Raw genomic sequence first — 268,933 nt, 5'->3', positions numbered from 1 at the left:
CATTTCAGATCCCTCCATTTCTCCAACGTTTGCCATCCAATCGCCCATTAGTAATCTTACATCTTTTTTAGATGTGGCATTAAGCAGTTCTTGCAAGACCTCATGGTCTTCCCCCACCATATAGACTTCTAGAACTTTGAGGTTTATTGAATATCCACTCATTCTAACAGGTACGATCCTGTCACTCATAGAGCTATGCCCAGAATATACTTGATCCATTGATGCACATGCTTTTAATATCTTAAAAACCATCGGATTGAAAGTAGTTCATTCCAGTCTGCCCTTCCTAAAACATGCAGCTGTAATCTTAGCATTGACATTTGCAAGCTTCCTTATTCTAAGTGTCCTTGTAAAATAAAGAACTTTTTCACATCTGGCACCGTCAGGGCCTGGACTTCCTTACCATTTTGGTCTGGCCGCATCACACCTCCAGATCTGCCTGTAAAAGTTTGGTGCTTTTCTCCTGCAACTACAGGAGTGACCTCTGACTGATGATCTGGGGTGTGTGTGTGTGTGTGTGAGATCCCATAGACCCTAAACTGCTCTAACACACCACACCCTGGCAGCAATGGAGAAACGCTCTTCCGTGGTCTTCCAAGTTTGACTGTTGGCATCCGTTCTCCTGGATGGGTTGTCTTCCATCACCCCTTCTGAGGCCCCCCTGCCTTCCCACGCCAGATTACTAACGGAGTGCGCAAAAAGGAACACGTGCCTTGGATCGAATCCAGAACACGTGGCTTGTGTTTTGGAAGTCTGATGAAACCGTCCCAGGTGAGCCGTGGTTCACCAGAACTGAAACCGAGACGGTTCTGTTTCTGGAGGTTTCAGCTGAAATAAAATCTGAAGGGGGCTCAGGATGCACGTGTGCGTGCAGGGCGTGGTCCGAAAAGTCAAGATGGATGCCACGATGTTGCGATGGAGGCTCTGCCTGCACGTGAAAAAGACAGCTTTAATTGCAACATCATGGCAGCCACCTTGACTTTCTGGACCATGCCTTGTGGAACCCCCTGGGAGGGTCTTGGGGGGAGTCAGGCAGGGCTGCTGTGCTCTGCACTTCTTCCCCTCCTTCTTCCACGTGGCCGGTGTTGTGGCCCCCTGCACATCTTCCCAATGCTTGGTGTTCCTTGCACTCCCGTAGCTGCCGCCGACAATGCCCTTAGCTTCAAGGGCAGTGTATTCTCCCAGCCCACTCACCCGCCCAGCTCCCCACCACTTCCCTTTTCCTTCCACCCCATAGCCAACCCACTGCACACTGCTGCAGAGGCCCATGACGTTTCTCCCTTCCACCCCCACCCCCAAACACTTCTGCCTGAACATGCATGTTTTGGCTTGAACACAGCCGCCCCAAATCAGCTGTTCTGTGTATGGAATGGTTCGCACAGAGACCGTTTGGACTGTATCCAAATTTTACGGAGGAAGATCCAACCTGGAAATAAGGAGGAATTTCCTGACTGTGAGAGCTCTGAAGCTGTGGAATGGCCTCTCTCCTGCAGCCATGCGGGCTCCATCACCAGAGGGGTTCAAGCAAAGATTGGACAGCCATTTGTCCAGGATCATCTAAGGGCTTGTGCGCTGGGCAGAGGGTTGGACTAGAAGACCTCCAAAGTCCCTTCCAACCCTATGATTCCATGATTCTGATTCCATAATTCTGATTCTATGATTCTGATTCCATAATTCTGATTCCATGGTTCTGATTCCATGGTTCCATGATTCCATGGTTCCATGATTCTATGATTCCATGAGTCCATGATTTTGATTCCATGATTCTGGTTCCATGATTCCATGATTCTGATTCCATGGTTCCATGATTCCATGGTTCCATGATTCCATGGTTCTGATTTCATAATTCCATGATTCTGATTCCATGGTTCCATGATTCTCATTCCATGATTCCGATTCCATGATTCCATGGTTCTGATTCCATGGTTCTGATTCCATGGTTCCATGATTCCATGATTTCATGATTCTGATTTCATAATTCCATGATTCTGATTCCATGGTTCCATAGTTCCATGGATCTATGATTCCATGGTTCATTTTGCACATCCCTCTTTACCTCCATTGGTCCCTTTTGGCTTTCCCAGGAGACCTCTCATGCTCCTCCAGCTTGGCCCTCAGGTTCAGCGATTCCACTGAGCCCTCTTCTGATGGAATCAAATCCTAGTTCTTTGGAGGTGAAATCCACCAGGGGGTGGAAGATGGCAACTTTCAAGGCAAGAAAAACCCAATCAAGTGGCTCTTCCTTCCAGACTCGGGGAGGGGGGGAAGGAAGGAATGCCACCCGGCGCAAAGATGTGGCCTTTGTGGCTCATCCAGTCGTAACCGAGACCTTGCCACTGTGTTCGTGGACGCATGTAATTTGGCCATTCCACTCTTTAGATTTGCCCAGTTTAGAAACGATACATCTTCCCCAATGGGCTGGGTTCCCTCAACGTGCTAAGCCACGTCCAAAGCCAAGCTTAAGATCAGCCATGCTGAGCACGTGGTCCGAATGCAGCCGCTTCTTCACTGACCCGGTTAAACCGATTGGGTGAATGCGGCCTGTGAAGGGTTAGCTGCAATGATTCAGGCGCTGGAAGGCTTGGAAGAAAGACGCCGCTCCTTTCCCCAGCCCGTAGACCGGCGCTTGCACTCTTTCTAGCCCCCAAAACTTTGCCACGTGACTTAAGCAGTTTTGTCCTGGCACTGAGTTACTCCAGGAAGGAGGTTGAAAGGGGGAAGCTAAACAAACTGACTTCAGAAGTGTGTCCCGAGACTTGCAGGATGGGAGACCAAGTGGTAAAAAGTTCTCTTGGTTCGACAGGGTCCTCTGAAAACTGCACAGCGCTGTCCCATAGCGGTGCCTCTCAGCTGAATCGTGGGCATCCTTGGCACACGCACCCATCAGTGCCCACAAGGAGGGAGTGTGAATCGTGTGAAGTCCTAACTCCGCTCTGCCGGCCCATTCCAACAGTCATTTGGGGCTGGTTCGGATTTGCGACTCAGGCTGTCAAAGTGATTCCATTCCGAAATGGGGTCCAAGTTTGTAGAAACCTGCAAAAAAATCCCAGTGAGGTTTTGGATCCCTTTAAAAACACCTGATTCAATCAGGTACCCCCCACGCACCTTGTTCATCTGTACAAAAAGCCCCATCATTGTCACCTCTGGGGTGCGCGGTGTAGAAAGGAGATAAAACCTGCTTCTTGGCTTCCTACCCCACTCTGTGAAAAGTCCTGGCCTGTTGGTTGGGAGTGTGAATCGGTGACTCAGATCTACTCAAACCCAACTGCCTCCTTCAGCACCTTGATCATCAGGAGCCTCACCCACTTAATAAAGAAATAAAAAGAAATTTCTGTGCCCGCCCCATAGCACAAGGATTCCATTGGAAAGAGCAGGAAACAATTCCATTTACAAGCCAAGCAGGAAATTAGGTAAAACTCTGAAAGGATAGCCTTGCCATTTCGGGCCCCCCTTCTGTGTGTTTTGAAGGAAGAGAAGGGCAGAGGAGAATGACATGAATTAAGTAAAGTGTCCAGCTTCTCGGAGCCCTTTTTCCCAAGAAAACGTCTGAAATGACCGATACTCATGAGCTCTTCCTCCAGAAGATGGGGGAGAAAAATAATTAATTTTTTTTCTCTCCCCCATCTTGGCCATAAATAGGGTGAAGAATTTCTTGAATTTCAGAAGTCTGTTCTTTGTGGTGGGTCAACTTTGCTGCAATTCCCACTGCCACGAAATCCAGCAATGTTGGTTGTGGTTCAAGGGAACAAAACTCAGCTACATCTGGAGCACCACAGGTTCTCCACCCTTGCTTTGGACTTAGTGTCTTAGAAGCAGGACACTTCACTTAGACCACTTTATTTCCTATTAGCACTGCTCAGCGCAGTGACTCATGCAGGGACATGCCTACAGACCTCAGGACTCACCTGAACAGCTCTTTCTATACTCTAGAGCAGTGTTTCTCAACCATGGCAACTTGAAGACGTGTGGACTTCAACTCCCAGAATTCCCCAGCCAGCCATGCTGGCTGGGGAATTCTGGGAGTTGAAGTCCACACGTCTTCAAGTTGCCAAGGTTGAGAAACACTGCTCTAGAATTAACGTTATATTTTCTTTCGCAGGGATGTCCCCGGTGCAAGGTCAAAACCATCAAGATGTCAGCCCAGATGATGCCATTGAAGCCCCCCCCCCCCATTTCTATGCCTGCGTGCATAAAAAATGGTGGAGCTTGGGTTGCACTGTCCTGGCTACCATCTTGACTTTTTTGACAAGCCCTGTTTCTTTTGAAGGCGTCTTCCAACATCATTCAGAACATAGGTGAGATGTCTGGGAGGGCCAACACGGAAAGGGATATCAGAGTGGAACTGGAAAATGGCTCCTAGACTGGCACTAGAGGCTGGCATCTTTGGACTCACGCTGATGCCCCAAAAGGCCACCCCCGATCCTTCCCATGGCTGGAGCCATTGCTTCTCTGTTCACACCTGTTCCTTCTCTGCTGCTGGTCTTCCAACACGTTGAGAAGGGGCAGCCTTTAAAACATTACCTGGACAATCCCAAGCTGGCCATGCTTGCCTCCAACTCAGTCCTCTGTCTAGCCGAGTTTCAAACCCAGGATACCAACCCAGGAACAGCCCTTTTAGCCCGCCCAGCAAGTGGGCCTGGAAGCCCCGTAACAGTCATGCTGTTCGAAGCTTTGTGTGCAGTGAGAGAAGGAAGCCAGAATCTCTTTCCATCCAGACTTATCTGTTGTTTCCCCCGTTCCCCCGGGAAGAATTCACCCAAGCGTGATGGTTCGATCTTCTTCAATTAACTTTGCCTTCTCTGAGAAGGATTTTCACACCCCTGGTATGCTCAGCAAACAGACATTTGGAGCATTACGAAACCTGGCAGGGGAGAAGACGGCAGAGAACCCGGGGAGACAGGGGACATCCAGGTGTCCCTCCCAGATTCATCTCAAGCCGGCGTCCTAATTGGGGCAAAGCCCAGCGCAAGAAACAAAAGGACATTGTTGCATATTTTGGTCTTCCATGGTGCACCTCCCATAACAGCTGGGGTTGATTTGTGTGTTGTTGGGCCTTGAACTGTGTCCTCACGTTGATGGATATTACTCTTGATGGGCTTTTTTATGGCTCTTTCATGGTGCCAACGTGTGAAAGGGCAGTGAACTCTTGATGACTCCACAGAAGAACAACTTTGCATCGGTTCAAAAGTTCAGCTCTCATCAAGAGAGATCTTCTTCTTCCATCTCCAGGCTTAAAGGGCAGGAGAAGCCAGAGGCTGGCTCTCACCCCAGCAAATCATGAAATGTTCATCTTCTCCCAGCCATCAGAGGCAAGGTGATTGGTAGGACGATCTCATAGGAAGCTAATGCTGTTGGGCAACAGAAGGTTGACCCCTCCATGATGCCCCAAGACTATTCATTGGCCAAGGGTTGTGGACCTTCAAAACAGCTAATCTGGGTGTTAGGATGCAGAAGCAAAGTGGGAAAAGCTACTGCAACAGCCACAACACACACACACACACACACACACACACAAAACTGAGCAAAAATTTAGGGCAGAGACGCCATCTGACATACCGCCCTGCTGCCCATCACTGTAGTCTTCAATTAACAAACAAGGAGGTTTGTGGGCAGAGGCCAAGGCAAGAAATGTAGGTCTTTCTCATGCATGGTAGAGCATCTGCTCTCAACTCATGACGGGCTGGCCTGTGGCCATCATGGCTACATCCAAACGCATTTGCCACTGTGTGAAACAAAGCAATCTTCCAAGGCTAAGATGGTTGGGTTGATGGACCAGGGAGAACAGGATTGCTCCTCTGTGATGTTGCCTGACTCTAAAGAAAGGGGGTGGGCTTTGAAGACCCCTCTCTCCCTGTCACAGCTGGCTGGTTCTACTTCCTTGCTGGGTTTGTTCAAATAACTTGACCATTTCTTCTCATCAATTGCTCAGAGCCCCAACTTTTGAGATGAGATGTTTCCCCCCACCAATGTGCAACACCCGTCTCCACGGCAGTGCATTTCTGCAGCATTATTCCCATTAAAATTTACGGAGAATTTTTTTTTTTCCAAGAGATGGCTGGCTGGAGAATTCTGGGAATTGAAGTCCACCCATCTTCAAGTTGCCAAGGTTGAGAAACACTGAGCTAGATGGATGTTGGATTCAAACTGGGAAGAAGGAGGGAAAGACACGTTGGTCATAGAGATGCAGGTTACACGGGAGACTGATCACACGTGTCTTATCCATTAACAATTGCAATGCATTAAAAACCCATTGCATTTGTTGAACCCTTCGGAGATCACCCAACACCTTTTGATGTACATCAATGTGATGTTCAACAATCACTCGTCCGCTCGTGCTTTCAAAGCTGTGTTTTTCCAAAATGGTTACTCTGAGATCAGTAAGGGAGCAAAGTAGCTTTTAATAAAATGTTCCACCATACCCTATCACGGCTCTCTTCCTACGATGGCAGAGGATGAACATCTTTTCGCTGGGGGGGCCTCTCGCCCTTACATTGCAAGGGGAAAACTTGTGCAAAAACTCTTCCACGGCAGAAAACTCTTTCTGCAGAAAGAGACCTGCAGAACTGGAAAGAAATTCACAACTTGCTACTACCCCATTTCATTGCTCCCCCAACACATCCCAGAGAACACTAAGTTAGAAGAACAGATAATAAACACAGAGAAAAAATCCCTGTTATTTAAATATTGTTTTTTATTTATCCTTCATACCCTCCAACACTGCTCTGTATTTTACCAGCCCTTGACTATCTTTTTTCATTGATAAATACCACCATCGCTGGCATATCTACTCTCAAATAAATTCCACTGATTTTCTTGGAGGTAGACAGGCAGAGGCTCGCAGCAGAAATCATTGGAAAGGTTCGCACTCCCTTTCAGAGTCTTTCACTAATGATCTCCTTGGGCACCTTGCATATTTAACCAATAAAATAGAAATACAATAAAACCCAGCAATTTAAACCCCTGGAAATTAGCCAGGAAATAGCCGCGGTAGATCAGTGCACCCTAGAGAGGCCTGAGCAGAGCGCCAGTGAATTTCTCAACTGGCGCCTGGCTATTTCCCAGACCAGGGTGTGGTCAAAAAGTCAGGATGGAGCCTGCGAGATGACAATCCCAGTTATAAGTGCATTTCTTCTGCAAGAACCCCAGATGGTTTGTGCATACATCATCCACAGGCCAGTGTGTGTCAGCCTTTCTTTCCAGCACATGGCTATCCAGAGAGCGAAGGGAAGCCAGGTGCTGTGCAAGAAATGCCGAGCAGTGATTTCTCAGTTTTTGCAGAACATCAATGGCTTTCCCTGTCTTGCATGGCCCAGATCAACTCTTCCCCCACTCATCTCGCAGCAAGCATGCACTTCAGCCATTCACTGCTGAAAGCGCCTGGCTGCCCCCTTCGCCGCTCCAAGGTCCCCCCGGCCCCATTGGAAGAGCGCAGTTCCCAGGCTGGCTGGCTGACCTTGACGCTCCAAAGTCACCTGCTGCTTTTTCATCAATACCAAGCCAATTAATTTCCTCCCTCGTTTCGACTCCGGTGTCTTTTCCTACCCGGTTGTAGGGGGATTTAACAACCCAGCATGTGCTGATAGCTGTGGGCCTCCTTTTCAAGGGCGGGGGGGGGGGGACGTCGAACAATTGCAGCCTTCAAGCCCAGGAGGGAAGTGACGTTATGAAATGGCTTGGCAGTGTCACGTCGGAAGGAGGCAGCGATGGTGCTCCGAATGGCGAGGGTTGGTTTGGAAAAGATGGCTTTAGGAGTGTTGCAAATGAGCACATGGAAAGCTGATCAGGTCGATTCTTAGTGACTTAGTTAACCACAGTTTTGCAACCAGAGTGTGAACATCTTGCTCCTGTTTTCTATTGCACTGATTTCTACTGTGCCAATTTCTATTGATGGCTTTTCTCCTCTGCAGTTAGATGCAACCAATGGGCACCCCTGACAAAACAGGGCAAAAAAGAATTCTCCGGCCCATCGTGCACGGCAACTGTGCAAAGAGCCACGGGAGCAAAAATGACACTCTAGCACTCTCAGGGATCACAACGAGCTTGCCTTTTACCCCCAACCCACCTACAGACTCATCTTTCGACAGCGCTTGAGCAGTGCCAACGTTGTGGCCGGATTTGCACAGGTCTAGCACGGTGGGGTGGCCAAGGGATCCCGCAGCCGTGCCCATCATGTTGGTGGAATAAGTGGGAGAAGGCTGGACCCCCTTCACTCCGCCCCGCCACCCACAACCCCCTTCCTTCCCAGGCTGAGAAACAAAGTTCTGCCTAATAACAGAATGGCCAAATCCAGGGTAAAGTTGATGGGTAAAATAGCTGAGCCGAAGCAATAAAGGCGCAGAGGCGGGGAGTCATCACAAGGTGGCCAGGCACAAAAAATTAACCACAGAAACAAACCCCTTTTGGACTTTTTATGTGAAAGCAGAAAAAAAATGAAATCGTGTAGATTTGGCGCTTAGAAATAGCAGCAGACCATCGAAAAAATGAAAGTGATGTTGTCAACTTAGAGTAAATGCTTAAAGCAAGTTGGTACTTCTATATGATGGAGTTGTTTTTATGCATTTGTTGGTTTTAAAGGTTGGGCGCTGCCCAGAGTCACTTCATGTGAGATGGGCGGCTATGTAAATACAATAAATAAATAAATAAATGAAAATAAAATAAAATAAAAAGGAAGCCGGAAGTCATTTTTCTCCCGTCTTTCTTTTTCTTCCTTCCTTGCTCTGCACCTTCCACCTTGTCTTTGTCTGCATTCCTTACCTCTTCCTACGTTCTACCCCAAGGGTTCATTCTTCTTCATTTTTAATCTCTATTTTAAAAATCAAATGAAGTTGTTTGAAAAATTAGCCACAGAAACTCAACTGTCCCAGGCTGAAGCGCACTGAACGCCAAGCTCCGTTCCAGAGGTGCTTGTTTGGAGTGAGATTGATACGCCTGCATCCTCAGGTGGGGTTGGATCCAGTCAGGGGCGATGACATCTCCGCTTGGCATCGGAGCCGGCCCTGGTTTTCCAGCAACGGGGAGAGAAGCTGGCATGTCCCTGGACCGCGCTCCGTTTGCCCAAGGAAGATGGGCATGGAAGGGGTTAACCCACACTGCGGGCTTCCGTGCTCAGCTGTTCTGCCTGCAGCCTGCTGCTTAACGGCAGGGAAGCCATTGGGGGTTACAGCTCCTTGGAATAAAATGAAGGATAATTTCTCCCCGTCCTCTGTGGCCGCGCCATTCAGCCAGCGCATCAGGAGTGGCGGGGTCAGCCGTGCCTGGTTGCTCTGGGCAGCCGGGGGCGGGGGGAAGCTTTCGAGAGAGGCTTCGGGAAGGGGCCATCCATCTCGGGGACCCTGTTTGATTCCCCCTGCGATGACCAGAACCTCCGCATCCTTTGTGGTGGAGTTACGGCATCCTTTTTATTTTTGGCCTTCCAAAAAGAAAATCAAAACCCTCTTAGCTTAGTTGCCTGGATGAGTCCCTGGAGTTTTCTTAGCGGCGTTTTGGAAGTGGTTTGCCACTTGCTGACTTCCTCTTTCCTCCTCCTCCTCCTCCTCCTCTTCTTCCCCCTCCCCCTCCCCCTCCCCCTCCCCCTCCTCCTCCTTCCTGAAAGGGACTGGCCCAAAGTCACCCAGTTTTCATGGCTAAGGCAGGACTAGAACTCAGTCTCCCAACTTCTAGCCTGGTCCCTTTAACCACTGTACCACATTGCCCCTTTCTAATGTTTATAAGACCATTCCATTTCCTTGTTCCAGAGTGTGGTATGAGCAGGCTAAGCTCCCAGGGCTAAATATGGCCCTCTAGCCCCCTTTGTTGTATTATATTGTATATTGTATTATATTATATTGATTGGATTCGATTCATAAACCACCTCATTCAAGAGGCTCTAGGTAGTATGCAAAGACGTTTTGGCTAGAGAATCAGTGACGTGGCTTCAAGGTGGGAAATGGATGCAGGCTGGTGTCATCAGGGTGTCTGCAGGGCACGGTCAAAAAGGGATGCACGTTAAAACTGGGCACAACCCCCATTGCACTGTGACAGCCGCCATCATGACCCCTGTGAACACACTCTGCAGACATCCCTAAAAAAAAGCCTGCAATTGAAAAGGAAAACACATCTCTCCGTTGTGCAAAGTGAGTTGGGCCTACATACTTTGGCCCTTACAAACGCAGGAAGAAAAGTGCCCAAAAGGTTGCTGGGCTCCAACCAGCCCATGATCGGTGAAGCGAAAGGTCTCTTCAATGACTTTGAGGCAGGCTGTTAGGAAGAAAAATCAGAAAATCTCTGCCCTGACGTACCAGGGGTATGTCGCTTCTGAAATCGTTCAGTTGCTGGAATTCTTGTTGCTCCACCGTCTCCAGCCCAATCAATCTTGCTAAAGAAGAATCCGTGACATGTTTCGTTCAGGGAACTGCCAAAAGAAGGGTGGCAGGGTCACACAAAAAAATATTCAGCGGTCCCCAGCCACCAAAGACTGCCCATCTTCTTTTGGGGGGGGGGACCTCAGGCAGGGGGCAAATGTTCTGCACGGCCAGCCTGAGCTGATCTTGGGGGCTGGAAGTCAGAGAGGTGAATGTGGGTCCCAGGTACTGGCACAATCCCAAAGCCTTGGGGAGCTCCCGAGCCCCTCCCCAAACTACCACTGCTTTTTTTTTTTTTTAATGGGACAAAAGAGGGGAAACAGCCTGTCACATGAACTTTCCTGGAATTTTACATTTCATTTCCATTTTAATTGCGTTCAATTAATTTAACCTCCTTGCAAGATGCTTTTGAATTTTAACTTCGGTCCAAGTTGAAAGTTGAATTTGATCCAGCATATGAGCACCCTTTGACTCAGCATCGTACCTCCCAAACTTGTAACTAGCAGCCCAGCCTTAATTCTCTCCCCACCCCTGATTATGGTTGGGGAACTGGGACTATGATAACCAGGCTGCAAAAATCCAGATGCCCACGAGGTGGCACCAGAGAGGCACCAAAAAGTAATTCTTTGCTACCATCTAGTGGCCAGATATAGACGGAAAGAGGACAACCAGCAGCAAGGTGGGAAGACTCAGTTACAGAGGCCATGGGCGCACCATTGGAAGAAACCCAGTTAAGGACAGAACATCATAGAGAAAATCTATCTGTGTGGTCGCTAAGAGCTGGCACTGACTTGATGGCCCATAATCAATCAATTAATCAATGTGGCTAGATTTGGTAGACCTAATGTTTGAATGGAAGAGGGAAAGAATAAAGTGTTCAGCTAACCAGCAGAGGGCATCCCAGATTCATGAATTTCTCGGCCTGATGTGTCTTGGAACAGAAAGGAACTAATAAAAGTAGGATCAGACCTTAATTAGCACAACTGGATGGATCTGAAAATGCACATCCACAGACTGGAGAAATGTGCTTCGTTCTCCCTGGAACACCAACCTATTTTTCCATTTTGAGCAACCCATGATTTGAAACATCGTTCTCAGCAAATAGAGGAATCAAGAAATGCAAGAGTCTCATTTCTCTTTTGCGCTGCAGGTTTGCAGTAATCATTCTTTACAAATCCAACAGAGCTGGCAAAACGTGTGGCCCCTAAATGCCTCCAACCATCCTGTGCAAAGATGCCTTTTATTAGGGAAGACGGTTTGCAAATATCTTGAAAGTTAGGCAAAATAGCAAATGTGGATGTTCGGAGAAATGCAACCCGAAGCACTCACATCTGTTCCCTGCGGACTTCATCTTTCTAAACCAAATTTGATGGACGAATTTGCAAAACAAGTATTTTCAATGTAAGGTATTTTAAAAATATTTAACTTGCAAAAGTATAGCGAAAATGAGAAATCCAGAGAAACTGAAACAGAGGGAGTCGAGCATCCGTGTCTCAAGCTGTGTTTTAATCAAGAAGGCCTGCAATCGGCAGGAAGTGGGTTGGGTCAGATGCTCTTTTAAGCTCCTTCCTGATTCTGTGGTTCTGCCATGCACACCTTCGCTTACTCAGCATTGACTAAGCAGCTGCTTTGCTCCTGGTCTGCCGGAAGCAGCTTCAAGAACTCAGATTTTGAGTCTCGCCAGAACCATATTGCAATTTCAACCTCAGTCATTTATGACTGCTGAAAAGCTCTTACGCTTCTCTGGGGGTCTTCAGGAGACTCTTCCCAAAGCTGGTGCTTTCTCAAGTGCCAGATGGGTGATCCCCAGAATTCCCCGCCAGGCTGTTAATGCGGGGCGCATGTTACAAGGCTGGCGCAAAGGTCATGCAGCAAGAGGTGCGAAGGTTGTACAGTTCTTTGAGCTAACATCTCAGGAGGTCCAGAGTGGTGGTTTTTGGACATGATGGCCTTCAGATGCTTCTTGTTCTCATGTGTGTGTGGAAAAGATCAATGAAGTTCGGCCTAGATCAGTGTTTTTCAACCTCGGCAAGCTGAAGATGTGTGGACTTCAACTCCCAGAATTCCCCAGCCAGCAGGCTGGGGAATTCTGGGAGTTGAAGTCCACTCATCTTAAAGTGGCCAAGTTTGGACAACACTGGCCTAGAGACATGCGTGGAGGACATTTCAGAAAAAAACAGCCTGCGGTGAAAAACGTGAGGTTCTGTGTTTGGTCCAGCCACGGGTATCCACAGCTCTTGGAAACCTTGTTACGGAAATACAGGGTTGATCGGTGTGCATGTACCAACACACCATCTCACTCGAAAGTGCTCAGAGATGTCCATATGGTATGGTAAAAAAAAATATATCAAAGTGTAATCAAAGCTCTGCCTGTTTTTTACGTAGGTAGCCGCATATTTCATGCATCATGCGCATGCACTTTTCTCATGCACCCTCCTGCATTACGTGCGTGCATGACATCATTTGTTTACTCATGCATCCTCATGCATTATATGCACGCATTACCTGATGCGTCCTCATCTACAATGCAGATGCATTATCGCGTGCATTCTCATAAAAATGCGCATTCCGTATGATGCACGATGTGCGTGCATTATCTCACACGCCATCAGTGTGACCTTTTGCCTTCTCTCCCTGCGTTTATTCCAGGATGTGTAAAAATTAATTTCACCCCTCCCCTTCCAAACAGCACATTGATCCGAGGACTTTCCCATTTGCTTCAAAACAGTTACTAGAAGCTGGAGGCGATGGTGGGAGTTACTATGGGGTGGCATTACAAAAGACTTACTATCCGTTGCCCCAGACAAGGACCAGAACCAGTCAGTTAAAGCTGCGAAGAGGAGGATTTACACCAGACACCTTCTGTGGAGGTCCTCCAACAGAGGCTGGACGGTCATCTGTGAGATACTGGGGCTTGCGCTGAGCAGGGTGGACTAGATGTCCTTGAAGTTCATTTCCAACCTGCTGATTATATAAAGCCTGTCCCAGTCCCTAATTAAAGGGAGAGTCTGCCTAAGACCATTAACAATGAGTTTAATCAATATCCAGCTGGACCAGGGCATTTGGTTCGGAATCGGATGCTCGCCCCTGCGAAAACCGACCCGGTCTCTTTATTGACCCGTTCTGTGTTAAACTACCCTAATGGTGCATTTTGAACAATTTAAGAACTCTGTGGGTAAGAGAATCCTCGGGGAAGAAAGATAAGATGAAATAAAGCTCCTAAAAGTGAATTCAGCTCCCCAGGAGCCTTTTCATCCTTCGCTAGTTGGGGAAGGAGGGGGGACAACGGCTCATTAGTGGGGTCATCCTATCCCTGGACCCGCTGAGATTGAAGGGTTTCGAGAAATAGTTTGAGGTGCCCCCCTTGGCTCAGAAGCAGTAGGAAGAATTAATATGGAGCGTCTCCGAAGGACAAAGCTCTCCATCCCGCCGGCCCTGGGCTTAGAGGCTTGATCTCTGCTTCTTGGGGAGAAAAGCAGCATTTCTGAGAACTGGACAAAAGGCAGGGCCGAGGCGCCAGATGCCCGGCTGCCAGATCTCTCAGCCTGGCAGAGAGACGCTCCGTTGTCCGTTGCATCAAGTAGCAACACGTTTGGGGTTTGCCCTGAAGGATCCCAAATTAGTAATTGAGCAAACTAGGAGCCACCGTAACAGCATGGAGCATTGCCCCGACTTTTGCAATGAAGACACACGTTGGAAAAAGCCGGCGGATCATTTCAGGTCCACCCAGCAGGTGCCTCTCTGTCCTTGGAGGACGATGGGGGTCTTAGCACCGCAAAGGAGCTGCATCAAAACTGCTGCATGAATTTCCCACAATGCTCCGGAGCAGTGTTTCCCAACCTCAGCAACTTTAAGATGTGTGGACTTCAATTCCCAGAATTCCCCAGCCAGCCATGCTGGCTGGGGAATTCTGGGAGTTGAAGTCCACACATCTTAAAGTTGTTGAGGTTGGGAAACATTGCCCTGGGGGGGCGGTCACTTGGCTGGACACCTCTATGGGAAATTAAAAGAATAGCTTGAAGAAGAAACTGGCTGGGATTGTAGTATGCTAAACTGTGGACTGATTAACCATGGTTTATCAAATAAGGCTAAACTGCATGATGTACAAGCCACAATTGCAAATCATTTTTCACCACCCACTCAGCCCAAACTTGGCAAAGCACACGCTGGCTGCATTCACACATTCAGTGTGATTAGTGAATTAATCCATTCTATGGGTTGGCCCAATAAAGTGAAGCATAAACTAATGAAATGGCCTGGTTTCCACAACACGCTAAACCATAAAAGAACAAACCAAGGTTAAAGCTAAGCCAGCTGAGCACAATTTCTGTGTGAGTGCAGCCACCGCTCCATTAACTGAGGTGGTTAAGCGTGTTGAGTGAATGCAGAGATTTCATGGCGGCTAGTGAAAGAGGGCCTGCAGCTTTGATTCTGAGCCTCCTTGCAGGAGAGTCCTGATGGGCCTTATGGAAGCAGTCTCTGTCCCTCATAATCCAAATAATGGGTGCTTACTAGCAAATATTATGGCTCCCCAGACGTCTTGTCCATTAGATGCATTTCCAAGGCAGAATGAGGGAAAAGGGTGGGCTCTTTCAAGGAGAGAGTCCACAGGCTGACTCCCCCCCCCACCGCACCCCATTGAAGGTGCTGTAATAGGAAGAGCTCTTTCTGCCCCATCACATTACAACACACCAGCACTTTTAGGAAACACATCTTAAGTGTGTGAGTGGAGCGGCTGAGATTTAATTTTTTCTAAGCATATCAATTCTTCCTTGGGAGAAAGAAAGTGTCTGACACAAAGCCGTTGTTTGTTTAACCATGGTTTATTGAATAAACCATGGGCTGAATTTTCACGTAATGCTTAGCCCTAAACTGTGGTTGGCAAATCGCAGAGGCTGGCTTGGCAGAACATTTAAGGCCAAATCAAAGCTCCGGTTTGGCACAAGTTCTCATTCCAGCTCCTCGCCGTCTTTTGCTCCTCTCCAGCTGAATTCCAGCTGGGGTTTCTTCTGAGTTGGCCGACCGCCCGTCCAAATTGGAATTGATGCCATCCAAAGTCTTCCTCACCGTCCCTGTTTTATGTCTGGATTTTGGAACAAAGCTTTAGTTCCTTTGCTTTCTCCACCACAATCTCCATTCAAATATGACTGTGAATTGAGGAAATATTCCATTTTTATGTGAATGCCAAAAACTCATGCTCTTCTGCACCGTGTTTAACCCACATGCAGGAAAGTCTCAATTAAAACACGATTTTGAGAGATCTTGATCAATACAGTAATACCAACTCAGCCTTTCGGGGGGGGGGCTGTATTTTACCCCTCTCCGGAATTAGTTCTCACTAACTAAACTTCATCACAGTCACGGATCAGAACAGAACAAATTAGCAGCCGATGAAACAAAAGAAAATTAAAGAAAATTATTTATGGCCCCATCCATTGATGCGATCAGGGTGTGTCTGGTTTTACAGTATAGCAAAATTGGGCCCCTAAATCATATTCTTAGGCTTTATATTAAATGGGTGAATGGGGCTGGGAGGGAACAGAATAGCTTTTGATCCATTTGAATACATTTTGCTTCCTTGTGATAGAATAGCCCGTGCAACAGATTTTTTTCCTTTCTTTCTTTCCCAGTTTTTGGGGTGTCCTTTCCCCTTTTCTTGCCTGGATGGGAGAGTCGGATCCAAGCCCCCGTTCCTAGGTCTTTGCACTGCTGCAGTTGAGATCTGTCAAGGCCCACAGCAGCTTGTGGCCAGGAGCTTAGCCAAATAAATCTGGATTTTGCTCTGTTTCAGCAGCGGATTGCAGAGACTCAGATCTGGGCGAGGGACTCGGAATAGAAGCCGAGAGTCAGGGAGAGACAGGAGGAAAATTCTCAACCGCCGAGCCCGTGGCGCATCTCTCACTCCATCAGAAGCCTGCAGGAGGAAGACGCGGATCCCACAAGTTATGGTAGGTCCAGCTCCCATCGATGTTCGGACATGAGCATGAGGTCCCGGGGAGAGGAAGAAGAAGAGGAGAACTCAGGAATTTGGCAATGGGGTTGCTAAGAGCTGATTCCACACACATACCCCCTTCAACCTTTTGGGACCATCCTGCATCCCTCGGCTCACACGGGGCCTGGGTGAAATAGGAGCAAGGGGGTGGTTTGGCCAGAAGAGGCAGGAGGGAAATTCAGTTTGTTGGCACAAGTTGAATTGTAGCCTCTTAAGCTGTCTGCCCTCCCGGTGCAGAACTGGCTGATGGAGCAATGCAGAACCTTGGCATTTTTCCTCCTTAATGTTGAGCTCAGTTCATTGGGTTTCTGCCCGTCCTTTCTTCTACTCTGAGACAGTTCACACACCTCTCTCGCCAGAAGAAGCAAAGGAAGGGTTTCCACCACCCCTTCCCAGCCTCAGTTTCAGGCAGTTCCCGTTCTCACTGCTCTGGCTGGGTTCACACAACCCCCTGAGCCACAAACCGTCCCGTGACTAGTGGGTTGGATGAGCCCAGAGCTGGAGTTAGCTTCTGGTTCAGTGCACTGTGAATCCAACCTCTTCAAAAGGGTACGTATTCATGGGCAAGTCAGATGCTATAGTTTATCAGTGTGCTTGAAAGCCAAGAATCATGGTGTCACAGAATGGAAGGGATGGATAGGATTCTGGAGACCATCTAGTCCAACCCTCTGCCCAATGCAGGAATCCAAATTCTAGTGTATTGAACTGGGGGGGGGGGGGCGGTTGGAAGGGATTTTGGAGAATTATTGTCTAACATCCCTGGCCAGGACAGAAACCCACCACTACATCATTCCTATTGTGGTGGCCCTCCAGATTCTCCTTAAACATCTCCAGCAAAGGAGAGTCCACCACCTCCCCAACAACCTCGGCCATCATGGGCCAGTCTTCCCAGTAGGTCATGTTCCTGATGTTCAAATGAATTCTGTTTCCATGTCACTGAAACTCAGTTTCCTCTTCTGTCCTTTGGAAGAACTCCAAAAAAGTTCTACCTCATCTTCTACATGACCAACCCAAAGAATCTTGAAGGCCCCTATTTGGCTTGACTTCCTCCAGGGGTACAGGATGGCCCTTGTGGGACTACTTCCTTCACTTCATTGCCATGGTTACAACTCTGTGGGGTACGCTGGGCTGGCTCTAAGTCGTCCACAGCCAAAAGGGATTTTGAACCTGAGCGTAGGCTCCCTCATGCTTACTAACTTTACTCCAGCAAGGAACGGTGCCAGCTTGAACTGTGAGTCAGAAGCATATGATGTTTATAAAAGCAGTATTTTTTCTTTGGAAGGACTGACACATTTTACAGATGGGTTTGTAGGTGAAGTTTATTTGCCAAGTATTTACTACATCAGTGATTTATAGTATCTTTTAGCATCATTGAGTTATCAGTGTGGTGATATAAACCGTCTCTTCATTACTGTTGCAAGGGCTGGGTGATGCTATAACACACTTCATATTGCTAAGGCGGGTGAGGCCTTATCTGAAGTGAAATGCAGAGACACCTAGATAATCCAGATTAGCTAGGCTGGGCCGACTTTGTCAAATGGGGAGGGTCCAGATCACCCCATGTGACCCATAACTCAGTAGCAATAGAGGTGAATATGTGTAGCTCAGGGTTGAATTGTGGAGTCCTTGGGGTTCTCTGAGCTTGGTTCTTTTCTTGCAAACGTTTCATTCGTTTGTAAGAAAAGAACCAAGCTCAGAGAACCCCAAGGACTCCACATAACTCAGTAGGGAAGGATCATGAGAAGATCTTGTTGAGTTGGTTTCTGGTTCCAAGGTCCTGCTGTGTGTCTTCTGTCTCCATCAGGCCTCTATTAGGCTCAGCTTCTTCCAGCTGTCCACCATGGAAGGCAAAGTGGTCCATGTAGCACTCCTGGTCTTCTTCCTGCTCTCTGTGGCCATGACCAGCTGTTTCCTGTGGCAGTACAGCTTACCCAAAGTGGAACCCAGTGAGTCCATGCCAAAGAACTGTCCAGTTCATGGTTCCAATCAATGCGTGCACCACCACACTGAGATGGGACGGAGAGATTCTCCAGTCTGCTTCTCCATGTTTTTACTGCATCCTCCTTGGAGGATGGGACATAGTTCGGCACAGCAAGTTGGGAACTGGGAGGAAGGGTGAACTAAAACATCAACTGATCCAATGCTGAGTCCAAGAGACTTCAGGACTGGATAGCACACGAAGAAAGGAAATGAATAAATCCATTTTAGGAAGCTTAGCAGAGCCTCTACCTTTCACGCAGCGTTTGAGCAAAGATGAAGTTCCAACATTTCAGTGATGCCTTCAGGGTACAGTCAGGAAAGTCAGCTGCGATGGTCGCCATGAGCTTAACCGTCTTGGGCCCCATCTGACTTTTTTTTACCATACCTTGCACACATCCCTGAAACACTTCTACACAGGGCTAGGAGAAACTCCTGGAGCCTTCAAGGAAGTTTAGCCACAGTAAGAGGGGGGAAAACGTTCAATTACTTTGCATTTAAATGCAAATAGATCTTGTTTCACGTTTTTGAATGGGTGCCTTATCGTTTTGCAAATTTCCCAGTGCAGTTTGCCTATGTATGAATGAAAAAGGTGCCTGTAAATAATTCTGCGGAAAAATGGATTGCATTTGATGAAAAATGTTTGCAAAACATAGGGAAAACTCACCCAAATTACTTACCTTTGGAGAAAATCCAGCATAGCAACTTGAAATTTTATTGCAGTCCGAAACAAAAATGATTCTCAGGTATGGTGTACTGAATTACAGGGTTATAAAAATGAGAAAATTAGCTGGAATTGCCTCTTTTCTAGACCTTAATATTGGTTTAGATACATCCAGTAATCTGACTTAGTAGATGGTACTGCTCTGTCCTAACACAGCATGGCCTCAAAATTTCTTTATTATTTATTATATTGATTTATCTTACAATCTAATAATAAAGAGGTTCTCAAGATTTCACCCAAACATCTTACACTTTAATGACTGTCAACATCGAAACAAAACCCTGTGCAAAAGTGAGGACGAACTACTGTAGTGTTTATTGCCACGCAGAAAATAATTTAATATGATCAGGGCCCCTGCTGATTGATTAATTGTGTTTAATTTTGGTTGATTGGTTGTAAATGCTTAAATGTTTAATTTGCTTTCATTGCTATCCTATTTATAATATTGTGGTCATTTTGTACAGAATCCGTGTTAATTGGCATCTTTAAAATATTGTTTGAAAAAATCTCATTTAAATATACATATTTAACATTGGGGCTGTTGTTGCCCATCAGGCCGAATCGTATACTAACTTAACACATAAAATCCAACAACATCAAAATGAGGTCATCTGGATTTGGCAGCCTACATAAAAAGGTAGTCAAGATGAAAACTAAACCGACTGGAATACACATGTGCTGGAAATCCATATTTATCCATCTACATGCATTTGATTTCTCAGTCTCTCTCTCTCTCTTTAATGCATTTATAAATGGAGGCCCATCTAGCATTAATTTTAATCTTGGTTGGCTTTTTATCTGGGGTTACCAGATCCGGGCTGCAAAAATCTAGAACAATGACTAGAGAACAAAGATATTGACCTTCTGCATCTCTTTGTTTGCACGTAGCTGGCAAATGGATTTGTCCAGCCTGGGGCTGGTAGTCCTGTGGCTGTCCAACATATCTGAACAGCCCCTGGGAAGGCTTCATGAGGTCCAGAGGTGTAGGTCAAGTGAATCCGGATTGGAATCTGGATTTCCAAAAGGACTAACTCATATTCCTGCCCTTTACCACTTCTCTGTCCTTCTGGATCTTCTGCTAGGTTCAGTCATGATGGAGACCAAGCCAGAAGCAGTGGAGATGTGCCCCCGTTATCCAGATCCTGTCCATCTGGACCATCCCATTCCCATCTTGAAAGATGCTCTGGGCAAGGTGCGTTTCAATGAAATTTGTACATGGACAGCATAGTTTTCAGGAAGCAGGAAGATGTTCTTCAGATGCCAGCACAGACACCGGGTAGAAGTCATTTCTGGTCTCCACTTGTTGAACAAGAAAATAACCCTTTCCATCCTATGCTTTGGAGTTAACAAAGCCATCTTGGAATAAGCAAGGATGCAGAGATTGTCAACGTGGTGACTGTGAGAGCTTTAGCTTCCTCCCTCCCAGATCAGAACCTTTGCTGCCTTAAAAAAGAAATCATAAATTTTTAAAACAGTGTACAAATGGATAATGCAAGTACAACTGCAAGTTTAAAAGATTATAAAAAATAGGAAATATAGAGAAAGAAACAAATATAGGCAATGGAACAAGCAGATAGCTAAAATTTCCTGTAACTAACATATTCTAATGGATATAATACTATAAAATATTTCACATCAGTTTTCAAATCAAGATCTCTCCCGGTTAAACTTTACATGACTTGGTTCACACAATTCAGATCGTTAAAAAGAAAAAAAGGAAGAGATGCTGTAGGGGATAAGCAGAGCATTAAGACAATCCTCTAGAGAAGTGCTTCTCAACCTTGGCAACTTTAAGGCATGTGGACTTCAACTCCCAGAACACTGCTGTAGATTATGCATCAAGTTAAAATATAAACTCTAAATTGTGGATGAGGCCCATAAAATTGTAATCCAAAAATGGTTTCCTTGACTTCTGCTCTGGGGCAAACACACGGAGATTGTGTAACATTAAGGGACCTGGGATGGGCAGGAAGCATCTGGATTTAACTCTGCTCCTTGGAAGCCTTCAAGAGCTTGGCTTCAAGGAACTTCCAGGGCCTGCCAGAACCAACCGTCCAAAGTGGAAAAGTTGTGGGTTCCTTCCCCACATGAGTTCTGGTCCCCACAATAACAAAAAGGTGCAGAGGCCCTAGAAAGAGTGCAGAGAAGAGCAATAAAGATGAAAAGGGGTCTGGAGGCTAAATCCTATGAAGAAGGATGAAGGAAGGAACTAGGTATGTTTAGCTTAATGAAGAGAAGACAGAAGGGAGACGTGATAGCCGTCTTCCAATCCTTGAAGGGCTGCCCCAGGGAAGAGGGTGTTGACTGAGTCTCCATAGACCCTGAGGGCAGGACAAGAAACAATGGATGGAAGCTTGTCAGTGGGAGATCCAATGTGGAAATAAGGAGGAATTTCCTGACTGTGAGAACTATTAAGCATGGAATAACTTGCCTCTTGGAGTCATGGGGGCCCCATCACTGGAGGCTTTCAAGAAAAGATTGGACAACCATTTGTCCGAAAAGGTATGAGGTCTCCTGCCTTGGGCAAGGGGGTGGACTAGAAGACCCTCAAGGTCCCTTCCAACCCTACGATTCTATGAGCCTATGATTCTATGAACAAGGTGAGGGAGGTGAAAATACTGATTTTTGTTGGTGTCCCCCCACCCTATGGAGTAGCCTCCCCACCCAGCTCAATCAGCCTCATTTTAAAAAGCAACCAAGATGGAGTTATTCCAAAGGACCTTTGAAAGCTCCAGTTGACTGTCTCATGTTTTTATAATATTTCCACAGTGTTTTTATCTATCTTGTTTTATGTTTTTACTGCCGTAAACCACCAGGAGTCTTTAGATAAGCAGATAATCATGTATGTTTGTTTGCTGAGGGCGTTAGAAAGAGACAGTTGAAATCACAGTGATGAATATAGTTCCCATCTCTTTCCTAGGATATTTTGCTATTCCCATCCACATACCCAGCTCTCAGGCTGGAGAGCTTTGCCAGAAGACAGCTGGTGCGCTCCCAGACTTTAGCTAGGATCAGCCATCATCTCAATCTAGCTTGCTGAATAAGCCATTGTTGGTTGGGTTCCCACAGCACAGCTATCAACTGCTTTGTCTACCTTAACACCTCATGCTAAACTGTGGCTTGTTTGTTGAATAAGCCATGGACGATTGGGTTCACCCAACAAGCTATTTCAGAAATAGAGGTCGGCAAGCTACCTTGGCTGTTTATGCTTCACACTAAGCCAGAATGGCATTATGGTTTAGAGTGATATGCAAATATTAGCTCATTCCAGCCATGAGCAAAAAAGAAGTCTGAATGTTTTATTCCTTGCCTTCGTCTTCCCAAATCCTGTCTAGGTGGACACTCTCCTCCAGCACAAAGTCCACAGTCCGGGCCTCCCAGCCTTGTCAGCCATAGTCATCTACAACGACACAGTCTTGTGGACTGGCAACTTTGGGAAACGCAATGGCTCCAGGAACATCTCTGCTCCTCCCAATGAATATTCCATTTACAGGTGACTTGGAGTTTGCTCCAGCTAGATGATGTGGGCCAGGGATCAGCAACTGGATATCCAAGTGCCCCCCCTCTCCCCGACACCTATTGATATTTGGTCTCTTGTCAACAAGAGCAGGAAGTTGGCATGGTGCAAGACACAGCCAACCATCATCCTGACTCCCAAGCATGGCTCACAAAAAGCCAAAACCTTCATCCCATTTGTTGGCATGATTTAATTAAAAAAATGGGGGGTAACATCTTTGCTTCATACCCAAAAGGCTTCAGAAGGGCTCGAAAAATCTCGCTGCCAGAAACTCTGGGACGCTGTTGCTAATCTGCGAGGGGACCATCGGACCAATTTTTCCCCTGTGAAAGAAGTTTTTTTCTTTCTATTTTATTCTCTGGAGGACCGAGAATGTTCTGCTGGTGGGATCTGGGAGCTAAGATGACTCTTGGAATGGGTGGAAGAGACTCTTGTTGGATTCTTGCATCCTATTCCACATCTTTCCATCCCTCTACAGTCTGCAGTTCCCAGTTCTTGGGAGAAATCCGATTGGAATGCCTTTCCTTGGGATTGAATGGGAGGGAGGGAAGCCAGGGAAGCTGCAGATAGCTGGAGAGAGAATGGTTGTGTGTTTTTCCTTTGCAAATCTCCCCATCACTCACCAGCCTCCCTGGCTGCCCTTCCTTCCTGATCTGAAAATATCTTATAGGCAAATTCCCTTGGGATTGAATGGAAGGGTGGGGAGCCAAGGAGGCTGCAGATGGCTGGACAGAGGATGCTGATATTTTTCTCTTCCATATCTATCCACCACTCTCCAGCCTCCCTGGCTGCCCTTCCTTCCTGATCTGAAAAAGTCCCATAGAAGAAAGTCCTTTGGATTGAGTGGGAGAGAAGCCAGGGCGGCTGCAGATCAGTGGAGAAAAAAATACCCAATGAAAGACAGACTATACACATAATCTTGGCCACTTCTCACTAAATTAACACAAGACTATTTCACTCCACCCATGAGGACTACACAACATTTTCTTCTCTAGGAAGGAGATGTCTAGGATGTCTAAGATGTCTCTTCAAACTGAATGAGAATTAGTAGGATGAAAGAGGGGGGGATTTTTTTGCATGGCGCTAATTTCAATTGTTTTCTGGGAATTCATGTGCACCAGCACTAACTTTTGGTGGGGACGTTTCCTTGGAAATGTACATTCCATAGAGATCAAGATTTTTATCACCAGATGCTGGTGTTTTATACTGATTTTCCTCTATTTTATTTTAATTTAATGGCTGGAGATGCCTTTTTCAGCTGGCCCAGAGCCCCTTAATTTTATAACATGGACCTGATTTTGATGGAAGGAGACGCAATGATTACAAGCATTGTGACAAGAGTGTGCACGTGTGTCTGTGTGTGTTTTTTTAAATTGCTCTGAAAGGAGGAAAGTAATTGTCACGCCAACCTTGTCGATTATGCTCCTTTGTATGATGTGTGCGTATGTACATATATGTTAGAATTGGAAGCATCTCCAAGATATTCCCAACCATCATGCTGTACAAGCTATGGGAGGAAAGGAAGATGAATTCACTTGATGACCCCTTGGAACGTTATGCTGAGAACTTCACCATCAAAAACCCCTGGGGGCATCTCAGAGAATCCAAGCAGATGTTCTTGGGGGATGGACCAAACTATCCAGAAGGGAAGCCACTGCCCCCTAGACCATCTTCAGTCACCCTGCGCAGGATGGCCAGCCAGCTGTCAGGTAGGAAATGTTGGCAACAGGTTGATCAGTTCCAATCCATCTGCCAAGATCTCTATCCTCTGTGATTTGAGCATGCCAGCAACTCAGCAAATTAAACATTTCTCATCATGAATGCATGCAAGTTGATGCAGAGTTTCCTCTAATCGCGATGAACACTCAGGGCGGGCAAAGCTTCCATTTGGAGTCTGACTTTGAGGGGTTGGATTAAGTCAATGTGATGATTTTTTTTTTTTAGATTAAATCAGTTTTCAGAAACAAGTTGATCCAATTCACTGAGCTGAACCAACTTGATGATCCCCAACGGATGGACCATTCAAACTGCATTGAAGCCAAACACAGCGATCGCTGAGCAGCACATCTGGATCGCTGTGTATTTGAATAGGAGATGAAGTTCAAGCCATCCATGGGTTGACTTGAAAATGCAAAATTAGCTAAGGTCCCATTCAAATGCAATTTGAACAAATATCGCCCACCCAGCCCTCCTCAAAACCAGCCTGCTCCCCTTTCTGACATTCCTTGCAAGGTGGTCTGATGTTCATTTGGTTACCTGATTCTTCAGGGCTGCCCAGGCGTCTACGTTCCACCAGCCTGATGTGGAAAGGAACCACTCAAGAAGCATTAGGGCTCCTCCAAGATGATGTCCTGGTCGTTGATCCAGGAACTCGGTGAGCAAAAATCCTTGATTCACCTTATCTTTATTCTTTATTATCTTTATTATCATACACCTTATCTTCTCTGAAAGATGTGTGCCTCACTCAGTTGCTCCTTCCCACTTCAGGGGGAAAAAAAGAAGAAGAAATAGAGGGGGAAACACCACTGGGATGAGACCATTTTTAAGGAATTCTATCCTATTCAGCAACACTTAAAAAAAAAAAAAAGGAAGAGGTACTAAAAGTGAAGAAATCTGAACTTTTGTTTTTGAGTTCACTATTATGTTGTGTAAAATAACCTCTAATAAAAGCTATACTTACCATTCTTAAATCAGTGCCTTTACCTAAATTATATTCAAAAACATTTTTTTGACTTGATGGACAATTTTGGGATGGTTGATATATGGAGACAGAAAAATGGCAATTCTATTTTTCAGAAAGTAAAAGTACTTTCAAGAGTAGATATGATATTTTAGATAGTAGATAGACAGTATATAGTAGATATTTTTTCAAGAGTAGATATGATTTGGATTTCAAAGAACGTGGCTACTTTAGAAGTAGAGATATTACCAAAGACTTTTTCGGATCATAATCCTGTGAGTTTGGTTTATAAAAGAAAACCTAGTTCTTTTAGATGGAGATTAAGCCAAATGTTGTTACAGAAGAAAGCAATAGTGGAGGATTGTAAAAAGAAATTAATGGATTTTGGAGCTCTGAATTTCCAGTTCTTTTTTTAAAAAAAGGATAACAAGCTCATACTTACATTTAGTTGTTTATTAGATAAATTTATATCCCTGCAGGTGGAAAAAGGTCACTGTTCTGTTTACACTCTTGCTTTTCCCTCTGTTCAATTTTTGTAATGCTTCCGTCAACCCTACATGCACCCTTGTTGACAGCATCTCTGTGGTCCTGATCTCACCGCAATGATCGATGTGCCTGCTCTTGCACTGATCTACACGTGCGACCCTAAAACATGGCAAGAAAGCTATTCTGATGCCATTGTGTACACAGGTTTTACCGAAATCTGTGGAGTGTTTTACAAAGGTGCAAGGAAAATTTTGGCAGGGTGGAATTTCGAAAGCATTCATAGATGCATTTGCTCGGGCAACTATTTAAGCATCTAGTTAATGCATCTTTGGCCTGGAGTGAATGTGAAAAATATTCCTCTCAAAGATGCGGTGAGAGATTCGAGTTGTCTCCAGGTTTAGATGGATGGATCATCTGTTGTGGCTGTTAATTCTCTCTGCTTTTCTCTTCTGCTGTAGGTGTCATTATAGTAATCTGGCTTTCTCGTTATTGGCTCATGTATTAGCTGAGCAGGCTGCTGAAGGCAAGTACCAGCACTGGGTCTCTGAGAATATCCTTGAGCGTTTGGGAATGGAGGACACAGGTTTTGATATCACACCTACCATCCATTCCAGAATGGCTGCTGGCGTCTATGGCAGTGGACAAGTAGCTCCCCTCTATGATCTAGGCTGGTACAGGCCTTCTGGCCAGATGTTCTCAACAGCTGCTGACTTGGCCAAGTTAGCCATGGTCTTCTTGGGCACATATCACCGGCGTCTTCTGGAGCCAGAGACTCTGAAGACCATGCTGACCCCCCTCTTGAGGTGCTCCAGGGAGTACTTTGCCAATAAGACTGGGACCCCTTGGGAAATTAATGAGCAGTTGGGTTATGACATCATCCGGAAGGATGGTGATATAGATGGCTACTCAGCCACTTTCTCCCTGATCCCCAAACTCCGCTTGAGCTTCATTGTGTTGATGGCTGGTCCTCGCCCCCAAGGAGGAGACATCGTAGCCCAGACTTACGACTACCTGATTCCCTCCATGGAATCTGCCTTTCGGGAAGTCGAGAAGAAGCTCAACCCTCCACCAAGTCCCACTCCCTACGTGGGCTATTTCACCTTCTCCAACTTGACTTTCTATGAGATCAAGGTTGGTGTCAGAGGAGAGCTGATCATGCAGCAGTTTGGGACCCACGTTGAGAAGCTGATCCCCAAGAATTATCGAACCATCAAGCTGCATCATCTGAAGGAACGCACCTTCCAGGTGGTTTTTGATAAGGAATTTCCATGCACCCTGCACTTGGGTTCTGCCTCAATTTCCTTGGAGATCCAGAACGGGCAGGTGTTTAACTTCTACCCTTTTGACAACAAGGGGCTGTCCCCCGGCTTTGATGCCCCAGGACTGAACACATACAATATCCTGCGCATGCAAAGAAAGCCTGTATTCTATACTTAACAAGAATGTCACTTTCGCTGCTCAGAGACCAATGGGAGTTGCTTTCAGCATCTCACAATTAGGTGAATATTTTCTCCTTCCATTAAAATGATGGGTCCCAGCAGAAAACATTGCTTACTGCCATAGTTGTCCACTTCTAAATGCCACCATAAGATATGCCCTAGTTCTCCTGGACATGAGCTGTTTTGGGCATTGGTCTGCCCACTGTTATTTCTGTTTCCACCCAAAGCTGTCCAGATGTGTGGAATTCTGGGTATTGTAGTCTCAACATCTCCAGAAGAAGTCTGATTGGTTAGGCTGTTGGGGCTCAGGTTTTTAGCATGAGTAGGCTTTGATCTCAGGTCAGGTTTGAAACATGGAGAAAAAAACAGAAAATGAAAGAGAAACAAATGAAGAATAAATGTTTCTCCATCATGTTAAGACACTTATATTGTTGAGAAGACTTCAGTTAGATTCATGCTCCCATGAAGCTGGAGGAGCTGGACTTCAGAAGAAGTCCAGAAGAAGAAGGTTCTTAACTGAAAGAGCTGTTCCATAACTAAGCTTTGGGTGTGGTGGCCTCTCCTTTATTGGTGATGTTCAAACCAAGGTTGGATGAAGACCAGGATCCTATAGAAGTAGATTCCTGCACTGAGGAATTGGAATAGATGCCCTCCAAATTACCTTCCAATCCTCTCATTCTATGATTCTATGAATGTAGGTTTTGGTTGGACATCACGAAGAATTTCCTAACTGAAAAGTTCTACAATGAAACATGAGAGAAGGTGGACTCACCTTCCCTGGAGGTATTCAGACAAAGTTTGGCAGATGTGAGTCAGGGATGCTGCAGTGGTAGTCCTGCAATGGCCAGGAGATGGACTGGGTGATCTCCAAAGTCCCTCCCAATCCTTCCAGTCCATGATTCTATGAAGACAGAGGAATTGTTTCAAGCCATGGAGCTCTAAGTGAAAATGACAAAGATAGACTCTTGGTCTACAACGGTGTTTCTCAACCTTAGCAACTTTCAGAAGTGTGGACTTTAACTCCTACAATTCCCCAGCCAGCAAGGCTGACTGGGGGAATTGTGGGAGTTGAAGTCCACACTTCTGAAAGTTGCTAAGGTTGAGAAACACTGGTCTACAAGTTCTGTTCAAGATCTATGCCTTGTTTTTGATCAATGAACAGTTGTGTCTGTATGCCTCTATGTAGACACGTGTGTCTGGGCTGGGTCAAAAAAGTCAAGATGGTGATTGCAACTGTACAATCAACAGGACTTTGTACATGTGTGACTCAACATACATACAAAAGCGGTAGGGCTTCAGTCAAGCAGTTGTGACTGCTCTCTTGACTTTTTTGACCCCCTCTCCCCCGTTGGCACCACTGTTTCAAATCTTAAGACAGCTTGGGTTATTTTCATGTTAACCATGGTTTATGGTGTTCCTGACATGAGGAACAGGAAGGTATGTAATTTGCAGGTGTGCAAGGAGAGGTTCCAGTGGTGCAAATGCCACCAATATCTTTTGAGTTCATTAAAAAATCTTGGTGGTGGTGGATTTGACATGCTGTCATGTGCTCTACAGAGCTGATGCATCTAGGCTGTCAAATGAATCCCAGCTGCTTGTCAGACACAGAACAACGAAGTATCCTAAGATAGATTCCTGGATGTTTGGCATCTCCAGTTGAGACGCATAAATCTTGGTAATTTGTCGTCAGGAATAGATTTTAATCAGCACAATTTGTCCCTGGGAAAACATGATTCATCTGTTAAGAGTCATTAACAGCATTTTAATACATTTTCCAACACAGCACACAAGCTTTTATTGGCTGATGCCCGGGAAATCAAAAACCACAGTGGAGAATTCAGAAATGCCATTGCGTGCCTCGGACTTGCTCTGGTTGACCAAGGAGATGGTTAACGTCTTCCAGCTTGAACCTCCTTGAAGGAGAAGTGACGCACACAGGGCACATGTCCGGCTGGCAGTGACCTGAACGTTGATGCTTTATCTCTTGGGTGAACAAATAAAATCACAGTGAATGGCCAACTCTTACGGTTGTGAGCGTGCAAGGCTTGGTGGAGCATTTGAGAAGATTAAGAGTGGAGGGATAACGTGATGAGCGTTGAGTTTCAAATCACAGGATTACAACAAGGGAGGGTGAAAGGGGGCATTCGGATTAAGAATCTGCACCCCGCCAGATTTATGTATGATGGAATAAAATACATTAATATTCTTTAGATGGAAATTCCCATGCTGAAGAGAGGAATCGTTGAATCGTGTTTTTCCTCCTTGCAGGCTGGAGGCTGGCTCTTTCTCTGAGAACTGCCCCCCATTCTAGAGCGATCAGCTGCCAGATCATCATTTAATAAGGCTGCCTGGGACCTCAGTTTGTAAACCCCCTTCATCTGAAATTGCAAAACCAAACTGACTTTTTAATTTTTTTTTTAAGTGAATTGAACCCAGAAAAGAAGGTAAACCATGAAAAATGAAAGGCATGTCAAAGAGCTAAAGAGTAGAATAAAATTAATACGGGATCTAAAATGTGATGGTTGCCATTAATGGATCCTGCCCTGAGCAGGGGGTTGGGCTTGATGGTCTTCAAAATCCTTTTCAACTATTATTCAATGATGATAGGGATGATTGCAGCTTTTGAAAGACCTGCTGTTGCAAATTCAGCTTATTGTATTCTCCCATTCTGTTTCCTTTTCCTGTGCTGTTTATTATTTTTTTCCAGCGCTGAACATTGCCCTAAAATACTTATAATATATAAACAGAAAAATCAGTGATTGGCCAGAGAATTCTTATTTCATCACAATAAGAATGGACAATTCTATTTTATGCCTGCCCAGAGAGAGAAAAACATAAACTGCTTAAATCTGCCATTCTGTCTCTTTACAAAGAAGTTGGGTTGGATGATCCTTTTGAAGAATAAACTAAATAAAATATCTCCCACTGCACAACTCCAGAGGCATTTATTCTGTTCCTCCTAGGTTAGAGAGAATTTAACTGCATCTGTCTGCCATGACATTATTAAAGAAGAGGAGCCGGGCAAGAAAAAAGCTAAGGAAGCAATTTGGGAAAATAATAAATGCCTACAATGCAAGAAAGCCAGTGACTGAGAGGGAAAAAAGCATTTATAATTATTAAACGCTCAGCAAACCATTGTCAGCTTCAACGCCATCAGGATGACAATAGAAGGGCGATTGGTGGAACATCCCTGGGGTGGAAAGTTGGATCTGTTCTGGACTTGCCTTCCATAGGTCTTGTTGGAGATGGTGGTGAACATCACGATGGGTTGAGATCAAGCACCCAAGCACCTTTGCTCACCCCCATAGAGTTGTATCTCTAACCAGCCCAGATAAAATGGTGTTAGTTTTGTGTTTTAAAATATTAATCCAATATTCCAGGGCTGACTTACATGGAAGGAAAGCTGTAAGCCACCCAGAGGCTGCAAAATTCCACAGTTTTTACAGAGTCAAAGGAAATGGTAGGAGACACCTTTCCCACTAAATTTAAGGGTACCGTTCGTTGCCCTCGCTTCAAACTGGCTTTCTGCTATTCAGAGTGAGAGTTGGGACTATCCCCTTCCTCTCAATTGCTTGAGGATAGATTGTGTGGGCCAAGCCCATTCGGAGTGAGGTCAGGAAGCATTGTCCTCACTCGGACCTAACGTTGTGATACATTTAGGTAACCGAAACTAGTTATGGAATTTACAACGTTGTGACATCGTATGCCTTGTATATAGTGTCCAATAAGATAGGATCAGGAAAAAGGTGCTCTCTCTCACACACGCATACACACAATAGCCAGAGGATGAACATCTTTGGCATAAAGGTAATTGAATAAGCAACCATCTCACCCGATTGCCTATTGTTTGAATTTTAATCCACCTACCCAGTAACAAAGAACAGATATAGCCAGGAATGCCCGTTTTTCTGATCCAGAATCAAGAGCATATCGGACAGGTTCCTGTTACAGGAAGCCGAACAGCATCTTTAGCATTTTATCAGATGCGTTGAGGGACTTGGCACATTTTGATGCGGTTCCAAAACAGCTGTTGACTCCCTTGCGGCAAGGAGGTAACCAATGAATTTCTGATGATATAGGAAATCCTAATTTCATTGGGCTTGCTTCCAAGTAGACGTTAGATGATCTCAGCTTAAAAAAGAAAACCCTTTCTTTATGTTGGGCATTTAAAGTCGGGGCGATGAAGGGATTTCACCCCATTGATGGACCACCTGAAGATGGCATTTTTGGATCCAGGAACCCATCTGTTCCATTCCAGCAGAGCTGTGTGGAGAGATTTCTATGGCCTTTGGAAAAGTTGCTTGGAGAGATCTAGGTGAGTGAGAAGGACAGCCTGGGGCCTCCTGATCTTCCTTTCTGTTATCTGCCATCTGCTAGCCAAGAATGAGGGAGTTGCTTTCTGCTCTGATGGGTCTCTGGGGGTAATAATTTTTTCCACCACTTCTCAAACTGTATGGTAGGTTCAAGTTGGTCCTTTCGCAAACTTACTCTTTTTTCTACCTACTTCCCAAGGCCAACCATTTATCCCAGACGGTGTTTGCAAGGCACGGTTAAAAAACCAAGATGGTGGCCACCATGAATGCACATAAAGAGCAAGCAGAGTTTCAGTTGTACCACGATGTCCACCATCGTTTTATTATTATCATTACACCCTGCTTATCTCAAGATGTATCTAGACGAGTTCCCCAATGCCAACACTGGTGAGAGAGTTGCTTCTCATCACCTCATTCTCAAGAAACTGATGTACAGAATTAGGACATATAAACCCAGAAATTTTATGAGCAACCTCTTGTTCATGGTCTCATGTTCATCTCCCTCTCTCTCGTCCCCCCTGCTCTGGTGTCTTCCTATCTTTAGGCCTGTGAGAAACCTTGGATTGCATCTCCCAACAATGCATGGATGTGTAAAGCAGTAGGAACATGACACAGGTCTGCTGCCTTGTTTCCCTTGCAATCTGGGGAAAGATGCAGCTGCTTTAAACGGTTAGCGACAGTGCTAGTTTGTACTATTGCCCATTTCAAAGCCCCTTCTGGAAAGTGGGCTCTGAAGTGCTGCAGAGCCCTACCAATCATTCGGGGAGTGTGACTGGTTGCACCGTTGTCTGCAAATTTAGGCACGCAGGAAATAGAAGCACCACTAACCCAAGAGACTTTAAAAAGCACGCACAAACCCACGCACATAAACAAACGAAGGGAGCACGCAAATGCAGCAGAGGGCTTTGATTTTAGATCTAAAGTGAGTTTCAAAGTTGAGGTGAATTCTAAACGGTTGCAGGAATGTAAGACCCCTCTGAGTCACTTTGTGTGAGACGGGCGGCGATATAAATACGACAATTAATTAAATAAATAGTCTGGGTGCTTCTCTGTGCCGCTCCCCAGGAAAGTGGGGGGAGGACAATTGCCAAAAGTAATGCTTCTACTGATTTGCACAATGTTCAGTGCACAACAGCCATGTCGCTCCCCGCCGGATTTTCCTGAACCGCACAACTGACAACGAATGGCTGGTTTCCATGGGAACAAAACCTGGCAGTGGGATGGCAAAGCTTCTGCATTGTTTGCAGACAAGGCCTGGGTGGGCTTTCAAACACTCCCCCCTTGGGGAATCCAGGCCCAGCCAACGTGTTTTCTTCTCAGAGCCTGGGCCCATCCGTGTGCACATCCCAGAGGATCAAATCAGTCCCCCTCTCTGGCACAATCTGTCCTCTGTTTCATTCTGCCTTGACCTCGACTTAGATGGCATGTTAGAAATGGTCTTCAGACTGCCCATGAAAAATGATTGCATCGTCAAATCCGTCAGACAAAAGGTTTTGTTCCCATAACAATGGAGAACGTGATCTGGGGCATTGCTAACAAACAAAGCTGGAGTGTTCAAGCGTTCGGTGTTGATGCCTTCCTAAAGTTTTGCATCTAACCTGCTGATGGGGTTAAGCAAGGCCTGAAGGAACGTCAACAGAGTGGGCTAGGCAGCAATCTTTCCAGACTGTGTTTAACTTTGTAGATTTGACATTCGGACGCTGGAGGAATTCTTCCTGTGGGATTTTCGTGCAAGCTGATCTGCTCCTCAGTGTCCCTGTCATGGTGGACAACTGATTCTGGTTACCCACCAACAGGCCTCTGATCCCATTTAGAACTGTAGGGTTGGTGTCCGACACTCCAAAGCTGAGAAGAAGACATCGACCTGCTACCCAATTCTCATGAACGAGGGGCGATTCTCCCTCTTTTCATTTCAGCCAATATTTTCTCCAAACTTTCTCTGCTTCCTACAAGCAACGCTTCTCTGATGGTCACCTCTCTGTACCCTTCTGCAACAGGCTTTTTTCAAGCGTCTTTTCCTGAGAAAATACCACTTTCTCAACAGTGTATTGTATGTATTTCCCAAATTTTTGTGTCTCTTTTCTGTCTTCTAGAAAACTGTCCTCTCGTGTCTTCTAGACCATGTTTTTTGGAGTTCCGGTCTGTCTAAATTTTGGCCCAACCAAAACTGATATTTTTGTACTTAAATTCTGGTACAACACTCAACAATGATGCCGTTCTTGTTCTTCAGCAAAGAATTCAGGAGCACCACAGGTGAATCTTGTTCAACATGCTTGCTTTTCTTCTGGATCAAGCGGATCTCTCTCACGGTGCTCCCAAATCTGGGAACCACTATTTGAAGACATTCATTGTTGGAATGACAGTTAAAGCCACTGTGATTTTACAAGATGAATTTTTGTTCAGGCAGTGGCTGAGAGGCCATAAAAGAGAGATGCAAAGATGATTCAACCATCTATCTGCTTGTAGGACAAACTTTGACCCACTTCATTTCAGAAGGGCCAGCCTGAAATTGCTCTACACTCCAACAGCTGCTTGCTATTAAATTATTCCTGGATATGAGGTGCTCTGCATGAATCCCGGATATGGGTGCGGCTTTGAGTTGGCCAAGATTGCCGACTGATACCACGAACAGGAGAGTCTCTTCCATGGTGACACCAAAGTGCATTCATTCCATGGGATGATTTACTGGTTTGCCCCGGCACTCCTACAAACAAGTTAATGTTAATTTTGTGGGGTTTTGTCTTCTCTCAGCTTTTTAAATTTCATTTTTTAGGGGTCTTTTCCTTTTTTTTCCTCCAAAGTGAAGGAAAGATGGGTGAAAATCTCATAGGTTAAATGTGCAGTTCTGACATGTTAAGTTTGGAGGTGGTGTGAAGGTCCCCTTTCACTGCACAATCATCTGTTCTGTGGTTTGCAGGCTCCTTGTCACCCCATGTTTTGACTAAATCCTGATTGATTGATTGATTGATTGATTATGTGCCATCTAGTTCATGGCAACTCTTAGCAACCATATAGATAGATTTTCTCCATGACAATCTATCCCTAACCTGATCTTTCAGGTCTTCCAACGCTGCCCCCATCACTGCTACAACTGAGTACATCCACCTTGCTGCTGGGCATCCTCTTCTTCACTTTTCTTCCCATTGATTAATTTATTGATTATGAGCCAGCAAGTCTGTGTCAACTCATAGTGATCACATAGATAGACCTCGTGATCTGTTCCCAAACTAGTCCTACAGTCTTCCAATGGTGTCCTCATCACTGCTGTAACTGAGTCCGTCCACCCCACCACTGGCTGTCCTCTTCTCGTCCTTCCACCTTTCCCAGCATTATGGACTTCTCAAGGAAACTGCTCTTTGCGTTGATTGATTACGTGCCATCAAGCCAGTGTAACTCCTAGGGACCACATTGATTTTCTTCTTCTTTTTATACTCAGTTGATTAAAGATTATAATTACAACAATAAAAACTAATGCACTAAAAAAAATAGAAGAAAAAAGAGAAAGGGTAGAAGGTGCAGAAAAGAATGGAATAAAGGGAAAGAAAGAAAGAAAGAAAAGAAAGAAAGAAAGAAAGAAAGAAAGAAAGAAAGAAAGAAAAGAAAAGAAAGGAGGGAGGGGGAGGGAGGGAGGGAGGGAGGGAAGGAAGGAAGGAAGGAAGGAAGGAAGGAAGGAGGAAGAAAGATGCATTATTTATCTTTATTATTGCACAGGCTATCAGGAGGGGTGTTCTGAGGACCCTTTGACCCCTGGGGTGGTGGAACTGGCTTGACTTATGGCTCCTAACATCTGGCAGGCAGTCATATTTGGCTTGATGGTGCGGTCACAAAGACCACTCCGAGTGAGGGTTTTGCTTTCTTTTCTAGACTGTGAAAAGATTGGCCTTTTCCTCTTATTTCATAGGTTTCCCCTCAACATTTATTAAGGGGGGGGAGAGGGTAATTTTGATGGATAGACCAACTAGAGTTACAATGTGTGAAATGGTGAAGAGGAGGAAGAAGATGAAGAAGAGGAGGAGAAGGAGAAGGAGAAGGAGAAGGAGAAGGAGAAGGAGAAGGAGAAGGAGAAGGAGAAGGAGAAGGAGAAGGAGAAGGAGGAGATGGAGATGGAGATGGAGAAAAAGTGGTGGTAGAGAAGGTGGAGGAGGAGAAGGAGAAGGAGAAGGAGAAGGAGAAGGAGAAGGAGAAGGAGAAGGAGAAGGAGGAGATGGAGATGGAGATGGAGAAAAAGTGGTGGTGGAGGAGAAGGAGAAGGAGAAGGAGAAGGAGAAGGAGAAGGAGAAGGAGAAGGAGAAGGAGAAGGAGAAGGAGAAGGAGAAGGAGAAGGAGAAGGAGAAGGAGAAGGAGAAGGAGAAGTTATTGTGAGAAATGCCTCTCTCCTTTTTATTTTGTTTCTCTCTGGAACAAAATCTGCTTTGAGGTCATTTACGATAAAGGCTCTTTGAGAGAGCAGTCAGGGGTGAAACTGCGCAAGAGCTCTCTTTCCCAACCACACCGCGTTTATGGTCTCAGTTTATGGCTCATAAATCAAGCGCTGCGCCTTCCCTGCCACCGCTGCCCTGTAACCCAGACGAAATGGTCGCCACTGGGCAGCTTCGTACAGCTTCGCTCAGAAGGGCCTCCTTGGCCGTTCGACCGCGATTCCCAGCACCGTTGGCTACTGCATCTTTGTGTTCAGGTTGGCGACGATGATTTCAAGGTTTCACAATGCCCGTGGGAAGATTTCCAGCCAAGAGGATTTGGACAGGGGCAGATGGACATGGTGGCCCCAAGGCCCTCTCGGTCAGCTGTTCTAGAACAGGCCCTGTTCTAGACCCGATTGCTGAAACCGAACGGCCCCCTTTTGAAATGAGAAGCACATGGTAACAGTAGTCCTAGGCTAGAATAGGATCCAAATGGTTCGGAAAACAGAGGTCAACCTTCAAATATCCCCCCCTCCAGCCTTGCCCTTATGTGAGAAGGAAGCAAACAATTGTCCACTTTTGCAAAAGTCAAGTTGGTTTAATCAGACTGAACTTATGTGCAAATCCAACCTGGATAACAGCATAGGAGGAAGCCACGTTGCAGCCAGCATGGAAAAGGCAGAGAAGTGTCCCCCCAACAGTCTCGGTTAGAGCAAAGAACGTCAGGCTAGCCTGTTTGGGACTCCAGCTCCCATCATCCCCAACCAGCCCTGAGGGGTATCGACGATAATTAGAGGCCAAAACGGCCTTGCTGGGGAACGAGAAGGGCCCGCGTTCGAGAACAACCGGTAGAGATCGGCCATGCAACATTTTATCTTTAGAAAATACGATCTGGTTTTCGATTGCCAAAAGCCAGCGTTCGTGCCTCAGAGGGCCAATTTCTCTTTTGGGCTGCGTCACTGGAACTCGGGGCTTGTGGAAAATACGGAACAATAAAGATTTAGACACAATTTATGACCAGTCCAAAGTGACAGGCAGACCTTTAAATGGGCGTTAAATAAATCTCCCGCAATCCGGGTTTTTCTGGCTAGCAAAAAAACGTTACCAGGCTCTGAAAGTTGCGACTCCAGCTAGTAAATGCATGGCAGAATAACCCCCCACATCTTTGGGGCAGCTGTTATGGGTGGCGAGGTTCATTTGAGGCTGTATCCGTGGAAAAGGCGGTGTTCTTGCAGATTCTGAAGTTACCGTTTTTGCAAAAGGCATCTCCCTTCGAAGCAGAATTTCAGCCACATTTTTATCCCTTTTGCAGTTGTGCCCAACCCAGGTCCTTGCATCCTCCAACTATTGCTGCAAGTTTTGAAGCCAGATGACGGGTCCACACCCTGCCCTAAGCAAGAATCATGGTTTATTAAACCAAATCGCAAAATGCGAGGCCACGAACCGTGGTTTGCAGCTGCAGAGGACGGCGGACACAGCCCACTACGCCAGAAATGGAGCAAACCACATGATGGATTAGTATTGGTGCTACAGCAGTTGACAGCGCTGAGATAACCTTGGTGGATTGCAGAAACCAACAGAATCAGGGCACCTGGATGGAAATGCTGAGGATGCTGGGGAAAGTGGGAAGTCAAAGAACATTCCAGAACAGAAAAGCCGGCGGTTTCCATATTGCTTCCAACCTTTCACCAGGGTTAGGTTTGATTTTTCCTTATGAACCAGAGTGCAGAAAAGCAGTCAAGGGGAGAGGGGGAGAGCTATCGGAAATGCAATACCTACATAAATAAATGTATTTATTTATTTATATGTCAGATTTGTCACGCCCCTCTCCTGGAACGGCTCTGGGCGGTTTATGAAACCGTTAAAATCAATTAAAATTACAAAATTACGATCATAAATAGATCCAAGAATGATTGGCGGTCGCCCAGGGAGCGTCATCAAGGCGCCAGCCACCCCCAGGATCTGATGGGACGATGTTGAAAGCTTTTTAAAAAGTAACCATGACCTAAGCAAATATTTAGCTGGTGTTTCCCTGTCTGGGTCCCCTTTTATCCACTTTTTGATTGGTTTATTTTTATAAGCTTTCCTGAGTGAATTGCTTGATGTTTGCAAAACAAAAGAGCAGAGCTGGGCTGAAACTCAGCTCCACCAGAAAAGCAACAGCTTTTAGGGCTGTTCTCCCCAAGTAAAATAATCAAAAATTTAATTTTTTTTTAACAAATGAAAAGCAATGACTTTCTTCTGGGTGCTGAGTTCTAGCAGTTTACGAGGGGGGGGGGGGCAAGGGTTATGTCTGAATGTAAAGTCATTTTCTTTTCCAGGCTCTGCAACCCCCGGCTCTCCTTTCGGTTTGGTCCCGGGAAGACCTCAGGGGATTGCACCACTGGGCCACCATCTTGACTTTTTTGACCTTACCCTGCAGACACTCCTGCCCTTTGCCACGTCGGACCCACCGAGCGGTCTCAAAAACACAGCCAAAAGGAATTGTGAAAAATGAAAAAAAAGAAGTGAAAAACCTATGTTGTGCCCACGCTCTCCTACATTCCCCTGGAGAACAACCTAGATGTTCATCATCCTCCCGGAGATCTGGATGGCCTTGACCCGGTTAGCCTTTCACAAGACACTGAAAACCCGGGTCAGGAGGTTAGGTAAGCTCTGCTTTGTGGATGTGGGTTTTTTTGTGAGTGGGGTTATTGTTTTATCCTTGGGTGCTTTCCATTTTAATCCTTGTAATCCCAAAGTCGCTATGGGAGATGGGTGGCCACATATATCATATAAACCAGTGTTTCTCAACCTTGGCAACCTTAAGATGTGTAGACTTCAACTCCCAGAATTCCCCAGCCAGCCCTGCTGGCTGGGGAATTCTGGGAGTTGAAGTCCACACATCTTAAGGTTGCCAAGGTTGTGATGTAAACACACAAATAATAAACCAACAAACAAAAATGTGTTCCTAGTTGCCTCAGATGCTACATCTGAATTGTGGAGTGCACAATCGATTGCATATTGCATGAGGACAAATTTTATTTATTTATTGCATCTTTGCATATAATGCTTCATTCCTTAGGGTCCTAAAAAGAGATCTTCAACAGCAGGTCTTCCAGGAGGTTCGGGGTAATTTGTATTTGGAGGGCCAGGGGTTTCCAAGGGGGGGGCTGCCAAAAGAAGATGTCATCGACACCTCCCTCCAAGAACGCCCAGGGTGCGCAGACCCGGGACCCAAACCATGTTGGACTTCATTCATGACCAGCTCTTGGACTTGTGCCCAGAGATCATCAGCCACCAGGTTGTGGAAACCATATCACTCATGTCACGTGGCTGAATCCAGGGGCTCTGAGGGGCAGGAGGGCAAAAAAGTCAAGATGGCAGATGGAACTGTGCAAAGCCCACTTCTTTCATGCTTGGGGCTGTCAGCCCCCCAGTAGACCAGACCATGAAATCAGCCACTTTGATTGAAATTGGCTATAATACCCGAATTTTGCAAGTCTATGCTGAGCCTCCTCCCCTCCTAAGACTCCAGGCGTCCGTCTGCGTTTGCTTCTGAATTTTTTCTGGACGTTCTGGGCTTAAAAAGGCCTTTTGCATCAGCAACCAGTCCCACATATCTCCGTCAAGGTCATCTTCCTGACTGTGAAAAAAAGGGGCTTCAACTGTTTGTGACAATTTTGGCGCAAACCCCATGGATGTCCCTGGGTGAATCTGGTGCCACTAGGTACCAGACAAGTTTGGACAAGTTCCTGATTGTCTCCAAGGCGGCCCCATGAAGGGTGTGTTGCAGTAGTCTAGCCACAGGAGGATGAGGGCCTGGCAAAGCTGAGCAGCTAAGAAGAACATCCACACGGCTTTTATTTTTTCCCCAACGGGCAAAAAACATCTCGTTCTATCCAAAATGCAACATGACCAGCTTCTGGACCTAAATTTTGATGCGGAGAAGGTTCGTTTTTGTGGTCTCGTGGTGGCAGTCACTAGAGAGAGGTGACAACGGCCTTTCAAACTTCTCCACTGAATTTGTGGGCAAGAAATCGGATGAATGAGTTCTTTGAAGCATCTTTGAACAGATGTTCAAATGAAATCCCAAGAAATGTGTTCCAGAAAATTCCCATTTTTTGCTCTTGGTTATATTGAAGGTGTGATGTCACGAGTGTTCTCGGCTGCTATTTTATGTTATTTACGTTGTTTCTATTTTTGGTTGTTCTTTTTTACTCGTTTTTTTATTCTGTTTTAATTGTTAGCTGCCTAGAGTCATATATATGAGATGTGCGGCCATATCAACGTATTAAATACATAAATAAATAAAACCTCTTCCATAAGTTTTTTCATACTGATGTAGCCAGGGAGGCTGCAGAATGATGGAATAGTTCAGAAACAGAAAAAGAGGAAAAAATTATTATTGTACCTTGTAACCATAATACAGTAAGCTCTCCAAAAGTCTCAAATATTTGAAATAAATGCCAAAATCCACCCCTCCGATGAGATACAAAAATAGAATTCTTCCTCTTTCCAGGGGAAGAAATCTCAGGGGAAAATGGAAGACAGAGGTCAGCGCAAACAAAGGTTAGCAGAATTTTTATCCTGGGACAGTTGCCCGGCCTGGTATGAGCTCACGCTGGCACTTTTCTAACTTCGAGGTGTAATGGATCAGAACAGGATCTTCTCTGTCATGGCTCCTTAGAACATTCAGAGGAGGAGGAGCCAAGAGGGACCAAGGGGGCAGAGCCAGGGCCCTTTGGGACATGGAGGGATGACGGGGCTCTTGGGTGAAGACCCTGAAGAGGGTTCCCCGCTAAGGATTCCAAGTCTAAGAGGGAAAACAGCACCAGGTCAAGAGCTTAGGTTTATGGTGGACACCATGATGAAGCCAACTTCAAGATGTCATCAAGCAAATGCTGTTTCTGCAATTATGTCACTGTGCGTAATATCATGTTCCCCTCTCCCCACTTCCCCAGGCACTCATGATCAAAAGCCAGCAGACCGAAGAGCACCAAAATCCATTGGGAGTAACGGTCTACTCAAGAATCACGGTTGCTTCCAAGCAGGCCAGCAGCCAAACTGGAGGCAAGGCAACCCAGCTGGTTGACAGTGAAGATTTGGAGCCCAGCACGCCAAGTTGGAGAAGACTTTGCTGGCCATAAGGTCTCCATTTTGCATTTCTCTGATCAGCTGCTGACACCCGTATCTCATTCCCAAGATCAGTTCCTAGGACCCGGAACAGGGTTTGCCCCCTGACCTTGCTCTTCTTCTGAACTCTCCTGTATGCAACTCTTGCTTCCTGGACTGACCAGGTTTCAGACCTGGGCAGCTGGAGGTTTAGCTGGAAGTTTCCCCTAGTTTTGAAAATACCCTCCTTAACATTCCCATTAGGCCAAGCCATCAGATGCAATTAAGCAGGCGTGACTTAGCAGCAAGCAGGATCTGTCCTTGGATGATGTCCTTTCCCTGGGGGGAGGCTGCCTTCTACCTGCTGTGGGTCCCATCCTGGCCACCGCCCCACACATAAACCGCAGCTTGTTTCTGAAGGGCAGCCATAAAATTACAAGAACATTGCACGTCCCCCCCCCTTGATTGTTTGCAATCTGACTTCTCTCTTTTTTATAACCCGCCCAGGGGGCTGTAAATCGTCCCAACCTGTGCCATGATATCCTAGTTATTCAGTAACCAGAGGGTGTCCTTTAAAAGATCCTGTTTTCTGACTCTCGAGCCAAAGTTCTCGGCTGTCTTCACATTCTAAGGGAGACCCTGAATCGCGGCTCACCATGAACGCCTCTCTGATGCTAATTTTTGGCTTGTGCTTCTTAGCGGCTCCTTTGGAAGGCATCACTGTCCAGGTGACCCAGAATTTTATGATGTCTGATTTAGGGTTGGATCTCTTGTTTGGGATTGTAAGGGGGGGGACCCCTACCTGCTAATTGGAGTCCCCAGTGCTGAGTTAGATGAACCAAGAGACTGACCTGGTTGAGGCAGTCTCAAACGTTCTTGAGCAGCAAATCTCCTGACCTCCACCAGGATGGGCTTGAGATCTTCAACCTAAAATCTGGGGAAGAGGTTACCTTCTAGGATGGTCAATCCTGAAGGGCATAGAAAGAGGTGGGCTCTACCATGGATATCCATGAAGGTGGACATGCCCACCTACGTCTTCTTCCCAGCTAATGGAATTTGCCCTTCCTTTTGGCAAATTGGTGGTAGCTCTCAGAAGTATCATGGGTAGAACCAACACCACATGGAAATGTGATTTGAATTCTGGTTAAACATAATGAAAATCAATGGCTAGTTTATATGGTTGCTCTTTTTCTACTCTTTCCCTCTTTCGGTCATGTTCAATATTATAATTGATACCTCTTTGGGAGGCTACGGGGGAACAGCATGAAGGCTTCCCTGTTTGTTTATTTGCTAAATTCTGTCCCACCAAATGAACAGCCCTCTTTTCCACCTTTTTCTCTCCAATTTCCACCCAGTGAGAGAGGCTGAACTTGAGAAAAAGTGGCTGGTTCCAAGTCCTCCAGGAGCTTCACAGCTTTGGTGGCCCACCACACTGGCTATGTTGTAGATGTCACGCTGAATGCAAGCACGGTGGCTTCCACCCATAAATAAGAACCAGACAATCATCGTTCACTGTTGGGAGAAGGAATGGCAGATCCTTCACCAGCTGTGGAGATCTGACAAATCCAGATTCCAAATGAAGCAATAACCGTTTTTGTTTTATTTTTCCTCTCCTGGATAGGTACAAAACTTCTCATTCTCCTGGAACTCAGTGAAAACGCTGAAGAGCCTTCTGGATGCTGCACCCAAAAATCCGCGTATGCGCAGCCAAATGACTGTGCCCGTGTGCTTTCATCCCCAACTTCCCAGTGAATTTTTGCCTCTCTGCTCCACGCCTAAGGCCGCCAACGTGATCAGAGCACTTGGTACGTAATACAGCCCTGACTGAGTTTAGCTCAAGAAGGAGCTTAATTTGAATACGTGCCTGGGAGGACCCAGGTCCTAAAAGGGGGTAGTTGTCAAGTCCAAACCCCAATGTAGAAGAATTCTCGTGAAACCAGGCCTGGTTCAAATAAATGCTCCTTTATTGGTTGGTACATGCAGCTTGAAGCAAAGCATTGCTAAAACTAAAGCCTGTGTAAAGTTCCCTCTATTGATTCCCCCGCCCCCCTTGTTACATTGGTGCCAAAACCCTTTCTCCCAGACTGGTGGCCTTGTACATTCCTCCCATTGATAACACAGTTCTTCCCAGCCTTCAGACTACCACCGGTTTTGTCTGCCTTCAGGTCTTGCTGTCAATTCCCATATCAGTTTGAGCGCCTCTCCATCTCATAGCAATAACCCAAACACAACGATAAACTACCATCCCCCCCCCTCCAGGTACAAATGGCAGAATCAGATCAAGCAAACACCCATTGACTGCTATAGCTTTTTAAATTGACATTTGATTGATGCAGGTTCTGACAGTAGTTCCAGGACAAAAGAGAAGGTGAAACCAGAACCTTATTTGGAAATTAATTTCATCAATGAACCTAATTGCACCCTCTATATCTAAGGGTTGGCTTAAAAATCACAACTTCTGGAGTCATACTGTGGTCACTCCAAAACTTTTCAAGGCGTTCATACAGCTTGGGTGGAGTCTAGCACAGTGTCTCTGAATCCCAGCAACTTTAAGCTGTGTGGACTTCAACTCCCAGAGTTCCCCAGCCAACAAGACTAGCTGGGGAATTCTGGGAGCTGAAGTCCACACAGCTTAAAGTTGCTGAAGTTGAGAAACACTGGTCTAGCATATGCAACAGCTGAGAATGGCTCATTTTTGGCACATATGGGTATCTAGGGTTTACTGTGATGTGTGAGCCTAGCTATGGCAATTTGCAAACCTGGTTCATGGCTCTGAAAGTTGTCTAAACCCAGACAATTGTGAGTTCTTCATTTACACCCAGGGTAGAGAAATTCAGAAGGCCAATTTCTCCACGAGGAAGGAAAATTCTCCAACCACTTCTCAAGGACAGAACGTGCCCTTGGGAGCAGAGAGGACCACTGCTACTGAAATGCCCCAATGAAAGAATTCTCACCTACATCATTGAATGGAAGGATTGGAAGGGAACTTTGGGGTCATCTAATCCATCCCCTTGCCCAGGGCAGGAATCCACCACTACAGTATTCCCAACAGATAGTCATTCAGCCTCTGATGAAACTCTTGCAATGGAAGAGTCCCCAATGCCTGAGGCATTGCTGAACAGCCCTTCCTGTTGGAAAGTTTTTTCTGATGTCCAACAGACATCTACTTCCCTGTAATTTTCACCCTTCCTTTCTCATAGCCACCTTTAAGTATCTGAAGAACTTAATATAGACGATGGTCTTCCCTTTCTTCTATATGAAGCTCTTCAGGTACTTAAAGATGGCTACTATGCCTCTCTGCATATTTCTTTGGAAATTCATGGAAGGGAGGGAAGCCTGGGAGGCCGCAGATGACTGGAGAGAAGATTATTGTCCTGTTTTTCTGTTCCAATCTTCCCATCACTCTCCAGCCTTCATGGCTGCCCTCCCTTCCAGATCTAAAATGTCTCATGGGCAATTTCCCTTGCGATTGGATGGAAAGGAAGGAAGCCAGGGAGGCTGCAGGCTGATGGAGAGAAGATTATTGTCCTGTTTTTTTTCTGTTCCAATTACTCTCCAGCCTTCCTGGCTGCTCTTACTTCTAGATCTAAAAAAATCCCACAGGGTAAACTCCCTTAAGATTTATGGGGAGTGAGAGAAGCTGAAAATGCCTGGAAAGAGGGAAATGCCTTTCAAATTCTTCTTTTAAGGTATTTCTGCTAGAGGAAAAACAATTTGCTTTCTAATGAAAACAAGGCAGGACAGTTTCTCTGCTGGGAGCTTCATAAGTGCTGAATACTTCTCACCTGAGGCTGATGGGGTGGCTTTGAACGGTGAATCCCATAGCTTTGAGCTTTTCAACCTGAATTTCCCAATTTGGACAACTTCTGGCTGGGGAATTCTGTGGGTTGAAGTAGCACATCTGAAAGTTGTTCAGATTGGGAAGCCCTCTTCAACAGACCTTGTCTTCCTTGGCTTCAGATACCATTGCCAGCGAACCTGAGATCTGTGAAATCTGTGCCAACGTTGCCTGCTCTGGATGCTAATGGAGCACCGGCCTCTCTCTCCGCGGGCTGCTCTGGACCTCCTGATGGCCACCACATCCTGGTCCTGCTACTGTGACTTCCTGCAACCTCTGTTAGAAGTCACCTCTGTTTGCTTGCACTCACCGTCAACTCTGTAGAATCCAGGACTGGCTTCGGGAGAAGGGAAGGGTGGAAGACCAGAATGGGGATCGAGCGGAGCTCCTGGAAGTAGACCAATCCAGGAAGGGTCCTTCTCAGTAGCCGTGTTCACACGCTGCCCTAAGCCATTATTTCCTTAACCATGGTTTGCTGGACTTGGCTGGGTCCCATAGCACACTCAGCTTAGTTCATGTGGGGCATTTTATGGGAACAAAGTCAAATGCGAGCTGTAAACCATGCTTTTTGGCTCAACCGGCATGAGGATGTGTTTGGGTTTAACCTTTGTGGCAAAAGCTTGCAAGATGGCCTTCTTCCTTGCCACATTTCCGCCACGCCTCCCCATGCTAACTCTGTTCCCAGCTCACTTTCATTCCTCCTGGGCTGCTTCAGGCCTTCTCTCCCCCTTCGTCCCTCCCCGAATAGATTTATTTTTGTACTTCTGCAATCCTTAAATCTCCTGCTCTGCTGATACCCCCCTCTTCTGGAGGGAAGTCTTAGAGCACCATAAACACCGCCCCCCTGGAAATGAGGAAAAGGCTGTTATGATCTGATGGGAAGCAGATTTTTCAGTCAATAAAAAAATTTATGGGGCTGTCCTTATTTGGGCTGCTAGTCCTTCCGGATTCAACAGGACGTACTCTTGGGACAGGGTGGGTGGAAGCTTAGTGTGAAGTCACAAGCTTCGAAAGATTTACACACAGATCCACAACCGTCTAGAGCTGAAAGGATCAGCGAATTAAACTCTCTTGTTCACCTCTGGGAGTCATCAGACACGCATTAGGAGAAATGGGGATGATAAAATAAATCAAGCGGATCACTCAGGACCTGGGTTTGCTCTGCTGCTGAAACTAAATGGGATAGAGACATTTGGGATCAGTGTCCAAGTTCATACAACAGGTTCAGGCCAGTTAAAGACCCAGCAACAGCATCTTCCCTGGTTAGTGTACCTCCAGTTGCCGGCTAGCCTAGAATCCAGTGTGTTGTGTAACCTGAGAAGTGGGTTAATTCAAGAAGCAAATGGACCGCCTTATGCCAGAGTGTGGTGTGAACCCAGATCGCTGGCCAGAGCAATGCCAATGGGTTAGCGTCTTGTGCAAATGTAGCCTATAAAGCAGTGTTTCTCAACCTTGGCTATTTTAAGATGGGTGGACTTCAGCTCCCAGAATCCCCCAGCCAGCGTGCTTTAAGATGTGTGGACTTCAACTCCCAGAACCCACCAGCCAGCATGCTTTAAGATGGGTGGACTTGAACTGAAGATGAGTTGAAGTCCACCCATCTTAAGGCAGCCAAGGCTGAGAAACACTGCCATAAAGACTTGCAACCTCCACTGAGATGGCTAAAGGATGTGGAGCGTTGTGAAGTGAGTAGGTTTTCTTGTGAGTAAGGCCCTCTAAAGACCTTCACTTTACTAGCTGTTGTTACTGGGGGATTTGCAAGAAACTTCCTCTGCTCGTTCATATTTGGGCAGCAAAGATGTTTCTGCTGCTGGTTTCTCTGCTTTGATCCTTAGACTTTGGTCCCGGTGTCTCGTAAACACAGCCACCTAGACTGATCTGGCCCTGCCCTGTTTGCACTTCCCAAACAGCCAACAATCTGGGTTTCAGAGGGCAGCAAAGGCAGAGACACTTAGCCAGCATCTTAAGGCTGTCTAGGTTTTTCCAGCCCGGATTGGACAGCTCTCTAAAAATAGGATGCTGGCGGAGTGAAAGGATCATTGCTTCTGAAATTTCAGACTCTTTGCAGAGACTGGCCCTTCCAGACTCGAAACCTTCTGTGCTCCACGATTGCCCTCTGTCGGACTTCCATGGCAATGTTTGGTCAGATTTTAAATCCCAGGCAGCTTTCCCAGACAGTGGAGAAGGGGAGCCGTGTTGGTCCATGGTGGCCAAGAATCAGGAGGACTCTGGGAGCTGAGCTTATTTATGCCCTTTACATAAAATTTGTGAGTTGGAAAAGGTGCTTCCAGGCTCCGTCTGATAAGAAGCTTTCCTAGAGGCCTTCCCAGCAAGTAAAGTCAGGCCAGATTAGTACTCGAATGAGACTACCAGGAAATGTCAGGGTTTGGGTAAGACTAGAAAGTCCAAATATATCTTAGAAGAAAGCAATGTTGAACCCCTTCAGTAGAGTCCTGACTTTTGATTTCCACCCATGAGAAAACTGCCAAATGATAGGAATAAATTACTGATCTGATTGTTTAATGTTTAGTTTTACATGGACCTCCGCTGGACCAGCTTTGGTCTCTCTCTGGAGCTCCTCAAAGATCCAAGGAGAAGCTGAGCAGAGAACGCTTCATTCACACTTTGCCCTAAGTCATAATATTGTTTGGTTTTAGCACCATATTGCGTTAATCCAGTCCTTCTGGTCTGTCAAACATGGTCGATGGTCCAGCATGGAAACCTACCAATTGTGGTTCATGGTGAACCATGATACACAGGACATAAAGGCACTCAGTAATAGCACATAAATATAGGAAGGTCAGTCATGGGATCCAAGGATTTCATTACTTCTGTAGACAAAAGCAGAGTATAAGGAAAAAGCTGGAAGAACTCAAAGTCTCAATACAGAAAGCCGACATGATTTAGGAGGAACGCAACTTATTCAAAAAGGATAGATTAGGAACAGAGGAGTAGAATTAGATCAGAAGGAAGCACACACCGATCCTGAGATCCAAAAGTCCCTTCTGGATGCATTTGGGCAAGAAGAAAGAACAAGGAAAATATTACAATGGGATATCCTCCAAGCCCTGCAGAAGATCTGGATCACACCCTACAGGACAAGGTTACAGAACCTTCAGGGAAGAGAGGCATAGCATTAATGGGAAACTAACAACCTGAATATCTGTTGGAATATCAACTAGGCTTCATCTTCCAGAAAACTGAAGAAGAGACAAAAGGATTGAGGTCACTGATGCCTAAAAGCAGTGGGGGAAATTGACCACCATCATCTTGGGCTTTAAGATACTACAGAAAGGGATCTGGGTCATTGTCCAGTCAGACTAGATTTCATTAGAGCCCCTTTCAACAAGCTTAGAGAAGAACTGGACAGGGTCCCACAGATGGGAATCTTCTGGTCAAAGAGATCATAGGATCATTGGCAACTTCTTGAAAACAAGATATTGGGAGTGTAATCATGATCTTTCTAAAGAAAGAAAAGAGGAACAGTTAAGAAGCTGTGGTGGATGTAAATGGAATTTTTGACTGATGGGACAAGAAATGGAAGCTGGATGTGGTCATCAAAGCAAGCAGGTAAGATCTTCAGGAGAAAAAAAAATGTCAGGGCAAAGCTAGGAAGAAACCTGGGTTCCCAAGGGAAGCTAAAAGCAACAAAAATTTTTTTTTAAAAAACTGCATAATCAGAGCAACGAAAAGAAAACAGTGAATCTGCTGCTGGAGAAGACTGTATGGGGCTCCCTGGTGCCAAGGGGAAAGCTCATTTTTTATGTCATTTTGGTCTTCCCTGCAAAGGGGAACCTGTGCAGTGGGCTCTAAACAGAACCACCCATAAAAAGAGGGGGCAGGAACAAAGGGTTCGGGGACATCCATGTTTATGGGTTTAAGTCTCCAGGCCAAGAACTGGTGATGTCCCTGAGTCTTGAAGGAGCTTGTAGAGGCCTTTTCTGTCTGAAATCACAGCAGAGGCATCATGCCAGAGGACTGGACAGATGTTTCTATCTCCAAAAGGGGGCGGGGAAGCAGCCATGCTCCTACAAACCAGCCACCTTGACTTTTTTCCTGGGAAAAACTCTGGAACAGCTTCTTGAGTGGGGTGGGACTCCTAAGTAGAGTGAGAAACGGAAAAATGTCTGGGAAAACTCATCCCAAGAAAACCGCAGGGAGGTACCTAGGAGTCAAAATCAAAGGGGATATTTTTTATGAAAAGGTATCATTAAGTTAATGTCTGAAGGCTTTGTCGTTTTGGAGCAACCTTTAATACCCCTTTAGACAGCTCAAACCTTACCGAGGGTCATTCATTCATCAACCAACAGGTGGAACAATAGCATTAGGTGGACAACGAAACGGTGGAAAAGTGGGAATCTCGCCAGCTTTATTCTGAAACACCTCCGAACCTGCCTCTCCTCCTGGAATCTCAGGCTGAGGAGTTGTTGAAATGGGCTTGGCCTGGGCAAAATGTGCCATTTGGCCTGCTGAATCTTTCCCGGTGACTGCACAGAGTTGTCCCCTCCATCTTCCATCCCTTCCAAGTGATTCAACCCTCAGCAGAATAAATGTGTTGAAGGAAAAAGCAGACGTTTGGGTGAGTTTTGGGGGCAGAACCCTACAAACCAGGACCTAAAATGGTCATTGGGTATCATTCACCCGTTTGATTGTCATCCCATTCCTGAGATGTCCTACTCCGTCTACGTTGAAGCAGGTTTCCAAGACAAGGTGCCTCCTTGAACAGACAAGGACTTAGTTGCTTTCTGCAAAGGGGAGGGGAGGGGAGGCTCCTTCAAGTCACACTCAACTCCTTAATGGAAAGTCCCTCCAGTTTTATTGGCAACAATTACAATTATGACCGTAATAAAGATTGGGTTGATTTGATTTCTTGGCCACAATATGGAAGTAATTTGTCACTGTCGTCTTCTGGATTCCCTTTTACTAGTCTATTCTACTAGCCCTAGGATCTCCTAGTGGTCTTCCATCCCAGGGTGACTCAGGTTAGCCTTTCCAGCTGGTTACTTCATAAGCAGCGCCTGCCAACCCAACAGCCAGTCACTGACCTACTTTGCACACTGTGCTAAGATGTGAATTTTGTGCAGCTAATTTAATAATTTAATAATAACAATTTAATAATAATTAATAATAATTTAACAAGATGTGAATTTTGTGCACCTAATTTGTTATATAAGGAGCTCTGTAACCCAATATAGTTTCTCCCATACTAATTCTCATTTTGTTTAGTGTTTTAGATCATGCACTTCGTTTTTATATACACAAAATACATATAAAAACATATATTCGGATATATATATTAAATGTATATATAATATATTCTAATCTCTATATTAGAATTTTTCTATGTAGCAAAATATGCAAAACAAACAAAGGAAATAAGAACTAGAGAAACAAGAAAGAAATTTCGAAAAGAAAAGAAGAAACACACAATTGTGCCTTCCGCCCTTCTTTCTATCAAGTCATTATCATCTTAAACTTTTCCCCAACCTCTTGGTCTCATTTTTAATCCCCAAATTCATTCTTTTTCTTCTTGCAGTAAAAAGTCCACACACTTCCCCTGATACATATATTCAGCCTTTCGCTTTTTTTACAACTCCTTTTAGATCTGCACTTTTCTCTCTTTCATACCTTCTAGGTCTCTCAGAAATCTTTTTTAGTTTTTGGTTTTTACATGATGCGTTTGTTTATCTCTTTCTTCCTAATGACGTACCGCATTCACTTATGCCGGCCCGTGACTAAATAAGAAAGGTTGATTGAAGACGTGAATTGCCACACTAACGCCTTCCGAACAGTGCCCCGGAAGGGTTGTCGTCTGGAGCTGTGGCTTTCTTTTTGCGAAGGGCGTGGATCTTGGCCGCTCGATTGCCAAGGCAAGTCGGAAAGCAAAGCGACAGCTGTTGCTCTACTAACTGGAACCCCCCCCCCCCTTCCAAGATCCTAGTTCCCTCCAGCGATGCCGAAGACGTTCACGGAGCTACGTGAAGCTACGAGCTGCTGCCTGCCCTCCTTCAAGGCACTGGGGTCGGGGGACTTCCAGGCCACCACAATCCCATTTCTAATCCCCCCTCCTTTTAGGCATTTTTTCCCCACCCATGAGAAAAAGTTGATATGGAGGGGAGAACTGGCAAAGATGGAGATGTTGAGGAGGGGTTCACCCAATCGGCTAAACCATGCTTTGTTCTAACCATTGTTTGTTGGCGGTCTTCAGACAGCACACTCAACCAAAGCTTGCAGGGGACAGCCGACAGCCCCATAGCTACCGCCAGTCCAGCCGCCACAGTTTGGCAGCGCTTCCAGGCAGGAAATAGGCCAAATCTGTAGTTTCGGTCTAAACTAGGCTTAACCCAGGCTTTACGCCCCTTCCAAGAAGAGAACCATTTCCAACACCAGGAAAGCAGAAATGTTCAGCTCGTCCATGGAGGATGGCCCTGTTCCCATGGCCCGCTTACCAGCGCCGCCAGCCTTCCAAAAAGGGTGGTTTCTTCCAAAAACAGTGGTTAGCGTAACCATGGCTTAGTGCAAAACTGGGCCACCTTTTGGGAGAGAAGAGCTGAATGATTCAAGTGGGCAAAGCCGGGTCTTTCCCTGTTCCACTGAGGGGGCTAGAAGGAGTTCGCAGCATCCCACACGCAGCATTTGCACCCGAAACCCCCTTCTGCTTCAGATCTGCAGCCCATTTTAGAGCTTGCACTCAACTTGGACCTTGGAGTCCATACACAGCTCTGCATTTCAGGCAGAACGTGATGCCTGGACTCAACCTCCATATCGTTTAGTGTTATTGAAAGAAGAAGCAAATGAGTCAAGACCCCAAGCATTGGGGAAGACACGATCTTGGGGATGGTCTCCCCCACCTCCAGACGGCCAAGCCTTCAAGGAGATCTATGTCCGTTGAGGACTAACTGGGCCAGGGTTGACCGAAACCACTTCTGTGGCCATCAGCAAGAGGAAAGCATCAAAGGGTGAGGTGGCCGGGGGGGATCTGTCTGCCAAACCAGTCGGGCCAGCAAAACCAGGGCATGCATTTCTCTTTTGCCCATATTAGGGGACGTTCTTCTGGTAGATGCATTCAGACCAGCCATGGGTCAACCCACGCAGATGCTTCCAAAACTCTCCTCTAGATCTCTTCCCAGTCAGGAGTGCAGACCTTGGGGAGCGGGGTGCAAAGCAACACCTGGCCTTTAAACGGTATACCTGGGCCCTGCTCCCCAAGGGGCAAAACAGGACAAAGAAAATCAAGATGGGTTTAACTTAAACTGAACAAAAATTGCATGATTCCCCCGGGTGCATTGATAACACAGCCCAATTATGCCTTCCTTCCTGTGTGGGAGGTGCCCCCGAGGCAGTGAACGGGGTGTCTTCATGGAAGATCAGTGGCTGGGCAAGATTGCAACAGGAGGCTCCAGAAGCCTTGGGGTCTTGCTTCCTTGCCCTTGGCGTGAGGCTGAAGAGCCTGGGGGGCAGAGCCTGCCCCAGTGTGGTAAGCGACGGACTATGAATCAGAAGGCCATGGCGCTAAGGTCCCTCTACTCCAAAGTGGGGGAGACCCTCCTCCAACCTTTACTAGCAGGAAACTCAACGTCAGCAAAACACTGATAACTCAGCTGACTCATGTGAGGAGAACAGGCAGGTTTTTGAGCCCCAAGAGAGGGGGAGGAGGGAGGGAGGGAGGGAGGGAGGGAGGGAGGGAGAGAAAGAAAGAAAGAAAGAAAGAAAGAAAGAAAGAAAGAAAGAAAGAAAGAAAGAAAGAAAGAAAGAAAGAAAGAACAAAATAGAAAAGAATGGTTGGATGGATAGAAAGAGGAAGGAAGGAGAAAAAGGGAGAGGGAGGGAGGAAGGAAGGAAAGAAAGAAAGAAGGAAAGAAGGAGGGAAGGAAGGATAAATAGATGATAAAATAGATAGAAAAAGAATGGAGGAAGGAAGGAAGGAAGGAAGGAAGGAAGGAAGGAAGGAAGGAAGGAAGGAAGGAAGGAAGGAAGGAAGGAAGGATAGACAGATGCAGGTGAGGAAGGGAAAGAAGCCATGTGTTCCTTAATCATGGAAGCCATAATCCAAGCACAAATCATGGCTTTACAAGCTCTACTGGTTGGGCTCATGCAGGATCTAATAGTACTACTGTCTGCCCAACATTTTGATGGAAAAAAAGAGGATGCAGACATTCATGTTAGAACCCACTCATATTTTGGATTGCTCAAACCCTGACCGACTTGCATCACTGCTGAAATCCGTGGGGAGTGAGTGTCTTTGCCAGCCTTTCTCTTGGGGGCCATCCTGAGAGCTCTGAAGAGCCGCTCCCCAATTTGACTAGCCAGAGATGCAGAGATTTAAATGTGGCCCTCTGGGATGCATCTCACCCCTGAATTCTATGGTGACTTCAAACACAGTTCAGCACAGTTGCACCAAACTTGGAGATCTGAGGTCTGATGCTGTAAATCTTTCCGACAGGTCAATAATCTGGTGGTGCACGTCCTAGTTGCGTGTCCACCACCTCCTCCTCCTTCGCCAGCTTCTCAGCTCAACATCTGAGCTCAGGGATGCTGAGCACACGAAACCCACCTTGCTCCCAAATCCTTTGAGATTTGTCACGACGAAACTCAAGATGGACGATCACGCTTAGGAAAGGCTTCCTCATCACCAAATGTCAGCAGGGCAGAAATGCAGCCCAACAGGAAATGCAAAAGTTCATCTACGCACGGGAACAGCCGTCAAAAACCCTTAAAAAGCCTCTCCAGAGGAACTGGCACACGACTCTTTCCACAAGCTGCCAGACATGAAAGGACTCCAAACTGCGGTAAGGCTTTTTTTCCAAACCAAATCTAAATGCTAACCGGGTTTTCAGATGGAGGGATTCTTTTAACAGAGTTGATCATCTAAGAGTTTTAATGATCAGAGACAATCCCAACCAACAGAAGTGAATACATGTAAGTGAATATTCAAGCAAAAAAGTCTAGCTTTTGAGAGGGAGGTCCCATTGGGTGGACCAAACTGATCAAGAATAAAAATGTTCTAATTATCTAATTACGATTCTGTGGAGACCCTCAAGCAGTAGATGCTAAGAGCCTTGCTTGTGATGGAACAGGAGGGCAAGTTATTCCTCCATCTTTCCTCTTACGCCCACGTCTTTCCCCTCGTTTGGGAGGATAATCAGCAGCTGCAAGAAACGTGCATGGAAACACTTGGGAGAAAAGAGCAAGATGGGGAAAGCGGTTGCATAGAATCCATATGCTCTACCGCAAAATTTAAAAAATCTTACACTTTTCATACTCAGTTCTAGGTGCCACATTTGAAGAACAAAGTCAGGAAACTGGAGATTATCCTAGGGCAGGTTGCCAAGAGAGCGATAGGTCTGCAAATCAAATTCTGTGAGGAATTAAGATTGAAAAGAGAAGCTCCTGCACTGAAGAGTTCATTTTGTGATCCGTGGCCTTCCTCCTCTTTGCTTCTGCGATGCAGCCGGGATTCTCCCAGTGTGATGGATTGATTTGATTCTGACAGAGCGCCATTCATGTTTCTTTGTGCATTGCTGATGTTCACGCATGTGTTCGTCCCGCACCACCAGAAAGAAAAATACACAAGGACAAAACCCTTGATGGTTTGGGAAGGGCCCCAGGTTGGGTCGCGTGCTTTAGGGCCGTCTTTTAGCCATGCACTTGGACATTTGTTTGCACTGGTAAAACGCTACCCAGAAAGCACCTTAATCAAGCTGGGTTTTGCCGTACCTTTAATTCTTCAATCCTTCTGTGTTCTCTCTTCAGCTTCTAGTGATTCTCCTCACCCTCTCCTCCAGTGGTAAGTACTCAGAACGTCCTCTTATTCGCAGCTTTAACCACTACTCCCCCCAGCTGATTCCATTCTCAGAGACGTAAGCCAAACATCATTTAAACAGCTACTAAAAGTACAGGGGGTGCTAGAAGAAAAAGTCCCCCGGTTGAGGGGCCCGATCCACCATGCAGCTGCAGTGGGAATCACCCAACATCTGGGCCAGAAGGGACTTGGAAGATCATCCTGCCAGTGCAGGAAACAGCAAAAGATTAAAGCCAGGCTGCAAAAATAGTTCTCAGTCTGAGTTGTCCAAGTGACTCTCCAGTTCCCAATGCAAGCTATTCATTGACTTTTAACTGCAGTGAAATGAGGGCAAACTCACCAGATTAGCTCAAAGGAATCTAATTTGCAATAGCTCCTTTCTTTTACTGAAACATGATGCTTTGAAATCAACAGTCTTCCGGGGCCCCATCCCTGGAATTGGGGGGCAGGATGGGCACCCCGCTTTCCAGCCACTGTCTTGGCACCCACAAACTGGCTGCTGTTGCCGCAAAGGACAGCCACGCCTGGCGCCGCCTTTTAACAACACAACCTTAAGACCCGAAGCTGCGGGGTGTTTGTGAGTCCAGCCTCAACCGCCCTGTGACGGTATTTGTTTTTCCCCAGGTGCCGAGGAGACAAAAAATCCTGCAAAGGGTCAGTAATTTCCCTTCTTTTCTGTTGGTTGGGCCACTCTGCAGCTGTAAGCCCCTTGGCTATTCTAGAGGATATTCCTAGGCTGTGCATAATATTGGGGGAGGAATTGCACTTTCTCTCTTCCTATAGCAAAAGCTTCACCTCTGTAGTGAATATCTGGGGCTCTGCGCTGGAGGACTGCAAATGTTGATTTTCAGTCCACTCCTTCCTGCATTTTATAACCAATGGCTTATTACAACCAGCAGTGTGGCCCCTATATCTTTGTCAGTCCTTATAAATGAGAGAAGTTCTATTCTTTTTTTTTCTTTTTACATTCTAGTGCCTTTTTAAATCTATATTTCCTTCCCTGCCTCAATTCAGCATTTCATTCTTACTTTTTTTTAACTCCAAAACATTTTCATGGACTTCCTCTTAACTGTTTTCACTGATGGTTGTTTTATTCCTGTTCTTAAATTGCACGGTATGCTACTTCACGGTATTTCAAGAGAAACCCTAGGAATGATTAATCCATCAACCAGTTATAGCAGGCGAGGCTTGGCCAAAATCTAGCTTGCACTCTCCCTGAATGGTGTCTTTTGTGAAATGGGCTTCTCTTTTGCTGCAGAAGGTTGTGAACTGGCTTGACTGTCGGTGTCCGCAACGGCTGCTGTGTTATTTTCTCCTATGCTTCTTTCCATGCCTGCATTTACCCATCTGGAGGGAGGAAAAAACTTTGGGAGAATTTCAGTTCTGAAGTCCTCTGGGACTGAGTTGAAGGCTGCAGAGGAGAGGGTTGCAGAATTAAAGATAATTACTGAGCTTTGATCGTAACAATAGATTTGATTTGATTTGATTTGATTTGATTTGATTTGAGACAGGAAAGTTTTGTGTGTGCACGTGCACACACACACCTCTTGGCTATTTCATCACTAAATGCTTGCTAAAACATCATACTCTGCCAAAGAAAATCTCACCCCCAGAGTTCCCTTCTCCTTCCAAAGAAATTTCCAAAGCAAATGCTTTCATTGGGTTGGATGAGAAGTAATAGGAAAAAAGCAGGGGAAAATGTTCTGTGCAGCAGTCACACCCATACACCCCCAGATCCTCTTTTCAATGTTCTTGGGTAAAGGTTTGGTCATTTCACGAAGTCATTTTAATTCCTCCCTCTCTTCCCTTCTAGGATGCAAGACCCGTTGGTTCGACCGGGACAATCCCACTGGTACTGGAGACTATGAACTTCTCTCGCAACTCTGGGATGAAAACCCAGATAAAATCTGCCCAGAACCAATTGCCATTGAAGTTCAGACGCTAGACGGGATCCCGGCCTCCAAGACCAAGCAACAATTTTCAGTGTGAGATTCTGCACTTCTTTCTTGTGGGCTGAGACCAGTCATTCTAGGTGGAGGAAGAAAACCCAGGATAGATTAGCATTTCGGGCCAGAGCCTCAGAAACCAGAGTTCCCCTGCTCAGTTGGCAGTTGGATGGCCCCGGGGTGGTCACTGCCTTTCAGCTTAGCCTACCTCCAGGGCAGTTGTTCGGATAAAACAGAGAGAAAGTGAACTACATGGGCTAGACAATTTGTACATCTAACAAATCGACATTCATTTTGCATAATTCTGTCTCCAACCCAAGGACCCAGCCATTCTGGGACCGAAATAAGTAAGAACTCGAAGGAAAATAAACCAACGCTCAGCTCTTGCTGTGCCTGAGATCCCTCCAATTTTACAAGGATTCAGTTTAATCTGTGGGGCCAGGGAGGAAAAACCATCAAGCTTGTGAGATCATCTCTTGAGAAAGGAAGAACTAAATTCCCTTTGAGCAGAAGAGCTGGATGGAAAACATCAGCTGAAAGGAACGCTCACTCCTAGGGCCCCCTTATTGGCAACAGCATCACCAGGAGGATTTAATTTTATTCTTTTCTCCTGTGAAACTTTCTTGCCCCCATGTTGCAAATGGTCTCCCAGAAAGCCAGATCTACTTTGGTGTCCAGCAGGGCAGGAAGCTTGATGGGGACAAAGTGGAAGTCCCAGCCCTTTGGCATCTTCCACACCTTCACATGAGCAGGAGTGCAAATCCCAGAATTTCCAGCTAAGTCTGGTAAGATTCACAGGCTGGGAATTCAAGGAGCTTTCCCTTCCAACGAGAAAGGTTGAAGGACCAAAGGTTGAGGGACATTGTTCTAAACGCTTTTCCAAGGAGAAATGAAGGTGATTGATTTCTGAAACAAGTGTGATGTGCCAGGTCTGGAGTTGAAAGCCAACACTTTGAGGAGGCTATGGTGGAATAGCATCAGAGACAGGGAGGAAGAAGAAAGGATTTCTCTGACCTTAAGCATGAAATACCTTCAGTTCCAAACCCTTCTCCTTGTCCTTGTCCTTGTCCTTCTCCTCCATTCTCTACCACCACCACTCCTTCTCTACCACCACTCCTCCTTCTCCTTCTCCTTCTCCTTCTCCTTCTCCTTCTCCTTCTCCTTCTCCTTCTCCTTCTCCTTCTCCTTCTCTACCACCACTCCTTCTCCTTCTCTACTACCACTTTTTCTCCTCCTCCTCCTCCTTCTCCTTCTCCTCCTCCTTCTCCACCTTCTCCTCCTCCTTCTCTACCACCACTCCTTCTCCTTCTCCTTCTCCTTCTCCTTCTCCTTCTCCTTCTCCTTCTCCTTCTCCTTCTCCTTCTCCTTCTCCTTCTCCTTCTCCTTCTCCTTCTCCTTCTTTTCTGGAATTCTCCTCCCAGAAAGAGAAGATCCCGCATCAAGGGACACCCTTAGAGGATGTGCTTTGCTCCACGTGCTTCTGTGGCATTTTCATCTTGTGCCAGATGTTTGGAGGGGTGGAATGCTCCTTCCAGATGTCCTTCTCAGGGACTGATTGCAACCATCTCTTCTATCTCCAACAGGAACAACCCCACTGAGGGGTTTGCGTGTATCAATGCCCAGCAAGGGAAAGGAAAATCATGCTTCGATTACAAAGTGCGTTTCACTTGCCCAGAGTCCTACTGTTCGCCCCGTGAGTATCCACACATTACAATTCCTCATGTCCCCCTCCCTGGCGAGGATGGTCTAGTGCATGCTTCTGGTTTCGTATATTTGGCCGTGCAGGTCAGCTGCAACTCAGTTCAGATGGAATCTCAGATCCTGATTTCAACTGGATTTGGCAATTTAAATCCATTCAGAAAATCAGTGTGATTCATTGGTTCATCCCAAAGCGCTTTATCAGATCAGTACAATTTTCCAAAGCAATCTTTAATTGAATGGATTGAAGTGAAAAGCTAACCAAGCTGTGGGAATGTGCTTTAATATGCAGAATAACTCTCTTAAAAGTGAATCTGACAGAGATTCAATTGAAACCAGGAACCATTCCTAGCTAATATCTAAAACATAGACAGGTATTGCCCCCCAAAATTATTTAGGGATACAAAAAGAAAAATACAAAAAAAAAAAGAGGAAAAAATGTAAAAAAGAAATTTGTATTTTTCTTTTTGTATTTTTTGTATTTTGTATTATTCTTTCTATTTGTAATTCTTAATCAAATTATTTGAAAAAGAACAAAAAAATTAGGCATAAAATCTATATTTCAGTTTTATGAGATACCTAAATCTATAATTCAATTTTATGAGATACATAAATCAGATTTTTCAGTAATATGAATTGAATTTCCTGCAGTGTACAATTCCATTCAATTTATATTGTGTTATCCCTGGTCTTTGCTACTCATGTTTAATAATGATTTTTAGTCTCTTAAAGTTATATATATATAATATTCACTGATTCAAAAGTAATTAGTATTTTAGAAAGCTATAACCTCCATGACATTTTTAAATCCCTGGTTTATTTATCTGCGTTACACTCTTTTTCATGTTTCCTCGTGTGTGTGTGTGTGTGTGTGTGTGTGTGTGTGTGTATAGACAGACAGACAGACAGACATAGATAAATGATAGGTAGATGATAGACAGAAATAAAAAAGAAGGGAAACTATTTTTAAAAAGGGCTCTTAAATTATGGAATTACCTGAACACACTACCCAAACCGTTTCAGCCTCAAAGTAGTAAATCCAACAATTCTCTGAATTTAGGCAAACCACATTTTAGCCCAAACTGTGGTCTGGTGTGTCTGTGAGCCCATAAAATGGGATTAATTGAATAAACCCCCAAAATGAGGTTCATTGAGAAATGCATGGTTCACATAACTCGGTGTGAGCCCAGCCAGGTCTGTCTTGTGCCCCATTTCCATGCTACTAATTGATGCCAATAATGCCCCTTATTAAAAAGCCAGAGATATGGGGGTGCATGGATGTTCTGCAGCCAGACAGAAAGAGAGCATGGTGCGCCCGTGACATGGTGCTTTATTGACTGAATGATTCAGAGGTGTCTGCAGGGCGCGGTCAAAAGAATCAAGATGGTGCAATCAAAGCTTTGCTGTTTTTACGTACAATCATGTGGGCGCTTCTGGACTGATGGCAATCTTGATACCCTGCCCTCACCAGCAGACTCCAGGCAGCCCAAGGAACACCTACTTCCATCCCCAAAGTCAAGACTTTCTGCAAGGAGCTCCAATTTAGGAGTCGGGGCAGAATCCACTGTCTTGCCTCCTCTGCCCACTGCAGTGCAACAAACATCATCAAGTGGTCCCCTTTCCCAGCAACAGTGCCCACAATGCACAGCAGAAGTCCTTTGCTTTCGCTAGGATCCCTGGATTCAGGGCTCCAGAAATTTAAAATGGCTTGCTTGCTCACGGCACCACGGCAGAACTCTTACTTTCTCATTCCTGCTGGAGTTGCTTTTACGCCGAAAAGGATTAAAAAACAAAAAGGATAAAAAAAGAACGCCAAAAAGGATGAAAGAAAAAAAGAAAAGGATAAAAGATAAGCTGGAGGCCGGCTAGTGATGAAGTACAGATGAAAATAGGGGATATATTGGGGAGGGGAAATGGCTCAGGAGTGGAAGCCAACAAGCTGTGGTTTTCTCCCAGCAGCCTCCAGCAGCCAGACACCTTCCAGTGGGTTGGGCTGAGACTGGCCCACAGTCACCCAGCCGGCTTTCCTGCCTAAGGCAGGACTAGAGCTCCCATTCTCCTGGTGTCCACCGTTACACCAAATTGGCTCCCAGTTTGTCAAAGAAGTCATGCCATGCTGAAGATTTCACCAGCATTTTTTCCAATGGGTTCTCGCTCAAATCGATGAATGAGAACTTGTTTCCAAAACATCCAAGAAGTTCAGTGAAAATGTGGAGTCCTTGGGGTTCTCTGAGCTTGGTTGTTTTCTTGGAAATGTTTCATTACCTGGCTAGGTAACATCTTCAGATGTTACCTAGCCAGGTAATGAAACGTTTCCAAGAAAAGAACCAAGCTCAGAGAACCCCAAGGACTCCACAGTTCAACCCTGAGCTACACATATTCGCTTCTATCAGTGAAAATGTTACAGGTGGAGTGCGATGTTCCTGCACTTTTCTAATGACCAAGAATTGGACATATGAATGGCCAGTCTTCCACTGTACCATCCTCTCTCTGGCCATCTTCAGTCTCCCAGGCTTCCCTCCCTTCCATTCAATCTCAAGAGAATTTCTCCAATGGACCAGTTCAGATCAGGAAGGAAGGAAAATGATGGGAAGATGAATAATAGAACAGCAGGTCAACCAGCCATCTGTAGACTCCCTGGTTTATCTGCAGTCCCAAAGGCTCCTGAAAGGAACTCTTTAAGTGGGGGAGTTGGGGAGGCTGCAGAAAAAGGAAATCTTTCACAGAGGAACATCAACATATTAAGAAATGGCAGAGGAATAGACAGAGCACTGTGTTTCCTTTAGATAAGAGTTAAAGGGAGGTCTGGAGAATGTAAGTGTCTTCATAATGCTTGCTTAATTTTAAAATATGGAAGAAGTGATATCTGTCATAGGTCACCCTCAAGCCCTCATCTTTAAACTTGCCTCTTCTCTTCAGGCCCGACCCCCCAGGTGCCAGTCAGACCAAAGACAACTTTCTCTCCAACCAAGACATCACAGGCTAAACCGGAAGAAAAAACGGAGAGCGTCACGGGAGGTAATGATGAACAGAAAGATTTTGTGGTCCTCTTGGAAGTTGACTTGATGGCAAGCAGTGGCTGGAGGTGACACCTTCTTTTGGTGGTGTTGACATCCCAGGTGTCTTCTGTCACATTGGCAAACTCTAAACACGCAAAATAAGGGCTGGACATATGGAATTGTCCTCAGCAGGTTGAATTGCTACCTTTGATAGATTACCCAAAAATATCACTTTTTCATTTGCCCCTTCTCTTCAGGCCCTACCCCCCAAGTGCCAGTTAGACCAAAGACAACTTTCCCTGCACCCAAGACTCCACACCCTGAACCAGAAGAGACAACCGAGAGCTTCAAGGGAGGTAAAGATGGAAGCCAAAATGTTCAATCAAATTTCTGTGGTCCCCTTGGAAGCTGACCTGATGGGAATCAGTGGCTGGAGGTGACACCTTCTTTTGTGGTGTTGACATCCTTGGTCAATTTGGCATTCTCTAAACAAGCAAAATATGAGGCTAGACACATGGAACTATCCTCAGCCGGTTGAAGTGGGATATTTGTCACAGGTCACCCTCAGGCCCCTACCTTCTGATTTGCCTCTTCTCTTCAGGCCCTACCCCCCAAGTGCCAGTTAGACCAAAGACAACTTTCCCTGCACCCAAGACTCCACACCCTGAACCAAAAGAGACAACCGAGAGCTTCAAGGGAGGTAAAGATGGAAGCCACAATGTTCAATCAAAGATTTTGTGGTCCCCTTGGAAGCTGACCTGATGGGAAGAAGTGGCTGGAGATGACAGCTTCCTTTGCAGTGTTGACATCCTAGGTGTCTTCTGTCACATTGGCAAACTCTAAACACGCAAAATAAGGGCTGGACATATGGAATTGTCCTCAGCAGGTTGAATCGCTACCTTTGATAGATTACCCAAAAATATCACTTTTTCATTTGCCCCTTCTCTTCAGGCCCTACCCAAGTGCCAGTCGGACCAAAGACAACTTTCCCTGCACCCAGGACTACACACCACGAACCAGAAGAGACAACCGAGAGCTTCAAGGGAGGTAAAGATGGAAGCCAAAATGTTCAATCAAAGATTTGTGGTCCTCTTGGAAGCTGACTTGATGGGAATCAATGGCTGGAGGTGACACCTTCTTTTGTGGTGTTGACATCCTTGGTCAATTTGGCATTCTCTAAACAAGCAAAATATGAGGCTAGACACATGGAACTATCCTCAGCCGGTTGAAGTGGGATATTTGTCACAGGTCACCCTCAGGCCCCTACCTTCTGATTTGCCTCTTCTCTTCAGGCCCTACCCCCCAAGTGCCAGTTAGACCAAAGACAACTTTCCCTGCACCCAAGACTCCACACCCTGAACCAAAAGAGACAACCAAGAGCTTCAAGGGAGGTAAAGATGGAAGCCACAATGTTCAATCAAAGATTTTGTGGTCCCCTTGGAAGCTGACCTGATGGGAAGAAGTGGCCGGAGATGACAGCTTCCTTTGCAGTGTTGACATCCTAGGTGTCTTCTGTCACACTGGCAAACTCTAAACACGCAAAATAAGGGCTGGACATATGGAATTGTCCTCAGCAGGTTGAATCGCTACCTTTGATAGATTACCCAAAACTATCACTTTTTCATTTGCCCCTTCTCTTCAGGCCCTACCCAAGTGCCAGTCGGACCAAAGACAACTTTCCCTGCACCCAAGACTACACACCACGAACCAGAAGAGACAACCGAGAGCTTCAAGGGAGGTAAAGATGGAAGCCAAAATGTTCAATCAAAGATTTGTGGTCCTCTTGGAAGCTGACTTGATGGGAATCAATGGCTGGAGGTGACATCTTCTTTTGTGGTGTTGACATCCTTGGTCAATTTGGCATTCTCTAAACAAGCAAAATATGAGGCTAGACACATGGAACTATCCTCAGCCGGTTGAAGTGGGATATTTGTCACAGGTCACCCTCAGGCCCCTACCTTCTGATTTGCCTCTTCTCTTCAGGACCTACCCCCCAAGTGCCAGTTAGACCAAAGACAACTTTCCCTGCACCCAAGACTCCACACCCTGAACCAAAAGAGACAACCGAGAGCTTCAAGGGAGGTAAAGATGGAAGCCACAATGTTCAGTCAAAGATTTTGTGGTCCTCTTGGAAGCTGACCTGATGGGAAGAAGTGGACGGAGATGACAGCTTCCTTTGCAGTGTTGACATCCTAGGTGTCTTCTGTCACACTGGCAAACTCTAAACACGCAAAATAAGGGCTGGACATATGGAATTGTCCTCAGCAGGTTGAATCGCTACCTTTGATAGATTACCCAAAAATATCACTTTTTCATTTGCCCCTTCTCTTCAGGCCCTACCCCCCAAGTGCCAGTCAGACCAAAGACAACTTTCCCTGCACCCAAGACTACACACCACGAACCAGAAGAGACAACCGAGAGCTTCAAGGGAGGTAAAGATGGAAGCCAAAATGTTCAATCAAAGATTTGTGGTCCTCTTGGAAGCTGACTTGATGGGAATCAATGGCTGGAGGTGACACCTTCTTTTGTGGTGTTGACATCCTTGGTCAATTTGGCATTCTCTAAACAAGCAAAATATGAGGCTAGACACATGGAACTATCCTCAGCCGGTTGAAGTGGGATATTTGTCACAGGTCACCCTCAGGCCTCTACCTTCTGATTTGCCTCTTCTCTTCAGGCCCTACCCCCCAAGTGCCAGTTAGACCAAAGACAACTTTCCCTGCACCCAAGACTCCACACCCTGAACCAAAAGAGACAACCGAGAGCTTCAAGGGAGGTAAAGATGGAAGCCAAAATGTTCAATCAAAGATTTTGTGGTCCCCTTGGAAGCTGACCTGATGGGAAGAAGTGGCCGGAGATGACAGCTTCCTTTGCAGTGTTGACATCCTAGGTGTCTTCTGTCACACTGGCAAACTCTAAACACGCAAAATAAGGGCTGGACATATGGAATTGTCCTCAGCAGGTTGAATCGCTACCTTTGATAGATTACCCAAAAATATCACTTTTTCAATTGCCCCTTCTCTTCAGGCCCTACCCAAGTGCCAGTCGGACCAAAGACAACTTTCCCTGCACCCAAGACTACACACCACGAACCAGAAGAGACAACCGAGAGCTTCAAGGGAGGTAAAGATGGAAGCCAAAATGTTCAATCAAAGATTTGTGGTCCTCTTGGAAGCTGACTTGATGGGAATCAATGGCTGGAGGTGACACCTTCTTTTGTGGTGTTGACATCCTTGGTCAATTTGGCATTCTCTAAACAAGCAAAATATGAGGCTAGACACATGGAACTATCCTCAGCCGGTTGAAGTGGGATATTTGTCACAGGTCACCCTCAGGCCCCCACCTTCTGATTTGCCTCTTCTCTTCAGGCCCTACCCCCCAAGTGCCAGTTAGACCAAAGACAACTTTCCCTGCACCCAAGACTCCACATCCTGAACCAAAAGAGACAACCGAGAGCTTCAAGGGAGGTAAAGATGGAAGCCACAATGTTCAGTCAAAGATTTTGTGGTCCTCTTGGAAGCTGACTTGATGGGAATCAATGGCCGGAGATGACACCTTCTTTTGGTGGTGTTGACATCCTAGGTGTCTTCTTTCACATTGGCATTCTCTAAACAAGCAAAATATGGGACTGGACATAACAGAGTCTCCTCAGCCAGTTGAAGTGGGATATTTGTCACAGGTCACCCTCAGGCCCCCACCTTCTGATTTGCCTCTTCTCTTCAGGCCCTACCCCCCAAGTGCCAGTCAGACCAAAGACAACTTTCCCTGCACCCAAGACTCTACACCCTGAACCAAAAGAGACAACCGAGAGCTTCCAGGGAGGTAAAGATGAAGATAGAGATGTTCAATCAAAGGTTCAGCCTTCTACTTTCCAACAGAATGATGAGAAACACTCTCCAAGAATACCACATTCCTTTTCATGTTGAGTCATCTTTGGCCTTGTCCATCATTGAGTGCATTCTTGAGACATGCAAAATATGAGGATGAATATATGGCAGTTATATCAGAAGGTTGAAGCATAATCAGAGGGTTGAAGATGTGATTCTCACCCTCAGGTCTCTCACTTTCTAATTCTCTTTTTCTCTGCAGCCCCCCATCCCCAAGCACCTGTCAGAGAAGGCAACAAGCAAGATCGTTCATCTCTGCAGAGTAGTGAGCTATTCCTATTTCTCAGCTGGCACCATAAGGCACAGGATCAAATATAGATCTTTTCTCGGCAGAAACTGATGAAAGTGAAATTTCTCCAGACAGTTCTCAGAGCCCCCAGCAGATACAGAAACCCCCAGAAAGTGGTGAAAAAATGGCACAAGCAGATGCATAACACAATGTTGTGTAATATATATTACGCTATGATCTGTTGATACATTTCAACTGATTGCAGGAAACCAACTTTAAATTTTACCAGGAACCTGGAGTTACCTCCAAATCACAGTTAAAATGATTACCCAGCTTGCAAATCATCAGTCAACACTATTGATGCTAACTAGCATTACATTATAATTAATATCACCTTTTGCTAAATATCCCCTTTATTTTACAATGTCTAAGACATCTTATTCTTTAAGAGCTTGATTGTTATTTTCGTTCCAGGACTGGATGAAGCATCCTTCTTTCTCCTTTTCATAACCAAACTCTCCCAACTTTTAACAGCAAAACTAGCGCTTTGATTCCTCTGCCGAATGCTGCCGTGTCAATCCATAACTGAATCCAAGACTTGTACTTTAACAGTCATCCTTCAGTTCTTGCTCAGTCCTTCAGGAAGCCAACGAGGGAGCTGTTTGTCCCAGGGAAAGTTTTACAGCTAGTAACTTTTGCAGATTACCTTGTCAAAAATGGGTTGCAGCCAGATTAATCATCTCACTGACTTGACTGGCTTGTAGCTTTATCACCTACATTAATTTCTGTCTTGCCAGGGAAAAATGGAGGATCAGGACCTGAAACGGAGGCTTTATTGGAGCCCTCTCCAACGCCTGATTCTGAGTGTCCCCAGGGATCAGAGAAAGGTATGGTCCTAAATTGCTTCTTTCGAGCGTGCCACAGTCAGGCAGGGGATATAAGAAAGCTTCTTGTGGCCCTCTACGGCAACAGTCTGCTGAAAGCCCCCAGAAGAACTTCTTCCCCCTTAACAAAACATGGACCTTTCAGCACCACGGACAGCAGCAAGAGCCAACTAGCTTCTCTCTCCCTGGTGAACAGCGGATCCAGAGTTTTCCGATGAAAGATTTTTATTTTATTTTTTTTAAAAGAGGGTATTGGGGAAAGTTGTGAACTAAGAAAAAAGATATTAAAAGAAAGCAGATATAGGGGAAATTCATGTTTCAAATAGTACAAGTCCCTGAAAAAAGGAACATTGGGGAAATGAGTTACTTCCAGAAGCGTTCCATGTGAAGAGAAGCTGTAAATACACACACACACACAAATTGGAAGAAATTAATATATTCTAAGTGATAATAGTAAAGTGAAATATTTCCCCCAGCATCTGCCGAATCGCTTTTGTAACTGAGAAGCTGCGTGTCCCTCCCCTTCCCCAGCCAATTGATCTCAGTGGAGTCTTTCTGTTTGTCTGATGATGACCCTAACCGCAACCCTGCTTTGCTTCCATCTCTATAAAAGATGATGATGATCAGCATGAATGTGAAGAAGAGGAGGAGGAGGAAGGCGTCACCGCCCCTGCCCCCACCCTTGACTCTGAGCAGATTCTCACCCAAGGTCCTCAGAAAGGTAGGAACTGCGATCAGGAGGAAACACAGACCAACAGAGATGGGCTGCACCACAGACTTCCAGCACCAACATTGACTTCCTTTTCCTGCAGGGGGAGAAGGTCCATCCACATCAGGATTTAAGCCCGTCACTCCTCAAACCCTAATCCCCACCCCTGAGCAACAACAGACAACTCCAGTTTCTGAGCAAAGTATGCAGGTGTTCCCAGATGTAACTGGAATTTGCCCCTGAGCTCCTCCCAATCTGATGCACTTCCATGCCTTTGGTCTGTCCTGAGGCTGATCCAGTAGGGTCTCCAGACCAAGGGGAGGCTGAATGTTGCCCCCATCAATTAGTAATATTTGATGCCATTCAGGACTTGGAAGTTGCAAGTCCACAGTAATTCCCTGAGCCTCACCACAGAAATCTTGGCTTGGATGTTCCCTGTAATATAGCCAAGTGGAGAATTTTTCATCACCTCTTCCCGCTTTGTCCTGCTCTCATTTTAGTGTGTTACACTCGCTGGTTTAACCAAGATGATCCTGTGGACAGTGGAGATTATGAACTCATCGCTGACATCCTCTACAGAAACCCCAGTGAAATGTGCTTGTTGCCAAAGGCAATAGAAGTTCAGACTCTGAACGGAACTCCAGCATCTGAAACAGGGCAGAACTTTGCTGTGTGAGTTTTCAAGATTTGGCGAGATGGTTTCGGAGGGGGGAAACAATTTTACTGCAGACCTCCAGCATTAACTTAGCAGTAAACCTATCAGCCCACATTTCAGACTGTCTTCAGAGAAATGTCTCGACAGGATGACATCCACTGTGTTTGGGGGAGAGGGTCTGGGAGATTTCAGACAGGAGTCATTCTTGATCTATCTGGACATTCAACCAAGGCTGTGGATTGAGCTACAGTCTTGCCTCTATAGTTTTATTTCCTTACTTCAGGAATAGGCCACCTTTCAGCTTTCATTTGTTCATTCCTCTGGGCAGGAAGCAAGCAAAGATTGGCTTCATCTGCCTCAACATCATGCAGGAGAAAGGACAGTGGTGCCATGATTATCGCGTGCGGTTCTTGTGCCCACAAGCCTTCTGTTCAGGTAAGCACGTTTGCTTTCGTCTTTAGATCCTTGGTAATTTTGACGTCCTGGGTTTAATCTTTTTGCTCGCTTCTTGCTGAGGAGCAGATATGGAGAAAATATGCAACAGCCATTCGTAAAACATGAGCCCAGGAAAATGGGAAAGTGTGAGCAAGAAATTCAAGACTGCATTTGGATTCTCTGGGGTATAACAAGGAAGGGGAAATTCTGCCAGGCTTTCAAAACTGATATCAGCCCTTCAGAGTAGGCCAGGTCAAGAAACAGACACCACAAGGAATCCTAGAACACTACTATATTGATCTAGGCTAAAACAACATGATCTTGAAAGCTTTATAATGCTTCCTCTTCCCTTCCTCTTGTTCCAAAGAGAGTCAATGTGGGGCAATCTTGAGTCTCTCTCTCACACTTTCCTGTTTTCTTGGGCTGAGCTCCTGTTTTGCTAATGAGTGCTGCATATTTTCTTCAAGGCCATGTCCATACTTCTCTACATTTCCTGTAACTCAGCTGTGAATAACCTTATTGGACACAAGACCTGCATTCGCCCTTGCCTGACATCCTGAGGGCTGTCTTCAAAGTAGGGGTGTGGCCAATTGAAGTGGGTGGATCCAAAGCAGAAAGTAGGTGGGGCCAGAGCAAAAAAAACCCACTGGTTATAGTATATGTATTTATAAATATAAATAGATGAATATGTAAAACAAATATTAGAAATGAAAAAAATAAAAATAATATTTTGGGGATTTCTCTTTCTGTAGGAGGCCAAGAGGCCATCACTTCTCCTGTCCCAGCTTCCCCCTTGGAGCAAGTTCAGAGTACCTCAGAGATTCCTGTGAAAGGTACATAATGACCACAATAACTGTTTTGAGATCTGTTCTGTGTATCATCTAAGTGTCAAGCTTCCTATTCACATGCAAAGAAAAGAAGTTCAGGGGAAGACCCTGGAAGCACAAATTTTCCACCCAATTGGTAACAGGAATGACAGGTGAAAAAAAACCAAGAAACTGAAATTACTGCATAGGGAACCCTGAGCAAATTAAGCATGAAAATTATGCTATTTAGCTTTTCACATTCCAGATGGTGTGGGATTGAGTGGAGTGAATGGAGGAAAACATCTCATCTTTTGAGATCAGGCAGAGGCAGATGAATCGTATCTGGTTTTGGTGGGCCAAAAGCCAGAAGTGTGAATAGATCTCTTGAAAAGTGAGCCACTCCACAGATCTCACTAACCAAGTTCTACATGCCATATATTATAGACCAGGAAATTGACTTGTGTAAGAAGAAAAGATCTGGACATATGCTTTTCCTTCGAAAGCTTGTTCTGCTATAAAGGCTTCATCCTTCACCATCAAATTTGGCATATCTTTTCCACAGGTGGTCAAGACCAAAGCCCTCCAGGACCAAACTCCACCGTGGGACAAGTCCAGAGCACTCCACAGAGCACAGAGCAAGGTTGGCACCCCTGACAGGAATAATGGCAGGAGATGCAGGCCAACACATTAATGAGGAATGTTTAGTGTTGAGCACAGAAGACTGAAGGGAAATACCACAAACTCTTCAGATACCTGAAAGGTTCATGCATAAGACCTCTTGCCATCATTCCAGAGCACTGAAGGATGGATTTAAGTTTCAGGAAGGCTGGTTCTGGTTGAATTTTAGCTCAGGGTGACAGCAAGGGGACCAGAGACCAGAAGTGAGGTGGGCTTCTTTTACTGGATGACTTCAAATGGAGGCTAGATGACTGCTTTTCAGTTGGTTCTAAATATCGTCCAAATATGTGGGACTAAATATCGTCATCAGCCCCTTCCAATCTGGACTCTACAGTCATCTACATCTACAATCATATATCTTCTTATAACATTTTCTGTGGAAGAAGCCCTTCAAAAACATCCCTCCTCCAATCTCCACAACCCCAGATGAGGGGGAAGATTGATCCCTGCATGCCACATCTTGCAACCTTCATCATCTTGAATGTCCCTCAAAAGACCCACCTGGCTTATGGTCCCTTTCTGCTGTGGCCTTGCTGACAAATGATTATCCACAGATAGACATAAACACAGCCTGACACTATTCACCACAACCCATTCCATAAATTAGAGATGGGAGATGGGAATGTCTTCTCTTGCTGATCTGCTCAATAAGGCAAAGAATCTTATTCCATCCTTGAGTGATCACCAGTCCTTCCTTTCTCACATAACCTTGCAGGGACTGAGGCCCTTAGAGGTCCTTATAATCAATTTGGGGATGCCTGAATCCTTTCCAGTTCAGTCCATGATAATACTTCTGCTGCTTGTGTGTGTTTCTGCTGCTTAGTGGGCTCTTGGGATGAATCCCATCTCAGACCTTCTTTGTTTTTTCAAGTGCCCCTCAGATTTCCTAACCATGAACATATTTCAGTGAGGGTTTCAAGACTTTCCAGTCTGGCACCTTTGCAAAAGGGAAGGATGCTCCCCAGAAGCTGAAGAGAAAGTTGTGGATCAATCTGTGACCCCCACCAAATTCAGCAGAAATCTAGACCTTCAGGCACCTCCCCCCAATTCTTTAAGATTTTTCATTTTTTTATGGGACAGAAGGGGGAAATTCTTAAAGTATGACTGGGGAGTAACCATTTGATTGTAATGGAATGAAATGTCTATGCAATGAAATCATATTGTGTTTTGGTACTTTGTGGACAGGCTCCTATGAATCCCACTCAATGCTAGGAAAGCTTTGATAACAGCAAACTTTTTTTAAGTGACTTTGTAGCACAGGAGAGGCAATGAATCTTGGTGCCATAAAGGAAGGGAGGGGGCTTTTGTGGAGGTAGGCAAAATCTTGACATCTACCATTCCATTACAAAAAATTCATTTCAGGATGACACCACTGTCCACTCATTTTCTTTGGCAGAATCTCCTTCTGTTTGCCAGACGATTTGGTTCAACCAGGACAACCCTTCTGGGGAAGGGGATCAGGAACTCCTTGTTGACCTCCAGAGGCTAAACCCCCACCAGATTTGCTCTGAACCCCTTCAGATAGAGGTGCAGACCATCGATGGGATCCCAGCTTCAGAGACGGGGCAACACTTTGCCATGTAAGATGTCGTGTTTTTCACTCAGGACTGCTTGCTCTTGGCCGTAACTGCTTCTGCTGTGGTTCTGTTGAACATCCCTCCTGTGGTTTGTTTTCTCCCACCATGCTCCTTCAATCTCAGAAAAAGAAATTGCTTCTTCCATCCAAATTCTGCAAAGGAAGAAGAATTTGGAGGAACGCTCATGGGCAGGCTAAAGAATCGTTTGCTGAACTCAGTTAGAGAGCGTTCAAGTCTGTCCCTGTGTAAGCCTCTCTTTGATGCTCTGCATCTTCTCTGGCTTCCCCCACCTCAGTTAAATCCTCAGGGAATATTTCAGTAGGGAGCTCCCCCATGGCCCTTTTTTCAGATGGAAAGATGACGAGATGGAGAGACCTCTCCCTGGTTTTCCATACATCCAGCAAAATACAAGAGAAAACCAGAGAAAATTCTTCTATTTTTTTTTTCTTCAGAAGTAGGAGCAGCCAGGGAGGTTGCAACGTCCTGGAGAAATGGTAGCCAAGAACTATGCCAGCCCCTCTGCCTCTTCGCAACAGTAAAATTAGCTCAGAAAGATCCCTACCAAAAAAATCTTTAAAATTCCCTGAAGATGAGATACGGAAACAGATGTTTCAGGGGAGGGGAAACAGAGAATCATTTTTCACACAGTAATAAGGTTGGCCTGACTGTGGATTCCGTTTTCACTCCCAAGACCCTCCAAAGTTTCCTGACTTACAATCCACCTGCTTCTGTCTCTGAGCAGAAACGATGCCAATGTTGGCTTCTCCTGCATCAACGCTGAGCAAGGGAAAGGACAACGTTGCCATGACTATCGGGTGCGATTCACCTGCTCGTGGTCTTTCTGCAAAGGTAAGCTGATTCTTTAGTCCCCCCATTCAGTCGTGATCGGTTTGCTTTGCAGGAACAGACTGAGTTGCTACACAGGAAATCCTTCTATCTACCACAACCTAAGGATGGGCTGGACTCGTCCTACCTCTAGCAAGCATGGCTCATTTCTTCCCTGAGGAACCCAGGTCTTTTCCTGTCCTTGTCACTGGCATATGGTGCCTGCCAGCAAGGGGGTAACGCACAGCCACATGTCCCATCATCCCACCAACAGAGAAAGACGACCCAGAGACAAAGCTGACAGCAGTCACCAAGCCTGTTTGGAATGGGCAGTGCTGTGGGCCACAAAGCAAGACCCTTCCACCAAATGTGACTGACATACACATCTATGCTATCCGCATTACAGGGATACTTCTATTTAAAAACAGATAACTCAAGAAAGTGAGCCAAGCCAGAGGCCATAAGTCAAATAACACGCAGTACAAATTCTAAGCAAGGTAACAAGGAGATAAGGCACATAAAAGGGAGAGGTGACTTCTTCCTAACTCACAGATCATTTGTTTAGTCCGTATCTTTTGGCATCCAACTCACATTTTAAAATTGTGTTACTGTATTATTATAAAACACAAGTAGTGCATTATATATTTTGGGTACGGTGGTATTTATACAGTGTTGACCAGAGATTATTAACCCTCTGATGAGTTTGATAACTTAAACTTTTAAAGATAAAGAAAAAAAAGGGGGTATTATGTCCATATTAAATATAATTTCTAAAATGTTAATGTTGATAAACATAAAGTTGCTTAAATTTTACATTTAGAGCTGAGTGTGGCATTGATAAACAACTGCAAAATGCTTAAATTATTTGTATAATAAAGGTTTCTAGCTTAAGGTTAATACTTAATACTAAGATCTCCACTATATTGTAATCTATTGTTGTTTATGCATATTAGAAAAAAAGACAGACAAAAAGAGGATTTTTTCCCCATAGGAAGCCAAGAACTGTCTACTCCAAGACCAAAACCTCTTACATCTCTGGCCCCCACTTCTACTTTGGCACAAAATCAAAGCGCTCCACAGTTCCCAGTAGAAGGTACAAAACCCTATTTGAAACTGTTACAGAAGCTGTTTTACTTGCAAGAGTGAGCTAGGGAGAATTCACAGGAATAGTCTGCCTTGCTACTCCCTCCTTTCCCTCTGTCATGGTGTGTGGGAATGACCTTGGGAGACAGGAGGAAGAGCCGCAGACTAGACAATGTTCAGATAAGAGGCAGCTGAGCCCACAGAAGTAAAAGGGGCGTGGGAAGCATCTCAGAAGGGATTCTCCCTAGTTTCTTGGACTGTAAAGGCGAGGAGGGAGAGAGGTACTTTCAGACTTGCAAGTTTCTGTTAATGTAACCTAGTTACATTATGTTACTTAGTTATATTAGTTAGTTAGTTAGAGCTAGTACTGCTGGGTGTGCTTCTTGTCTGGACTACCTCACAAGGCTGACATCCCTTCCTCTTCTTCCCTAATATCCCAATTATGCCAGAATATCCATTAAGAATTTTTGTTTTTCATTCCAGGGTCAAGTTTGGAACCTGTCACTGTCCTCACTCCAACTACTCCAGAAATAAAAATTGGGGCCCAGGTGGAGGAGCAAGGTGGGTTTATTCTCCACTTTTCTTGGATGAGACATTAGAGAATGTCTTACTTACTCTTGTTCTTTGGAATCTGGATGGCTTGAATTGTAAGATTCAATTCAAGATCCAGATATAGATTCCTACTTGAAATCAATGGAACTTAACTGAATCTTGATTTACTGAACCCATTTGTTATTCATGGGTCTGCTTTAAGTATGATTAAACCTAGATCCAGTCCAAGATTAATTATAATTATAGTCACCAGAGTTGCAACATTAATGAACTTTCCCCCCTAAATTTTCAGAATTTTGTTTTTAGCGTTCAGAGTTGAGTACCAATATTTCTGTATCCCAAATAATATTTTGACACACAAGCAAGTGTTATTGGCAAGCTTAGAGACACACCAGTAGTTCCAGATGCATATAAAATATTTAGAAAGCCAATCAAGTAAAGTGGGGAGAGTTATACAGGAATGGCCCAAGGACAATGCTGAATGAAATGAAGGGAGGAAACATAATGGAGAGTTTGGAAAATGGAATGTACTTTTGTTTAGGTTATTTTTCTTCTTACTGTCAAGCCAAGGAAATAGCATGGCTGAAAAATTGCCCGCGGTCATTTCTTCTCTTTTGGCCCAGCTTGCAAGACTCCTTGGTTTGATCGGGATGATCCTTCCGGCACTGGGGATTATGAGCTGCTTCCTGACCTCATGGATGAATACCCCGATGCTCTTTGCCTCCAGCCGGTGGGAATCGAAATCCAAACATGGGACGGGGTGCCAGCCTCCGAAACCGGGCAGCACTTCACCATGTGAGATTCGGGCTGAGGAAGGAGGTGGTGGGCAGCCTCTGCAGGGCACCAGAAAGCAAATGGCTGGAGGGCCGAGGCTGTGCCAGGAGGGGGAGAGAAATGCTGCCCCAGGGGTGCATAACCCTTTCTGGCACTGCCAGTGTGCAAGGAACGGGGGCCTGTGCAAAACAGAAAGGGGCTGTGTCCAAAAAAGTCCTTTTCCTCCAACTCATTCAGTGAATTTCAAATATGTATTTCCCTTCCCACCATTCAGTTTCGCCCACCTTGGTTTTCTTTTTTAAACTGCTGGTGTTCACTTTCATTTTCCTAACATGGGGGATAACGGAGGGACTTGAGGCTACGGAAGGAAAAAAAAAGCTCTATTTTACAGACTTAACAGATTTTTCTTCTTTTTTCTCCCTACCTCTCCTCCCCTCCCCCCCACATCTGGCAGCTGTGCATTTTTCTCTGAATAGTCTCCCCTTTTATTGTCACATAAAGACTTTCCCCCATAAGGCCCTCCAGCCATGAGCGGTCTGAATGTAAGAGCCAGACTGTTCATCTGATCATTGCTTACAGCAGGAATGGGTGGAGGGAAGGAGCAAGAGGCTCTTCCCATCTCTAGAAGACCCTAATTTAGTCACCTAAAAAATTAGTCACCTCCTGTTGTCACATTTTTTTCTGCCTCTAACCAGAAGGGAGAATTCAGCTCCATTCAGACAGAAGACCACCACGCTAGAAGGCCCAACTAAGAAAGAGTTTTATTTTTCCACTAACCATCATACTAATCCCTTCAGGGGCTTTACTAAGGATTCCCTAGCAGTATTTATTTTATTGTTAGGCATTCATGCCTAATTTGCTTTTAGTCAAGAGAGCTCCCAGGATAGCATTCAGGCATCAGACAGCCCTGCCCTGAGACCTCTGATCTAAAAGACACAGCACAAAAGGAGAAGAGAGGAGGAGGGAGGAGAAAAAATGCAGTCTAAGGCCCCAAGTCCTCAGCATTAGATTCCTTCCTTGGGTAGTGAAGTGGACTCCATCTCCTTCAGGATCTCACATTGTTTTTGTTGGGTCATTTTGACAGAAATGATGCCTCTCATGGGTTTGCCTGTATCAACGCCCAGCAAAGGAAAGGTGTACTGTGTCTGGACTATCAAGTGAGATTCTTCTGTCCCAACTCCTTCTGCAGTGAGTAACAAAGACCTGATTCACTGCAATCGCAAGAGAAAGTAGAGCAGCTTCTTCGATGGCGCCAGAGGCTTCCAGTTTAACTGCACCTTAATTTTGTTATCAGTCACACGTGCTCTAGACCCGCTTTGACCCTGATTCTAACCCCTCCGACCCTTTTCTTCTGCTTTCTCCTCTTAAAATGAGAAGCCTCACACAAGCACCCTGCAGACCTTCCCTGCCACACTCCCCCACAGCATTTTTTCTTACCAGAACTCCTCAAATCCCACGTCTCACATGTCCTAATCACTCCATGCATCTGACGATACAGGATACAGTGAGCACGTAGTTCATGACCCTTTATGCTTTCTAATAAAACTTGTCCATCAGAAAAGGTGCCATGAGACTCTCCTGATTTTTGGCTACTATTGACTTGTTAGAATTTTCTCATGGGAAGAAGTGCAGCTCATTATCTTCAAAAAGTATTTGTTATGGCTAAGCAAGTCCTGTGAAAATTGTTATTGTTGGTCTGCACGTATACTGCTATTCACTGCCACCCATTGGCGTCTGTATGCTAGTTATGCAAGGGGTAGATAAAACGGGAGGATTATATGCCCAGCCTCTCAGTAGAGTTTTAGCCACCATGTAGTCAGTTTTTATGGGTTATGTAGTAGTACCTAATAACCAAGTAGTGTACCTCTTCTCTGAGAGTTTGTTTAGCTAGAGACTTTGTTATACTTGTGTAGTTGTTAAGTCTTGGATGCTAAATACATGAGAAGAAGTGTTTTTTCCTATATTTTGTGTGAAACTTGTATTTTATGGAGTTTTGCATTTTTATCAATAAACAACCAGATATTGTATACTTTCTGGCTGGATTTCTTTGGAGAACAAGATATGGACATTGCATTTTGTAAATCTCTCATATTGGTGTGTATTGTTGGCAATTTCCTGGGAGTACTGCTGCACTCTGCGCAACAAGACTAGCACATTTCTCCTACAATAACTGTTATTTAAGCTCCTTGGAGGTGTTCTTTGGAGCAAAAAGTGGTGGATTTGGATCCCTTAAATAAATAAACCATCAATTTCCAACAGAGAAGGATCAGTCTGAGCAGAGTTCAGCAAGCTTTTCTCCTACCACCCTTGACCAAATGACATCGACACTTCTCCAGAGTTCCACACAAGGTAAGGGACCTGAGACAACTTGACTAGTTGTGAACCTCCTCCTCCTCCTCCTCCTCCTCCTCCTCCTCCTCCTCCTCCTCCCCTTCTTCTTCTTCTTCTTCTTCTTCTTCTTCTTCTTCTTCTTCTTCTTCTTCTTCTTTCTTCTTCCTCCTCCTCCTCCTCCTCCTCCTCCTCCTCCTCCTCCTCCTCCTCTTCTTCTTCTTCTTCTTCTTCCTCCTCCTCCTCCTCCCCTTCTTCTTCTTCTTCTTCTTCTTCTTCTTCTTCTTCTTCTTCTTCTTCTTCTTCTTCTTCCTCCTCCTCCTCCTCCTCCTCCTCCTCCTCCTTCTTCTTCTTCTTCTTCTTCTTCTTCTTCTTCTTCTTCTTCTTCTTCTTCTTCTTCTTCTTCTTCTTCTTCTTCTTCTTCTTCTTCTTCTTCTTCCTCCTCCTCCTCCTCCTCCTCCTCCTCTTCTTCTTCTTCTTCTTCTTCTTCTTCTTCCTCCTCCTCCTCCTCTTCTTCTTCTTCTTCCTCCTCCTCTTCTTCTTCTTCTTCCTCCTCCTCCTCCTCCTCCTCCTCCTCCTCCTCCTCCTCCTCCTCCTCTTCTTCTTCTTCTTCTTCTTCTTCTTCTTCTTCTTCTTCCTCCTCCTCCTCCTCCCTCTTCTTCTTCTTCTTCTTCTTCTTCTTCTTCTTCTTCTTCTTCTTCTTCTTCTTCTTCTTCCTCCTCCTCCTCCTCCACCTCCTCCACCTCCACCACCTCCTCCTCCTATTTCCAGAAGATGCTTCAGTTTGATATGGTGTCCTAATTCATATGTAGGAAATTGGCAGGAGACCTACTTTGTGGGTCAAGCCAAGGCCCCATCAGGACACACCAGTAGAAAAAGCATCATAGTTCTTTCACAATTTGACGGTGATGTTCAAGATGTTGCTGCCGATAACAACACTATCCATATGAATTTGAATGGGGATTTGTAGCAACTCAAAAACTTCCTGAACTTTTTTGACCGAGAAATGAGCAGATGCACCTTGAACAACCAATGTGCCTTTCTTACATTCTGGAGATCTTCGGCTCCTTAAAAATGCTTCTTTTGGCCACCGGAATAGTTTATCTGCTTTACGCGTGCCACTATTTCTGCTCAGAGTCTCTTTCCTGACTCTTTCCCAATGCCTTTTTTCATTTAACCAACAGGACAAGTCCAAACAGAACTGGACACGGCCACTTCTCAGAGTCCAGCACCAGGTAGAGTCAAAACAAAGTGAAAATGCCAACCATTTTTAAAAGAATTGTTGGAAAACAAATGAAGAGAGATTTGGTGGAGGTGGGGTGGTGAAATCAGGCAGGCAACGTTTCAGTCTTGCTTTGGGGGGGCGCACGTGTTGATTTTCCACTGGGTTGACACAGGTGCCATTGAAAGCAAGACTGACCTGACCAGATGGCTATTCACACAGCCACAAATGCCTATTCAGCGTTGGGCATCTGTGGTGTAATCCTCCCTTCAGGGTCGGGCTACCCCACTGCCCCAAGTCACTGCGTATTTGACTTGACTCTAACTTCAGTTGTGGTTTATGGTGGACAATCGCATCTCGCTCCCCTAAATTGCAGATAATGTCCCTGCAAGGAACGAATTTCTTTTGCCCTGTTTCTCCTTTGGGGGTTTAATGGTGGGAAGGGGAGCAGGAGGGCTCTGGAAAACAAGCTGTTCCCATTTCCAGCTTTAAAAACCCTCCCCATGCCCCCAAAAGTGTCCCAAAGTTTGCTGCTGGCATTCATCAGCCAATGGCCAAATGCTGGTTACATGCTTTGGGGCCATTTATGGGGAGTTGCAAGAACAGGTTCTTGTGCGGTCCAAACCAAACAACCTAATGCCAGATCAGGTCACCACCAGATGGGGACAGTTTCCATCCCAAAGAGATTTGCTTAAGGGGAAAAGGAATTTGCCCACTGCTTTTGCTGTAAATAGAATATGCATTTGGTACACGGTGTTGCTGAGATTCTTGTGGAAGACAGCTTGATCTCTTTTCTACAACAGATGTATTTCTCAGAGCGTTGGTATTTTTTGAAATCTATTTTTGATGGGGGACAGGGTCTGCATGGAGATCCAAGGGAGGCCTAACAGGAAGTGGACGTTTCACACAGTGCAGATAGAAAGGTTTGCCTCTCAGAGCCTTCCTGCTCCCATAACCACCTTAATTCTGTAAAAGGAAAAAAAATGCAAGCCCAAATCAGCTATTTTACTGCTGACTTTCAGTGGTGAGATTTCAGGGTGAAGGGGGGCTACAAAGTAGCCCTAGGAACCACATGGGTGAAGGTAGATCCATGGTTGGGTTCTTTGCATGAAATCAGCCAATTTTGGATTATTCAGTAAGCCATGATGAACAGACTATGTTTTGGCTCAACATGTTAACACGGCTTTCTCTGCATAAATGCATTTGATAGGATCTGGATTTTTTTTTTTAACATGCTATGATTTCTTGCATTTTATTGGAATTGGCATTTTTATCTCACTCCCTTGGACACAGTGTGGGATTTTCTGATAGGGTTCAAACGCTGGGGGGTGTTCTCAGCCCCCTCTTAGTCAAAGGATCTCAAATTCCTCACTTACCTGTGGGCAGAGAAAGAGGTTCAAATTAATTTCACAGAATTTCTTCAGAGAGATGTCGTAAGGCAGGGAGTACCCAAATCCAGTAACAATGGAGACTGGCTTTGCCCAAAACCCTTAACCAGACCTACTGGCACAATATACTAAACTTGGTTAGCACTAGCTTAGTTTAGTTTCTTTATAGCTTAGCGTGTTAAACAAACCCAGCCCATTTATAGGCGTACAACGCGGTGGACTGGCAAAATGGAGTTAATTCACTCACCAAGTAAATGCACTGTGTAAACTCATTTAAAAATATTGCCTAGAACAGTGTTTCTCAACCTTAGCAACTTTAAGAAGCGTGGAGATGATACCACCAAAGCTACTTTGCAGGAGAAGGCCTTGTACCAAAATAGTTATACGTACGAGGAATTAAAGGATCTAAGTTCATTATACTGCAATTATTAAAGAGAAATGACACATCCATCTCTAACACCAATAACTTCCTTCTTGTTTTGTCTGTTCTTAGTCTGCAAGACGAAATGGATCAATCAAGACAACCCTTCGGGCACAGGGGACTTTGAGTTGGTTTACTACATAAGAAAAGCACATCCAGAAGCTCTCTGTATTAAGCCCCTCGCAATTGAGGTCCAGACAGTGAACGGAATCCCCGCGTCCCAGACAGGACAGCTATTTGCCCGGTGAGATGCCCCAATCTCCTCCTTTTCATCCTGGATCTGAGGATGCATGAACTTTCTCGGCCGCCGGTGCCAAAGCACCAGTTCCTAACGAAATTGGCAATTTAGGACAAAGGAGTTGGCCCCCGGCCCCTTTCCATCATTTACTCAGTTTTAATGCTTGTGGGAAAGACCCTGGGAGACGGGGCAAAGAGATGCTGCCTGGGGAACAGTCAGATAAGGGAGGGCATAGCCCACGGCTGCATAATGAGTGGAGAAAGAAACTCAGAAAGGATCCTCCCTAACTTATCAGGCAGTAAAAGAGATGGCGGGAAAGTTGTCCTTTCAGACTTGCAAGATTCTGTTCATGTAGCCTTACAATAAAGTAGAATTAGCTCATCTGGTCGTGTTTCCTGTCTGGTCTACCGCGGAAGGCTGACATCGCCTCTCAAAGGAAAGGGAGACCGAGCCACACAGTACCAGAGGCTGGAAGTGGTTTTTAGAAGACGCTCTTGGCAGGGCCAGTTGCGGAGCGATGCAGCGGTTCATTTTGTTAACCGATCTGTATCTCTGCTCAAAGAAGGCTTTGAGGAGCAACAAAACCTGCCACACTTATTTGCATGGAACACGTGGAAGGAGTGTGAAAATTGTAGGCAATTTTAAACTGACTTCTGCAAGGAAAATGATTTTATTTGGTTTAAGTGATTACGTGCAGGACCTGAACAATGTATACAATGCAACCAAGTCCAAGATTTCTACTGTTCTTACATGCAGCATTCAAGGGCTGGCAGAGACTTGCTACCATCCCAGTGGGACCTTGGTGAAGTCCCAAAGCCTTCTGCAAATAAATGCAAAGCCCCAGGCTAGTGCTTTGCTTTGCAGGAAGTCAGCTTCTTACTCGTTTTAAAAATTAAGCAAGTCAGTTGAGCAAGGAACCTAAACAGCATCAGGTAAAGTGGCTGCACGCCCACCGATTCCCCAGCCTTGGTAGGGGAATGTGGCCTGCAAACTCCAGCCAGCCACTAGAGGGCAGCAGCGTTCGTTGTCAGTATCTCTCTGCAGCCCTCTAGTGGTTCTCTGACTCTTTGCAGCCCAGATAGAGCAGAATGAATCCTGCAAGAGGGGATTCAAAGGACCCATCTGCTCTACATATATTCCGATGATTCTTCTCCTGCCTGCAGGATTGACGCGATCAATGGGTTTGCTTGCATCAATGCGGACCAGGGGAAAAGGGGTTTCTGCCGTGATTACAAGGTGCGGTTTGTCTGCCCTGACTCCTTCTGCTCAGGTAAGCTTGTGCTGTAATCTGTAAATGCTGTGAAATATTTCCCTCTCACCTTGAATGAGCACATTCCCAACCTCCAGCTGCACTGGGGTCCTTGAGATGAACTCCCTCTATTCCTACAGCAGAAGCCACATTCTGCATTCCTGGTTAATTTGGTGGATGTTGGTTTCCAAACACTGGACGGAGCACTTTCCACCATGTTTGCTCGTGCAGTTCTAAATGTGTCCTAATTTTCCTTCAGTGCCATCAGCTCTCAACCTGAATCCTTCAGATATGGACTTTAATTTTCAGTGGTGGCCAAACATCTGGAAAGTGCCCACATTGGGAAAGGAGGGTGGAGTTGTCATTGATTACAGGTAGTCCTCACTTAACAACCATTCGTTTAGTGACTGTTCAAAGTTACAAAGGGTGCTGAACAAAGGGACTTACAGCTGATCCTTGCACTTACAACTATTGCAGCACCCTCACGGTCATGTGATCGCGATCCTGGCGTTGGGCAACCAGTTCACACTTACCTTCATTATTCTATGTCCTGCACTCTGGAATAAAAGAAAACTGATCGAACACAATTTAGGTTAACGTGGAGACTGTCACACCATAAAACACTGCATTCTTTACACGCCTCAGTCAAGAAAAGGGGTAAATTTCAACAGCCCCTTACAAAGTTTGCTCATAATCTTCACCCTTCCCTCCTTCGTTGCAGAATGTCTTTTAGAACGGCTGAGCAGTTTTATGGCACTTCAATTGTTCATTTGGGATTTGGTGGCTATTTAGGGTTTTTTCGGAATTAAATGTATAATCTGCTCTTACAAAAACATAACAGCAGCTGATAAAACAATAAAACCATATTATGAAAGCCCTAGAATATGACAAATACAAGTCATGAAGGGAAACCAGTCAAGATGTTGAAATAGTGTTTTAAAGTTGGGCAGAGAAATCTTATCCACTGAGCAACTCAGAAGGTGGACATCCCATCTCCAAATTTGTTGCTGTGAGCCAGCAAGCTTATCAGACGACTCGGTCACTTTTTTCATTGACCATAAGCATCAGGTTTCAGCTTTTCCACCAAAAAGACCTCTGCATGGTGTCTTAAAATGCAAAAGGCAGAACACAAAAGGAATGAGGCAGATGGAGGAGCGAGGCTGAAACACAATTTCTGAAAGTTTAAACGCTCAGAATGAGTATCGGGGAAGAGTCTGATGGAGCTGATTGTAAAGGCTGCTGAGATGGACGGAGGAAAATTGGAATGATTTAAATGCTGAATGTCTGTTTTTCTGTCCTTTAGGGGATGACCAGAAAGATGAAAATGTGAAGACTGGTTGACTGTGAAGATAGCAATTGACCTCTGCCACCCACTAGCCGAAGATCTGGGCTTCTGGTTCTTCTTGGAAGAAATGAATGAGGCTTTTGCTCTGTTATTGCTGGCTGATAATACAATAATCATGATAATATAATAAAGCATAGAATGAACATTAGTCTCAAAGATGGTCTTTGGGGCCCAGTTCTCTCATTCAATCCTGCGCCCCACATGCTCTGCTCTCCGGGTGGCCCCAAAGGTTTTCTGCATTGAATGTGAACACGTGCAGTGAAAGAAAAGGGGGTTGGAAATTGCCCTGCAAAGCCCCAGTTGGCATCCTTGGTTTTCGCTCCATTCACCATCAGTTGGGCCACCCTCTAGAGAAGTGTTTCCCAAACTTGGTAATTTTAAGATGGGTGGACTTCAACTCCCAGAATTCCCAGCCAGCATGCATGGGAATTCTGGGAGTTGAAGTCCACCCATCTTAAAGCATGCTGGCTGGGGAATTCTGGGAGTTGAACACATTTAACCAGGTCAGTTAAAATCCGGGGGCTGCATTAGCAGAGCATGCTAAACTTGGTTAATTGTAAACATGGTTACTTTCTCTGTGGCTCAGCCTGATTGCAAACCACTCCATTTAGCTAGCTTGCATTTCAGTGCATTGTGCAACTCAGAAAATGGGTTTACTTAGTAATCTGGTCGAGCCTGAGATTCAATGTGCAAATGAACTGGTGGGCATTGCCAGGACATTTGCTCTGAAAATACAGTTCTTGGTTCTGATTTCTTTTGGATTAAATATCAGTACAATGCACATGTTTGCTTTTTGTTCAGCCCCAATCATGTGTATTGGTCCCCTCCATATTCCTTCCAGATTGTATAGACGTTTGGCCAAAGCAGCACATCAATGTGTTTTTACCTGTTGGGGTTAAATCAATCACCATGTAATATTTAATTCCCCCCTCCCAAGGAAACTGTCCACATTATTTTGGACATTTCACAAAGGTGAAAATCAGATGCCATCCCACTGCATTTTATTTGGACCAATGTTTGGTTTTTAAATCTGCAGCTAGGTGCCCGCCTCCGATTGGTTTCATTTACTGAAATGAACCACACACAGAGACAGCAAACGCAACCCATTTATGCTTTAATAACCAACGTGAGTTTCAAAAGATCCCTCTGAAAAATCATTGTCCCCCTCTGTGCTTGGGCGCTCTCCAAAAGTCACTGACTGCCCATTCCAAGCGTGGCCAGAAGAAATGCCCGGATGCCCCCAGCTCACCCGGCTCTCTGCCCACCCCGGGGGTCTCCCTGAAGGATTTCAGATTCCCCTCCAGCCAATCCACTGCCTCCTCTCTGCATGCAGGGCAAGATGCAGAGGTGATGTCACAATGGCTGAATATCCAGAGGGGCTGAAAGGCTCCCGGGGGGCAGAGTTTCTCGGCCTCCAGGGATGGCAGCGGGCACCAGCGGGCTCTGGAGAAGCAGCCACAGAGAGCGGGCAGGCACGGGGCGAGGCTGTCAGGCAAGCTGGGCACCGCGTTGGCCCAGACTGATGGGGCCCGAGTAGAGCGACATTTCCTTCTGACCCTTTTTGCAGGTCCTAGCTACCACCCCACCCCTGCACTCCAGAGGTAAGGAGACAGCATTTCTGCTCAGAAGGGATGGCATTTTGCCCCTTTCCCAGCCCATCTACAAGTCCAGAATTCCAGCCACTCATGTCCCGATTTGGGATGCCAAAAAATTATTTGTTATCTGCGCTGCTTTCTCCCCATGAAGCCTGAGCAGTTCGTAAGAGAACAGTAAACACCATTTGGAACAAAACCACAATAAAATAAACCGTACCTTAAAATAAATAAAATAAATTACACTGGTCCATAGCCAACCTAAATCAGAGAGACGGGTAAATGTTTAAGAACAAACGGCAGAGCACCCAGTTGACCTTGGCTATCTCTTAAAAGCTAAGTTTGGCTAGTAGTGCATGGATGGGAGACCACTAAGAATTCCCAGGCATGCAAACTAGAATGGGAAGAATACATTCCAGTAGGAAGAAATATCATCCCATCCCATAGCATTGCACAGAAAAGTACTTACGATCCCCAGCAATTGTGCTCAACCTGAAGGAAACCTAAAGAAAGAAAAACGTATTCTAAGATAGGGTGGTCTGTTTGAAGGAATACTTACTGCAAAGCTTTTCGGTAATGCTGTGACCCTCCCTTTGCAGAGGGCATTACGACAGAGGGAAAAGGAAGAAAGGCCAAGAGGAAGCTGGGGGGGGGGGGGGGAGACTGCAAACAAGTGGAAGGAGGGATTTATAGTCAATGGCCTGGAAGAGAAATACAGGTTTTGATAGCCTCTCTGAGCAGCTCCAGAAGCCCCTTGCGGCTGCCAGTGATTTGCAAGCTGCAGCAGTTTAAGAAAAGCTGATTTGGTTTGTTCATCATTTATATATCTTGCCATAGCAACTCTAGGCTGACAATAACATATAAAAGGCAATCCAAATACATACGAAAACATTAGAAAAAACAGTCAAGGTAAAAAACTCACTGTGCAGTAAATTTAACCCAAACCACAGCTAACTCGTTACCATCCCTTTCCCATTAAAAATAGTTTTAAATATTAACAAGGGCATGCTTCTTCCCAAGGAAAGAGTTTTATTTATAAAGCTGTATGATTCTGTCACTGTTTTATTTGCCATACATTTGCCTTAGTAAAAATGAGGGGCATAGTTTCTTGCCAGTGGCCTCCACGGGAGGGGCATCAAGGTCAAGACTGCAGTCGCCAGGACAGCGTCAAAGTCCTGCACCTTTGTACACGCGCAAGACACTGATGCACATAAAAATGGACAGGCTTGACCACACAACCACAACCTTGATTTTTTTACTGCCCTTACGGACCCCACTATTTCTTGCCCAACTCTCACCCCAATAAAATTGTATCTTTTATTCATGGGGGTCTCACTGACTCAATATTAATTTACGGGGCCACGGCAGCACATTTGCGAATCTTGGATTGGGCTATACACAGATGCAGCCCTATGAACTTCTATGGGCCGGTCTTCTGTGGCCCTGAATCCAGGACGTCTTGTCTGAACCAATTTGCAATTTGCCTGGCCAAATTCCTTGCATTTCCTGATCCCTCAGCATTTTAGTCCATGCTCCCCTCCTAGAGGCTCCTTCAAGCTTCAGAAATGACTTCGAGAAGGTTGAAGGACCACAGGAAGGAGGAAAGAACAGGGAAAGCACACAGCACAGGATCTCAGCCCTAAAGTCAGCCCTTCTGCCTATATTGCACCATCCTGGAGAAGTATTACAATATTAGGGGCCATAAACTCAGAAGGTCCTCCAAATCTTGTTGCAACTCTCCAGTCGTTTTTTCTTTCATTCCCTTTTTTCCTTTTCCTTTTCCTTTCTTTTTCTTTTTTCTTTTTCATTCCCCTGCACGGCAGCCACGAGCTTCTTCCTTCTCCCGTTCTTTCTTTTACAGCTCATAATGAGCTCCAGCCATAAGAATGGTCAAGCCACAAAGCTTAAACCGAGGCCTCTTGGGCTGAAAGAAGGTAAGATGCCCCACCTTGGCTGGGTTCACACAACCGTTCCTGGGATCAGCTGGTTTGTGACGGTGTGTTTTGTGAATGGGTCGTTGTGGTTTAGAAACCTACATTCCTGGCTTGCCATGGAGTGAATAGGAAAATATACCTATTTGAAATGGGGAATGGGTGCAACATAGCAGTCCAAGCCGGAACGTTTTTACTGTTGATAACTCATTTGTCCGGAGTGTGTTAAGTTTCCCCAGGACGACAAACAAAGCCCAGCGTAGAAAGGATTTTAGTGCTGAAATCGAACTTCTTAAAAAGTTTCTCCCTCTGAAAAAGTAACTATGGTTGTTTATTTATTTTATTTATTTATTCTTGAGGGAGGGGTTGAGAATTTCTTCTGAATTTCTCTAGAGTGTATTTTTTTAGCTTATTTCATTATTGGGGGGCATCGAAGAAGATTATGCATGAAAGTCGGCAACGTCCTCACTCAGCACGTGGGGGTCCATAGGGAAGAGGTCAAAAAAGTCAAGAGGTTGGTCACAATGGTGTGATTGAGGCCACACCCCTTTTTACATGCATTGTGACATTAAAAGGAGACGGGGCTCAATTGCGTGGTTGCAGTCGCCGTCTTGACTTTTTTGACCTCCTCCCTGCAAACACCCCTGAGTAAGTTCTGCAACACTAAATTGTCACACCTGAAAATTTCTCCAAAGTGCTCTTCCCCTTTGAAAGAAATTTGGAAATCAAACTCTCTTCCATCAAATTGTACAAGAAAAGGAAGGAGCGTCATGCACTGGAGAGGTTCATTTTGTTCACTCTTAACTAAGGAGAAATTAAAGAAAAGAAGTGAATTTCCAGATTATCCATGCTAGGGACAGCATGTCTCACCAGCCCTTTTTCAATTCTGCTGCTCCGCTTTCTTGGAAACCTGATGGTTACCACTGAAATAATATTTGATAGATAACCTGCAAAAGACTTTTCTAAAGAAGTCTACCCTGTTCCAAAAATCCACGCAGGGATTTTTACACCACTCCCCCCTGCCGAAGGATTCGGGTCAACCTTGAGCTTTGAAACAAGAGAGAAACGTGGGAAGGGTGGCGGGTGCCGGAGCGTTTGACCCGGCCCTGGGCTGGCTCGGGGTCCTTGGAACTGAGCCCGTGTCCTCTTCTTGGAGCCAGGTTTAACTGAGATGTACCAGGAGAAGCTGCTTTGTGACGTCACCCTCGTGGCTGACGGACAGAGGTTTCCTTGCCACAGGTAAGTGCCTCTCGTGGTCCCCCTTGGCAGAACAGCAACACTCTTGGCTTTATCGCCAGCTCCAGATACTGTCGTACAGTGTTTCTCAACCTTGGCCCCTTTAAGATGGGTGGACTTCAACTCCCAGAATTCCCCAGCCAGCAAGGAGTTGAAGTCCACCCATCTTAAAGGGGCTAAGGTTGAGAAACACTGCTGTAGCAGAAAGGCCAACGTAGGTCGTGATGAGACAGCCTTCCAGGCAGGGGGATTGGTTTAACCTAGACAGCTGGATGAATGTACCTGGTCCAGAACTGGGTTATCTGTTGGACGGGGTCCAGAGAAGCTCAGGTTTGGTGCCTGCTTGGCCCTGGAGCAGACCTCCCTCTCCGATCCCCCAGCCTCCCAGGGATGCTGGGCTGGGGATTAACCGTCAAGACGTCTTCCCCAGGAGCCACAGATATCTAATCCACACACAGGTCCAGGAACTTGGACGTTCGGTTCTTGTTGCAGGGCCTTGCTAGCAGCCGTGAGCCCCTACTTCCGGGACGTCTTTGTCAAAGGTGGCCAAGAGTGCCAAGAGAAAGAGGTCCTGTTGCAGAACGTGTCCCCGTCGATCGTGCAGAACATCCTGAGATACATCTACACGGAGGAGCTGGCGCTGACCCCTGAGCTGGCTCCGTTCCTCTTCACGGGGGCCAGCCAGCTGCAGATCACCCCGCTGCAAAACGTCTGCTGCAGGTAGGATCACATCATTGCTCATCACAATCCGCAATGGGCTTCCCGGGCTGATCTCAGCAGAGGGTAGCACTGGGTGGGCTGGAGCTTGGAGGCCAAGCTCCACCTTACATCCCCAAGATTTCCTAGTGGTCTCCCGTTCAAGCACCAAGCAGGCCTGCTTGAACGGGAAAGCCCCAAAGAGGTAGCCGACAGAGCACAAGCGAGAAGAATGCATAAGCACACCCACTGAGTTCCTCGGAGCCGGGCTTGACTCAAAGGAGACTTGACTTTTTCTCGCACCTTGTGGAACCGACTCATCGGTCGGCCAGATTTTCTTCCATCAGCCGCTGCTGCTAAGGAAAAGGAAGACTGGGCGAAGGATCGCAACGGTGGGAGTCAAGGTTTGCCACAAGGGGCTGGCTGGGACCTCTTTATTCACTTGCTTCGTTGTTTCCTACGGTCACCGAACCAAATCACTCCCTTGCTGGTTGTCATTTTTGTCCCATCTGTTCGAGAGAGGTATTTCGTCCGAAATGCAGGCCAAGAAGAGGGTTTCCTTGAAATTCTCACAGGCAGGGCATAACGCCTTCGCTCTCATGTGGTGATGAAGCCGTCAAGGTGGGGGGAACCCCTCTTGCATTTCACAGTCCTTGCTCCCGGGCTTCCTAGATTCTCAGTCAATCCAAGGAAAGGCATTCGCAATCCTCTGAACGCTTTCTTTACGGTGGTTCCTGCGGGATTATTTATTTATTATTTAGTTATTAAAGCAATTTATAGGGCCCCCCAACTCACTCACAGTGACTCCGGGCAACTTACAGAAATAAAACCCCAAGTACCCCCCCCCCCCCGGCAACAACAATACACCACTTGATGGGCTCCATATCAACCTGGGATCCCCAGGCCCTTTGGCAAAACCACCTCTTCAGGGCCTTTTGGAAGAGCATCAAGGTGGGGGCCAGTCTTATCTCCATGGGGATGATGTTCCACAGGGAGAGAGCCACCACAGAGAAGGCCCTTCTTCTTGGTCCAACTAGATGGACCTCCTTAAACAGAGTGGACCTGTAACATACCCTGTCTTCCCGATCTGGTGGGCCGGGCAGATGAAATTGGGGAAAGGCAGCTGTTCAAATAACCTGGCCCCCGACTAAGAAATAGTGAGAGGATGGATCTTAACCTTGAAGTTATTTGTGGAAGATGTCCACCTAGTTTCTCAGCTGCTAATTTTTGGAAGATTTTGAAAGGCTCTTTGCACGGCTCTAATTTCTAAACGGTTTCCTGGTTGGTAGAGAAACTTTTAAAAACACACCTTTTAAAACAATGCCACCGCCTCCAAAAATCAGCAGATACATAAAAAAACCCCAGTAAAATAATATTCGGCAAGTAAAGCTCAAAATTCCTTAAAATGCTTGGGAAAATGGAAGATTGCGCCTGGCTCTGGAACGATCACGAGGCAGAAGGGGGCATTTTCACCAACAGTGTGATGTGAACTGCATCCAGTGGGACTCCATGGGTATGTCTGTAATCAGCGTGCCACCATGAGTCTTCCCTTTCTCAGGAAGGGCAGACCCTTGCAGGGTCAGGGCAGAATTCACGGTCCTGGGCTTCTTCTCACCAGATCTATCCTACGTCAGAGTTTAGGACCGGGACCAACGCAAGGAGCCAACAGGAATGCCCCAGATGGTCTTCCATCCCCGTCTTTTATCAAACCAGTTCAGATTTCAGAACTGCCATTCTTTCTATAGCTGTGATGGCTGATGCTTGCTGAACATGGAAAAAAGGTTCACAGAATCAGACATGATTAGTACTTGAATGGGGAACTCTTAGAAAATCACAGTCCTGGAGGGCATATTAGACCAGTGTTTCTCCACCTTGGCAACTTTAAGATGGGTGGACTTCAACTCCCAGAATTTCCCAGCCAGCATGGCGGGCTGGGGAATTCTGGGAGTTGAAGTCCACGCATCTTAAAGTGGACAAAGTGGAGAAACACTGTACTAGACAGTAAAAAAGAAAGAAGTAAAAAAAGGCAGCTGTGTCAAACTTCTTCCATACCACTGCTAAGAAATCTCCATGGGTATGTCTGTAACCACGTGGAGATGAGGAGGACTCAAGGCGTTTCTTTACTTCTCCCATCTTTCCTCATCCTGCAACAAAAGCAACCTGGCTTATCTTTCGAAGACGAAACGCTCGGCAGCTCTCCCCTTCCATCTCTCCCCTCCTAGGTTCCTGGTGGCCCATCTCTCCGTGCAGAACTGCTTTGAGATATACTCCTTGGCTCAAGCACATCACAGCCGACCCCTCCTACATGCTGTCCTCTGGCTCCTGATCAGGAATTTTGACCAGAGCTTCGAAGAGGACGATTTCCTCCAACTGGACCCTGGTGACCTCACAGCCGTGATCTCTTCCAACGACCTCACCGTCGCTTCGGAGCTCAAGGTCTACCAGGTGGTGCGGCGTTGGGTGCAGGGCCAGCCCACCAAGCGCAGCCCCTTCCTCGGAGAGCTCCTGCGCCACGTCCGTTTCCCCCTCTTAGGCCCAGAGGAGCAAGACATGCTCCAGGCAGACCTGGAGCAGTGGGGAGATCTGGACCTTGAGTGGAAGGTCATGGACGGCCAAGACCGGTTGCGTCAAACCCGTGGGCTGCGCCACGGCATGTACAAGCCACACATTCTGTTCATTGACACCCAGATGTGTGAGTATCAAGAGCTGGAGACCGAAGAGGCCCACATGAGCTGCTATGAGCCGCAGACTGAACTGTGGGAGAAACTCCCTGGCTTGCAGTCGTTGACTCACGCTTGCTGCACCTCAGACAGAGACAGAATCTACGTCTCAGGAGGCGTCTACAAGAATTCTTACTCCGCCACCATTTTTGAGTTCAACGCCTTCACCAACCAGTGGCTGCAGCTCACGGCCATGCCTGTGCCCCGGGCTGCGCATGGCTTCGTGTGCCACCGCCAGAAGCTCTACGCCATGGGAGGATGGTGCAGATTCCAGAGCTTCTTAAATCTGGCCGAGAGCCTTGATCTCGCGACGGGGAAGTGGACTGCAATGGCCAAGCTACCGTTTGCCCTAAGCCACCCCGCTTCCAGTGTGTTGCGGGAGAAGCTATATCTCCTTGGGGGTGCCACCGGGGTGTCAAACCACTGGCTGTTTCACAAGGGAGTCCTGATCTATGAGATTGGTTCTAACACATGGACTCAAGTGCCCCTGGCCACCGGCTTTTTCGCAGCAGGAGCTGTGGCTGCAGATAACGGGATCTACGTCATTGGGGGATACGCAGAGAAAAAGACCCGGGACTGGGTGGACGGGGCCCTCGTGCCCGAGAACCGCCACAGCACTCGCAAATGCGTCTTCATCAACGAAGCTGGCAGAGTGAGTTACAGCGTGAGCATTCCCAAACTCCCACGAGGGTTGGCCAACGCAGGGGTGGTTTGCTGTGGGAAGCGGATCTACGTGTTGGGTGGGGAAGACTTAGCCCAGCGTTACAAAACGATTTACCACTGGGAGCCTGGCGAGTCCCGCTGGCACCGGAGCAGTTCTGAAATCCCCGTGCCCCGGGAGGGTATCAGCAGGTTTGGGTGTGTGACCTTATTGAGACCCAAACCTCATGTTCTCCAGCTTTTCCAAGTGGCCTCTCTGGTTCTCGTGGCAGCTGTCACCAAATCATAGTCTCCCCAGTGGCTGTTCTTCTGCACGAGTGAAAATCAGGCAGGAATTATAAATAAATTCTACTGAAATTATGTACAATCACCGCTGACTTCTACATGCCTTTGCCTGCTAACCTACAAAGGACAAGTCCCAGCTTGTCCAAGCAAGTTACTGAGGACCTCAGCTATGAAGCTCTTCCATACAAGAGACAGCAGCCTTTAGAACAGCGTTTCTCAACCTCGGCAACTTGAAGAGGTGTGGAGTTGAAGTCCACACCTCTTCAAGTTGCCATGGTTGAAAAAACCACTTCAGATCATTTCATAAATGTCCCAAATCTCTTCAAAGCACCAAATCCCAGAAGATTTGCATCATCTCTTCTGTAAGATGTTGGTGTTCTCACCTGACATTGTAGGCCTCAAGTCATCACACTAGAATTTCATGGGATTTGGTGACCTAAGATTCTGACCATTGTTTTTCATTTATTTCTTTTAAATAAATTCGAGGGGCAATTTAAGGTGCAGTCTAGAATGCCACAGGTAGGTTTGAGTTGCTGATTCTGGTTGAATTACAGGCTAAAATAATTTATCTCCTTGACAGGGTTCGTCCCCAAACCCTCTGATGGTTTTTGTAAGTTCAGCAAATCAAACCCTTGTGTAATTTGTAAACCTGAAGATGGACCTACCCTAGTTAAACACTACATCAGTTCAGTTCAGTAATTACACAACTGAGCTTCTTATGTGTCACAGATCTTCAGTAGATCTTGTTGGCTTCTTGGTTTCCACCAAACAGGTCCCCAAACTTTAGCACCTACTTAGAACAACCTCAGTTTCCAAGTATCTCATGGACTTGTTCCAGAACACTTTGGAACAGTCTGAATGACACAATAACATCCACCCCAAAGACCCCTCTCCCCCAATTCTATATTATTATTATTATTATTATTATTATTATTATTATTATTATTATTATTCAATAATAGTTACTCTGAGAATGAGAAAGAACCTCCAGACTGTGCAAATGATCTTTGTTAAATGAAATACAAAGATTCTGACCATGACTAAAGCTTGCAGAAGCAATTATCCTCCATCATTCATCCTGCATAATCTGACGTTTTGAAAGGACACCAAGTTTCTGATATATTGTCAGTTGAGATTTTAGTAATTGAGAATTATGAAATGGTTGTAGTGGCTTTTGGGAATACGAAAAAAGCTTTTAAAATGGTATATGGAACTAGTTATGAAAATACGGATTTCCATCACATTGGGGGGATTAAATGTTATCATTCATGTCCTTTCTCTCACATAATTACTAATCGGTTATTCCTCTGCCTCCAATTAAGAAGCATTGTCAAAGATGTCCCTTATTTACTCCTATATTTAATTTGCTGTTGGAACATTCGACTTCTCTTATTAGATCATTCTATGAAGTCAAGGTACATAGATAGCAGAAATTGAACACAAGCTGTTATTATATGCAGATGAAATGTTGGCCTATTTAAGGGTTATCAGAGTTCTTAGATTTCCAAAATTGTACAGCAATGTTGTTAATATTCAGGCTGTACAATACATTGGAATAAATCTATTATTTTGCCAATAGGCAAGTTTCTAAGGAAAGATGTAAAAATGGGTTTTGTCTTTTGTTCAGATTCTATTAAATGTTTGAGGATAATTATTCCTAGGAAAATTATCTTGTTCCTATCTTCCTTCTTGATAGATCTGAACATTTCAAACTGTATAACTCAAATTGATGATGACATCAGTGGATGGTTGAAAATACCTATGAGATTATGGGGAAGAATAAATGTTGTGAAAATAAGTATTACCTCGGGATCCATATATGTTCTAAGAAGGATGTCGATGTTGTTATTATTGGTAATTATTACTATTTTACGGAATGGTCAAAGTTTTCATATAAAAAAGGGAGGTTAATCTTCCTGATTTTCAGTTAGACCATCAGGCACTTTACTGTACTGGAACAGGAACAATATTGATTATGTATTACTTAAAGGCCCAAGAGCCTTTAATTTGATTTGTCATCCTTGAAAACCTGGTTCCAGATATGAAAATAATCATATATATTTGGACAAACAAGGTAAGAAATTAAAATCTGATCCTCTTCTCATCATAAACTGGAATGTTTTTAAAAGGTGTTTTTTAAAGTACAAGTTGAAAGTGGCATAGTTACCCTTAATCAGCTAATTATACTATTAAAACATTTTAAACATTACAAAAGTAATATAATTTGCCCCAAACATTGTTCTTTGGACCAGAAGAACCAGATACCTGGGAAACCCCCATTGGTTCTAAATATATTAGAGAAAGGTTTTAGTGGCTAAATCAACCATTCAGATTTTTCAACAATTTTAAAATATGACTTCAATAAAATAAATTAATTAAAATATTAAATATAAAAATATGAATGTTATCCAAATAGAGAATTACAACATCAATGGTTTCAGGTTTTGAAAAGCATTAACATATTTCTAATGATCTTATAACAAGGTTTATTAATTAAAAATTCTTTTTCGGGTCTGAAGGACATCTCAACGAACGTTTGAAGATGTTGGTGGGCAGCCTTATTACATTGGAGATGTAGTAAATTGGAACGTACTTTAATAAATTTGCTTGGGTCATGCCCCTTGTAGTTTCCTATTGATTAAACATTCTTATTAAAGGGAACCAGATTCTTGGAAGGAAGTTAAAATTCAAAGGTGCATGTTGTTATGTTAGCTTCCAAAGATGGGGAATTGGAATTGATGAAGAACTATGGATTTCCGGTGCTTGAGCTGTTGTCAGAAAGATCATCTTGTGTGCCTAGAAAGACATTTGTGCGCCCGATACCAAGGATGGCTTGATGACACCTGACAAGACTCATCCTTTGAATTGGATTTTCGTCAGCATAAGGAGATCGGGCAATTCGTCTCCCTGCTCACTGCTTAAAAACGGAGTTGCAGCATATACAGATGCAAATATTGTTGAATTTGTATCGCTGAAGTCGATTTAGCTTTTTCCTTTGTATGCATTTAATATCTTGTTTTATTTGAATTCACAGGTTTTGGGGTTTTCGTAGTTGTACTAAAATATTTAAATAAATAAATACATTCCCCAAGAAAAGCCAAACTGTCATAAGCTAGGTAAGCCGGGTTTATGTATTAACACTAACGCCATGATTTGTTTTAACCATATTTTGATTATTAGGTTATTATCAGCCTCTTGGGGTCAACCAGATAAGAATCATGACCAGACGAGGTAATTCTACTTTATTGTAAAGCTAACTGACAATCTCGCAAGCCTGAAAATACAGTTCTCCCACCGTCTCCTTTATAGCCCGAGAAACTAGGGAGGGCACCTTCTGAGCCTCTTGCCCCACCCATTATCCAGCTGCGGGCCAGGCTCCCTCTTATCTGACCTTTCCCTAGGTGTCAGCCTTACCTGGTAGACCAAAGAGGAAACATGACCAGATGAGCTAATTCTACTTTATTGTAAAACTACACTAACAGAATCTTGCAAGTCTGAAAGTCCAATTCTCCCCCCGCATCTCCCTTACAGCCCGAGAAACTAGGGAGGGTCCCTTCTGAGCCTCTTGCCCCACCCGCTATCTAGCTACGGGCTAAGCTGTCTCTTATCTGACCAGTCCCTTGGCAGCATCTCTTGGCCCTGTCTCCCAAGGTCTTTCCCACATACCATTACAGCTATCATGACTTAGTTTACACATAAGCCATGAATAATGGCTTGGGCTCATATAAATTGCTATGCCAAAACCAAGCAAATCACATTGAGACTCAGCACAATGTCTACATCCAAACTATAACAGTGTTTCTGTTGGAATATTACTGGATTGCGATGCACAGGGAGTTGATAATGGGCAGGCTGGAGAAGGCCCCATTCAATAGAATTGCAGTTTGCAAACAAGAGCTATCCAGCAGAGTGGGAATTTTGTTAAACACTTGCCCAGAAGGGGAAAAGACCAACCTCCTGTGGTAGGACAATCTGGCAGTGTTCCCACTACACCCTTGCTGACTCAATTAACCCACTTTCCAAGTTCAATGTTGAATCGCAAACTAAGAAATTGGCTGGGTCACATCTAAATAATAGAATATTAAGAATCTAATTCCATTATATAAATATCATTGTATTGAAATAATATATTGCTTTAAAACTGAGAAGATGGAGCAATAGATGGTCTAAATGGCTAGATTTAATATGTTAAAGGATGCAGCTGGTTCTGTATTTATGGATATATCTATAGTTTCTTCAAACGTCACTCAATTCATTACTATTTTGCATATTTTCGGATTATATTAGCACTTTGACATTTTCGGTTGTACATCCTATCTTCTGGTTGTTATATTTCACCAATAAAAGATTTAAATGTCAAAAAAAAAAAGGAAAAAGAAATTGGCTGAGTTCAGGTAATGCACTAAGCTATAAAAAAAAACCTCATGAAACTAATTGTCTGCTTGTTGTGTGAAGACAACCATGTTTCTGGACCTTTCTGCACCTCCATGTCTATAAAGAACACAGCATGCCCTCTGCAAACCTCTTTGAGCAGGTCACTCTTCTCCAGATGTTTTGGAACTACAACTCCCAGAATTCTGTGACCACAGGAGAGTCTGGGAGAACCACCGTCTCACCTTTCGATGTAGTCAAAATCCTTTTCCTGCCATCTCGGCTGTCTGCATCAGGGCATCCCAGAGCTGCAAAATTCTACCACTCCTCCAAACTGCAGGAAGGTGCTTTTTTGCGCAACTCAGGTTGGTTACGTGTCACAGCCGGCATTTCTATGAAGAATCTTCCTCTCTCATGTCCAAAGGACCAAAAGGGTACAGCTGACTAATGGAAGGACACTTAAAGAAAAACTTCACCCCATTATCTGGAGGACTTTTTGTTGAAGGACCTCCTTGAATTCTGTCATCAATTACCAAAACTATCCTGAGAAATGTATTGGCCATTCTTGAGTTTGTTCTCTTGGCCTGTTTTCAGCTTTGAAAATGAAAAAGAGCAAAAGTTTCTGGCTCCCACCTATTGTATCTGTACGGATGGAAACTATGAGACAGACTGCAATCTAAATTTCCAGGAAATATTTAGCAATACTGTGAAGAGTTTCCTAAGCAGTTTTACATGTGGTAATAAAGACTGAGTTGATTTCAGCTGTTTTACAGTGGTAAAGAGCATCATACAATTAAAATACAGGTAGTCCTTGACTTATTCTTTTAATAACTGAACTTACAACGGCCCTGAAAAAAGTGACTTACAACCGGTCCTCACACTTACAACTGTCGCAGATCCAATTTCGAGCGCTTGGGAACCAGCATGTATTTACGATTGCAGTGTCCCAGGATCACGTGATCGCCATTTGCGATCTTCCCATGGGGCTTCCAACAAGGGAGGAAGCTGGATTTGCTTAATAACTGTGATTTCCTTCACAACCGTGGCAAAAAAGGTCATAAAATTGGACGTGACTCATTTAACAACTGCATCATTTAGTGATGGACATTCCGGTCCCAATTGTAGTCGTAAGTCAAGGACTACCTATAAGGACCTGGGCCAGGACTTTAAAGCTATTTTCTCTTAAAGGTCTGCTCTCCTTTCTGCTGAACTAGGAGAAACATATAGTAATGAAACAAGGGCTGTATTCCTTTGCCAATACGATATCTGCTGCTTATTTTACAGAAAGGTTGTGGATTCCTACACAGGCCGGGGGATTAGACTAGGCCCTTTTCCAAGGCCCTTTTCAACTCTTTTGTATTGCGATTACCACATTTCTCCTAGCTAAGACTCTGGCAGCTGTGAGGAATATTATAGGCAATTTCTGGTAGCAGATCAGCTCCCCGGGGAACAGAAGAGGCCAAATGTGGGATCACAGCATGGTTAACCCATAAAGCGACTGGATATGCACAAGCTTGGTGTGCTGTTGCTAGTTTCTTTTTGGGGACGATCCGAGATTACGATAAATTATTCTCACCCCTTCTCCTCATGAATTTTAATTTCAAGCATTTCCTGGCGGTAGGGCCGCAATAAGTTATTTGACTTGATTAATTTCAAGCACTTATACTACACTACCTCTTCCCTTATTTTTCCTAACTAATTTTGCCAGTTTTCCCTACAGGGAAAATTCTAGCCCTTTGATCACTGGGGTTACTCACTTTCTGCCAAGTTTTCCAGCTAAGTCCTGTGCATGTTTCCTCAAACACACATTCTCCTAAATCCAAGAGGATTTCATCTTAAGTGTAGCCATCAGAAGGAAACCTTGTGATTTCTCCATTTTCTGCAGTTTTATTAAAAAGCTCATCATGAACACTGAAGAGAGTGGGGCCAAGGCAGATCAAAGGAAACAGAAGCAAATGGGACGCGTTTCAATGTGGTGATTAATTCTGGAAAATTTCTAGGTAGGCCAAAAGGAGCACAATTTATTTATTTTATCTTTAAAAAATTGCCACCACCCACGCCTCTGGGCGGTTTACAAAACAGTTGAAATCAATTAAAATGACAAAATTATAATCTACTATTAATAAATAGAAAATAAATAGATCCAGGAATAATTGGCAGTCACTCAGGGAGCATCATCAAGGCGCCAGCCACCCCCAGGATCGGGCAAGATTGTTGTCACCCCAAACAAGTTGGCACAGCCAGGCCTTCATCCTTTCTGGAGAGCTGGGAGGGTAGGGGCCTGCCCCACCTCTGGGGGGAGCATATTCCAAAGGGCGGGGGCTACGGTGGAGAAGGCTCTCCTCCTGGGCCCGCCAGCCAACATTCTCTCGCTGACGGGCTCTGCAACACGCCCTCTCTGCCTGACCGGGTGGGACGGCCGATGTGAAGTGATGGGGGTGAGACAGGGCCCAACGCAGATTAAAAGGGAGGGGGGACCACAAAGGGCTGCTGTGAGTCAGGCCGCACACCAATTTAACGAACTGTTATTTTTATGAAAGGAACCAAACTAAAAAGCTGGCTTCTGTTCCTTCCCTCACATATGCCTGTTACTAGCATCACGTATTGCCAAGTATTTATTTCCAGGTGAGTCTGGTGCGCCTGCACCAAAACAGGCCATTTGAGGACTGCGCAAAACACCTCCCCTTCTTTCCAGCAATAAGCTGACATACATGGGCAACCTTGGGCTCCCTTTCTGGGGCCCAATGACCGCACAGTCCTTCCCGGATGATACCCCCCCCACACACACTTTGGCCTCTGCCAAACCCCCCCAAAACTCCCCATCCTTGCCCCTGGTTGACAGCGGCTTGCCCCAAAGACTAGCTGAGCGTTTTTCAAAAGGTGCTTTAAAGGGTTCCAAGCAACGTGGAAGCAGGAAAATAAAGAGAGAGGCAGGCGTCAGGGGCCGAGAACGCTCTGGGCCCCTCGGACCCAATCAGATGCGGACACGGGGTAGGCAAGCGAGTACTCTTTCTGTTCTAGACCTCTGAGCGGTACAGGCGGCGCTAGGGGCCCGGGGCGTCGACGGCCGTGAGGGCCACGGCGGTCTTGCGGAAGAGCTCCAGGATCGGCTTCTTGGGCAGCTTCATGGTGGCGCAGCCGAAGCCGCTCAGGCCCCAGCTGGTGAAGGGCAGCCGCTCCTGGCAGCGCGTCCACTTGGGCGCGCCGGGCTCCCAGTAGTAGACGGTGTTGTAGTACGCCTCGTCGCTCTCGCCCTCGCGGCTGTTGTACAGGTAGGTGTTCTCGCCGCCCAGCACGTAGATGCGCTGCTTCCAGCGCACCACGCCGGCGCCGGCCAGCTCGACGGGCAGGCGCGGGACGGCCACGCCGCGGTCCACGCGCCCGTCGGCGCCCAGGAAGAAGCAGCGGCGCGTGCAGTGCAGGTTGCCCGCGTCGGGCCAGCGCTCGTGGCGGTGCCGCGCGCGGCTGCGGAAGTAGCCGCCCACCACGTAGATGCCCTCGTTCATGGCCACGGCGCCCGCCCAGTAGCACTCGCTGTTGAGGAAGACCTGGCTCCACAGGTCGGCGCCCACCTCGTAGATGAGCACCTTGCGCGAGGCGTACCACGAGCCCACCGAGTCGGTCACGCCGCCCACCAGGTAGAGCCGGCCCTTCAGCGCGGCCGCGGCGAAGTGGCTGAGCGCCAGCGGCATGCGCGCGATGGGCGCCCAGCGCTGCTGCGCCAGGTCGAAGCTCTCGGCCGAGTCCAGGTACTCCTCGTACTTGCGCCAGCCGCCCAGCGCGAAGAGCCGCGGCCCGCAGGCCAGGAAGCCGTGCGAGGCGCGCGCCACCGACATGGAGGCCAGCTGGCTCCAGCGGCCGCGCAGCGGGCTGTACTCGTGCAGCGTGTCCGAGTAGGAGTCGTCGGTGTGGACGCCGCCCGTGACGAAGAGCTGGTCGCGCACCGCCACGCAGCGCGCGCAGTAGAGGCACTTGAGCAGCGGCAGCCGCTCCCAGGTCTCGGCCTGCGGGTCGAAGCAGCCCACCTGGAAGTCCTTGGTCTTCAGCTCGGGGCCCTCCATGTTGAAGAGGTCCACGCAGACGATGCAGGTGGCGTACATGCCCCGGCGCAGGCCGCGGCTCTGCGCCAGCCGCTCCTGCCGGTTGAGGCGCTTCCAGCGCGGGCGCAGCTCCCGGGAGCGCAGCAGCTCGGCCTGCACCTGGCGCAGCTCGTCGGGCGTCAGCAGCGGGAAGCGGACGTGGGCCAGCAGCTGCCCCAGGAAGGGCAGGCGGGCGGCGCTTTGGGCCGCCACCCAGCGCCACACGGCCCGGTACACCACCAGCTCGGAGGAGACCAGCAGGCTGTCGGAGGAGAGGATGCTGGCCAGGGTGCTGGGGCTCAGCTCCAGGAAGCTGGCCGCCTCCTGCGAGAGGCGCTTGAAGTGCGCGTGGACCAGGCCCTTGGCCTCCTGGAAGAGGGCCGGGTCGCTGTGCGCGTAGCCCAGCTGGTAGACGCTGAGGCAGTTCTCCGGGCAGAGGCGCTCCAGGAGGAACCTGCGGGGACAGGGACCCTCGCAGCGGCTGGGGCCACGGCTCGCCCCCAGCCCTGCCGAGGAAGGGAGCGCCGGCCCCCCGGCCTCCCCTGGACCTTTTCCCCAGGCTTGGACGGGGATGAGCGAGTCACTTCTCCCAAGGCAGAGGCACACAACCAACCGGTGGCTGCCCAGAGCTGGAGCGAGTGCCCAAATTGTCCTTTTCCAGGGCAGAGTGTGGTGCCAGGTTTCCACTGAAAGGCCAAGGGCGGCCCTTAGCCCAAAGGTGTGCAAGGTATTGCTGGACACCAGCTCCCATGAGGCTCAGCCTGAGGGAGGCCGAGATACGTCCTTCTGCAGGACCGTGGGCACTGGGCCCCTTGTTCTTTTTCGCCTGTCAGTGAGTTTCATGCGCCAATCAATTACATCGGCTTCTCTCAGCTGTCTTGTGCTTTTTTCCCTCCCAAATAGGTTAAGGGTATCCATCCGTGGCTGACCACTCTCTCTGCATCTGCACCATACCCACAAGAATATTGCACCAATCGGTCACATCCACGGCTGGCAAAAACGTTTCAGACGTGAGACTTTGACTCTAGCGGCAGGCAAAAAGGAACAAGGTTGATGTCCCCACCTAGCTAGTTTTTATTATCCTGGGAGTCACTGTTTCACCTTGGCCTTGCTTTTGATTATTTATATTTTCCTCGCTATTGTTTAAGAGAACTGGAGAGAGCGCTCCTGAGCAGGAAGAGAATTTGGGGTCCCCGGCCATCAACATTCAGCAGGCAACGCGCAGCGCGGTGCTTACCTGGAACAGCTCTCCAGCAGAGGAAGAATCTGAAGGCGGCTGGCGGCTTCAAAGAGGTCTTCGGCCATCTCAGGCGTGAGTACTATCTCCTCCGTGTAGTAATAGCGCACCACCGCTTGCACGATGGAGGGATCCATGTCCTGCAGACGCACCTCTCCATCCTGGGACTCTCGGAAAGAGTTGGAGAACATGGCTCGGAAGTAGGGGTTGATAGCTGCCAGGAGCATCCTAGGCGGAGAAAATTCAACGCAAGCAAGAGCTGTGTTTTCCCTCTAAGTTTCCAAGAGTTTCCCCTCTGGCCAAAGAGGCTTTTGTTTTTCCACCTCATTCTCAGGGATTTGCCATTTCTTCTTCTGCTATTTTTGGCCTGATCTTACTGTGGTGGATAGTGTTCAGTTGTTTGGGGGGTTATCCAGGTCTCTATCACCTTGTAGGCTCCTGTGTTAAATTCTTTGGATGTTTTTCTGCTCAGACATGGGATGATAGTTTTTGTTCTTATCAGTGAGGGAAAAATTCTACAGGTTACTACAAAATATTAGAAAACTGTAATGTATGATATAAAAAAATGAAGCCTCCCTTGAGTTAAGGTTGGGGTAGCTTTGTGGACATAAAAATCAATTAATTTCAGCCACGTGCTTCCATCTAGAGGTGTTAATAGTGTTAATAGACCATTGTACATGCTATATGTAACCTCTAATACAAACTAAAAGAAAGAATAGAGTGAAAGATGCAAAGGAGAAGAAAAAAACAGAAAAAAGAAAGAAAAGTAAAAATATAGTAAAGAAAGAGAAAAGAAATATATAAAGAAGCGAATTCCAACCTTCATCAAAAGTATAAACAATTTTTGTAATTCTTCACCCCCTCTTCGTTTACAGCCAACTATCTCTTTATCCCATATCCCATCCCTTATCTAGAGACAAATCCATAAAGCATCATCTTTTCAGTCATAGTGTCAGCAGAAAGTCTATTAAGAGTTACCAGAAATAACAACATATCTTATTTTAACCTTGACCAAATAAACTAACTTTATATTCTTTCGTTTTACTTCTAACAGTCTTAATCTTTAGTCCATTCCAGTAATGTTGTAGAATTTAATTTCTTTTCATTTCTTCTCGCAAGATTCTTCAAAGCTTTAACAAGACTCTTGTAAATCCAATATAAAATAATTATCCAGGTCACTCTTTTGGCTTATTATTTATATTTCCTTTTTGAGTTTTAAAACATCAACTGGGTTTCTTTTGTATGTCCAGTGGAATGTCCTTTTCCCTGTCATTCTCGTAGCCTGTCATTTGTAGATCCACTTTCAATGCCATTTCTGTCTTGTTGAATAAAACTTGTTCCTCATCTGACATTTCTTCCATAACATCTTTTGGACATAATCTATCAATACAAGCAAACATCACATAACTTCTGATTCCATTTTTCAAAAGTGTCCTTCAGTATTTTTGATGTTATAACATTTTGCATCATTTTATAAGTCCCAGTTAATTAGCTGTTAATCAGGCTTATGTATTTTTCTCCTTTAACTAAAATCTTTAGTTCCCTCTAGTGTCCAGTTTTTAAAATTATTTATCTTTATTTTGTCTTGCAAAAGTCCAAACAAATCTATTTCCCATGGGAAGGATTCTTTATAATTAATTCCAAAATCGTATTCCAAATTTATCTGGACCCTTAATCCGTTTATAACTTTCTAAGTCTTATTAGCTTTTTGCTGTTTATTTCAAATTTTTTAGCTTATGACTAAAAAAAATTTTTCTTAAGAATTGAAGGCAAATTCCCCTGGTGTTTTCATATTTGTTGATCTGAAGGTCTCTACTAGCTTAAAAGTAGTTAACAAGCAATTTCTGAACGTGATTAGAAAAGGAAGTTTGCGAATTTAGTGTCCTTTAAAAGGTGCCGAATGCGGTTGCAAGCAAGGTGGTTATTCTGTCATTTTCCAGTGCTTGAAACCCGCCAGGGACTGCTGTTCAGAGCGCAAGTGGGTGATCTCCCATCCTCCCCTGGTCTGGAGAGGTTCCGAAGAACCGGTCTACTCACCAGCTCTTCATTCTTCACCATGGTCATAGGCTCCACTTTTCACGGAGCCATCTTCAGTCCACCATTTCTTCCTCTGGAAGTCTTCATTTTTATTCTTCAGTGGTTACTTTTGTTTTTGTTTTTACTTTGCGTATTTTGGTAATCTCTCTCCTGCGTCATTTTGGCATCACCACTTGAGCATCACAGTAAACATCGAGGAATAAAAATAATGTAAAGTTCTAGAAAAAAAACGACTCCAAACCAAGAAATACTGAAAGTATGGAAAGGAAGCAAATATGCTTATGGAAAGAGAAACCTATGAAAAGTCCTGTTGGACAGTCATGTTTTCAATACTGTCCCAAGAGAAGGGCAAATTTGTGTTTTGGACAATACTATAAATCACCGTGGTGTTCCTTTCAGATAGTGGTTTCCACCACAATCACATAAATTCAACTCCCAGAAAGCACTTGACTGTATTGTCTGCTTGGGTTCCCTTTTATTAAAAAAAGGGAAGAAAGGAAATGGGGGGACAGAGAGGAGGAGGAGGGAGGGAAGGAGAAGGAAGGAAAGAATCGGATGGATGCAGTAAATTCCAACAACCTTATCTCTGTAACAATAAAAGGACAAGAAGCAATGGATGGAAGCTCGTCAGAGGGAGATCCAATCTGGAAACCAGGAGGAATTTCCTGACCGTGAGAACTATTAAGCAGTGGAACAGCTAGCCGCCCAGAGTTGTGGGTGCTCCATCACTGGAGGTTTTCAAGAAAGGATTGGACAACCATTTGTCCAAAATGGCATGCAGACTCCTGCCTCGGGCAGGGGGTTGGACCAGAAGACCTCCGAGGTCCCTTCCAACCCGAGGATTCTATGAAAAGCTGAGTGCACAATAGAATGATACCTGTGACAGGGAAATCGCTCCCCTCCAGCCACGATGGTCGTATCACACAGAAGCTCTTCCTGATACAGCTGTTTCAGCCCTGAAAAACCAGAGAAAGATAACTCAGACTTCTTGCCATGTTTATACAGAAAAGCACAACCTCTTATCAACCAAGAACTCTGTATAGTTTTCAGCAGGCACACAGAATCATGTCAAGAGATGCCATCCAATGCCAAGCAACTTTCAGGCTGTTTTTTGGAGATGGGGAGGGCAGGGGCAAGGATTAGCATAGGAATTATTGGCTTCCCACAGGCCTCACCTGCCCATGTCAGCCCTTTGAGGTAGGCCAGATTAGGAAGCAGATACCACAAGACACACTAGAACTCTGTTGACCTAGAGTATAACAACATGACCTTGAAAGCCTGTGTTTTTGTTTTCTTCCCTAAAGAGAGTCGAGGCGGGGCAATCTTGAGTTATTTTTTCACATTTTCCTATTTATCTGGGCTGAGTTCACATTTTACCACATACAGGCAGTCCTTGCTTACTGACCACCTTCTTCAGTGACTGTTTGAAGTTACAACAGTGCTGAAAACATAACTTTATGACCACTGCCCACAATTAGGACCTTCGCAGCATCTCTCAGTCATGTGTCTGTATGCATGGTCTGTGCCTGGCCTGTTGTCCCCTCCACCCCCGCAGAACAGAGAGATTGGAGAGGAAGGGATTACAAGAGAGTAAGCAGCGGGGAATACACCAGTGTGTTTGTGTAGCAAGCTTGGGGCTGCCAGCACCAGTGATTTCCTTTTGATGTGTATTCCCTATTGTGTGCCTGCTTACTCTCTTGTAATCCCTTCCTCTCCAATAAATGTAAATACAAACATTAATTCCCTTCTTGCTAATTATCCCACACTGCTGGGGGGAGCATCCCAAGGGTAGGGGAGTGGGGAAAAGGAAAGCACACTTGAGGTCACATAGTTTCCCACTTAGTGACCGCTTCACTTAGCAACGGCGTGGCCAGTCCCAATTGTGGTCGCTAAATGAGGACTGCCTGTATTTTCTTCAAGGCCATCTCCATACTCCTTTAGAGTCTGTTCACACCTTTAAAGTATTATTAAAAAGGTCAATCCTGGTAAAGCCTTTCAGCCCTCAAAGAGGTTGGGAGGCCCCACTGCAGATCTGATGTCTTAGGTTAGTTGATGCAGTACATCGGAGGCTGTCCTGGGGTGCAGCTTTCCATCGAAACCTGGTTAGTGTTGTTCTAGATAGAGCCTGTTTTCAGGAAGACAGGAGACCAACCTTCCCGTATGTAGTGATCCAAAGGCCTGAGTTCTTCCCCCGCAAGGTCCTCCTCTCTGTCCAACGGTGAATTCATCCTTGCCCTGCAAGCTGTTCCTGGAAAGCGAAGCTGTGTTACACGTCATTCCTCTGAGCAAACTGAGAGGGGCGAGGAATTAATGCAGAAACATAAAGCGGGGCGGGGGGGGGGCGGTAACAGGACCAATTAGAATTACCAGAATTACAGAGTCCAGATCTAGAATTGTCACCTTAACGGCTTCTCAGAATTTCCAATATTTATCTTTAGAAAGGTGGACCATTTTGTGAACTATTTCTGTAGTTAGAGAGCTTAGAAGCAGTTCTGTTTCACTGATGTGACTTTCTCTTCTCTGAGCAATTCCCCACCGTATTTTGCATAAAGACATTGCAATATTGGCAATTTTTTTCTGTCCTTTTTGTATGGATGGGACTCGCCCATTTTCGTGCCTGTTGCAGGTGGGGCCCAGATTTCGATCTGGCTCCCCACCCACCAGTGCCCTGAGATCTCATTCACTGCCAGTCACCACACATATATAAAATATGTGTGAAATGAGGTTTTTAATTATATTTTGCTGCTATGTGCATGTTGTGTTTGATTTCACTGCATTCAGTTGGCCATTTTCATGTCCCTTTCCTCACCATTTGGCAGGGACCAATTTCTTAGTCTCACCCATTAGCCCCGTTTATGTTTTTGCATTAATTGAGTTGAATGTAGGAAGGCAACAGAAAAAGAAAAAAAAAGTTTGTAATAATTTGAATAAAAGCCTTGCCTGCCCTCTTTTCTTTAGAACAGCTCACTAAAAAGGAAAAGAGCCATCAGTACTTGTTTAAAGTTTTCAAATGTTTTCTTCCCTTCCAAAACAAGCGTGTGGTTATAATTGTACCACCTTATTCTCAGGAAATCAGGAGGAGTCTGGTAGCACTTTTTTCCAACTGACAAGTTTTATTCAAAGGCAGAAACTTTCGCGAGCGCTGCATACGTTTTGAATGAAATGTATTAGTCAGAAAAGATGCTACGAGACTCCTGATGTTTTGGCTAACATGTTTTGGTTAACATAGGCTAACATGACCCTCTTCCTCCAGTGTCTCATTCTCAAGATAATTGTTTTGAAAAGATTTTTTTAATGTGTCAGCGGGAGAAACTTTCTGGCTGGAAGGAGCCAAAGCAGCTACTACTGGCATGGTCTGCCATGAGCCACCTTTCATCCCTCGGCAGCCTCCCTCTCTGCCCTCCTTTCCCAGCGTGAAATGGCCTCCGTGAAGGGGGACCATTGGGGGTCTTACCTTGGGGTTTAAGTGAAAGGTAGGGAGCCAGGAAAGCGGCAGACTCCTGGAGAAAGATTGTGCGATGAAAGATTGTGCACTTGCACAGCCACTCAGCAGCACATGAGTGCAAGAACACCCCCTGCACCCTGGACAGTTTTCACCAAGATTCCCTTCTCTTAAGAAAATTTGGCAAACCAGCAGGGGGAAGTGCAGAAGAACTTCCTTGCCTAGCACTAGTTTAAAGACAGCTGTACATTCAGGGCTTGGCCAGAAATCTTCCTCTCCCCTCCCATGGGACCTGCAAAGTGGTGTGTCCCCCCATTTCCTGCCAACCCACGCACCTTGTCCTGTTCTCTCACTCCCACCTTTGTCCAGACTTGTGGTCTCACTTCCCCCAACGCTGGGAAGCCAAATTGACTTCCTCTGCCTGAGCATCAGCAGATGCCCCATTGGCCCACCTGGGACAGGTGTCATAGTCCACTTTGCATAGGGTCCTCTGATTTGTTCATCCCTGATTGTCTGCCTACAAGGATGGGGGGCAGGCCTGGCCCAGCTGGAGTCTTAAGGAGGTGGGGGCAGCGAGACTGGAAATGTCCGAAAGGAGTGGGGTGAGAAGAAGGAAGTGTAAGGATTGGCTCGATCACCAGTTGAAAACTTTAGGCTGCAAACAATTCTGGAATATGCTGTACATTAGAAAGAGGACCGTTACTGCTGTCAGATATCAAGACCGGCTCTGCCATTGGACAGAATGAGGACATTTCCTTGGGAAGGAGAATCCAGCAGATTCCTCTTTGAGATCCTCGAAGCTCCCTTTGTTCCTGCAGATGTGAGAGCTGACCAGGAAGATACTGTTCTTCGAAGGAGGCCTCCTCAGGCCATCTATTCAGGATGCGGGAAGTCCCGCTTTCAAAAAGAAGGCACCTCCCCAAAGATGAAGGTCTGCTTTGGACTACTTTGAGGGCTCTGTGCCCTTAGGAAGATTCAGAGAAATTGGAGCGACGTCAAAAGAGAGCAGAAAGGAACTATGGACTATCAGAGCTGGATGGTTTTGCTCTGAGGAAAGACGAGTGGGGGGGACATGATGGCACCCTTCAAATGGGTGAAAGACCATCACACGGAAGACACTCAAGATCTGTTCTCTCATTCCGGATCTAAGTTACAGGAAGGCAGATTCTGACTGTCAGTCAGAGCAGTTGGACAGCGGAGACGCTGACCCAGAGAGCGTGGGTGTCAAGTCCACAATGTCCAACTCCCAGTTCTGAAGCATTCTCACGCAACCAGGCTTGGTTCAGAAAAATACTTCTTTATTACGTGGTACGTGTAGCTTGTAAACAGAACATTGCTAAAACTAAAGCCTTGGGTAAACTTCCCTCTATTTATCCCCCCTCCCCTTATTGCCTGGCATCTCGATTCTTCTCCACCTGGTGGTGACCTCTTTCCTTCCTCCCCCTCCTACCCGAGCCCCTTCCTGGTTCTTTGGGCCCCAGCTGCCTGGCCAGCAATCAAGCCAGTCTAAATTGCCCATATATGGTTAAGCTGCTTCCCAGCTCCCATTACAACCATTAACAGCAACCCCCCCTCTCCTTAGTTACAAGTGGCAGAAACAAATCACCCCAACTCCCAACCAATACAATATAATGGAAAGCAACAACAGTTGGGTGATGCAGGTTCTGACAGTGGGCTCTCTTTGCTGGACGTGTTCAGGCGGAGGCTAGGCACCCATCTGCCTGGAAAGTTTCAGTTTGGACACTCTGGGTGGGCTGGATGGCCTCAAGAGCGTATTCCAATTCTCGGTTTCTGTGATTCAGAGAAAGGCTGAAACTTCAGCTGAAGTTTTTCCTCTGAAGCCCTTCTGTCTTGGCCGCTCACAGGGGACGAACCTGAACTGGTTTTCTGAAACCAGATTGCTGCCTCAGAGGCCGAGGCCGCCTGGCAGATTTCCCCCTTTTCTTTCAGTTTTGCCTGTATTGAATCTGGGTGGAGAGACTTCTGAATTGTTTGTGTGTTTCCCACTGAGAATGGCAGGAAACGCTGCTGCCAGTTGCATAACTGACATTAGGCAAGGCAGGTGAGGAGAGCTGGGGCTCACTCCCGAGAGGGAGATTCAAAGACCATCCCCCTTCTGTGGGTCCAGCAATGGGTGACTGAGCCTGCCCAATGCTTGAACTTTCCTTACAGCCCTCATTTTTCAGGCCCCTTGGAAGGAAAGGAAGCGGGTCGGAGGACGTGATGTGCTGCGAATGTGACCAGCCACTTCTTCTCAGCCCCAGTGACCTGGTTGCGCAAGAGGATTGCCCCAGGCGGAGTGCAAGAAAGCCCTTTTTTTCCCCGTTTTGGGCACCATTTCCTCATTTGGTTGCTCAGAGAGAGCAGGAGGAAAGTGTTGGAAAGGGCGGCAGGGCTGATCCCAGGGAGAAAAGGGGGGAATCCCAGCCAAGATTGCCCCAGAATGCCAAGCAATCTTGGGTGCGGGAAGAGAATAGGTCTCCAGGGCACAGCTAAGCAGAAGTACCCACAGGATGTTAAATGTATGTGTAATAGACAGAAGGAATGACCTTGAGGGACAGGCAGAAGAACCCCTACCAAGACAATGGTCAGATAAAAGAAATGTGACTCTGGGGCAGAAATGTAACCTGAGAAGGCATCTCAGACAAGCCCCTCCCTAGTTCTCACAAAGAGGAAGGGAGGGAGGGGGGAGGCACATTTGGACTTGCAAGAGTCTATTGCTATACAGGTAGTCCTCTATTTACGAACTTTGTGTTACGAAGTTTAGCTGATACGAACAAATCTCCAACAACTCCAGCAATGAAGGTCCTGTAAGTTTACCGTGTGCATGTGTACATACGCCTGGAAGTGTATGGTGCATATGGTACATATATGGCGCACCACAACCTTCTGGGCATACATATGTGGCATGCCATGGTTGGGCTTACAAACAAAATGGACAGCCTCTTGGAACATAACCTGTTCGTAAGTAGAGGATTGTCTGTAACCTTATAATAAAATTTGTATTATCCTGCATGACTTTGGTCTCCTAGTCTGGTCTACCTTGAAGAGCTGACCTCAATCTTGCAAGTCACGTAAAAGTGAGATGGGTAGTTATATAAATTGAGTGAGTAAGTAAATAAATAAATATTATAAACAGGACAACTCCACAAACATTGCGCATGCTACTCAAAAGTCATCTTCGCTCTCGGTCGGGAAAAAACCCCAATTTCGATGTGACACACAACACATTTCAACCATCTATTGCTACAAATCAGGACTGGCATTGTATAATAATCCTTTGAGCATCCCCCATTCTCGAAAAATCCACAGTTCTCGATGCCTTCCAAATTTTGGGCTATTGCCAAGAGAAACCTAATGTCATTAACATACAGTCATATGAATGCCCACCCACAGCAAAAGAACAAGTTTTAACCAAATCCAAGATGTAAAACAGTGGTTCAGTCTTTAAAATCCCAAAGCGCCTGGCTTTGTGTCAGCTGGCGCACAATGCGAATTCAAACATTTGCAAAATCATTTCCATCTAATAATTTGCTTTTCTCCTGTATTTTCAAATCAAACATCACAAACGGTTTCCTGGATATTAGTCTAAAACACAAGGCTAAGCTACCCTTTATGGCTCAGTGTGTTAGACAACATTTCTACTTGGCTTCATATGTTGGATGAACTCAGCCACTAAGGCTTGTAAATTGATTTACTGCTCATTAGTGAACCCAGCACATGGAGGCTTAGACATCCAACTATGATTAAACAAATCATGTTGACTGCAGTGTGAAAGCTTGGCTTGGATTTTTCTCTTTGGCCCTGCAATTTGAACAACGCCCTGCTTGATTCCCTGGAAACAGACAAAACCAACCCCCCCAATTTGGTTTTCTTAAATGTCCACTCCACTCCCACCTTTTCCAGTCTTAAAACTGCTAGTTTTAATCCATTTTGCAGTTTCTCTGATGTTTTCTTCCTCCACGTGATGGGAAAAGGTACAGATCCCAGACATGAAGTGAAGTTTAGCTTCCACGTGTTCCTATTCCCTTCTTTTCCTTTTACAGGCTTAAATTGCCACCCCAGAGAAATTGATTCTTTTCCTCTCGACCTTTGTCCGTCCTTCCACCCTTCAGCATCCAGTTTGGCCGCCCGGGTGCTGGCTGGCATTTTGTATGCTTTGCGCCCCTCCCTACTTGCTCTGGACGGTCAGAATCGGACCCTTGCGTATTTGCGGAGATGTACGCATCGTAGTTCACGTCTCCTGCAGCATGACTTTTAAATGCTTGCTTTATGAAGCAATCAGTCATCTGGCACCTCTTCCTCATTTTGACCCCACAAGGGTTTGCTCTGTGCCAGCCAAAACCAGTACTTCTGAGATGATTCTGTTCTGGGCCCTGCAGTTTTGAAAGGATGTTGACAGACTAGACTGAGATCCCTGCACTGGGAAAAAGGTTAGACTAAATGATGCACAACCTTGCCTTTCTAGGGTTCAGTGGTTAGACTCGCCCTTACCACAATGTCTGTGGTCAGTGAATTAAGACAGGTTGAGCTGCCTGCCACCCGTTCTCCATTAACACAAGGAAATCCCTTGATGGAACCGAAACCGAAGGAGGTGGATCGTGCCCAGAACAGGAGGTAGGAGATTAATAGGACTGAAGATCAGGAACTCATCTTAAGGACATACCCCTCCAGGAAGTCATGGCGTGAGAGGAGTATTCACATGTTCCTCAGCAGCTCAGGAAACTGGAACTGGGTTCAGCAGTTCAGGAAACTCGGGCTGGGTTCCCACAGCACCCTCAACCTGGGTTGACAAGAGGGATTCTTACCAAACGTGCAGCACCACAATAAGAATCCATCATATGGTTTAATGCATTGGCCAAGGTCACAGCAAAGGCTGGGCAGCCCCCAGGCATGGAGCTGCAAACCACCCCTTCTTGTGGCCTTCGCTCCTTGCTGGGTGAAACCAGCCAACACTTCACTCAGCTGGCGGAAGGGGAGGCCAGCGTTCCTGCCCCCATATTGCAGGTGGAAGAAATGAGGCTCAGACCCCAGGCCGGTTTTCAGAAGAAGCCAGGCCGGAGCGGCTTCATTCTCTTTCAGGGGAGGAGAAACCCAACCTGAACCACTCCTTATGCCAAGTCAAATGCTTTGGCAGAAGCGCCACATTTGTCCATAGCAACCCAGCCCAACCCGGTGCCCTCCGGTTTTGTGTTGGTTCTGCACACCCCAACATTCCTGCTCAGCATTGGAGATGTAGTCCCAAAACCTCCGGAAGGGAGTGGGGGAGGCTGGGCTATAGTTCACGCCTTCACATGTTGCGTGCCCTCAACCAGTGCATTCAACAAACCATCCATGGTTAAAATATGGCGTGTGTGAGCAAACCCAGTGAAAGCAGACACACTGCACTATGTTAATTAACAGCTGGTTTGGTGTGGGGTTTAATAAAAGTGCATGAAGCAAACAGACTGGAGGCCTTCAGAGATTACATGGGTAGCCTTAACAAAAAAGGCAAAAACGTTTAACATTCAGCATTTCTACTTGGGGGACCTGTGACAGATGAAAGCGTGAAATCCGGTGAACGTTTATGAGGTTAATTGTTGGGTTCTTTGAGCTGTTGCTGCTTCGGCATCGTCGCTTCCTGTGCGTTTACCCAAAATGTCAGGATGACTCATCACCATAACAAAAGGACACAGATCATCAAAACGGTCTTGGAGCAGAAATACAAAACCAGCCGTTCCGATAGTCCAAGAAGCCAGAGATGGAGTCTGAGCATGCTTCTCTTGGCCCAATAATATTTTGGCTGCCAAGTTTAAATTCCTTGCTCAGTACCATCTTTAGTAGCGTGAATGCAATGGCATGAATGTCAAGGTCTGCTTTAATGCTCTACTTTTTATCTACCTTTAAATTAGATTTAAATGCCCTGTTCTCCTTCAGAAACAGGCAAAACAGAAACAGCTGAAAAAGACTTGGGGACCATTAAAAGTTTCCACAGTGGGTGCCTAGCGGAATCTAGCTGATTTTGACTGACCTCGTAAAACTAAACTGAGTTGAACCTGGACCAGACTTGGATGGAGCACCACCAGGAGATCTCAAGGCTGTAGGTTAAACGGGGAAGTCAAAACCTTCCAGCAAGAAGGCAATGATAAACTATATTGCCGCCCAGAGTCACTTTGTGTGAGATGGGCGGCTATATAAATGTGATATATAAATAATAAATATATGAATATCCATATTGTCAAGAAAACAGGATGCAGATCTCTGTGGAATCGCCAGGGCTTGAGTTTGATTTAAGGGATTTTTTTCACCCTGCAGTACTTTACAATTTCTTCTCTGTTCAGAGTTTCTTTGTGCCTTGCAGCTGATACCTCCTGTCACCTGCAGAAAAGATTCATTGGTTTTAAAAAGGGATGGGGAGGGGGCAAGAGATAAATAAGTGAAAATATATACCTTTTAAAATGTGTTTTCTTCAATCTCTTTTTACTTCAAAACCCAGCAACAGGGCAAGAGAAAGGATCATGGAAAGTCTTGCCTTTTACTCACCACCTAGAATGACCAAAAGTTAAAAAGAGGCTTTTAAAAGTGCATGTGTGAGTTTGGGCAGCATTCCCACCAGCGATGCCAAAGTGCTTCCCAGACCGGGCACAGCCCATTGCAGGAATACAAGCAGGGGGTGACTAAGTCTGAAGGGCCTCCCGGTCCAGGAACGGGTGCAACTGGGAAGATGCAGCTGTGCAAACAGCAAAGCCAGACCCCCCTTCTCCCGTGGATCCCACGGGCAAATAGGGCGCGCGTGCGCGTCTGCGGAATTTCCAGGCCGTGGTGGCTTGCTGGGGGTCCGCTCTGACTCGGCCCCTCCCGCCCCGCCCGCCCCGCCCCGGCCGGCCTCTTCCCCGTCCCTCCGCCCTCCTCGGCATCTCCGGGCGCCCGGCTGGCGGCTGCCACTTTCGCTTTTAGCCCGGGTCGGAATGAGGACGCACCTTGGCCTTTCCGCTGCGCTGGCGTGCTCGGCGCTGCAGCTCCTCTGCCTACAGGTGAGCCGCCTCCCCCGCCGGCAGCCCTTCGCCCGCGGCCCCGGAGGGCTGCCCTCCTCGCCGCTGCCCCCTGGGGGAACCGCCGGTTGGGACGGGGATGGGGTGATGGGGGATGATGGCTTTGGGAGCCGTCATCCCCCCAAAGACTCGGTGACTTTCAGGACGTTGTCCCGGCAGCGCGGCTTTGATCGGGAAGACTTTCCCCTTATAGGAGACCCAGTCGTAGGCTAGGTCTACCCTGGCCCCAAGTCCCATCGTTCCCAACCCGCGGCACGGCGTCCCCTCTTTTCGCCCGGAGGCCCTCCCCCCCCCCCCCCGAACTAGGGATGGCAACGGCAGCGTGGTGAGGGCCGGTGGCTACATTTTTTTCAGAATTAGGTTTCCTCTCCTTTTAAAGGGTCAGGGGAAACTTAAGGAATTTCCCCACATTCTGTTAGTCAAAGGTAAACTTCATCTGTTTGCGTAGGCTCCATTGGGGGTGCAGTCCTGACCCAGTTTTCTGGGAGTCACGTTGAGCCCTGGAGATTCAGTCCACTCACATGGACGAAGGTGCCCGGGTTTGCACTCTTCCCTTGGCTCAGGCTTTCACTGAAGCCATTCCCCCCTCCCCCACCAGAGTGCCTACTCAGAAGTAAACCCCAATGTATAAGCTGGGCTCCAATTCCCGGATTGGACGGAAACCAGATGTTGGGGGTCTGAGCTGAAGCAAGAAAGACAATCCCAGGGGAAGGCATGAAATGTAGCGCAGTGTGGAACAAATATAGAGGGGAAGCCCCCCCCCCCCCCAATATTAGAATCAGGGAATCCTATGAAAACCATTCCTCCCCCTGTGAGTCAATGCTCTAAGGTGATAAAGCGCTGTTCTTTATACTGGGTAAACTGGTGGAACTCTTTGCCCCAGGATACTGCAATAGTCAGCAACTCCAGTGCATTAAAAAGAGAATGGATGCAATTAGTAACATTCTTTTTGCATCAGGGAATATTCCTGAGAAGTATGAGTGGCAAAGCTATTATGGTACTTGGCATGAATGAGAACTTCCCGTTGGGGCAGCTGGTTGCTCTCCCTGGGACTTGATAAACTTTTGGCCCCATCTGTTGGAATTCCACAAGTTTTGTGCAAAAGAGCATTTTTTAGTCTGGCCTGAATCGGTTGCCAGCAAGGGTTTGCAGGCTGCTCTTGAGCAAGGTGCAAAAAATGAAAACATATCCTTCCTCCAATCCCATTTGCATCTCATGGCACAGCTCCAGAAGGGCACACTGGTTTGCAAAAAGGGGCACTTTCCTAATCTGCATTTGGGGGAGAAAGAGCCCTTGACTGGTCTTAGGGGCAATTCCGTTTGCCCGCTGTTAGAATTCTGGTGTTGAGCTGACTGGAGGGGCTGGCTGATGGTAAAGTTTAAAAATATTTAAAACAAAGTATTTCCTAATGGTTGCCAGGGGCCAGTTAGGTGGGTGACAGCTTTTTGCCCATGTGGATGCTAAGAGTGTGTGGGTCACCCCCTGGAAGTGGGTGGGTTTGGGGCTGAGGCGTTCAATACAGCTGTGTGGCACTGACATTTGTACCTTGTCCCAACCCCCAGCAACATTTTCTTACAAAAGCAGAGCTAATGCAGACACCCCCACCCAGGCACAGGGGTTTCTCGGCCCACCTACAGCTGCTTTAAGGACAGGAGGCAGAGAAATTGCAGCAAGAACGCGGGGTTAGTCTGTGGGGGCAGATGCCCGCTGGAGACAGACATGATGATTGCTGAGCATGTTAACTTCCTGGCCCAGTTGCTTCTGCTGGGTTCCTGCGGCTAAAGCAGGAGGGGGGAACCTGCAACCCCCTCCCCAAGCTTAGGCTGTGGTCCCCTCAAAGCAAAAGTTGCTGTCACGTTGCCCTTTTTAATGTGGCAAAAGAAGGACATTAATACAGCAATGTTTTTAATTTCAGTTAATGTTAAGTAGAGGGGGAGGATCATATGCAGAGTATTCCGTGAGTCTATTTTTGTCCAATAAACGTATAATCAGGTGTAATTTGGGTAGAGAGAGACAGTTTGGGGTACTGTAGTGGTTAAGGCATCAGGCTAGAAACTGGGAGACTGTGAGTTCTAGTCCGGGCTGAGGCACAAAGCCATCTGGGTGACCTTGGGCCAGTCCCTCTCTCTCAGCCCAGGGAGGAAGGAGTCCAGGGCAAACCACTTCCAAAATTTTGCCAAGAAAATTGCAGGAATCTGTCCAGGCAGGTGCCAGGAGTCCATGCTGACTGGAAGGCAGCAAAAAAAGAGGGGAGGGAGTGGGTGGGCTGCCCCCATGCTTGGAGCCACCTCTTCTCAGACAGGGGTGTGTGGCAGATCAAGTGTGGCTTGGAAATTGCGAGTCTGCATCTAACATTTGCGTGAGCACCATGTGCAAATGTTGAACTCAGGCCCTTGGTTTTCTTAGCAGATGCTGTTGCTAACAGAGCAAGAAATAATAGGAAGTCCACAAGTTCCCATAATCAAAGTCTGCCACTACTTGAATGGTTCCTTTTTTATTAGATAAGTTGTTCCCCTTAGATCGAGGGACGACAGCCTTTTGGGTTGATGGATTCAGAATCCAACACGGAAACTAGTCAACTGACTAACTTTCTCCTCAGGTTTTAACTCTCCAATTTAGGTGGCTGGAAGATCTTTTGTTAAACTTGGAACTGTTGGAAAATGCTCCCCCTGCCCCAGCTTTTAGAGGATGTGACACTTCGGCATGTCACTTTTCAGTAAAAGTGGAGTTTTGGTGCCAAAAGATCCCTTCAACCATAAAACACTGGAGCCAGTTCCGACCTCTAAGCCCAGCTAACCTTGATCTCTTATTTTGAGGTTGAAAGTGGAAAAATGGGGCGATGAGTGTTATTCTGAGCCCTTTGTGCGAAAGATGTGTTAAGAATGTGAGTCAGGAGTGAAGGGTAGCCAGCATGGCCAGCTCTGAATTTCCCCATTCCTGATGTAAATAAAAATAATGGTAGAATAATTCAGATTCTTTTCATTCAGAATAATCTTTGGGTAGAAAAATGTGTTGCATGACCTGCGTGCACACACACAGGTGCACCCTACGTGATTTACATGGGGGTAGAGGACGGGCAAGTGGGTGGATTACAGGAAGCATGACTCAGAGCTGTTGTGAAGTGTGACTCTCACGTTTACTGTTGGGCTGTATTTTGGAAAAAGCCAACAAAACAATGTTCATTTTATGGCACCCGTGGATCCGCTGGAAACTAGAAAGCCACAGACAGCTGTAGCTGCATAGCCACCTTTTCAAAAACACGAGCTTCATCCGTTCTACAGAGCGAAGGAACAGAATTCATTGTTTTTAAAGTAAAGTAATCGCATACTCCTGCCTCAAGAGACCATGGTTTTGTTACGATTTAACTATCATGGCTTCCCCCAAGGACTGCGAGGACTCTGCTCTGAAATCCTTCAGAGAGCCTCACCCTTGGTTAAACATGGACACGCATTTCTTTGGAAAGGGAGCAATAAATCATTAATCAGTGATAAATGGGACTTTGTAAGTTGTAGAAACCCAACTGGTTGGTTGTCGTGGCTACATTACACTGATATCCTGATCCTCCAAGGATTGTAAGGCAGCACAAATAGGGGTCTTCCTCCATTTTCCCTCCCCACAACAATGTGGGGAGGGAGGGAGGGAGGGAGGGAGAGATGGATGGATGGATGGATGGATGGATGGATGAATGAGCGAACTTTCATGGCTGAAGTTAGACTTGAATCTGGATCTCTCTAGTCCCAACCCAGTGTCTTGGCCACTACATTGTGTTGGCTCTCACAAGCCAACTACGTTTGGTTTGGGAAATGATGGTTGAACATGGTTTAGGCATGATGCTTTCTCTATTGTCATATTCATTTATTTCCTGTTACATTTTACTCTGTGGGGACCAGGAACTATATTCCCCTCACTGTACTCTCAATAACCTTGTGAGGTGGGCTAGGCTGAAAGATAGCGTTTAGCCTCCGCTTCCCTCCCTTTCCTCAAGTGGCACATTTCTAATTTTCTTTCCTTGGAGCAGGCTGCTGTTTCCTCCTCCTTTGCAGAAACACTGTCAGCCCTTCGAGGTAGACCAGACTAGAACACCAAAGTCATGAATACCAAAAGAACTTTTATTGTAGGGTTACAGTAACCGAATCTTGCAAGTCTGAATGTGCCTCTCCCCTCCTTGCCATGATCCTAAAGAGACCTAGGGAGGGTCATGTCTGAGACGCTTCCTCAAACTGCATTTCTGCCTCGGACTCAGATTTCTCTTATCTGACTGTCGCCTTGGCTGCGGCTCTTCCTCCTGTTCCTCAAGGTGATTCTCGCAGCCCATTTGAAACACAGAGATGGGTACAAAAGCAGCTTCTCCTCTGAAGTGATAGAAGTTGTGTGTGTGTGTGTTTCTATGCGTGAGAGAGCTGTCCACAAAACTGCAGCATTGAGGGGTGTTCCCCTCCTGTTTCAGCTCAGCCGCTCACTCTCTTCCTGTCGAGGCAAGATGATTTGGGCACTCTCTTGCAATACCTGGTTTCTGTCTTGCGCGTTGTGGAAGACCCCTTTCAACAGGGATTCAGCTTAGGAAAGACTACACAGTGACTGTCACAGATTGCAGGGACCCAAAAGATCTCTACAAGCCAGCCCGGCTGGAAAGAGGGAAATGTCTTTACTTCTTGCTATAGAAAGCTTTCAAGGGGTGGGATTTTGGATGGTGCATTTGGCATTATAGATAGATCAGCTTTTTTAAAAGGTTGGGAGGAGTGCAGAGGACCCCTGCGCAACCTTTGCAATCCAAGGCAACTTTTGGGGCCTGTAGGAAGGTCGCTAAAGGTGAGCGCCCTCTTGCATAAGAGTGGGGTTTCCCACTGAGCTGCAAACTCAGGCTGCTAAGAGGAGGTGGGTGACATTTGCCTGGAGTGGTTTTGGCACCCCGTGTGAGTTGGATTTGACCCACCGGGTGACTTGCTCTTCAGAGCACTGGTCAAACGTTTCTTGTTTCTTTCTCTGTCTCTCTCTCTCGTTTTTTTTTTCAAGAGGGAAAAAACCCGTGAAAAAGAAAAGTGCAGCTTTCTTCCCCTTTTGACAATTTCTGCCGCTGAGCAAAGCGGTCTCGGAAACTCTTTTTTCCCCCACCGCCATCAGTTCTGACGTCAGAAAGGTGGGCGGCTTCATCACTCTGGCTTCCTCGTGTAGCCTGTGGGATATTTTGGGGCCATTCTCCCCTCTCCTCCACACCTAACAAGTTGGTGTTCTGGGGTCAACAGAGCTACCACAACCGTCAGCCTAATGTGTGATGCATGTAAAAAAACACATGGCGCTTCAACCGCACCATTGTGGCCCTGTCTTGACTTTTTTGACCCAACCCTGCAGAGACCTCTGCTCCTGCCTCTGATCACGACAGCATCAAGTAATTATGAATCTTGATGGACTTCAGCCTTATTAGACTTATTATAGTTGGTCAGCCAGATGTTTCAACTGGATTTGGCCTTTTTATCCACCTATCAAGACCTGACATAGGCAGGTGTTGTTTGAATTATTATTATTATGGTTGGTCGCACAGCCAGCCAGATGTTTAGATGGGATTTGGCATTGTTATCTACCTATCAAGTCCTTCCCAAGGACCTGGGATGGGCAGATGTTGTTTGATGGTGCTAAAGATTGTTGCAGGATGTCAGCTGCTCCTAGTTGTTGTTGTTATTTTAGACCAGTGTTTCTCAACCTTAGGAACTCTAACATGTGTGGACTTCAACTCCCAGAATTCCCTAGCCAGCAAGGTTGAGAAACACTGTTTTAGACTTATTAGTGTCTACCTTGGATTTTGTTTTTGGTAGTTTTCTTCTCCTTTTTCTCTAAGTTCAGGATTTCTTTCCAATTTTGAGCTGGCGTCACTACTGGTAGTGATGGAGTTGGGTGTACTCTTAGTGGTATGGTTGGTTTCTGGTCAATGGCTTTCCATCATCCTGTGGCCTCCCTTGCAGCTCCTACTTCCCAGTCTGGAAAAACCCCCGGAGAGGAATGACCTCTTGGGAACCTTAAGAAGCCAGGGATGCTCAATGGGAAGAAGAGGCTCTGAAGAAAGACAGGCATCGTCACGCATCCCTCGGCCACCTTCTCCATAACCCTTTGCAAGAAGGCCACCCTCTGCTCAAGAGAAGTGCCCCGAAGTCCAATCTTCCTTGGAAAGAAAGATAGAATGAGACTTATTAGAGCTGGAACGATGAGAACCATTAAGAAAAAAAAAGAGGATTTCTTTTCCTGTAGGGTGCCAATCTTCACGTCCCAAGGTCTCCCCAACTTCTTCAAATTGCTGTCTTGGCTTGTTCTAAAATCTTGCTGAGTTCATTCTCCTGCCAGGCTGAGGTTTGAAGGCCCAGAACCCAGACACCTTCCCCAAATTCATACCCTGATGGTATCTCTCTGCCCCCATAACTCCAGCCCTCAGCAAGAACTCTTTGGGGCAGAAGGTGCTGCTAAACCGCAGCCCCCCCAGTCTTCCTGCTCCTGTTTCTCCTTGCTGGAGCTCCTTCCCCTTTCTATAGGGGTTCATCTTGGGAAAGGCAAGGGAGAGAAGGGCTTGGTCTCCCCCCAGAGAAAGTCCATCCCCTCCTTTTTAGCGGGTATTTCCATGGGCTTCCAGTCGAGCTTTTCAGGCAGCTCAGTCACACATCATCCTTGGGTTGCTCTCTTAGAGGGAGTTCTGGTCCTCCTGCCCATCCTGGAGGCTGGGGTGGGTGGGAGAGATTAATTTCTAGGCCCCAGGCTGGGCTGTGGAAAGGGGCTTCTGATTCTGATCAGGAGGGCTGTCATTCATAAAACCCAGATGGAATTAGAATATCCTCCTCCGCTGACAATGATTTTATTGCCTCTCAGCATTTGGGACGGGACTCTAGAAATCTCTCCCTTTCCTTAAATATGGTCCACTTAAATGTCCCTGCTGAGGACAGCTGCTTTGCAAATTGAGACATGCCTTTCCCATCTTGTGGGGTGGATTTTCTGAATGGGAAATCTGGGTTCCCTTCTGCCAACCCCCCCCCCCCCCCACATTGCAATTACATCTTTGCAAAGCTGGCCGGTTCCCCTCTTCCCCTCCATGGTCTCTAAGTGGGTTGGACCAAGAATCCCCTCCGTCATCCCCACTGGCCATATGGGCAGAGATGATGGGAGTTGTGGTCTGGCACCAACCCAGGAGAGTATCAACGGAGAGAAAACTCCAGTTAGGTTTCAGAGTCTGGAGGGTCAAATGGAGCAACCTCAGTGGGGCAACCTGAATTTGAGGAAGCTGGTTTTTCTCAGCAAAGCGTGACCGACGTGTGCAACGTCAGCTTCTTCCACTGATTTTGCAATGAGGCCGGTCCGTCGCAGGAAGCCCAGGCTGCCAGCGTGTTGGGCTGTCCAGGAAGCGGAGAGAGTCAGCTTCGGGTATCCCTTCAGGCAACAGCAGTAACTGTAGGATTAACTTCTTAGTGAATTTAGGGAAGGAGTCAGCAATCTGATGCCCGTAGGGAGAACCACTAGTTTCTCTGCCCTACCTGACTTGATTTCTTTTTGGATGATGGTAATAACAACAAGAACAACAACAAATGACAATGACAAAATGACCATCAGTCCATTGCAAAAGGCCGCTTTACCTGGAACAGCTGTTATCCTGCCACAGTACCTTGAACACCATCAAACAACATCTGCCCATCTCAGGTCCTTGGGAAGGACTTGATAGGTGGGCAAAAATGCCAAATCCAATCAAAACATCTGGCTGACTGTGCACCCAACCATAATAGTAATAATTTAATTGATTACGTGCCATCAAGCCAGTGTTGACTCTTAATGACCACACAGGCACATTTTCTCCAGGAGGATCTGTACCCAACCTGGTCCTTCAGGTCTTCTAGTGGTGCCCCCATCGCCATTGTAACTGAGTCCTTCCACCTGGCGCTGGTCATCTTCTTCTCTTTCACCTTTTCCAGCATCAGAGCCTTCTCCAGAGAGAAGAAGTCTTTGCACTGATTGACTGATTACCTGCCATCAAATTGGTGTCAACTCTTAGCAGCCACATAGGTATATTTTCTCCAGGAGGATCTGTCCCCAGCCTGGTCCTTCAGGTCTTCTAATGGTGCCCCCGTCGCCTCTGTAACTGAGCCCCTCCATCTCGCTGCTGGTGGTCCTCTTTTTCTCTTTCTTTCCACCTTCTCCAGCATCAGAGCCTTCTCCAGAGAGCTGGGTCTTTGCATAAGGTGTCTTAAGTTGGATAATTTGAGCCTGGTCATTTGTGCCTCAAGTGCCTCTGGGTTAGTTTGTTCGATGATCCATCGGTTTGTTTCTTGGCCATCCATGGTATTCTCAGGAGTCTTCTCCAACACCAAAATTCAAAGATGTCAGTACATTTCCTGCTCCTTCAAAGTCCAACTTTTGCTTCCATAGGGGTCACGGGAAGAACATGGCTTGCATGATTCCGATCTTTGTAGGTATAGAGGCGTCATGGCATATCTTTTCCAAGGCCAATGTGATGACATAATGGTAGTAATAGAAAAGGAGGTCTGCAAGTAATGGGAGTGGGCCTGTCTGTCTAGAGAAAAAACATAAAAATTGGGGGGGGGGGGCAGAGCGCCTCTTGGAAAGCTATAGAAAGGAACATCTAAGGTATTTTGTGACTGGCTGCCAGCCCTTCACGGTAGGCCAGTTCAAGAAATGGGTAGTAGTGCCCTTTATCGTAGTAAGGTAGAATAACAAAACCTTGAAAGCCGATCTAAGTTTTTTTGTGTCCCATTTGAGTCCGCCGGTCAAAAAAAATTGATCTGCCCCTGATTTTAGGAATGGCAATTTTGCAGGGCTTCAGTAGATGTGGGTTTCCCCAAAGTTAAAAACTGGCATTATGTTAGAATTAAAAACATGCTGGCCAGGGAATTCTGGGAGCTGAAGTCCACACAAAGCAAAAAACACTTTAGGGAATTGAAGTAATGGGAATGCAGTTTAATTCTGTAGTGCAGATAAATGAAGTTGACTTGTTTGCTGGAGTGAGGGAGGAATGACAACGTTTGACCTCAGATGCTCCACTAGTTCTGAATGTCTTGCCAGATCATGGTTTCCCCTACCTAGAAACTGAAAACAGGGCAATTTAGGATGAACCGAAACAACATTCTGCAAATGGGGGAAAGCAGAGCAGAGTGAAACAAAAGAGTTAAGCAACCAATACTGAATTTGAACGGGTGTGGAAATCCTATCTGGTTCAAGGCCTTCCAGATGAGGAAGAAGCATGATTCCAGAATCTCCTGAAAGTGATTCTCTCTCCCTCTGCCTAGATTACAGCAAACCATAGTCAGTTGTTTCCTTATAACCTGGTCCAGGAAAGCAAGAGGGCTTGGGTTAAGGATCTGAGGAACTTCTAGACATTGAGGAGTAGATATCTGGTGGAAGTAAATGGGATGGCGCTTGGAATACGAGGAATTGTAGCTGTTCCCCTTGGCAGAAGCTGAAAATCTGCCCAGGGCTACTGGGTCCGTGCTTCTGTGTCTCTCTCCTTGCTATCCCAGTTTTAATATTCTAATTTTTAAAAAAGCACTGTTTGGAATGTGGGGTTTTCATCAGCCGATGGGATTTTTTTTCGGCTTTAAATCCCTTCTCTCTCTCCTGCAGGCTTTTATCTTTCTCAAAAGAATAGACTTGTTCTTGAGAAAATCCCATTTCAATCCACCCTCTGCCTCCACCAATATTTCGCTTCAAGCCAATTTGAGGAAGGCTTGTCGGATAACCTCGCTCCCGGCGATGTTTTTTAATGTGGCTTCTTTATCATTCAAATTGACTTTGATTTGAAGATCTCTCCCGACTGGGGTGGTGCTGAAGCTGAATGAGTACAGTACAAAGCCCAGAGACAGGATCTAAACCAAATCGGCTGCAGAAGTCATTTCTTTCTGTTGCAAACGCCGCTTTGATAATATCCCCCCCCCCACACACATCTGCAAGCAATATCTGCACAGGTCGGAAGTTTTGTGGTTTTTCTATTGCCTGCTGTTTTTCCAGCAGAGTGACGCTCAGTGAACCGAGTTTTCAGGTTTTTTAAGAGCTTTGTGTCTTTTTTTTCTTCTTCAGCCCATTTAGAGAAAGATATAAGTGCAAGGGGAGGCAAACCTGTAAGAAAGGTAAAAGAGCAAAGGAGAAAGAAGGGGATGCAGGTAGTTGAACAAAAGGTCTCCAATATCATTAGGGAAAGTTACTAATCACTTAGGATGCTGTGAAATGTATAACATTTGAATAGAGATGTTATACAGAAGATATAAGTCACCCTCTGGGGGAGATGGGCAGCATATAAATTTAATAAATAAATAAGAAAGAAAGAAAGAAAGAAAGAAAGAAAGAAAGAAAGAAAGAAAGAAAGAAAGAAAGAAAGAAAGAGCAAGCCTTATAAAGGCCTTTTGGCTTCAGGTAAGGCCTTATTAAGCTTTTTAAAAATACCTGGTGATCACAATATAAATCACTAACACTCCTACAATAAATCAATGCTAAAAAAATTGAATTTTCCATGAAATTAAAACGCAGACTCTTTACTTCTACCTTTTTTTTCCTGTGTGCAGCAGCATACAAATAAGCTGAATAAATAATAAATAAATGCATAATAAAACCCAGATTTGGGGGCGGCATTTGTGCCAGTCCACAGCAGACTCGCGAGCAGTGCAAAAGTGGATGCTGGCACGATTGCTGCTGCGGTTCTGGAGCTGCAGAATTCTTGCAGGACACGGCAGCTTATCTTGGGGGCCCTTTGCCAGGGGCTCAGGCAGAGAAAGGTTTCTAGCTCCCTATGATAGGAGTGGAAGAGATCTTTGATAATTTAGCCCTTGCGGTGACTGATAATAACATGCGCTTAGCCCTGGAAAACAGGGAAGGGTGAGGAAGAAACTCAAGATTGCCCTGCTTTGATTTTCTTAGGTATAAGAGGGAGGGAAGGGGAAAACACTGTCAAGATTTCAGGACTCCGAATTCTGTTGTTATAACCTATATCAGTAGAGCTCTAGCATTTCTTGGGGTGTCTGTTTCCTGACCTAGCCTACCTCAAAGGGCTGACAGGAAGGAGCAAGGCAGTTTGTTCTACTATCAAACAACTAGATAGTTGACGGATACGGTCTGAGGCAGATGGGAAGGGAAATACTCTTCTAATAGACAAGCATCATCCATCTTCCGTGTAAACTTTATCAGTTCTGTCGTTAATTAAAACTCAGGTTTAATTTTAAGGTTTGTACCTCAGCCTGCTTTTTTCCTCTTCCCTCCCTGACCCTTTTTCTTATGTGCTGGGCATTTAGGCAGGCAAAAATGGTCTTTCTTCAGTGATTCTATCCCCAAGAAGCTTTTTAGCAAGGTAAAAAAAAAAAAAAGCCATTAAAAAAGAATTGGAGCATGAACGAGAATGCTTTTGGGTGGGGAAACAATGCTTTTGTGACTTAGCTGAGTGCTAACTCACAAAAAGGCTTAAAAATGAACTGCTCCCCCCAAAGCAAAGAAAAGAGAGCAACAAGAAGAAAAAGGCCTCCTTTTTAATAATCAACGTATCCCCGATTAGGAGAAACAGCACATGCAGAGACATGGAGGGTAATCAGATTGGTTTAATACACGTCAAGGAAATTAATCATGCCTCCCACTGTCACCCAACCTCCTGCAAGAAAATAACCAAAAATAGAGATCCTGTTCTTGTGGCTTCTCGGGAGGCTAATATATGATTCCATTGCCGAAAGCTGCTGAAAACATAAACGCTTGAGAGCGTCCTTCAGTGGCAGGAAAGGACGCTCAGCAGCCCCTCCGCTTCCATGGCAGAGCTAAAGGATCGAAATGTGCCCCAAATGCATGGAAGGTCTTCAGCTTTTCCATGCAACCTCGCCTCTTTTAAGCCTCCAAAGTCAAACGTAACCGGCTGGCCGTTTTCCACAGCTGTCCAGCCAAAACGAGACCTGGAATGGTTTTTCTTTGGTTCGCTTTTCCTCTGCTTGTTCACAGTTTCCTCCTTCTCCTGCGAGGGCCAGACCCCTTAATTTAAAATTTAAATTTCACTTAAGATGAAGTCAAACGAATGCTTCCTTCTCTCCTCTTTCCTCTCCTGGGGAAAGAAGGCCTGGCGTGGCTTTTCCTCCTTTTAAATCCCGTTCCTCAACGACGATCAAAAGCTAATTAAGGCATTTCCCTTGTACATTTACAATCAACTCAGTTTCCTTTTCCAGGAAGATAAGGAAAAGACACTTATCTATCCAACTCGGCAAGGTCATGGTGGGGTTTTGGGTAGAGAACAGAGAAAAGTGATTTTAAAAATGCAGCCCTCGCTCTATTTTTCTGACCCTACATCCCTCCAGATCTTGTCCAGTCTTCTTTGGGAAAGTCTGGAGGGTGAACTGGTGGGTGACTTAGCAGACCCCAGAAAAGAGTTGGAGGTGTTTGCTTCTCTTGGCTACCACCTAGTGGCCATTGGGACACATTGCAGCACAGATATGGTGGTCCTGCAGGTGGTTGGGAGCAAGACGGGGCTTCAAGATGGCTTGGATAGGATCACCTCCACTCTCCCCTGCCTATAACTGTGATGGAATGGTTTGATGAAGGCCGCGCTCGGGGAGATAAGCATTTCCTTGGCCCCCAACAGGAGCGTGGGAAGGTTAAGAGGATGAGACTGGCACCACCCTAAGGAATTTGCGGTGTTTTCGTTTGCTGGCTTGGGAAGTTTAGATTCAGTCTGGAGAGATTTCTGTCTTGAGGTGGAAGCTAATAAATGCAACAGAACTATATTTGCACTGTCTCGTGGAGTTCTTTGGGCTGAACCTGACATCAATCATTGCAGTCTGAAGAGATTGATGTCAGGTTCAGCCCAAAGAACTCCACAAGACAGTACAGATACAGTTCTATAGCATTTATTAGCTTTCACCTACAAGACAGAAATCTTGCCAGACTGAATCTAAACTCTCCAAGCCAGCAAGCAAACACCGCAAATTCCTTAGGCTGGTGCCAGTCTCATCTTCTTAACCTTCCCACGCTCCTGCTGGGGGCCAAGGAAATGCTTATCTCCCCAAGCGCGGCCTTCACCAAACCATTCCATCACAATAACCCACTTAATGCATTCGTGGTTGGTAAGATGCAGTTTTCCAAACAACATCTTTTAATTTAGGAAACTTCCATGCACAATCTCCTTCCAACCCCTTTGTCTTTGCTGGAGGGCATGTGGGCATATTTGGGTAGTCTAAGATAGAATTTGGAACTGTGGGATTTACCTTAACGGGGTTTGGCACCACTTAGGGGTTCTTCCAAAAGGCAAGGTGCCTCTGTCAATATAAATCTAGCCCATTTTGTAGAACAATAGTCCAATTTATCCAGTTTTTCTTCCCCAACCCCCAATTTTTAGAACAAGTCTGCTGTGATTGGTCGATGTTGAATAATAAGAAATAAATATTTAACATCTTTTTATTCTCTGTTTTATTTTGTTCTTTATATTTTAATGTATTGATTGATTGTTTTTAGCTTTCTTGTACGCCACCCAGAGTCGCCTGTGGTGAGATGGGCAGCTATATAAATTGGTTTAATAATAAGGTTGACGATGATGTTCTCCTGGAAGGATGTGCAGTCCATAGCTCCTCAGCATCCATGTTTTGCACACTGGAACATTGCTAGGTTGTAATCCTGAAATTCAGGGGCACAATTTTCCCCTTAATTTCCTTGCTAAAATGGGGCAAATGTACGTTTTGGTGACACTTGCAGCGATGAAGCAGAAGGAATCTGGTAGCACTGTTTCCAACCAACGCATTTTATTCAAGAGGCAGTAACTGCAGCTCTTGATAGCTCTGAATAAAATGTGTTTGTCAGAAAAAATGCTACCAAACTCCTCCTGGTTTTTGGCTACCCTAAACGAACTCATCTCTTTTCCTGCAATACTTACAGTGAATTCCCAGTTCACCCTCTGCAGCTTTTGAAGTCCTTTTTTAAAAAATGCAGAAATAAAGGTGCAGTCAGTCCTTGGTTGCAAAAAAAATACAATAAAATAAAAATTGCCTACCGTTATTCCTGGCAAACTTCACCCCTGAGGTTGCAATGAATTTAAATGCTTCAGACATTTTGCCTGTCCTCAGGATCTTTCTTACAGCAGAAGCGCACAGACCCAGCCTGGCTTAGCTGGTCAGCTGCTTTCTTGCTGACAGAAATAGAAACCGTACGCATGCAGAAGATCTGCGTACTGCAAAACAGAGAAATCGAGCTACATTTAGAGTTTAAATTCTAGGCAGTTTCCCCCTGTTGTTCATGTCCGTGGAAATTGAGCTGTTCTCTTCCTAGCCACGAGACTGGAAGACGCCAGCTCCGTATTTACCTGAAGGTGCTGTCTGGTCTGAGAACCACCCAGGTTTGCTCCTCACCTTTCAGTTCTCCAGCATCTTAAGGCCTTTACCTGCTTGGACATCCTGGGGCTTGAGCCTTGGAGCTTTGCAATGCAAAGCAACACTCCTAACATATGGGTGGGCAAGCCAGAGGCCTCATGTGGCCCCCGGCACCTCACCTTTCCTGGTGATGCCGCCCTGTGACCAGACAGCTGCTTCCAGGAGATCGGGAGGCTGCAGTGTGCTCCTGACCGCTCCAAGATGGGAGCCAGGAGAGATGCATCAAGGAGCAAGGGAGGGGATATCAGAAGTTTGTGATAAGTTTCCAGAAGTATACACAAATCTTTCCTTGGGAGAAAAAGACCTGAATCAGAAACCAGTCCTTGAGAGAAGAAAAGAAGGAGGGAAAATGGAAAGTTTTTAAGGCGGTCAAACCCTTGTTTGGAGGAAACGTGAGCTACGGAAAAGCCAGTGGAGAAATTTCCTCTTGCTTCTTCGCAGCCGGGGAGGGAGCGGGGGCAGTGGGAAAAGCCATCTGCTTGCTAACCGATTTCTCTTCTGACTTCTGCAGGCGTACGTGCTGCCTTACAGCCCGTCTCAGGCGCCTCATTGCCTCAACCCGGGCGGAGAGTACTACGAAGAAAACATCCACAAGTGTTGTAGCTTATGTCCTCCAGGTAGGGTGCTGAGCGCCGGGCGTGTCGCTGTGTTGAGCCATTGTGTTGTGTTGTGCAGCGCCTTTCAGGAAGCCGTTACGTTTCCTGCCTTTTTGGTTTAAAGGCACACGGGAGAGGCAGAACCAGGATAAGTGTTCAGTAGGACAGCTCCCGGGCATGCCCAGCCTGGCCCCTGGAAATCTTGGATGGGTCCCCTTGGCCCTTCCAAAAGTTGCTACCCAATAGCATTTTTGTGCATACGTGTGCCAGAAGGTGGGCCATATTAAATACAGTGGTACCTCGGGATACGAACTTAATCCGTTCCGTGACTCTGGGCGTATCCCGAGTTGGTCGTAACCCGACGCAAATTTCCCCATAGGGTTCAATGTAAATCCGGTTAATCCGTTCCGCCCTCCGAATTTGGTCACACCCCGAAGCAAATTTTCCCATAAGGTTCAATGTAATTACCATTAATCCGTTCTGGCGTCCGCGGACCACGTGTCAGGGGCGGAAAAATGGCCGTACCCCGAGGCAGAGTTCGCACATCGAGGTAAATTTTTGCGGCCAGAGCTGGTCGTAACCCGAAAAGTTCGTTAGTAGAGGCGTTCGTATCCCGAGGTACCACTGTACTTAGGGGAAGATAGCAGGATCTGCATGCAATTATTTTAATGGCATTGACACTGGCAATAAATCAAATCAAGCTCTTGGGGGGGTGGCTACTGAATGGAGAAAAGGGCACAAGCTCGCCTTCCTGAATTGGAACAATGTTGTCCTCAGCGGTGGCTGATGGGCGCCATAGATTCAGGCAGCAGTCGCTCTCAGCTCTTCCCGGAGATGCTGGCGAGTAAACCTAGAATTTTCTGCCTGCAGACCAGAGCACCATGGAGTGCTCAAACCAAATGCAGGAAGAACATAAAAAATCAGGAACGCTCGTTTTTTCCCCTGAAGCGATCCAATCCAGGGTCTGGCGCTTCTGGAAATTCTCCAACAAATTCCAGTCTCATGGCCCACGGTTTTCAGAACAGCCTGCCCCAGCAGACTTGCATGCTGTGGGGACTGACATCTTTGACATTCTCCCCACATGCAAAAAGAGAAATGTGAAAGATGCAAAAGCAATTTAACAAGTGGAAGGCATTCCACAAGTCTTTCACTGAAGCTTCTTGTAAACGAAACATGAAGAGAAGGGAGAGAGGGGAACGTGACAGCAAAGAACTCAATTTTCAGAGGCTGAAAAACAAAATCATCCTGGTCTGCTTAATGTCTAAACTTCCCCTAAACTTAGTAGATGATCTCAGCAGAGCTACGTAGAAATAGCCTCACAAAATTTCCCACCCCTTTAAGGCTGATCTGTCTTTTCCATCATCTGATCCTTTTAACTGACCTGGCAAAACCCAAACTTTTAAGACAAAAATGTCTCTAGCTCGAAGCTATCTCTTCGCAACGTCTGACTCGGTTTGCTTCCTGTTCGATAGTGGATACGTCTCGCTCCTTCACAGCGTTGTATTGTTCAACGCCCACGGTACTTTCTGCTGAGAGTTAAATGCTGAGTGCCTAAAAACTGTGGAATGGGAACTGACTAATTAATCATCCACTACAAAATGCCTTGCCAATGACTGGTCAAAAACGCCGTTATTCTTACTAAGCAGAGGTGGTTTCTAAGTAAACAAGGCAATTAAAATTTTGGACAAGGGACTGGGCGCTGCCAAATAAAGAGAATCCCGCTTCCAGTGGATTTAAAAAAAAAAGAATAAGATATTGGTGGTGGTGATGATGATGACGTTGATGAGGAGGAGGACTGCCCGAACCTGGAAGGGAGGAGACCCCGAATCTCCCAAAGCAGATTCCGCTGAATCTGATTCTATTTCTAGGCACTCTTTGATGCCCAGTTTCCCCCTTTTCCACTGCAGGTTTTCGCGTCCTTCAGAGTTGCAACAGCAGCGCCAACACGCAATGCATCGAATGCAAGGAAGGGTTATACACCAAGGCCTGGAGTCGGGCCAGGCTGTGCTTCAGCTGTTCACCACATTGCAAAGCAGGTAAGCAGGGGGCAGCTGGAATTTGCTGTTTCCCTTTCTAGTGCTCTGGCCTCCCTTGGGGCAGCTGGCAACAGTTCAACATCAACAAAATAGAAGGAGAGGAGAAGAGAGGAGGAAGAAGAGGAAGAGGAGCAGGAGCAGGAAAGAGGAAGAAGAGGAGGAGGAGGAGCAGAGAAGAAGGAGGAGGAGGAAGAGGAAGAAGGAAAAGAAGGAGAGGAAGAGGAAAGGGGAAAAGGAGGAGGAGCAGGGAAGAAGAGGAGGAGGAGGAGGAGAAGGAAGCTAGCAACACTTAAACATAATTAAATAGAAGGAGGAGGAGGATCTTTATGCAGTGAATGACCAGTGCATAATCAAACTCAGTAATGTAAAACAGGTCATATGTATATTGGCAGGTACATTTTGTATATGACATAATACAGTTTAGCTACGCTTAGAGTCATAAGGGTATCTGAGAGTAAAACATTCTAAATAAAACTGGAAATTTATTTAAATGTAGGGGTGTTGACTCTGAACGTGCACCAGCATAAAATGAGTAATATAGCAAAACGGTTTTTAACGATTTCAGTTGCCTCGTCGCCGCGTGGCAACCCCCCCACCCCGTCCCTTTCTAAGACTGTCGTGGGACGGGCACCGGAGTAAGCCAGGAAGAAGACCCCCCTCCTGAATTTAGGGATCATGGTTTGGCTTAGGCATCAAGTGGTCCAAGGAGGTGAAGGAGCCAGTGAGGAGCAGATCGTCGATTTTAATTGATTGCACTTCTGGATTGTAGATGAAGTTTCCTGGGCACGAGTAAACGTTTAAAAATCATTTTCAACCCTTCTAAACAGCACAGAAAGTAGGATAAAATCAGTTTAAGGATATCAAAAGTTGCCAAGAGTGAGTTTTTATTTTAAAAAAAAAAGCAGTAAATAGAATAAACCCAAGCGTTAAATCTCTCTTAATGTTTCCTGATTGTCAAGGAGGCCCGTTGTTTATTTGTGGCTACTGGATGGCCATTAATCATGCCGACTGGGATGACTGGACAGGGGCATCTGCAGGTGAGTGTCAAAAAATTAAGATGGCAGCCATGCCCACCATCTTGACTTTTTTGACATCCTCCTGCAGATACCCAAGTAAGGGGAGGAGTAATCCACTGCAGAGACAGGCTAATTTAACTGCTGTGGGTAATTTCTAGTTTAGTTTGTCCCCAGCACACTCCCAGTCAATCCCTCTAACCTAACCCAAGGTTTCTCAACCTTAGCAGCTTTAAGATGTGTGGACTTCAACTCCCAGAATTCCCCAGCTAGCATCCGAGCAAGCATGCGTGCACACAGACACACTGCTCCATTCAGCTAGCAAAAATAGAGTTTTAGGTTTATTTCTTAAACATCAGCAAACATCAAAAGCAGTTAACTGGCCAAAATGAGACTGAAAATAAGCAAAAGCAGAGAGACAGAGACAGAGACAGAGACAGAGACACGAACAAATAAAAACATATTCTATCTGTGCATCTGTGTGTAAATTTTTATGCATGTTTCTGTCTCTCCCTGGTTTGGGGACAAATCTGAGGACTTGATCATGAACAGTAACAGAGTCTGGAGGACGTGTTTGTCCGCAGCGCCCAGACCGATGGTTTTGGGGGGTTGACTGCTTGAGGACCACCCTCTGCCATTGTTTTCCTGGGCATTTTTGGTTTTGCTTTAAATTCTTCTGCTGCTTTTGTAAGTGTGTGTACTGATCACCACGAGGATGTGACTTTGCAGAAAGAGTCTCTCTGTTTTTATCTCCTTCCCTTTTCTCATCCCTGAGAAATTAATTTTAGGCTGTATATCTCAGGTCCACACAAGAGCCAGTTTGGGGTAGTGGTCAAGGCAGCAGGCTAGACGCCAAGGGAGGTCTCGTCCCGCCTGAGACCCGAAGCCAGACAGGTTCTGGCGACACTGGCAAGCGGCTCCGGAAAAACCTTGCCAAGACCACTGCAGGGACTAGTCCAGGAGTCACCAGGAGTCAGGACTGACTTGAAGACAATATATACATGTAAATATGTATCTCAAAAGGCACAGAACTTGGAAACAATGCTAAGAGGAATTAGCATGGGCCGTCTCAAAGCTTATTCTATCTTTGACCCTTTTATGAATAGAGAATAGGAAAGGAAAGTAGGACACCAGGTGATCCCGCCACTATTCTACGCTATGAAGGAAATAATTTCGGAGTTGGAGATGATGCATGCAACTAAAAGCCGGGGGGTAATATCACAGGCACGTTCACTTGTCTTGCATTCCCTGTTTGTCTTTGCATCTTTCAGTGGGGCTGTGTGGGGACAGAAGAGGAGAGTTGGGCATTTTTCAGGACCCATATTCCAGAGTTCCTGAAGGCGTTAGGGAGCTCACAAAAGCCCACCCCAGCTTCCCCCTTCAGGTGCCCCCTTTCTGGCCAGCCTCTTGCCCCCTAACAGCCCATCCCTTTTTCTGAAACTAGGATTTGTGGAGGAAAAGAAATGCACCAGGACACAAAACCGAGCCTGCTGGTGTCCGCCTGAGCACTTCTGTAGCTCCTTCGTGTCTGAGAAATGCTACAACTGCCAGCCGTACCAGAAGTGCCCGAAGGGCTACGGAGTTGTCCGAGCGGGTGAGTTTGGAGCCACTGTTTGTGCATGTCGGCAACAAAGGAAAGGGAACTTTCTTGCTACGTTGTAAAACAGGGTTGGGTGGAAGATAGATCCAAGTCTGTTTGACAACCCTGGGTGATAGGTGCTAAACCAGTAACACCTCTGGATCCTGCAGTCAACCGACGCCTGTCTGAAAAGACCACGTTTTTTTGGCATTGCAGAAGGATCCATCAGTTGCAAAACCTTCATCTGCATATTCTACATGCATGTTTTCTGCTTAGCAGAAGATTAGTAAGGAAGAGAAGCATACAATCATTCTATTTATTTGGATAGCACTCTTTTATCACTGTTCCCCCCCCCCCCAAAAATAATGGTTAAATCCTTTCTTTGAAAAACAAGTCTAAACCCCCATCAGCTGCTAAAAGAAATCAGCGTCAGCAGCGCTCAAAACTTTAGCGTATTCTTCATAATTCAGTATTAGCCTTTTTTCTGTCTTAATCTCTCTGCACACACCCCCACCCCCACACACCTACACACACTTTGCTTCTGGTCTGAATCCCACTGATACCATAAACCCTGACAATTTATTGAAGGGATGAGGGTCCCGAGAGAGATTTAACCAGATTATCTTTCCATCCCTGATGTATCTCAGATGTCCATTAGATGAGAGCGTGGTGAACAGAGAAATGAGAGTCACCCCCAGTGAGGGTTTGGGGGGAAAACACCAAAACTCCTTGTGGATCAAGAGCTTCCATTTCTCACCAGAGAGCCCAAACATAAGAAGAGGTCAAACAGACCATCCAAGACAAATTTATAGACTCATAGAATCCTAGGGTTGGAAGGGACCTTCGAGGTCTTCTAGTCCAAGCCCCTGCCCGATGCAGGAGTCTTCATGCCATCATCTTGCAAAAATGGTTGTCCAATCTTTTCTTGAAAACCTCCAGTGGGTTTCAAATTTGCAGGGGGCTGCTTCTTAGAATGAGATCCTTCTCAGTTGTAGCATCCCAGTTGTGCCCTGGTCTCTGGGGAGCCAGCCTAGACTCTCTGCTGGCCACCTCACCCCAGGATCAAAGTGCTACCAAACAGATGCCTGTTGGGCTGAGCTGCATTGTGGACTTTGCACGCAGAAACTAAGGGAGGTAAGGCTGATTCACACTCAGATAGAAGTGGCAGGGCTGTAGGCTAGACTGGGAAATTGAAAACTGTTCTGGAAGAGGCAATGTTAAACCCGTATCACATCAAGAAAATGGTGTGGAGGTATCTTGAAGCCACCAGGAGTCAGGCCTGTAATGGTATGTGGGAATTACCTTGAGAGACGGGGCAAAGAGCAGCTGACTAGGGTACAGTCAGATAAGAGACTGCATAGCCTGCAGTTGGATAGTGGGCTGGGCAATAGGCTAAGAAGGGACCCTCCCTAGTTTCTCGGGCTGTAAAGAGACTTGCAAGATTGATGTCAGCCTTCCCAGGTAGACCAGACAGGAAATACAACCAGATGAACTAATTCTACTTTATTGTAAAGCTACATTAACAGAATCTTGCAAGTCTGAAAGGACAATCCTCCCACTGTCTCCTTTACAGCCTGAGAAACTAGGGAGGGTCCCTTCTGAGCCTGTTGCCCATCCCATTATCCTATTGTGGGCTGTGCTCCCTCTTATCTGACATTTCCCCCAGCAACATCACTTGGCTCCGTCTCCCAAGGTCTTTCCCACATACCATTACAAGCTTGACTCAAAGGGGGTTTGATTCACCTCCTTTCCATTGTTGTACAGCTAGATGTTGGGGGGGGGTGTCTTCACCATATGACATGTATTATTTATTCTTCTGTACCTCTTTAAGAAAGATAAGTAGATACACATATACCCATATATCATAACGGCCTTAAGATACGTGAAGGCAGATATCAATGGAGCAGTCAGTTCAGCCATGGAACAAGTAGCCCGAACAGGTGGCTGGCCTCCCTCCTTGGATGTGGCCAAGAGGCTGGACAGCCCTGCCTCTCTGGCATGGATTGCTGCAGGGAGCTGGCGTTGGGCTATGTGGCCTCAAGGCCCCCTTTCTTCTTCTTTCTGATGGCTGTTGTTACAAAGACATACAGAAAATAGCTGGTGGGGTCAAGAAACTAGAGCAAAGTCTGGAGTGGACTCTCTGATCCCCACATGGCAGGGATCTGAATGCACAGGGCTTATTCGTGGGAAAAGGAAGTTTACAAAAGGACAGGAAAGGGCAGTGAGCAGTAACACTGGGACTGTGGGACATCAGCCAGCCCAACTGCTTTAGCTCCAGGCAGAGGATTTTGGATTTCTAAAGAGGTACCAGAGCTGAACATGTAGGAGTTCAGCTCAGCTCCTGGAAAGCTGGTCGAATCACCCACAGGATTTGACAAGAAGCAATCTAGGCAGTTGGATTAGGGTCTCAGCCTCAAGAGCCATCTGCTCAAGACAGGTGGAATAATGTCCTTCTGCTTCTATTTTCCAAGAAGCGGTATCAAGAGAACACATATTGATTCCAGAGATATCATAAAAACATCCACATTAGTATATATTTATGAAATGTATGCTCAGCCCCATTCTGTTATGACTCTGAGCAGCTTACAAAATACACAGTAAAAACAGAATAGACACACACAAATCGTATTTAGTCTTTACAGATTGGTCTAAAGAAATTTTACACTTTGAGCATGAGTTGAGGATCAGTCAATCTTTTATCTGCCCAATTGTATGGCCCCAAGGGAGAGTCCAGAAAATCAGAATCGGGCAAGCCATGGTCTTCCCTATGACCCGCTATGGAAGTGAAAGTTGAACTTTGAAGAAGCAGGACAGGAAGAGTATTGACGCTTTTGAACTTTGGTGTTGGAGGAGACTCTTGAGAAGATCACCGACAGCCAAGAAAACAAACCGATGGATCTTTAAACAAATCAGTCCAGAGATTTTACTTTAAGCACAAATGACCGGGCTCAAATACTTCAGATGCATGATGCGAAGACCCAGCTCTCTGGAGAAGGCTCTGATGCTGGAAAGGTGGAAGGAGGAGAAGAGGACAACCAGCTGCAATGTGGAAGGACTCAGTTACAGTGGCATTGGGGGCACTGTTGGAAGACCTGAAGGACCATGTCATGGAGAAAATGTATGTTGCTAAGAGTCAACAATGACTTGATGGCACGTATTCAATTTTTTAAAAAATAGACGAAAGTAGGTTAAATATCCTGAACAGGGCTGGATGTTCCAAGGCTCAGAAATCAGTGGGAGGTGTTAAAAATCTTAGAATCAATGTAGAGAAGAGAAGAGGAGTTTAGACAATATTATCACTCCAGAGAGAAATAGTTCCAATTATGAAGCCAGAGGATCATGGTGCTCAGTGGGTCAGAATCGGACTGGTGCTCAGCTGATAGCCCAAACAAGTGATCTGCTGTTGCAGGGCAGATCTCTGGAGTGAGAATTCAAGCTGGAAACATCAATGGTGCTGGAGCTGGAAAGCTGAGGATCTTGGTTTGGGACAAGGACATCTTTCTCCAGCTGTACTTCTGCCAGCCCATTCTGACATCAGGAGTCATGTCAGAATTACTCCTGATATGTTACCTGAGTAGAGATAGGAAGTCCAGAAACACTGGAGGGAGAAGGGGATTGCACTGCCATTTTTAACATGTTTTCCTTGAACGTTCCTGATTTCCCATATTGTTCTGATTCCCGAAAGATGGGCATTTCTTGGCTCCAAATATCTGTCCAGCTTTTAGAGCATTTTCCTCTTCTCTCCCTCTGCATTTCTCTAACTGTGGCCAATCGCAACCCTTTAAGAATGCTCATTTGTTTGCAGGCACGAGAAGAGCGGACGTGGAATGTGCCCCTTGCAGACCTGGCACGTTTTCTGATCTTGAGTCTCCCGAGGCCGTCTGCACCCCCCACAGGACGTAAGTCTGGGGTCACGTGGTTTACCATGAGCTTCGGGGAGGGGAATCCTGCTAAACCTATGCAGGAAAAGTCCCAGTAAGTGTTGTGCACTGTAGACCTGCCAAATCAGGGCTGCCCACAGGGTGTGGTCAAAAAAGTCAAGATGGTGGCAATCAAAGGACTGCCCCTTTTTAATGTGCATCGTGGCTGCCATCTTGACTCTTTGATCGTCACTTGTGAAGGCTCCTGTGTAGGATGACGATTGCATAAATTTCAACATCCATTTCATCAGGGGTCTTGGACGTACGTATAAGGTACCTCAAAAATATAGCAGTAAGGGAACAGCTGGGGAATTGCAAAAGAGGAAAAAAAAGACATTTGCATCTTATTGTGGCACAAATGTGCCCTGAGAGCATCTTTTTTCAATGAAAGAGGAATATTGATTTCAGATCCATGCAACTGATATCAATCAGCAAAGATCAGAGTAAAATACCAGCTCATACTACATCCAAATTCCTATCAAACGGCAAGTATTTAATACTACTAGCAAGTATGATCCAGTGGGGTGCTAAGAGGGGAAGGAATATAGAGGTGCTGTAATTGTTGTATCAGAGGTTTCTAGTGAATGAGTTCAAAACTTCCATAAAAACCATTCAGGAACTTCAGCCAAGCCAGACCATTCCACGTATTTCTTTAGCAGTTTATCCTGGCATTCCTTGAGCTAAAATAGCAACGTACCCAGTAAAACCTGAATTCCTGTCGATAGAATTAAGAAGCGGTTTCTTTTCGCTGGCCTTACAGGACCTTTAGGCAGAAGCAGCTTATGCGTTCAGAGCCCCCTTGCCACGCAGGTGTCTGTGACACTCCGTGGTGAGGGCGTACACGTCACAACCTCACTGTGCAGCTGATGCAAATTTGCATCCTGACCCCTGTCTCAAGAGCATAAGTCACATCACTTGCATTACGATATGCGTCCGGAGTCCTTGGAAGACGGGCGGTGTACAGGTTTAGAGGACGATGACTGAGTGGGCATTTGGCTCCCGCGTTCCCCTTGGGCATCCAGGGTTTTACGGTACTGCTGTTGGCTAATTGTGTAGGTAAGAAAGGGCTTTGGTTGCATGGTGGTGGGCGCCATCTTAACTTTTTTGACCTTTCCTGAGGACACCCCTGGTAGGAGAGCAACAGCAATGTCCTGTATTCTCTTTCTCTTTTCCTAACCGCAGAAAAACCAAACGCTTTGCGCAAAAGCTTAAAGATTATTTTGGCGGGGCGAGGGGAGATGTGGTCGCCTTGCATGACCCACTTTCCATCCCTTGGTAGCCCCTCAGCTGGTCATCCTTGCCCATTAGAAACGAGCCTATACGGCAGATTTCTTTTAGGGTTCTTCAGCAGTCAGGAATGGAAATGACGGAGCAAGGAGCCAGGTCCTCGGAGCTCTGGTTAGGAAGATTGGTTGGGGAAAGGGTTAACAGGGCAGCTGAAGAATTGACGCAAACATGCGTGGACTGTAGGCACATTTGGGGGGAAACAGGACATGTGTATCGTCTGGGAGGCGGCCAGGCCCCTCCTGTTCTTTACACAACATCAGTTAGCATCTTGAGCCAAGTGAGAATCCACTCGTAGAAACTCCCCCAGATAACCCTTCCTTGGCATTTGGTAGAAACACAGAACACCGGAGTGGCTACAGATTACGGGAGACAGGACTGTACAGTGATAAACAGGACATCCACACGCCGCTCTCAGCCATCTCCTCGCACTACAAGACTCTACTCCCCTGCTGGCTTCTCCTTAAAGGAGAGAGTTTAAAGAATAGAAACGCTAAAAAAAGAAAAAAAAATTGGCAGTGTCTCCAAAGAGCTCCGGAAATTGACTTCTAGATGCAGTACGTAGACCCCTTACTGAAAACACCTCGAGCGTCTTAATAAACATTAGATCATGTTTATTTTCTGAAGGTAAGAAAAAGGGTGGAAGTTGTGTCACAGCAAGTTCACATTTGCACAACAGATACCTTGTCTGAAAGCACCTGAAGTTAGGTGGCGTTTCTCACTCGCTTGTTTCGGTCGCTCTTCCCTACAGCTGTAAATCGGTGCTTGTCCCTGGAAACAGCTCCAGCAACACCATTTGTCGCAATTCAGGGGGGCACATTGACCTCAGAACAAGTTCTCTGCACCTCACAACCACTACAAAGAGGCCAATGCCACCATGGCACGTTGGTACCAGGAACGCAACCCTCAGCGTCAAGAAGGATCTATTAGCAGACACTGGTGAGCGAGACTGAATGAAATTGTGAAGTTTGGCATCTTCATCCTGTCTAGAGAAAAGTGGTTTAGTTGAGAGAAAGAATTTCTGCTTGTTGTACAGAAGGTCTCCAACATCTACAGGGAGGGCTGAGAAAGATACCTGCTGCCAGCCTTCAGGATTCAAGCCCATAATCCTCTAGGAACTGAACTCCAATTTCCATCATCCCTGTCTGATGGAGTTTAACAGCTACATGTTCTTCAACACTGAGATGCATTGGTGGGTTGGTCTAAGGCAGTTTCATAGCACCAATAGGGACTCAATAGCTCTTACACGTAGAAGGCCCCTGGTTCAATCACTGGCATTGCAAGGTGTAATGGGCTGTGAGAATCACCTTGAGGAACAGGAGGAAGAGTCACAGCCAAGGCAACAGTCAGATAAGAGAAATCTGAGTCTGGGGCAGAAATGTAGTTTGAGAAAGCGTCTCAGACTGGACCCTCCATAGTCTTGAATGTAAAGGGAGGGAGGGGAAAGGTGCATTAAGACTTACAAGAATGATGTCAACATTTCAAGGTAGACCAGACTAGGAGACCAAAGTCATGCAGGCTAATACGACTTTTATTATAAGGTTACAATAACAGATTCTTGTGCCTCCCCCCCCTCCCTGTATCTTTATGAGAACTAGGGAAGGTCATGTCTGAGGTGCTTCCTCAAATTACATTTCTGCCCCAGACTCAGATTTCTCTTATCTGACTGTTGCTTTGGTTGCAGCTCTTCCTCCTGTTCCCCAAGGTGGTTCTCACAGCCCATTATACATGGTCATGTTGGAGAAGACCCTGGGATGCATTGCCAGCCATGGGTGACTCCAGCCCTGGATTGTGGTCACTACATCTGACAGCCCATATCTAGCACAGGAACGCTTCCTCAAAACAAATTATCATAACAATATGATAAAAATAAAGCATTTGGGTGGGTGAGGATGTATTATATAGCTCAATTCTAGAGATACCATAGTTGGGCTGCAGAAATCAGGACCCCATGAGGTGATAACAAAGAACAACTGATCTCTGCTTCCATCTAGTGGCTGTCTGGATTTTTCACAGCCTAGACACGCTACTGCAGCAATGACCCAAACCTGCCCCCAGAATTTCCATTGTTTTTAACCTAATTTCCCCTGCTGCAAACGCTTTCTTTTTTGTGAGTGCAAAGTTTCCAGATATCTTCACCTCATGGTTTCCTGCCAAGGAGGAGGAGACCACAGTTGCGATTTCTTAGCATCGCTTGGTCATTCTAACTGTGCCTTCTGATCATTTTTTAAATTAATTTTTTATTAATTACAAAAAAAAGGAAAAAAGCACATAAAAATTCTTTAACATAGAAGCGCCTATAACCACAACAACAAAAGTAAAGGAATATGTATGTACTTGAACAATATTTGTATTAGATAAGCATATATAGAATTGTAACTGTGTACTATTATAGCGCCTTTTTATCATTCTGTTTTCCTTCCAGGCCGGATTGCTGGCATGATTGCTATTCCGTTACTGCTCGGAGTCATAATTTGCTTCATTGGTTTTAAAAAAAGTGGTAAGTTGGGCCTAAAAAAGGCAGAGTGGAAGAATTCTCTTGGCTTATTATTCAATTATTATTACAGTTTCCAATGAAATAAATTGATATGGCAAAACTGGTCCTTGGGCTCCGAACCTGGAGCAAAGTTAGCTCAAAGGGACCTAAAACTGTTAAGGTTCTCTTTGCTCACACTAAATAAGTGATAAATAAAAGCACCACCATTTTTGGAGCTATGGTGGAACCAAACTACCAAACTGAAAGCAGAATTGTGTACATTTCTCTCCCCATTACCATTTTAACCGCCTTGTCCCACTTTGTGGCACAAAACTACAATTTCTCTTCAAAACTGGGCAACTGAGCTGTAAAATCAGCCCCCTTGGAGAAGCAACTGCCTTCTACAGGTCCTTCTCCAAACTTGCTCTAGGATGAAGAGGGACCTGAGCTGGGTTTTCACTCTCTAAAGAATAAATGTCATTTGTTTAATTTCAAATACATGCCACAGAGATCAGACCTGCTGCAAAGACCAGGATCAAAGACCCCTTAGGCTTGCAGGACAAAAGTGGGAGGTGGCCATCCAGAGTCTTACTTGGAAGTTCAGCCACCTACCCAGAGAAAGTTAAGGGGGCAGAGAGCTTCTGGGCATAAAAGGGGCAATGGAGAGCAACCTCCCGCATTAGATTATGGAAATGGCTGTTTTTGTGACAGGCTTCCCCAGCCGTAGCTCAATTGGTGCCCACCTTAGCATCATTTCAGGCCCCAGGGAAGACCTTTCTGTTTTCCCAGGCTTCGTAATGAACTTTTAACTGTGCGATGATTCGTATTATTTTAGGTTTTGAATTACTGCCTTGTATGGTGTTTTCATTTTGCATGTTATCTGATTTTACTGTGTGTTTTTATGCCCATTGGGTTTTTGCAGTATGTTTTACTGTAAATCACCAGAAACAGCTTTGGCTATTGGGAATTTTAAAAACCTGCGGGGCTTTAGGATAGAAGAGTCTGTAATGGTATGTGGGAATGACCTTGGGAGACGGGGGGAAGAGATGCTGCCTAGGGAACGGTCAGATAAGAGAGGGCAGAGCCCACAGCTGCATAATGGGTAGAGAGAAAGACTCAGAAGGGACCCTCCCTAGTTTCTCAGGCTGTAAAGGAGACCGGGGCAGGATTGTACTTTCAGACTTGCAAGATTCTGCTAATGCAGCCTTACAATAAAGTAGAATTGGCTCATCTGGTTGTGTTTCCTGTCTGGTCTAGCTGGGAAGGCTGACAGTCTGGGACACATGCTCCAAGTTTCAAATGTCTTCACTGGTTCCCAAGAGTCATGCTTACTTGTAGCCTCCCAGATTGAGGTCCCAGATTCCAGGGGCATGAAATCTATAGGCCAACTCCCCCCACCCAGCCAGCATAGTCAACAGGGAGGGGTGGTGGGAGCTGAAGCCCCTGGAATAGCTCTAGTGATGACGAAAGGACCATCTCCTTATTACATCAGTTTTCAAAAGCTTGAAAAGTGGCTCTGTTTAGCATTTGACTCAAGTGAGAGTGATTGTTTTCCTAACAGAAACATCATATTAAAAAAGTACAGGTAGTCCTCGCTATCCAACCACGACAGGGACTGGAATTTAGGTCACTAAGCGATTTGCAGCTGATTTTACCACCTTTTTTATGACAGTCATTAAGCAACTGTCCTCTAAACGTGCGGGAATACAAATCTCATCATCCCTTCAGTCAGTGATAGTGAGGCTGATGGGAAATAACGAAGTAGTCCTCTTGCAAGAGGGGGAGATGTTGGGTAGATGAAATGAGGGGTCTCTAGTTGGGGATTTCAATTTTTTTCAGTCCATGCTTACTTGAACGGAAGACCTGAATCTGAAGTTTTAATTTTCTCTCTGGCAGGCCAAAACTGTGCTCCCCTGTGCAACAAGGAAAAACAGGTGAGCATTGACCTCTTTGAATCCGTAAAGCAGAATCTGAACCTTTGCCTTCATAGTCAGATACACCACAAATTAAACTGAGCATCCATCTTCTCCCCTGCTGTGTAGGCTCCTGCATTGACCTGGAAAGTGGGCAACCCACTGCTTCCCCCCCCCAAGCATGCCCACAGGCAGATAGTCACCCAGGGGCATCTGCAGAGCACGGTCAAAAAGTCAAGGTGGCGCCTGCGCCAGCGCGAACAAAGCTTGCCTATTTTTCATGCGCAACACAGACAAATCAGGCAGAGCTTCAGTTGCACCGTTGTGACTGCCACCTTGACCTTTTGACCATACCCTCCAGGCACCCCTGAGTAAAGTCGACTGCCCTTTGCTTGTTTGTAGCCTTGCGGGTTGTGCAAATCCAGCAATTCTGGTGTGTGGCAGTCCCTGGCTAAAGGCAGGCTACTTAACAAATTTCCGGGGAATTCAGAGCATGCTGGAGACGTATTTATTTTATTCCATCAAATGTGGATGTCACCAAGTTGTCCAGGCTCGTGGCAACTTACAACATAATCAGGTTATTGTCAAATGCTACACAATGCTCACCTTAGCAAACAACTAGTGGTGTTTCTGCAACTTGCGATGGGATGTGACATGGTGGAGTTCTGGAATCACCCCTGCCCGGGCAGATAACACTAAGCATCTTGGCTACATATTAACTCCGTGGAGTTACACAAGACCAAGCTCTCAGGGCTGTGGTCAATAAAACACAAATTGCTCTTTCATTCCACTTCCTGTTGGCATTGGGATCTTTGCTCCCCAGCCTGAGATCTTCTTTTTGTATTCCCACATCTGGGGTGGAGATGTGGAAACATTTTATCTCCATGGGAAAAGGAGGTGCCTGCTTCTCTTTCCATGCTCTGCAGACGCTGGGGTGCCCAGGGGTCCCTGAAGACGTGAGGGTTAGGAGACGGAGTTCACCCATCATGCTAAGCCTATGATTTGCTTGAATCTTGGTTTATTGAAGAGCTGAGTTCACTGGACAAGATATAATGGGCTTGGGTAGCCACGGTCTTTCAGACCTGGCCGTTGTCTCAGCATCTTGAGTGAACCAGGCCATGATGACGTTAAGCCATACTGTGGTTTATTTGAAACTGAATACAACAACGTTCACTCAGGTGTCAATGTTGTATGAACCCTGCCAACAGTGCCCAACGATGCGAAAAACAATAACGACCTTGTGTGACGGGTGAATCCAGCAGTCTGAATTATTTGGCAGATTTGCTGCTTCAACAGCTGCAGTGAAGAAGCGCCTATATGCCCCCCACCCCTGGCCTGCCAGCAAATCTAGACCTTAAAAAATAGCAGTCGTTCCCACAAGCAAGAAAAAGAAAGTATTGAATTGCAGTTACACTTACATTTTTACTAAAAACAACAAACCACAGACAACATTCCCTTCATCTTTCGGTAGCAAGAGAAAGCAGAGGCTTATAAAAACAGGATTTGCAAATCATCGTAGCTGGAATCGCAGAACCGTCTAAGCCGGAAGGGAGCAAACCAGCCCCATTGTGGCCAGTGCAAAGACAGACGGGAATCCCCAGCAGGGTCCGAATGGAGGCTGAAGTTCGTCCAGCCTCTTGCCCAAGGACTCGAGGGCAATGAATATGGATTTTCTCTTCCACCCCGTCCTATATTCCTAACACAGACTTCACCTGGGGAATTTCTCCATTTTAATCACCCTGCCACGCCGTCACCCGCTTCGCTTTCTTCCCCTCACATCCTTTTTCCCCGAACTCAAGCAAATAATGTATTGAGTATACTATGATGGTGTCCTTTCTTCTGTTTTAAATTATTTTTTCCCCTGATTATTAGCTGCTTGAGGAGTGGGAGGACTTTTTGATGGATAGGTAGAGCAATAGTAATTGACTTATTTCAAATATATTAATATTTATTTATTTATTTATTTGGATAGTTATAAGGCTGCCCAACTCATAGTTGACTCTGGGTGGTGTCCATCCATCCATCCATCCATCCATCCATCCATCCATCCATCCATCCATCTTAAAAACTCAACCTAGAGAACCCAATTAACAAAATATAACAAGCACATAAGCCAAATCTGGGCATAACAATCACGCCATCTCCCAAAAGGATGAGCTCAGATACCATCCTGGTCCAGGGTGTGGGAGGAAAGCAAGTTCTTCCCAGCCCTGCAAAAAGTCAAAAGGGTTAGGGCCACCTGAACCTTGGTAGAAGCTAGTCCCAAAGGCAGCTGGAGCCAGAGAGAAGAGTCCCAGTAGATGACACTTCCTCAGAGAAGGGAGCTGGACCATGCCTGCCCTGTGACAGATGAGAAGCAGACAGTCCAGAAAACAGTGTGCCCCTCTGCCATATACGGCTTTGTAGATGATAACCAGCACTTTGAATTGCACCCAGAATCTGACAGGGAGCCAGTGCAGTTCAGAGTAGTGGTGTGACACGGGGGTACCTAGGTGTGCCCATAACTATGTGCACTGCTACCTTCAGGACAGCTTGCACCTTCCGGATGGCCTTCAAAGGCCTCCCCGTGTTCAGCCGTAGATACCCAAATGGGATGTGGCCAAAGCATGGGTGACTGTGAGTGGGTCCTCCTGGTCCAGAAAGGGGTGCAACTGGCACATGAGATGAGCAAAGGCTCTGCTAGCCACAGCTGCCATCGGCTCTTCAAACAGGAGTCGTGCGTCCAGGAGGACCCCCAACTGGGGGAGTCCAAGAGCCACCCAGAACCAAGGATGAACATTCTCCAGATCTGGATCTTCAGGGACGGGGGCAAAACCCACAGCCACTTGGTCTCGCTGTGGTTGAGTCAAGGCCTGTTCTTCCCCATCCAGACCCCCACAGCCTCTAGTGCTCTAGACACTCAAAAGCATCACTTGGTTGGCCCAGGGCAGAGACGTACAATTGAGGACCATCAGCACCACCATCATACTTAACCCTGTGCCAATGAATGGCTGTCATGTAGCTCAGTGTTTCTCAACCTTGGCGGTTTGAGGATGTGTGGACTTCAACTCCCAGAATTCCCCAGCCAGAATTCTGGGAGTTTAAGTCCACGCATCTTAAAGTCACCAAGGTTGAGAAACACTGTATAAAGAACGGAGTGGAAGTCCAACACTTCTGGTTGAGGACGGCTGCCAAAGTATATCCCCCCAGAGCATTTTGGTCTGGGGTCCTGGCAGATCTCTTAAATGCGCTTCTGAAGTTTGGCTTCTTCCTTCTCTTCCAGCCATTCTCATCTCCTGAAAAGCTCCCTAGCAAGTGGCCTCAGGATCCCAGGGCCCTGGGGCAGGAGAAGGACAGTCTCTTGCAGAGGTCCATCTCCAGCAGTCTGGACAGCCCACCCGGGTCCGAGAAAAGCAGCGAAACCTGCGACGGATGCGCTTCCAAGGTGGAAGCGGACAGCGTCCAACAGAGATCTCTGCCGCTAAATGACAGGCCGTGCTACAGCAGAACGGACTCAAGTAAGTTCCGGGCATGGTCAGATCTGAGGGCAGCTCCATTTCTCAGGTGCTGAGTCACAGCAGGCAGGGCTGAGCCATTGCAACTCCCAGGATCTTCAGCAAGGGGATCCGGCTAGCCACATATGGAGCTGTAGGCTGGCACAGCTGGAGCAGCATAACCTGGGGAAGGGAGACCAACAGAGTAAAATATAGAGGAAGAAAACGCTAGAGAAGACCAAACAGCTGAGGTTTGCAGAGATAAAGCAACTGGGACAGGTTTTTAAAAAATTCTCAGTGATTTGCAAAAAAAAAAAAAAATTAAAAACACCCAGAAAAATGAACGCCTCATCAAAAGCCAAAGTACAACCACCTTTGCACAGCCTTACAAACCACGGTTTACGAACCACAGTGGCTGGTTTTGCCACATCCACCATAACCAGACCAGGCAATCCATGTCTAGAACTTAGCCGCACACACAGACGGACACTTTCAAGTGTATTCTAACTCACCCTCCCTTCCAGTCCCAATGTTTTACTTTCTTTTTCAACAGGGATTTCTGGAAATGGGAAAACCCACGTGAACGTAAGCTGTGTCGTCAGCATCTGCAATTCAGGCCATGATCCACGGTCCCCAGCCCTGAACGGCTCGGGCACTGGTGAGCCCAGTGACCATGCGGACCTTCCCCTGTCGCAGGAAGAAACTGCAATGAAAAGAGAATCAGGAAGACAGACTGCAGTGGAAGTTGAGGACAGTATGGACTTCTTTGATTCCAGCGAGAGGAAGTCCCTTCCCTTAAGCATCCAGGATGCAGGCATGAAGACTTCATGAGAAGGGAGGACTGCCGGGGTGCCCCGGGCGGTTTTCCAGAAAGTGACTTTTGCTCTGCTACAGAAGCGACTCAAGAAATTCCCTAAAAGACTAAAGCAAAAACAAAGCTTGTGAAGCAAAACCAAGACATGCTTCTAAGGGATGATGATTTTTACTCACCATCCTGCTTCTTGTTTCAGGGGTGACAAAAGTGTGTGATGTTCAGGGTGGACACTGAATAGATTGGGGAGGATTTAGGGATCTCTGATGCAAACTGGGGGGTGGGGTGGGGTGGGCATGTTATGGGCAGAGACAGAATTTGGGGGGGGGGTTCTTCCCCTTTGGTTCTTGGAGAGATTTTAAAGATAAAATAGTTAAGCTTATTTTAGGTTGATGTTCCAGTTTAGGGGGGCTTTTACCATCTCAAATATCAGGAAGCTGAAATTCGGAAATGCAAAGAGGATTCAAATCTCAGATGAGCCCTTCCTGGAAGGAGAGAAGCTCCAGGGAGAGGTAATTTTGGGGAGAAAATCTTGGGAAGTATTCGTCAGCAGAGAGCTACATTACTGTGCTGGACGGAGATCCGTACTGTCAGAAGGAGTCCGCTTTTGATGAATGGGTGGATTTTCAGCCATCATCTGAAGCCTCAAAGCATCACGGGTGTACAGGAGTTGAATTCAAGGCAGAATTTTCCAAATCCAGGGATGGTTTACAATTCTTCAAAGCCAGTCCTAAAATGCATTTTTTTCAAAACGTCATCCGAGTTTACGGCTGCCAGAGCTGCAGTGCCGAAGTCCAGATAACCCCCAGATGTCCCTCTGTGCCGCCACCACCAGTCTTAGCTATATTTTTTTTCTTCTTCCCTAATTTTGTATTGTTCCTGAATGCCTAGTGCTTTAAAGAAGATGATTTGGGAGACAGAGACACTTTCAGTTGGCCTGTTTCAGCTTCTAACCAGCACCTTAAGGGACAGTTTTCCGGTCGCAAAGATTTCAGAAAGAAAACTGCATATTTTGCTTCCCCCCCCACCAAACGCACAGTATCTTACCTGCTGCAATATGCCAGCTTTGTCTCTGAATTATCCTGAGTGGCTGATGAATAAATGTTCTCAGGTTATCAGAAGTTGGCATAGCTGTGTTGCATTCCCAATTTGAGCAGGCAGGCGGTGCTTTTAGAAGCAAATTAAACCTTCAGGATTCGCCCACGTGGGTTGGAAGGGATGCTGGGCGAACAGCCTTGTCAAGTTCCTAAAATCCAGATGTCGGTGTTGGATTCTGGTATATGAGAAAACTACTGGCTATAGACGACATGACCAAGTTTCCATCTTGTGTTATGATTTCCCATAGCACGAGGGCACCTCATTTCCAATGCGCACACCCACCTGGACTCCGGGCTGGTCTTCCCTCTGCAGGGTAGTGGGGAATAAAGACTTCCTTCACACGACACCCTTCTTCTAATGCAGCCAGAATTGCATTAGCCTGTTTAGCAGGTGTATCGCGCTGCTGGCTCCAGGTCAGTATTGCTCCGCTCGGCCCACCTTCCACCCTGTCCAAATGAGACTGCAGATCTGACAGGGTTTTGCAGATGCTCTAGGCAGTCTTTCCATAGCTACAGATTGGGGAAAAAAAATTCAAGTAACCCCATTTTGCAGGTGCAGATGAAATGGGAAGCTAACAACAAGCTAAGTTAGCATACCCTTAAGTAGACTACGGTACTGCAGTGTTTCTCAACCTCGGCAACTTTGAGATGTGTGGACTCCAACTCCCAGAATTCCCCCAGCCAGCCATGCATGGCTGGCTGGGGGAATTCTGGGAGTTGGAGTCCACACATCTCAAAGTTGCCGAGGTTGAGAAACACTGCTCTACTGTACGGTTCTAGTTTACTCTCATGGCTAAAGTATTTTGCTTTGATGACATTTTGTCCCAGGGTTCAAACGATATCCAAGACTAACCATGTGAGACCTGCAGATGCAACCAGTGACTAAGAACGGGTTTGGGGTGTTTTCCGCTGCAATAGACCACGGTTGGATGCACACATTGCAAAAGCCACAAGGCATCGCGGGGGGGGGGGGGTCTGAAGATCTGATGTAGCACATGAACCCAACCAGTTGGAGCTTATTCAATAAAGCATGGTCAGTCAATCCAGAGTTTAGCCTGTGAGGTGGAAGTCTGGTCTAAACAGGACTCCCAGATCTTGGGAGAGATTCACTCGTATCTAGCAGGCTTAGCCTACCCTGAAGTACACCCCTGTTGCTATGGCCACAGACTAAAGTTACACTTGTTGTGAACCCAATCCTGGTTTATTCAATAAACCATGGTTAACAAAATTCTGATGATGACTTGTGCACATTTATTCAAGCCAGGGAACTGAAAGGCCACAGAGCCTCCACTGCCCTGCCCTTGGCAACAGAGGAGGCACCAACATAGAGGCGACGCTAATAAACGCCCTTGTGGTTGATATAATTGTCTGAGTGGTTTCCCGCAGCCTCCCCCCATGATGCTTTTCCCGACCTCCTGGTGGTCCCCCATCCCAGGGCCAAGCCGGCTCCGAGATCGGCCAAGTTTGGCTCGGCGCCGCCCCCTGCTGGAAGAAGCTCAGGTTTACGCCGCCGGCTCTCGCCTGCGCCGGGAGGGAGCCACGCCCCCACGCGCCGCCCGGGCGTCGCCCCGGCAACCCACCCACCGTTCTCTTCCCCTCGCCCCGCCTCCGCAGCAGGGCGGCCGCTCGGGCCGATCCATGGCTCGGCGCTCCGCTGGCGGGGCTGCGTCGCCTGGGCTCGACCTGACGCAGGCCGGGAGTTCCGGCGAGGCCGCCGCTGTGGTGCCGTCGCCGCCGCGCCCGAGCAGCGTCGCAGGTACGGTGCGGGGCCGGAGCGGCGCTCCCCGGGCCTCGGGCGCTGGCCTTCCCGGGGGCCGTAGATGGGGGCTGGGGGTGGGCCGCCCACTCCCCCGCCGCCCTCGTCCGAAGGAGGAGGTGACTTTCGCCTCAGCTCCCGCAAAGGATCTCGGGAAAGGAAGGGGAGGGGGAACGGGAGAGGAGCGCCGCCCGCCCACCCGCCCGCCTGCCTAAAACACCCGCCCTGCGAGGTGGGCCAGGAGGTCGCCTACCCTATTTCCCCCTCCCGCCTCATTTACTTCCTCCCCCCCAAAATAAGAGGGGGGGATGCTTCTGCTGCCTCCATTTTGCGACCCCCTTAGCAGCACCGCTTTCTTTCCCGAGGCCCGTGTTCGTTCACTTTCTGTGTCTTCTCGTGAGAAAAATAGGAGGAAAAGTTGTAGCCGGGCGGGGGGGGGGTGTAAAAGGACCTGCCATAGTTCTTCTCGGCTTCTTCCGACCACCCTGCAAGGTAGGCCAGGAGCATCGCCTTCTCTCCCCAGGCCTCTTCCTGTTGGCTGCTTCCCTTTCCCTAAGTTTCCTTTCTCTTGCTTAGGAGGAGAAAAGAAAAGAAAAACGTGTATTTTCTGCTGTTCCTTTTCCAACGGTGGACCTGCAGGTGGACCTTTACCTCCTCCTCCCCAAAACCCAGTCTGGGGGAGAAGTGGTTCTTTTCCCACTGTCAGATCATCCACTAACAGAGTTGCAGAGTTTTTATCTTTTTTTTTTCTCTGTTCCCAAGGAGCAATGAGAAAAAATAACTTTCAGCTGGCAAAATATTGGCACAGTAGCTTCATTTGTTCATAATCTTTGATTTCTGTAGTTAAGCCAGTATTATTGCATTCTTTCTGTTTCTCCCCACCCACAGAAAAATGTAGCTGTGGAAAAAAATACAGTTTTTGTTGCTGTTGTGTAAAGGACCTTCTTCTCATTTGTTCTCTCTATTCCTCCCTGTCTGTACAGTTTTGGCCGAAAATTAATGTATTGTTTGATTTCTATTCCATTTTGCCTGTCAGAAGACATGAGAATAATCTTTCTTTCTGTTTTTTTAAAATTACATTTGTAGTACTTGCTCGCTTTATTTAATTATGGAGAATGACCAGCAAAATAAAACACAGAAGCCATAGTCAAATAAAACAGAAGCAGTGCCTCAGTCTCATGAAACCTAAAAAGAGATAAACTAAGAATGAAATATAAAAAATAAAATAGGATAACACAAAGGATAAAATTCCTTCATAATGTCCCTGCTCCAAGATTAAGTCATCTTATACCTTCTTATAGAAATCACTGCGGATAAAAACTAGCAACTCTACTACTGTAGTAGGATTCTGAGCTGTGAGTAAGATACAAACTGTCTCTCCCTCATCAAAGACTGAATTTTTGTTAAGAGGTGGTAATTGCATGTGAACTGATGTAAAAAGGGCAATGGAAAACTACACGTGAAAGGATCTCAACTTTATTCTGACCACAAGAACAGCATTTATCAGTGAATGGAATTTTAATGTACCATCCAATGAGCCAAAGAAATGTTTGCTAGGCAAAGAGGATTGCATAACTATTTTGTAGGCGTCAAGGTTTTCCAAGTTGGAACTTATCATTTATAATTGGCTATAGCACGTGAGTCTGTCAGTCCTGCAGCATCAAGAACTCTCTTGATGGGTTTTTATCAAACATTTTTTAAGAAAGGAGGAAAAAAGAGGCAAAAAAGAAGAATAAAACAGAATGAATAAGCAGGACGTTTACAAGCACCATAGAATTAAAAAAGACTAAATTTGTTAAATAAGAGTTTCCAGTATTTCATTAGTTTTACATATATGAATATCTTACACTGTTTTAAAACTTCAAGGCATTTTTAAGATTCATTTAGTATATAAATATGAATGGAAATAATCACAGTATGAATCATGAAGTAGGATAAAGAATCACAGTAATTTTGTCTGAACAGTGATAGATCAATTCTTATTCAACAGATAATTGAAAATTAGAATATTTAAATGTGAAATCAGGAATCCAGTAGCCCCTTTTCCAACTAACCAATTTTATTATTAAAAGGCATAAGCTTTTATGAGCTACAGCTCACTTCATTAGATGCAGAGGGTGACATGATTAATGTAAGATTTAAATTGGAGTGATATCTAGACTAATACAACTCTCTTCCTACAATGTCTAAAATGTTAAATGAAACTCAGTGTTGGATGTTGTACATTTATGGAATTATAATCAAAAATGGTTCCCAACTTGAATTAAATTCTGCATCAGATTACTTTTTAAATACAAAATTATCTCAGGCATCAAGACATACTCCTACAAATTAATTAGCCATTCTTCTGCAGAAGGAACTGTACTATCTTTCCAACCAGAAGTATATCTTTGCAATGTGTATCTTTGCAGCAGTTACTATATACAGTGGTACCTCGAATCACGAACTTAATTTGTTCCGTGATTCTGGTCGCGACCCGAATCAAATTTTCCCATAAGGTTCAATGTAAATACGGTTAATCCGTTCTGAACCATATGTTGTTGTTTTTTTAAATCACAAAAATATGACACAAAGTACAGTACAGTACACTATGAAGAGAGAGAACACTAACCTTGCTTGAGGCGTGGAGGACAGGAAGGTGGGTGGGGAGGTGGTTATTGTTTGGAGGGAGAGTCCCCCTCCCTACAGGAAGCCACGACCACGTGTGTCAGCAGGGAAAATGGCCGCGGATCCTGTTCGTCACCCGATGCGGAGTTCGCGAACGGAAGCAAAATTTTGCGAACGGTGCTGCTCGTGATCCGAATTGGTCGTGAATAGAAGCGTTCATGACCCGAGGTACCACTGTACGATGCTAGTTCAGTATACTTTGTGGTGATACAAAGTTTAGTAATACTACAGATTTAAAAATAGCAGATTAGAAAGGAAATTTGGCTTTTAGAATTTGTTTCATTCTATTATAAATTGTATTCCAAAATTATTGTGATTTACAACATTGGCACCAAATATAGAAAAATCCAATCTGATCATTACATTTCCAGCAATTTTTAGAAAATGAACTGTCTTAGCAATCAATACTGGAGTAATACACCAGCAATAAAACATCTTATAGCCATTTTCTCTAAAAATAATGTTTTTCTTCCATTGAAATTCCCACTGCTACGTATGCTTTCTGTTGCTAAAGACTTCCTATTATCTTGTAGCAATTCTTCCCATTCTTTGTTTCTCCTGTTCACCCTCACCAAACAGTTGAGTTTTTTTTTAATTTAAAAGTAACTGCTTTTTATTGTCCAATACCTTGTCCTTTTTAAACAAACTGGCATGGTACAGTTGCAGCATTCTTCTCCCTCCTTAATATGCCATCTTACAGCAAATTAGTCTGGCAATTCTACCTATTTTCCCTTTGTTTTCTGCAACAGTCTTGGTGCCTTCCAGGCAGATGACCTTCAACTTCCAGAATTTTCAGGAGTGGCCATTCTGGCTGGGAATTCTGGAAACTGAAGTCCACATATCTGGAGGATATGTTGGGGAAGAAGTTTATTTATTTATTTATTAAATTTCTCACCCGCCCATCTCCCCCATCTGTGTCATATTCTTGTCCTGAAAATTTAGACAGGGAGACAGCCTATCTATGAAGTCTCCATATTTAAAAAGAAAATAAACATAGTCATTAACTTACTGGGTGTGTGCTTATGCTAGTAATTTTCTGTCTGCTTTAGCCACTGACCCTAAATTGCATTAGAGGGGAGGTGATAGAGCTTCTGAAAAGATATGTTGGTGTAGTGATACATCTGAACTGTTCTAAATATTTTGAATGTTGTTTAGATTGGCCCAAATCTACAAAACCGTACCATTAGTTCATCGCTGGTCTTGATGGTTGTATGTTAGTTCTGCGATCAGCAGTTTGCTTCTAAATGCAAGCGTGACCCAGTTTCTGCCCAGTCTCTGCTCAGAGGTGTACAGATTGTCTTGACTTGGTAGCCAATAATAGCTTCTGCTGGCTGGGAGGAATATAGAGAAAGTGACTCTGAGCCAAAGCAGAGTCCTTGCCCTTTCTGTGGAGCAAGCATGAAACACAGCTCTCTCCCCCTCTTTCTATATATTTTCATACACACACACCCAGCTTGGCACAAAACAAAATGGCGTATAGAGCAGATGGCAACGCTTTTTCTCTCTCCTCTCCAACTTTTATTTTCTTTTTTTAGAAAAAGAAATAGGGTCCAGACTCCTTTGCACAAGTGGTACAAAATCACTTTTCAGATATACTGTAGAGATCTGAGAAACATCCAGCTTAAATGGGCCTTTCTCCACTTGCGCTCTAATCATGACCCAAACATTCCCCAGCAATATTTTTCTTTTCCTGGCATGTCTCCATAACATTGCTTTTATATCGTTGACAGCCTTAAGTTAATGTTAGCCATAACAGGCAGTTCCAGTGTCAAAAAGCTCGTATTGTCAGGAAGTTCTTCTTGATCTTTAGTTCAGATTCTTTTCTTATCCTTTAAATTGTTGATCCAACTCTGGAGAAACAAAAACATGACATTTACTTCAGCTTGCATTGCAATTTATTTTTCCTCCAAGGTAAGGAAGTTAGACAAGTAGCTGAAAGTAGAGGGAAATTTTTATTTACAGTTGAAGGATTTGCATTTTGTTCCTGAAACATTCTGTGGCAAAGAGGAGTTAGGAAAGAGAGAAAGTCCCTAAGACGTATGGCTGTGGAGACTAATACAAAAAAGTATGGAAGAATACGAAAGTGAAAGTAGCGTGGCCAATTTCAATTCATTGGCAAACTTGAGCTCATTGTTGACTTGTTTATGGTTATTGTGGATAAAATACCCAGCCATCATAAGGTTACGGGTTTTGTAAACCTAATCAGAAATCTTTGGGCACTGTATAGTGAAAAACCTAAAATAGCATCATCATCTTTAAGAATAAAACTGATAGATGCCTAAAATAGCTGATCAATCAGACATCTTTTTTAAAAAATAGAGTATGTGGAGAAATAAATACTTTTTGCCTAGTTGTCAAAAATATGTATGTTGCCAAGTAGCTGCACCTAGAAGGGGAGACTATTCCAAAATCAAGATCTTACAGTAGAGAAGGAAAACTTGAGAAAACACACACAAGCGCATGCCTCCCCATAGTCTCAAGCAGTATTGGCTGAACAGAAATGTTCCTGAAGATATTTAACTTTAAACCACTTAGAAGACAGCATCTGCAGTGTGGATTGAACTTAGAAGGAAATAGCACTGGATGTGTCTCTTAGAATCTGTGAATATAACTACTTTCCTATATACCCTGTATTAATTAATGTGTTTCCCTGCATACTGTATTTAAACTTTGGAGTTGTCTTCATGGACCACCTCATGTACCACTCATTACAGTAATCCTGTTGGAAACAAATAACTCACTGGTCTGCCATCCAAGTGTGCAAATGTAGAGCTAAGTGTGAGAAAGCACAACTGTTTATTGCTTCTCTCTGGAACTGTTTTCACAGACTGGGGGGTGGTTGCAATTGTTGACAAACCGGTGTTTGTTTCTGTGCAGAGACCAAGCCTTCTGTATTTCGTGTAAGTCATCTATGAACCATGAAAGGAAGAAACTGGGAATGACAACGTGATCCTCATCTTCTCCTAAGAAGTAGTCATGTTGGAAGGGTTGATAGCGTGGGTCCTCAACAACTACCTAGGCAAATATGTCAGTAACCTGAACACAGACCAGCTTTCAGTAGCTCTTCTCAAAGGTAAGGCATTTGGTTGGATTTTTACCAAGGCTGGCTACATGGTGTTTCCTTCTAGTGATTAGCCAGCCACATCGGCTGCTTTCGGGCTTTAATGAGATGAGTGCTGAGTAGCACACAATTGCTCCAGCAGGAAATGAAAAACACCATGTAACATAGGCAAAAGCATCATCTCAGAGAATGGGTACAGAAATAATTCTATGGGCAGAAATGATGACGATCGTTATGATGGTGGCGATATTATTTATTTATTTACTACAACCATTTATTTATTTATTAGATTGGTTAAGGCCACCCAACTCCGCAAAGACTCTGGACAGCTTACAGAATATCCTGTACATATGTTTTAAAGACACCACTAAAACTACACGAATGCCCAGACTAAAACAGCAGCCCCAACGTTGAGAAAAAAGATTCCCCGGGGATTGCACAGGCCCCCTAACCCCAGTCCTTGGAACGGAGCCAAGTCTGAAGGGTCTTCCAGAACCCCTGGAGGGTGGGAGCTGCCCGCATCTCCTGGGGGAGGCTGTTCAGAGGGCAGGGGCAGCGACAGAGAAGCACACTTCTTCCATCCCTCAAGATGACAACCTTGGATTGAGGGGACCCACTCGACCCAACCTTACCAGATGGGCAGAAACAACTGGATGCCACTCCACTTTTGAGCAGCTTACAGCATTAATGTAACACAATTAAATAAAAGAATGAATACAATTACAACCAATCAACCTGATGCACCACATTTCTAAGACTCTCCATCTAAGGGGGAGATGGTCTGGCTATCCAGGCATCCGTGGTTCCAAAAGGATTTTATTGGTAGTTGAGCTGTAGGAACATTTTGATTCCTTATCTCGGACATTTCTGTCTCTTGACCTAAACTTTTTCTGATGGATATTAATGAGGCTGAAATCCTGCTCTGAGCTTATTGGAGGGGAGGTGGTATTCAAATGGAAGACGTATGGCTCCACGGGTGACCCCAAAGAAGCCAAGATGGTGGCCGTGATGGTGCATCACACATAACAAACAGGTGAAGCTTTTATTACACTGTTGCAGCCGCCCTCTCAGGTGCTAAGCATTGTAATTCCAGCAGTGATAAAAGGCATCTTCTGCAAGGATAACTTTGCCCAAATTTGTTTTTGTCTAATTTTTGCTACATTTACTTTTTTTGTTGTTGTTGTATTTTTCCTTCAGGTGCTGTAGAGTTGGAAAACTTACCACTAAAGAAAGATGCCTTGAAGGAATTGTTGCCATTTGAAGTGAAAGCTGGTAGGTATTTGGGAGAGAGACCCTAAGCAAATGGCCCTTTAAGAGGCAGGGCTAGTGGCTCCATGCTGAGGAATCCTCCTGCTTGCCTTGCATCGAGCTGCAAGAGATGTGGATTGAGACTCTTGACATGCACGGGTAACAACAGGATTCTCCTTCACAACTGTAGGGTTTATTGGCAAGATCACCCTGCAGATACCATTCTACCGTCCCCACATCGACCCCTGGGTGATATCCGTGTCAAGATTGCATGTTATTGGCTCACCAGAAAAACAAGAGGAGTTTGATGAAGAGAGAGAGAAGCTGCTAGAAAAGGAGAACAAGAAAGCAACTTTACTCGCTCTGGAAGAAAAATGGAAAGTGAGTCACTTGGGAGTTTTCTGTGGAAAGCTTGAATGATTTCTGCCATTGCATTGGAGCCCCAAATCTGACTGCCAGAAACCATATCCTCCGTATGAAGGTTAGCTTTTGTATCTTGAAATAATCCAGAATCTCCCAATTCGAAGAAAAGAAAATAAGTTGAGATGGATAGGAAACACTGGCATATATTTATATTCCACACTTCTTTGCTAGAGTGCACTTTTCAAATCGTGCCTGCACCTGGTGACATAAACGCATGTGTTTTGTCACATGAAGCGGATGTGCTAATACCACACTTTAACCCTTGGGGTGGAAAAAGCAGCACAGGGAAAGCTCTTTGCTGCTGATGAGAATTTCTTTTTCACTTTCCCTTTGCTATGAGCTGTGTAGCTGAGTGGCATTGTTCTGGAGACCAACTTGGCCAAATAGCAGGACCAAGTTTGACTGTTCAGTTTGCTGTTACTGTCTTTTGTGCCCTTAATGTACTGATTTGTTTTCAATATTAATGGACCGCCTGAATCATGAGATTCTGGATGGTTGTACAGGAAAGCAAGGAGACAAAACCCCACAACAAAACACACATGCCAAGTTAACACCTCTACTCAGGCAGTTAGTGGGTCTCTGGGAACCCACTTAATATTAAAACAGGTGGTGAGTATATGAGGGTGCTTGTTGTGGTACTTAATGGTCTTCTCCACAGGACAGAACCTCGTCTGTTCTCTTTTTAGAAAGAAGGGGAGCAGATAGCAGAATCTTACTGGTATTCGGTCACTGCCTCAGTTGTTGCAAGGATCATAGAGAACATTGAAGTAAGTTGAATGGGTGAAGAATTCAATATTGCTCGAGAATGTATAAAGTGATCCCCTCTCCATCTTCACTGTCACATCAAGTCGTAATGCAGATTTTTTGTTTGGTGGTGTGATGGAATGGAATTATGAAGGCCAGGCTCAGGGAGTTAAACATTTTCTTAGCTCGCCAGAACCGCGTGGGAGGATCAAGAGGATGAGACTGGCACCTCCCCGAGGAAGTCACACTGTTGTGGCTGGAGGACTTTGGGAACTGGGGTTTGAGTCTGGGAAGATTGATTTCAGGCCTAGCCCAAGGAACTCCTAGCCCAAGGAGCCTGGCCTTCATCATTCCATTCCATCACAGGTGGACACAGTGGTTGTGCATTCTTTTATTGGCGTGGCCAGAGACTGCTTATGGGCGCACTCAGTTTCTACTAAATGCATGTCAGTCCCCAGAACACAACACGCTGCCTCTACCTGTTAGCTTGATATTATAAAAACCACCCTGGCAGCAGTTTTTCAGGATTTCAAATGGAGCCCAACTGGAGATGCCATGGAGTCAACTGGGCACCTTTGGTATGTCAAGGGGGCACTGTGTCTCTGAGCCATGGACTAATTGGCATACTACAGTAGCCAAAAGAGTAAAAAACATGGCAACATTATAGTAGCAAACAAGACCACATTCTTCCTGCAGCTATGTTTGTTAATGATACGTTTGCACTGACCTTTAGAAGGCAAATTAAAAAAGACCTGCCCCTTCTTTTTTCTACTTATCAGCTAAACATTCAAGATGTACACCTGAGATTTGAGGATGGTGTCACCAGTCCATCCCAACCCTTTGCCTTTGGAATCTGTATAAAAAATGTATCCATACAAAATGCCACAGAGGAGCCGGTGAGTAAATATCGAGCCCCTGCTAAGTGTTATGCTTATGTCTGTTGGAGAGAAGGGAAGCCTGTTTGGCTGATATCATTTACCTTTCGGTTACTCTGTGTTACTGACCTGTGACCCAGCGCAACCAGATTTGCTTGATGTGTCAATTTTTTTTTTTAGATTTTTTTAATCCCACCTTCAAGGCGGTGAACATACCTCCTAGAACATGCCTTCTTCTATTTTCCTCATAACAACAACCCTGTGAGGTGAATTGGGCTAAGAGTGAATGGCCCAAAGTTGCCCAGCTGCTTTTCATGCCTAAGGGGGGACTAGAACTCACTGTCTCCTGCTTTCTAGCCTAGTGCCTTAAGCCCTAGACCAAACTCTCAATTTGTGTGAGAGATTGCAATTCTAAAGCACTGGTTTCTTGAGCAGTGTGGTCCCCCAAAACGTTAAAGACAGTCCTGAAGCCCACCAAAAAAACCCCAGTGCCAAATTGTCATTTTTTTTTAAATCAACCCAAGGGAAAGGCTATTAAATTCACAGCCGTAAGTGTACTGTATTGTTTTAAATTAAAATGAGCATAAATCAAAATCGGTGTCGTTTCTGGGTTTCTTCATCCTTTGTCCTGGCTTAACCCAGTTTTTGGAGTGGATACCTCGGCATGCCATTTAAAAGGCTGAGGTGGTCCTCAGCTTAGAAACGGTTCCTCTAGGGAAGTAATTGTTTGCCAATTATTTAGAGCAGTGTATTGTGTTTTCATCGTGCTTCAAATGCAATTTTTCTTGCTTGGAGGTGGAAGAGCTAATGAAGAAAAAACAGTTGGATATTTCTGACTTCAGCATCTATTGGGATAGTGATTGTACTCTGTGGGGAGACCTGCTTCCTGGGGAGCTGCAGGTACCAGGCTTTTATTTATTTATTCAATTTCTATGACTGCCAGGCACCTCTGTGCATATTCATCAGCAAGATTAAAATATACCTATTTAAAAGAATTAATGCGATTCTAATTTCCAGGAAGCAATGGATAACAGCATGGAGAGCCGGGACCATAATTACATCATGGAGCCAGTGTGCACGTCTGCTCTTCTCAAGAGTAACCGTTCCAAAAAGCCCCTGCGATCACGGAATATGCCACGCCTGGAATTTGACATCCAGCTGGAAACAATACCATTGAAACTCTCCCAGGTGAAAAAAAATCCTCTCAGGAAATTGGTTTGCATTCTGATACAGGTAGTCCTCACTTAACAACAGTAATTGGGATCAGCAACTCCATTGCTAAGTGGTGTGGTCGTAAAGCACAATGTCATGTGACCGCACCAACTTAGGACGGGAGTTCTCGTCGTTATGTGAATCTCGCACAGTCGCAGTGTCCCACGGTCATGTGCTCGCCATTTGCAAGCTCCTGCTATCTTCCCCATTGACTTTGCATATTAGAAGCTGGCAAATGAAGGTTGCAAATAGTGATCCCGTGACCACAGGATGCCGCAATGTGGTAATTTCAGTCCAGTTGCCAAGTACCCGAATCACGATGTCGTGACTGCAGGGACGCTGCAATGGCCGCAACAATGAGGACCCATCACAATTCCCCCTCATTCAGCGCCCTCGTAACCTCATTTAACTGGTCCCAGCCCATAAACTCATGACTCTGGATGGTTTGTTCCATTAAAAATCCATATTTGACTTATTTTACTATTTTATCTGGCTTTGGCAGAGAATGCCTTTACTCCCAATGTATACATTCTGCCCTTGATTTGATATCTCATTTGAGTCTCTGTGTACTGTACACTGAATCTACAGTTACCTAAAGCTAGCTTTGCCTTCTCAACTAGTGGGTGATTTTTTCATGAGAAGTATTGGTTTTCCTGCTGATGTCCACCAATATGTTGTTTAGATTCCAGGAGGCTTCTCTGACAACTGCCCTAACCATTATGCATTATTTTATTCATTCAGATGCAGTACCGGCAAATAATGGACTTTCTGAAAGAGTTGGATAGGAAAGAGCGACAGCTCAAATTCAGAAAATGGAGACCCAAGGTCCCAATAGCTGGAAAGTATGAGCTCTGTTTGTGCTGTTTTTTTTTTAATGAAATACGCTTTAAGTTTAGCCACCTCCACAAGTTAGAATCTGTTTCTGAAGCGTAGGACAAGAGCCATGTTAGTCTGTGGTGGCAAAAAGTCAGGAGCTTGGGAGCACTTTTTCTGACTAACAGATTTTATTTGCAGCTGACAAAACTTACACTTTTGAATAAAATCTGTTAGTCAGAAAAAGTGCTCCCGAGCTCCTGATTTTTTGTTCCTAAAGTGGTTGAGGATGGATAAAAATTACGCCTGTTGTTATATCATTATGTTTACTTTTGGTATGACAGTTGAGTGTTGCTTGTGGTGTGAAGCACAGTTTGGGGCAGTGGTTGGAGGCAAAGGGCAGGAGGAGAGCCTTCTTTGCCGTTGCCCCCGCCCTTTAGAATATTCTCCCCCCAGAGGTGAGGCGGGCCCCTACCCTCCTGGCCTTCCGGAAAGGATAAAGACCTGGCTCTGTCAGCTTGCCTGGGGTGACAACAATCTTACTGTCAAGTCCACAATGTCCACGCCCCAATCCCGAAGAATTCTCATGCAATCAGGCCTGGTTCAGAAAATGCTTCTTTATTTTGTGGTATGTGTAGCTTTGAACAAAACATTGCTAAAACTAAAGCCTAGAAAAATTTCCCTCTATTTATCCCCCCTCCCCTAATTGCCCTGGCACCTCAATTCCTCTTCACCTGGTGGTGACCTCTTCCCTTCCTCCCAAGGATCCATAGCTCCTTCCTGGCCAGCAGGCACCCACTGGCCTTGCCTGCAATCTGACCCGGCCTCATTGCCCATATAAAGTTAAGCTCCTCACCATCTCCCTGACTACTCCTATTACAACCCTTAACTACTAGCCCCCCTCCCCAGTCACAATTGGCAGAAGCAAATCAAGCAAACTCCCATTGACTGCTATGTTTTGTAAATTAATAATTGTTGGTTGATGCAAGTTCTGACACTTACCCAATCCTGGGGGTGGCTGGCACCTTGATGATGCTCCCTGAGTGACTGCCAATTTTATATCTATCCTTGGATCTATTTATTTTCTATTTATTAAGTTTATTGTATATTGTAATTTTAACTAATTTTCATTGTTTTGTAAACTACCCAGAGTCATTTCAACAAGATGCCGGTGACAAATTTGATATATAAATCAATAAATTGGTATCAACAAACTGAAAGAGGGTTTTTTTGTTCGTCTAATTTCACTTTAACCAGCATTTCCCACAAAAGAAACCCACAAGCACCCAAGCCAGCATGGCAGCCACTGCAGCTTTCAGTACAGGGGTCTTATTTATGTTTGTTCCTTTACCTGGCCACAGCTGCTAAAAAGGGTTTATTTGGCTCGTTCCAGCTGCCGAGAATGGTGGCTCTTTGCTCTGAATGTCCACCTTGCCGAGATCAGAGAGCAGAAGGAGCACTCTTCCTGGGAATTTATGTTGCATCGGGCTCAAGATGCTGTCTTGTACACGGATCTGTATTACAAGAAGTTGAAGGAATTGCCGCTTTCGGACGAGGAGCAGGTATTGAGAAACTGTATCACCTTGAGATGATTAATCCATCAAGCTGGCATGCATGATTTTAATCTGGAACTGTAATCTCTGATTATACTGCTGATGTCAAAACTGGCAGAGCTTCAGTTGCAGCATCACAGCCACCATCTTAACCCCTGGTTGTAGCTTTTTATATTTGCCTAATTTATATCCTTTTAATTAAGGACAGCACCAGCCTCAAATATCTCCTGCATTTCCAGCAATGCCTCTGAGTCCTCACCGAATTCAGTCTCATTTTTGGAAAACAAAATGAAGGACATTTGCAGCTCAGTGCATTCCTTGCCTTGAGTGTTTGTCATTGGCCAACCCCCCCCCCCCCGATATTTCTTTGTATATTTTTCTTTATAACGTATTTTCAAAATAACAGAGATGCCCACTGGCTCTAAAAGGTTTGGAAACTGCAGTTGGCCTGTTGTAAAGTCAGCAGTAGAAAAAAAGGCTTGTTTTCAGCTCTGGTTAAGTCACGGGTTTAATCTTGTGCAGCTTTGAAACCTTTGTGATGGGAGTGAAGGGATCTGTCCTGCTGTTCCTTGTCTGTCCTGGTGTGAATTGCTACTCTGAAGACAGGGAGGCACTGGAGCAGTTTGGACAGATGTGTCCCACGTGATTAGGGCAATCTGGGCACATGCTCTGGGTCTCTTGCGTTGTTTCTTTCCTCTGTGCTGCACCGCAGCTGAAGAATTCCTGGGATTATTAACAGTGGTTTCATGAGATGATCTGTTCCAATCACAGAAATGTTTCCGTTGTGCACTGAGGAAAGAGGAGGACAATGCTGACAAGTGCAGGAGTCCTGCACAACTTGGTTACATGCAAACTGAGCAGTTGCTTAATTCATGTAGGACTGGGCCAGCTAGTATTACAGTTCCCAGGGTTTTATCTTCCAACTTCTATGTTTAGCGGTTTGGTAATAGACATCCCTGTTGCAAACAGATCCAAATCTTGTATTTTCTTAGTGGTTTCCCATGGTTTCCTTTTCTATCTACAGGAGGAAATGGAGCGTGTTGAAGATGAGCAAACATTTGAGGAGCTAAAAATCTTGCGGGAAATAGTTTACAACAAGTTCCAGGAGCTGGCTGAGGTGAGAGACGATGCAGAGATGTTGTCTAGATGTTGACCGCTGGTGAGGGGTTCTGGGGGTTGTAGTTCAGCAGCATGCAGCATGCCGCAGGGCCTCCTCTCCAAGGACAAACCAAGAGTGGGTTAAGGAATACGCGTGTATCCCTGGTGTGCCTACAGGGAATTGTGGTGGTGGTGTTTCTCCTAACAGGAGGTTCTTGATGCTGGCTCAACCAGCCATGGCCATTAGTGCCGGCCATCCTGCCCCCCCTCCCCTTCTGCCTCCAGCTTTCTTGGGTTTTTTTCCTACCTGACACTCAGTGCTCCATAGCTCAGTCCTCAAGGCCTGCCTGCAAGTATTGTTTGCAGAGCTGTCCTTTGGTCTCCATTGGCACTCGCTGGCAGAGTTTTTTACTGCAGCAAATGAGCCAAATACGTTTAGACAGAGCTGGGATGCGTTTGCCACAAGCCCGTGCCATCAGTGTTGCAACGTTCTTTTTTTTCTTTTTTCCCAATCCTTGGTTCACAATGTGCCGATTTCCAGCAGAGCATTAAGAAGCCCTTGTCTGATTCTCTGGATTCTGCGTCGGAGGCTGAACAGGAAGGCAGCCGCAGCAGCAGCGGGATGCTTCAGTACCTTCAGTCCTGGTTCCCAGGATGGGGAGGTTGGCACAGCCAGTCCCAGGAGGCCCTGGAGACCAAAACCATCGAAGGGCTGCTTTCGGAAACAGCGGAACAGTGGAGGCCGGAGGATGTTGCAGGTATGGAGGGGGGGGAGGCAGCTTGGGCGGAGGGTTGCCTTGCCCCTTATAGGAGTCCCGCAGTAGAGAGAAAACCCTGAGTGTTCCTCACCCTAAACCAGATGCAGAAAGGCAGATGGATGACTTACCTGGCTGTTTTGAGAGAAACCAGGGAACTGTTCTTCTTTAGGCCAGATAAAGGACGTTTAGAGATTAGGTTGGTTGATGAGCCAACATCCCCTTGATTATTCCAGTGTTTGGGGTCCAGTGAGTTTCCACTGGAGAAGCAGGAAGATACCAGGGTGATCTCCAGCTTCAGTTTGTGGCCCTTCTCTGCCTTCAGATCCCTGGGTACAGACATCATCCTTTGTCCCCAAGGTCTTGGGGTGCAACGATCTGCCAGTAGACAGGACAGTGGTGCAGGGCTTCCCTGGAATCCTCTTGATTGGCACCTGGAGCATCATCACCCACGCTGCACCACCCCACCCCTTGCCTCTGATAAACAGTTACCCGTAGTAAGTCATTTAGGAACTCTCTGCTGTGTCTGATGTCCAAGTTAAAGAGATTAGGCAGTGAAGACCATGAATTCATATATTTTAGGGCCAATAAAATTTCAATAAAATAAATTTTTAAAAAGTCACGCTATTGGTTAAATAAATCTTAAGGCATTATGTTCTCATTTACAGGTAATTAATGTGGCTTCATAAACTGGCACACATCTTGAGTTAGGTTTGTCTATTTTCCAGTAAGCTTTTTAATCCTTTGGCCTTTCTCCCCCCAAACCAGGTGCTGATGATATTTTTGATCCAGCTACCGATGTCTCCAGTATAAATACCTTCACAAAGAGGGATCACGTCCTGGCAAAATTAAACCTTTGGCTGCAAGGTGGCTCCATCACCCTGTTGCACACAGAGAAGAGAAGTCAGCAGGCCAGCGAGAGCGCATTCATGCAGCTGCAATTTTCAGGTACTCGGTCACATTTTTGTTCTTGTGAAACAGGTGCTGGTATTTTCTCTCTAAGAACCACACTGTTTCTGGGGCAATTGGATATGCCATGGGGATGAAAAAGAAAGAAGCAGTGAGTGAAGCCAAAATCCAGAGTGGCTGGAGTTACCCTTTATTCCTTCACAGCCTCCCTTTTTCCCCCTCACTAGCCCCCCCCTTGATGTCTCTCCCTTGATTTTTCTCTCCCCCCTCCATTAATATGCCAGAGGCCACATGAAATTACAGCAAGGGCGGTATGTGGCCATAGGGCTTCAGTGGTCTATTCCGCTATAAAAGAAGTCAGTGACGCAGCACAAGAGTAGACGATACCCTGCTCCAGCTGTTCATATATGCCTTGCAGTGCTTGGGGATCTCCATCTCCCCTCTGCTGGCGCTGAACTATTTTTCCCCTCTATATCAGTTGCATTTGTCCTAGAATGGGGACCAACAACAGTCTCATCTACCCAGGCAGTTAGTTTCCTATTATTTCTGTGATAGTCACATTGTTTTCCTGAATTCTCATCAGCTTGAATAACAAACATACTGGAATGAGGCTTGCTGGTGGACTGAAATACCATACGTAGGACTGCCTGGAACATAAATAGGAATCGTTGGGCATATAAGGCTTGTTCCCAGTTGAGGTCACCTCCTCCCCCTTCCACCATTAATGGGCTACCCAGTTTGCAGTATTGAAAGTGGTGTAACACTGTCACTGTGTGTCTGTGTGTTTTCAGGTGTAACTGTCTTAGCAGAAACTCTCCCTCGCAGGAACTCTTCCCTTTTGAAAGTTCAGCTCGGAAGCCTCTTTCTACAAGATTTAGCGACAGAAGGAACCATATTTCCAGTCCTTGTCTTCCCTAATCCGGTATGTTGAACTCTGTGCACAGGAACCACTTACGTTGTTCCAAAACTTATACCTTAAATAAATGTTTTAAAAGGGGTGAGACCATTTTCTGCTAAAATTCACAAATGAAGTCTCTCCATGTGTTTGATTTGTTGTCTGTCTCTTAGATCTACCTTCCCAACTTGTCTCTTTTTGGATGTTGTGGGCCTATAATTCCCAGTATTTCAAGCAGAACTTCAGTCCCAGAGTATTTGCAAGATACAGCTTGGTGGGCAGCATAGGATTCCCCATTAACTTTATGTCTCTTTCATCCTGACTTTTAGCTTGGAGGATACAGGAAAAGCTATTGCCAATTTCCAGAGAGGAAACTCTGCTAGTCTGTACCAGCAACAGCAGCCGCCGCTGCCACCTAGAAGCTGTTTTTAAAATTTTGCCATAAAGCTTTCATGGGTTTGACGCCCATTTCAGTGACTAGATTAAGCTAGGGCGAATCAGTTCACTGGTCTTTCAGGCACTGCTCTCCTCTTTGTTCTGCCTTAGAAGAGGAGGGCACACTTGATGTGAAGCTATATGGTGACATGCTACCTCCCTCTTGAAAAATGCCTTCTCGATACGGATAGGTACGTTTAGGTGTATTTGAAATCAGTCCTTTAAAAAGAGGCATGGAAAACCAGCGGCTTTCTGGTGGTAGATGAACTGCAAATCTCAGCATCTCTTGGCTGGAGATGATGGGAGCTGTAATTCAAGAATACGGAGGGCCATAGCTCAAAGCTCTGTACACAGTAGAACTAGATCTGATACAAGGTGGGAATTCAGTAGTGTCAGTGGTTAATTATGGCCATATTTCTAAAGCCACTGTGGGCTAGGACTGAGGAAGCCCAGAGTGAAGCCCATGGCTCATGGAGTGGCTCTTAGCAAGAGAGTGGTGGCTGTGAAGAAAATGGAAGGAGGGAGCGCTATGTTTACTACCCTGAATCCCTGAATGAAAAATGGGGTATAAATCAAATAAATTATTTTTATGGGGAGCCAAAGTCCTCCTTAATTCAGTGGACAGCTTCTGAAATTTGTCTCATGATTGTTCCAGTTTTAAAATTTCACACCTGGTTAACTGTGGATTATTGTACAGAAAAAGATTTGGGACTGTTTTTATTTGTCAAAGTTACACAAACTCTCTCTCTCTCTCTCTCGATAAATATAGTTTCTCTTTTTCCTTCCTAGCTTAAAGAAGTTGGCTGTGTCTCTTCTGTTAGTCTCCAAACGTCGTCTTCTGACACAAGTAACCAGAGTCCTGGTAATATTTTTATTTTGGCAGCAATTTGTTATCTACAGTTTAAAATAGACCAGGCACTTGTGAAATATGAACAGGAGGATAGTTATGTTTGGTCTTAATAATATGAAAACATATGTAGTTTGTAGGTTTTTGGAGTTGCACAAATCTCAGTTTCCAGAAAATTGGCCTGGGTATGCAAGCTGATTTTTAGTTTCCCAGAGCAGCTAAACTTTATTGGGCAATTGCCAGAATCTTAAGGGCAGTTGAATCGGAAATCACCTGCCTGATATGCTGGAGACCAACCATATAATCCTGTTTCCCCGTTTGTTCGAGTGAGTTACGTGTTTATTTTTTATAGACTCTGCGAGTTCTGATTTTCGCTGATGTGGGCTGTTTTCTGCTCCCTTCACAGATGATCCTCTTCCGGTGTTTGAAATGCTGTATGAGAAAAATCCAGTTCGCAGCAATTTTGAGAGACGGTTAGAAGTCAGCACCCAACCTCTTAATATTATTTACAATCCACAAGCCATTAAGAAAGTGGCTGACTTCTTCTACAAGGGAAAAGTCCATTCCTCAGGTTAACCCTTTTAGTATATTTTCCCATCTGTTTTTTCTCATATTTTATGTTATTTTCTTTATCAGTTACACTCAGAGAACTAAGGTTTTTTTTAGTTAAATTATTCATTTTACTATTACACCACAGAATGCATGGATACAAAGAAGCATTTGTCAAATTCATGGGGGCTCAGGGTGTCTCTGGCTCCTAATCACAGTGCTGGATCCATTTTTCATGCTAAGCTGTGCAAAATCATTCATTGTGATTTGGAAACCACACTTTACAGTCTAATGTATAAACCTGCACATGGCTAAACAAACCATGTTTAAATATGGTTTAGCATGATCCTAAAGGATCGTTCACCAGCTCTTCTGTTTGTTCCACTGTTGTTGAATGGCAGCACCACTTCAGTGTCTTGGTGTCCCTAATGCAGGTTTTGGATGTCAGTCTGAGCTGGAGCTGAGAGTGGCTGAAGTTGTCAGAAGACAATACAACAAGCTCAAAATGCAGACCGAAGCTGAAATCCGGCAGACCATTGATCAACTGCTTGTTGGGGATTTTATTGTGAGTGATACTTTTTTGGGAGTTATAACATGGCCAAATCTTCACCTTACCCAAGCGCTTCAGGAAGTCTCAGTCTGGATCGGATGGCAGATTAGGACTACAGTCTAAACAGCTTTTGGTTCTAATATTAAAGGCCGGGAAAAAATACAAGCTGGATTTGTCCATCGCACTATCCCAACACATGGCGTATTCAGGTTTTGGGCTTAGCAAGCTGTGTGAATTCAACCTTTTTCATTTGTAAATCATGATTTTGGGCTTAGCATGTTTCAGTAAACCATGGGTTACTCCAGTGTTCTCTTATATCTAATGAAGGAGACTCAATATAGCTGCTGTATATTAAAATCAGTAATCAGTCCTTCATGATTAAAATTGATGCCTTTGGTATATCCTTTGTATTATAAGGTTATCTGGGAAGTATGCAAGTCTGTATGCTGGTAAATTTGTTTCTAGATTTGTTTTTATGGTTATGCTTCTAGGTATGCTTTTCAACTTTAGATTTATACACAGAGAACTATTTTGACTGCTTGAAAAATAACCAAATTTTGCTTTTTTAGGAAGACAGCAGGCGCTGGTCAGTCTGCCTTGATATTTCTGCCCCTCAGGTGATCTTCCCAGATGACTTCAAATCTGCAGACCCTGTTTTAGTAGTGATTGATTTGGGCAGAATGCTGCTTACTAACTCTCAAGGTGTGAGCTCTTATTTTGGGGGGGAGCGGGGAAAAGCACACTTCTGTTGATTGTTTTAGACTGGGATCTTAATGCTGTTGGCAACAAGATCCTTGTATAAAAACTTCAAACCCTTTTGGCTGATTTAAATGATTGGGATTGAATTGAAAAGGCTTTCTCTAATCTTAATCAAAGTGTGTCTGATTATCAGACTCTGGGGAAAAAAAAGTAGGTGTCGGTTATTTTTTTCATATCCAGAGAAGTCTCACTAGGTTCTGTTAGAAGGTTGAGCTGAATGGCCCCTCGACCTACACATGCTGGAAGGTTATGGATAGATTCTTAACCTTAATCACAGGAGGTATTGTGTAGCAAAGTCAGTTCTCTGTAGATCTTTAATCATACCAATAGCAAATCCAAATGTAGAGGAGGGAAGATTAATAAGTTTCATTTTCAACAAAGATAATTGCTTTGTGTGTATGTACAGCATGTGCCTAGATTATATCATTCAGTTGTTTTTCAAAATACCCGTAAGTGATTGTTAAATTTTTAAACTGCATTTACTTTTTTCTGGGTTATCTTTTGAGGGCATAGCCTAAAATTTACTTTAAATTCATCTTCAAGATCTGCAGGCATATAAGAATGTGGTAGGAATAGGGCAGTTAAATAGTCCTGTGAAAATCGATTTAATGTCATCTTTCTGAACTCAGCTGAATCCCAGTGTGTAGCAAGATTATAAAAGGATTATATGGAACTGCTAAGATGGACTCTGGAGATCATACTTTCTGGGGCATTAGCACTTAAAATTGGATTGACAGATAACAGGAAATTCCCTCCCTTGGGGGTAAGCCAGGTCTTTCTAAAGTGCTGCAACCCCCTTTTTATTTTTTTGTTGGATTTAGGGAAAAGTTGCTGTAGAAAGAGTTTACTTTCAAAATGTGTGTGTGTGTGTGTGTGTTTATTAAAGATTATGTGGCTGATTTCTTACCATCATTTTCTAGAGGAGCACAGAAAGAAGAGTCCAGATGGCCTGTCTTTAGAGTTGAGTGATTTGAGTGATGATGAATACAAAACGCCTCTTGCGACCCCTCCCAACAGCCCACCTCCTGAAGTCAACCTGGCCAGAGAGGACAAAACTGTTGAGTTTCCAGGGGTAAAAAACAGTGAAAAGGAACTGCAAGTACACTTGATGAGTAAAAAAATATATGAGACCTATAGTTTGTCCTTCATGGATCTTCAGATCATGGTTGGGCGAGTGAAAGACAATTGGAAGTATGCCCAAGACATTGATGTTGGTCCAACCCATGTGGTGGAGAAATTTAATGTCCATTTACAACTGGAACGTAGGTTGATATATACTTCTGATCCCACGTACCCTGGAGTTGTCTTGTCTGGGAATTTGCCTGATTTGAAAATACATATCAATGAAGACAAAATCATGGCACTGAATAATTGTTTTGGAAGACTAAGCACCTCTGACTCTGAAACCTTGGGCCGTTCACAGATAGGGAAAGAGGCAGGATTAACAGGCTTGGAGCAGCGTGGAAGTTTGCATAGTTCTGTAGTGAACTTAACCCAGAGTGTCATAATGGTGGAACAGCACACCAAAGAAGTCCTCATACGATCGCGGCTGCTTCTAGCAGAGTTCCAGGTGAATTGCATGCAGCTAGCAGTTGAAAGTAATGGCCGTTACATAGCTGTCCTCAAGGTTTTTGGCACCGATACTCATTTTGTGAAGAGGCCATACGATGTAGAAGGCTCCCTCACTGTTCATGGCTTGCTCTTGGTTGACACGATGCAAACCTATGGCTCTGATTTTGACCTCTTGATGGCATCTCACAAGAATCTCAGTTTTGATGTCCCAACAGGAAGCCTACAAGACAGCAAAGCCCAGTCCCCTGTTAGCGGCCTCAGTGAGACCCTCCTAGTTGATGAAGTATGCCTCACCGAGAAATGCACCCAGGTATCAGAGAGATTGTCTAATAGTTCTCCAAAAAGAGATGAATCCTTAATTAAACTGGAATACCAATTTGTAACTGCAGAATGCCCTTCTGCGAATTCAGATAGCTTTTCCCAAGTGCTGTTAGTGCAGATGAACAACTTGGATATCATCCTTAACCCAGAGACAATAGTCGAGCTAATTGGTTTTCTCCAGAAGTCCTTTCCAAAGGAGAAGGATGACTGTAGCCCTCAGCCGTTAATGACAAATGCTGAAAATATCTTCAGTGAGCAAGAGAATTTTCAATCCACCCATTCCCCAAGTACAGAAGTAACCGTAGAGATCCACTGGCTAAACATACTTCTACTTAGGACAGTCACATTGGTCAACAGAGAGAAATTTGGTCGAAAAATTGCAACAGCAAGCATTGGAGGCACAAAAGTGAACGTCTCTATGGACAGCAGGCTGAAAGTGAATGGATCTCTTGGCTGCTTGCATCTTATGGATCTGACCCAGGACAACATGAAAAACCAATATGTGGTCAGCATTGGGAATACAGAGCAGTATGAGAACCTTGTGGGCTATTCCAAGCCCACATTACTCCAGTTTGAGGATGCAAATAGCCTTCCAGATGCTCTGAGCTTCACTTTCAGCGAACAGTCAGCAGAGGAATGCTCCCTTCACCTCCAGATGGCCTCCCTGCATTACAACCACTCAGCAAAGTTCTTGAAAGAGATCACTCTGTCCATGGATGAGCTGGAGGAGAATTTCCGTGGCATGCTGAAGAGCGCAGCCACAAAAGTGACCACTGTCCTGGCCACGAAGACTGCAGAATATAGCGAGATGGTTTCTCTGTTCGACACAGTGCCCAAATCAAGGGACCCCTTTAACCTGGAAAATGACGAAGGGGAAGAAGTGGCTCCAGTGCACCCCAAAACAGAGACCATTAAGCTTATCTTAAAAGTGAACATTGAATCCCCCGTTGTATCCATACCCCGTAAGCCAGGCAGCCCTGAACTGCTGGTTGGTCACCTCGGACAGATATCAATCCAGAACTTCGTGACAGGAGAAGACAACCTGAGGAGTGACAGCCTTCAGGTCGAAATCAAAGATATTAAGATGTATTCTCTAAACTGCAGCCATTTGACAGGCAAAAAGGACTCACCTTCTGAGGTGTCCCCTATGCTACAGTCCCCATCAGGCATCCCCAGCTGTAGTAACCAGGAAGAGTCCCAGTTCACACGTCATGATTTTTTTGAATCCTTACATAAAGGCCAAGGTAAGTTACAGGAAGCTACAGGAAGTTACTTTGCAGCTTCTGGTCAGAATTTTGAATTTATTGGCCAACAAATGAATTGGGCATTTTTTAAATGTTAGTTTAAAAAGTGGCATTATGTTACCTTTGTATTTAATAGCCTCTCTGAAGTTTCAAATACAGAATGTCCTTTAATTTAACATGCCTGGTTTGAGATCCATCCAAATGGGGTGAAAGAATTAAATGAGATATAATCCTTCTGCCACTCCTCAGCGAACTCATTGAAGTGCAGAACTACCGCTTGTTTTGCTCAACGTACTTCTGATTCTTAATGGGAAATAATAAACCATAATAACCTGGCTTGTTAGTCACTGTTTGTGGTTGCCGTCAGCTCCTTCCTGTTTCCTCACAAGGTGGTGCTTGTCCCTTTGACAAGACTTTGAACTTTGGTGGATTCATCGGCATGTAAATATGTAGTAAATAAATACATTTTCTTAGAGTTATGGAGAGGATTAAAAAAATGTAGGAGAGATACCTTCCTGCTCTGCAAGCATCAACCCTTAAACTGTTTTCTTAAAATTGGATGTGCCTGTTACGAATTTGAGTGTTGCAGGCTATTATCTGCTGCAGGAGGCAAAGTTCTGGAATATGTCGGTTTAAGGTTTCCATCTCAGGTGCTAACAGTGATGTAGTCCAGGCTTGGGCCTATTGGATCTTTGCCCCCCCTCTGAACTGAGGCTCACAATGTAATTATTTATCTAAAGCAGTGTTTCTCAACCTTGGCAACTTTAAGATACGTGGACTTCAACTCCCAGAATTCCCCAGCCAGCCATTGAGTTGAAGTCCACATATCTTAAAGTTGCTAAAGTTGAGAAACACTGATCTAGAGGTTAAAAGTATTTCATGTGAGTCTCTTCAATTCCAGCTTTCCACATTCTTAATAATGCAACAATCCAGTTCATGCTGGAGAAGATCCCAGTTGAGCACAGTGCAGAGCTGGCATTCTCTCTGAGTGACGATGTCAACATTTCAAGCCTAATGAGGATTGAGGGGAGGTTTGTCAACCCTCTGCAGGTAAAGTACCCTTTAAATATGTTTCCCTTCTGCTTACTTGCATTCTTAGCAGTGGGGAATGGTCCATCTCAGGAAGCTGCTAAACTAAGTATTTGTTTCTAGATAGGGTCCTAACAAATGAGCAGAAATAAATGGTTGGGTCAGGTAGTCAGTATAAGGGATCAAAGCCTTACCAACTGTTTCTTTCACTGAACGTGGGGACACACAGTTCTGAAGGACTTGTTGTTAGTGGGAAATGGTTTAGCAAGAAAGGTTAACTTCTGGACTTAGCTTACAAGGGCTTGAGCTGGCAGGTTTTAAAGTTGTTCACTAAAGAAAAAATCAAATCTAGCCTAAATGCTTGTGAAAACGGACAATATGGGACACTTGTTTGTAGTTCATCTAAAGACATGATAACATAATGATGGAGACCTTGAACATTTTGGAGAGAGATTTCAGTTCTTCTCCCTAGATAGATGAAGTGATGAGACGTGCATGTGTGCCCTTAAATGTCATCCCATATTTTGTTGAGATACATAAAATGGCCAGTCTTAGGGATGGGCATTTTCAGGTCCTTGTCCTAGAAAGTATGAACCTACTAATATGTAGTCATTGTGGAAATTTGAGGGTATGGGGCTAGGTCACATGCTAGTTCTGTTGCTGAGGCACCCACTGGCCACATTCCTCCAACATCCTGAGCATTGATCTGAAAGAGTTTTAGAAGTTTAAAATTATTTCTCTTTAAACATTGTACATCCAAAAGTATAGCTTAAGAAAGTGGATAGCAGTTGGGGCCATGCTCCTCCCCCAAATGCATTCCCTCATATTGTCCCACATTAACAAATATTGCCCCATGTCAGAACTATGATAAGCATTTGGGTTTGGTTATCTAATTAAATTCCATAACATTTAAACTAATAATGTTGTGCTCTTTTGAAAACAACGCAGGTGATGTTGGCAAAACATGTATATGAGCAAGTGATGCAGACTCTAGACAACCTCGTCTGCAATGAAGACTTGACAAAGCCACCGTCCAGCTTCCCGTCCTCCACATACTCCAGCTCGGTCTCTCCTTCAGTATCGCTTCGAAGCATAAGCACAGATTTCTCTGTCAACAGAAAGGAAAATGGTTTCTTCACTCATTCTAGTTTTTCCACCAACAAATGTGTTCCTGTCAAAGAAGCGGAGCAGTCTTTTACTCAATTACAAGCCACTTTCCACATTTCTGAGCTGCAGGTTCAGCTAAGTGGCGATCTTACACTTGGCGCACAAGGTCTGGTGAGCTTAACCTTTCAGGATTTTGATGTTGATTTTGCCAAGGATCATCCTGACACCTTGTCCATTCAGATTGCCTTGCGTTCTCTGCTCATGGAAGATCTTCTGGAAAAGAACCCAGATTCCTTGTACAAAAACCTCATGGTGTCACGTGGGGCCCCCAAATCCTCAAACTTAACACACAAGGAATACCTTTCCCAGTCTTGTCCGTTGGTCTCCAATGTGGAATATCCAGACATGCCTCGATCTCTCCCATCTCACATGGAGGAAGCACCCAACGTCTTCCAGTTTTACCAACGGCCTTCTTGCATCTCTCAGCAAAAGCGCAAAGAAGATGTACAGGTGGACTGCCCACTGACCCCGCCACCTTCTCCCACTGCCAGACAGTTGAGCGTGCCCTGTGGAAGGAACGACTTTGACGATTCGTTAGTGCACATTAACATGCTGCTGGTGAACCAAAAGCACCCGGAGTTTTCCTCTCGCTATGGCAAAATCAGTCGCAGTGTGGATATTGACTTCAACTGCTTAGATGTCTTGATCACTCTGCAAACCTGGGTAGTGATACTGGATTTCTTTGGGATTGGATCCACTGCTGAGAATCACAGTGTGAAGGTACAGACTGGAGATGTCCAGCACACAGTAAAATCAGAAACCAGTGTCTTGTCAGCCTCAAAGGAGCAGGCTTCTGGAAATTCCAAACTGGATTTGAAGGTATGAGAGAAGTCCCACACCTCTGACTTCACAAATAGTTCAGAGGCTGCTCTTGAATGGATTGCTCTTATCCATTCCTTCCCCTCTCAAAACTTTAATTGGCCTTGTGGCGGGGGGGAACCTTTCTAGCCCCCTGCATTTGTCAAAATAAATAAGGACTTTATTTATTTGCTCAACTTATAAATGACTCATAGCAGAAGTCAAAAATACAGTTCCAAAGCCAATATACAATCCAATAAAAGAATAATAAAATCAAGCGGGTGCCAATCTAAGGCAACTTTCAAAATTCCGACAAAAGTGTTTTTGATAGCCTTATTACAATAATCTAAATATGAGATTACTAGCCCATGACTAACAGTGACTTGCATGGCTGGTAAAGCAGTTAGTATTAGTGACAGACACATTTAGGCCATGGGCCTTTTACACTACTGTATACATCTGCAGCTGCAATGTGTATTTTTAAATAGTTTTATATCTATATTTTTAGACTTTCCTGTGATGTTCTGCAAATTTTATATTTATGCATTTGGGGTTGCATTTGTTCTTCTGAATGCTGCCCAAGGAGCAGTTAGTTATATGAGCAACTGATCTTTGGAAGTCAGAATTCTTGTAGGTGAAATCGTACCCTAAGCCAATTTTGTGGAAATGTATAGAATGTGGTGATCCTGAAAGAAACAGACATATTCATTGTAAGAGATTGCTGTAGGCTAATTAATCATTTCCAGAGGGGCAGTTGTGGCACATGGTAAAAACATGTAGATAATAGGCCTAGATTTCATAAAAGTATGGTCATTTATGATGTCCTTATGCATGGAACAGGTATAGTCTGTGACAATTTTCATCCGGTGCTTAAATGATGCAAAAGAGTGCAGGGAGCATTTGCTAGTGATTTTAACCCTCATGGAAGAGAGGAAAATGAGTGGCCCAAATGGCTGAAGTTCCCCTATTAACTGTCCTCAGCATGTTGTCAAGAGCTTTTGATTTATGTATTTATTTTATTACATTTATATGCTGCCTCAGCGATTTAAGGCCTGATTCTTGGTTTTTCAGTTATATGACATTTGTTGAGTTTAATCTAGAAGCCTGCTGTTACTAGCAGAGCTCTCATCTTGCAGAATGCCCTTCCAGGCAAAATCAGCCTTCTTTCAACACTATATTTTTAAGTATTTGGTAGCTGTTCAAGAAGGTATTTTTCTGTAGGTATTTTATTGGCTTCTTAATAAGATTAAAAGTCAGTGTGGTATATTATGAAGTATTTTGTAATTTGATGTTTAAAATATTATGAAAATTTTACATTTATGTTTTGAGTACACTGAATAAGAAGAGGTAAGATCGTTTTTTTTTAAGAAATCAGAATTCTTACTGTTTTCTTGCATTCTCCAACCACTTTAGCTGTGAGAGTTCTGTTCTGTTAAAGTGACCAGAAATTTTAACAGTGGCATCTGTAGACAATAAAGGCTTGATTAATAAATTAATTAGATATTTATCACCCACACTGTGTGAGATGGGCAGCTATATAAATATGATAAATAAATAAACATTTGTAGACTGCTCATATAGAAAATGTTTTTGAAGTTGGCATTTACATGAGCTGATTAATAAAGTTCTGCAGTAGAGTTCATACTGGCAGAATTGAAAGTGATGCTAAATGCAGTTAAGAATAAGTTTATGAGTTATAGAGTACTGTAGCTAGTGTAATGGAGTTTGCATTTGACTAGCAATGCAGAATTGGAAGTGGCAATTGAAGTGATTTGGCATTATTTCTGAATTGGCAAAGATGTCTTAAAGAAGCCTTCTCTTCTCTTTCTGAAGTTCATTTGTCTGGGGTTGTGTGGTAACCAAGCGATGGGAAGTCTTCCCATGAGAGTGGAACGTCAACATCCCTTTTTAGCTTTCAGCCATGGGAATCAAGACTTTCCTCTTTAGCCAGGCCTCTCCAGTGTGAATTAATTTTAATAGTTATGTCTTATATGTCACTTGACTTGAGTTTCTACAGGAAATAAGACAGAAATCATATAAATAAATAAAATAGTTTCAACAATTGCACTGTTAAGGTGCCAGGTACATAAATATGCGAGTAGGTAAGAAACACGTTGAAGCTCAAACCACAGTTTAAATTCTAAAGTAGAAATTAGCACAAATCACCATTAGTGTGATGTTTGAGTATCACATTTAAGTAAAGGAGACTTCCTTCAGATTTGTTGCTAACTCTGTTGCAAGGCAAATGCCATCAAGCTTGTCTCTTCCATGGACACGTAAATCCTCTGGCATGCTAGTTCTCATTAGTGTTTTGGGCAAACAACCTTCATGAATGCATCTTGGAAAATGGTGGGAAAGGTGAGAATGCTAGGCTTGTAATATTTTGAAGAAAGGGGCCATCATGTGACATCTCTGTCAATCTGATTCTTTCTGCTCAAATAGGTCCATTCCCTGTCCTTAGTCCTGAATAAGGCAACCAATGAACTCGCTAAAGCAAATGTATCCAAACTTGTCACTCACATGGAAAAGACTGGTGAGTCTGAATTACCAACAGCATATAGGGAGATGAGTTTGTATCACAGTAATCCTTGGGGATGGTGTCTACCCTTCAAAATCCTTCCTGGCCCATAAAATTGCTCTCAGTTACCACACAGGAAGAGTGTCCTCTGCATCTAAAGTACCTAATCAAAAATTGGGGAAATGATGTCAGATGTACACATGCAGATGGAAGAAAATGAGATTCAGATCTCTAAACTTGTTCTGTATCAAACTATGAAAGGTATATTGGCCTGATATTGATATACTGGCCCCGCCTTGACTTTAAGGCACAACATACTAAACCATAATGTTGGTTTAGGCATGAAACTGGGGGCGGAGGGGGGTTACAGTTACCATGTTGGTGAACAGAACCAACTGTGGTTTATTCAAATCACAGTTAAGCAAACCATGGCTTAATATGATCTGTGTAACCTGTTGGTGGGTCAAGCTGACTCAGGCAGGGTCTGACCTTTTGTTCTTGCAGAAGGAGATCTGGCCTTTCATGGAAGCATTGGAAGTTTATCCTTAAGCGATCTCACCTCACATGGAGAGCTTTACAGAGAACGTTTCACGACCAGTGGTGAAGAGGCCCTCACTTTTCAGGTCTACAGGTAGGTGATGGAATCTCATTTTCTACCTGTGACTGAATTTTCTGATGATTTGCCTGTCTCCCATTTTGCTCCAACATCATTGGAAAGGGCAACAGAATTGGAGCCTTCCCTGAAATTTGAAGAATTTTGTGATTATTTAGGCCAGAGTTTCTCAACCTTGGCACATTTAAGGTGTGTGGACTTCAACTTACAAAGATTGAGAAACACTGATTTAGGCATTTGACTGTTCTTTTTCTATGAGCTTGTGTTATCTGCCAGTGTATTCATGCAGGTTATCTTTGCTTCCACCTTACATATTTTAGAAGCTGTAAATACCTTGTGCTTCCTGCACTTGTTGACTGAACATGGTTAAAAGCATGTTTTCCCCTGTCAGCATCATAGAATCAGAAGTCCTTCTCCTCTTTTGACTCTGAGAGAGAGTTAAGAGGTTGGACTGGGACAAAGGAGATCCAAGTTCAGTCCACCCTCAGCTGTGGGAGCAAACTGACAGTGGACTTTGGGCCATTCACTCCCTCTCCCACAGGATGGCTGGTGTGTGAAAATAATGGAGGGGAGACTTCTGGATACATCACCTTGAACTCCTGGAGGAAAGGTGGAATGGAAAGCTAACAAATGAATTGGAAAAAAAAGAAAAGTGAGAATGCTCTATGATATCTGGTTGACTTCAGCAGCTCAGGAAAATAGCAAGGATTCTCCTGATCCTGCACTGAGTCTTGGAGATGCTTGGGGAGGATAATAATTACTTGCAACTGAAGCTTAGCACAGTGGGGACAAGCTTCTCTCTCTCTCCCTGCTTAACTAGCAAAAGAAAATATAGTCCACACACCCCATACATCTCCCTGTCTGCCTCTTGAGCTTAGCATGGTTTCCCAAGACCCCATTTGCACCCACTTTTCCTTCTTCTGAAGAGGCAGGAATGAATATTGACCAGCTGCCAAGATGATTCCGGATTTTTGGGCCTTTGCCTTACAGACCTAAAGATGTGGAATCTGCTCTAGTTTGATCAGAGATCCACAATAAATCCTAATCAGTTAAGAATAGAGCACATTGGATGTCTTGTTTTCCCCAGGTATGGCCAACCTGATCCTTCCCTTCAGAGAGAGTGCGATATGCGTGTCAGCCTGCGGATGGCCTCAGTGCAGTACATTCACACACAACGCTTCCAGGCAGAAGTCATTTCCTTCATCCAGCATTTTACTCAACTGCAGGATGTCTTGGGCCGTCAGAGGGCGGCAGTCGAGGGGCAAACGGTACGTCCCGCAGCCAGCCTGCAGCACGCAGGAGATTGCCTGAACGAGCATTGCTAGGACATCTCAGGGACTGAAGGGGTGTTTCGCTTTTCTAAAACTCCCCTGAAATACTTGCCAGGGATGGGAGACCATTTTAAATCTGTGCCGAGGCCTTTCAGGTTGCCTAAGTGAATCAGTAACTGCAACTCAGCTTTTCACAATGAGAAATGACAAAATATCCGCAGCTCTAGGGCTTGGACTTTCTGGGTGCCAGAAAACTTGGCCAGAAAACTTGGTAAAATGTTGGTTAATATCAGTATTCCTGTGTTAATTGATTGTGTTAATTGAAGTCTGAGAACACAAAAAAGTCTGCCTGTGGCCTGATTAGGAATCTGAGGATAGGAGCCACAGATTGTGTGGCCCTTACATTTGGAAGCATAGTTACTTTTGGATTTTCCAGCCACGAGCTGTATGCAAAGGTGGCTTAAGGCCTGAGCTTTTCATGTCCCAATCGATAGTACTGCTGGCATGTCTGAGTGGGATCAGTGGCCTGACTCGGCCCAAGGCAGCTTATTCCCCGGTTGGTTTTTTAGTGTGTTCCAGTATTGGTGTTACACCATGTTAGTGGTGTAAGATCAAGCTTCTTTTTATGTTGAGTTTTACTGTGCATATTCTCATGGAGGTAGCTTTGAAATGTCACAGTGGCCTTAGAGAGCACCCTGTTGAAACCCTTCCTTCCGTCAGGTGAGAGATCAGGCTCAGCAAGCTGCTAGAATCCTTCTGGACCTTGAAGCTGGTGCTCCGGTGCTCCTTATACCTGAAAGCTCCACATCCAGTCATCTTATCGTAGCTAATCTTGGGAAACTGAAAGTCAAGAACCGGTTTCTTTTTGCAGGCAGCTCTGGCACATTCTCGCTAAAAGATAAGGTAAGCCTCCTGCTGTTCCTTTCATTGCTTGAAAGCACTGCAGCTGTTTTGGAAACCAGTGAAGATGGTGTGTGTGTGTGTAACTTTTCCAATATTTGCCTTCTTTTCTTTGGAGGATTCAATTTTGCAAGGCAGTGTCTACAAGGGTCCTGTTTTATGTAAGGTATTTTACATATCTGTCCTTGTGCAGATGATAAGCTTTTGAGCTGAGGAGCTTTGGGGAATTCTGCTGCTGTCTGAATTACTTTCAAAATGGGCTGTATCTAAAACAATGTCCCTTTGGAATGTTTATTAGTTATATTTTTAGAATCAGCTGCAAAATTCCAGAAGGACTGGTTTTGGAGTTTGGTTTGCTGTGTCCTTTAAGAAATAGCAAGTAAAATTATTTTACAAACAGTACATTTAAAAGTTTAATTAAAATTGCATGCTATTCTGCTTCCTGTGTGTTCCCTTGGATGTATCCCTTGATTTAGAAGTAGGAGATTTTCTTGCACATAAGTGAGATGAGCTGTTATTGGAAAACATTCCCACTAAAAGAAACCAATTCTGGAGCAAAATCTGCTTCTTCTCTTGAGCATATTCTATCCTGCGTTTGTTAGATGCCATTCAGGCTCAGTAACTCCTAAAAAAAATGAAAATAATTTATTTTATGGGCTTATTCATTTGGAGGGCCTGGAATAAGTCTGCAGTGGCCCTGCTATGAGAGCTGACTTTTAAAAAACAAATCACTGATTTATACTGTCCCTTTTTCCCTTTTAAGCAGGATTCTGTTCAGTTTTCCTCACCTCTGGGGACCCCAAAGCACAGCATGAAGAAAACTCCGAGCGCTGATGAGTCCAAGATGGCATCACATTCCTCTGAAGGTTTGCACACGAAACAGTCATCTGGACCAATTCTCAGCAGTCAGAAAAGCGAGCGTGCAGCAGGAATTGGTGCAAAACTGCCCCCATCATCTCCTTTGTTATCTGTGGAGAGTCCTGGTAAGTGAGGAACCAGCTACTCAAGGGAATCTCCTTTCTCCTCTCTCTGTTGGATCAATTCTTGGTGGGCCCTGCTGATAATATATCACCTTCTGACCAGTTGATGTGGTATCTATGCCGTTCCTCTACTGTGTGCATCCGTGAGGGCAAAGGCTTAGTTCTCACTGAGGAATCACAGCCTCTAGATGGCATTCCCAGTATCTCCAGGCAGGGTGGGAAAATGTCCTGGTGAGCCGCTCATAGTCACTGACGACAGGACCAGCTTAGATGAATTAATCATTTGTTTCCTTTCTGTGTAATTATATGAGCTGCATGTAACAAAAGCGGGGAAGGAGGCTGGTGCATCATTCTTCCTGAAATGTTGAAAACTCATCCCATTTTTACCTCCTCTCGGTGATTCCCCTTCTCTGAGCCCTGGCTAAAAGCTGCCAGAAGAGTTTCTGGCCACGGTGACTATAAGCTGCCCCTTATGTTGCCTGTGAAGGCCACCACAGTATAGACAGAAAGAGGAAAGAAAGTCATGTCCTTCAAGGAGTTGGAATCACGTATCTTTGTGGATCAGCATTCCCCGGCTTTCTCTTGCCCGTTTTGTGGGAAGGAGCATGTGTGGAGTGAAGACCTGTCATGCAAACAGTCAGGGCCAACTTTTCTAGAGGGGTTCCCTTTGGGGCACGCGGGAGGAATTAGCCATTTCAAGGCTTTTCTGAAGGCTTAATGTTCTTGAAGTTGAAGTTCATAATACCTGAAGAGCTACCAGGGTGAGAAAGGCTGGTTTAGGGGTGCTATATTTTTATACCTGTGTTGCGTCGCAGAGCTTACGTGTTTCCTGGAAAAGGTTAGCTTGTTCCCCTTGATGATTCCTCAGAGCTGGTTTGTATGCAGTAGAATATAGTATTGTAATATTAGAATATTATCCTGTAATTTTGAGCATTTTCTGGGAAAACTTAAGTTCTGGATTGCTTTTTTGCAGAGGAACAGATGTGCCTATTGGACTGCATTGTGGTTGATCTGCAGGACATGGACATCTTTGCTGCCGAAAGATACCCACGTGAACATTCACAGCCTGTGAAAGATGCCTCTGTTGATTTGACCTTCCCGTCTTTTGTCATCAAGCAGACGGGAGGGAGCCTCTTAACTGAACCTTTTAGGCTGAAATTGCAAGTGGAGAGGAACTTGGATATGTGAGTTACATGGCTTGTGGTGTTTTGCATCATCTCTGGTCTATATCCTAGTTGGGGTTGGGGGACTCCTAGATACAGTCAGCTGAAACAGGCCACTTGGGCGCTTCCTGTGCCTGGTCAGTTCAATCATTAAACCCGTCCTGGGTCGTTGGTACAAGTCCAGTTCTCAGCCTGGTATTAACCTTTAAAGCCCCTAAGAGTTTGTGGAGAAGGGTCTCCTCCTCTATTTACTTCCCCACTACAGGCCCTTTTCCATTCCCCACCCTCCACCCACACACGTACAGTGGGGCAGGGCAGGTACCCATAAGAGAGAGTGAGAGACTTTTAGTAGTGGTGCCCCATAGTGGACACCCTCCCTCGTCACAAATCAGCCTTGCCTGACATGGCACTAAAGCACTTGCAGCATCAGTTGAGGTCCTTTTTAAAAGCGTTTTTCTGAAGCATGACTTTTTCGTTGCTCATTTCATTCCCTGCAGTTTCTTGACTCTGTTTAATGCTGCTACTGATATGATCCCATTGCACTGTTTTCTGTCTCGTCTTTTTATACTAATTTTTTTTCTTCCTAGTGTTTTTCCCGCATGTGCAGGGTCCGCTTTTTTCAGATCAACCAAAACTTTTTTTATACTAATACTAAATACTGACTTTTTTATGGTAATGGTTTCTGATAATCTGTTTTCCTTGATTTGTACACAGTCTAGAGAAGTGCTGTTATTGGGTAGGCAAGGTTTTTTTTCCTGTTTTCAAATACACCAGTGAGATTCTTAGAGGCAATTCTAAAGTTTTCTTAGAAACTTTGGCCCAGTTATTTCCACTGCAGCAGTTCCATTGGTGAAGCAATGGTTTCACGGCATTGATCTGCTTTTCTCTTGCAGGGAGACAAGCCACGCCGTGCCAAACATATCCATTCATGGCATTGTGTCTTCAGTACATTGTTCTCTGGATCTGAATAAGTATAAGCTAATTCGCGGTCTCCTGGAGAATAATCTGGGGGAACCGATAGAGGAATTCATACGGCCCTATGACTTGCAAGACCCAAGAATACAGGTGAGATTGTATTTTTTTTTAATTGCATGCAAAACCTCTGAAGACCTCAGTTAGGGATGGGCAACCCACAGGCCGCATGTACCCTTAATTCTAGCTCGGGGGTCCCTAAAGGTCCCCATTATTGTGCCACTAAAATTCAGTAGCATGGTTTGGGTTCTCGGTGCTGAAAGAGTAAAACACCTCAGAAACAACAATCAAAACAAGCTGAAAAGTTTGCCCATGGCTGCTCTAATATGTCATTGTTATACTGCTTTGGCCTGCAGAGACCTTTAGAAAATCCCATATATTTTTTGAAGTGCACCCCAGTGAAGGAAAGTGTCCTCCCTTGTGTGTCAGTCTGTCCTTCCTTCCTTCCTTCCTTCCTTCCTTCCTTCCTTCCTTCCTTCCTTCCTTCCTTCCTTCCTTCCTTCCTTCCTTCCTTCCTTCCTTCCTTCCTTCCTTCCTTCCTCTCTTTCTTATAAAACATATCAGAGCAAAAGCGGGGGGGCATAATATGTCAGCTGGAGTTTGGGGTTGGGATTACTTCAGTGTGGAATTCAGCAAACCTGACAGGCGCCATCGCAAAGGCATATGTTACAGGGGAGCATTTTTACTTCTGTTAGACTGTGCTGAGTGGAGAAGTTTACACCTGCCTGTCCTTCCTCATTGACATGGTCAACGTAAGTCTGGAACTGACCAGCCCCCAGCCAAAGCAAGGCTCACTGGCCAGGTACGTCTGTCCATCTCTTGGACATTACACAGCTTTGCTTTCATTGGTAAAGCTGCTTTGGGGGGTCTTCTTTACAATTTTGGTTAAGAGTTTAATCGAAGAGAAAGAAGGTGCGATAAAGATTAGCTCCAGGCATTACTGCCAAGCAGGAGAAATGGGAAGACAGCGTGCTTTGCTTAGATTTATGGTGGGCATCCACAAGACCCGACCTTTTTTTGGCCTCTGGGTGCAAAGAGGTTGCCCAGCAGTCCGAGCAGAAGCGATTCATCTTCCTTTGGTAGCCGGGCAAGTGGGATTTGGACTGCTTAGCAGTTATCGTTGGCAGATGCATCCTTAGAAAGAATATCGACTGTGCTTGGGGCATTGTCCTGCCAAGGTGGATGGCTGAAGCTAATTGACTGCAAGGCAGAGCATCGCTCCTCATAACGCAAGGTGTGAAATTGGGTTCAGGCTTCTGGCTTGTTAGCAAAGTGACACGCCAAGCCGGGGATTTCATACTATTTTTTTCTATCTGAGTGAGTTACTGGCTCGTTTAAATTTCCCACAGGCAGGTGCTATTGGGTAGCAGCAATTTTGCTCATGAATAATAATGATAAATTAGGATTTCAAAGAGCTCTTGCTTAGTACGACTGTGATTACTGCCTCTTTGAATATCACACCAGAGGATTTTAAAATCAGCAGCATCCTAGGTTGTACGTTGAGCCAGATGTCCAGAACCATAAGCCATCTGGAGCCATGTTTCTGGGAAGACACTGAGATTCCTAAAATACGGAGTAATAGAGGCCCTTGAGATTAAGCTCGCCAGAGATACCTATCCAAGAAGAATTATTGCTTCAAGCAGTATTTACTTATTTATTTAAGAGCTTTCCTGTGCTCTGGCAGCCTCTAGCCCTTGTTGGGTCTAGATCTTTGTTCCTAGGTTGGGGAGATTAGTGTAGCTCATACTAAACAAAAATGAAATAAAGCAATAAAAATTGGTGCAGTGGATCCAGCCCCCTTAGACATTGATGTAATTAATCAAGATAGTTACTTGGAAAAAATCTCTCTCTCCTTTGAATTTGTTTAGGTTTGACTTTAAAAAATCGAAGCTGCTCTTTGAGAGTTTTTCAAATAAAACCAAGTCCATCAACCTGGTCTCACATTCTATGATGGCATTTGACACGCGATATGCTGGGCAGAAACCATCTTCAGGAATGCCCAATGTCTTCAACTGCATTTTCCAGTCCTCAAAGAACAGTAATTCTCAAGGAGCAATACAGATTGAACTGCATTACAGGTAAATGAAAACGGTGATCACTTTTCCTTGACTGGATGAGGCAGGAGACTCGGTAGTTGTGGAATCCTAGAGCTGGAAGGGGTCCCTCATGCTGTCGAGTCCAAGAATTTGCTTAGTACAGGAATCCAAGCTAAAGCAACCCAGATACGTGGCTGCCCAGCCTCTTCCTAAAGGCACCCAGTGATTAATAATGGAGGACTGGAGTGGAGGTATCTGAAATTGGTGTTCATGACCTCTGAGTTTATGATCACCTTGATAGGACCCATCTAAATATCTGTCTTAAAGCACCGTTGCTTTGAGAGAAATCTTTGACTGAATAACTTGTTGGGGATGTTAGAGTGCAGCCAGTGGGCAAGAAGCTGAAAATGTTCTGCATGTTTTCTTCCCCGCCTCCTTCTATAGTAGAAGGTATGCAGCAATGGTATTTCCCTGGAGTCTATAGGAAGGAGAATTGAGCTGGTTTCAAAGCAGTTGGATTCTGGCTCTCCTGATAACCACTGGGGATTATTACTAAAATGATTGCAAAAATTGCTAGTCTGAAGTCAAGCAGTTTGAGTTAACGAACATATTCATTTCTCACTTCCCTCAGATCTACTAAGGATTCCTCCTCCTTCACAGTTGTTCTGAACAACCTTCGTGTGTTTCTGATCTTCGACTGGCTGGTGCTTGTTCATGACTTTCTTCAAACCCCCAGTGACACTAAACAGCAGTCTAATCTCACCCCTTCCCGACAGCGTAGCCATGGTAGTGAAATGGCTGTCATTCCCAAAGCTGTCAAGTGTGGAATAGTTACAAAGCGTTCTTCTCTTCAGATCTCCACTGAAAAACAGTTGGAAGTTAAGGTCAATGTGACAGGTAAGACAAGTTTGTGCAGAAAACATTGTGGTTTTCATGGTTTACTGAATAAACAGTTTGCTGGGTTCACCCAACATGCTGAAGGCCAAACCTATGCCAAATTATAATGTGGATTTGGCAGGTTGTGTAAAACCCACTAACAGGATTGCGAAGCAGCACATTAGTGATGAGTCAGTTATCATCATTTGGCCATTACTGAAAAACAACAACAATTCAAGGTGTTGGTTATCACCTTTAAAGCCCTACATGGCATGGGTTACCTAAGGGACCGCCTCTCCCCTATGACTTCAACCTGTCCCACCTGATCACACAGAGAGGGCCTGCTTTGGACCCCCTCAGTGAAAGAACTTTGACTGGCGGGGTCCAGAAGGCGGGCTTCTCTGCGGTACCCTCTGCTCTTTGGAACATCCTGCCCCCAGAGGTGCGATTAGCCCCCACACTCCTGGCCTTCCGTAAGGCTTTGAAGACCTGGTTCGGCCACCTGGCCTGGGGTGGGGTGAGAATACCTCAAGCATGGGGATGGCTAGCCCCATAGAGTCCTTCTGCCTTCAGCCTCAGATTTTTCATCCTCTTGGTCTCTCCTTCTTCTTTTTAGTAATGTTTTAAATTAAGGTTTTATGTGTTTATATATTTTATGTTCTAATGTTTGTTGTGAATCGCCCAGAGTTCCCCCATTGGGGGGAGATGGGCGGTTGAAAAATTTAATAAACAAACAAACAAGCAAGCAAGCAAACAACAATAATATATTAAATATATATATGCCACCTGACTCCCAACAACTCTAGGAGGTTTACAAATGTTTAAAATGTTAAAAATAAGAAAAACAACAAGGAAGGTAAAAATGGCAGGATGATAAAACCAGATGGGACTGAAGTAAAAGAACCCCTATAGTCTAAAGGGGGTTTCAGTCACCCTTGCCAAAGGCCAGGGCAAAAAGCCAGGTCTTCAAGGCTCTTCAGAACACCACAGGGTGGGGCTGTTTGAATCTTGGAGGAACCTCATTCCAGAGGGCAGGTGCTGCTACAGAGGAGGCGCACTTCCAGGGTCCTGCTAGATAGCATTGTTGCATCAAAGGAACGTGGAACGCTAGGTCAAATCAGCCAAGCAGATATTGTGGGAGGCAAGCTGTCCCTCAAGTATCCAGGCCCTATGCCGTGTAGACACATGTTAATACGATACTGATTTGTATATTCTGTACAAATACTAATATTTGGCATAACTGAAGATATTTTTGTATAACTGAAAAGACTCTGTGCAAAGCTGGAAAAGACTCTGCTGACCATTTGCTAGTGGCAAAAAATCTTGTCTTATCTTTCAGATACTGAATTTGTGGTGGTTGAAGACATGTCCTGTATGGATACTAATGCAATTATTCTGAAGGGGACTACTGTTCTTACATATAAACCCAAACTGGTGGATCATCCTTTCTCAGGCAGCTTGTCTGGCATCGAGGTGAGAATGCTTGGTCGCTGGCGGGTTAGAATTCCTATTGTGGCAGCATCTTTGCTATGACCAAAAGCATCCTGAGTCGATGATTCAGCTTTTAAAAAAAACATGTCAGCACTGAAGATGAATCTCAGAGTTGAGTTTCTTACAACTAAAGGCAGAATGTTCTGCCAAGTAACCCAAGCTTTAGGGCTTCCAGGTTGTCTCCCTCTTCCAGTCCTCCTCAGGTTAGGTCCTACAGAAGGTCCTACAGAATGAATTCTGCTCCTTTAGGTTTTTTCGTGCCGGCTGGGCAATGAGCAGGAAACGGCGCTCTCCATCCTTGATCCCGCACTTATTCAAGTTGAGCTTGTGGGGAATTCTTCGTACCCAAATGGGTCAGGACTCCTGGATGCTTTCAACGGTGGAGATTTCCCTCCTCTTCTGGAGGTAGTGTTCTCTGAAATGTACTTGCACATGTTTAATATTTCTGTGGCTGGGATAACATATCAAGTTAAGCCAGGTTTGTTTGATTAGCCATAGTTAACGAGGTTTGCATATTCTGCTAAACCACGGTGGGTTGTAAATTGCAATGGCATGGCATCGTAAACTAAAACCAAGGAAAGCATGTGTGTATTACTCAGTTCATGGCTTCAATTTTAAGAAAATTGTGGCTCAAGTGTTAAGTGCAGACTTAATTTTAAATAAGTTTTTTAAAAGAGGCATTTGGATCTATATTTTTTAAAAGAACAAGTATGCTTTGAATAATGGATTAAAATAAAAGCATTGCATCGCTTTCATGGCTTGTTTGAAAAGCCAGAGTAATCTTCTCAGCCAAGGTGTCCTCCAGGTGTTTCAACCATCTCCCAGAATTCTCCAGTCAGTAAGCCATCACTAAGACTTCTGGAAGAGGGAGTCCATAAATTCAGAAGACCCTCACACTGAGAAGAGATGCCTTAAACATCCTCTATCATAACTTAATTGTTGATACAGGAAATCCACTGCACCGTGATAGGGCTGTGCAAATGTATTCTTTTGAAACGTTTTGTGACATGTTTCCTACTAAGAATGAAACAGGCTTGATGCTTCAAGTATGAAATGGGCAGTTTTGAGCATTTGGGGACCCCCCCCCTAAAATGTTTCCATCTTGGAATAGCTCTTGTCTCAAGCCCAAGATGTTTCCAGCATGTGTGGAATATCCCATTTCACATTCAAACTAGGAGCAATTTGTGGAAGTCCATGCTTGAAATGAAGTGTTTTGCAATCCCCTAAGCCTTTGCTTAGAAACCTTTCAGAGGAGGGCCTGCAATTGGGAGAGCCCCACGCCATCCACTCTACGCTCAAATCGATGTTTTTTCTTGTTGCCACATTTCCTTCAGATCCAGTTGCAAGCACTTGACATTAGGCTGTCTTATAACGATGTCCAGCTCTTTCTGGCTATCGCCAAGTCCATTTCTAAGCAGACCAGTGGGGTGCTACCAAATCCTCCTGCCTCAGACTCTCCAGCTTCTTCTAGTTCCTCTTGTGTAAATGAGATCTCAGGAACAGCATCAGAAAGAATGGAGACAACTAAGCGGTCTTTGGATCCTGTCCTTGGTAGGAATGTAATTTTAAATTGGGGTTGACTTCTCTGACTCCCCCCGCCCCCACTCTGTGCTACTGCTCGGTTGCAGCATGAATATGGAAAACTAATGTTGGTGATCTGATTACATTTTAAAACTTGCTTAATTCGTTTTTGTATACAACTGTTTAGATAATGTTTGAGAATACCTGTTTCTTTCTGCTGAAAGTGAATTTAACTGATGAATTTAATCAGTAGGAATGGAATCCAAGATTGATTCCTTCAAGCTAACAAGTCCTCTGGATAGCTAAGTTGTAGGAGAGTGGGGTGTGTATCAAAAGGTGAAAGGAAATTGTTTTGATGGTTTTTAGATGCTGGAGTTGATAGAATTAATCAGCCTTTTCCCCCCAAACCACATCAAGGTTGTTAAATTTGGGAGAAAGAAAACAATGTATCTTTATATTTAAATGTGTATCTTAGTAACCCATGCCTTGATGACCACTTGGTTGGACTACTACCATGCCCTTGACATGGGGCAGCCTTTGAGATAATTGGGAAGCTGCAGCTGGTATCGAATGGCAATAAGATTATTGGCAGGACAACCTTGCCAGTATTGCAATTTAGAAGTAAAGTCACTTCATTGGTAGCCAGTAGGCTTCCAGGCCCAGTTCAAAGTGCTGGTCATTACTTTTAAAGCCATAAACAGCACAGCTCCAGGATGCATCAGGCAATGTCTTGCCAAAAATGAATCTGCCCATCTAATCAGGCCCTTGAGAAAGGACCTGCTCAATGCTTGCTTCCCTTATGAAGACCGTGGTGTTCCAGCCTTCTCTGTAGTAACCACCATCTTGCTGTAATTCCAAAAACAGGTTGAAATTTCTATGTCAGTGCACTTTCAATTTTATTTGGTTTCTGGGGTTATATTTTGGTTTTGATATTGTTCTGATGTAACCATTACAGGTAGTCCTCGACTTACGACCACAATAGGGTCCTGAAAATTTGTTGTTAAGCAGGGCAGTTGTTAAGTGAGACATGTGACCACACCCAACTTTATGACATTTTTTTCTGGCAGTTGTTAAGTGAATCACTGAGGTTGTTAAGTGAATCATGTGGTCGTTAAGTGAATCACGTGGTTCCCCATTGATTTTGCTTGTTGAAAGCCGGCTAGGAAAGTCGCAAATGACGATCACGTGACCCGGGACACTGCAATTGTAAATACTGTACATGCCAGTTGCCAAGTGCCCGAATTTGGATCACGTGACCGCAGGGATGGTGCGATGGTCATAAATGCAAGGACCAGTTGTAAGTCACTGTTTAGTGCTCTCATAAGTTTGAATGGTTGTTAAATGAATGGTCACAAGTCAAGGACTACCTGTATAATGTTTTGTTTTAGTTTGTCTACCACCTTTGGGATTGGGATGGGTTATAAATACTGCAGAGCAATAAATAAGTAAATGGTCGGGTTCTCTGTAAAAAATACCTTCAGAGCAATGTTGCCACAAATGCCACAAGCACTTACCCTTGGATTTGCAATCAATATTTCATTCCAGAAGTGCAGCTGGCCCGGTTGCAGGAATTGGGATTCCGCCTGAATGACTGTCGCAAAGCTCTGCTGGATTGTCAAGGTACAATTGCTTTTGTGTTATCTGTAGGAGTTAAAAAAATACATCATCGTTTGCAACCAAAATAATAGGTGGACCGTCTGTCTTTTGTCCATGGACGATGTTGCCACAGTCACATAACTGTCTTTGCTGTTTTCCAACAGGGTACTGAGGGCCCTGTTTTGTGAGCCGTGGTTCCTGTGCCCTTCCTTTGTAAAGGCTCTGGAGTGGGAAAGAGGAGGGGGCTGACAGGCGGTCCTCTCACCCTCTTGCAAACTCCTCTGTTCCATCTAGCCTCTTGTCATTGAGAAGCATTTTTCCCTTTGCAAAAAAAACCACACACAGTATAATCAGTAGTGCTAAGAAGTGGGTTAATTTTGCGGTCTGATCTTTTTTTCTTCTACTTCTAACTGTATACACAGAGCGAAAAGCAGTCTCCTCTTGCTTGCAAGTTGCTGTTGCCACTGGATAGAGGGTGGAAGAAATGGACAGATCAGTTGTTTATATAAACACAGTCAAGCATCGGTCGTGCTTACTTTGGAAGGATACTATTTTTAAAATAAGCAAACTAGCCACACACTATATACATCTAACTTGCTTCCTGTGTCCTTATTGGTATGGTCAGGTCAGCTGAAGAAAGCAGCAAGTTGGTTGTTCAAGAATGCAGAACCTTTGAAACACTCGACATTAGATTCCGGCAGTCTGGACGGGCAGAGCTCCATGGCTCTTCGGCTGATCTCCGGGGTGGAAGTCAAAGCAGAAAGCGTCTGCATTTGTTTTATCGATGATTGCATGGACTGTGATGTTCCTTTAGCTGAGCTGACGTTCTCACGTAAATATTCCCCTTGCGGTTCCTGCTTCCTTCACATTTTGAATAGGAATGGGCATCGCCTTATTTTAGTTGAGAACTGAAGAATCTTTGAATGACATGTGACTTTTTAATAACAGTGATGTCATTTACTGTCATGTCAGAGAGATAACAAACTTACATCTACTTATATCAGTTGGGTCAAAGTATTCAGTGAAGCAAAGACCAAATTAAAATTCTCTCTCAGTAATATCACAGAAGAGCATTTGAGATGCCTCCAACAGGTGGGAATGTTATGCATATCTGATGGGATGGTGACTGGTGTTCAGCCTTTCCCAGCCTGGCATCTTCCAGAGCAGTTGAGACTTCAATTCCCAGAATTTTCACTTGACACGGACACTGGGAACCAGAGGGACCTGGGTTGGTGAAGGTTGCTGTAGCTGCTCATTAGAAGAATATTGTTAGGATAACATTGATTTTACCTTGAATGCCATTTGTAATTCTTCTGGACACCATTCATATAGTAGGAATGTCTGAGACTCAGAGTGCTGGTTGGTTCTGTGTTGGCAGGTCAGCATTTTACAGGCTAAATATGGCAGAAAATAAGACATGATCCACTTTAGAAAATTGGATAAGGGCACTGTGACAATTAGTTGGGCTTCTGCCATTCTAGGTGAGAATGTTGGGCATCAAGAGCGATTTAAAAGCAGAGAGTGCCCACCTTGAAGCTCTTTGGGAATCTTCTATTCCCAGAATCTCTGCCCAACAAGCCTAATGCACTGAAAAAGCTCCCCGTTGAGGAAAGCTGAGAAATGCAAGGCAAGATATCCATTAACCAGGGGAACGTGGATTCAGAACTAAGCCATGGAATAAAACTGTTGCGGGCATGAAAATGGTTTTTGTGTTGACAGAGGGTAATCAGCTCCGTATGCAAAGTAGGTGAAATCTACATATTTAGGTAACTTTTATGCAAAATGTGTTACCTACACAAAATACAAAAATGCAGATTTTGTCCCTTGCATCTGAAGAGCACCGAATGGGGTTATACAGTGAAGATTCTTGTCTAGCTAGGTCAAATGTCAAGAGCCTGGTATTTATGACATTTCAAAATATTATTTTCACATGGCACAGTGATAGAGGCCTCTTTGAACATTAACATAGTGAGAAATCTTTGTTGACTGGAGTCATTCTTAATTTTTGTTTGTACAGTATTTTCTTTTTGTAGCGTTGCAAAGTTGGTCAGTTTTAGTACTGATTAATGGTGTTTCCCTACAGGTTTGAATTTTCTTCAGCATTTGAGAGCCAGCCCAGAAGGCTACGCTCATTTTACCCTCTCGGGCGATTATTACAACCGTGAACTTTCCGGTAAGTGTCTGCTATCGGTACCTGGTATTTAGAGAGACACCCTTTCTCAATCCAGTCATGCCATTCACTTCCCATGATCGGCCAGTGCAGCCTTTCTCTCTCCCAGCTTTCATTTAAAACCCAGATTCTTTAATAACACTCGGTCCTTCCCGTGGCACGTGGCCTCCGTGGTTTAATTGCAGCACCATAAGTGTATTCATTTCTCTTTTCTCTAAGGCTGGGAACCGTTCATTGAACCTTGGCCCTGCTCTGTATTTTGGCAAAAGCAGCCAGCCAGCCGCCTCCATCCTGCTCGGCTGAAACTAGAAGTGAAAGCAAAACAACGTCTGGATATCAACATAACGTCCAGGTTAATCGGTAGGTTGGATTCCTGGCCTTGTTAGAAAGCCTCCTCTTCTGCTGCAGCTGGAAGAGGTACATGGGGCTGCTGGCACAGCGCCGCTGCAGGGGCCTGACCCGCGTCTGTGCTTGGGGAAAGGTTGCGTCTATGGTTACTGTTTTGGGCTTAATGGGTTCCACGAATATAGCCCGTATGGCTTGCAAGCCATAATTCAGGCTTAGTATGATAAGAGAACACGGCCAGTTGGGTCCTAGTGAAGAAACCGTGGCTTAAAAAATTATGAGGAGTCTGGTAGCTGTTTCTGGCCAGCACGTTTTATAAAAAGGCATATCCTTTCACCAGGGCAGCTCACTTCAGGTGCAGAAAGTGGCATAACCCTCTGTACGACCAACCTGTCTTCCCCTCCCTTGCCCCCCATCCAGTTTAAATTCTACATCTGTCCAGCCACTTTCTGCATCTCATGAAATGAGATGCGGCCCACAAACGTTCATGCCTTTTTCTGTTAGTCAGAAAAGGTGCTACCAGGCTTCTTGTGATTTTTGACTAACACAGCTCTCCTACAATGTCTTAAAAGTTACAGGGTCACAACCTGAAGCCCTTCGGTCACTTGCAACTGCCAGGATCACAGACCATGTTCTCAAATCACAATTTTTAACTTTATGAGAGGAGAAGATTATTAAATATATAATGGGAGAAAAGCATGACAAATATTTGAAGAAATCAAATCTAATTTTTTCTCCAGCCTGATCCACTTCTGTTTGGAACACAGCCCCTGGCAAGGAAAGGGTTTTGACGCTGGGTGTGATCTTGAGCTGGGTGCTTGATCTTTCTGGGGCAAATGGAGGCATCGCTAACTGTATACAGTGGAACCTCGGTTTACGAACTTAATTCTTTCCGTGACTCTGGTCACACCCCGAATTGGTCGCAACCCGAAGCAAATTTTCCCATAAGGTTCAATGTACCGTATTTTTCCGACTATAAGACGATACTTTTTTCTAAAATCCTTACCCTAAAAATTGAAGGGCGTCTTATTCAAGGAAGTCAGCCGAGAATCGCGCGGTTGCAAAACTGCCCATACAGTACTTTGTTTCTGCAGAGAGGTTTCCTCCTATTGCTAGCCTCCAATCACAAGTGAAATAGCTTGTCTCCCAAACAGACTTCCTCCAGTCACGAGCCTGATGTAACTGACGTCAGCTGATGCTGAACAAACCAATTAGAGGAAGGCTGTTTGCAGAGACAAGCTATCGGCAGTTTCACTCGTGATTGAATGTAATCAGTTATGCAAAAGAGCCTGGAAATAGAGCTACAGAGAGACGGTTTGGACCTCCTCCCACCGAGTGTATCAGGTAAATGTTAACTAATTACTAAATAAAAATGTGTTCTGCATTATCTTTAAAATATTGATTTCTTAATTTTGGGTTGGAAAAGTCAGGGTTGTCTTGTACATGGGGGCGTCTTATTGTCGGAAAAATACGGTAATTACTGTTAATCCGTTCTGGCATGGAAGACAGGGAGGCGGCTATTGCTTGGAGGGAGAGTCCCCCTCCCTACGACCACGTGTCAGGGGCGGAAAATGGCCGCGGACCACGTGTCAGGGGCGGAAAATGGCCGCGGACCACGTGTCGGGCGGAAAAATGGCCGCGGACCACGTGTCAGGGGCGGAAAATGGTCGCAGACGATGTGTCAGGGGCAGAAAATGGCCGCGGACCACGTGTCGGGCAGAAAATGGTCGTGGACCATGTGTCGGGTGGAAAAATGGCTGCGGACCACGTGTCAGGGGCGAAAAAATGGCCGCGGACCACGTGTCAGGGGCGGAAAAATGGCCGTGGACTGTGTCACAGGAGGTAAAATGGCCGCGTATCCTGTTCGTACCCCGAGGCGGAGTTTGCAAACCGAGGTAAATTTTTGCGGCTGAAGCTGGTCATAACCCGAAAAGTTCGTTAACAGAGGCGTTCGTAACCCGAGGTACCACTGTAGCTTGGTTCAGATAGAACATGGCAGGCCTGTGGCTGTTCCACCCCCCACCCCCAGTGACTGAAGACTTTGGGACTAATTAACTATAGTTTCCAACTATATCATATTCAACATGATTTCTAGCAAAACAATGAGGTTTACATTTGTTTTCAGGTCTTATTTTTCCCACAGTCATTCATATATATATATATATATATATATATATATATATATAAAAATAATTTTAAAAGGCAGGAATAATAATAATACTATTTCCAAATACAAACCAATAAAAGTCTGGTGCATAACACACCGGATTTAACTATGATTGAAAAGAAGAAAGTGTGGATAATGGATATGGCAATACTAGGGGATAGTAGAGTAGAAGACAAAGAATTGGAAAAGATCACAAAATGTCAAGATCTGAAAATCGAAGTTGAAAGATTATGGCGTCAACCAGCCATGGTGGTTCCAGTGGATATCGGCGCACTGGGTGCCAGACCAAAAAGCCTTGGATGGCCCTCAGAAAATCTGCGCATTGACAAAATTTCCGTCTGTCAATTACAAAAGTCCACCCTGCTTGGATCCGCACATATATGACGCTGATACATTACGACATCCTAGGTTCTTGGGAAGAACTCGATGCGAATGAAGGCCAACACCAGCTAAAGAACTGGCAGTTGTGATTTCACGTCCTGTATAATAACAGCAACAGTAATAATAATAGAGGGAAGGTCATTTATGCCCACGGCCCTTTCTTCCTATGCTTTACTCCCCATGTGGCCACAGGTGGACAGGAAAATAACCAGAGACAGGAGTTCCGAGAGCAGCCCTGTTTTTACAGCGGGAGAGACGGTGAAATCTCCGTTGAGAGATGCGTCCCCCAGCACAAGGGAACCGTTGATGCCTGTCACAGTCAGCCATATTGCACTGGATTAGCTGAATCCACGGGCAGGACAACTGCTGCTGTTCCAGAATGCTTATGGAGGTCAAGCCTTTTTGGGTTCTAGTTTTGGGCTGTCACTCCCCCCCCACCTTCACGGGTTTTTTGTTTTCTTTCCCCAGAGCAGTATGCCAGCACCAAGCAGTCATGGATGGCAGATTACTGCAAGCAGGAAAAAGAAGTGACAGAACTTGAATCCGAAGAGTGGGTAGGCTCTTCTGTGGATCCCCCCTCCTTCAGACAAGGTATGAACCTCACCTGGATTGCATTGATCCCTCCAGCATGGATGTTGCAACATTGGCCACCACGCAAAGCATTCGGTTGAATGCTTTAGGGCACCTCACCTAGCGATGTTTTCCCCCTGTGTGGAATACCTCCCTGATGGTTTCCTGTGAGGCAGCTTGGCTTGAAACGTGTCTCCTTTCCTTCTGCTGCTTCTACAGAGACCAATCTGCAACGTAACTCGGTTCCAGAGCCTTCTGAAGTTGCCATTTTTGTGTTTCCACCCAACCCCCCAGTGACTAGGCCCGCCTGTGTCTGCCCAGCCTCCTGCCCAGCATTGCTGTTGGCCGTTACAGCTCAGTCTCTCCCTAGCTGTGCTGCCATTCAACTTCAGATTCTTCTCAGGTTTCTTAAGGAAGGCAAAGTGAGGAATCAGTGCTGAAGCCACCTAAGCAGGACTCAGGGGCGATCTGGTGGCCCTTCAGATCTGCCAGTGGTGGGAATCTCTTTATTTCTCGTGCTGACCAGAACTGCTCATTTACTCCTGAAGGGTCACTTGTTCCCCACTTTTTTAAGCTAAATGCTTCCCATTCTTGGGAAATATTTCACAGTTGAAATGCTTTCGTTCTTCTCTCTCCTGGGTATTAACTGGGAAGAGTTACTGATGCATGCAAACCAGATGGCGTGGTCCCTTCTGTTGGACTGAAGTCAGTTACTTTTTCCTTGCGCTGACGTTTGTTATCATCTCTATATTAGGGTTCCCCAACTAGATCAGCAGGACTACAAGTCCCACTCAGGATCACCTTTCAAGTCTGGGAATTGTAGTCCACATGCCCCCAGAAGGCACCGGCCTGGCAAAGGCTGTGAAAAGGAACCTATTCCACCTCACTTGCTGGCTGCACAATGACCTCTGGGCTTGCGGTTTCTTATCCATTTTGACAATAACAATCTTGCCTGTTTACCTGCATTTTCTCCCCCTTTCTCACTAATATTGTCTTTCCTGTCTGCCAGGCCTTCCTCTTGTCTACCTTAGAACTAGGAGTACAGCCAGTCTGACTAACCTAGAGCACCAGATGTATGCTAGAGGTACTGTATTTGCAGAGTTAAGATGCTTTCCTGTTTTTCTGCAACAGCTGGCTTTGGTGCCTTTTTATATAGATATTAAAGATGGCCTTCAGATTCTAGCGGGGGCTCCACTGTATCTCGGCCAGGGGAGTCTAAAGGTCTCAAGGAAGCCAGGGCTAAGGCCATATTCAGTTATGAACCAGGTCTGGCCTTGGGGTTGGGGAACAAGGCAAAGGAACCGGTTGAGCGTGGGTAGGAAAGCTGCAGCCCCCCCCCCCCCCAGTGATGCTGAACTACAACTCCCAGCGTTCCTGAGCATTGACTATGCTAACTACAGTGCTGAGTGTGGTAGTTCATCAGCACAGTGGAGGTGCAAGTTGTTTAATCCCCTCCATAGTCTTTGGGGGAATAAGAATAGTTCAATTTGCCTTGCTCAAATGTGTAAAACACTATTATTCACAATTTCCTAGTAGCCCTAAATAGTGAATGCTATGTTTTAAAAGAAAAGCAAAAAACTAACCTGAAAATTAAATTGGTTTCAGTGTTTTCTTAGTAAAATGCACCAGATTTTTAAAACCTTTGTTAATCAGATTGGCTATTAACTTTTTCAGAAAGCCTGGCCTGGACATAGTGCCCAGCTTTCAGCATGCCCTGTTTTTGGTTTGTGTTTTATGCTTCCCTTCCCTTCCCTTCCCTCCCCCTCCCCCCCTCCCCCTTCCCTTCCCCCTTCCCTTCCCTTCCCATCTCTTTTGGAGATGGAGAATCGCCAAATTTTGGAGAATCTCCCATTCTCCAATGCCCCCTCTCCCCCACTCCCCCCATCAGAGTACCATATCCCAGTTTGACTGAAGGTCAAAGTCTTGGAAGAGGAAGATGTGCGCTGAGTTGGGCGGGTCAGGAAAGAGCCGTAGCTGCAATACAAGACCATGGCATTTAAAATTCAAGGAGAGCAAAGAGCCGGTCGAGCTCTGGCTCCTTTGTAGGTTGTGCTGCTTGGGAGAACGGCCTGCTTCCTCCATGGGCCAGGCTGTGTGCTGACAGGTAGTGTCATCTTGTCATTGGTGAAGCTGGCTGCTTTGGCTGGTCCATCATCAGCCATGCCCCGCTCTGCCTCTGCCAGCGTCTCTGAAGGAAAGGAGCTTGTGCAAATGATCAGGCAGCTGTGTGCTTTCTACTCATCTGGGGGGAATTTCCAAAGGGGGCATGGCGCTGGCCCACGCAGTTGAGACTTGGGAAGACCTCTGCTTCCTTCCCCCAAGTGAAGAAGGGAAGCGGGTCTGATCCAGGCAGGAGAGGTTTAGGCTTGTAGGTTAGGCCAGGGTCAGCTCTTCTCTTCCTCACTCCCCCTTCCTCTTTCTTTCATAGCCGAAATGAAGGCACCCAAACGTAGACAGCCCTTTGTGCCCTTTGCTCTGCGGAATCACACCGGTTGCACCCTGTGGTTTGCCACGCTGACAACCACCCCAACTCGGTAAGAAAGTGGGGAGGGGGGCTGCCGGGGGTCCATTGACAGAGCTTTCTTGGGCTGGTTTTTCAAATGCACACAGTGTTTTCTTGAAACGACTTGGCTGGCTTTGTCAACAAGCATTTCCCTTCTAGGCGCAGGCTGACTGGTACACAGTGTTACTTCATCCAGACTGAGTGTCTTCTGCTGTGCTCTCTGGGTTTAAAATCTGCAAGAGATGCCCTGCTTAAGTTTGCAGTGTTTGCATCCTGCAGTCTTTACAGGTTATGGAAGGCATTTCTGCCAGAGTTGCATTTGGTTCCCATTCTTTCAGCCTTTATAAAATCTGGAAAAACACATCACTTAGCCCAGCTTTTGAATGATCGGGGGAGGCGGGGGGCTTATTGGCATATTTACTTTTATTTTTTGCATTGGAGGAGGCTTGAATCACTTTAAATTATAAGCCACTGACTTTCAAAAGAAAGGTAACATATAGTTCAGTGAATTAAAAAAAAAAAACTCAAGTGGGAAATATGAAAGAGGTGACACTTCCCCGTGTCTTTTTATTGCCTAAATTTTTTCATCTCCAGGAGTGTTTGATCCCCTTTTTAGCCATAAGAACTGCCCTGAAACTGAATCGGCACATCTAGGCCAGCGTTCTGCCCTCTGAGGCCAGAGGGATGCAGTTGGAGAACTTGCGAGGCTGGCTTGGAGAGCAGTGGTCCCTTTGCATCCTTGCTCCGAGCAACCAGTATTTAAAGCCCGCTGCCCATAATTCAGCAGCTGCTAAACAGCCATCAGGATTAGTAGCCACTGACAGCCTGATCCTCCTTAAATCTGTCCAGCCTCCTTTTCAAACCGTTCCAGTTGGCTGCCATCCCCACAGTTGCCAGCAGCAAATTCTACAGTTTAATTCTACGGAGGATGAAGAAACCACTTCCTTCTGTGCTGAATCTGTGCTGCATGTTTGCATCTTTCTAACTCTTTAATATCCTTTCTAAGATGCAGTGACCAAACTATGCCCAGAGGACCATATTCTGTGGAATGTGATGCTCCAAGACAAATGCATCGGCTTTATCTCTCTGCCTGCTTCCTGAGGCCATCCAGGCCTATAATTAACTTTACAGACACAGATCCCGCTTATGAAAATGTTGGTCCCGGCTAAAATCCAGCAAATGGATGTTTTGGCTTATGTTCGTTCGTTCGTTCGTTCGTTATTTATTTATTTATTTATTTATTTATTTAATTTCTCCCCCACCCAGCTCCCCCCAATGGGGGACTCTGGGCGGCTCACACAAAACATTAAAACCATAATACATATAAATGCATAAAACATAAAAATAGTATTGGAATACTATTCCTTATGCTCCTAACCCTGGAGGATGAGCAGCTGGCCTGGGATGGGAGAGAGATACTGTATATTGTTACACTGGACATGGACAGGAGCAATCAAGGAAGTGTGGCCACTTTAGTTATTTTTTTTGCTCAAGAGGCATAGCCTTTACTAAGGCCGTGTTTAGGTTTTTCAGCCAAATTCATATCTTGCACAAAGCCAAGGATCAGCAGACTGTCACCCTGGGGCACAGTGGCCCCTCGAGTCCTCCTGTTACAGGATAACACAGTGGGCACCATAACAAAAAAATTCACCCTGAAAACTCAGCTCTCCTTGCATAGGTGATGTGGTCCCACCCGTCTGTATTTTTTAGCCCTCTTCCCTCCCCCCGGTGTTAAATGCAGCCCTAGGCTACCCAAAGCCTCCTCTGTGCTAAGCCATACTTTGTTTTAACTCTTTGTTTTTAAAATAAGCCCCAGTGGTTTGGCTGACAGAATACGCTAAACCATAAACAGTGATAAACCCACCATATTGATTGAATTCATACAATGCACTTCAGCCGTTGTGTGGCTTGTTTAATTTCAGTTTAAGTATATGGTGTAGCCTTAGCCTGGACGTCCCTGTGTGCACAAGGGGGATATTCAGCTTTGGTGAAGGAGCCAGAGGAAGGCTGGTGCAAGACTACCCGCTCTTGATTCTTGGTTTCTAGCGCAGCGCTCTTGCACAGCGGAAGCCCTGCGGTCATCCCAGAAGAAAACGGGACATTTCTGGAGGGAGCCCATAAAGTCAGCGAGTGGCGAGAGGTCCTCACTGGTGAAGAGGTTCCATTTGCCTTCGAAGCCAAGGGGAAACTGAGGCACAGGTGAAAAGCACAGGTTCTCAAATTGCGGCTGGACTTTCATGGCTTCCTTTAGAGAGGCGTGGCTCAGTCTGTGCCTGTCCAATGGCCAGTGTTAGTATAACACTGAAGGAGGAATTTGATACTTATTGTTGGTATGCTTAGATTTTCACCATTATTGGTTGGGTATGTTTGACAAAGTGTCTCTGTGCCTATTTATAATATATAATCTCCTAAACAGCAGTGGTGGTAGTTTCAATTGGCCCATAGCCTACGTATATTCTATACATGCCAATCATTGTACTCCTATTAAACATTACACAGTTTGTTCCACATTTTGTACTCTTACTACATATTACACATTTTATTTGATGTAATAATGCAGAAAAGAGTATAAGAATGATCTTTCTTCCTCATTTGGGATGAGGAAACCTGTCTCTCTTATAAATATCACTCCATTGGTCTTAATATGAATTGATTTATCTGTAACCTCCCAGGCATACCCACGACCTAAGAATTCACCAGCTGCAAGTGAGAGTGAACGGCTGGGAGGAAGTCAGTCCTGTGTCAGTTGACAAAGTAGGAATATTTTTCCGCTATGCAGCTCCAGACAAGAGCAGTTCTTCCTCTACTGTAAGTTCAGCATTGAGTACTTTATTCTTATGAGGAAAACAGTTTCGGTCTCTTCCAAACCCAAAATAGATTTAGTTTTAAAAAGAGCAATACAGCCAAAAACAATATTCTTTACTCCTCTGTCTCAGCTAAGAATAATAGAGCTTTGGCTCCATTATCACCTTAGATATTTACTGAGAAGTAAAATTACTTTCCTGTGATCTTAAAATGCGGTTAAAATAACAACAAAAAATTGCACTGTATATTTTGGATTTAATAAGGGTTGGTTACAATCATTTTGCCTTTGGAGGTAAAACTCAGGAGTTGGAAAGGAGCTTCTGTGTCCTACCACTGTGGGGATCAATTGCATATGTTCTTCTGGCTGTATCCCAGCATTTGGAATCTATCAAGATATCAAGAGGGGGGATTGGCCAAAAAAATTATCTATGCAATACTGGAAGGAAAACATCCATACCTGATTTGCCCTAATGTTTTGTTCATTTGTGTTGCCTGCCAACATTTGAATGAGATTGGGTAATTGGTTTTTTTTTTTTCTCCCCCAGATGGAGGGCAATAAGGTCAACCATTTTGTTCTATTTATAACTCAATGTTGCAGGCCCTTTTTTCTTACTATTATCATCACCATCCTTGAAGTTAATGCTGTTTCAATAATATTGTTTATTGAGTGTATTTATACCCTCAGTTTTGTTAATTACTTTAGCACAAGACATTATTTTTTTAAAAAGATACTCAGACAAAACCTTTCTTATAAATTGTTATTAAAGTTTGTGAGTACTGTACATATGTAACATGGATGCTGTTTCCCTACAGTGATGAAACATATCAGTAATGGGTCCCATTAGTTGAGCTTTGTGATTGGAATGGCAAGATAAAGTTCCAGATGATGAGTTCCTTGGAGGGAATTCTATTTTTTCATGGAAATCTGTGCAAACCCTTGAAGTAGTCAGTTTGATCTTGGATTTGGCTAAATAATGCACATCCTGAATAGCTGTTTGCACCTGCTTTTTTCAGAGAAAGGCTGTGCACTGTGACAGGGAACTGGCAAGTTCCCAAGTGGTCATATTGTGTGTGTGTGTTTAATTTTTCTGTTCTTTCTTTACGTAGGTTGGCAGCCCAATTAGTAGAACAAACATCATACATCCACAGGTTTATGTAAGTTGAAATCTATCTCCTCCGTCCCTCAGTTTCTTGTTAGCTGCGTGTGATCGTACTCACATTTCGCCCTAACTCATAGTTTGTTTAAATCACAATGCTTTAACAAGCCAGAGTTTGTTAAACTGAAGGCAAAATAGTGCTAGCTGAACATGGCATAAGAGCCAGATCACCAATCAGTAGAACCGTGCTGTTGAAAATTCATTGCAAAGCTTTATGTGGTTTGGTTTTGCTGATGGATTTTGAGTTGATGATGGGCTTCAAAACTGGTGGTTGAGTTATAAAAAGTCTCTGAGATTCCAGATAGCTTGTAAATAGTCAGAAGCACTGGAGAGAAAGGATAGGACAGAGGAAATCCATAAAGCAAGACAAAATCAGTGGTGGAACTGTTTTTAAAAAATCCAAATTCCAAACACATTTCAGTCAGCATTTTGGGGGGAAAGAGAATTAGCTTTATAAAATTAACATGTATAACACAACATTAACTCTTGCTGGTTACAGAATGAAAACCCTCTCCTGGTTAGAGGTGCTATGTAATTGGTCTTCAGGCCCCAACATTTCCTGGCTTAACAAATTGTGCATTTTATTAAGGAAAATACTTGGTACATAAGTGTCTGTGCAAGTTGTTGTAGAATTTGTGTGCATTGTCCACTGTCAATTTGTTCCATTTTGATTTTTCTTTGGAAAAAAAATATTTTTACAGTTTTCTTCATTGCCTCCAGTTCGAGTGGTATTTGCTGTTACTATGGAGGGCAGTGCTCGGAAAGTGATCACTGTACGCTCGGCTTTGATTGTGAAAAACAAACTTGAAATGCCCATGGAGCTGAGGCTGGACAGCCCTTCAGCGCCTGACAGTAAGTTTCAGGACCCACGAAACAGCTGTGTAAATGATGTCTTCCTCAGAGGTCAGAAAATGCAGTGAGGTCACCAGAAGAGATGTGGTCAGTTATTTGGCAGGGGAGGGCACACGCTTTAAGGATGGAGTAGAGAGTCATCTGCAAAGCAAGTTGCTATTATTCCCTTGCTTAGGTGAGCCCAAAATCACACTGGCAAAATTTAGCAATTTTGCCACTGAATGTTGGCAGCATAATTGCTGTTGCTATGTGACAGCTGGTTGTTCTTCCTTGTTTTAACTGGATACCCATGGACCACACTCACCTTTCCCACCAAGGCTTCTTGCTTTTCACAGATGATTTCTTCCACGAGTTGACTTTTTTTTTAATGATCTGCATGCACTGGTCTTTGGCTTTATTTGGCCAGAATAAAAGTCAGAGAATAAAACCACGGCAGTGTCCAAGTTTTCCTTGTGGCTTCATTTTTAGGGTGCTTCCATGTGATTAAAGTGAAAGTTAAGGCCTCCATGTCATGTGAAGCTATGTCCTTCACAGAAAAAAAGAAATAAATAGTTTTTGGAGCCATACTTTTAGAAGAGAAATAGTTTGGAACAATTTTCTGCTTGAAAAATAATCGTGTGCTTTTCTCTTGTTTGCAGAACCTGTCGTGCTCCCTTCAGTGATGCCCGGGGACTCCTTTGCAATCCCCCTGCACCTCACTTCCTGGCGACTCCAGGCCAGGCCCAAGGGCACAGGAGTCTTTTTCTGCAAGTCTCCCATCCACTGGACGAATGTTCAGAAGACTTCGGAGGTCAGCAGCAGCAAGCGAGAGTGTCACTCTATGGAGCTGGAAAGCAGCCGATTCTTCAGGTGACCTGCTCTTCCCTTCAGCTCCTGCCATGGGCGCCCCGATGAAAAGAACGGGTTCTGCCCAAGGAGACTGACCGAGGGAGGGGGGTCTTTGGCTTTGGGCCCCAAGATGTATCCCTGCCAGCACAAGGGAAAAGAATGAGTGACGTGGGGGGGTCTCCCTCAAGATCCACCAAGGAGGAATGGGAAAAGGACTTAGGGTCTGGCTCAGCGAGAAGCTAAAATGTCCCCGTGGATTACCTCTTTGGAGAACAGAGGCTGACTCCCAGGTCATCTTCCTTATTAATTTTTATAGTATATAAAAGGACGCCATATCGTCTAGTGTTTATGCATCCCTCAAGGCGTCTGAAACCACTGCAAAGTCTTTAAAAGAAAAAATGGGCCCAAACAAAGAAAACTAATCTAATAAAAATAGGGGAATAGCGTATTCAGGGAGAACTGATACTGCGTCGGAGACAAATGGCTTCCCAGCAAAACAGATCTGACACCAGAGAGAGTAGAAGCCAGGCCTGCCGAGGCAAGGAATCTTGAGCTGGACCACCGTCCATGGGAGGGTGGACCTTGCTGCGTTTGCCCCGTGCCCAGAACCCAGCCTCCTCCGGCTGCCCCAGGCATCAGTGCCTGGAGATGGCCGGTGGAGGCGCCGGGGAAAGGTGCTTTGGTGCAGGTGAAATGGCCATTCTGTGGATGGCTATCTTAAGAGGCTACTCTCTGGTATGGGAGCCCCTCCCCCCCGCTTTTATTAATGGCAGGCAACGCTTTGGACTGGTCATTCATCGCAACAGCCCATTTGGCAAGGCTTCCTCGTTGCCTTTTTATTTTTGAGAGTGGAATCAGACTGGGAATGGAAACATCACAGGGATCAAGATGGCTGTCAGCAAAGCGCTGCATTATGCCAGAAGCAAGGAATTTGCATGGGATGTTCACAACCCCTCAGTCAGAGCATCAAAAGATGCAGGACTCCGTGCAGGGATTTTTCACTCTTTATTCATCTGCCGTTGTCTTTCTCCATAGGTTTTGCGTTGCTATAAAGAAAGAAAACTATCCTGATTATATGCCTTCCAGCATCTTTTCTGACAGCGCCAAGCAGATTTTTAGGCAGCCGGGACACACCATTTATCTCTTGCCAACTGTAGTGCTGTGCAACTTGCTCCCTTGTGAACTTGAGTTTTATGTTAAGGGCTTGCCAATTAATGGGACCCTCAAACCTAGGAAAGAAGTCGTCCTACACACAGCCGACACTTCACAGAAGATTGAGCTCGGTAAGGCTAAAATGTACTTTCCGACTAGTTTGGCTTGCTGCTCCAAATCTGGCTTCTGAAAACTGATTGTCTATTTAGCAGAAATATCTGTGGTCCCCCCAAATCTAATTTTGCCTTCAGAAGTGAGTTATGTCTATTAGCAGACACAACAGTTGTATGCTGACAGGTTATACCACAATGCTGTGGAAATCTTGAACTGTGAGAAAGCAGGTGTGTGTATGTGTGCGTGCGCACACACACACACTCACACAAACACAGACAAATATTTAAGGAGAAAAGCATCCACTTCAATATCCTGTTGGGCCCAAAGGAACTCTTGAAATTCTCCACCCAATTTGTGGACAGCAAACCATGATTTCTCTGAATTTGTCCAGAAGATCAGTAGTAGTTCAGTTATTTTGCAGGGTCAGAACTCCCCTTTCGTACTGCATTATTGAAAAAAGCCATGGGATTGCATGGGAACCTGGGAAACTAGAGAGGCTGCAGAGAATTGGAGAGACAAGTGTGCAGGGAAAAACAGGACACTCCCCACACTTTGGGCTGCTATTTCATTAACAAGTGCAAAGAGATCATACTTCGCCCACAATAATTTCTTTAAAAATCCTCTTCTGAAAAAATTCTAGCGCAGGTTCTCTTTCATCCAGTTTAATGAGAATGGATGGGGAAAATGCAGGAGAATTTATCTGCCCAGGACAAATTGAAATACCCCACTGAGTTGTTTACCTTGTCAGTTAAAAAAGAAAAACGAAACAAAGGAATGGTCATTAGAGCCTTAGCTGTGAAACCTAGACTGTTTCTTGTTAAGGAAGATGAAAAAAATCACGGGAGGAGAGAATGGAATGACGTGATCAAGGCCGCTTTGCATCCTGGACTGAAGCGTATGTTGAAGATTGTAGATTGGTTGACTAAGAGGCACTGATGTTCATATGAGCAAATAGATTGAGATAATGCTTTGAAATGCGACTCAAGTGCTTCTAAACTGGTGCTGTCGGTGCTGTAGTCTCTTAATAGTGGTGTGATAAGATGTAACTGCGCCCTGTTTTATTCCCAGTGAGCAGAGGATTGTGACCTTTTGTCTGCTGGAAGGAAAAAGTAGTGCAAAGATGGCAAATCCATACACAAAACCCCGTATTGTGTGCCTCTCCCCACACTCCGCAAGCAAAAGATGCACCTCCCTAGAAGTTAATTAATTTCCTCCCTCCTCAATTTCAGGCATCTCCCTGGAAAACTTCACACACTGCAAGGAGCTTCTGATACCTCCAGGAACGCAAAATTACGTTGTGCGGATGCGGCTGTATGACAACAACAGACGTCTCTTGAACCTCACCATCCGGATCGTGTGCCGCGCCAAAGGCTCCCTAAAGATATTTATTTCAGCGCCTTACTGGCTTATCAACAAAACAGGTGCGTGCAGTCAAACATCTAGGCGTGTGTTGCTCCCTTGAAAATGAGAATTGCTTCCTGGGAGCTCTATGTACCTGCCAACAGCAAATAATTTAAATCCCACAGAGGATGCTGAGAATGGTTTGGGTACTCTTGTAACCATCTGAGCCAAATTTGTGTGCAGTTGCACGGTGCGCTGCTCCCCATGGATGTTGTGACGTTTGGCCTCAGCATCTGCGTGATTGGACCCCAGAGCTTTCTTTCACAAAGAACACAGAGAGCAATTCAGATAATTCCTGCAAGGCCATCTGAAATATAAGCATCCAGTGAGTCTAATCATTTTGATCCTCTGTGCCTCTCAGTGTATAGCAGTCTTTGCTTTTTATAAAAAAAGAGAAAAAAAGGTGACCTAATAACCCAAACTGTTTGAGTAACAGCTTGCTAAGGGTCATCCTAAGGATGCTGTGGCACCGTAATCCTGCATGCTGCTTTTTCAGAGTAAGTCCATTTGCTTCAGCAGATTCTTCTTCAGGCGTTTTTGAACCAAAAACGGTAGGAGGTAGGACTGAAGCCTTGCCTGAATTCTTCCATTTTTCAACTTTGAGAAAAAAAACAGAAAAAGTTTCAGTTTCTTATTTTGTGAAATTCAAAGAGATGCTGGTTGTGGAAACAGGGACATACCAGTTGCACTCCATTTCTCTTATTAGGCCAGGACAAGAAACACGGTTTTAACAAAAAATACTGAGCCTTGTAGTATCTAAACTTGCTCCATGACTTTGTTGTTGCGCCGCAGGAAACTAACACGGAAACAGTTTGAATATTATGTTGCTCTGCAGCAGGCGACTGCGAAGGATCCAGTCAGCTGCCTCTAGTGCAGGTAGATTTAAAAACCACCTTTTTTCCTGCTTGTACCCAAAGGGTTGCCGTTGATTTTCAGGCAAGATAATGCAAAGACAGATGCGGCCGGCCAGTTTGAAGAACACGAGCTCGCCCGGAGCCTGAGTCCTCTTCTGTTCTGCTACGCTGACAAAGAGCAGCCAAATCTGTAAGCTTCTGTGGGGCAGGTCATCTCCTAAGATGCTCTTCCCTGTTTTAGCAAGAAAGGGGCAACTGGAACTTGACTCCTGCTGAGGACATGGACGCAGTGTTTGTTCACCTTCTGGCCTCTTCATCGTCATCATTATTAAAACTTGTGTGCCACCCAACTCTCAGCTACTCTGGTTGGCTGACAACAGTCAAAGAAATTACAATAAAGTCAATAAAGATAAAAGATGACTAGCACGAGGAAGCAAGGGGTCTCTGTATCTCCCTCACCAAAAGCCTGGGTGAAGACCTGGTCTTTACAACGCTTCTAAACAACAGCAGAGTTGTTTAGTTGTTTATCTTTTATGTTTTATTGATTTTATTGAGAGTTGGGTGGCATACAATATTACTGTTACTGTTGTTATTGTTTCCCATCCAAGTATTAATCAGGTCCAATCCTGCTTAGCTTTTGGGTTCATCCTGGGTCAGCAGGGTGACACCATCTGGCTTGATCAGTTAATATATAGACAATGCCTGATCGTGAACACTCATCTACCTGGTTGCTGTTCAATGACCTACCTGGGAAGGGAGAATACAGGTGGTCCCCAGTTTAAGAATGAGTTCCATTTCCAAGATCTGTCCTCAAGTGGAATGAGTATGTAAGTCGAAACAGTATTATTGTATAATAATGTATAAGTAGTATTGTGTATTTAACTCAACTCGAATCATTGTGTATTTAACTCAAATAGGCTCCGTTCTTAACTATTGGTCATCTGTAACCCAGGGGTTCTTAACCTGGGGACTACCTGTATGGTATTTAACCATTGGGGTTCCTCATCTATGGTTTTGCAGGGTATTCAGCAGATGTGACAGTTAGCCTGAATGGTCTGTTGTGGGCTTAATGCTGAGGAATGTCCAGCAATGCGGCAGTTCCAAATGTAACTTATTAACTGCAATAATGTGTGCGTGTGCAGTAACCAGACATTTCAGTGCCTCCAGGCGCTGCTCGGTAGTTCTTTGTCCTTGTTTGAGCTTCCATCACAAAAGAATGAATTCCACCCCAGATCAGGAAGTTGTGAATGAGACTTAGGAGCACCCAGCCACCAGATTGGAGAAGTAATGTCCTTGTTACCAGTTTTCAGGCCATGTCCTGACCCATCCAAGAGCTGACTTCTTTGCATACTCTGTTCTTTGCTGCAGTTGTACAATGCGAGTTGGGAGAGGCATCCATCCTGAAGGGATGCCCGGCTGGTGCCAGGGGTTCTCCTTGGACGGAGGAAGCGGCGTCAGAGCCCTTAAAGTGATTCAACAAGGAAACCGACCGGGCCTTATCTATAACATAGGTACGCATTTTATATAATAATTGAAAACATCAAGGATAATATGCTTGTTTATCTGAGATAGCTGGTGGTTTAGCTTAAGATTAGCTTCTTAGAGCAACTGAATTCCATAGCAGAATCAAAAGTAGTGGCTCATTTGAGATGGAACATGAAGCACATGGTGATTTAATTGTATGTGTGCTGAGCAAGAGAGATCAGAAACGTCATATCCATTTTCAGTTAACAGTCATCTGTGTCTGAAACTATGGTTTTGGGGAAAGTAAACTACATGGTGACACCACTGTTTGAAGTTGCTTAGCTTCTTTAAGCCATTATAAAAATTTCTCCCAGACCTTGGGTTAGGGTGGCTTAAGCCCCCTCCGTTGAATGTTAGATATTGGTGGGATATTTTGGGGTGTCTGCTGGATTTGCTGTCTTATCTTTTTTTCCCCCTTTTATTGTTTTTTTGTTGTATGTTGTTCCTTAGTATATTGTTTTTGACTTGTTTGGCGCATACATGAGCATCCAGAGTCGCTTGGAGTCGGGCAGCACCAAATCAAGTTAAATAAATAAATAAACCCCCATTTATCTGGATCCAAATCGGATGAATTACTGACATTAGCTAAAACCAGGAGCAAATGTTTCTGCCCTCGTGCTGGAATGAAAGAAAAGTAGATTGTTCATGAATGTCTAACCCCAGTCCCATTGGATAGTTAGTAAGCAATAGAAACAGCTCCAAGTCAAAGAGCAGGTGGCAGGTGGCCAGGAAGGCCTTTGCACAGCTCCATCTAGTGCACCAGTTGTGCCCATTGCTCCAATAGTAAGGTCAGGCAGAGTGGGTGCACTCCAGGTCCTTCAGTTAAACAATGTCATCTGTTGGGCCCTAGGAAGTGCGCCTTCTCTGTTGCAGCACCTCCCTCTGGAACAGCATCCCACTGGAGATCTGTATGCCTCCCACCTTGCAGCTGTTCCAAAAATCTCTGAAAATCTGGCTTTGCTCCCAGGCCTGGGGTTACAGTGGCTGTTGAAGCCTGCTGCTTTTCCTTGTTGGTGTGTCAGGTTTGTTTCTCTGGACATACCTTTTTTTTTTTTAATTTCCCATGTTATTGTATCCTACTTTTAAAACATAAGCTGCCCAGAATCATCTGGGTGTTGGGAGGCCCCAAAATAATATAAAACAATATAAAATAAAACAAATCACAGTAATGCAGAAAGAAATGATGAGAGCAGGGGATAATACAGAAGAATATGCATCTTTGGAATTAGGTTTCACCCAGACCAAGGGAGATTCTGTTCTCGGCTGAGCGCTAATGCGTTTGCCAGCATGAGAAGAGAGGCGGGGGCGGGGGGAGATATTTTTGGAAGCGCTGGCGATTCATTCATTTATAATCCTGGCATTCTTGTGAATAAAAGCAAGCCGTTTCTCCCTTTGGACCCAGTATAAATATTGGCAGACTCATGACTTTGTCTGTTTTCCCTTGGGATTTTTTATTATTCTTCTGGGGTGGGGTTATGATTTTGTTTTTTAAGGTTCTTTTTATGTTTTTTATTGCTCGCTGCTCAGAGCCTTTGGGAATAGGCAGCAACAAATAAGTAAATAAATGTTGATCATGCCTAGCTCAAGTTCCTGGTGCTCCTGTTCTAATTGGCTTGTATTCACCAGGTATCGATGTCAAGAAGGGCAGAGGTCGCTACATTGACACTTGCATGGTGACATTTGCACCTCGCTACCTGCTGGATAATAAATCCACACACACACTTGCCTTTGCCCAGAGGGCATTTGCCAGAGGACAGGTAAAAAAGCCTCTCACTCCTGATCCGTGTGGGTTGCCCCCAGCATGACTTAACCGGTTTTATTGATGCATGGTAAGGTGTGATGGAATGGAATTATGAAGGCCAGGCTCAGGGAGAAAAACATTTTCTTACATCTCCTGAGGAGCGTGGGAGATACAAGAGGATGAGACTGGCACCTCCCTGAGGAATTCACAATGTTGTGGCTGGCATTACTTGGGAGCTGGGGTTTCAGTCTGGGAAGATTCTTGCTAGAGGTTGTGGCTAATAAACATAGCTGGACTGAATTTACATGGTCTCTTGGAATTCCTTGGGCTAGACCTGACATAAGGAGACATATTAACTGTGGCATAAGGGTCCAGTGCCTAAATATCCAAGATCGTACTGGTCCCACGAGACTTCTGCAGCTGCTGGTGTAATAGTACACCCCGTTTAGGAAAGCCTTAACAGTTTATATGGTTACTAAGATACATCTCTCTCTTTCTCTCATATACCAGAATGATTCCTGGTAAATGGCACCACTTGAACTGTGTGTTTCTTCCTCCCCTTGACATTAGGGAACTTCCAATCCGGATGGCTACATCTCTACCCTCCCGGGTTCAAGCGTGGTCTTCCACTGGCCACGCAACGATTATGACCAGTTGTTGTGTGTCCGGCTGATGGACATCCCCAATTGCATTTGGTCTGGAGGCTTTGAAGTCAGCAAGAACAATTCATTCCACATCAATATGAGGTAGCAAGTGGGGAGGTTTTGTGGCATAAACCAAATGTGTGACCAAATTGACAAGACTTCCTTAGCTTGGCCTCTCCAGAGGGGTCAAGAGTCCCCAGGCTGCAGTCATACTGGGAGTTTGGGGCATTGTACTCTGTGCACATCTGGAAGTGGCTATGTTGAAGGAGGCATAGATGATCAGAAAGATGAAAGAGCAGAAGAGCCTTATTTAGATATTACTGTATTTCTTTCATATTTCTAACCACACTTTTTTTTCCCTGGGAAATCACATCCAAATGCCTGAAAAAGTTTGTCTATTGGGAGTCCTTTTGTGTTGCTGTTTAAGTGTGCTGCCCTCACTGTTCCACATATTATTAGAGTGCCTCTTGTTTGTATGGATCAAAGCAACTTCTCATTTTTTGGAGAGGGTAACATTCAAAATCAATACAGGCTAATAAGGAGGAGGATGGGGAAACATATTCCATCACTGTATTTCTGCTTGGTGCTTCAAACACTGGTGAGCTGTCCCTCTCCAAGAAGGCCCCCATGAAGAAAACAAAGCCCATCCTCTCACTTCCGGCGCCTGCCTCTCTTAGCAGAGATGACAAGCTCCAGTTAAATAGTGCCGGCTTTGGCACTATGGTTGAAGATCAATTTGTGTTACAGTCCACCCCTTGGTCTGGAATAAGGAACAACACTGGACCTCCTTTTCTGCAAACTTATCCTTAGTGGAAGGTCTCTAGGAATTTTTTTCATGTAGGTTCTGGTGAAGTGGACAAATGCTAACCTTGCAACATACTAGAAGTGGCTGAAACTAGGGCTTCTGTGAGATTGCACCTATTAGCAATGCTGCTGGTACTACTACTATTACTACTACTTTTTTTAGTTCAAGTCTGTTTTTTTTAGGAAGTGAATGAATTGATGCCTGTGTTCCTTTGTGGCGTTTTAGTGGAATTTAAAGGTGTAGATTTTAATTGACATTTTAGCATATGCTTAAGATTTATATTCCTTTCTCCTACCCTAAGAATCCCAGCTCCTAAGCAAGAGTGACTGCCTGTAGCTGGTGGGGGAGTAACTATTTGGCAATAGTCCTAAGACTTCTTTGTGATCTCCCAAATACTCATTTTGTCTGACTTCTTTCTTTATCTTTTTTAAGATCAAACAAGATTGGCTAAGAGTTGCCACTGGTTGTAGGTGAGCTTGCTTGAGAGGAATTTAAATTTTGCACCCTGAACCTACCTTCAGTTGAGCTAAATCTGGGGCATTTCACCTTATTCTGAGAATCCACCTGACCACCAGTTAGCTTCAGGAACGCCATTGTTTAGTTTATTGTTTTACAAACATGGAAAACTTAGCCTTGGAGAGCCTGTAACTCGGTTTATAAATGAGAATTTATAATGATGTGAATTGGAGCGCTTTCCTGGGTTGCAAAATGCACAGGGCTTGTTTGCATTTGACGTTCTGCAGGGACACCCTTGGCAGGTGCATTTTCCTCCAAGTCGAGATCACCTTGAAGAGAGCAACATACTGTGTTGTGTTCAGCGACACTGATCAGTTTCCACCTCCATACCGCATCGACAACTTCTCTAAGGTAAAAGGCACTGGGGTTTCTGGAAATGGTGACTGTGAGTCTTTAATTGCCATGCAGAGAGCAAAGTAAGAATGCTTGTTGAAGCATGGATTACCGTATTTTTCTGTCAATAAGACGCCCCCATGTACAAGACAACCCCCACTTTTCCAACCCAAAATTAAGAAATCAGTATTTTAAAGATAGTGCAGAATACATTTTTATTTAGTAATTAGGTAACATTTACCTGATACACTCAGTGGGAGGAGGTCCAAACCGTCTCTCTGCAGCTCTATTTCCATGCTCTTTTGCATAACTGATTACATTCAATCATGAGTGAAACTGCCGATAGCTTGTCTCTGCGAACAGACTTCCTCTAATTGGTTTGTTCAGCATCAGCTGACGTCAGTTACATAAGGCTCGTGATTGGAGGAAGTTTGTTTGCAGAGACAGTATGGGCAGTTTCACTCGTGATTGGAGGCTCGTGATTGGAGGAAGCCTGTTTGCAGAGTCAAGCTATTTCACTCGTGACTGGAGACTAGAAATAGGAGGAAGCCTGTTTGCAGAAACAAAGTATGGGCAGTTTTGCAACCGCGTGGTTCTCTCCTCAGCTTACTTCCTTGAATAAGACACCCTTCAATTTTTAGCGTAAGGATTTTAGAAAAAAGTATCGTCTTATAGTCGGAAAAACATGGTACTTAGACCACAGTTTGAGTTCTAGCTTTGCAAGAGATACACTGGGTGACCCTTTATGCAAACCCGTTCTTTAAACATTATGGTAGCCTTCCTAGAAATCTGGAATCTCCCCAGATGTGTGAGTTTCAGTTCCCAGAATTTCCCAGCCAGTGTGGCTGTTGCTGTGAATTCTGAGAGTTGAGTTCTTACACATCAGGAGGGCACCAAGTTCAATTAGATTACTGTAGCTCTGGCTTATCCAACCTGGACTTGCCCTCCCAGAATTCCCCAGGGGGAACAGCCACTGCTGAACCCTGGGAAAGAACTTTGCCTGTACAATGGAAGGAATAGAGATCCTCTTAAATAAGTGCATCAGTACAATATTGTTGCAAATAAAAGCTCCACTTAGATAAGGTCCTGGTCAAGCTTCATCTCATTGTGGATTGAGTTCTGATGCAGATGGTCTTCCTCTTTTTGTTACTGTTGTCATAGGTCCCAGTTGTGTTTACTCAATACAGCGTTGTAGAGCCACGTCTCAGCACTGAAGTGAAGCCTGGTACCTCTTTGGACTACGCCTGGGATGAGCCCACCCTCCCGCCTTACGTCACCCTGACGGTCAAAGGGGCCGGCTCCTCTGAAATCACGTGCTGCATGAATGACTTTCAGGAAAGCAAGCAGTTGTATTACGAGAACTTCATTTACATCGCTGCCACTTACACTTTCTCAGGGTAAATTTTCCAGCTGGAGTGCCGAACCTATAGCTTTGGATGTTGGCTTGTTTGTTTGATTTCTGCAGTTCATCTGTTGCTGTATTCCAAAAAAGCTCTGTTGACTTTGGCTGGTGCATATCTGAGTGCAGTATTGACACGCTGTCCACTACTGTATTTGATTTCAGGATTCATAGGGCAGAATTTTGTTTGTTCCCTGTTGTTGTTATGAAAAATTATCTTGCAGTGCTTTCCTGTTGCCATGCTGGCTTGTGTGAATAGGAGGGTCTTTGGGATGTGTTGGTCTTGCACTTAGAGGAAGCAAGGGGGCAGAAAACTAAAATGTCCCCCTTTGGGGGAGATGGGCGGCATAGAAATTTAATAATAAATAAATAATAAATACATAAATAAAATGGAGAAGTAGTATCATAGTCCTTTCAAGCTTCTTTTGAAGCAAATCCCACTCCCTGTACTCACATGTTATGTCACATCAAGATGTGTTTTGAGTCATGGTTTCTTGAGTAAGCTAGGGTAAGTCTTGGAAGTGAGCTAAGTGGTTAAAGGTTAGTCAGTTCCTGCTTTGTGTTCTCCATGTCTTGTCCAAATCAAGTTGGCATTTGGTTGGCTTATATTACTTGGAAAACAGGATGAAGAAATCTCATGGGGAGTGGAGAGGGGAATCTGTTAACATCTGTGGCCTGACCCTGTGAGATACCTCTTTAGAGCCCATGCATCTGATGTTGCGTGAGTCCATAAGTAGATGAATTGTATTAACCTCCCACCCACAAGGACACCCAGACACTGTAAGGCTGTACCTAGATCCAGCCTTTATACATCTGGCCTGGGGCGGGGAGGGAGGATATCAGAAATGGGGTTGGCTGGCCCCTTAGCAGCCTGGTGTGGCCCCTATTGGCCTCTTGGATTTTTTAGCCTTTTTATCTTTGTAATGTCTGGTTTTTATAACTTTTAATTGTATTTCTGATTTTAGTTTGTTGTAAGCCACCCAGAGTCCCCCGTTGTGGGGAGATGGGCGGGGACAAGTCTATTAAATACATACATACATACATACATACATACATACATACATACATACATACATACATCAGTGAACTTGGTTTTCAACCACAGCTAAAAAATTATCCTTTCTGCCCTAAACCTGAAATCCAACTAGAGAAGAAATGGCAGAAACTAGATATCAGATGAGCCATCAAGATAGTCTGGGAAATCAGGTATAACTGAAAAGTCCAGTTCCTCAGTCTTTTACTATCTTTTCAATAGCCTAACGGGGTGACAAACATCACCTGCCTGTCCAAGTGGATTAAGACATGTATGAAGACAGAATATATCTGCCCTACAGGGAATTGTGGCCACCTCCACTAGATGTCTAGTTTGCAAGGAACTTATCCACCTTCAGCACTTAACTTTTTCTACATATGTAGGGCTACTGCATGGCCCTGTATTTCTCATTCATAAAGCACTACAAGCTTGAATTTTACACCTCCTATGACAAAGGAGTATTGCAGAAAATAGTTTGCCCCAAGGACTAGGAGTCCCACTGATAGAAGATCCTGCTCTCAGGCACAGCTCTAAATGTTCCACTTTAGGATGTTCTCGCTCTGTTGTAGAAGAAGCACATTGGACTCATTGTGTAGGTCCTTCTTCAGCAGAGACTGAAGAAGACTCCAGCCCACCCAGATAGTTTCCCAGTAGGGTGAGGAGCATCTCAGAGCTCTGACGGTATCTGCAATTACTTTCATATAATTCTGTCATGTCTGCCTGTTTCCTATCTTTCTCAAATTTTCTTCTCTAGGTTCTTTTTTTTTTGGGGGGGGGGGTTTGTTCCAAAACTGGGGAAGGGGATCTTCCTGTCACAGGAAGGACATTCAGATGAATTCTAAGCCCTGCCCCCTTTCAGATACCATCTGGTATGGAAAAAGGGCCTTCACGCAGGTCCAATGTACTGGTCTCTTTCAGGTTGCTCGACTTCTTGGGTTAGAATAGACAGGTTGTTTTTTGGCCACCAGTACAAAATGGTTTGCCATTGTTTTCTTTTAGGATTTTGTTTTTTTTAATTTCCCAGGCTAGGCTGGGGTTTCCTAGGCTCTTCCATTCAAATAGTCACTAAGTCCAATCCAACTTAGTGTTTTCCACTCAGTCAAAATTTCGATAAAGTTGAAGCTGGTTGGCTCCTAAGAGCTCTTTGTCTATGATTCTCTTCCTTCCCTTCCTTCTCAATTTCCTTTGAAATTCTAGAGTCCAGGAAGAAACCGGAAGGCCTGTTGCTGCAAACAAGGAGGTTGACTCTGCTGAGCTTGTCCTGGATGTTTCTCCCAAGACACAGAGAGTCATCTTAAAGAAAAAGGTAGGAAGCTTCACATGGCTTCCTGGGAGATGCTGCTTCGTTATGAACATCTTGGGGGCTCTGCCTGTTTTCCCTGCTAACCAGCATGATTATCTGGCCAGCGAGAAGTGGGTTGGTGGTCTATCTCTGCCCCTTGTGGGGGAGAATGAGAAAACTGGTTCCTGTGGATTAAATTTGGTGAATCTCCGGGAAGGGGGAAGTTTTGTTGCTTTGTTTTTCTTCCAAGCGGTGCCGCTTAGAAGGATTGGGAGGAGGGCAGAGGTCTTGCAACATGGATGGTGCCTTGTTCTTTGGGGGCCCCTGGTTTCATTGCCACTGCTTGCTTTCAGGAGCCGGGGAAACGCTCTCAGTTGTGGAGAATGACAGGGACTGGCATGCTTTGCCATGAAGGTTCTGCGGTCCCCCACCACCCAGACAAACCCTCCCCTCCTCGCTCTGCTGAATCCTCCATGATCCTGGACATTGCAGGGCTGGCTGCAGTCACGGATAACAGGTGGGAGGAGCACAAGACCTCTTCTCCGTCTAACTCGGTTAGAATGAAACCTGAGGGCCAAATATTAACCTTTAGCAGCACATGTTTTCTTAGGTGGGGGCTAGCAAATGAAAACAGCGCAGTTGGGGTCATCAGTTCTAAACAAGTTGAAATCCCTCTGGTTTTCTTAGCCAACTCTGGATGACTTTGATCCTAGCTAGTTTCTAGGTTCAAAGAGCTGAAGCTGGGAGCTCCAGGGTTAAAGTATACATTTATTCATATATTTCCATCTCAGTAAACCTCAACCAGAGCAATTATTGCTGGTGGTTGTATCCTGCAAAGCTTTTGCCAGAAAGGATTTTTGGGGAGTTGGGGCAGAAACTGCTTGAAATAAAGGCAGACGTGCAAGTCATCTGGACCTGAGGAAATGTGATGAAATGCAGACACTGAAATGTTGTTGTTGCTGTTCTAGATATGAACCTCTGATGCTGAGAAAACCAGACCGACGGCGTAGTACCACCCAGACATGGAGTTTTCGGGATGGGAAATTACTGTGCGGCATGCATGGACTTGCAGTGCAGGTTGGCAGAGCTCCCTTCCCCATGATGGTCTGAGGTGGGCAGGGCCATCTGAGGGAGAGAGCATTTCCTTTCCTCGTGAAGCATGGTGAAAGCAGCCTTTGGGCTCGACAAAGTGTGCTTGGTGTGCATGGAGCTTGTTTAGCCATAAGGGCAGAGGGAAGTTGAAGGTCAGAAGGTCAGTAGGGAAGGTCTGGCATCTTCCTTGTAACGCTGGTCTTGAAATTGGAGAAGATATCAGAGACACGTGTGCTTAGTCAGCATCGAGTCCTGTAGTCCCAGGAAGGGTTGGGGAAGTAAATTATTCTAGAGGCTGTGAAGAACCTGAGCAGCTCTTGTGGGCTGGACATCTCACACGTCAGTTTATCCAATGAAGCTGAACAACTTCTAGAGTGGGTCCTGTAATATTTCAGGAAACCTTTTTTTCTTCTGAGCGTCCCAAATAATCTGCTTTTCTCTTGCGTCTTAAGACCATGAATATAAATTTTCTTAAATGAAACTTTTCCGCGCTTTTACGTTGTGTATTTGTGCTGCTGCAATTCCGTTAGAGCAACGGACATACAAACGCAATACAGGTAGTCCCCAGTTTAAGAACGAGTTCTGTTCCCAAGGTCTGTCCTTAAGTCAAATTTGTATCTAAGCGGGAACAGTTGTTATCGTATAATACCGTATAAGTAGTATTGTGTAATGAACTCAAACCATTGTGTATTTAACTCGAATCATTGCGTATTTAACTCAAATTTTGCTACAAGAGGCTCTGTTCTTAACTATGGGTCATCTGTAACCTGGGCGTTCTTAACCCAAGGACTATCTGTGTTTGCACGCTGAGCACCAAAGTTGTTGCAGGAGGGAGCTACTTAAAATTTTTCTGCACAGTGAATTTAGTATTCAGAATTTATATCTCAAAGATCTTTTTTAAATAATTCACAAGCCACATGTATTGATTGATTTATTGTGGATTTTTCACGGTTTTATTATTTTTACAGTTTTATTCAAGTGCTTTTCATAAACATCTTTGTAATCCCCTTGTATTAATGGAAATTTCAAAACATCACAAATAAACATTACCTCAAATTGTTCTATTAAAAACTGATGCATTTCTACTATCGAAAGTCTTTCTGATATGTAAAAGACCTCGACAGCATTGACACATCAAGCTAACTTGCTTTTTTTTAACCATTCCTAACTTTAAGCCATAAGGGGTGGGTTTTCTCCCCATGCTAAAGTAAAGGTTGAAATTACAGGTAAACTAGCCAGTATACAACTGAGTTTTGCTGGCTGTTCTGAGTTCCTTCACCAAGAGCAACGCAGAGATGAAATATACAGAGAACAGCATTTCCAGATTCTCTCTGGGTTCTTTCCATAGATCCTCTAAATGACAACAATAATAATAAGTCCAGATAGCCTTCTGTTCTATCAAAACTTTTTTCTTGGAGGAGAGATTTATGGTCCACAAGCTTTGTTAATTTTGCTCCTATTTTCCAGATTTGCATTGTTACTAAGTCTTCTCTCAAAATGACTCCTGAGTTATCTTTCTTGCTTGTCAGACTAGAAAGCCTTGGAAAAAAGAAAGAAAAGAAAGAAAAGCTTAAACTGAAATGATTATGATGAATTGTCTTTTTGTAAGAAAAAGGATTTTTTCCAAATCAAAGCTGGTTTTACAGAAAAGGGGGGGGGGGAGTGTGCGTTTTCATAATGCCAGACTGGCTATTCTGATTTATACATCTGGAAAGAATCTGTAGAACAGATGCATGCTTAAGAATGTTTAAGGAGATTTGGTTCACATTTGTGGTTCCTCCATTTGCCTCCTTTTCTTCTTTAATCTGTGCAGTTCTTCCTCCTTGTTCTTCTGAGTTATATTCATTTGTTTCAGAACCTTGGTCTATATTCTCCACATTTTCTCTTTCCCCTGGATGATGCTGTTGAAGCTTGCCATACTAGGCAGGCTTATTCTCAAGCCAGCCCCACAGAATCTAGCAGTTCTGCCTCCCAAGTCGGTGTATAAAGAGGCTTGTGGTTATGTCAATTGGCCAGACCAGACCCATAAGAATGTTCTTGAAGCAGCTTAAATAGATAGGATTTTAATGGTCGCTTCATAAAGGAGGGCCAGTATTGCAAGGAAGCTTTCTAATTGGGACCATCGCTTGCCGCAGAACGGTCTCCATCAGGAAGTGTTGAGCTTCGCTAGCCCATTTAAGCAGGGCTTAGGAGGACTGTCTTCCTGTTCTGCAATGGAGTTCTGGCACTGAACAAGAGGGAGACTAGGTAACTGGCTTGGCCTCTTCTAATCCTATGTGTTTTCAGAAAGTTTGGAAGTGCCAGTCTACTGAATGGAAAATATTACTCATAGTGGGTTTGTGCCTGTGCGCGTATGTTTTTCCCCTTCATCTTTTCTCAGTTGTCATCTTCTCTTTCTCTTCTAGGCCAAAGGAGGCAGAGCCGGGCTTCGTGATGGAGCAGAAGTTGTCCTTGGACCTGACACTTCCCTTGAACTGTTGAGTCCAGTCCCACCGGAGCAGCAGTTCATCAACCAAAAGATGCGACCCGGCTCTGGAGCCTTGGCCGTTCAGGTCATTCCAGATGGCCCAACTAGAGTTCTCCAGGTGAGGGTTGCATTTTTTTTATTTGATCGAAACCAAACCTAGTAATAAGCAGTTGTAACAATAAATAAAGAACAGAGTAATCCCCCCAAATTCCAAATGCTTGTGTGTCCTCATTTTTTTTTTTTAAAGTCACCTTGTGAGACCCAGAGAGAGTCAGCGGGCTCTCCTCGCAATTCTCTTGGAATTCCACAGCTTAAAGCCCATGAAGAATATGGTTCAATGCTATGTACGTACCAGCTACAGCTTCAATGAGTGGACACAGTCTTAGGACTCAAATAAAGATAGTGCACGCTTGTTCATTTTGGAGGAATTAGAAACTTTGGATCAGTCTGCGTCATGCCCATGTCAGTCTCATATATATTCACTCATCAGTCTGTCCTTTCTACAGCAAGCATTTTTAAAAAATACAAGACATGCAGCCCATATTTCTGCACACAGACATATGTATGCACTTGCCCCAAGACATATATTTTTGCAAGCAGTATGCCCTGTATGTGCAGGTTTTCCTGTAATTTCTGAGCAGAGAAAGATTTCTAGATAATGCTAACAGACTTGTGGGAATGTGTGTTCATGAATGTCATCCATTCCATTTTTTGCTGATTTTGCCTGAAACGAAATTCATGCTGGATTTCTCAGACACCTCTCTTGCAAGTCAAGCATGTCTTGGATATTGTATAGCACATTTTCGCACCAATGTGGTAGACTTGGGCATCTTGACTATTGTGAACGTCATAGGATTACAGCCTGAAGAAATCCTTAACTGTGCCTCCTGTATTAGATAACTGACTTCAATCAACGCAGAAATGATCGCCTCTCGTACGAAGGGGAGGAGCTGGATCAAGATCTGTGGAAGCTGAAGAACCCTGACCTGGAGCAGGAGTTGGAAGTGAGTCTGCAGTACTGAGGATGATTTGGGGGACTGGCTCTGGCAAGTTTGCTTTAATTCCTCCACAAATAACTTTGTGTCCACATTTTGCCCTGTTCACAGGTCCAGCTGAAATTAGAAGGTGGAATAGGCTTGTCTTTGGTTAACAAAGCCCCTGAAGAACTGATATTTGCAAGTTTCACGGGCATTAATGTCCATTTCACCCAGCTGTCAGCCAGTCAAGTGCTTGAACTTAGCATACAGGATGTGCAGGTAACCAAAAAGATACCTTCTAAAGAACTGAGAGGGGTAAGATTTGCCTCACTATGTTAACTAGCTAAGGGCCGTGTGTCCTCAGAAGCAGTTCAAGGATAGCTGCCCCATTGTGTATTTTATGTAGAGATTGATCTTTGCCTTGTTATGAAAGAGTATTCTTTCTTCCAACATTAAAATATGGACTTCTTAAGGGAAAAGCATGTTCTGTTGCAACTGACATATAAAATAAACTTGTGAAAGGATGCTACATACCCACGGGGGATTCTTGGTCTTCATCAGGCAAATATGCAGTTCAGTTTATTATTTCACACTTAGAAACCCTGCAAGAGTACCCAGTGAAATCTGTAGAACTGAAATAAGTATATAGACTCTAACAAATAGATATCTAACCAACCATCATGGGATTAAAAAAATGTGCAAAAAAGGAAATTACAGAAGAAAAACAGAAAAAGCCAACAAAAATAATCCTTGTATATATGAACATCATGTTATGCAGTTTAATTAAATTAATAGCAGGAAAATGGTAAATTGATCATATTTACTAATATGTATATAGTCCAAATATTTGTTCAGATATGGAAAGAGAATGGGTTTTTCAGACCAGTGAATCATGTCTGTAGGGGGGCCTTTCAGCTTGGTCATACCAAGTCGTCTTTGGCTGCCAAAAAAGCATGTAATATCCATGCTGGTGGATTTTCTGTTAATTTCTGAGTTGTTATTACACATTTCAAAGGACCATAAGCATCTCCCCAAACCAGGGAGTCTTCCAGAACAAGTAGAAAAAAGAACCTCTGCCCATAAAGCACAAAACTACATTGTATGAACCAGGGTTTGTTTGTTTTTTTAAAGTGGTCGGGTCTTGCCAGCATGGCCGATGTTCCTGGATTATGGTTTTTATAAGACTGGTTCTAGAGAGCACACCAACTCCTCTGAAATTACCGACGAGATTATAATCTTGTAGTTAAGCCCCTGAAAGAATCACAGCTGCTGATGGATATTCCTGCGCAGTCTTCCCCAGCTTCCTGAATTCCAGCTAACACAGCCTTGCTAAGAATCCTGTGAATTGATCTCCGCATATCCGGAAGACATGAGGTTGGGCAGAGAAGTTGAACGCTGCGTGCAGGACCTTCCTGTGCCTTGTTAAGCTTCCTCAGCTTGCTTGTCTGTTGATTGACTAATTGATTTTGGCATCTGGAAAATGCTTCTGGTGTAGTAATAGCCCTTTTTTTGCCTAGACTTGAACACTTCCTAATCTTTGTCCCCCCCCTCCTGCTTTTTGCTAGGTAGACAACCAGCTCCTCCGCACCACTCAGCCGTTCATGCTTTTCCTGACCCCCAAGATGAGTGAAAATGAAACTGCCGAAACAGGCCCAGCAGTGCAGTTGAATGCTATGAAATTTCCCGGTAAAAGTCCTTTAAGTGACATATACAAGGTAATCCAGCCCCCCCGAACGCTCTGACCTCTGATGTTGCAGAACCAGAAAGAAATGTAAGCTTGCCTCTATCTTGGCATATCGCTCCCTCCGATACCTCATGCAAGTGTTAAAATAGGATATGTGGAGTGGAGCCTCTCAAAGCTTATATTTAAATTGTACCACCTCTGGCATGAAGTGCATTTAGAGCAGATCTGGCAAGTCCGTTCTTCCGTTTTGGATCCACTCCCGCAGCACAGTAGCACATTATGCACAACAGTTGTATGATATGTTAACACGACAAGGCCCGATACGTGATTTGAATACTTCTCTCACATTTGCTGATGGTAAGCAGCCTTGACTCTGCTCAAAGAACACCTCCTTTTATTTTATTGGTTTACAGCACCTTTTACCTCTGCTTTCCTAGGACCCTGAGAAGGGTCCTAGGGTAGTTCCATAATCCTGCAAAAGACTCCTGCGTTCAGACTTGGCAATCTGGTAGACGTGACCTTAGCAAGTAAAGGCAGGAGGGATCTATTGCAAACATTATACCAGTTCTTAAGTTATGCTCCTTACATCAACCATAACAGATAAACAGCCTGATGAAACAAGGTATTGCTGGGTGAGATTTGAGGAAAATTACTCTTGGTAGGCAATTCTGCCTCATCTCTTTTTCTTCTCCTCCTTACCTCCACCTGCACCCCCCCCCCAACCTTGCCAGTAGCTGCTCTGGGTAGCAGCAGCAGCAGCACCTTATCGTCCTCAGGACTCTGCTCTGTGTAGCTGATGTATTGGACTATGATCTACACAAAAGCTTATGGGCAAGCTACTTCATTAGCTGCATTGTGCCTTTTGCTAGAAGTGACTAACAGCCTACCCTTCTAGGAACTGAACTAGAACAGTCTGAAGCATCTTGAGGCTTATTAAGCAACTTACATTTGTATTCTGGCCCCTTGTTTGCTCTACGTTGCATCTAAAAACATTAGGCTTGTTTTTAAATGCAACAGTTGCCTGGTTGCCACTGGGTTAAATCTCTTTCAGCAGCCTTCCCAGCCTGGACACCTTATTTCCAGGTGTGTGGACTTAGTTCCTAGAATTCCCCAGCCAACATCTCACACTGAGAATTCTGGGTGCTGAGGCTATACTTTTGGAAGAGAGCACTCAAAAAGGGGAGTGGGGCCAGCATTTCTGCCCAGCAAGGCTAGGAATTCTAGTCCAAGACAGGCCTGGAAGTGGCCAGAATGAGGAAGACTACTCTGTGATCAAATCTTTGCCAGCTCTCAAATATTAAGCTATATCTGCTTCCTAAAGCCAAGATGGCAGAGAAGTGGCTTTGTCAATGGTTGTCTCTTAGCAAACCTCAATCTATCAGCCCCATGGAATTAGCGCTGATTCAATCTGGAGACCAGCCCTTGTACTATGTATTCCTTTCTAAGACCACCGAACAGTAACTCCAAGAGGCTGAAATTCAGAGCACTTGAATTCCAGGCTGGGAGGTTCTCATATATTACAACTCTCTTAGCAAGCACATTTGATTATGACCTTTCAGTGTCATGTCCTTTGTCTCCTTTTCCAAGTGCTTTGTATGTGTATTTGGGTAGAGTGTTAGAATAGCCCTCTTCTATTCCAGCACCTGATGATCACAGCAAGCAAATTCACGGTCCAAATCGAGGAGAAACTGCTCCTTAAACTTCTCAGTTTCTTTGGCTACAACCAGTCGGAATCAGGTATGTTGTCCTTAAGTTCTTTGAATCCTGCAAATGTTCCAGCCGTTTGGCAGAATACAACAACTTGCCCACCCCTAATCAGTTCCTGTGTTTTCTCAGTGAATTCTGTTACAAAGATCTGTCCAGTCTATAGCAATATGCCTGCTGCTGAATGAGGCCATCAGCAGGGACACACCAGAGTGCCAAGTTCAAACATTCAAAAAAGCCAAAAAAATGTTTTTAAAAGAAGGCCTTATGGAGCAGGTCCTGCAAGTTATCTTTCAGAATTGGTCTTATTATTTTAATTTCCTTCTGTAATGATGGTGAGACTGAAACAGATATTCCAGCATTTGTTGTTAATAGTGCCTATGTTTTTCTTCCTATCTTGTTGGCAACAGAGGTTGAAAATTACGATGAAAACCTCCACGAAAAGCCTGTTAGTCAAGATGTTGCCCGGAGGAGATACTATTTTGAAAACCTCAAAATTAGCGTGCCACAAATAAAGCTGAGTGTCTTTACATCTAGCAAGCTCCCCTTAGATCTTAAGGTAAGACATTATGGATGCCTTAAATAGGTGGAGTATTAAATAAGTTACGCCGTGCTTAATAAACTCTTATGAATAATTTTATATCAGGACTGGTCCATAGCAAAGTATCAGACCCACAATCAAAATCTCCTGTTCAAAAAAAAAAGTTTCTCGTTCAGTGTTGAAATTTGGGGTTTAATACCGCACATCACACCATGCTGTGTTTTGTCTAGCCATGATTTGTTAAATAAGCCACAATTGGCTAGCACTGCTCAGCAGACTAGAGTCCCAAACTATGGTTTACAAATCACAGAGACTGGGTTCACATGTTGCTCTGAGCAAACTGAGCAAACTACATTATGATTTAGCACAAAACCTGAACTTGGTTCAGCCTACCTCTCGATCTGTTTGTCCAGTCTTAGCAGAGACTGGCCTGGTCTCTCTGCAGTTTTTCAGCTCAGTGGTCCATTCTCTGTAAAATCCTATCAGGTTTTTAAGTTTGAGATCTCTTCAGGCAAACGTTTTCCCTCTCTTTGTCAGCATTTGATATTTTGCTCTGCATTTCAACAGAGCAGAGGTTCCGCTGTTCTTCACGCCTCTAGGATTCTCTTTCTTTGGTGGGCCTGCCAAGTGAACTTCATACATTGCCCATAGGACCCTGCCACCAGCAGGGCATACCATGGAATGCCCTTTGGCTCCCTCTTCATCATCCTGAGAGTGAAGTTTAGAATACCGCCCATGGATTTTTGTAGTTGTCCATGGTTGAAAAAATCTTTACTAGCCATCTCCTCCAGGCAAGAGTTCTGTCTGCAGACTCCAGCTAACAGTAAGAGTCCCGCAGATTAAAGTGTGTTGTAAGATTCTTGCACTACAGCCCTAACCCCTTCTGAGTAGAAGCAGTGGGAGTATAATCCACTCTGACCTGCGTTGTCCTGAAGGTGGAACAGTTGCCACATTTCCTTTTTGAAGACACAAATCCCAATCAGATGTGTGTGGTGGCACTGGCCGTATAAAGAAAAATTGCCTATGGACTTAGGAGGTGGTGGGGAGCAGGAAAGACCAGTGTTGAGGAAAAGGAGATGAGATTTTCACAATTTCTTCTCCTTTTAATAAACCATACAGCAGAAAGAGGAGAGTGTTTCCCTGGGATTGAGTTCAATTTTGGACAGGAATCTAAGAAAAGTAGTAAATATCCATTTCTAGGTCACATAAACGGCCCAAGCAGATTCTCAATTGAGCTTTTTTTAAAGTCCCCTTTTTACAGAATTAAAGATGTAGCAAGGAATATATTCTTCCTGGATATTCTGCTTTAGGCATTGAAGAGCACCCTGGGGTTTCCTCTTGTGCGTTTTGAAGATGCCGTGATAAACTTGGATCCCTACACAAGAGTTCACCCGTATGAGACCAAGGACTTCATTATCAACGACGTTCTGAAACACTTTCAGGAAGTGAGTAGCATCGATTTTTCTGGAGGTCCCAAAGGTGCAAGGCTCCCAGTTTTTTCGGGTGTGCTTTTCTTTTTTTTCTGGAGACAGAGCACTTTTTTGGCTAGATGTGGCAGCTGTCAAGGGCCAAACATGGCCCTTGGGTGCGGTGGGGAGGACTAAGCACTCAAGTAGGTACAGCCCGGACAAATTAAGGGTGGTTTAATTTAAAAGCATTTAATTTAAAAAGTTACTCCTTGTGTATGTAGTAATATTGGCCTTGCATCCCTGTTTTAAGACTAATATTTGGCAGGAGTTTTAATGGCAGAGTTTTATGTGTGTTGCAGACATAGAAATGAGACAATATAATAATCTCAAAACAATATATAATCATATAATAATCTCTCAAGGTTGTTTTACTGAATGATACCACAAGGGTGGAGTTTTCTGCTCCATCAGGGGAAAAGTCACTGTTCCTTTATCCTTGTTTCGATGGAGCAGCCAGTCCTGAATTTGCTGTGAGATCCCTGTTGTGATGTCCATGTTGTGCTTTCCAGGAGCTGGTCGGCCAAGCAGCAAGGATCCTGAGCTCGGTGGACTTCCTTGGCAATCCCATGGGACTCCTAACCGACGTTTCCGAAGGAGTCACCGGGCTGATAAAATACGGCAACGTTGGCGGCCTCATTCGGAATGTTGCCCATGGCGTGTCGAACTCTGCTGCAAAGGTAGGGAGCCGGGAGGGTGGAGACCCTAGTCTGGCATCTGACCCAAGGAAGCATCTATCACAACTATCTGTCTGTCTGTCTGTCTATCTATCTTCTGTGATCTATCTATCACAGAAGGCAGGAAGATAGCTTAGCGGAAGAACCCGCTAAGCCCCCGCCCTTTGGAACATCTTGCCCCCGGAGGTGAGATTGGCCCCCTCACTCCTGGCCTTCTGGAGGGATTTGAAGACCTGGCTCTGCTGCTTGGCCTGGGGTGGGGAGGGAAGACATCAAGCATGGGGATGGCTAGCCCCTTAGAGGCCTGTCGTCTGCCACTCTGGGGTCCTTGGGGTTCTCTGAGCTTGACTAGCCGGAACTCATCAGCCTCTTGGATTTTCTCTTTTTTCTTTTCTTTTAGTAACATTTTTCAGTTTTTATGTCTTATGTGATTACATAGATACTTATTGTTTTAATGGGTTATGTGAGCTGCCCAGAGTCCAGATGGGCGGTGATAAATTTAATAAATAAATAAATAAACTTGGTTTGCAGGCCTATCCCCGGCCCAGTCCAATCCCAGCATTTCCAGGTTACCAATGAAAGTGAATATGTGTAGCTCAGGGTTGAACTGTGGAGTCCTTGGGGTTCTCTGAGCTTGGTTGTTTTCTTGCAAACGTTTCATTACCCGGCTAGCCAAGCTCAGAGAACCCCAAGGACTCCACATTTCCAGGTTAGGCTAAAAAAAGCTGGCCTGAAACTCTGGAGAACAGCTGCAAGTCTCTGTCAGTTGGAGACTGACCAGGGAAGCCTGAGGTGCTGGCTGGTCATGTCAGCTAAGATTTTGAATCAGCCAGGACCTTCTCCAAAGACTCTTTACGATCCTCACGTCCTCTTGGTGTTTAGAACCCTCATTGCAAGAACTTCCATTCAAAGACAGCCCTGGAAAGGTTCAATCGATGTTGAGTTAGGCTTGCACGTTGCACTGAGACAAAATACACTTGTCTTCATAGCCTGCTGTGAGAAGCAAGGTGTTATGGCTTGCAAAATCATAACTTCACATGTAGTGTGATCAAGCATGGTTAAATGTTGGCTTAGTGATGCGTGAAGCATGGAGATCCCTAAATTGGAAACCAGCATTCTAACCATTTCTGGGCACCTGGTGGATTTGAGGTAGCTGAGCATGAAACCGAGAGGAAAATGAAAGCAGGAAAGCAGCTTTGGCTTTTTTGCAGTCGGTCTGGCAGCTCAAATCATGGTTTGTGTTGTGTTAGATTAGGAATATCAGGTTGCAAGGTGATTTTTCCGACACCTGCAACTCTCCAAATTCCCTCACAGTTCCAGAATTCCCAACACATCTGAAGAGCACCAGGCTGGAGGAAACAGCTCTAAAAATTTGGTAATATCAACATTTGGGGCCTGCGTTTACATCTCTCCCCCCCTCCCCGCTTGTGTTGAGTCTTCTTAGCCTGTAAATTTTTTTTTTTTAAACTTAACTATAAGCTGCTCTGGGAGTCTTGCCATCTGTAGAGCAGTTTTTAAAAATGCTTTGTATAAATAAACAAATAATGGTTGGCTTCAGCCAAGAGACAAACAGAGCATTCTAACATAAATAACAAATCTCAATAAATATTTGACAAATCCTTCCTAGTCAAAGAAATCCACTTTTGGATAAAAAAAGGTCTTTCTCTAAATTCCTTCTGCAACGAGCATCTGTTTACATCCGTCATTTCTAACTAGGCTGGATCATCTTAACCAGCCTTATATTTGTGCAACACATTCAGTGTAAGCTTTCTGGGCATTTCTCAAAGAAATAAAAATAGTCAACGCCAATAAAACCACCACCGCCAAAGGTATAACAAAGCAGCACACCGTGGGGTTCAAATAAAATCAACCAACACATAAGCAACATATTTGTTGCCTCCTTTGTAAAGTCCCCACCACTGTTTCACCCCAGCAGTTCTTTTTCAAAAGAATGAAGTCAGCTTGGAAGAGGTATGTTTGGATTGATTTATTTCAGCCTGCCCTCGCAAGGCAGGTTTGAGTTGCCCAAAGCTCCTGTGACCAAGGGTTTGGACAGGAACTGGTCTCTGTCTCTCCAAGGAAGCCCAGCCTGACCAGTTGACCACAGCCAGCATTTCTCCATGGATGCTGTTGGCGGGGAGTGGATGATTAATGACCGCATCTGCTCTTGTTCAGATCCTTCCACCTGATTCAGAAAAGCCAGACATTCTTTCATCCTTGTCTGCGTCTTTGCTGGGGTGCTGGCAGTCAAGGCAGCAAAGACTAGATGTCAAGAGAAAATACAGCTCCCCTCAGTTACCTGGTTCTTAAACCAGGTGGGCCTTTGGAGTCTGAACCTTAACAAGGCTGAACTTTAATAACCCCTGTTTAAAAAATGCCTGCGAAAATCCTTATTTATGGGCTGCGTCTGGTTTTGCCATTGTATAGATTTTTCAGTTGATTATCCTCATAATGGTTTTTCCATGTATCTTGGAAGCGTGCAGTGGGGGAATGGCTTTTTTCAAATGCAGAGAGCTTTGTATTGAAGTTGGCATAGAAATCTCAGATCAAGAAAGTTCACTGCAGTTTGATCCCTTGGAGACTGGCTGCGTGTGTGCTAGGAAAGGACTTTGATCCTATATATAGGCATTGGAGGGAGTTTCCACTCCTTCTACCCTGGAGGCTACTAGCTTTCAGGAAAAAAAGAAAGAAAAGCCTGTCTGAATTCTTGACATCAACATATGTATATGCGCGTGCGTGGTCATGCTTTTCAGTGTTAAATATTTGCTTCATCCGTGCAGCATTTTTATTTATTTTATTTTTTTTAGAGTTTGTTAGGGTTCTGATGGCAAAACACTGATTAACAGTCCTGGCACCAAGCCTATATGATCTGCTTGGAGGAGAGCCTTGTGGCTAAGATCAAGTCTGGCTTAGAGAAGGATGGCCGGGTCTTGGGAGCAAGCAGATGCTTTAGTCTGTTGGATGGTTCAGGAGTTCAGCTTCTGGCTGGATGTCACAAAAAAAACAGGGAAGACACTTCTGCGGCTTGCTTATTCCCTCCCGCTTATAGGAGGAGTCCAGCAGCTGGTCTCATGATGGCCTTCCATTGCGGCCTGAAAGTCCTATCTTGTGGAGAAAATCAATTTGCCTGGGAAGCCAATAATAGTAGTAGTAGTAGTAGTAATAATAATATGCAGTAATAATAATGCAAGAAATAACACTTGCCTGCAAGCCAGGACTGGTGGGACCGCAAAACAGACGAAGTCATAGAAAATGAAGAAGCCAAAATGCTCTGGGACTTTAGGATTCCAGCAGACCAGCCCCTGCCACACAACACCCCAGACTTAACCATGGTTGATAAGAAAGACAAAAAAGTCTGGATAGTGGACATCGCAATACCTGGAGGCAGCAGAAGAGGAGAGAAAGAACTGGAGAAAATCACAAAATATAAAGACCTGCAAATAGAAGTAGAACGACTGTGGCAAAAGAAAGCAAAGATAATACCAGTAGTAATAGGTGCCTTGGGTGCCATCCCAAAACATCTGGAGCATCCCTTGAAGACCCTCGGCATTGACAAAATCGGTCCATTGCCAAAGGCAGCTTTACTTGGACCAGCTTCCATCCTGCCACAATACCTTGAACACCATCAAACAGCAACATCTGTCCATCCCAGGTCCTTGGGAAGGACTCAATAGGTGGACAACAATGCCAAATCCAGTCTAAACATCTGGCTGACTGTGCGACCAACCATCATAATAATAGTAATAATAATAATAATTCAAACAACATCTGCCTATCCCCAGTCCTTGGGAAGGACTTGATAAGTGGATAAAAATGCAAAATCCAGTCTAAACATCTGGCTGACTCTGTGACCCACAGTAATAACTTACATTTGTATGCCGCCTGACTCTCAACAGCTCTGGGTGGCTCACAATGATCAAAGAAATTGCAGTAAAATCAGTAAAACATGAAAAATAAGAGTAAAAGATGGCAAGCATTATTATTACTACTATTACTACTATTAGATGTTTACCCTGCCTTTTCTGTACATTACTCCAGGTGGCAAACTTAGCTAATGCTCCTATTTTCCCCACTCTCCCTCGCCAAAGGCCTGGTCTTCACAGCTCTTCTGAACAACATAGAGTAGGGGCCATCCGGATCTTGGGGGGAGCCTCCTTCCAGAGGGCAGGCGCTGCCACAGAGAAGGCAGGCTTCCGGGGCCCCGGTAGATGGCATTGTTTAATCAAAGGAACTTGGAGCGCGCCAACCCTGCAGGATTGAATCAGCTGGGCAGATGTTACGGGAGACAGGCTGTCGCTCGAGTGACCATGCCCTGTGCCATGTAGGGCTTTATAGGTAACAACCAGCACCTTGAATCATACCTGGAAGCAAACCAGCAACCAGTGCAGCTTGCGAAGCAGGGGGGTTACGTGGGCATTTCGTCTTGGAGGAAGCGCTTTCTAAGCTGTCAGGGATCTGTTTTGCTCCTCTCGTTCTCGTGCCAGTTCCCTCTGGGGATCCAGTATGGAGCGCTCAGCAGTTGCCCTTACGATATCTTAATTGCAGCGGCCTGGCAGTATAACCTCTCAGGAACCTGAATGAGAGAGGAGGTAAATCAGAGTTCACTTGCTGCAGTAGAAAGGAGGGCGCTAAAGATTTTGGAACTTACAAATATAAGCAGGAGAGACAACCAAATATCCAGAGTGTGGCTTTCATGTTAAAAATTTAATGTTTTCTTAGGGAGTTTTGATTTCTGCTGACCCAGCTGCAGCTGTGGCTCCGCGCCCACCCCCACACCAGCCCCTCCGTCCGCTAGAAGGGAGTTAAGAGAAACAGAAAGGCAAACTGGGGAGAAAACATTTTCATCTGAAGTGTGGAAAGGTTACATGGGACAAGCGGCCTGAAACAATTAAAATTGGACAGAAATCGCCATGCGAGAGAATCCCCAAATTTTGCAGAAAATCTCAGAAGCCAGATATCGTACAGGCGGATCTTTTTTGAAAGTTCTGGGGGATTTTGATGGATTCCACAGAATGGGTCCAGGCAAGCGATTGGCAGACGCTCTGGCACACAGTGGTCAGTGTGTGAGACTCTGCCCTGCCCTCAATGGTGGCGGTGAGGGTGCTGAGCCAGAAACCAGGAGCCCTGTGTTCTAGTTCTGCCTCTGGCAGGAAAGCCAGCCAGGTGACTTTGGGACAGACGCTCTTTCTCAGCCCACCCCGCCTCACAGGGTTGTTGGGAAATAGGCAAGAGGATTGTGTAGGCTGCCTTGAGCTGTACAGAATAAAGGTGAGATATAAATCTATAATAACGATGATGTAATCTGTAGGTGAGCTGATTTGGCCAATTACCAATATGAAAAGCAGGTGTCTGGATCTGTTTGGAGGAGAGGAGAGAAAGAATTAAATTCACTAGTAGTAATAAGAACATAGTAGTAATAGGAGCATAGAGGTCTCGGAGATCATCCAGTCCAGCTCCCTGTTGATAACAGGTTTTCCAGTCTAGCAGCACTGACAGAGAGTTAGACGTGGGAGGAGAGCCACGTCAGTCAACAGTGGTAGAAGTCAGGAGTTTGGTAACACCTTTTCCGACTAACATTTAACAAAAAAACCCGAAGCTTTATTAAAGCTTCTGCCTTTTAATAAGATGTGTTAGTTGGAAGAGGTGCTACCAGACTCCTTTGGAGAGTTAATTAGGTGATTTTGAGTCGACCGCTTCCCCCAGTCGGGAATTTGGGAAGTCACAGTCCGTCCCAGGGGTTGCCATCTTGAAGGAGTCTGGCCTGGGAGCTTTAAAAGAGAGAGAGAAGAAATTAAATAACCTTGTATTCCTTTCAGCGTGCCACTTGCTTTCAGTTCTGGTCTTCATTTTACCTCCTTGAGCGGGGTCAGCCAGACAAGGAGGCTTTTCTGCTTGCAGCTGGCAGGAGGTGTGGTTCTGCCTTTCCCAAAGTTACTCTTGCGAGAGCCCCGAACTGTGCAGGAGGGCGTATTGCACAATGCTCTGTGTGTTGGGCAAGCGCTGCCCCGTATTTTCTTCCCCTACACCTCCCCAGTGTAAATCTTCATGAATGCTGACTTTGGACCCTGGCGAGGGGAACAGTTTGCCCTGAATGTTCTGTCCCTTATAACAAACAACCATTCAGAAGTAAAGTGGAAAGTCTTTGGCAGCTGTTCCTCCCCCCTCCCCCAAAGCAAACTTTTCAGCATGGCGCGTGCACAGCAAACGCAGAGTGAAGGGTAATCGACCAGGCAGCAACTGGGTTTGAAACATCTGCTTGCAGCCCAGTGGGTTAAAATTAAAATGATTTCACTAGGTTTCTAGTGGGTCACCTGGCTCTTAAGTGGTTGCTGAGGATGGCCTGCTAGGTGTTGAGGTGGCCTACTTGAGAAAAGGAGGAGAATGAGGAGGTTGCTCTTCTTGGTTCTCTCATGCTTTTCCTCTGGAAAACCTGCAAAAACTGAAGTCCAGGCCATATACAAATCAAGTCTCCATCGGATTCTAGTTCCAGAGGAGGAAGTCACAGAAGCCCTCTAGTGCAACTTCTGCTCAGTGTGAGAATCCCAGTGGAAGCTGCTTTATCCAGCCTCTGCATCCAGTTGCAACCTGGGACAGGACCCTGCAACCTTAGTCAGCTTGAGGGCAGCACCACCTAAGGGTCACACCTCAAAAGCAGGCGAGACCAGTTCCGAAGGGAGGTATTGAAGGTTGAAGCAAGTGCTCAGTTTGGCCCCTTAAAAACCTCCCACTAGTCTAAAATTGTTGCCTTGCCTCTTCTGCAGTGGCAAGAGAGATACTGGAGGGCCTCACATGGCCCCTGGGTCACTGTTTTTGGACCTTTGCCCTAAGTCATTACTTCTGTTGTTGAACTTGAAGGAGTAGAATCTGCCTTTCTGTAATTTAAGGCCATTATTCCATGATCCTGTATTCTGGGATGAGAAAAAAGCAATGTTATAGGAGGTTTTTACGCCATTTTTATATATGTTTTTAACTATTTATAGATTATGTCTATGTCTGGAGAGTCCTTTGTTTTTTATTATTATTGTGAGCCGCCCAGAGTCACCCATTGGGGGAGATGGGCGGCATACAAATTTGAAAAATAAATAAATAAATAAATAAATAAATAAATAAATAAATGTTGACCTTGGTGGTTCAGAGCAGTTTAGGTTTAGGGGGAAACATAGGTGGTTCTGAAGAAGAGCCCCTCTTGTTTCTTTATGGTTTCACCCCAATAATAAATCTCTCTCTAGTCCTATCCAACCAACAGTAGGGAAGAGGCCCCGTTCTGTCCAACAGTAAATTCGCCCAGTTTTGATCCATAGAATCCTAGAATTGTGGAACTGAGTTACTCTTCCTCAGCATGCAAGAAAATCAATTAAATTTCATCTTTGGGAGGTGGCTGTCCAACCTCTTCTTTAAAAACTCTAGAAATTGAGAGCCCACTGTTGTATAAATTTTACCATTAGGAAGTTCTTCCTTATATTTCAACAAAATCTATGTAGTGGCAATTTAGACCTGTTACTTCTTGTGGCACTGGAAATTAGTTCCTGACTATCTTCCTTAACGCCCTTTTTTGGGTACCTGAGCACTGAAATCACATCTGTTCTGTTGTCCAGATGGAACATCGCAAGTTCCTTCAACATATCCTCAAGTATCATTTTTTAACCAGGCAGTACCCTTCTGGAAATGTTGTGCCCAGAGTCATACCCCAGACTCCAGGTGTGATCTCACTTGTACAGAGCAGAGGGGAGTACAGACAGGTCTATAATATGATGCTTCTTCTAATGAGCCAGAACTCTGTTAGCCCTTAGTTGCTGCCTCACACTCCTGGCCCATGTTGAGGTTGGTGCTGATGACCTCACCCAGGTCCTCCAGCCTGATGCTTCCAACCCTGAATTTCCCATCTTGTGTCTGTATCCTACATTTTTCCTCCCTAAAGGCAACACCTTGCTTTTCTCTGAGTTAGAGGGCATCTGGTTTTCTCAACCCAGTCTTCCAGCCTGTCCAGATTGCAAGTAGATTGCAATCTTATTCTGTCTTCTTGAAGGTTGGCCAGATATCTCAGTTTGCATCACCCACACATTTGATAAATGGCCCATCTATCCGGTTATCCCAGTCATTAATAAAAATGTTGAATAATACTAGCCCCAAGGCAGTATTGGAGGACCCTGCTGGTTATTCTTTTCTGTGGCTCATTGTAGAGCATTTGTGCTGATACTCTGAGTGCTATTAGCCAACCCCTTGTGGACCCGCCTTCTGGTAGTGTCATCCAAGCCACCCCTTAATAGCTCATCCGTAAGAACATCCTGTGCAGCCTTATCCAGAGCTTTGCCAAAATCAAGATATACTATATTCACTGCATTCCCCTTCTCCACTAAAGTAGGTACCCTGTCAAAGGAGACAAAACTTGTTTCACATAGCCTATTTTGAGAAAGCCACGCTGATTCTTAGCAAACACAGCTTTGTCTTCAAGGGCCTGGTTTATTATCTATTCTAGTAGGGTTCAGGTTTTGACGTTAGGCTCACTGGTGGGTAATTATTGGACCCCTCTTTTTTGCCTTTCTTGAAGACGGGGACCACATTTCCTCTTTGGCACCTCCCTGCCTCTTTGGGGCTCTCTTCCGTCAGCTCCTTCAGAAATCTAGGCCGCATTTCATCAGGGCCTGGGGATTCGAAGACATTCAAATTAGCTAGAAGACCCTTTACCAGATTCTTACTGACCTGCACTTTCCCTTGTTGGGTTGAGTCCCGGCCAGGGCTACCACATTTCCTCTGAATGGTTCCTCTGGGCCCCCTGCGCATGACCCCATCCTCTGTGTTGCCTGACTGCAGATCAGCCCGGCATGAAGGGGAGCATAAAGCTGGTTTAATGGTTGGCTTTCTGAGATGTGAGGAGCCTTTTCCTTCCCAGCCGTGATGGGACCTGACTGCAGCAAAGATGTTCCGAACGGCCTGCGCTGAGCGGTCAGGTGCGTGGCAGTTGTCAAAGCGGTCTCTCTCGCAGCATCTTCTGAGCCCTTTAGGGGTGATTGGGGAGCACCCCGCCCGCCTTGCTTCCCTTTCCCCCCCAAAGATTATCTCTTAAAGAGGAGTAGTTGTTTAATAAAGTGCAACTTGCCCTCTCGGTGAACCCGCCAGCAACTCTCCAGCTGGGGTCATTTCAAGTTCACTCAGTGGACTTTTGACTGCCTTCTGTGTGCAAGGAAAACAGCCGGCGGCTCCTGCCGGGATCTCGCATTCAGGCCTGTAACACAAAACTGTTGCCCGCAGGCACCTGCTGGGCCGCTTCCCTCGCATCAGGCGCCGGGGGGGGGAGAGCTGGGCCCCCACCCTGCCCCTCCCGGATCCCCTGCCCAACCGGGAGCCCAGAGACCTCAGCAGGGTTGTCAGAATGCATTACAAGGACCAGCCGATGAGGAGAGGGGGGCGGAGGTGTGGCCGGCCTGGCCCGGGGCTCTTCCCCTTTACAGAAGGAGGTGTTAAGTCCTGGACAGTCCGACGCTGCCCTCTCAGATTTGAGGATGGCTCTGGTGCGACGGGCTTAATTTCCTTTCTGGCACCGGTCCAGAGGGCCCCCTAGGCTGACGTTCCCGGCTGCCCCACCTGTCTGCTGGCTTCAGGCTGCTTCAACAGGTGGGAAGCGGAGTCCGCAGCCGGGAAGCTGAAGGGTGTCGTGGAAGTCCCTGGGCTTCTGGCGCCCCCCCTCCAAGAAGCTGGTTACTAACATCTCGGTGGTTGTGTTGGCGGATGGGGCTGAGCATTCATCTCATTTGCAAACTATGATTTCTGGTTTATTGCAATAAGTGGCATTCAGCCAACTCTGTTTTCTTCAGCACATCATTGTTAGGCAGATGATGTCTTAGTGCAGAGTGAGAACTAGGGCAAGATACTTAAGTATCCTGTAAATCATCCTGAAGTGGAAGGTGGATGGGTGGGTGAGTGGATATCTGTGTTGCTCTGTGGTGTGTATACCGGGGGTTATTTTATGTAATAGTACGAGGTTGGAGTGTTTTTTTTTTAATCAAGTGCCATAGTTTTGTAGCAAGTGAAATTTATCTGAAGCCCAGCTTTTCAATTATAAAAAACTCTGCGATACAGTAAAGCGCAGGTAGGTCCCAGCCTAAGAACAAGTTCTGTTCCCAAGGTCTGTCCTTAAGTGGAATTTATCTAATACTGTATAAGTAGCATTGAGTAGTGAACTCAAAACATTGTGTATTTCACTTGAATTTTGCTGCAGTAGACTCTGTTCTTAACTATGGGTTGTCCTTGAACTGATCATTCTTAACCCGGGGACTATTTGCAGTGGTGTAAGTCGCTCCAAAATGTATGAAATTCGACCTCTTGAAAGCCTGGTCTTTTTGTGTTAAGCACAACATCTGTGTGCTGCAATTTTGAGCATTAGGTTCATTCCCACTCCCAAGCCAGGCGTACATTTCAGTCAGCCTCTATATGGTCACTGCCTTTATCCTACACCTTAAACCTATGTGAAATGGGGCATCGTAGCTTTAAAAAGAAAAAGGTGGGCCATTTTTTGGTGGCACCCCAGTATTACTGCTCTCACCTTAGGGCTGCTTCTGCTCTTCAGCTCTGGGCTAATATTTTTTATGCATCCACCTTTTAATATTTAATTTGGTTGAATTTTGATAATATGTTCCTTGTCACCTGGGAAATTACTAGCTCATTTAGCTTCTGTTAACCTTACTACCTTGTATATCAGCATTTCTCAACCTTGGCAACTTTACGATAGGTGGACTTCTGGTAGTTGAAGTCTACCTATCTTAAAGTTGCCAAGGTTGAGTGACATTGTTGTATACCATCTAAAATCAGTCACCAGCACTGTTTTCTTAACAGCTGTTCTCTACCCTGAAGGAATGTATTTCATGCACAAGGCTGAAGAGGGATCTTGGTTACTGATTGAATTTTATATCTTCAGAATCAGGGAACTGACCTGTTTTGTCCTTTTGTCCAGCTAAAATAGACACAAGCTGAATCATGCAAAGCCCACTGTGATTCTCATCACTTTTTCCCATGCTCCATCTTAAAGCTATGAGGAATAAATGGTACGGTGTTAGACAGGTTTCTTCTCTCTCTCTCTCTCCCCCTCCCCTCCCCAACCCACCCCAGGGCTGGAGAATTGGAAAGCTTCCTTGGTATTCTGTGCCATTTCAGGTGGGCATAATAAAACAGTCCCAGTACGACAGATCTTGGATTTCCCACTCCCCCAGAACGATTGCTTTTTATTGTTGGTGTGTACTCATTGATCTTAATGTCTATTTTCTTTGAGGAGGTCATCTGTTGGAGGTCTCCTTGAACATTTCTGAGGAACTGTAAGGCAGGATATAAATTTTTATAATGTGTTTACAAAGTTTGTAAAAAGGAAGCCTGTTGCTCTGGCAGCTTTCAACTTCAAAAGTAGTGCAGAGAAGCACACTTAAACATTAACCTGGCCTTGTGACCCTTCAGAAATCAAAAAGAAAATCTGAGGACCTTCAAGACACAGGACTGGCTGAATAGACATTGAATGAGTTCTCTTTTGCTCTGAAGGTGGTGGGCCTTCAAATGATGGACAAAATGGATGGGTGTTGCTGGACCTTGGATTGGGAGTGGCAAGCCTTGAATTGCCACTGTTAACACTACATTTCCTAACCTTTTGTCCAAAGCTAATCACCCTCTCCCACCTCATGCCTCTTGCTTTAACCATGCCAGCATGCCTTCTGCAACAAGCAATGTGCTGGTTCTGACACTCCCACAAAGGAGAACTGCTCAGCAATCCTTCCCCTTGGCTCTGGGGCCTTCCCTCACTAATCAAGCCGAGGAGCAGAAAGATCCCCAGGTCTGTTGGAAAAAGAGCTCCTGGAGTGAGTGGAGAGTTTATTTAGGAGGTTGTATTCCACTGGAGAAAGCTCCAAGAGGTTATAAAAGAAAGATCCTTACTGTTCTTTAAAAGCTCCACCAGCAAACATCTGGAGAAATGAAGGGAGCCTCCGGTATGCTCAGAGGAACCATAATCTTTACAGAATTTCAGGAAGTGGGGAGGGATTCTAAGACAGTCTTTTAAAAAGAAGTTTAAAAACAACCTCGAGAATTGAGTGGGCATGGAAAATTACATGTCAGCTAAGAAAAGTTAATCTGGGCAGAGGGGGAAATTGCAAGATAGAACTATCTTATCTGTCAGGTATTACCAACATTTTGGAGTGCCCTCCCATTCCTGAAAAATAGCAGAAATCTTGTTCAGTCTCATGCAAGAACATGGAAATCTCACGAGATTTTAGAAGTTGCAATGTTTCTAAGAGTTTTTTTTAAAATTGTCAGCTTCTTTTCTTGATGCTGCAGATGCCACGTTGCAGATGTCAGAGACAGTTATCTGTATCTGACATGTAGACAAATTGCTTAGACCAGCTGCACACAATGAAACAAAGAGCACAGTAACACAATTTTAACATGAAAGCTGGGCAAACAAACTTTAGTTCAAACTAATCACTAGTGGATTTTTAAAGAAGTTTTGGCAACGTGTGGCCTAGCTTTCTCTGGAGAAAACATTTTACAATCTGGTTGCACAGGGCTTTTTTGATAATAAAACAGCACAAACGTGGGCCACTATGCCATTGGTGCAAAGAAAGGGAAACTGGCAGTTATAACTTCAAATCAAGCTCATGATGGACAAGCCAAGTTTCAGAGGGATCTCAGCCCACAGCGTGACCCTGATCACTGCAACTTACTTGATCAAGAGCACTTTTGAGAAAGGCCAGTGGTGGGGAGGCTGTCAAATGAAATGCAGCTTGCTAGAACTGTTCCCAGAATGGGGTTGCTCTTTTATATCAGGCCCACAGATGACTACTTTCCCTGGAAATCACACTCCCCAGGGCCCAGAATGCTTTCCGTCATCTCATCCTCCGGATGTGCACAAGTCCATGATTAATAGCAAAGGGTGGAGGCATTGCTTTTACTTGAGGGAAAAGTAGTCCATAAATTCTCACCTGAATTCTTGAAAAAATCTCCCCCTCCCGTTTTTTCCAGGAAAATACCTTTTAAGAAACCACAGTGCCAGGACAGATGTCACAGCCTGATTGCTCACATGCCTTTCCCTTTTGTGCTCTGAGCGGTGTAACGAAAGACACAATGCTTAGGATATAATTATATAGCTACGTGCATTATTAATGTTGTGGACAATTAATATGTGTCCTTTCTTATTTTAATGGCAGGTTACTGGAACTTTGTCTGACGGTCTGGGAAAGACAATGGATAGCCGGCATCAGACGGAACGAGAGTACATTCGATACCACGCAGCAACCAGCGGTGAACATCTTGTGGCTGGCATCCACGGCCTGGCTCACGGTAATCCACTGTTATCAAGGCTGTCGGCCAAGTATGGAATGGCTTTTCTTCCAGTGGAAGTCTCTGGGACAGCAAAGCTTTGAGGTTGACTCTAGGGCTCATTTCAAGAGCCCTTCAAGGTACATCTTAAGAACTTAAAGTCAATCCTCTCCAGTCACACAACATTTTGGCAGCCTTTTGTCCTACTGCAAGACACTTTGCAAGGTGCTAGCACTATCATTTGGTCGTGAAATCTTAGAACTCGTTCTAGCCCTAAGTGCTTGCATCTTTTCCAACAGGTATTGTCGGTGGATTAACAAGTGTAATAACGTCTACACTCGAAGGTGTGAAAACTGAAGGTGGCGTTAGTGGGTTCATATCAGGTCTTGGAAAAGGACTGGTGGGGACGTTAACGAAGCCGGTGGCGGGCGCCCTGGATTTTGCCTCTGAAACCGCCCAAGCCGTGAGAGAGACAACCACGCTGACTGGCCCCAGGTTAGCAAAATGGGTTGGGTTGGTTTCCGTGTTTTGTGTAGTGTCGTCATGCGGGGTTACCCTGGATTGACGATCCAAAGCGTTTTCAAAATGGCTTTTAAATAACTTTGGTTACACTTCCTCCAAACTGGTCAGCAGCAGTAAGATCCCAGCTGGAATCCTGGCCTTGCTTCTGGAGGACACTTATAAGAAAAAAGGTTGTTGAAAGGGAAGTTGGCAGGGAAATTCCCTTAAAGCATTTACCCATTTCTCTGTTGGAGCCAGGGCGTGGTGTTCCTCCTACGTGCAGCACAGAATTGACAGATCTGGACACATTTGCCCTCCGTGGACCCCATGATCCATTCAAAAGTTCTCCCATGTGCGGTTTTTCATTTGACTTCCTCAAAAGTACTGTTTACTCGGGCATGGTTTAGGTAGGAGTTTGTCTGTGAGACTTTTGTGGCCACCCACATGATGTGGCATATCTCCGGGCAGCTCACACCAACAACAGTAAGAACATAAAAGAGCAATAAAAACCAACTTCCGTTGGCTTTGCTGCTTGGAAAATGAAGGCTGAAGTGATTGTTGTGGCTCATTTGCTTTCTTCCACCACTATCTCCCTTCCATTTTCTGAACCATTCCTGGCTGGGGAGGGGCAAGATTCCAGAAGGGGAGGCAAGAAGAAACTTTGGAAGTGCATTGGGCCTTCTAAAGCAGAAGAGATCTCTAGGAAGAGGCTGTCGGTCCCCCCATTTGGCCTTTCAGAACAGGTTCCCTGGAAAAGGAAGGTCACAACCTTTTCCTGCAGATTCCTTTTCGGAGGTTTTCTCACCTTTAAAAGGGAGAGAAAGAGTCCCCCAGTCCCCGTGGGCTCTGGAACGCCAGTACCGCAATTAGTTCCTCAGACATTAGTCTAATTTCCCCATATCTTTGCACCCCATGATGAACCCTGCTGTGATGTTTCTTGTTAACTTAGCATGACCCATTATAGCTTAGTATTACATGTGAATCTAGCCTCTTTGGCTTTTAAAAACTCCTGGTTTAATACGTCTGAAGGCGCCAATGTGAGTGGGAAATAAAGAGGGCACCACTTGGGAATGAAAAGCCTTGGCCAGCCTGCCAACCTGCCCACCCTCCTTCCCTCCCCCCTCCCTCCCTCCCTCCCTCCCTTCCTTCTTCTCTCTACCTGCTAAGAGGCACCGTTTGCACAACTTTCTAAGCTGTGTGAGGGTTTTGGCTTGGCATCTTGTGCAAGTTCATTCTTTGTAGACTATGGTTTATATCAACATGTCAGGTGAATGCAGACAGTTTGGCCTGTTCTGCTTAAGTCTCCAGGCCAAAGTGTCCTCCTGATACTTGATGGTGACCAGCAATTTCACTTGGTGGGCTCTGCCCCACCATTCATTTTGGCCCTGCCCAAATTCAGCTCCTACAGAGGTCCCCCCAAAAGACTCTCAGGCCTTTGCATGTCAGGCGAAACAATTCTGGTTAAATTCTGCAGTCTGAAAGTGACAAGAAAAAAGGGCGTGTATGTTGAAGGCTCCCCTGCTGCATTGGTTTCCCCTTTCTGCTATGAATGATTTGGAACTGAACGAATAATGTGTCATTCTAAGTACTGTTTTCTCTCTTTCTGCTGAAGTTGCATTGTTGGTGCTCCACATCTGCTTGTGTAAAAACGCCAAGAACTAAAACAGCTCCAGCTACCTCAAATTATCGAAATGTTGTGTGGGTGGTCTTTTCTTTAAGGAGGCAGCGTGCAAAAGTGAACCTCGTTTTTAATTTGTGGTTCTCAGCAAGGGGGTGGTGGCTTACCTTTCTAAATCTCTGAAAAGCTCTCCTGTGAATGTGTGAGAGTTCCCATTTCACACAACCTTTGGCAGCCGACTGGGGACAGCCTTCCCCAAGTTCCCTAACACTAGAACTCCATACGTAATGCAAATGTCAGTGCTGCCTCAAGGCTTCAACATCAGGTATGGGCCTTGGTTAGGAGGCCTTGGAGAGGACAGCTAGGGAGGGAGAGGTATCTCTGTAGAACTTAGGGATAACAGTGTGGAGGGAAGAAGTTCACCATTGTTCCTTCTGAGAAATAGATTCTGTGTGACTGGCTGTGCTCACCTCAAGATGCCCTGAGTTTTCAACCATTCCCTCTTCACCCCCCCCCGCTTCCAAACGCAAGCCAAAACCAAAAAAAAAAGGAAAAAAGTACTGCAAATGTCTTTTCCTTGTGTTGGCTGAACTCTGAATACTCCCTTGCACTCCAGAGCCCAGAATAATCCATTTCTCATTCTCGTGTCACTTATGTAAGGCTCTTGAAAAAAATGAAAGAAAACTTTCTTTTTCTCTCTCTTCCCCTCCCTTCCTTTTGAATAGTTATGAGAAGGCATGAGTCATTTTTGCTTCGTCTCCTGGATGCGTAGAGCTTTCCCCTGGCCTTATTGGCACTCAAGTGGTTTTCAGGGGACCTAATTAGATGGAAATCTTGAGCAAGCAGAAAGTGGGAAAATAATGGCGTGAAGCCATTTTTTTCTATGCAGGCCATGAAACCTTTTTGATTGGTGGGGTTGGAATCTTATCCTGAGATCCGATTTCTGCTAGAGCAAGTGTAAAAATGAGATTAGACTATCTCCTATTAACTTGCCTCGTTCCCTACGTGATCACAGTGGCCCAGGTCTGGCTGGCAGGCGGAGGCCAGTGAACAACCCCTCCTAACTGGGAGAGAAGCACTGGATGTCTCGCCAGCGTTTCTGAGGTCACAGGTCCCACTGCAATGGAATAAGCTGTCAAAAGGTCCACAGCATCAGCAGCTTTGGGGGATCCTGGACCCTCACTACAACTTGGAGCAATGCCCTCAGGGCCCGATAGATAAATGGCTGAACTATTTCAGAATGTCAGGGGTCAGGACAGCCATTGCTTTGAATTTGGCAGTGTTGTGAGATGTAAAGCAATTTTAACCGTTTTGGGCAATGTTTGTTCTGTGAGGATCTCTTTTTTTCCCACAGAAAGAAGACAGCTTGCTCTGAACTTACTAACTTACTCATCCTGCCCTCTTTGTCCACACAAAGACAGGGAGGAAGGTTGAGATGTCTGAGCCAAGTCATCCAGTGATCCTTTCCCCGTTTCTTTCCGATACCTTTTTCAAAGCCACTACAACATTCATTTCTCTTCATCACCTGCAGAGCAGGTGGGGATCCCAAGGGACCTTTCCCTTTGCAGCACTTGGCATTCCGAAGCCACAGAAGGGGAAAAAAACCTTGGTTTGATCCATGTCCTCAAAAAGTGCCTGCACTGAGCAGAAGTTATTTTCCACTGTTTTTCCAGAGCTAGTGACAGTCTTGCAACCTCTGTTCCTCAAGGTGGTCTTGTAGTGGTCACATCGATTAGCCATTGATGGCCTTACCAAGATCATGATCTCTTCATCATCCCAGAGCAGAGGTCGTGGAATAATGGGTTTCACTTGCAGGAAGACAGATGAAGTTAGGAAAAACTTCCTGACAGTAAGAGCAGTTTGAGAACTTCTCTTCATTGGATGTGTTCAGGCAGAGGCTAGACAGACACCTCTGGGGGATGATTTAGGTGGGATTCCTGTATTAACAGGGATTGGACTCAGTGGTTGCATCTTGCCTGGTGATTCTGTGTTCCTCCATGATTTTGTCCAAGGAAAAAGCTGTCTCCCCATTTTGTGACAGTGAATTCCAGACTGAAATGCATCGCTATGGGGAGGGCGTCTTCCTTCAACCCACCCTGCCATCAGCACAATCTGTGGGTGACAAGAGCAGACAGCAGAGCCTCCCTTTTCGAGCTTGTCATCCCCTCCAGCAGAGTTCAGCTGGCGGGGGGCGGTAAGGAGGCCTGTGCAAAGTAGCCCCTTCCCCCATGCCAAGATTGCTCCGACTACACAAGCTTCCTCTTTAGGTTGGGCTTATTTATATGTGTGTCTGCATCAAGCCAAGCCTATGTGTGGACATTGGGCCTGGGAAGTACATTTGTTGAGAGATGATTACAGCTTGTTTCCCCATCTCTTTATTTTTTATTCAGCCCCTCTGAGTTCTTGAAGGAAGACAAATAGCAGACCAACTTTCTGTACCAAACAGTGTTTGTCCAGAAAAGCCAATCATTTATCACAAGGCAGGCCAGGTTAGTTTCACACCAGCAGAAAGACTTTGGGCAGCTCCCAGGCTGCCTTCTTCAGTTCCAAGACTGATGGCGGTGACATTACTCAAAATTCGGTAACAGCAGGTCACTTCTTCAAGCAGCTGAGGTCAGCTTGACAAATATGGCCTCTGGAAAGCCTGTTGAAAAATCAAGAGCTTTAAAGAAGATTCTTCATATGGGAGGGTGAAATCTGGTTACTGCATCCTTAAATGGGCCTAATTTGATATAACTGTGCAAAAGTGTAACAGGAGTTGTCTGGTTGACATGTTGGAGGAGATTGTTGTAAACTGGGCAGCAGTCAGAGAAAGGAAGAGATCCTAGTTTTAGCGGGAGGTTGCTTGGTTTCTCAGGCATCCATCAATCTTGGCTGCTCCTGCCAACTGTGGGAGCATTCAGGGCAGAAGGCAGCACCAGCCTTCTCCATGATGTTGGGTGCAGAGAATCCCCTTCGCTCCCAAGAGAGCAGAGGATAAATCCACCCTGTGAGAAGAACAGATGTGAAATATATAAAGAAGCCATCAAAGCTTGTTGATCAGGGTATTTTGGGCCATGTTCTAACCTGGGGTCTTTCAACGGCATTGCCAGCGTGGCTGTCGGAATTCACCACTGCTGTAATCTGTCGTTATTTAGTGCACTTCAGTGGCAAATTATATACAGACACACATACACGCTTAATACACGTACATCTCTTTTTTACTTCTGCGGAGTTCAGCACACAAGGTTTCCCCGACCCACCTCCCTTCTGCCCCCAAGGTCACATGTGGTAGACTTATCAAAAGCAACTGGCCCAGGGTGACTTGGCAAGCTGGGTCAATGAGTGGGCATATAACTGGGTGCTCCCATGTTTGGACAAGATGCCAATAGCACGTGCCTCTTTAGTAATACAGCCCATTCCCATATGTCTCTCTGTGTCATGGGTGTTACTGAACATGACACAGCATCAAGGAGCTGGAAACAAACGCTACAGCTACTCAGTCCAGCACTTGCTCAGTGCAGAATTCGCAATTCAGTCTCCCTGGCAGATGCTGTTTAAGATTCCACTTGAACCCATCACTGGTCCCACCATTCTTGGGAACCTTGTTAACGCTGAAACAAGATCTGCTTTCCTATGACTTAAATCCATTATTCCATGCCCTGGACTCTGGAAGGAGAGAGAACATGTCTAGATCTTCTTTTCTGTGACATCCTGTTGTATCCCTTTGAAACTTTTCTTCTCGATCTAAGCCTCCCCAGGTCCTTCATTCTCTCTTCATCAGACTTCGTTTCCAGCCCCGGTCGTCTTCATTACCTCTTCCGGATTCTCCAAATCCTTCCCAAAGTGTCATGCTCTCAGTTGCACCCAGGACTCAAAGCAGGGTCTGACGAATGCAGAATGGCGTGGAACAATGACCTGAAATTTGGAAATTAAACTTCTGCTCCAGCTGCCTTGTATACAGCCGCACACTCCACCCGATCTTGTATCATCTGCCAATTTGGTAATCTCTCCCTCCACCTCCTCGTCCAGATCCTTAAGAGCAATGTCGAAAGTTCCTCACTTGCCACAAGGAATGGTCCTGGCCCTGGGATCCCTCAACCCTCCCTCTCTCCTTGGGATAAGAGCATTTTCTGAGTATGGTTTTCAGGCCCTTTCTGTATCCACTCCATTGTCACATCATCCAGCCTACACTTGCTGCCCCTAATTTAGCCTTTCTGGCTGGGCCACAATGGCTGACGCCCTGCCTTGTAGTTTCTGAAAAATTACAGTCCTAGCAGCTTGTTCCTGCCCAAGGGAAACGTGTATTTGCAGTGGTGTGCAATGCACAGCTCCCTCTAATTCCGAGTTTATTTTCCATTCAGTTTTGGTTCTGTGCCCTGCAAAGAGGAAGCGTGCGAAGGGGAGTGTTGTGAGCCGAACGATGAAAGGCGGGTGACAAGGTGACAGGCGGGGCGGAGGGGAGGGGAGGGGAGGGGAGGCCCGACAGAGGCAAACTTGCACTGAACCCTCCTGCCTTAAGCAGGTAATCACTGCATCATTGTTAGTGTCTGTTCTAAGTGATACGCTTCTGGGTTCAAGTGGAGTTCAGCCAAACAATCCTCATTGTGACAAAACCCGCCTTTCATCCCCAGCTTTCCCGGATGCGGCCTTGGGAAAACGTTTGGCAGGGTTGGGCTGCCCCTACAGTCCCAAAGCCCCCCCTTCCCACCATCCTTTTGCTTGCTGCGGGGGTATGAAAGGGTGCTTCGGTTGCATGGAGGCAGGTGTGAGAATAACAACTGGTCAGGATGTGTGAAAGGTGGCAAATTGGACGGGCACGTCGGGCACATTTTAGCAAGCCCATTTATCGGGCGAGTTCCCAGAGGTGGGTGTTGGCTGGGCATCCTCTGCCTCAAACATTAGCCTGTTTTCTTGGCCTCTTGCCCTGTCCACACTGCACGTGCAGTTTCAGGCTCCAGTGTATTGGTCCCACAAATTGCTGTAATTCCATTAACCAAAAATGTTTAAAGCAGCAAAACCTGACGTGCCCTGACTTTGCAGCCACCAAAAGCTTTGAGTGCAGTCCTCAGAAGGAGCCAGGCTCATGTTGTTCTGTGTCTTAATTCTCTTTGACTTTTCTTTTGTTCTGGGTTTTTGGGGGGGGGTCTATGTGCTTGCTTTCCAGTTGACTCTTGACTCCTTCAGCAGACAGAAACGGGGATCATCTAAGTACTGCTCAGTAACTAACTATGAAGTGTGTGCTTGCACAGTATGTACCTCCTTTTGTCTCTTTTCTCCCCTCCTTCATCCCAGCCCCCCTCTGGCTTAGGAAAAACTTTTTTTCCATTGGGGCAGAATATCTGTGCAAATTTAGCCTTTCCATAAACCACCCAGCCTACAGCAAATGTCTGAAATGTGCTTTTACTTACAGTTCTATAGAGACATCTCTTGCCTAGAAATTGAATGTGGAACGTCTTATAGAGCTCTTATGTTGTTAATAGCATATTGGAATATATTAGCCAGATGGTGTTTGCGATCTGCTGCTGATTCACAATGTGTTGGCTATCCACTCATATTCTATTGGTTTTCTTTTCTCTCCTTCCTTATAGTGTTTTCTACATACTTTAAAATGTATATTTGTATCAGTATTTCCCTTTTTTCTTGAAATCATAATAAATAATAATTTTTTAAAAAATGAAATGCGCTTTTACAGAATACAACCAGTTTCTATCAGATTGTTGAAAACTGAACAATGACAAAAAAGACATCCGTCTTTCCATCTAAATGTGGTTGCTCGTGTTCAAAGTATTTTGTCCAAAAGGGAGGGGGGGTTGTTTTTTGGGTGTTTGGAAAACGTGGTTCGCTTGGTTAGGAAGTCTTTACAGCCAGATTAGGCCCATGAAATGTGCCCAGGCCTGTTGTCCTTCGATAGGCTTTTACAAACGTTCTGCTCACTGACTGAAGGGGATGCGCAGACCCTGGGCATCGGCCACAGCCACACCTCCGTGTCCGCCCTTGGGATCCCTTGGCCACTCCGTGGTGGCACGTGCAGGCGGAAGCTTGGCACGCCTCTGCAGGCCATGTTTTGGCAGTTGCTCGTGGGAGCGCAGCACCCATGTTCTCGCCCCCAACCCGCGCCTTGACCTGCGGGTCCCACTTGCAGCGAGGGGCGAGCCTCCCTGCGCTGGAGCCCAGAGCCTGCTGGGGTGGGAATGCACTTGGTCGGCCCTTCTGCCCTTCCCCTGAACTCTTTCCGTTTCAGTCCCAGCCGCCAGCGCCTGAACTCGCAGCCTCCGAAGCACATCTCGTTTACAGTACCAAGCCGAGGGGCCTGTGTGGGCGTCCCAAGCCAAGGAATGCAGCTTCGGGGTTTTGGTACATAAATTTAGCCAACACGACAAAGAGGAGAGCTGGTCTGAACTTTCCCGATGATCCGGGGGGAGGAGGTTTGCGTCCCATTGATTGCGGTCTGGCATGAAGCCAGGCCCCGGGCTTGACCGACAGTTGAACCATATCGTTAAGGCGTGTAATGCTGCTCGGGTTTTGTACGGCAGCCAATGAGCACATATCCAGAGGGCAAAAGTTTAGAGCGAGTCGAGGCTGTCCGAATTAACCCTCTCGCACAGCATGTAATGTATCCCGCTCCTGCCGAGGAACAGCCGCCTCGCGATTAAAAATGTAAACCTGCAATTATTCCTTTACTTCCGAGTCTGAGCCGCAAAGGGAAGCCGGCTACAGAAAAACAATGGCTAACATTGATGGCCGAGCGGAGCGCGGCTTATCTGGCGGCTGGTGGTTTCTCAGAGTACCCTGGGAGTGGGGCATGGGATAGAGGGCTCCGGGTCAAGGATCCTTCGCAAAGGATTCTGGGTTGAGCTGCTTTTACCCGCTGGGAAAAGGCTCCTCGGACCTTGCCCGTCTCCCCCTTGGACCCTCGCTCTGCGCGCTGCTGCCTGCCCTGATTCTCGAGCAGCTTCTCTCCAGGGTGGGGTTGAGTCTTTCCAGCCTATGCAGCAGGTCCTTCCAAGGGTTGGACCCAGAACCTTTTGCCCCTTCCCAGCAAGAGCTCCAGGGTTGGGCCACTGCTTGGGCCGCCTCTCCTGGAGACTGGGGCTGCCTGTGGGCGCTCCCTTCATCCGGGCCTTTGGAAGCGCCGGCAATGCCCTGTTTGCATCTCCTGGCACCACGTTGGGGACGTTCCTGGAAGTCGGGACACACAGCTTTCTTTAGACCTGGGGCCACACTTGGCCTTGACCCATTCCAAAGAATGTGGGGACCGGGGTGAAAACTCTTTTGGAGACACAAAGGTTAGAAAGGCATATGGTGAATATGATCACACCCCTGCCCCTCATTGTTTCTGTTGCCGCAGAGCTTTCAGAATAACGGGGGGATTCCTGGGGGACGCTCCGGGTTTCCGGGGAGGCATTCAGAGGCATGATAAGCAGGTCTAAGGAATGGCTTGGCTCGATCCCTGCAATTTGCTTTCTGTTGTTGTGCTTAAACCAGTCAGTCCTTGTGGGGCCACATGAGCTTGGTTACGTTTGTGGGGTGGCTTAGTGTCTTGTGCAAACCCAGCCCAGGCGGTTTATCGCTCAGCATTTTGTGCAAACTCCCCAGCTGGGTCAATTCAGTAACCAAGCAGGGAACAGGAATCTTTGGCCTTGATGCTTTCTTCCCCCTCTAGACCCCTGCGCTCACTCACTCACAACAGTGCTGTGGGGTGATGAATCACAGGAGAGTCTGCTTGTGAATTGTTTCCCAATGTGGTGCTTAAAAAGGCAGCACAACACGGTTGGTCCTGTTAGAGTCACTAAAAATAGATTTGTTTCTTTTTTCAGAGGGCCCGGTCTTTGCAGGGGAGATGGAGGGAAGGACTTTGGGAGATTAAGCATACAGAGAAGCAATGTGAGAATAGCTTGGTCAGGAACATGGAGCGCACAAGTGTCTGATCCGTATATGAGCTCACATAGATCTGATTTTTCTGGATAACAAAGGCGTATTCTTTGTTTTGCGGAGGGGAGAGCCCAAGTAAATACCAGGCACTGCATTTCCTCTGCATTTTCACTCCTTGATCCCTTTAATACTTGGCAAGGGAGGCTGCCAAGCATTCGGTCTTGCAGAGAAGGTGTGCGGGGACCATGCAGCTGTTCCGGGCATCTGTTGCTATGCTAATATACACCCGGGGTCTGGATCCGTCCGGGTGAAGCAGCAAAGCAAAAACAGCACCGCTGTCCAGCCCAGGGTTACCTGTATCTGCCTTCCCCATCCTGGCATCTCAGACTGGGAAGCTTCGAAGGAAGGGCTCCCAGGTGGATCAGAAAAACAAAATCCCAGTTGAGAAAGCTGAGAAATCAGATAACTTTGTAACCCTGAACCTGAGAAAATTGTGAATGTGGTGGGCTGTTCAGTCTTTTTGAAAACTCAGGATGTTGCATGAAAAATGTAGCTGCACAGGTTGTGTTGTGCCCAGTTAGACATGCCCTGTAGGGGTTCGGTTGGTCGTTTTCATCCGCCTCAAAATTCCTTCAAAATAACTATTTTCTCTGGTTAGCTTGCAACAGAGTGTTCAGGTTTCTCACCAGAATACAAGTTTTGTTTGTACAAGTCAAAGTACCCCCTTTTCTCCCTGCTGTGATCAACAATCATTGCCTATTTTTGCATGTAATCTTCCTCTGTTTTGCTACTGTCCAATACTATATATTGTGTTCGAGATCCTGAGTTTCATTTTTGGTTACTTCTAATTCGTTATTCTCTGTTAAACAAAAAGTGATGAGATCCAAAGGCAGAAATATAAAATTCATCTTTCCATGTTATAAAAACATTGAGAAAGCATAAATCATCAGAAGTAGCCCGTGTACTATATAACATACTATTAAAAGTTGGGAAATAAAGAAAAGAAAAGAAAAAAAATACTGCAAGTTTGTATCATAAACAAATCAGCTGGAGAAAATTGGACCAGGCTGCAGACTTAACTCCAAGAGGTTGTCTTATGATATCATGATAACATATTTTTTCTAAATTCGAGTCCTGGAAAGCAGTGAGGCCTTTAGAAACCATGAGCAGAGTGAAGCTTCTCATGCCAATGGCAATAAATAATACACTTCTAAGAACATCCTCTGAGTGTCAATATAACAATGTTTTGCAAGAAAGGAGGGATGGAATCTGCTGGGATCAATAAGCTGGAACAGAAAAGATCTTTGGGCTTTGCTATCAAGGAACTGATCGATCAGGCCAGGCAGTTGGAACAGCAGCCCTTTTAAGTCAAAGCTGAAGCCCCATGGCTGCATCCATGGAAAGGCAAGCTTCTTGAGATTAAAAAGAAGACGGATTGTATGATCTGGTGTGTAATTTAAGAACTGAGAGAAGAAGGATATGTTCTGGTTTGGTTAACTCCTGTACTTGCCAAAGAATTTCTGCTTAACAATCATTATTAAGGTGGGAAATCTCTTAGTGAAACTTGGTTGCGCTACTCATGGTTCTCAATTGCACATCAGGCCAGCTGGCCTGCTTCTCCTCCATTGTCTTTGTAAAGTATATCCAGGTTCCTGAGCCAGCATATTGTTGCTTCAGCAGTTAGAATTGCATTGCTGAATGGAGAATTTTCCTACCTTTTGGCAAGCCTTAGACCACACCATGAACCTCAAAACCCCTACCTCCCGGCTTCCTGCTCGGCAGCACGCTTGCTTTGGAAAGCCTCCTGACCTTCTGGAAAACTTTGAGCAGAAAGGGATGAAGATATTGCCTAACACCTCCAGGAAAGGTGAAATGACCTGGCGGGGGTGTGCTGATCAATAAGAGGAAGTGTGTGTTGAAATCCTGAAAGCCCCAGAATTTTGTGGCTTATTGCAATAGCGAGTGAGTCAAATGACGTAAGTGCCTTTGAGGATCTGTTTCCTTTTCTTAGAAAAAAGCTGCCAAGGCGTCGCACGCCGTCTTGAACAGTGGTCTCCCGTTCAGCCGTTCTCTGCCTCCAGTTCTCCATCTCTTCATTTTTTTTCCCGTTTAACAGCACCCTTCTGGACCCCAGACCATTCTCCTGGGTGTGCCTTTGAAAACAGAATCACTCAAACGTGTTGGGCGTTGAGCTGAGTTTAATATAACCCAGATGCAGACAAGCCACCATCCGTTTTGGCTTGCTGCATTTTCAGCTGTTTAAACTCTGGCCCCATGGCTCCTTATTTACAGAACGCAACTTGAGGCAGCCAGACAAACCGTAGTTTCACCACAACGACAGCAACCACCAAGAACTGTGGAATGTTTATTTGTTGTCCAGCTCAGATAGACCCAGTTGCCAAAAGCTGACGGTTTGCAATTGATTGCGAACGGCATCCAGGACTGTTGTGGAAAGAAAAGCAGCATCTTCCCATCCATATTTAAACAATTTCAAGCCGAAATATCCATGCAACATAGGACAGTTATAGTGCCATCTCTGTTCCTTGCAATTAGCACAGCGATCCCATTTACTTTCGGGGTTTATGTTAAAATTCCTTCCACACTGCTACTCTTTCTAAACTTGTGGACTCATCCACCACTATTTATTTAAGTTGCCATAGTTGTATACTGCCTCATCCAGTGACTCCGGTCCAGGCATCCGGCAAAGAAACCATGCTGGATATGGTTTCATGGCTGAAGACAATGGCCTGTGGAATGGTGCGTTTCTGACAGCCTGGCTCGCCCACCGCACCGAGACAGCGGGTGGGTCTTCACCAGAAGCTGATCAGCGAAGTTCCCCACTCCAGGCTTGCCTTCTCTGTGGTGCTCCGCAAACCGGGCCCTGCAAGAGAGCGAAGGGGGCTTACCAGCCACTTTCCTTGCCGAATAACAACGTCCAGATCAGGTACCCTGTTTGAAATGGCCAGTATCCAAAGATGTAGGTACAGCTGCTTTCACCATCCTTTTTTTTCCTTTTCCTGCGAGGTGGACCAATTCCCATACAAAAGCCCATTTAGGGAAGCTGGCTTAGAGCTCCTCGAGAATGTAGTTCTGCTCAAAGGAATCGTTCCAAGTTCCTGAATAGATCCAAAAGTAGTTATTCTTTGCAGGTTTTTGGGCTTCATCCGAACGTTGTGCTAAAATTCTCAGCTCAGAAAAGAGGCACCATGGAATACTCTAGGGTAGGGTTTATGTAAATTCATGCAAGGGATCGGCATTTGCTTTAATTCGGAAAGAATGAAATGTTTTGTGTATTTTTAAAACAGTTGAAACTGACGTGGCCTGCAAGGAGACTGCTCTGTTGCTCTCTAGTTGGCCTTATCCCTGGGTTAAGGTTTTCCTTCTCCCCTTGCATGCTTGGATTCCTTCCCTCACTTCCTGATTTGTGATATATCTGGTAGTTGCTTTTGGGTTTGAACTGTAATTTCCACTTCTGGAAGGAAGTGAACACTTTGCACCGAGAGACTTGGATGCTACTCTGGATGAACTGTGAAGGGCTGGGGCTCACCAAGCCTGCAGGCAGCCAGAGGACAGTCAGTGCCAGAGCAAGAACAAAACAGCAAGAGGAATGTCCCAGGCAGGCAGGCCGTCCTCCTGGTCTCTTGGCAAATATGGGGAGTCTGATGCTGGCACCCTTGCCTGCAACCCACTCCCCCCCCCCCTTGCCCTCAACATGCAGGGGAAGGTTGTTTTCTGGAAGCTTTCAAAGCTTTTGCCATCAAAACCACCTGCCTCCAGCAGTGCGCAGCTTAGGGAAACGGTTCCTTCCCACCAACACTGTTAACCTCATTTGTAAGTTAAAGCCTTTAGCCTTCAACTTTGAGTACTGAACACAAAAAAGAAAAAGTGTGCGATAAAAGGCCATTGATATCCATTAGCTGGGCTTAAGCATGACTCACTAAACCATTATTTATTTTAATCAGACATTGTTAGCGTGCCACAGTTGGCCGGGGGTTCCATGGGATGTGCGGCCATACAGTAAGGTTTACAAGCTACGGTGGCCTGGTTCTCTCAACGTGCAAAGCTAGTCCTGAACAAATCACATGATGGCTTGTGCAATATGCAAAGACAAGCTAAATGAGGTCTTTCATCCAATGTCCTTTGTATAATTTTGGCTAACCAGACCCAGATAATTTGGTATAGCATGTGAATCCAGGTTTATGGTTTATTGGACCCCAAAAAGTCAGAATCATGTCAACTTAAACCCCGTTAGAACTCCCATAACAATAGTAAGTGTGCCATGTGTGGCTTGTTTTCCTACTCATAACCAAAATAAAAGAGGGCTGAAACTGTTTGATTCAGTAAATCTGGATTCCTTGTTTCAAATATGTCAGGTGAGAATCTTTAGAAAGATCATTGATCATAGAAGTGATGCTGTACTTAACTACATACGTACAGCCATTTTTTTTCTAGAATTCCAATATTGTGTCTGGGTACAATTTCCTTCAGTCCTCTGCTAGTTGGGACCTCCGGTCTTGGGTACTGGAGATGACCCAGGTCCTTTGATACTCTGGCTTTGTTAGAACCCAAATTGTGCAAGACCCATGTTGTGCATCTCTCCTGCACAACATGACTCTGACTTCTCTCGAAGTTCCCTGATCCTGAAGCTCTTCCGGTGTGTGGTTGACAGGACCCAGGCCGAGCGAGTACGGAAGCCGCGGTGCTGCCGGGGGCCCCAAGGACTGCTGCCCCGCTACTCCGAGAGCCAGGCGGAAGGGCAGGAGCTGTTCTTCAAGCTGACAGACAACATTCAGGATGAGTTGTAAGTACTAGGCTGGCTTGTTCTCCTGGAGTGGCATCCCTGGGAATTGTGGCAAACCCGCCCTCTGACTGCACCCTCTTTGGGAAGCCTCGTGTGGCCTTCCTCAGGGAAGCGCCCCAGTGTGGCTCTTGCTCCTGGATCAGCTCGGCCGCCATCCTGCAGATGAAACCTGAGGCAGAGGCCTTGGCCTGGGTCCCACCGTTCTGGGACTTGACTTCTCTAGCGAGTACCTGTCTGTGGGCAGACCCAGAGACACGCTGCTAAGTTGGACTCAGAACACGGGCATACACGAACCGGGTATTTTTAGGCGAATCTGCCTAATACTCCTTCCTCCTCTTATTTTCCTACAACAACAACTCTGTGAGGTGGGTTGGGCCAAGAGAGAGGGACCAGCCCAAAGTCCCCCAGCCGGCTTTCCTGCCTAAGGCGGGGCTAGAATTCACCATCTGCTGCCTTCTAGCCTGGGGCCTTCACCACGACACCAGACTGGGTCTCCCTATTTTGCATCACCCACAGAACAAAAATGGGGCTGAGCAGAAGTGGGTGGGGTAGAGATCAAGGACAAAACTGAAGAGAGGGAAGGGGCTGGGGAAATAGGGTGAGCAGGTGAGCAAGCTGACCCACCCATCCCAGAAGCCCGATTGGATGTGGCGAAGAGTGGCTAAGCTTTTGCTGTTCGTGGAGGTTGAACTTACCGGGTCCTTCCCCTCAAGTATACCCAAACAGAGCATATTTTGGGCAGCAAACAGGGACGGGTGCAGGTTTTCTTACCAGCTCCCTTCCAGTAGCAAGAACATTTTAAGAGCAGGCCAAGTAGAGTGCTGAACAGTCTTCTGTTCATTGTGTGTGGTTCAGGTCAGGACCCTGCTGGGTACCTTCTCCTCAAGCCCCCGGTGAGGCTGGTCAGGCTAAGAATGATTGGGGAGGGAGCCTCCGTCAGAGCCACACGATCTGCTTGGCCCTAGCAGATAATTTGAACTAAGCCATAGAGTTCCATTTTGGGGCTATTTCATTTCATGTGAGTAATCCAGGCTGGGGATTTAGCCTGTGTGTGTAAAAGGAGGCTTCCTAAGAAGCTGCTCTATCTTCTGTCTCCAAGATTTCTGTCCCAATCTTTACCCAGTTCTTCATGCTGGGCTTCCCCTTCTGTCCTCAGCCATCCCAGGGCAGAGAGTGTGACTCAGCTGTGAGTTTTTAGCAGCACTTTTTCTGCAGCTCACCCTGATCTGGAACTAGGGCCAGTTTTCTTCATGAGGAACCCAGGACACTTCCCATCCACCCACCCACCCATCCCTGTTTCCTACCCTTATGATTTTTTTTTAAAAAAGCTTAATTATCTACATATTTAAATCTGTTAAAATGTTAAAATATTTTAAATTTTAAATTTTTTTTAAAAAAGGGTTTTTTAATATCTTGCTCTTCTGCACTAAGTGATTCCATATTGTTTTCAGGGAGGCGGTCAGAGTTTGGAGGCATCAGGCCATAAATTCTCAAGTGATTTTGTTGCTTCTGCTTTGTTCTTTTTTTCTAAATTAATTTGTTTGTTTTATTTTATGGGAGGGAGGGTGTCACCACCTTTGCTGCTTTGGCATGGGTGGGTGGTTGGTTGGTTGGTTGGTTGGTTGGTTGGTTGGTTGGTTGGTTGGTTTCTCTGTGATTTTTGGATTCGCAGTTGGTGGGATTGGAGAGGCACGCAGGTAAAGATGCTTCAGGGGTCACTAGGAGGTTTGGCAGCCAGTCCTGAAGGGAGAGATGGATGTCAGCCAGTTAGGAAGAGGGACAGGGTGTGTGACTCAGGCTGAGAGCACAACACAACACTGGGGGCAGATTTTCCAAAAACAGCCATGCCGGTGGCTTCATGGTCCTTATTTGTACCTCAATGTTTTAGCCAAGCTGAAATCTTGGAAACGTTGCTCCTCCCCTGCCCCTTTTGTGTCGTTTTGTTTTGCCAGAGTGACACACTGGCTGTTGGGCCTAAATCCCACGCTTTCTCGCAGCACCAACTCCATCTAGATTTGCAGGAGGGACTCCTTACAGATTATGCAGAGGAATCCTCGGAATTAAGCCTTCTTGCGCTTTAGGCAAGTCTGTGTTAAGACCGAGACCGGGGAAGAGCTGATTCCAAAAAGGAGATTCCGTGTTGCTGCTCCGTGGTGTCCCACAGCTGTGAATATCTGTTTCTAAATTATTTCGCCTCGGGACAAATAGGGAAAGGTAAACAAACTAGCCCTGGATTAAGCCAGTGTCCAACAGTGGCTTAGTTCTAAGCACGAAAGAAGATGGAAAAAGCAACCAGCGCATAGTAGATGTGAACACGGGAATCTCTTTCTGGGTGATTCAGAAAAGCCCTGCCAAGTAATGATTTCAGGCCTGCCATGACATCATAGGACTGGGAAGGGCCACTGAGACCATTACATTAAGTGCAAACTCCCAGACACTGCAGAAATCCAATTAAAGCCCCCCTGCCCCCGCCCTCCCTTAGAGACTAAGGTAATTCTCTTAACTTCCCTTGCAATGAGTGACTTCTTCCTAAAACGTAAGGCCTCTTTTTTCTGTGTCCTTTCCTGTGGCTCAGTGAGAACAAGTCTTGACCCTCTCCTCTGGGGCACCCCTTCCTGCTCTCCATTCTTTGTTTCATTCTGCAGTTCTCGTGCAAGAGAAGAAAGCGCGTCCCCTAATTTTCCTGGCTGTGGGAATTTGGTTTCTTTTGGCAAACGGGTGGCAAAGATGGGCACTGATGTCTTGTTTTCTTCCCAAGCTTCATTGCAGTCGAAAACGTAGACCGCTACTGTGTAATCATTTCTTCAAAAGCGGTTTATTTTCTGAAGAGCGGGGATGTTATGGACCGTGAGGCCATCTTCCTTGAGGTCAAGTACGACGATCTCTACCACTGCCTTATCTCCAGAGACCACGGGCAGGTCTATGTCCAGCTAACGAAGAAAGCTGTAAATTCAAGCAGCGGCGTTTCAATGCCTGGCCCATCGCATCAGAAGCCCATGGTGAGCCGTTGCAGTTGCTTGGAAAACTTGCTCTCTTGGTGTGAAGAGAGGAGGGTGCTGTGGTTGAAATAATTTGCCTTTGGATTGTGAGAGAAATGCATTGGGGCTTTTGGAGGCTGGGTTGCTGTGATCATAGAACAATCAGAAATCAGGTGTTTCCCTTTTTCTACTTCTGTTTCTGAAACAAGGACAATTTGGAGAGGGAAGCCAGGAGCAGAAGAAGTCTCCAAGGGCTTCCTGTATTTCCCCCTTCTCCAGTGTAGATCCTCCCTTGCTTATCTGTCCTTTAATTAATCACAGTTTGTCATTTCCACCTGAACCAGGACAGATTGCAGTTGATCTGAAGTACAGATTGCCAACATCATGAAAATGAATAAAAAAGAGAGAGATGCATTTGTTTGTTGTTAAGCCAAAAAGTGCATTTCCACCCACGGCTGCCGTTTTGCTCTTCTGCCCAGCTGACACACCTCAAGATTTGAGTAAGAAGAAGGGGAAAGTTATTTTCTTGAATCTTGAAGCCTGCACATCCAAGGCCACCTTGCCACTTCCATTCCCCATCAGAGGTGTACGCTACTAATATAAGGCCTTAGACCTGATGGATACATTGCTTTGGTTTGTTTGAGCTTAGCATGTGGGAATCCTGCCATTGTGGCTTGTAAAATATGGCTTACTGCTTTCAGGGAACCGTGGTTATATAATAGCTTAGTATACTCATAGATTTTAAGAGTTGAAAAAAACCTTGGGGCTTACCCACTCCAAACCCCAGCCCAGTGTAGACATCCATCACCAGAGCATCTCAGATCATCCAGCCTCTCTTTAAATCCAGGGGAAGCAGCCTCTGTCCTTGGCGAACAGCTCTCACCATTAAGAAATTCTTCCTGGTGTCCAAGGGAATGTACTTCCTTCAAATTTAAACCCGGTCTTTTGGAACAATTCTGAATAATCCTCCACCAGTAAGGTAACTTTTGATGGCTTTTTAGCAGCAGTGCTCATTTTGTGTCTCGTGCAGGTTCACGTGACGACAGAGGAGCTGGCCGTCCGACTCTGTCAAGAAATCAACTATGCAAAAAGTCTTTTCTATGAACAGCAGCTGATGTTGAGGTCCAGCGAACACCAGGAGCAATTGGAGTTGGACTCTTGACCCCAAGAAAACCTCTGAATGGGGATACCACCCCTCGGCTCAGTCAGAGAAGCAGACCCTTCCCAGGATGTAAGAAAGCTTTGGGTGAAGCACGTGGAGGCAAAATAATCTTGCGGTGTGGGACGCTTGGGGTTACCAACTCAAAGATTGGTAACATGCATTAACATTGTTGACATACATTAATTCTAGGAAAAACCTGGTATTTTCTTACAATTTGTGTATATATAGTATATATGTATACATGTGTGTGTTACATGTATGTGTGTGTACGCCACACACACAGACGCACACACTTTTTTTGGTGAGGTTGTATAAAAGTCTATTTCATGTAAAGAAATTATAGGAAAGGTTATATTGCACTGATTCTGAGCATTTTGAGAATGGCACTTTCTTCTCTGGGGAGGGCAAGGAGACAGGTCAGGTGTCAAGAGCAGGGGCTCCACTTGGGCAGCCCAGCCAGGGTTGCTGGGGCTTCTAGCCTGGCATCTCGGGGTGGGGGACGGAGGCACCCATTTCCCAGATTCTCACCCAGGCCTTTGTCTGGCTTAAGATGCCAAGGAGGACCAGGCAGAGTTCATTCCCAGTGTCTGGGCAGGGGGAAAGCAGATTCAAGAAGACTGAACAAGAATGACAGTTGACAAATGGAATGTTGCAGACCTGTAGTCTGAACCTGAGGATTAATAAACAACATGGCTGCTCTTTCGTCTTTCTATTATTTCCCTGGGAGTAAGCAATGCCAGTTTTGGACTTACCTCTGGGAAGAAGGCGTAACTTGGCAAGCGGGTGGGGAATGCAGAAATTGCCATGCTCCCCAGCTGTCAGTATCTCCTGTCTGGAAAAATGCTGCTAGCTTGGATACCCAGGAGCTTTAGGAAATTCACCTAAATTCTTAGGTAGGTAGGTATATAGGTAGCTAGCTAGCTAACTAGGCATGTTTCTATAGCAGATGGTCCCCAGCGTCTCTAGGTAGGGCTGGGAAAGGCTGGATTTTGAAGAGCAGTGCAGGACAAAATGAGAATAGTTGGTTCTCCGCATTTCAGTTCTTAGAAGAGATGAGCTTTTAATGCACATGTGCAAACCCTACCCCATTCCAAGCTTCCGTCCCATGGCTCTTTTAGCGCAGAGGTGAGAGCTGGTGGACTGGGTTTCAGACAAAAGGTTACCGGGGAAGGGGGGGGGGGGTTAAGAGCAAACTGGACAAACTGGTCAGCCTCCCCTGTCTTGTCCTGTGGAATCTGCTAGCCTTGCCACAGGCATTGCAAGATCTCTGAGGAGCTGAGGAATGAGAGCCAGTGAGCCAGAGCCTGGCGATCTTGGACATAAAATCAGGGTCTGGGGCAGGGGGCGGCACAGAGAGACATGTTTTAAATTGATTATGGATGGCTTTTGTATGTTTGTATATTGGGTTTTTTTAACTTGTTTTTATTGGATTTTTTTTTTTACTTGCGAGCCACTCAGAGTCACTTAGATGAGATGGACAGCTATACAAATCAGAATTATTATTATTATTATTATTCAGATTTGAGGACACAGGTAGAAGGAAGTCACATCTTTAGAGCCATAGGCATCTACCCTCAGGCATTTACTCTCTTGGTGGCTTTGAAGGGTTGCAAAAAAGTTAAATATTTCCTTCCTGCTGCAGTTCCATGTCATCCAGGTCTAGTTCATTGGATCGTTGTAGGGCCCAAGACAGCATGTTTAAATTGTGGTGGGTCTGGCCCATAACTCCCATATCTCCTCCCTCCCACATCACTTCATGAGCGAGGGCTACATATCCAGGTGAGCCCCTTTCCTTTCAATGGGATTGGGGGAACAGAAACAGCGCGGCTTTGCTTTGAATTCTCTAGCTTCGTATTTGATTCTTTCAGTTCTGAAAGAATCTTGGAAAGAAAAAGGGCCAAGTGAGATGGGCCGCTTTGCAAGGACCAAGAAAGAGTCTGATCTCACAACCATCTTCTTGGTTGGCTACTGTGGTGCAAGTGCCGTATTATTAGTTAGGGTTGACTGCAGTGTTTTCTCAGCTAGGAAAGGAAAAGGACTTCTAAATCTGCCTGCGGGAATTGAATGAAGTTTCACATGCTCCATAGTAGAAGACACTAGAGGCAGCTACAGTAAAGCAGGATGCGAAGAATGTTGAACCAGATAGACAGGTGGTAGAAGTGTGTTCCTGCTTCTCCCTTCGGCCCGTCTTGGCACTTTGCTGACTGACCGGTACTTGGCGCTGCGGTGTTGTTCCTAACCTTTGTCCAGCTTGGTGACAGGGTCTGCTTGTTTTGCACGGCACGACCTGCAGCTCTTGTAGCAAAGCCTGTTGTTGCATGATGCACTGAGGGGCCTGAGCCAGCATGTTGCCGAGCCTGATGCTGACTGGGGCTGGGAGGGAGTGACTGGCCAAGGTCAGCCAGCTGGTTTCCATCCATGCCTAAGGAGGACTAGACCCTGGATTCCCCCACTCCTAGTCCAGATCCTTCACCACTGCACCACAATGGCACTTTGCATGAAGCATTGCAAAACAGACTGGCAGCAGAAACCAGGACATCGTGCCTCCGACTCACATACCTCTTCAGTGACTGCAAAAGAATTCATCTGGGAGCCAAAAAGGTAGTGATGGGAGAGGTGGTGGTGAAAAAAACATTAGAATTGCTTTTGGCCAGCACTCAGATAAGAGAAAGGCCATAAGCAAATAGCAGACTTAGCTATATTTCTGTAAAATACGATTCCAGCAAGAATGTCTTGCTGTGAAATCCGTGTTGATATTGGCACCTCTGCCTCGTTACTAAGTGAATAAACAGTGTTCAGATTCCAAGGCTCATAGCTGAAAATACCTTCCTTCTCTTCTCCCAGCCCCTTGTCCCCACTTTTTCTTCCCCAAAGTACAGACATTCTAGCTTCTAGCTGTCTCCCCACAAATCCTCAGGGGGTTAAAAGGACTGCTTGCAAAAGCGAAGAAAGCCGTTGATAGAGCAAGTAGTAAGAACAGAATACTTAATTCTTAATTAAGAGTAGAATACTCTTCTGAGCTCTGATTGCTCTTACAGACTCTGTAACTTAGATTGCTTAGAACAGTCCCAACTAGGGTTTCTTGGTGCCAGAATAAACGCTTTTCTTTTAAGGCCCATAATGTATCTTGTGATTCCTTAGCAGAAATCTAGCCGTTGTCAAAAATATTCCAGGATTTCAGGCAGGAAGATCAAAAATTGGCCATCAAAAAAAAAAAGGACTAATTCTAATTGCTGTGGACCTCATTGGTGAGCATGCTGGGCTGTCTGTGGTCACCATGTTCCAACCTCAAAAGTTTCTGAAGGTGGCGTGGTCTGCATGGAGGAAAAGTTAGGAGCTGCTATCTCAAAAGAACAGCCTCCTCCATAATTAAAAAAAAAAGCGTTGGAACTCAGGGAATTCCTGGAAAATAAGCATGGCATGCTGCTTACAGGTTTGGAAGCATGTTTCCCCCATCCAGGGGAAACAAAAAAGCACACTGAAGTTCTCCAACCCTCAGGGCGAGAATCCAGTTTAAAGCACCCTGGCAAACATTCATGCCAGCTCTGCTTGAACACATTTAATGAAGAAGGAATCCACCATCTCTCAGGGCTGAATGGTTACGTCAATTTTAATTACGCAATTTACTGAGTATTAAAATAAGAGTAACAAATAATACATTCTATTGAATCATTAAGGGTACCATAAAAAGTAGGTAAGGACTGTGTAGGCACTTGAGGGGCCTGGCAGGAAGCCCGCAGGCCACGGAGCAGCTACAGGGTCTGGGTAGTCTCCAAGGGCAGCCCCATGAGTTTGCTGCTGGGTGGTTTTTTCTGACATTAAATTGGAATCTGCCTTCCAGTCTGTGTTCTTGGTTCTGCATGTCTTGCATTCAGGAGTGAGGGGGAACAGGTTGACGAGAGATGATTATAGCCCCCGCTTCAAGGGGGCCTGAGAGAGTCTTGCCTGGAATCGGGAGAGCTGTGGCCGGTCAGGGGTGCTGGTGCCGGCGGATCTGGCACTCTCAAACTCCGCTTCCCTTGCGTCCCCATATCCTGCCAAGGGCCCATTTGGGAGAGTTTTCAGCCCGCTAAGGTAGAATGTGTGTGCTCTTGGCCAATCCAAGCAGAAAAGGATACCCAGAACGCTTTGTGTATTACGTGCAAAAGCTTCCTAAACCTTAGCAGGGGAAAAGCTGACCTCTCCCCACCGAGCGATGCCACGGCCTCCGCCCTCCTGTGTCCAGCAGACGTGCCGCGGGATTCGGGCTGCTCGGCCTGGGAAAGGCGAGGGAGCAGGAGCAGGAGCAGGCGGGCTCCGCCTCGCTCGCGTCCATTACTCTTTTTGATTGACACTTTAATGAGGGTACAAGGGGTCGCCCCCCTGCTGGGGGGCTGGTTCATGCCCCGTTTATCTCACAGTCTCTGTTAGCCAAAAATAGCCGCCGGGCTCCGTTTCACCGGCCCGTGACCCACCATGATGGATTGAGTGGCGGAGGGGAGTTGGCAGCTGAAGTGTGTAGCAACAGTTTCTCCCTGTCAGCACAACACAATGGATTTGCTGATCCCTGGGTTTTCCCGGCCACCCCCGTTTGGGAGTCCCCGGCATCTTTTTGCTTTTCCACCAGGAGGTAGAGAGAGAGAGGGCTAGGGAGGAAAAAACAAAAAATGAGGCTGGGATCATCTCGCCAGCCCTCTTGAGAGGGCAGGTGGGCAAGGAGTAAAATCTCCCCTTTTCTCTCTGAAAAACCTGCATGGAGTGGATCCACTCAGGTGTCTGCAGCTTTAGAGCACGTAATTCAGCCAGGCTTTGTTTACACAACCACACTAAACCGACACGTGATTGGTTTGATTTCATTGTGGCTTAGCAATTTATGGAAATCTCAAGCACAGGATTTCATGGCTTCGTGTGTTGTGTGAACCCCCCAAGCAGAATTCATTCAATAAACCCTGTTCAACATCCAAAGCCTTCTACCCTGTTAAGGGAAGCCAGTCTGGATCTTCCACCAGACATTTCTTTCAATCTAAGTGCTCCTTCATAATCAAATCTGGGTGATCAGCACAGTGACCTGTTACGAAGAGGCAGGCATAGTTGGGTTGAATTGGTGGTGGTTTGCTTAGCACCAAAGAATCTGGCCTGGCCAAAATTGATGGCAGTTGAGCAGCATCTGGATGACTACAGCTGGCCCACCCTGGCTCAGATTCCTCTTCTGCTTGGGGAGACCTCTCCAGAAAGGGGAGCTTTTGTAGAAGAGAGGAATGGTGTTAAAAGGAAGAGTTCCCAGAACTTTGGAGACAGGAGCCCCCTGGTTGCAAATAAAGTTGTGCAGACGTTGTGGGTTTCCCTGAAATTTTATCTGGCCGTTGACAGGCATGGTATCGGAGCAGCCGCCAACCTGCTCCACGAGGGCTCCTCTTGAAACAGCTGCGGAGTCAGCACAAGCAGCCTCCCCCAGTGGAAAAAGTGGTCTTGGACAAGCTGCACGTTCCTCCTTCCCGTGTCTCCAGATCTTCTCCTTCTGCTCCTTGCTTTGATTTCAGTCCCTCCTGCTGAGCGCGGGGGCCCAGTGGCTCTTAAGGGCTCCCCACCTGTATCTAACCCCGCGGAGGAGCAGGTTAGCCCGCCTGGGTGAAAAGTTCACCTACCAGCCAGGCCGTCTGTCCCTCCGGCTTAATTTATCTGCTATTTGGCTAACCCTGCTCTGAACTCCAGGCTCCCTGCCGGAGGAGCTCACATTGGCCAGAGGCCTCCGCCAAGCCCTGGCTGGTCTTTCTGCTCACCCTCTGACTTGTGCGGGAAGGGCAGGCCACCGAGGAGCACGATGCAGCCACTGCAGAGCAGCCACTTCCGTGGGCTGGGAGCCATGGGGAGAGCAGCGTGACCCAGCCACTCGGCACAGGGGGGCTTGTGGGGGCCATTTAGTGGGAACCGGGAAAGGAAAGGACGTTTCGATTCCCGGGCAGTTCCTCCCACAAGCCTTTTCCAGAGCCGGCCTGGGGGCTAGCAGAGGGGTCCAGCCAGGATGGAAAGATGCCGCAGGAGCCGCCCCCAACCGTCAGATGAAAGCCCTGCCTGAAAACATCAGAAGGCTTCCAAGCATCCTGAGAACAAGGCTGAAAAACAGAAGCCTCTTTCACAAAGGAATCGAGAAATCCCAGAGCAGGTTTTGGCCCAGCACTAAAAGTTACTAGTACTTCAAGGGAAATGCCACAGAGTCCCTCTTTCACTCTAAGCTGTGGTAGGTTACATCATCACGCTCTGCATTCCTCCATTGCATTAAGGCGTATGTCATACCTGACCAAATGGAGCGGCCAGCCCCGTCAAAAAGAGCAACTCCAGCCAATGAGGAGAGGTATTGTGACCGAGCAAACTGCATCTGCTCAAGCTATCCAGGGTCAGCCGTGAGGGCTGAAGCCAGCCAGGCGGGAAGTCGAAAGTCTGAGCCGGGAACGGAACGCAGAACTGCAATGCTTCAACGTCCACAGCTAAGAAATGGGCGGCAGGAAGTCTGCTAGCACATAAAGGTGGGAGGAGGAGATGCATGGCTGGTGCTGGACCTGGCATGGAAATGCAGCTAGATTGCCCGATCCTACCGTACTGCTCTTCATTATGAAATGGCTCTAAGCCTCAGCATCCAAACCTGCAAAATGGGGAAAATTTATGACCAAATTTTGCAGAGGCTGAACAGATGTTGTGACCTTATTTGCACCTTTGCATTTTATAGGCTGCATGTTTACTGCATCTTTGATGTTGATCTTGGGGGAGCTAGCATATGGCACACATGATGATAGTTCGAAAGAATCTCGGAGCTGTTGCTTTGCTTGAAATGCCAAGACTGTAAAACTTAACAGCTGCCTGACAAGGAGCCCAACTGGAGATTTACAGATTCTTGGACTATTCTTGGCAATCTAAGCTTCACCTTTGGAGAAGCCTGTAGCTTGGCAACTGCGGTTTGAGAGAAAGGGGGGGAGGCAAAAGGCTACGTGTACCTGAACATCGCCAAGCCTCAAATCTCAGCAGCTAAGTTTTTTCATACCCCCTTTCTGCTTGCTTCCTCCCCTCGATTTCTGTGTCTCTTCTTCCTTTCCCTTTGTTGTCTTTCTTCACTCCTTCTGGCAGTGATCCTCAGCAGAACAACAAAGGCCTTACAACAGAGCCCCTCCTTTCATCTCTGAAAGTCGGGCCAATTCAGGATCCCTGAAGCACCCTAGCAGAATAAACTAAGAGGAGGGACTTGTCATTGTGTCCTGCCTACTACAAAACAGCCCCCTAGGATTCTCCAGCCAGAGAAGTCTCCACGAAGCCAGGATTTCCATCAGAACTGGCCACCAGCCGCTGGGAAGTCATGTATGGACTAGCCTTCTCTCTTTTCACCATCCACCCGCCTAATGCAAGTTTGCTAGACTTTCCAGTTTAGAAAGAAAACTTTCTGGTGGCACATTTGGGCATCCATTGGGATGTGTCCTGGGGGCTTAAGTTGCACAGGTGTGACCAGCAGTGTTGCACCAGTGTAAGCTAAGGAAGGGAGGAATCTTGATCCTTCTTAGAAGATGGGGGCACGCTTAGCTTGTCCTTAGTCTCCCTTTGAGTTACTTGGGGCTTACTCGGTGGCCTCTGAACAAGAACAGTGCAATTTGCACTAGACCAAGTGAATTGGGCAGAAAATGCCTTCTTCATTTCACTGGAGGGGGAAATGTTTGCTTTCCCCATTTTTTTCCCCAAAGGAGAAGGTATTTGTGAACTTCTTGCCTGTAGAGCCCTGGCATTTATCTTAATTATGAGGCAGCTGAGGAACATCTGTGTACAGTCCTATCCCTAGTGGTCCATGGGCTTCCTACCTTCTCCCACTTCCATGAAATCTCAAGAAAGTGTGTGTGTGTGTGTGTGTGTGTGTTGTGTGGCACATGGGGAAATATCAGCTAAAGATGTCTAACCAGG

The 268,933-nt window shown here is 45.4% G+C and overlaps 8 protein-coding genes and 4 long non-coding RNA genes across 20 annotated transcripts; 9 read left to right on the top strand and 3 right to left on the bottom strand.

Moving 5' to 3' along the window:
• The first annotated feature begins 20,153 nt into the window (after window positions 1-20,153).
• LACTBL1 (lactamase beta like 1) lies at window positions 20,154-27,254 on the top strand. Its single transcript, XM_025174334.2, has 6 exons — window positions 20,154-20,225; window positions 22,369-22,526; window positions 24,012-24,158; window positions 24,216-24,259; window positions 24,819-24,924; window positions 26,175-27,254. The coding sequence occupies exons 1-6, from the start codon at window positions 20,154-20,156 to the stop codon at window positions 27,151-27,153; spliced, it is 1,506 nt and encodes a 501-aa protein (XP_025030102.1). The 3' UTR covers window positions 27,154-27,254.
• A 14,309-nt stretch (window positions 27,255-41,563) lies between these two features.
• On the top strand, window positions 41,564-45,725 carry GUCA2A (guanylate cyclase activator 2A). The gene is made up of 3 exons (XM_015890216.2): window positions 41,564-41,690; window positions 42,584-42,767; window positions 44,923-45,725. Exons 1-3 carry the CDS (start codon window positions 41,619-41,621, stop codon window positions 44,985-44,987), a joined length of 321 nt encoding a protein of 106 aa, XP_015745702.1. The 5' UTR covers window positions 41,564-41,618; the 3' UTR covers window positions 44,988-45,725.
• Window positions 45,726-53,553: 7,828 nt separating this feature from the next.
• On the top strand, window positions 53,554-77,922 carry LOC103054451 (uncharacterized). The gene is made up of 27 exons (XM_088136654.1): window positions 53,554-53,589; window positions 54,554-54,587; window positions 55,227-55,256; window positions 56,416-56,587; window positions 58,132-58,241; window positions 61,166-61,264; window positions 63,229-63,327; window positions 63,579-63,677; window positions 63,923-64,021; window positions 64,273-64,368; window positions 64,614-64,712; window positions 64,969-65,067; window positions 65,335-65,397; window positions 66,159-66,248; window positions 66,859-66,966; window positions 67,455-67,626; window positions 67,938-68,044; window positions 68,797-68,877; window positions 69,413-69,490; window positions 70,925-71,108; window positions 71,848-71,954; window positions 72,922-73,023; window positions 73,497-73,574; window positions 74,189-74,360; window positions 75,424-75,527; window positions 76,599-76,688; window positions 77,852-77,922. Exons 1-27 carry the CDS (start codon window positions 53,569-53,571, stop codon window positions 77,920-77,922), a joined length of 2,664 nt encoding a protein of 887 aa, XP_087992780.1. The 5' UTR covers window positions 53,554-53,568.
• Window positions 61,501-62,293, top strand: LOC148216391 (uncharacterized). Its single transcript, XR_015795497.1, has 3 exons — window positions 61,501-61,601; window positions 61,847-61,945; window positions 62,197-62,293. It is a non-coding gene; the product is annotated as an uncharacterized LOC148216391 (long non-coding RNA).
• A 1,039-nt stretch (window positions 77,923-78,961) lies between the features above and the next one.
• On the top strand, window positions 78,962-82,626 carry LOC148216390 (cartilage intermediate layer protein 1-like). Its single transcript, XM_088136653.1, has 4 exons — window positions 78,962-78,971; window positions 79,771-79,942; window positions 81,100-81,206; window positions 82,489-82,626. The coding sequence occupies exons 1-4, from the start codon at window positions 78,962-78,964 to the stop codon at window positions 82,524-82,526; spliced, it is 327 nt and encodes a 108-aa protein (XP_087992779.1). The 3' UTR covers window positions 82,527-82,626.
• Window positions 82,627-85,989: 3,363 nt separating this feature from the next.
• Window positions 85,990-91,654, top strand: LOC103054201 (kelch-like protein 35). The gene is made up of 4 exons (XM_007440458.2): window positions 85,990-86,056; window positions 87,214-87,292; window positions 87,782-88,009; window positions 90,208-91,654. Exons 1-4 carry the CDS (start codon window positions 85,990-85,992, stop codon window positions 91,652-91,654), a joined length of 1,821 nt encoding a protein of 606 aa, XP_007440520.2.
• A 7,193-nt stretch (window positions 91,655-98,847) lies between these two features.
• LOC112542230 (kelch-like protein 24) lies at window positions 98,848-105,817 on the bottom strand. Its single transcript, XM_088136679.1, has 4 exons — window positions 105,527-105,817; window positions 104,252-104,330; window positions 101,338-101,565; window positions 98,848-100,554 (listed from the first exon to the last, which is right to left on the bottom strand). The coding sequence occupies exons 1-4, from the start codon at window positions 105,600-105,602 to the stop codon at window positions 99,066-99,068; spliced, it is 1,872 nt and encodes a 623-aa protein (XP_087992805.1). The 5' UTR covers window positions 105,603-105,817; the 3' UTR covers window positions 98,848-99,065.
• LOC148216389 (uncharacterized) lies at window positions 99,536-103,968 on the top strand. 2 transcript variants are annotated; one of them, XR_015795463.1, is made up of 4 exons: window positions 99,536-99,659; window positions 101,004-101,149; window positions 101,249-101,412; window positions 103,278-103,968. It is a non-coding gene; the product is annotated as an uncharacterized LOC148216389 (long non-coding RNA). The 2 variants fall into 2 exon arrangements; XR_015795464.1 differs by having other exon boundaries at window positions 99,637-99,770.
• A 7,871-nt stretch (window positions 105,818-113,688) lies between the features above and the next one.
• On the top strand, window positions 113,689-147,831 carry TNFRSF1B (TNF receptor superfamily member 1B). Its single transcript, XM_088136675.1, has 10 exons — window positions 113,689-113,829; window positions 128,722-128,827; window positions 130,714-130,842; window positions 133,300-133,449; window positions 137,240-137,333; window positions 139,390-139,577; window positions 141,064-141,138; window positions 143,011-143,048; window positions 146,290-146,524; window positions 147,054-147,831. The coding sequence occupies exons 1-10, from the start codon at window positions 113,764-113,766 to the stop codon at window positions 147,329-147,331; spliced, it is 1,359 nt and encodes a 452-aa protein (XP_087992801.1). The 5' UTR covers window positions 113,689-113,763; the 3' UTR covers window positions 147,332-147,831.
• Window positions 146,519-150,132, bottom strand: LOC148216388 (uncharacterized). Of its 2 annotated transcripts, XR_015795461.1 has the most exons (6): window positions 149,993-150,132; window positions 148,692-148,918; window positions 148,359-148,557; window positions 147,878-148,041; window positions 147,080-147,203; window positions 146,519-146,683 (listed from the first exon to the last, which is right to left on the bottom strand). It is a non-coding gene; the product is annotated as an uncharacterized LOC148216388 (long non-coding RNA). The 2 variants fall into 2 exon arrangements; XR_015795460.1 differs by lacking the exons at window positions 146,519-146,683; window positions 147,080-147,203 and having other exon boundaries at window positions 147,830-148,041.
• VPS13D (vacuolar protein sorting 13 homolog D) lies at window positions 150,013-264,709 on the top strand. Of its 7 annotated transcripts, none has more exons than XM_088136670.1 (70): window positions 150,017-150,164; window positions 155,709-155,904; window positions 157,090-157,164; window positions 157,331-157,521; window positions 158,250-158,330; window positions 159,087-159,203; window positions 159,978-160,082; window positions 160,200-160,370; window positions 161,136-161,236; window positions 162,601-162,769; window positions 163,785-163,877; window positions 164,403-164,616; window positions 165,382-165,561; window positions 166,314-166,444; window positions 167,642-167,714; window positions 168,106-168,270; window positions 168,683-168,813; window positions 169,368-169,500; window positions 170,478-172,694; window positions 173,596-173,744; window positions 174,672-175,709; window positions 178,131-178,221; window positions 178,711-178,837; window positions 179,907-180,087; window positions 180,811-180,993; window positions 181,754-181,973; window positions 182,944-183,154; window positions 184,027-184,198; window positions 184,801-184,907; window positions 185,974-186,183; window positions 186,773-187,038; window positions 188,357-188,490; window positions 188,758-188,913; window positions 189,843-190,059; window positions 191,575-191,649; window positions 192,251-192,457; window positions 193,709-193,798; window positions 194,015-194,155; window positions 197,157-197,279; window positions 198,268-198,342; window positions 199,687-199,792; window positions 201,808-201,960; window positions 202,434-202,569; window positions 203,674-203,721; window positions 204,425-204,575; window positions 205,214-205,424; window positions 206,439-206,686; window positions 207,899-208,090; window positions 208,988-209,114; window positions 210,293-210,435; window positions 212,075-212,205; window positions 212,760-212,935; window positions 214,382-214,505; window positions 215,649-215,884; window positions 218,117-218,225; window positions 218,555-218,718; window positions 219,170-219,278; window positions 221,699-221,878; window positions 222,657-222,764; window positions 222,867-223,016; window positions 224,303-224,452; window positions 226,062-226,158; window positions 226,536-226,684; window positions 227,977-228,111; window positions 228,645-228,812; window positions 241,991-242,123; window positions 242,402-242,597; window positions 256,745-256,876; window positions 259,635-259,875; window positions 260,885-264,709. In XM_088136670.1, exons 2-70 carry the CDS (start codon window positions 155,808-155,810, stop codon window positions 261,014-261,016), a joined length of 13,152 nt encoding a protein of 4,383 aa, XP_087992796.1. In that variant the 5' UTR covers window positions 150,017-150,164; window positions 155,709-155,807; the 3' UTR covers window positions 261,017-264,709. The 7 variants fall into 7 exon arrangements, with proteins under 7 accessions (XP_087992799.1, XP_087992798.1, XP_087992796.1 ...); XM_088136669.1 differs by having other exon boundaries at window positions 164,400-164,616; window positions 181,757-181,973; XM_088136668.1 differs by having other exon boundaries at window positions 164,400-164,616.
• LOC112541543 (uncharacterized) lies at window positions 230,530-235,639 on the bottom strand. Its single transcript, XR_015795462.1, has 3 exons — window positions 234,610-235,639; window positions 233,171-233,382; window positions 230,530-232,187 (listed from the first exon to the last, which is right to left on the bottom strand). It is a non-coding gene; the product is annotated as an uncharacterized LOC112541543 (long non-coding RNA).
• Window positions 264,710-268,933: the final 4,224 nt, after the last annotated feature.

This window comes from Python bivittatus, unplaced genomic scaffold (assembly GCF_059951505.1).
Source record: "Python bivittatus isolate LINGU-HERP-01145 unplaced genomic scaffold, Pbiv_v1 ctg000090_np1212, whole genome shotgun sequence".
Classification (NCBI taxonomy): Eukaryota; Metazoa; Chordata; class Lepidosauria; order Squamata; family Pythonidae; genus Python; species Python bivittatus.
Note: the sequence above shows the minus strand (reverse complement) of the source record. Positions and strands in the feature narration are given on the sequence as shown.

What these genes read in the sequence shown, in the direction of transcription:
- LOC148216390 (XM_088136653.1), top strand. An exon ending in ACAGGACAGCTATTTGCCCG is followed by an intron (nt 79,943 to 81,099) that starts GTGAGATGCCCC and finishes TCCTGCCTGCAG; the next exon opens with GATTGACGCGATCAATGGGT. An exon ending in CCCTGACTCCTTCTGCTCAG is followed by an intron (nt 81,207 to 82,488) that starts GTAAGCTTGTGC and finishes TCTGTCCTTTAG; the next exon opens with GGGATGACCAGAAAGATGAA.
- LACTBL1 (XM_025174334.2), top strand. Translation starts at nt 20,154, where the DNA reads ATGTGCCCCCGTTATCCAGATCCTGTCCATCTGGACCATCCCATTCCC. An exon ending in TGAAAGATGCTCTGGGCAAG is followed by an intron (nt 20,226 to 22,368) that starts GTGCGTTTCAAT and finishes AATCCTGTCTAG; the next exon opens with GTGGACACTCTCCTCCAGCA. An exon ending in GGGCATCTCAGAGAATCCAA is followed by an intron (nt 24,159 to 24,215) that starts GCAGATGTTCTT and finishes ACTGCCCCCTAG; the next exon opens with ACCATCTTCAGTCACCCTGC.
- LOC103054451 (XM_088136654.1), top strand. Translation starts at nt 53,569, where the DNA reads ATGAAAGGACTCCAAACTGCG. An exon ending in CCTCACCCTCTCCTCCAGTG is followed by an intron (nt 54,588 to 55,226) that starts GTAAGTACTCAG and finishes GTTTTTCCCCAG; the next exon opens with GTGCCGAGGAGACAAAAAAT. An exon ending in CCCACAAGCCTTCTGTTCAG is followed by an intron (nt 68,045 to 68,796) that starts GTAAGCACGTTT and finishes CTCTTTCTGTAG; the next exon opens with GAGGCCAAGAGGCCATCACT.
- GUCA2A (XM_015890216.2), top strand. Translation starts at nt 41,619, where the DNA reads ATGAACGCCTCTCTGATGCTAATTTTTGGCTTGTGCTTCTTAGCGGCT. An exon ending in TGGAAGGCATCACTGTCCAG is followed by an intron (nt 41,691 to 42,583) that starts GTGACCCAGAAT and finishes TCTCCTGGATAG; the next exon opens with GTACAAAACTTCTCATTCTC. An exon ending in CAACGTGATCAGAGCACTTG is followed by an intron (nt 42,768 to 44,922) that starts GTACGTAATACA and finishes CCTTGGCTTCAG; the next exon opens with ATACCATTGCCAGCGAACCT.
- VPS13D (XM_088136668.1), top strand. Translation starts at nt 155,808, where the DNA reads ATGTTGGAAGGGTTGATAGCGTGGGTCCTCAACAACTACCTAGGCAAA. An exon ending in GCCCAACTAGAGTTCTCCAG is followed by an intron (nt 221,879 to 222,656) that starts GTGAGGGTTGCA and finishes CTCCTGTATTAG; the next exon opens with ATAACTGACTTCAATCAACG. An exon ending in GACAACATTCAGGATGAGTT is followed by an intron (nt 256,877 to 259,634) that starts GTAAGTACTAGG and finishes TTTCTTCCCAAG; the next exon opens with CTTCATTGCAGTCGAAAACG.
- LOC112542230 (XM_088136679.1), bottom strand. Translation starts at nt 105,602, where the DNA reads ATGAATTCACCGTTGGACAGAGAGGAGGACCTTGCGGGGGAAGAACTC. An exon ending in GAGCGATTTCCCTGTCACAG is followed by an intron (nt 101,566 to 104,251) that starts GTATCATTCTAT and finishes TTCTCCGCCTAG; the next exon opens with GATGCTCCTGGCAGCTATCA. An exon ending in CTGCTGGAGAGCTGTTCCAG is followed by an intron (nt 100,555 to 101,337) that starts GTAAGCACCGCG and finishes CTGTCCCCGCAG; the next exon opens with GTTCCTCCTGGAGCGCCTCT.
- TNFRSF1B (XM_088136675.1), top strand. Translation starts at nt 113,764, where the DNA reads ATGAGGACGCACCTTGGCCTTTCCGCTGCGCTGGCGTGCTCGGCGCTG. An exon ending in TGCAGCTCCTCTGCCTACAG is followed by an intron (nt 113,830 to 128,721) that starts GTGAGCCGCCTC and finishes TGACTTCTGCAG; the next exon opens with GCGTACGTGCTGCCTTACAG. An exon ending in CATTGGTTTTAAAAAAAGTG is followed by an intron (nt 141,139 to 143,010) that starts GTAAGTTGGGCC and finishes TCTCTCTGGCAG; the next exon opens with GCCAAAACTGTGCTCCCCTG.
- LOC103054201 (XM_007440458.2), top strand. Translation starts at nt 85,990, where the DNA reads ATGAGCTCCAGCCATAAGAATGGTCAAGCCACAAAGCTTAAACCGAGG. An exon ending in GCCTCTTGGGCTGAAAGAAG is followed by an intron (nt 86,057 to 87,213) that starts GTAAGATGCCCC and finishes TCTTGGAGCCAG; the next exon opens with GTTTAACTGAGATGTACCAG. An exon ending in CAGAGGTTTCCTTGCCACAG is followed by an intron (nt 87,293 to 87,781) that starts GTAAGTGCCTCT and finishes TTCTTGTTGCAG; the next exon opens with GGCCTTGCTAGCAGCCGTGA.